General features: G+C 44.8%; 3 protein-coding genes across 6 annotated transcripts; 1 reads left to right on the top strand and 2 right to left on the bottom strand.

Annotated features, from left to right (window-relative positions):
- Nucleotides 1-125671: 125671 nt before the first annotated feature.
- Nucleotides 125672-207673, bottom strand: LOC143818277 (N-acyl-aromatic-L-amino acid amidohydrolase (carboxylate-forming)-like). 3 transcript variants are annotated; one of them, XM_077299635.1, is made up of 8 exons: nt 207600-207673; nt 187423-187529; nt 157542-157783; nt 150862-151051; nt 135201-135300; nt 132759-132866; nt 127586-127695; nt 125672-126329 (listed from the first exon to the last, which is right to left on the bottom strand). In XM_077299635.1, the coding sequence occupies exons 2-8, from the start codon at nt 187444-187446 to the stop codon at nt 126108-126110; spliced, it is 996 nt and encodes a 331-aa protein (XP_077155750.1). In that variant the 5' UTR covers nt 187447-187529; nt 207600-207673; the 3' UTR covers nt 125672-126107. The 3 variants fall into 3 exon arrangements, with proteins under 3 accessions (XP_077155750.1, XP_077155751.1, XP_077155752.1); XM_077299636.1 differs by having other exon boundaries at nt 187423-187524; nt 207600-207634; XM_077299637.1 differs by lacking the exon at nt 187423-187529 and having other exon boundaries at nt 207600-207668.
- A 9972-nt stretch (nt 207674-217645) lies between these two features.
- Nucleotides 217646-235400, bottom strand: MDH2 (malate dehydrogenase 2). The gene is made up of 9 exons (XM_077296279.1): nt 235168-235400; nt 232565-232733; nt 226334-226417; nt 222789-222898; nt 222375-222500; nt 221533-221610; nt 219883-219982; nt 218120-218271; nt 217646-218028 (listed from the first exon to the last, which is right to left on the bottom strand). The coding sequence occupies exons 1-9, from the start codon at nt 235231-235233 to the stop codon at nt 217897-217899; spliced, it is 1017 nt and encodes a 338-aa protein (XP_077152394.1). The 5' UTR covers nt 235234-235400; the 3' UTR covers nt 217646-217896.
- Nucleotides 235401-235530: 130 nt separating this feature from the next.
- STYXL1 (serine/threonine/tyrosine interacting like 1) lies at nt 235531-283810 on the top strand. 2 transcript variants are annotated; one of them, XM_077296281.1, is made up of 10 exons: nt 235531-235661; nt 240060-240174; nt 240261-240376; nt 241010-241071; nt 241530-241629; nt 250650-250783; nt 251177-251322; nt 252592-252683; nt 274038-274150; nt 283542-283798. In XM_077296281.1, exons 3-10 carry the CDS (start codon nt 240274-240276, stop codon nt 283671-283673), a joined length of 882 nt encoding a protein of 293 aa, XP_077152396.1. In that variant the 5' UTR covers nt 235531-235661; nt 240060-240174; nt 240261-240273; the 3' UTR covers nt 283674-283798. The 2 variants fall into 2 exon arrangements, with proteins under 2 accessions (XP_077152396.1, XP_077152395.1); XM_077296280.1 differs by lacking the exon at nt 240060-240174 and having other exon boundaries at nt 283542-283810.
- Nucleotides 283811-288358: the final 4548 nt, after the last annotated feature.

Raw genomic sequence — 288358 nt, 5'->3', positions numbered from 1 at the left:
TGTGTAGTACAGAAAAAAAGGAGTAGATAAGTCCAAATCATTATTTTAAAACCAAAATTTAACCTTTATTAAACCATTAACAAATACACATCAAGATTAACATATCAAATATATCAAATATATAATATAATACCGCAAAGGATTTAAGAGGGAGACCTGAAGGTAGCCGGGTCAGGTGCACACTGCAAAGTACATCCCATATAAGAGTACGGGTGCAATTGATATATACAAGGTAAAAGTGAGCTGGGACGCTATACTAATCCATGTGTAACATGCGATAACCGCAACTCCTATCAGACGTTAAGTCCACAGCCCCTCTTCATAACATATGCATATGCATAATGTAAATGTAATTGTAATGTAACAGGGTACCCTGTTGAGAAAGCCACTCCGCGAAACGCGCGTCCAGGGCCGCCGGGTGAAGGGCAGACTGCTCCCCTATACAGGTTATAATGGGTAAGTGTGCAATTTACATTATGCATATGCATATGTTATGAAGAGGGGCTGTGGACTTAACGTCTGATAGGAGTTGCGGTTATCGCATGTTACACATGGATTAGTATAGCGTCCCAGCTCACTTTTACCTTGTATATATCAATTGCACCCGTACTCTTATATGGGATGTACTTTGCAGTGTGCACCTGACCCGGCTACCTTCAGGTCTCCCTCTTAAATCCTTTGCGGTATTATATTATATATTTGATATATTTGATATGTTAATCTTGATGTGTATTTGTTAATGGTTTAATAAAGGTTAAATTTTGGTTTTAAAATAATGATTTGGACTTATCTACTCCTTTTTTTCTGTACTATATTTATCTGGAGTTGTCCTGCATATTGGACCGGTCTGAAGTGTCCAGGGAGGGTTCTTTTCCCTCAGCGACAAGTGTATTGTGTGGCTTATGGTTACATTTATATAGGTGATATGTGGTAGACAGCCCGCCTGAGACTGACTGTCCTGCCGCTGTTTGGAGTATGGCTTAAAGCTGTATATTATTCCACTCCCTCGGCGTTCCGGCCACCGGTAATGCGCCTCAGCAAGGTGCTGCCTCTTTCAACAAAACCCCTGCTGGTATTCTCCGTCTGCTTGATCTCGTTTCTCACTCAGCACAATCTATCTCGCTTCTAGTCCTTTCTTGGGCACCGCCGCTATGCTGAGCAGGCACGGTCCCGTTACGTTCTTTCCAATGCCAAGCCTCTGCCAGGATCCCACCCCTGGCAGAGACCCTACTGTCTCTTCCTCCACAACACCCTCTCTCACTAGGTGTTGCTTCGTTCAATCCAGTCAGCGTTCTCCTCTAACTTCCTGCCTGACCCCCAGTTTACCCACTATGGTGGGGAGTGGCCTAATGAATAGCACCCTTAGCTCCCCCCGGAGGCCCTGCTGTGAAACATATTGGTGTCTGTGATACCTGATCAGAGGAACTCCTTCAGTGCCATCGAACGCACCATGGCTCCCCTTAGTGGCGAAGCCACAGTACTGCAACGACCAGGACTCTGGGGCGCTGCACTCCCCCCTGGTTAAACACAGTACTCCGGGACTGGGAAGAAAAACAACAATACAGATTAGCAAAAAGACATACAATTTTGTTGAGTGCAAAACAATAAGCATACTTGAACAGGCTTCCCTTTATGGGAGGTGAGGACACTTTAACGTTACAAAACATAATCAAATATCATAGCAACAGGCTACAATTTACTCTCATTACCCAACCGGGTATTCTACTAAGTGCAAATGCTGGAACAATAAATTAACATTGCCTTTAAGAAACATACACTCTTAGTTTATCAAAGGCCTTCCTATAATCACATTACAGGGCAAAGTAACTCTTCATTCTCCTACTTTTGAACCTGCAGGACCGCCTGTCCCTATGGCACCAGACCTACTGCCTCTCCTTTCTTTTACAGGACCGCCCCGTTCAGCCAGGGCCTACTGCCTTTCTCTACTATACATAGTATAGACATAACATTCCTTTCAGTTTGAGAACATGGAGCCCACTCTGCCTGGCTCCTATAAGGACTCACTCACTAACCCCTACGGGTCTACTTTCTGTCCTTAGTAACGAACTAACTTTCTATGGGGACGCAGGGTTTACCTTCTATCCTCACCTTCATTATTACTTTCTTACGTTTCTATCCATGCAGAACTCTAGTCTACCTCAACAGGCTTTCTGCATCTTTCCTTTTGAAGAACATTATTCAAGCTTCACATTTCAAACATATTAAACACATATAACTTTTCATGTAAAACGGTTACATTTCTTGCAAAGCATCATCATGACATTACTGTTCCAAAACAGTATCACTTTCAGGTTCAATTCCCACCTCCCCTTTAAGAGGAGATCAAGTCTTTCTGAGGTAGCTCTTCTTCTCAGCCTACCAGTCCATACCAGAGCTCCGGAATGGCATCTTCGCAAAGTGTCTTTAACTAAAACCAGTAGGAAGCACCTTTAAGAAGGTGCAAACTATTTACAGGAAAGTTTGAATCATGCACAGTCCATGATTACTGCAGTTCGTGTAACTTTGTGCAAAACTTCAAGAAAACGACAATAGTGACCCCGGGTCAACAAAGGGGTCACCTTTTAAAGTTTACCCTGAACGGGTTTAGCAGCAACAGGAACAAAAGAACAAACAGTAACTATTTACATTTTCAGGTTTCCGAGGTTTACTCTTTCTCAGGTGGCTCGGGCTTCTGCCCCCCAGCCACTGTGGTGCCAGTGCCCGTGGTGGGTCTTCCCAGTGCAGTCAGACCACTTGACGCCTGAACCTGAAGACGGATCCTAGCCGCCAGCTCAGTTGCTGCAATAATATGGGCAGTGGCAATGTTGGTAAGCTCCGCTACATTTAGTTCAGTCGTAGCTGAGGTAGTAGATGACACTCTCTCAGATCCACATCGGCGAACGTTGCGGGCACACTCTTCCCGGGCACTCCGATGGCGGGTATCTCCTGACCGTGCAGGCTTCAGACCCTGGTTCACGGCTAATGCAGCGGGGGTTTGTCCCACCTCTTTCCAATCTTTCCATTGGGAAATCAGGCACTGTTTATATTGTTCCCAAGTGAGCACGGCAACGGCGTGACTTCTTCTCCAAACCCCATTCGACTGAATCCGGGGGGCCTCCCACCGGAGAATCACTCCCTCCGAACTCACATCTAGGAACTCTCCCATTGCGGTCGGTGGCAGGGGTACCAGACCTTTCTTCACTTCGGAGGATGATGCCACCATTGATGCTACTGTTGTGAGAAGGGTCGGTCGCGGGAGCGGGACCGAGCGGGGAGGCAGGGGTGTCTTCCGTACCTACGCCTGATGTGGTTCCACCGATGTCGATCCGGTCCGCTAACAAGGACGCTGGAGTCGGCCGCAGCCCGAACCGCGGCTCCTCCAATGGGATCCCCGGATGCGGCCCCGCTCGCTGTGGTTCCTCCTCCTCTAACTCCGAGGTCGGGATTGGTGGACGTAGCTCCGCTGTCAGGTCCGCAGGCTCCTGGTCCGTCTCTGGTGAAGGAGGGCAGGCCGGGATCGCTCCTTCCTTGCTCAGGCATTCGCTGCTCATCATCGCTGCCTGATAGTCGGTGGCAGTGCATGCACCTGGCTCCGCCATTTCTCCGAGGTCGGGCTTCTCCATCACCCGCTTCCCGCTGTTGCAAATCAGGAGGTTGTCTTCTGCTTTGGGGCAGGTCATCTCCTTGCAGCCCGAAGCGCAGAGGGCGGTATCCATTTCTCGCGCCATTCTGGTAGTCTCCTCCCATAGCACGCCCTCCTTCTTCTCCAAAGTAGCAATGGCGGCGGCTTTTGGCGGGAACTTCTATTGGTCAGTGGTAGCACACAGTCTCTCAATAAAGCTACAGTTCATGCACAACAAATCACAGTCTCTAGGCACACATGACCTGATTCTTCAGGCTTAAGTAGATCCTGTTCGTGACGCCAAGATTGCGGAGCGCCCCCACACCGCCGCAGGGCCGAGGGATACCCGGAGCCGGGCCTCTAGGTCTCAGTCCTGGGGTTGTCACGGTGGCTAGACCCGGTCCGTGGCCCTGTCCGTCAGTGGGGGACGTCCGTTGCAAATAGGTGGTGATAACGGTGGTGTAGCGGTGCAGTTGTGGGGTGCAGGTCGCGGTAAATAACGAGGACACCAGGTTGCAGTCTCTTTACCTCTTTACTGGAGATCTCTGAGTCCTCAGTCCAGAATACGGTTCACCAGGCTGCGCAAGTCCGGCCGGTCCAATGGCACCTCCAGAGTTCTCTTCACAGGTGGAAATCAGTGCCTTCCTTCTTAGCGCTGTGTGTTGTAGTCCTTCCCTGCTGTGCTCACGGAAAGTACCCCACAACTGTTGTGTCTGTTTCTTAAGTTCCCTCACAACTCGATTAGATGTTCCTCTCTTATTCCGTCCCTCCCTGTTATTCAGGTTGGAACGGCACCCATTTGTCAGGTAGGCCTGGAGTTCTTCCGGGACCCTAGTGACGCCCCTCTCCCGCAATTGCCCCCCAAGACTTCATAGGTGATATGTGGTAGACAGCCCGCCTGAGACTGACTGTCCTGCCGCTGTTTGGAGTATGGCTTAAAGCTGTATATTATTCCACTCCCTCGGCGTTCCGGCCACCGGTAATGCGCCTCAGCAACGTGCTGCCTCTTTCAACAAAACCCCTGCTGGTATTCTCCGTCTGCTTGATCTCGTTTCTCACTCAGCACAATCTATCTCGCTTCTAGTCCTTTCTTGGGCACCGCCGCTATGCTGAGCAGGCACGGTCCCGTTACGTTCTTTCCAATGCCAAGCCTCTGCCAGGATCCCACCCCTGGCAGAGACCCTACTGTCTCTTCCTCCACAACACCCTCTCTCACTAGGTGTTGCTTCGTTCAATCCAGTCAGCGTTCTCCTCTAACTTCCTGCCTGACCCCCAGTTTACCCACTATGGTGGGGAGTGGCCTAATGAATAGCACCCTTAGCTCCCCCCAGAGGCCCTGCTGTGAAACATATTGGTGTCTGTGATACCTGATCAGAGGAACTCCTTCAGTGCCATCGAACGCACCATGGCTCCCCTTAGTGGCGAAGCCACAGTACTGCAACGACCAGGACTCTGGGGCGCTGCAGAAACATTTGTCCTGTGGCCCCCTCCGCAGAGGGACTAGAAATTGTGGAAATCGATGGGAACAGTGCTCAAATGACATGGGAACAGCATGGGGAAGACACCTGGATGCCTTTCTGACTCCCAGGTCACTGCTGTGAGCAATGTTGTCAGAGTCTTAGGCCACTTTTACAGACTCACAATAAAACATACAAAAATGAAACCAAAATGGATTTTCCTGGGAAATATGTTAAGGAACATCCTTTCCAGGGTAATGACTTGTATATAAGGCAAAATAAATACACATCCTGTTTCATTTATGAAGGAGGGACTCTGAAAGTCAGAAAGCCTATTTTTATATGGCCATCAGGCGGCCTTTACTATTCTTAAAGGGCCATCAGCCGGCTTTGCTTTGTTGTTCCTATTATTAAACAGTGGGTTTTCTATACTGTTTGCATATGCATTGAGCGGCAAGGCTGACCAAAATGTGGACGCACCCCAATACCCCTTTGAAGAGACATACAGGAGAGCCTCCTGAAACAATGCTCCCATTATTAGGAAGTGGGTCTCCCATAGTGTTTGCCTATGCAGTGAATGTCAGGGCTGACAAAAATTTGGAGGCATTCCAATGCCACTTTGAAGAGACGTAGAGGAGGGCCTCATGAAAAAATGTTCCCATTATTAGGAAGTGGGTCTCCCATAGTGCTTGCCTATGCAGTGAATGCTAGGGCTGCACAAAATTTGGAGGCACTCCAATACCCCTTTGAAGAGACATACTGGAGGGCCTCCTGTAAACAATGTTCCCATTATTAGGAAGTGGGTCTCCCATAGTGTTTGCCTATGCTATGCAGTGAATGCAAGGGCTGCCAAAAATTAGGAGGCACTCCAATGCCCCTTGGAAGAGACGTGGAGGAGGGCCTCATAAAAAAATGTTCCCATTAGAAAGGAGCAGGTCTCCTATACTTGTAATGCCCATGCACTAAATGTATGAGCTGACAAACATTTACCCCTGGGTGGTATACATGGACATACTGTACAACCGATTTTTTTTTACGGGCATTATAAACAACCTTTAAAAAAATTATGTGGGTGTTGCATCACAGACCATGGTCACCCTTGTGATATGGTGGTGGAGGATGACAATGAGGAGAAGGAGGAGGACAACAGCAAATAGCCAAAATCAGGAAGCATATACCCATGTGTGGATGTGAAGAGGTGCATGGGAATAGACCTCTCAAAAAAAGACATTGGATTTGAGTTTTTGTTACGCTGCTATCATTCGGTGGTGCTGAGAAGTCTGGCCCAATCCAGCCCTTGTTCATTTTATAAGAGTCAGCCTGTCAGCATTTTCAGTTGACAGGCTGATGCACTTATCAGTTATAATTCCACCAGCGGCACTAAAAACCCGCTCTGACAAAACGCTAGCGGCAATGCAGGCCAGGACCTCCAAGTTGTAGAGAACCAGTTCATGCCATGTGTCCAGCTTGGATACCCAATAACTATAAGGCACAGAGGAATCACAGAGGACATTGGTGCAGTCAGCAAGGTACTCCCTCAGCATCTTCCCAAACTTTGCACTGCTTGTGAGAGTACCCTGCGCCTCAAGGCCTGTGCAATGGGAGGGTCTGAGAAAACTCTCGCAGAACTTTGCCAGTGTTCCCCTGCCTCTGCTGGATTGGAGTTGTGTCTCTCTCGCCTGTACTCCTTGGTTGTCCAATAAACTGTGACCTCTTTCAGATGGGAGTTTTTTAAATAATTCCACAACAAGGGCCTACCGGTACTGCCCCATTTTAGCAGACCTGTCTGCCCCGGGAATAAGAGATAGAAAGTTCTCCTTGTTGCATGGGTTCTAGAAGTGTCAATTTTGTGAACACGAGGGTCATGGGAAAGGCAGCGTAACATAAAATCAGCCATGCCTGCCAGACTGCTAACAGGCAAGACTTCCATGTCCTCACCAAGAGGACAATTGACCATGCTCTCCTCTTCCTCCTCCTCCCTGCCGTCAGGCCATACACTCTGAACAGATGGTATGACAGTTGTGCAGGTAGTACTGTCTATAGCTCTTGAAATTAGCTCCTGTTCTTCCTCCTCCTCTTCCTCATCGTCACCCAATCCACATTGGGATGAGATGAGTCTGGGCTGTGTGTAATCACCCTGTATGGTTCCTTGCTCCATCTCATCGTGCTCCGCCTGCAATGCATCCTCTTTCATTGTGAGCAGAGAGTGTTTCAGAACGTGCCAATACTAGGATCTCATCTGCTCACCCAACCAGACGTATTAGAGTCCAATTCTCAATAGACATGTGCAGAGCATGGATCACCACCAAGTTCTTGCCAGCCGACTCCTAGGTGAAAATGCAAATCACTCACTTGTCCAGCTCATGCAAATATTGAATGGAGGAAATGAAAATAGAATAAAATCTTTTCTTTTATTAGTGCATCATAAAAACAAGCTGACGCATTTTAAGGCAGTACTACCCTTAGTCATAGCATAATAAAAAACACATTACAACACAATATATAATGGCACATAACAAAAAGGCTACATCCAATCACAGTACATGTCAATTAACCATATATCAAACACCTATTCAGGGTGATGAAAATGTATACTATGGTGCAGTGTCGGACTGGGGTGTCTGGGGCCCACCAGAGGAATGGACTCTAGGGGCCCACCCTACAGCTATATGCAAATATCTGTCATTATAGTGGAGCATCGGCTGTAAAACACCGGCGGCTGCTGCACATCTACCGTGTGCCCCAATAACTGGGATGTATAATTACGGTAGTTTACATTAATGGGGTTCTTGGTTAAAACAAGTTATCACTGATCCATGGGCTCCACAGGATAGGTGATCGCTTAGATCCGACCATTAGAAACTGCACCGATCGGAAGAATGGGGAAGTTTTATCCCTGACAGGACACTTTTATCCCTATTTTAAAATGCAGCGGCAGGTGGGATTTCTGACCACAGCTCCATTCATTCTCTTTGGGGCTTCCAGAAAAAAACAAGTGCAGCCACTGAGGGAATGAATGGATCAGTGATCTAGTCGGACATGCCACTCCAGTCTAATGGAGATAAAAAGGTCCACATTTTGCTGAATGGGTCCAAGCAGTCAGACCTCCACCAATCAATACGTTATCATTCAATTATCCAGTGGAGAGGTGATTACTTTTTTCCACAGGAAACCCCCTGTAAGTGCATCTCCGCCGCTGTGTACAAAGCATTAAAACTCTAATGGAAATAAAGAATCTTCTCCTAAATAATATCAGAGAGAACAAATGACCGCCATACACAACACAATCCACTATACCAAGACCAATAATAACACATACAGGAAGAAATACCACCACACCATGACCAGACCACATAGTGACCGAATAATACTACAAGGGACAAATACCACCGCACCATGTCAAGACCACATATTACCACCACTTGGTGACCAAATAGCACATACAAGGGACAAATACCACAACACCATTTCCAGACCACATATTACCACCACATAGTGACTGAATACTACAATACTGATCAGAAATTTAAAAAAAACCAAAACACAATACTATCACCATAAGGCTGCCGTCACACTAGCAGTATTTGGTCAGTATTTTACATCAGTATTTGTAAGCCAAAACCAGGAGTGGAACAATCAGAGGCAAAGTATAACAGAAACATATGCACCACTTCTGTATTTATCACCCACTCCTGGTTTTGGCTTACAAATACTGATGTAAATTACAGACCAAATACTGAATGTGTGACGGCAGCCTAAGTGACATTATACATAGGAGATCTGTACTTAGTATGCAGTGTCTGTGTAGAGGTAATACAGATATCACTGGTGATATTATACACAGGAGCTCTGTATATAGTATACAGTGTATAGTGTCATTGTAAAGGTAACACTGACTCACCAGTGACGTCTCTAGGTGAAGTCCTTCATCTTTCATCCAGCACAGACTGCCATCATTTCTTCCAGCCAGGACTCATTTCTGCAGGAAATAACACAGTTATCTCGAGCTCCGCTTGCAGAACACATTACTTAATTTTTCACAACTTCTACATTACACCACATGAAGAAAAAGAGGCGATATAGTGTCACTCTGCACACTAACAGGACCGCCCCCCCAATTAAAACAGTGTCCTCAAAAAATAAAATAAATACATCACTGCAGTAATAATATCCCTTAATTAGCCCCTATGGTAATAATATTCCCCACCCTGGCCCCGTTTATCTCATTCCTGGCTCCAGCCATATGTTCTCGCATCCTGCCCTCATGAGTATCCATTCTACACCATATGATCTCCCCATCCTGCCCCATCTGTCTCCATCGTATCCATCCTGCCCCATGATCCAATCCTGCCCCATGTCTTTCATTCTGCCCCGTGTCTACATTCTGCCCATGCCTCCAGTCCTGCCCCCAGTGTGTCCAGCACTCTGCCCCAGTGTGTCCAGCATATTGCCCCCAGTGTGTCCAGCATTGCCCCCAGACAGTGTGTCCAGCAATCTTCCCCAGTATGTCAAGCATATTACCCCCAGGTTGTCCAGCAATCTGCCTCAGTATGTCCAGCAATCTGCCCCAGTATGTCCAGCACTGCCCCCAGTGTCCAGCAATCTGCCCCAGTGTCCAGCACTGCCCCAGTGTCCAGCAATCTGCCCCAGTGTGTCCAGCAATCTGCCCCAGTGTGTCCAGCATTGCCCCAGTGTGTCCAGCACTGCCCCAGTGTCCAGCATTGCCCCCAGTGTGTCCAGCAATCTGCCCCAGTGTCCAGCATTGCCCCAGTATGTTCAGCACTGCCCCCAGTATGTCCAGCAATCTGCCCCAGTGTGTCCAGCAATCTGCCCCAGTGTGCCCAGCAATCGGCCCCAGTGTGCCCAGCAATCTGCCCCAGTGTGCCCAGCACTGCCCCCAGTGTGTCCAGCAATCTGCCCCAGTATGTCCAGCAATCTGCCCCAGTATGTCCAGCAATCTGCCCCCAGTGTGTCCAGCAATCTGCCCCCAGTGTCCAGCACTGCCCCCAGTGTGTCCAGCAATCTGCCCCAGTGTCCAGCAATCTGCCCCAGTGTGTCCAGCAATCTGCCCCAGAGTGTCCAGCAATCTGCCCCAGTGTGCCCAGCAATCTGCCCCAGTGTGTCCAGCAATCTGCCCCAGTGTGTCCAGCAATCTGCCCCAGTGTGCCCAGCATTGCCCCAGTGTGTCCAGCATTGCCCCAGTATGTCCAGCACTGCCCCAGTGTCCAGCACTGCCCCCAGTGTGTCCAGCAATCTGCCCCAGTATGTCCAGCAATCTGCCCCAGTATGTCCAGCAATCTGCCCCAGTGTGTCCAGCAATCTGTCCCAGTGTGCCCAGCAATCTGCCCCAGTGTGCCCAGCAATCTGCCCCAGTGAGCCCAGCAATCTGCCCCAGTGTCCAGCACTGCCCCCAGTGTGTCCAGCAATCTGCCCCAGTGTCCAGCACTGCCCCCAGTGTGTCCAGCAATCTGCCCCAGTATGTCCAGCAATCTTCCCCAGTGTGTCCAGCAATCTGCCCCAGTGTGCCCAGCAATCTGCCCCAGTGTGCCCAGCAATCTGCCCCAGTGTGCCCAGCAATCTGCCCCAGTGTGCCCAGCAATCTGCCCCAGTTTGTCCAGCAATCTGCCCCAGTATGTCCAGCAATCTGCCCCAGTATGTCCAGCAATCTGCCCCCAGTGTGTCCAGCAATCTGCCCCAGTGTCCAGCACTGCCCCCAGTGTGTCCAGCAATCTGCCCCAGTATGTCCAGCAATCTGCCCCAGTATGTCCAGCAATCTGCCCCCAGTGTGTCCAGCAATCTGCCCCAGTGTCCAGCAATCTGCCCCAGTGTCCAGCAATCTGCCCCAGTGTGTCCAGCAATCTGCCCCAGTGTGTCCAGCAATCTGCCCCAGTGTGCCCAGCAATCTGCCCCAGTGTACAGCATTGCCCCCAGTGTGTCCAGCAATCTGCCCCAGTGTCCAGCACTGCCCCCAGCAATCTGCCTCAGACTATTACCCCCCCCCTGTATGCATGGCTCATATCCCCCCCGCACGCATGGCTTATCTCTCTCCACCCCCCACCCCCCGCACCCGCACCCGCTCCCGCTCCCATCTTGCACAGCGCGCCGGCTTATGTCCTCCTTCATTCCCCAGCTCCCCTTCTTTGACAAATATTTACATGATATCAGGGGCTGACTGGCCCAGGTGGCAAAGAGGCAAATGCCCCCCGGGCCACTCCCCCAGCAGCTGTTCAGGGCCGGCTGCCTGGTGGTGGCTACAGCCACACAGCAAATTGTGCACAGCCATGTCCACTGTACTGTGACGCGGCTGGCAGGAGACACAGCCGCATCACAGTTAGCGCACACGTCTGCGCTGGGGCCAGGAGCTATGCTTGGCTGTCACCTTGACGGCTGCGCAGCTACTGCTCCCTTCATGTTCTCTATACTTCCAGGTTAGCTGTTGGACATGCGCGATGGCATCCTCACGCACACGCCGACATGACCCGGATGCTAGTAGCAGAGAGGCACTGCAGGGGAGCGACTGGTGAGGTAAGTATGAAGAACTTTTTTGTTTTCTTTATAAAATAAATTTAATGGTGTGTAACTGCAAGTTATGAAGTGGGGGGTGTAAGGAGGCTGCACATGATGGAATTTGGGGGTTAAAGGAGACTGCACATGATGGAGTGAGGGGGTAAGTGGGGCTGCACATGATGAAGGTTGAGTGGGGCTGTACATGATGGAGTGGGACTGCACATGATGAAGGGGGAGTGGGGCTGCACATGATAGTTTAGTGGATAAAGGAGACTGCACATGATGAAGTGGGGAGAGTGGGGCTGTACATGATGGAATGGGGCAGCACATGATGATGTGGGGGTAAGGGGGATTGCGCATGATGAAGGGGGAGTGGGGCTGCACATGAAGTGGGGGTAAGGGGGACTGCACATGATGAAGTGGGGGGTAAGGGGGACTGCACATGATAAATTGGGGGTTAAAGGGGACTGCACATGATGAAGTGGGGGGTAAGGTGATCTGCACATGAAGTGGGGAGTAATGGGGACTGCACATGATAAAGTGGAGTGTAAGATGGACTGCACATGAAGTGGGGGGTAAGGGTGACTGAACATGATGAAGTGGGGGGTAAGGGGACTGCACATGATGAAGTGGGAGAAGGGGACTGCGGGAATGCTCATGATGAAATGTGAGGGGGATAGGGGGCTGCAAATGATGAAGGGGCACTGCATATGAAGTGAGGGGGTGATAGGGGACTGCAATGAATGAAGTAAGGGGACTTCAAATTAAAGTGGGGGAAGTGCAAAATGATAAATTCAGTGTGAGGGACAGGGGACAGCAATTTAATTGAAGATGGGGGTGGGGAGAGCAAATGATCAATTGAAGAGGGGGTGGGGAGAGCAAATGATGATCTAGGGGAAGAACAAATAATGAATTTTAAGGGTGGGGGAGTAAATGATGTATTGAATGTGGGGTAGAGCAGTTGATAATGAATAGAGGGTGAGAGAGAAAGACATGACAATGAATTGGGGCGGGAGGGGCATGTAACTATAATGAATCGGGGTTAGGGTTAGAGTGGTAGGTACATAGTGGGGGGCGTTGAGGATGAAGTGACTAGTAATGAATAGGGGGAAAGAGTACAGGTGCTAATTAATTTATACATTAAATGGTGAAAGTGGCTATTTATAGTTAGTGGGTGCACAGTGGTGGATTATAATTTATATTTGGAATGGTCGGTTAATAATAATAATTATGATAATTTTATTTCTATAGTGCCAACACTTTACATTTTAGAGGGGACTTGTACAGACAATGGACATTAAGCATAACAATAAACACATATATCAACAGATACCAAAAGGAATGAGGGCCCTGCTCGCAAGCTTACAATCTATGAGGTTGCATAATAACCAATTATATATTGTTTGTGGGTGCACCTCTGTATTCAGATGTCTAGTGTACACCATGTTCCAAATTATTATGCAAATTGGATTTAAGTGTCATAAAGATGTAATTGTTTTGTTTTTCAAATAAACTCGTGGATGGTATTGTGTCTCAGGGCTCAATGGATCACTGAAATCAATCTTAAACACATGTGATCATTAGTTTTCCAGGTGATTCTAATTAAAGAAAAACTACTTAAAAATTATGTTCCACATTATAAAGCAGACCACAGGTTCGAGCAATGTGGGAAATAAAAAGGATCTCTCTGCTGCTGAAAAGCATTAAATAGTGCAATGCCTTGGTCGAAAGCATGAAAACATTAGATATTTTACGAATACTTAAGAGTGATCATCATACTGTGAAGAGATTTGCGACTGAAACAGAGCACAGACAGAGTTCATGCAGATAAAGGCATAATGAGGAAGATTTCTGCCAGACAAATTCATTGGATAAAGAGAGCAGCTGCCAAAATACCATTACAAAGCAGCAAACAGTTATTTGAAGCTGCTGGTGCCTCTGGAGTCCCTCGAACCTCAAGGTGTAGGATCCTTCAAAGGCTTGCTGTGGTGCATAAGCCTACTATTCGGCCACCCCTAAAGAGTGTTCATGAGCAAAAACGGTTGCAGTGGGCCCAGACATGCATGAAGACTGATTTCCAAACAGTCTTGTTTACTGATGAGTGTCGAGCAACCCTGGGTGGTCCAGATGGATGGAGTAGTGGATGGTTGGTGGATGGCCACCATGTCCCAACAAGGCTGCAACGTCAGCAAGGAGATGAAGGAGTAATGTTTTGGGCTGGAATCATGGGGAAACAGCTGGAAGGGCCCTTTAAGGTACCTGAAGGTGTGAAAATGACCTCGGCAAAGTATATAGAGTTTCTGACTGACAACTTTCTTCCATGGTATAAAAATCAGAATTGTACCTTCAGGAGCAAAATCATCTTCATGCATGTCAATGCACCATCTCATGCTGCAAAGAATATCTCTGAGTCATTGGCTGCTATGGGCATAAAAGGAGATAAACTCATGGTATTGCCACCATCTTCCCCTGACCTCAACCCTATAGAGAACCTTTGGAGTATCATCAAGCAAAAGATCTATGAGGGTGGGAGGCAGTTCACATCAAAACAGCAGCTCTGGGAGGCTATTCTGACTTCATGCAAAGAAATACAAGCAGAAACTCTCCAAAAACTCACAAGTTCAATGGAGGCGAGAATTGTGAAGGTGATAACAAAGAAGGGTTCCTATGGTAACATGTGACTTGGCCTGTTAGGATGTTTTGGAGTTAAATAGCTTTTTTGTTCAGTGAATGTGACCTCCTAATGCTGCAAATTCCACAAATGAGCATTTTCAGTTCTTTAAAACAGATCAAATGTTTAGAAATTCTACTGTGCCTAATAATTTGGAACAGTGCATTTTGAGTTTTTATTCATTTTGGAGATTATACTGTTATCATTGGGAGGTTTCTCCAATAAAATTCGATGTATACTCTAACAAGTGATGACTTTTATTAGACTGACTGTCATTTGCACCGACCATTTAGGAAAATCAGAGAAAAATATAATTTGCATAATAATTTGGAACATGGTGTAGAAGAAAGGGAAAAAGTGGGGAATGTGGTCTGGAAGCCGTGCTCTAGGCAACTGTGTTATTTTATGCAGAGACGAGTGCTGACTGGAAGAAGTGATGGCAGTCTGTGCTGGATGAAAATGAAAAGCAAAGATGAAGGACTTCAGCTAGAGACATCACTAGTGAGTCAGTGTATTACCTGTACACTGACACTATACACTGTATACTATATACAAAGCTCCTGTGTATAATGTCACTGGCAGTGGTGATCACTGTATTACCTGTACACTGACACCTTATACAGATCTCCTGTGTATAATGTCACCAGTGATCACTGTAGTATCTTTACACTGACCGTAAATACAAAGTTCCTGTATACAATGGCACTTAGTGTTGTGCTTTTTTTAAAATTAATTATCAGTATTGTAGTATACTAGTAGTAAAAGTTGTACACTCCCTGACAGAAGTAATGTCGCTTATCCATGTTATGTAAATAAAAGCTTATAACCTGATGTTAAATTCATTGGTTGTATAAATTATTATTTTGAAAGCTGAAACCTTCCAAAATGTGGTTTAGGTTAAGAAAATAAATCGATATCAATGCAGAAATATTGATCAGTTAATGGACACAGAATGGTCAGATTTTATCAAGACAAAAGTTTTGTCGCCTGGTCATATAATACACCCAATCCTAGTTTACATCCTTACCTGTGCTCAGTAAATGATTGGTTATTTAGTGTGTGTGTATAAAAAGAAACCTAGCACCCAGACCTTCACTTGAACTGCAACTTGAGCTCTTGACAACATGCCAAAAATCCACCCTGCGACCAAAGCCTGGATTATCAAGAGGCTGAAGACCAGATCCACTGCAGAGGTGGCGGGCACCTTTAATGTGTCTCAGCGTCAAGTACAAAGAATTAAAAAAAAGATTTTAAGAGACTGGAGATGTGTTTGACAAGCCCAGGTCCGGCAGACCCCGCAACACAACTGCTCAGAAGGAATGTTTGTTGGTTAGAAAATCCAAAGCAAGCCCCTCTTCCACAGCAGCAGAGCTCCAACAGGTCTGGTCACCTCAAGTCCCTGTGTCAACTAGTAAAAGTTAAATTCACCGCACGTGACACGCCGATCGTTAGCAAGGCGCGGGAGCGCCGCTTGTCATAACAGACACTGCAGGTCCACACTACTGGACAGGATCTTCCATAGGCGGACATTTAGATTACAATAGAGCTTATATTGCACCGCTGGGACTTTCCGCCTTCTCTGTATATCACTATCTTAGCTGGAACAAGCGATTACGTGACAAAAGCTCTGGTTGAGCCGAAACGTATATAAAAAATCACAGATGCTGTAATATTCTGTTACGCTCCCAGTTTATGTATAATAAATTTATACCAGACTTTGCATAAGAAACCTAGAGAGAGTGCAGTGAATTTAACTTTTACTGTTATTCTGGGCCATTGGTCCGTTACACCAGCACCTCGCCATATTAAGGCTGAGTGCACACCTAAACCTTTACCTGTGTCAACTAGAACAGTTTGTAGGATTCTTTCTCAAAATGGCCTCCATGGTCGAATCAGTGCCCAGAAGCCAGCACTAAACAAAAGGCAAATGAAAAACCGTGTGGCATTTGCAAACTCCCACAGCCTGCTAAATAGATGGACACTGGAAAAGTAGCAGAAGATGGATTTCTCTTCAGTAGAATTACACCACAGCTGCCAGAAACACTGCAGGAGACTTACTGGAGCCAGTATGGATCCAAAATACACCCAGAAGACAGTTAAATTTGGTGGTTGAAAGATCATGGTCTGGGGTTACATTCAGTATGGGGGTGTGCGAAACATTTGCAAGGTGGAAGGCAATATCAATAGCCTAAAATATCAAGAAGTATTAGCTACCGCTTATATTCCAAATCATAAAAGAGGTCAAATTCTGCAGCAGGATGGTGCTCCATCTCATACATCCATCTCTACAACAAAGTTCCTCCAGGCAAAAAAGATCAAGGTGCTCAAGGACTGGCCAGCCCAGTCACCAGACATGAACATCATTGAGCATGTTTGGGGAAGGATGAAAGAGGAAGCTTGGAAGACAAAACCAGAGAATCTAGATGAGCACCACAACTTCATTCACCAATGTTATGCCACATATATTTGTATTTTAAGTTAATTATTTGTCTGTGGGCAACAAAAATTTTGTCTTGCCAAAATCTGACCATTCTGTGTCCATTAACTGATCAATATTTATGCTTTGATCATTTATTTTCTTAACCTAAATCACATTTTGGAGGGTTCCAGGTTTCAAAAGAATAACTTATACAACCAATGGATGAATTTAACATCAGGTTATAAGCTTTTATTTACATAACATGGATAAGCAACATAACTTCTGTCAGGGAGTGTATGGTGGCATCATTGGTCTTTGTATAGAATGTAGTTTCATGTAGAGGTAATGGTGATATTATAATATTATGTATTCTCTGTGTAGTGGAGATAGTACTAGGCACTGTATAGCTGTATTGTGTGTATGTTTGTAAGTAAGCTCCGTTATGGCACCATATCTAAGCAGTAAGCTTGGTTCTGGTACTCTATCAATGTAGTAATCTAGATTATGGTACTGTATGTATGTCGTAATCTCAGTTCTGCTCCAGTTTCTATGTAGCAGACTTGGTTCCATGTAGTAGACTTATTAAGCTCGGTTCTGCTCCCTTATCTCTGTAGTAAGCTCGGTTCTGCTCCCTTATCTCTGTAGTAAGCTCGGTTCTGCTCCCATATCTCTGCAGTAAGCTCGGTTCTGCTCCCATATCTCTGTAGTAAGCTCGGTTCTGCTCCCTTATCTCTCTAGTAAGCTCAGTTCTGCTCCCTTATCTCTGTAGTATGCTAGGTTCTGCTCCCATATCTCTGTAGTAAGTTTGGTTCTGCTCCCATATCTCTGTAGTAAGGTCGATTCTGTTCCCATATCTCTGCAGTAAGCTCGGTTCTGCTCCCATTTCTCAGCACTAAGCTTGGTTCTGCTCCCATATCTCTGTAGTAAGCTTGGTTCTGCTCCCATATCTTTGCAGTAAGCTCGGTTCTGCGTCCATATCTCTGTAGCAAGCTCGGTTCTGTTCCCATATCTCTGTAGTAAGCTCGTTTCTGCTTCCTTATCTCTGTAGTAAGCTCGTTTCTGCTCCCATATCTCTGTAGTAAGCTCGGTTCTGTTCCCCTATCTCTGTAGTATGCTTGGTTCTGCTCCCTTATCTCTGTAGTAAGCTCGTTTCTGCTGACATATCTCTGTAGTAAGCCCCGTTCTGCTCCCATATCTCTGCAGTAAGCTTGGTTCTGCTCCCATATCCTTGCTGTTAGCTCGGTTCTGCTCCCATATCTCTGTAGTAAGCTTGGTTGTGCTCCCATATCTTTGCAGTAAGCTCGGTTCGGCTCCCATATCTCTGAATCTAGTAAGTTCGGTTCTGCTCCCATATCTCTATAATAAGCTCTTTTCTGCTCCCATATTTCTGTAGTAAGCTCTGTTCTGCTTACATATCTCTGTAGTAAGCTCCGTTCTGTTCCCATATCTCTGGAGTAAGCTCGATTCTGCTCCCATATCTATGCAGCAAGCTCCGTTCAGTTCCCATATCTGTGTACCAGCCTGTTTTTAAAGTCTGTTATCTCTGCTACTTTAAGGCCATGTGCACACGTTCAGTATTTTTCGCGTTTTTTCGCTATAAAAATGTGATAAAAACGCGAAAAAAATGCTAACATATGCCTCCTATTATTTACAGTGTATTCCGCATTTTTTGGGCAAATGTTGCATTTTTTTCCGCGACATTGTTCATGTTCATCAAAAATGTGGAATTGCGGGGATTCCGCACACCTAGGAGTGCATTGATCTGCTTACTTCCCGCACGGGGCTGTGCACACCATGCGGGAAGTAAGCAGATTATATGCGGTTGGCACCCAGGGTGGAGGAGAGGAGACTCTCCTCCACGGACTGGGCACCATATAATTGGTCAAAAAAAAAGAATTAAAATAAAAAATAGTCATATACTCACCTTCGATGGCCCCCGGAGTGTTCCCGCCTCTCACCGCTGCATGCTGCCGCTTCGGTTCCTAAAGATGGTGTGGTTCAGGACCTGCGATGACGTCGCTGTCTTGTGATTGGTTGCGAGACCGGTCATGTGACCGCTCCCGTGACCGCGACGTCATCGAAGGTCCTGAACCACACCATCTATAGGAACGGATGCCGCTGAGGATATCGGCTGTCTGCAGAGGGTGAGTATAACCATTTTTTAATTTTTTTTATTATTTTTAAACATTCTATCTTTTACTATAGATGCTGCATAAGCAGCATCTATAGTAAAAAGTTGGTCACACTTGTCAAACACTATGTTTGACAAGTGTGACCAACCTATCAGTCAGTTTTCCAAGCGATGCTACAGATCGCTTGAAAAACTTTAGCATTCTGCAAGCTAATTACGCTTGCAAAATGCTAAAAAAAAACGCAAAAAAAACGCAAAAAAAAAAATGCGGATTTCTTGCAGAAAATTTCCGGTTTTCTTCAGGAAAATTCTGCAAGAAATCCTGACGTGTGCACATTCTCTAATGCAGTGGCCAGATATAAGCAGGGAAAAGGAGGGCCACCGCAACTCGAGGGCCACTGCCTTGTGATTGCCCCCCAGGCTGAAAATTGCCAGCCAGCCCCTGCATGATATGCTGGGAATATAATTATTTGTTTTCAAAATCTAATCCATATTATGACAGAATTGTGTGGACAGGACGCTACATTGATGATTTGATTTTTATTATCAAAAATGAAATGTCAGGAGATCACCAAGTGTTTTTTGAATTCTTGAATTGCAATGATCAGAATTTACGGTTTGTTTCAGAATACATGGATCAAATTTCCCCTTTTCTAGATGTATTTGTTGAAGAACAAGTGGACAGTGGCAAAATCTGTAGCAGATTATACCGTAAGCCAACTATGGGTAATGGAGTTTTGCATGCATCCAGTGAACACCCTGTTCACACTATAAAGAATTTGCCCATAGGAGATTTTTTAGGGCGAGGCGTGCTTGTTCTAATGATGTTGAATTCAATCAGGAGCGCAAAGTAATTGCAAGGAGATTCAAGCAGCGAGGTTATTCACAGGCATGTGTGAACAGGGCCAGAAATATACGAAAAACAGAGAAAAGGTATGCAAATAAACAAATGGGATCACCAACACAATATTATGTCAAATAACAATTACTTTATTGGGAACACACAAAACATGTTAAAACCATTTAAAAGGCCTCCACCACATGAGTAGAGGTGGCGGGTCCACACTATAAATTAGCAAAAACAGTATACAGGTCCTTCTCAAAAAATTAGCATATAGTGTTAAATTTCATTATTTACCATAATGTAATGATTACAATTAAACTTTCATATACTATAGATTCATTATCCACCAACTGAAATTTGTCAGGTCTTTTATTGTTTTAATACTGATGATTTTGGCATACAACTCCTGATAACCCAAAAAACCTGTCTCAATAAATTAGCATATCAAGAAAAGGTTCTCTAAATGACCTATTACCCTAATCTTCTGAATCAACTAATTAACTCTAAACACATGCAAAAGATACCTGAGGCTTTTAAAAACTCCCTGCCTGGTTCATTACTCAAAACCCCCATCATGGGTAAGACTAGCGACCTGACAGATGTCAAGAAGGCCATCATTGACACCCTCAAGCAAGAGGGTAAGACCCAGAAAGAAATTTCTCAACAAATAGGCTGTTCCCAGAGTGCTGTATCAAGGCACCTCTATGGTAAGTCTGTTGGAAGAAAACAATGTGGCAGAAAACACTGTACAACGAGAAGAGGTGACCGGACCCTGAGGAAGATTGTGGAGAAGGACCGATTCCAGACCTTGGGGAACCTGAGGAAGCAGTGGACTGAGTCTGGTGTGGAAACATCCAGAGCCACCGTGCACAGGCGTGTGCAGGAAATGGGCTACAGGTGCCGCATTCCCCAGGTAAAGCCACTTTTGAACCATAAACAGCGGCAGAAGCGCCTGACCTGGGCTACAGAGAAGCAGCACTGGACTGTTGCTAAGTGGTCCCAAGTACTTTTTTCTGATGAAAGCAAATTTTGCATGTCATTCGGAATTCAAGGTGCCAGAGTCTGGAGGAAGACTGGGGAGAAGGAAATGCCAAAATGCCTGAAGTCCAGTGTCAAGTACCCACAGTCAGTGATGGTGTGGGGTGCCATGTCAGCTGCTGGTGTTGGTCCACTGTGTTTCATCAAGGGCAGGGTCAATGCAGCTAGCTATCAGGAGATTTTGGAGCACTTCATGCTTCCATCGGCTGAAATGCTTTATGGAGATGAAGATTTCATTTTTCAGCACGACCTGGCACCTGCTCACAGTGCCAAAACCACTGGTAAATGGTTTACTGACCATGGTATTACTGTGCTCAATTGGCCTGCCAACTCTCCTGACCTGAACCCCATAGAGAATCTGTGGGATATTGTGAAGAGAAAGTTGAGAGACGCAAGACCCAACACTCTGGATGAGCTTAAGGCCGCTATTGAAGCATCCTGGGCCTCCATAACATCTCAGCAGTGTCACAGGCTGATTGCCTCCATGCCACGCCGCATTGAAGCAGTCATTTCTGCCAAAGGATTCCCGACCAAGTATTGAGTGCATAACTGAACATTATTATTTGATGGTTTTTTTGTTTGGTATTAAAAAACACTTTTATTTGATTGGTCGGGTGAAATATGCTAATTTATTGAGACAGGTTTCTTGGGTTATCAGGAGTTGTATGCCAAAATCATCAGTATTAAAACAATAAAAGACCTGACAAATTTCAGTTGGTGGATAATGAATCTATAGTATATGAAAGTTTAATTGTAATCATTACATTATGGTAAATAATGAAATTTAACACTATATGCTAATTTTTTGAGAAGGACCTGTAATACATGAAAAGTACACTGATGCACCAAAAAAGTTAACAATAAACCATAACCACAATTATCACAATTATTCGGTCAAATGATTATCTGTGGTAATACAGATGGATGCAAGAATATTAAGCACCACATGATATGTCAATACACAGGCAATTTGCAATAAGAGTTAGAATTGTATAATCCCAGGAGCCTCACAGGCCACAGCATACAAAAATTGTTCAAGAAAAATGCTGGGAAAGATGCCCAAAATAGGCCTAAAGGGTATTTTGCTACTGCCCACTACCTGCTAAATCAATAATACTCATCACCTCCAAACAAATATAAACCAGTGATGTGGGTAGCAGAGTGCCGCTTGTAGCAACCCAATGCCATAATCGGCAGCCAATCCCCTCCCTGCAAAGCAAGCTCAGGCACAAGGCAACACAGAATATCTCACCAAAATATGACCTGCAAAGATCCCTAGTGTGCTATGCATAATGCATCCAAATGGTCACATCAGTGTCCTGGACCAACGCGTGTCGACGCACTCAGCGTCTTCCTCAGGGTCAGAGTATACCCTCCTAGCGTGTCTCTCATATTTTATACAATAAACCTTAATTATAACACCTACCAGGTGTAGGCGCAGATGGCGATATTCAGGGCACATGTCAGTGTTCACAGAAGTCTTCGGCACTCAACAGGAAGTTACAGACCGGAAGTGAAGTATAATATCGGCGTCTGCCTGTTGATCCGGTTGCCATAGCACCTAGTCCTCAGCCTGTTCTGCGCACGCGCAGATACAGGCGTCACTACTATTGCGCAATAGTTCTAATCAATTGCACAGGCGTTAGTAGCCCCATATGCCGGCGCTACGTGTGAGACCGCACATTTATTTTGGGTAGCAATATACCAGAGATAGATACGGGCACTAGCCCAAGGTTCTCATGCGCATGCGCAAATAACAATGAAGTCTGAAGTCAATACACGCCGTCTACTGAGTCTCTTCGTTGCCAAGGCAACTGTGAAACTCCTCCTAGTCAGACAGACTGAAGGCAATACCCCTGTTCACATATAAAAACAACCATTGTATCATCTCTGTAACCATGGTGATCAAATAGCATGCATCGATTCTACAGTATATACCCAGTCAGAGGGAGATATCCCTGACAAAGGGAACTAGAATTCAGATGTCCCACAGAGCACTTGCGGCGCATATATAGTCCGTGCGACCTTACTCATATATTATACAGTATGGGTTCATGCGAAAAAATATATGATGGGATGGGATACCATTAGATTATACGTTGCCGTAGCAACTCAGTTTACACTGCGCACGCGAAAAAATAAACAATTGTATTATTATGCGATAGTTCTACCCCTATGAACAAGCGTAAGTATTACAATGCGCAAGCGCTAGGCATGAAGCCGCAAAATAGTTTTTGGCCAGAAGTAGATGTAGGCACTCTATCCAAAGTTCACATATGCACGCGTCAATAGATCTAAATTTTTTTCCAAAATTCTATTATTTTCTCTCTTTTTCCTTCTCCCCTCCCCCTCTTCTCTTCTTCCTTTCCTTTTCCCTTAAGCGGTACCCGCCTCCCATATATGTTATAGAAAGCATACATCGATTTTACAGCATGTGCCCAAAAAAAGGGAAATATCCCTAAAAAAGATAAATAGAAATCAAATGTCATACAAAGCGCTTGCGGCGCACATACAATCCGTGCGACCTTACTCATATATTATACAGTGTGGGTTCATGCGTTAAAATATGGTAGATTTTAAACACCATTAGATTGTTCGTTGCTGTATCCACTCAGCTTGCTCTGCGCACGCGCAGATACAAACAATGGTACTATTGCGCAATAGTTCAACCCCTATAAACAAACATCAATCCCCCAATAGGCAAGTGCTGGGCGTGAAGTTGCAAAATGATTTATGACCAAAGGTAGATACGGGCACTCTATCCATGGCAGTAAGAAAGTATGCACGAAGCATACGCTTTCCGGCTCATACCCAATCAAGAGAAAATGCCCTAATCGAGAAAAAAATAAAAATAAAAATATTATTATATATACATATATATATATATATATATACACATACACATATACATATATATACATACACATGGCATGGACAACGTCATTATATTCGTTTATAAAAACCAGTATACAATAATTCTTCGTTCAATCCAACTGGTGTTAAACATTTAAGATCAAAAATCTTTCGATCTGGATTTTTGATCTTAAATGTTTAACACCAGTTGGATTGAACGAAGAATTATTGTATACTGGTTTTTATAAACGAATATAATGACGTTGTCCATGCCATGTGTATGTATATATATGTATATGTGTATGTGTATATATATATATATGTATATATAATAATTTATTTTTTTTTTTTTTCTCGATTAGGGCATTTTCTCTTGATTGGGTATGAGCCGGAAAGCGTATGCTTCGTGCATACTTTCTTACTGCCATGGATAGAGTGCCCGTATCTACCTTTGGTCATAAATCATTTTGCAACTTCACGCCCAGCACTTGCCTATTGGGGGATTGATGTTTGTTTATAGGGGTTGAACTATTGCGCAATAGTACCATTGTTTGTATCTGCGCGTGCGCAGAGCAAGCTGAGTGGATACAGCAACGAACAATCTAATGGTGTTTAAAATCTACCATATTTTAACGCATGAACCCACACTGTATAATATATGAGTAAGGTCGCACGGATTGTATGTGCGCCGCAAGCGCTTTGTATGACATTTGATTTCTATTTATCTTTTTTAGGGATATTTCCCTTTTTTTGGGCACATGCTGTAAAATCGATGTATGCTTTCTATAACGTATATGGGAGGCGGGTACCGCTTAAGGGAAAAGGAAAGGAAGAAGAGAAGAGGGGGAGGGGAGAAGGAAAAAGAGAGAAAATAATAGAATTTTGGAAAAAAATTTAGATCTATTGACGCGTGCATATGTGAACTTTGGATAGAGTGCCTACATCTACTTCTGGCCAAAAACTATTTTGCGGCTTCATGCCTAGCGCTTGCGCATTGTAATACTTACGCTTGTTCATAGGGGTAGAACTATCGCATAATAATACAATTGTTTATTTTTTCGCGTGCGCAGTGTAAACTGAGTTGCTACGGCAACGAATAATCTAATGGTATCCCATCCCATCATATATTTTTTCGCATGAACCCATACTGTATAATATATGAGTAAGGTCGCACGGACTATATATGCGCCGCAAGTGCTCTGTGGGACATCTGAATTCTAGTTCCCTTTGTCAGGGATATCTCCCTCTGACTGGGTATATACTGTAGAATCGATGCATGCTATTTGATCACCATGGTTACAGAGATGATACAATGGTTGTTTTTATATGTGAACAGGGGTATTGCCTTCAGTCTGTCTGACTAGGAGGAGTTTCACAGTTGCCTTGGCAACGAAGAGACTCAGTAGACGGCGTGTATTGACTTCAGACTTCATTGTTATTTGCGCATGCGCATGAGAACCTTGGGCTAGTGCCCGTATCTATCTCTGGTATATTGCTACCCAAAATAAATGTGCGGTCTCACACGTAGCGCCGGCATATGGGGCTACTAACGCCTGTGCAATTGATTAGAACTATTGCGCAATAGTAGTGACGCCTGTATCTGCGCGTGCGCAGAACAGGCTGAGGACTAGGTGCTATGGCAACCGGATCAACAGGCAGACGCCGATATTATACTTCACTTCCGGTCTGTGACTTCCTGTTGAGTGCCGAAGACTTCTGTGAACGCTGACATGTGCCCTGAATATCGCCATCTGCGCCTACACCTGGTAGGTGTTATAATTAAGGTTTATTGTATAAAATATGAGAGACACACTAGGAGGGTATACTCTGACCCTGAGGAAGACGCTGAGTGCGTCGACACGCGTTGGTCCAGGACACTGATGTGACCATTTGGATGCATTATGCATAGCACACTAGGGATCTTTGCAGGCCATATTTTGGTGAGATATTCTGTGTTACCTTGTGCCTGAGCTTGCTTTGCAGGGAGGGGATTGGCTGCCGATTATGGCATTGGGTTGCTACAAGCGGCACTCTGCTACCCACATCACTGGTTTATATTTGTTTGGAGGTGATGAGTATTATTGATTTAGCAGGTAGTGGGCAGTAGCAAAATACCCTTTAGGCCTATTTTGGGCATCTTTCCCAGCATTTTTCTTGAACAATTTTTGTATGCTGTGGCCTGTGAGGCTCCTGGGATTATACAATTCTAACTCTTATTGCAAATTGCCTGTGTATTGACATATCATGTGGTGCTTAATATTCTTGCGTCCATCTGTATTACCACAGATAATCATTTGACCGAATAATTGTGATAATTGTGGTTATGGTTTATTGTTAACTTTTTTGGTGCATCAGTGTACTTTTCATGTATTATACTGTTTTTGCTAATTTATAGTGTGGACCCGCCACCTCTACTCATGTGGTGGAGGCCTTTTAAATGGTTTTAACATGTTTTGTGTGTTCCCAATAAAGTAATTGTTATTTGACATAATATTGTGTTTGTGATCCCATTTGTTTATTTGCATACCTTTTCTCTGTTTGTCGTATCTTATATTAGTATGCAATAGGTGATCCCATATCTTTATACTGGATGGTGCCCGCTCTATTATATTTTGTTTGGTTCAGGGCCAGAAATATAGCATGCAGTAGAAACAGAGAACAATGTTTAATGAATCGCAGTATACGTGATTCTCAATCAGAAGTAGTTTTTTCTACACCATTTTCCATTGAATATCACAAATAGTCAATATATTAAAACAGCATCTTCCAGTTTTGAGGCAGGAAAAAAAAACTAACACCATTTTAGATAATGGAGTGCGATTTGTAGCCAAAAAATCCATGACTTTACCCAACATGTTGTCACCCAGTTTATATGTGGGATCAAATAATTCAGGAAAAAGAGCTTATTCTTGGCTAGAAAGCATGGGTAACTACAAAGGCGGCATGAGAATATGTGGATTGTGTCAATACATGCAAAAAAACACCAAATTTAGAGCAAAAGATGCAAAGCATGAGTATACTATCAATTTTTTTGCTAATTATAATTCCAGATCTGTAATATATTTGGTTTCTTGTCAGGCATGTAATGTGCAATATGTGGGATCGACCACACGTAAATTAAAGCAGAGAATTAAAGAACATACTGTACATCAGGAGCCGCTACAGGTAATACCATTGATAAACGCTCTTTGTCAGGAGTGTCCAGACACTTCAAGGAGGTTCATGCTGGTGACACGACTTCTATGAGAGTAACTGCCATTGAACAAGTAAAGAGGGCAGTCAGAAGAGAGTATACAGTATCTACTCTACGAGCCAGAGAGGCAGCTTGGATCTTAAAATTAGATACTTGTTTCCCCAAAGGAATGAATTATAAAACAGATTTGATGTATTTTTATTAAGTGATGTTCTCATGTATAAATATAATAAAGACATGTGGTTTATGTATATATGTAAGGGTATTTTATGTATTTACCGTATATACTCGAGTATAAGCCAACCCGAGTATAAGCCGACTCCCCTAATTTTGCCACAAAAAAACTGGGAAAACTTAATGACTCGATTATAAGCCTAGGGTGGAAAATGCAGCAGCTACTGGTAAATTTCAAAAATAAAAATAGATACCAATAAAAGTAAAATTAATTGAGACATCAGTAGTTTAAGTGTTTTTGAATATCCATATTGAATCAGGAGCCCCATATAATGCTCCATACAGTTCATGATGGGCCCCATAAGATGCTCCATACAAAATGCGCCCCATATAATGCTCCATACAGTTTATGATGGGCCCTATAAGATGCTCCATATTAAAATATGCCCCATATAATGCTGCACAAATGTTGATTATGACCCCAAAAGATGCTCCATACATTCATTTGCCCAATACAATGCTTCACAAATGCTGATTATGGCCCCATAAGATGCTCCATAGACACATTTGCCCCGTATAATGCTCCACAAATGCGGATTATGGCCCCATTAGATGCTACATAAGATATTTGCCCCATATAATGCTGCACATGGCCCCATACAGATATTTGCCCCATATAATGCTGCACATGGCCCCATACAGATATTTGCCCCACATAATGCTGCACATAGCCCCATACAGATATTTGCCCCATATAATGCTGCACATTGCCCCATACAGATATTTGCCCCATATAATGCTGCACATGGCCCCATACAGATATTTGCCCCATATAATGCTGCACATGGCCCCATACAGATATTTGCCCCATATAATGCTGCACATGGCCCCATACAGATATTTGCCCCATATAATGCTGCACATGGCCCCATACAGATATTTGCCCCATATAATGCTGCACATGGCCCCATACAGATATTTGCCCCCATATAATGCTGCACATGGCCCCATAAGATGCTCCATACAGATATTTGCCTCATATAATGCTGCACATGGCCCCATAGGATGCTCCATACAGATATTTGCCCCATATAATGCTGCACATGGCCCCATAAGATGCTCTATACAGATATTTGCCCCCATATAATGCTGCACATTTCCCCATAAGATGCTCCATACAGATATTTGCCCCATATAATGCTGCAAATGGCCCCATAAGATGTTCCAAACAGATATTTGCCCCATATAATGCTGCACATGGCCCCATAAGATGCTCCATACAGATATTTGCCCCATGTAATGCTGCACATTCCCCATAAGATGCTCCATACAGATATTTGCCCCGTATAATGCTGCACATGGCCCCATAAGATGCTCCATACAGATATTTGCCCCCATATAATCCTGCACATTGCCCCATAAGAAGCTCCATTCAGATATTTGCCCCATATAATGCTGCACATGACCCCATAAGATGCTCCATACAGATATTTGCCCCATGTAATGCTGAACATTGCCCCATAAGATGCTCCATACAGATATTTGCCCTATGTAATGCTGCACATTGCCCTATAAGGTGCTCCACACAAATATTTGCCCCATATGCTGTTGCTGCGATTAAAAAAATAAAAAATAACATACTCACCTCTCAGGCCCCCGGCACTTGCTATATTCACCTGCTCCGCGTTCCAGCGCTGACCGCCGCTGTGTCTTCCCCGTCCTCTGCAATGACGCTCAGGGACAGGCAGAAAACGGCGCGCACACTAATCGCGTCACCGCACCCTCTGACCTGAGCGTCACTGCCGAGGAAAGGGAAGTCGCAGAGGCGCTGACGGTGGAATGGGGAGCAGGTGAATATCACGCGCTGCCCCGTCATACTCTCCTCCTCCTGGCACGGTCCCTTCACGTCTGTTCCCCAGCGCCGGCAGCTTCTTCCTGTAGTGAGCGGTCACATGGTACCGCTCATTACAGTAATGAATATGCGGCTCCACCCCTATGGGAGTGGAGTTGCGTCCATATTCATTGCTGTAATGAGCGGTAAGATGTGACCGCTCACTACAGGAAGAAGCTGCCAGCGCCAGGGATCCAGGTACGTGCAGGGACCACGCCAGGAGCAGGTGAGTATTATTACACAGCTGCCGCTCCCCCTCCCCTGCCGACCCCTGGGTATGACTCGAGTATAAGCCGAGAAGGGCAATTTCAGCCTAAAAAAATGGGCTGAAATTCTCGGCTTATACTGGAGTATATATGGTACATGTATTTATATATATAGGCGAAGTGTATTGTTGCATTCGTACAATTTGTATTTGCAATATTGTATATAGACTTAGTGGCTATAACATTTGTATAACACTTAGGTTGGGCAGTGTGTGTGCCTTTGTCCAAGGTGTTTGATATATGGTTAATTGACATGTATTGTGCTTGGATGTAGCCTTTTTGTTATGTGCCTTTATATATTGTGCTGCAGTGTGTTTTTTATTATGCTATGACTAAGGGAAGTACTGCCTGAAATGCATCAGCTTGTTTTTATAATGCACTAATAAAGGACAAGATTTTATTATATTTTCATCTCCTCCATTCAATATTTGCATGAGCTGGACAAGTGAGTGATTTGCAATGTTTCAGAACACAGAGAAGTGGGATGGTGACACTAATTATGGCGTCATCGCCGCTCACCATCTTGGTGGAGTCCTCAAAGTTTTTGAGGATGGTACATATGTCTGACATCCATGTCCACTCCTGAGGTCTTATGTGTGGAGTCTGAACTGAATATCAATGGCCTTGTTGATGCTGGAAGTCAACAACTGCACTCTTCTGCTCCCAAGTCCTTTCCAACATCTGCAGTGTAGAGTTCCAATGCGTGAGGACATCACACCCCAGTCGGTGAGCTGGAAGCTGCAAACACTGCTGAAGCACGGCAAGGGCGATGGAACATGTAGCTGACTTTCTAAAATGGGCACACAGGCAGTGTACTTTGACAATCAGATCCGGCAGCTTCGGGTAGGTTTTGAGAAACCTTTGAATCTCGAGGTCAAGCACATGGGCCAGGCATAGTACATGTGTGAGTTCGCCTCGCCTCAGGGCTGCCACCAGGTTCTGGCCATTGTCATACACGACCATGCCTGGCTGTAGGTTCAGCAATGTCAGCCACAGATTTCCCTGCTCTTTCAAGGCTGTCTGCAACTCTTCAGCATTGTGTGGTTTGTTATCTAAGCATATTAGCTTCAGTACAGCCTGTTGCCACTTGGCTGAGGCAGTGCTGCAGTACTTCAAGCTTGTGACTGATGTGGTCATTTCGGAGATGGAGGCTGAAGAGGAGGAGGATGAGATGCAGGAGATGTAGACTGTGGGGGGGCAACACTGATTGACTTAGGGCCCGCAATCCTTGGTGTCGGGAGGACGTGTTCCATCCCAAGGACTGTCTGGGTCCTGGTTTCCACTATATTAACCCAGTGTCCTGTCAGTGAGATGTATTGTCCCTGCCCACAAGCACTTGTCCATGTGTCCGTGGTTAGGTGGCCTTTCCCAGTAACTGCATTGTTGAGGACACGGCTAATGTTGTGGGACATTTGCTTGTGTAATGTGGGGACGGCACACTGGAAGAAATAGTACCTGATCAGGCTGGTGGTGGTCAGGCTGGTAGTTTTGCTACCCCTGCTGATGCTGGCCTGGCAGCTGGTACAAATGGCTTTTTGGGGTTTTCGCAGAGTCTTTCAAAAACAACAAGACTCGGGAAGACCTAACAGTTGTACTGGTAACTTCTGTCATGTTGGTGTTACGGGGAACTTCTGTCTGTGGCCTCCACACTGCTTCTTCCTGCCTGTTGGGGTGCTATGCCTCCCTCCCCCTGTGTGCTGCTGTTCTCGCTCTGCATGTCCTCCTGCCAGGTTGGGTCAGTTACTATATCATCCACCACCTCATCTTCCTCTTCCGCACCCTGCTCCTCCTTCTGACTTCCTGGCAATTGTGTCTCATGATCGTCCACCTCTTGTGACTGCTTTCAGACCGTTGCCTTCATGTGACCAAAGCTGTTCAAATATTTGGCATCGCTACATGCCATCTCCTCTTGCCTTGCTTCAAGTGGACTGGGCGAGAAGCCCAAATTTGTAAATGTAAAAGTGAACAGCTCTTTGGAGTGTCCAAGTGTGAGATCAGTTGTCTCCAGGCACTCGGCATTGTGGGAGGAAGGAGGATCAGGGTGAGGAATATGCAGTCCAGACTCATGGCTAATCAGACTTGACCGTGTGGAAGACAGGGTGGTGGTGACAAAGTGACTGGAAGCATTATCTGCTATCCAACAATAACCTTTTGACACTGCTCTGGGTTCAGTAGTGGTGTGCTGTGGTCCCCTAGTAATTGGGACAGGAAGGTTGAGTGAGAAGATGTGGGTGTTTGTTGTGATACAATTTCACCTTGCCCACGGCCTCGATGTCTGCATGCACCATCACCATCCCTGTCCCTTTCCACACGCCTTGCCCATTTTAAATCAAGGACCATATTTTTCAAGTTCACTACAAATGGCTGAATTTGGAGCGAACTTATATGTGATCCGTGTGATGGAAAACCAGTTTTAAATAGCTGACCTGTAGGTAACTACAGTTAGGTCCATATATATTTGGACAGAGACAAAATTTTTCAAATTTTGGTTATAGATAGTGTTGAGCGATACCTTCCGATATCGGAAAGTATCGGTATCGGAAAGTATCGGCCGATACCGTCAAAGTATCGGATCTAATCCAATACCGATACCCGATCCCAATGCAAGTCAGTGGGACGAAAATATCGGAATTAAAATAAACCCTTTCTTTCCTTGTAGGTTAATTCTACATGAAGGAAAAAAACTAAGAATAATGTAGGATGTATTGGGGGAGGTGGCGGAGACATTAAAGGCACAGAGGTTTAGCCCAATCAAATAGAATAGCAGGATTTTTATTTTTTTTTATGACGTTCGGCGTTAGAAAGATTTTGACTGTTTTTTTTTTATTTTTTTATTTTGTCAGATATTGATGTTTCACTACTTCCACGCCCTTCACCTTCTTTTTTACTTCTCCCACACTTTCTTCTTCATTATCCTCATCATCAGCTTCTTTGACATCAACTTCTTCACCTTATTCATCTTCTTCTTCATCTTCTACCTATTATTTTTTTTGTTACATTGTTCATATTCTTTTTATTTTACTATTATCTTCTTCATATTCTACTTCTTCATCATATTCTTATTTGTGACAGGCATTCCCGTAGTTGTTATCTATAAAAGTTTGAAGATTACACCTTCCGTTCTGCCTGTCACAAAACAGTTACATTTGTCTGCGTTCAGTTTGGCCTGCAGCATCAGGCTTTATCCAGGGGCACCACGAGGAGGAACGGACTCACCCCCATACACTGCTTAGTCTTCTTCTGCTTATAATTTAGATAATATCTTTTGCTCTGATATTTAGTGTTATGCTTAATGTTCTTCTGCTCTTTGTTCTGCAGCCTCTTGTTCTTCTGCTTCTCGGTCTTCCAGGTCGTCGTCGTCTCCAGGGTCGTCGTCTCCGGGGTCGTCGTCATCGGGGTGGACTTTAGGGTCATCGTCTCCAGGGTCGTCGTCATCACGGTGGTTGTCGTCTCTGGTGTCGTCGTCATCTTAGGGGTGGTCTTCCGGGTCATCGTGTTTAGTCTCTTGAACTTGGAAATGTAGCAGAAGGTACAAGAAGGCTGAGAAAATGCCGAGAAACAGCTGATGGAACTGGAACTCGGATGGCTACCCGAAGGTCCAAGAGCCAATGGAACTACCGAGGACCAGCTGACATTACTGGAACCCGGTTACTAAGCAGGAGGTACCCGTGCCTGAAAGCAACACCAAGGACCACCTGACGTTGGTGGAACTCGGATACCCAGAGGGAGGCACCTAAGCCAAAGGCTCTGCCCGGAACCAGCTGACGGTACTGGAACCAGGATGGGGAGCAGAAGGTACAAGAGCAAAAGACACTGCCGAGAACCAGCTGACGGTGCTGGAACCCGGATGGGTAGCCGAAGGTCCAAGAGCCAATGGAACTACCGAGGACCAGCTGACGTTACTGGAACCCGGTTACTAAGCAGGAGGTACCCGTGCCTGAAAGCACTACCAAGGACCACCTGATGTTGGTGGAACTCGGATACCCAGAGGGAGGCACCTAAGCCAAAGGCTCTGCCCGGAACCAGCTGACGGTGCTGGAACCAGGATGGGGACCTATTCAAGCTTGTCTTCCTAGAGCCCCAACTAGCAGTGTTGGAGCAAAGGGTCAGCAGGAGGAGGAGAGGGAGCAGAGTGTAGGCCGAAGCCTGCACTGGCGGCAGCTTTGGGTCTGTTGTGTCTGCGTGGCAGTTGCAGGACACGTTGCCGGCTGCACAGCAGGGGAACAGCTGGCGTTGCTGAACCCCACTGACACATTGGCTGGTGTTTTTCTCTGTGCAGCTAGCAGTACCGGGCCCCAACTGGCGGTGTTAGAGCCCAGGCTCTGCAGGGGGAGCAGAGTGTAGGCCGAAGCCTAATTGAACCAATTTTAAAGGTAACCTTTAACCCCCCCTCAGGTGTTACAAAGTAGAAGAGCCACAGCTTATGCAGCAGTAGTGCTGCACAAGTCAAAGGTTGCTCTTTCAATTTTTCTCCTTGCACACGCTGAATGAAACACGTATAACATTTAGCCCTTTATACAGTCAAACTGTGTTGGAGGCGAGAGTTCCCTTCATAATGAGACGCAGCACAGATGTCAAGAATCCCACCTTGGTGCTGGGCGCAGCCTCCTGAGCGTTGTTATTTGCTGTACAGGAGTCTGCGCTGTCGTGTTATCCCTTGGCCTAGCGCTGTTAGCGCTGCCCATCTTCTGACATCATTTAATGTCGGCCGGTGCGGTTCGCGATGACCATGAATCCCAGCCCCGCAGTGTCTTAACATTGTTAAAACACTGCGCGGCTGGGATTCATGGCCTGGCGCAGTACATATGTTCGCCTCTCACACTCGGGTCCTTACACCCGCTTCAGACTGTGCGGCGTCAGCTGATCCCTTATCGCATGCCACGGCCATGAAGCCGCACAGTCTGAAGAAGGCGGAAGGAGATGAGGGACAGGCGAACTTATGCACTGCTCATGCCCATCAATCACACCCTCGCAGTCCAAATAAATAAGACACCGAGGGGCGTTGTGTGGGTCAGGGCGGCCGCAGAGGCGCAGGCAGCCAAACAATGATGCCAGAAGACGGGCAGCGCTACCAAGGGGGTTGCAGCGTGTCATTACAAAGGAAAGTCACACCTCCGGGACGGTTAAATGGTCACACAGAGGACACATTTTAGACGTGTTTTCAGTTCCACATGTGCGAGGAGAATACGTTTATGAGCCACCTTGCACACATGCAGCATTACTGCTGTACAAGGTGGCTGGAAAACATACAAACGCCTGGGGGAGGGGGGACAGGTTCCCTTCAATTTCAGTTCTTGTGTCTGCGTGGCTGTTGCAGGACACGTTGCTGGCTACACAGCAGGGGAACAGCTGGCGGTGCTGAACCCCACTGACACATTGGCTGGTGTATTTCTCTGTGCAGCTAGCAGTACCGGGCCCCAACTGGCGGTGTTAGAGCCCAGGGTCAGCAGGAGGAGAGGGAGCAGAGTGTAGGCCGAAGCCTGCACTGGCGGCAGCTTTGTGTCTGCGTGGCAGTTGCAGGACACGTTGCCGGCTGCACAGCAGGGGAACAGCTGGCGTTGCTGAACCCCACTGACATATTGGCTGGTGTTTTTCTCTGTGCAGCTAGCAGTACCGGGCCCCAACTTGCGGTGTTATTGCCCAGGCTCTGCAGGGGGAGCAGAGTGTAGGCCGAAGCCTAATTGAACTAATTTTAAAGGTAACCTTTAACCCCCCCTCAGGTGTTACAAAGTAGAAGAGCCACAGCTTATGCAGCAGTAGTGCTGCACAAGTCAAAGGTTGCTCTTTCAATTTTTCTCCTTGCACACGCTGAATGAAACACGTATAACATTTAGCCCTTTATACAGTCAAACTGTGTTGGAGGCGAGAGTTCCCTTCATAATGAGACGCAGCACAGATGTCAAGAATCCCACCTTGGTGCTGGGCGCAGCCTCCTGAGCGTTGTTATTTGCTGTACAGGAGTCTGCGCTGTCGTGTTATCCCTTGGCCTAGCGCTGTTAGCGCTGCCCATCTTCTGACATCATTTAATGTCGGCCGGTGCGGTTCGCGATGACCATGAATCCCAGCCCCGCAGTGTCTTAACATTGTTAAAACACTGCGGGGCTGGGATTCATGGCCTGGCTGTTGTGAAATTGGATTTTGGGCTCCCCCGGTGGCCACTGGTGGAATTGAACTGGTGTGCATCATCCTCTCTGTTCACCTGTTTCCATCAGGATGTGGGAGTCGCTATTTAGCCTTGCTCCTCTGTCACTTCCATGCCGGTCAACATTGTAATCAGAAGCCTTTCTGTGCATGTTCCTGCTGCTAGACAACTCCCAGCTAAGTTGGACTTTAGTCCTTGTTTGTTTTTGCATTTTGTTCCAGTTCACAGCTGTAGTTTCGTTTCTGTGTCTGGAAAGCTCTTGTGATCTGAAATTGCCACTCTGATGTTATGAGTTAATACTAGAGTCTTAAAGTAATTTCAGGATGGTGTTTTGATAGGGTTTTCAGCTGACCATGAAAGTGCCCTTTCTGTCTTCCTGCTATCTAGTAAGCGGACCTCAATTTTGCTAAACCTATTTTCATACTACGTTTGTCATTTCATCTAAAATCACCGCCAATATTTGTGGGGGCCTCTGTCTGCCTTTCGGGGAAATTTCTCTAGAGGTGAGCCAGGACTATATTTTCCTCTGCCAGGATTAGTTAGTCCTCCGGCCGGCGCTGGGCGTCTAGGGATAAAACGCAGGCTACGCTACCCGGCTACTGTTAGTTGTGCGGCAGGTTTAGTTCATGGTCAGTTTAGTTTCCATCCTTCCAAGAGCTAGTTCTTATGTTTGCTGGGCTATGTTCTCTTGCCATTGAGAACCATAACCGTTTGACCGGCCACAAAGGGTTAAATTAATTGACAGAGAAAGGAGAGAAAAGAGAAGTCTGCTGAAGATTTTTTTTTTTTTTTTTTTTCTTCAGTTCTGAGTGTGCTTGTAATTGAATCTCTTGCAAGTCTGCCTATATTGCAGCCTTTCTCTCTCTCTCTCCTTCTAATCCTGGAATGGCTCTGTGTTCACCTGTTTAAAATGGATATTCAGAGTTTAGCTGCAGGTTTGAATAATCTCACCACGAAAGTTCAAAATTTACAAGATTTTGTTGTTCATGTTCCTATATCTGAACCTAGAATTCCTTTGCCTGAATTTTTCTCGGGGAATAGATCTTGCTTTCAAAATTTCAAAAATAATTGCAAGTTGTTTTTGTCCCTGAAATCTCGCTCTGCTGGAGATCCTGCTCAGCAGGTCAGGATTGTGATTTCCTTGCTCCGGGGCGACCCTCAGGATTGGGCTTTTGCATTGGCTCCAGGGGATCCTGCGTTGCTCAATGTGGATGCGTTTTTTCTGGCCTTGGGGTTGCTTTATGAGGAACCTCAGTTAGAACTTCAGGCGGAAAAGGCCTTGATGTCCCTATCTCAGGGGCAAGACGAAGCTGAAATATACTGCCAGAAATTCCGTAAATGGGCTGTGCTTACTCAGTGGAATGAGTGCGCCCTGGCGGCGAATTTCAGAGAGGGTCTCTCTGATGCCATTAAGGATGTTATGGTGGGGTTCCCTGTGCCTGCGGGTCTGAATGAGTCCATGACAATGGCTATCCAGATCGATAGGCGTCTGCGGGAGCGCAAACCTGTGCACCATTTGGCGGTGTCTACTGAGAAGACGCCAGAGAATATGCAATGTGATAGAATTCTGTCCAGAAGTGAACGGCAGAATTTTAGACGAAAAAATGGGTTGTGCTTCTATTGCGGTGATTCAACTCATGTTATATCAGCATGCTCTAAGCGTACTAAGAAGCTTGATAAGTCTGTTTCAATTGGCACTTTACAGTCTAAGTTTATTCTATCTGTGACCCTGATTTGTTCTTTATCATCTATTACCGCGGATGCCTATGTCGACTCTGGCGCCGCTTTGAGTCTTATGGATTGGTCCTTTGCCAAACGCTGTGGGTATGATTTGGAGCCTCTTGAAACTCCTATACCCCTGAAGGGGATTGACTCCACCCCATTGGCTAGCAATAAACCACAATACTGGACACAAGTAACTATGCGGATTAATCCGGATCACCAGGAGATTATTCGCTTTCTTGTGCTGTATAACCTACATGATGTGTTGGTGCTTGGATTGCCATGGCTGCAATCTCATAACCCAGTCCTTGACTGGAAAGCTATGTCTGTGTTAAGCTGGGGATGTAAGGGGACGCATGGGGACGTACCTGTGGTTTCCATTTCATCATCTATTCCCTCTGAGATTCCTGAATTCTTGACTGAATATCGTGACGTTTTTGAAGAACCTAAGCTTGGTTCATTACCTCCGCACCGGGAGTGCGATTGTGCCATAGATTTGATTCCGGGTAGTAAATACCCTAAGGGTCGTTTATTTAATCTGTCTGTGCCTGAACATGCTGCTATGCGAGAATATATAAAGGAGTCCTTGGAAAAGGGACATATTCGTCCTTCGTCATCTCCCTTAGGAGCCGGTTTTTTCTTTGTGGCTAAGAAAGATGGCTCTTTGAGGCCGTGCATTGATTATCGGCTTTTGAATAAAATCACGGTTAAATATCAATATCCGTTGCCACTGCTGACTGATTTGTTTGCTCGCATAAAGGGGGCCAAGTGGTTCTCTAAGATAGATCTTCGTGGGGCGTATAATTTGGTGCGAATTAAGCAGGGGGATGAGTGGAAAACCGCATTTAATACGCCCGAGGGCCACTTTGAGTATTTGGTGATGCCTTTTGGTCTTTCAAATGCCCCTTCAGTCTTTCAGTCCTTTATGCATGACATTTTCCGTGATTATTTGGATAAATTTATGATTGTGTATCTGGATGATATTTTGATTTTTTCGGATGACTGGGACTCTCATGTCCAGCAGGTCAGGAGGGTTTTTCAGGTTTTGCGGTCTAATTCCTTGTGTGTGAAGGGTTCTAAGTGCGTTTTTGGGGTTCAAAAGATTTCCTTTTTGGGATATATTTTTTCCCCCTCTTCCATCGAGATGGATCCTGTCAAGGTTCAGGCTATTTGTGATTGGACGCAACCCTCTTCTCTTAAGAGTCTTCAGAAATTTTTGGGCTTTGCTAACTTTTATCGTCGATTTATTGCTGGTTTTTCTGATGTTGTTAAACCATTGACTGATTTGACTAAGAAGGGTGCTGATGTTGTTGATTGGTCCCCTGCTGCTGTGGAGGCCTTTCGGGAGCTTAAGCGCCGCTTTTCTTCCTCCCCTGTGTTGCGTCAGCCTGATGTTGCTCTTCCTTTTCAGGTTGAGGTCGACGCTTCTGAAATCGGAGCTGGGGCGGTTTTGTCGCAGAGAAGTTCCGATTGCTCCGTGATGAGACCTTGTGCTTTTTTCTCGCGTAAATTTTCGCCCGCCGAGCGGAATTATGATGTTGGGAATCGGGAGCTTTTGGCCATGAAGTGGGCTTTTGAGGAGTGGCGTCATTGGCTTGAGGGGGCTAGACATCAGGTGGTGGTATTGACTGACCACAAAAATCTAATTTATCTTGAGTCCGCCAGACGCCTGAATCCTAGACAGGCGCGCTGGTCGTTGTTTTTCTCTCGGTTTAATTTTGTGGTGTCCTACCTGCCGGGTTCTAAGAATGTTAAGGCGGATGCCCTTTCTAGGAGTTTTGAGCCTGACTCCCCTGGTAATTCTGAACCTACAGGTATCCTTAAGGATGGAGTGATATTGTCTGCCGTTTCTCCAGACCTGCGGCGGGCCTTGCAGGAGTTTCAGGCGGATAGACCTGATCGTTGCCCACCTGGTAGACTGTTTGTTCCTGATGATTGGACCAGTAAAGTCATTTCTGAGGTTCATTCTTCTGCGTTGGCAGGTCATCCTGGAATCTTTGGTACCAGGGATTTGGTGGCAAGGTCCTTCTGGTGGCCTTCCCTGTCTCGAGATGTGCGAGGCTTCGTGCAGTCTTGTGACGTTTGTGCTCGGGCCAAGCCTTGTTGTTCTCGGGCTAGTGGATTGTTGTTGCCCTTGCCTATCCCGAAGAGGCCTTGGACGCACATCTCGATGGATTTTATTTCGGATCTTCCTGTTTCTCAGAAGATGTCTGTCATCTGGGTGGTGTGTGATCGTTTCTCTAAGATGGTCCATTTGGTTCCCCTGCCTAAGTTGCCTTCTTCTTCCGAGTTGGTTCCTCTGTTTTTTCAAAATGTGGTCCGTTTGCATGGTATTCCGGAGAATATCGTTTCTGACAGAGGTACCCAATTCGTGTCTAGATTTTGGCGAGCATTCTGTGCTAGGATGGGCATAGATTTGTCTTTCTCGTCTGCTTTCCATCCTCAGACTAATGGCCAGACCGAGCGGACGAATCAGACCTTGGAGACATAGTTGAGGTGTTTTGTGTCTGCAGATCAGGATGATTGGGTTGCTTTTTTGCCTTTAGCGGAGTTTGCCCTCAATAATCGGGCCAGCTCTGCCACCTTGGTGTCTCCCTTTTTCTGTAATTCGGGGTTTCATCCTCGATTTTCTTCTGGTCAGGTGGAATCTTCGGATTGTCCTGGAGTGGATGCTGTGGTGGAGAGGTTGCATCAGATTTGGGGGCAGGTAGTGGACAATTTGAAGTTGTCCCAGGAGAAGACTCAGCTTTTTGCCAACCGCCGGCGTCGGGTTGGTCCTCGGCTTTGTGTTGGGGACTTGGTGTGGTTGTCTTCTCGTTTTGTCCCTATGAGGGTTTCTTCTCCCAAGTTTAAGCCTCGGTTCATCGGCCCGTACAAGATATTGGAGATTCTTAACCCTGTGTCCTTCCGTTTGGACCTCCCTGCATCTTTTTCTATTCATAATGTTTTTCATCGGTCATTATTGCGCAGGTATGAGGTACCGGTTGTGCCTTCCGTTGAGCCTCCTGCTCCGGTGTTGGTTGAGGGCGAGTTGGAGTACGTTGTGGAAAAAATCTTGGACTCCCGTGTTTCCAGACGGAGACTCCAGTATCTGGTCAAATGGAAGGGATACGGTCAGGAGGATAATTCTTGGGTGACTGCCTCTGATGTTCATGCCTCCGATTTGGTCCGTGCCTTTCATAGGGCTCATCCTGATCGCCCTGGTGGTTCTGGTGAGGGTTCGGTGCCCCCTCCTTGAGGGGGGGGTACTGTTGTGAAATTGGATTTTGGGCTCCCCCGGTGGCCACTGGTGGAATTGAACTGGTGTGCATCATCCTCTCTGTTCACCTGTTTCCATCAGGATGTGGGAGTCGCTATTTAGCCTTGCTCCTCTGTCACTTCCATGCCGGTCAACATTGTAATCAGAAGCCTTTCTGTGCATGTTCCTGCTGCTAGACAACTCCCAGCTAAGTTGGACTTTAGTCCTTGTTTGTTTTTGCATTTTGTTCCAGTTCACAGCTGTAGTTTCGTTTCTGTGTCTGGAAAGCTCTTGTGATCTGAAATTGCCACTCTGATGTTATGAGTTAATACTAGAGTCTTAAAGTAATTTCAGGATGGTGTTTTGATAGGGTTTTCAGCTGACCATGAAAGTGCCCTTTCTGTCTTCCTGCTATCTAGTAAGCGGACCTCAATTTTGCTAAACCTATTTTCATACTACGTTTGTCATTTCATCTAAAATCACCGCCAATATTTGTGGGGGCCTCTGTCTGCCTTTCGGGGAAATTTCTCTAGAGGTGAGCCAGGACTATATTTTCCTCTGCCAGGATTAGTTAGTCCTCCGGCCGGCGCTGGGCGTCTAGGGATAAAACGCAGGCTACGCTACCCGGCTACTGTTAGTTGTGCGGCAGGTTTAGTTCATGGTCAGTTTAGTTTCCATCCTTCCAAGAGCTAGTTCTTATGTTTGCTGGGCTATGTTCTCTTGCCATTGAGAACCATAACACCTGGCGCAGTACATATGTTCGCCTCTCACACTCGGGTCCTTACACCCGCTTCAGACTGTGCGGCGTCAGCTGATCCCTTATCGCATGCCACGGCCATGAAGCCGCACAGTCTGAAGAAGGCGGAAGGAGATGAGGGACAGGCGAACTTATGCACTGCTCATGCCCATCAATCACACCCTTGCAGTCCAAATAAATAAGACACCGAGGGGCGTTGTGTGGGTCAGGGCGGCCGCAGAGGCGCAGGCAGCCAAACAATGATGCCAGAAGACGGGCAGCGCTACCAAGGGGGTTGCAGCGTGTCATTACAAAGGAAAGTCACACCTCCGGGACGGTTAAATGGTCACACAGAGGACACATTTTAGACGTGTTTTCAGTTCCACATGTGCGAGGAGAATACGTTTATGAGCCACCTTGCACACATGCAGCATTACTGCTGTACAAGGTGGCTGGAAAACATACAAACGCCTGGGGGAGGGGGGACAGGTTCCCTTCAATTTCAGTTCTTGTGTCTGCGTGGCTGTTGCAGGACACGTTGCCGGCTGCACAGCAGGGGAACAGCTGGCGGTGCTGAACCCCACTGACACATTGGCTGGTGTATTTCTCTGTGCAGCTAGCAGTATCGGGCCCCAACTGGCGGTGTTAGAGCCCAGGGTCAGCAGGAGGAGAGGGAGCAGAGTGTAGGCCGAAACCTGCACTGGCGGCAGCTTTGTGTCTGCGTGGCAGTTGCAGGACACGTTGCCGGCTGCACAGCAGGGGAACAGCTGGCGTTGCTGAACCCCACTGACACATTGGCTGGTGTTTTTCTCTGTGCAGCTAGCAGTACCGGGCACCAACTGGCGATGTTAGAGCCCAGGGTCAGCAGGAGGAGCAGGTGGAGCAGAGTGTAGGCCGAAGCCTGCACTGGCGGCAGCTTTGGGTCTGTTGTGTCTGCGTGGCTGTTGCAGGACACATTGCCGGCTACACAGCAGGGGAACAGCTGGCGGTGCTGAACCCCACTGACACATTGGCGAGGTGTTTTTCTCTGTGCAGCCAGCACTTCCGGACAGCAACTAGCGGTGTTGGAGCCCGGGCTCTGCAGGTGGAGCAGAGTGTAGGCCGCAGCCTGCACTGGAGCAAGTTGAAAGGGAACCTTTAACCCCCCCCAGGCGTTTGTAGCTGAAAGAGCCATCTTGTACAGCACTAATGCTGGAAAAGGTAAACTTAGCTCTTTTAATTATGGTCCTTGCACATGCTGAACCTAACACTTTTGAAATGTGTCCCCTCACACGGTTAAACCGTCCCGTCGGTGGAACTTTCCTTTGTCATGTGACGCAGCACAGCCGTCATTCTTACCCCCTTGGCGCCGTGCGCCTCCTCCTCAGCGTTGTTTGGATCTGTCCCGGAGTCTGCGCTGTTATGTTATCCCTTGGCCAGGCACACTTAGCGCTGCCCGTCTTCTGACATCATTTGGTGTCAGGATGGCTGCGCCCGTGCGGCCGCGCTGGACGAGATCCCGCCTCGCTGTGTCATCTAATGTAATCACTCTGCGGACCTGTGATCCATGGGCATGAGCAGTGCATATCCTCGCCTCTCACTCCACTCCCTACGGCTTCTTCAGACTGTGCGGCGTCACGGCCGTGGCATGCTATTAGGGATCAGCTGACAGCGCACAGTCTGAAGAAGGCGTAGGGAGATGAGTGAGAGGCGGAGGTTCAGATATGCACTGCTAATGTCCATGGATCACAGGTCCGCAGTGGGATTAAATCAGAAGACACTACGAGGCAGGATCTCGTCCAGCGCGGCCGCACAGGCGCAGCCATCCTGACACCAAATAATGTCAGAAGACGGGCAGCGCTAAGTGTGCCTGGCCAAGGGATAACATAACAGCGCAGACTCCGGCACAGATTCAAACAACGCTGAGGAGGAGGCGCACGGCGCCAAGGGGGTAAGAATGTCGGCTGTGCTGCGTCACATGACAAAGGAAAGTTCCACCACCGGACGGTTTAACCGTGTGAGGGGACACATTTCAAAAGTGTTAGGTTCAGCATGTGCAAGGAGCACGACGAAAAGAGGCACTTTTTCCCTTTGCATCATTACTGCTGCACAAGGTGTCTCCTTCAGTAACAAACGCCTGGGGGGGGGGGACAGGTTCCCTTAAATTTAACTTGTTGTGCCTGCGTGGCGGTCGCAGGACACGTTGCCGTATACACAGCAGGGGAGCAGCAGGCATTACTGAACCCCAGTAACACATTGGCGAGGTGTTTGGCTCTGTGCGGACAGCACTTCTGGACGGCAACTAGCGGTGTTGGAGCCCAGGGACAGGAGGAGGAGGAGGAGGTGGAGGAGATAGGAGGGATTGCCACACACACAGCTGGGGAACAGCTGACGTTACTGAACCCCAATAACAGAGGAGGGACTGTTGGGACTGTGCGGACAGCACTTCTGGACGGCAACTAGCGGTGTTGGAGCCCTGGGACAGGAGGAGGAGGAGGAGGTGGAGGAGATAGGAGGGATTGCCACACACACAGCTGGGGAACAGCTGACGTTACTGAACCCCAATAACAGAGGAGGGACTGTTGGGACTGTGCGGACAGCACTTCTGGACGGCAACTAGCGGTGTTGGAGCCCTGGGACAGGAGGAGGAGGAGGAGGTGGAGGAGATAGGAGGGATTGCCACACACACAGCTGGGGAACAGCTGACGTTACTGAACCCCAATAACAGAGGAGGGACTGTTGGGACTGTGCGGACAGCACTTCTGGACGGCAACTAGCGGTGTTGGAGCCCAGGGACAGGAGGAGGAGGAGGAGGTGGAGGAGATAGGAGGGATTGCCACACACACAGCTGGGGAACAGCTGACGTTACTGAACCCCAATAACAGAGGAGGGACTGTTGGGACTGTGCGGACAGCACTTCTGGATGGCAACTAGCGGTGTTGGAGCCCAGGGACAGGAGGAGGAGGAGGAGGTGGAGGAGATAGGAGGGATTGCCACACACACAGCTGGGGAACAGCTGACGTTACTGAACCCCAATAACAGAGGAGGGACTGTTGGGACTGTGCGGACAGCACTTCTGGACGGCAACTAGCGGTGTTGGAGCCCAGGGACAGGAGGAGGAGGAGGAGGAGGTGGAGGAGATAGGAGGGATTGCCACACACACAGCTGGGGAACAGCTGACATTACTGAACCCCAATAACAGAGGAGGGACTGTGCGGACAGCACTTCTGGACGGCAACTAGCGGTGTTGGAGCCCAGGGACAGGAGGAGGAGGAGGAGGTGGAGGAGATAGGAGAGATTGCCACACACACAGCTGGGGAACAGCTGACGTTACTGAACCCCAATAACAGAGGAGGGACTGTTGGGACTGTGCGGACAGCACTTCTGGACGGCAACTAGCGGTGTTGGAGCCCAGGGACAGGAGGAGGAGGAGGTGGAGGAGATAGGAGGGATTGCCACACACACAGCTGGGGAACAGCTGACGTTACTGAACCCCAATAACAGAGGAGGGACTGTTGGGACTGTGCGGACAGCACTTCTGGACGGCAACTAGCGGTGTTGGAGCCCAGGCACAGGAGGAAAAGCAGAGGAACACAATGTAGGCCGAAGCCTGATTGGAGAAAGTCGAAAGGTAACCTTTAACCCCCCCCCAAGGCGTTTGTAGCTGAAAGAGCCAGCTTGTGCAGCACAAAAGATGCAAAAGGAAAAGGTGGCTCTTCTCATTATGCTCCTTGCAAACACAGAACTAAACACTTATAAAATGTGTCCCCTGAAACCGTGAGACCGTCCCGGAGGTGGGACTTTCCTTCGTAATATGACGCAGCACAGCCGTCATTCTTACCCCCCCCCCCCCCCCCCCGGCTCCGTGCCCCGGCTCCTCAGCGTTGTTTGATTCCGTCCCGGAGCCTGCGCTGTTATGTTATCCCTTGGCCAGGCACACTTAGCGCTGCCCATCTTCTGACATCATTTGGTGTCAGGCTGGCTGCGCCTGTGCGGACGCACTGGCCGAGAGCCCGCCTCGCAGTGTCGTCTAATGTAATCCCACCGCGGGCCTGGGATCCATGGCCATGCGCAGTGCATATCCTCGCCTCTCACTCCCCTCCCTACGGCTTCTTAAGACTGTGCGGTCTCACGGCCGTGGCATGCTATTAGGGACCAGCTGACACCGCACAGTCTGAAGAAGCCGTAGGGAGATGAGTGAGAGGTGGAGGTTCAGATATGCACTGCGCATGTCCATGGATCTCAGGCCCCCAGTGGGATTAAATCAGAAGACACTGCGAGGCGGGCTCTCGGCCAGCGCGGCCGCACAGGCGCAGCCATCCTGACACCAAATGATGTCAGAAGACGGGCAGCGCTAAGTGTGCCTGGACAAGGGATAACATAACAGCGCAGGCTCCGGGACGGAATCAAACAACACTGAGGAGCCGGGGCACGGCGCCAAGGGGGTAGGAATGACGGCTGTGCTGCGTCATATTACGAAGGAAAGTCCCACCTCCGGGACAGTTTTACGGTATCAGTGGACACATTTTATAAGTGTTAAGTTCTGCGTGTGCAAGGAGCTAAACAAAAATAGCTACCTTTTCCTTGTGCAGCATTACTGCTGCACAAGGTGGCTCTTTCAGTAACAAACGCCTTGGGGGGGGGGGGACAGGTTCCCTTACATTTCAGTTGTTGTGTCAGCGTGGCGGTCGCAGGACACATTGCCGGCTACACAGCTGGGGATCAGCTGACGTTACTGAAACCCAATAACACTGGGTCGTATGTTTTGACTGTGCAGACGGCACTTCTGAGCCTCAACTGGCGGTGTTGGAGCCCAGGAATTTAAGTTCAGGTGGTAGAAAGATGAACACAACAGGAGACCTGGATAACGTAGACAGTGACCTAATTATTTAATCAGGAAGAGGAGTGGCAAATTCCTGCGAGATCCAGGCCTTGTTCATTTTCAGGAAAGTAAGCCGGTCAATGTTATCGGAGGATAGTCGCATGCGACGGTCAGTTAGTACACCACCTGCAGCACTAAAGACACGTTCCGATAATACACTAGCCGCAGGGCAAGCCAGCACCTCCAATGCATACTGGCTTAGCTCTGGCCATGTATCCAGCTTTGAGACCCAAAACTTGAAAGGGGAAGAGCTGTCTGGGAGTACAGCAAGAGGGCAAGACATGTAGTCTGTCACCATCTGACGGAACCGTTGCCTCCTGCTGACTGGAGCCATCTGTGATGGTGTAGACTTTTGTGGCGGGCACAGAAAACTGTGCCACAGTTCGGCCATACTGGTCTTGCCTTGGGCAGAGGCACTGCTTCTGCTCCCTCTTTGTGCAGAGCCTCCACCACTGCCTGGACGCACTGAGCTGCTTTGTAATGCACTAGCAGCACTTCTCTCAGTTGGAATGGAGAAGATGATGGAATTCACCAGTGTGTCTTGGTACTCCCGCATTTTTCGCTTCCGGTTCAACGGTGTGATGAGGCTTTCTACGTTGTCCCGGTAGCGAGGATCGAGGAGGGTGAACACCCAATAATCAGACATGTTGAGAATGTGGGCGATGCGGCGGTCATTTCTCAGGCACTGCAGCATGTAATCCACCATGTGCTGCAGACTGCCAACTGCCCAAGAAACGCTGTCCCCTGCTGGAGGCGTGATCTCTGCCCGCTCATCATCACCCCACCCTCGCTGTACACACTGAGTACTGGACAATTGTGTAACTCCCTCCTCTGGACGGATGTCTTCCTCCTCCATTGACTCCTCCTCATCCTCCTCACAAACTGTCCCCTGCCTACGCGTTTGTGAGGAACCACGTGGCGCTGACTGTCCAGAAGATGATGGAAATGGTGAATCCTCATCCTCCACCTCTTCCACAACATCATCCCTTAGCGCTTGCAGTGATTTTTCAAGCAGGCAGATAAGGGGGACAGTCATGCTGACTAGTGCATCATCTGCACTCGCCATCTGCGTGGAATAATCGAAGGGACGCAAAACCTGGCAGACGTCCTTCATAGTGGCCCACTCTGTGGTTGTGAAATCTGAACGGCGCGGAGTGCGACTTCTTTGCGCCTGATGCAGCTGGTACTCCATTACAGCTTGCTGCTGCTCACACAACCGCTCCAACATATGTAACGTGGAATTCCACCTGGTAGGTAGGTCACATATGATGCGATGTTCCGGCAGGTGTTGTCGGCGCTGCAGAGCCGCAATGCGCGCTTTTGCCGTGCTGGAACGCTGCAAGTGAGCACACTCTAGGCGGACCTTGTGCAGCAGTGCATCAAGATCCGGATAGTCCCTCAAAAAACTCTGCACGACCAAATTGAGCACATGTGCCAGACATGGGATGTGAGTGAGGTTGCCGAGGCCCAGAGCTGCCACCAGATTTCGGCCATTATCACACACTACCATGCCTGGCTGGAGATTCGCTGGCACAAACCACACATCGCTCTCCTGCTTGATGGCATTCCAGAGCTCCTGCGCTGTGTGGCTTCGATTCCCCAAAGAAATTAATTTCAAGACGGCCTGTTGACGTTTGGCCACGGCTGTGCTCATGTCGGTCGTAACAGGTAAACGTTCATCACGGGTCCATGTGGAGGTGGACTGTGACGGCTCCTGCAGCGATGATTCTGAGGAACTGGTGTAAGAGGAGGAGTCAATGCGTACAGAATGGATTCCTGCAATCCTTGGAGTGGGCAGGACACGTCCTGCGCCACTCGCACGGTCTGTACCCGGCTCAACGACATTAACCCAATGGGCAGTGAGGGAAAGGTATCGCCCCTGTCCATGTTGACAGGTCCACGCATCGGTGGTGAGGTGGACCTTGCTACTGACGGCATTCAGTAGCGCGTGTTTTATGTGTCCCTCCACATGCTTGTGCAGAGCAGGGACGGCTTGCCTGCTGAAGTAAAAGCGGCTGGGCACATTGTACTGTGGGACTGCCAATGACATCAAGTCACGGAAGCTGTCAGTCTCCACCAGCCTGAATGACAGCATTTCCAGTGACAGAAGTTTGGCAATGCCTGCAGTCAGAGCCTGTGCTCGTGGGTGGTTTGACGAGAAAGGCCGCCTTTTCTCCCATGCCTGTACTACCGATGGCTGTAGACTGGGCTGGGAGTGTGTGGATGACTGGGAAAGTGGTGCTGCGGGTGGAATTACAGCGGGTTTCTGGACAACAAGGCCAGAGGTTCTTCCACGGCGATCCTGGGAGGAAGCCGAACCAGCTGCGTGTGAGCTGGAGGAAGAGGCAACACGAGCTGAAGAGGTGGTAGCTGCCGCTGTTGGTTGGCCTAGCTCTTCAGTGTGTTTTTCTAACTCCGCCGCGTGCCTGGTGCGCACATGTTTCCACATGTTGGAGGTATTGAGGTTGCTGACATTTCGACCTCTTTTGACTTTGTGATGACACACCTTGCATTTGACATAGCAAATGTCATCTGCAACTGTGTCAAAAAAGGACCAGGCACTGCAAGTCTTGGGAGCGCCCTTTTTGGCTTTTGGAAGAGACATGCTCCTAACGGGTGCCAAAACGGAGGCTGCAGGATCCGCAGTCTTCCCCCTCCCTCTCCCTCTTTGGGCCGTACGGGGAATCTCTTCCTCAGAGCTGCTCCCACCACCTTCCTGTCCCTCACGCCAAGATGGGTCAAGGACCTCATCATCTACACTACCCTCTGCCCCCAACTGCTCCTCCTGGGTAGTCTCAGCAGCAGAGCACGCACCAGTAAGTGGCACCTGAGTGTCATCATCAGCTGATGCGGCCTGCGATGTGGTGACCGGAGCCACTGGCCCACCCGCCTCTTCAGAGGAAGAGAGAAAAAGCTGTTGGACATCACTGCACCCTGCCTCTTCTTCCATTTCTCCAATGCTGCTTGGCTGGCCCCCTGTTTCCAAGCCAAGAGATTCAGAGAACAGAAGTAGAGACGGCTCCTGTCCTGGGCTCTCTGTCTGCCTGGGCAATTTGGCAGGTGGTGAAGAGACAGATGGCTGCTCTCCAGTGCTCTGTGTCTGAGAGGATGTGGCACTAATTGAAGTCGATGCATTAGCTGCCATCCATCTGACAACGGCTTCAATTTGTTCTTCACGCAGCAGCGGTGTACGGCGCTCTGCGACAAAGCTGCGCATGAATGACTGTTCCCTGGTGAAAGTGGGTGCTGATGAGTCACCGGTGCCCGCAGCAGGCACAGAATCCCCACGTCCCCTCCCTGCTCCGCGCCCACGCCCACGTGCCTTACTCACTGCCTTCTTCATCTTGGTTGACTGATAAAGATAAGCAGAAAAGTACTAACGGCTTTGTGTGCTTATTCCTGAACAACTCCTAACAGGTATAAGAAACACTAATTTTCTAAAGTGTGGACTAGACTTTAATATGAGCTAATGTGGCCTACACAAATGTAAAGTGGTGTCACTGGTGTGTTTGGTGAACTTTATTATTTATTTATTTTTTGGGGGCTGAACTGACAACAGAGAGAGCTGCAGTCACACGGAGACCGTGCAGACAGCCGTAAACGGCGCTGCAAGGCCCAAAAACCCTCCTCTACGTTATCCTATGTAGTGTTTTTCCACAAGTTAGCTGGAGACGGGTGGAAAGACACTAATAGGAATTTTTTGAAAAAATGTGCAGCAGCCTGCACTACTTAAAAGAAAAGGAAAATTGATTTTGCGGTATGACGCAGTGAAGAACCCTGAGCTGGAGACAACCAGGCTATGGCTGCTCACAGACTACAGGGCGAGCTGCAGTCACACGGAGACCGTGCAGACAGCCGTAAACGGCGCTGCAAGGCCCAAAAACCCTCCTCTACGTTATCCTATGTAGTGTTTTTCCACAAATTAGCTGGAGACGGGTGGAAAGACACTAATAGGATTTTTTTGAAAAAATTAGCTGCAGACTACACTACTTGGAAAAAAAAAAAAAAAAGAACAGTATGAGGCAATGAACCACCCTCCCTGAACTGAATACAACCAGCTATGGATGGCCTATGTGGCTGCACTCAGACTAGAGAGTGGGCTGCACTCACACACACACACACACAGACCTTGCAGATCGCTGTGAAAACAGCGCTACAAGGCAAAAGCAAGGTGATTAGTAGGTGAACACAGCGGTTGCTAAATTAGCCTTGGAAAAGCACAAAGAAGCAAATCGCTATCTCTAAACTGGCCCTCAGTCAGCAAACAGCGTCCTGTCACTAACTGAATTCACAGCAGAGTGAGCGCAAAATGGCGCCAGCGACTTTTAAACTGCATCATGACATCATTTCAGCAGCCAATCACAGCCTTGCCAGTAGTTTCATGCCCTCCATGCTGAACAGGATGTGCCCACACTTGGAATCATTCTCATTGGCTGATTTCGTACAAATTTGTGCAGTTTGAATCCTGGGAACTTCCGATTCCGGTATCCGATACGCGGCAAGTATCGGATCTCGGTATCGGAATTCCGATACCGCTAAGTATCGGCCGATACCCGATACTTGCGGTATCGGAATGCTCAACACTAGTTATAGACATTACCACAATGAATTTAAAACAAAACAATTCAGATGCAGTTGAAGTTCAGACTTTCAGCTTTCATTTGAGGGTATCCACATTAAAATTGGATGAAGGGTTTAGGAGTTTCAGCTCCTTAACATGTGCCACCCCGTTTTTAAAGGGACCAAAAGTAATTGGACAATTGACTCCAAGGCTATTTCATGGACAGATGTGGGCAATCCCTTCATTATGTCATTCTCAATTAAGCAGATAACAGGCCTGGAGTTGATTTGAGGTGTGGTGCTTGCATTTGGAAGGTTTTGCTGTGAAGTAAACATGCGGTCAAAGGAGCTCTCCATGCAGGTGAAACAAGCCATCCTTAAGGTCACTTAAATTATCTTGTAATGCTTTTCTGGCTAAGTCATTTTGTTAATGACATATTCAGAGATGTAAGTGGTTGATATTTAGTAGTATATCTAGATGACATCTTGATCTAGGCACCTGATAAAGATTCACACACCGCAGGCCTTGAAACAATAGGATCCCGTCTGATGAAGGGTTTTTCACCCAAAAAGTTACATAATACTAAACCTACAGTGATGTAACCAGTGAATATGAAATATTGTCAATAAATCTGTCTGCTATTAGGCTGTATATGGTATATAGTATATGGGACTGCTGAGTCGAGTTCCAGGAGATTTCAGGTCAGGAGAGCTGTCAGTCAGTACAAGTTTTACGATGCGATTCTCGCAGGAGAAATACGGCAGTGTGACTCCAGCCTTAGTCTACAGGAGCTCAGAGGTTGGCTTCAGAGGAACTGTTACTTGTCTCAAGCTAACTCTAATTTGCTGGGTGTGCCACCTACCCGTTTGCTTACTTTCCTGTCTGTCTCAAGTTCAGGACTTTGAACAAGTTCCCATTCTAGCTGTGGGTATAGTTGAGTCTATTTTTTACTAGATCTTGTCATTCCTCAACCCCAAACATGTTTTGTTTCTCCTCCTTGTCTGCAAGCCCTTCAGGAATCTCATAACTTTGTACTTTCAGGTCACCATACGATTATTTATACTGTCTGACTGGTAGCCAAAAAATTTTGGTGGCCCACTCTAGTTCAGGATTGTAGGGATTAAAGGGACTAAGTGATTATGTGTGAAATCTCTGCACAAGCCAAAATGCCCAAACCCATACTTCTCCCGTTCTTACCTGTCCCTTAATAACTTATTGAAATTCTAAAACCAAATACTTTTTTTGTCATAGAAACTCAATATTGACCAACAGCACAGAAAGCCATTACAACATATTTGATAATTTGGTTATAACAGGATCATAACTTATTGGTATGAATGTCTATATATACAGAAAGCAAATTGTATATCGCAGTCTCTAAGTGTTCATAGCCTAAATACCTGATGTTACTTGTATGACATAATTCTTAATATTAAATTAAGCTTTTGATGTAAAATCTGTCAGTACTGGGTCAAAGTTGTTCATGAAGTTAGGCCTTCCTAGTTTCTAAAAAAAAGAAGTCATTAAATGAATACCCAGTGCTCATCACTTTATGTTAATGCTTCACTCGGGGGGGTGCTTTTTTCAGCTAATACAAGATAATGAAATACATCTGTTGGAGCTGAATGATGTCTAACAGTTTAAAAGGAAATGCATCTAAGACACCAATTTGCAGATGCTGCTCTCAGAGCTAATATATTTTTCCATAAAGCATGTCAATTTATTTCCTCCATTGATGTATATGTAAAAAATATCTAAACAAACAGCATGTTCTAATTTGGGAAGAGACTGATTATAACAGAAAAACGCTGCGCTATTTGTTCTGGCACAATAACTGACACCATAACGGACAGCAGGCAGCCCCTGGCTATAATAAATATATTCCTTCTGGTGGTTCTTTGTATCTGGTGTCATGGTTTCATCACACACTGTATCATAGGAACAATGTGAGTGACAACTGAGCCTACCCAAAAAGATCTGAAGTTTGCTGGACTGTCAGTACTGTGAGATACAGGCTCACAGCCCAGTCATCCAATCTGAGGCTTAGGCATGCTGGGTCATTAGCATTTTAATTGACACCTGCACTGCTAAATCTGGCCTAGCCTGTGGGCTTTCCACCAAGTGTTTCACATTCTTGTTAATTTGATAGTTATTTAGCTGGATAGCTATGAGCAGACCACTGTCAGCTGTGGCTTTGCTTAGTGATATATGTACTTTGCTCTGTGTCTGATCTTCTGATCTTGTTGCCGGACCTTGGATTTGTCTTGACTATTCATGTGTGTTATCCGTTCTGCTCTTGAAGCTCCCTGATCTCAGATACCTGACCTCGAACTTGGCCTCAGACTGTTTCTCTTACCCTTTTGACGTACCCTCCCTCCTCTTGCCCCTCTGTACTTCAAGCCCTCTTGGTATCTGACCTCAAACCTCCTGACTACCCTGTCTCATGGCTTGTCCATGAGTAGTGACTCAGCGTTACATCCGGTATGTAAAAAATTTCTTCACAGCATGAATTCTGTTTTTCTGTTCCAAGAGTAGAATGCAGGTGTGAACACATGAATAGAGCTTTACTAACAATTTAGAAAAAAATCATTGTTTTTTTTCAAATTTTTCAAAAAGCACCTTTTACCAACTGAAAAGTGGCTAGTTGTGCTTCTTCTTCTTTAGCAATGACCTTTTCTGGCTTACCCTCCTTGTGAAGTGTCAATGAGTGCCTTCTGGACATCTGCAAAGTCAGCAGTCTTCCCCATAATTGTAGTGCCTACTGAAACAGACCAAGGGATCTTTTTAAATGCTTAGGAAGTCTTTGCAGGTGTTTTATGTTAATTATTCTAGTTTACAGAGATATAGACTTTTGGATTTTCATTGGCTGTAAGCCATAATCATCAACATTTACAGAAATAAACACTTGAAATAGATCACACTGTTTGTAATCACTCTATATACCGTATATACTCGAGTATAAGCCGAAGATTTTCAGCCCACTTTCTTGGGCTGAAAGTCCCCCTCTCGGCTTATACTTGAGTCATACCGAGAGGTCGGCAGGGGAGGGGGAGCGGGGGCTGTCCAAAAATACTCACCTAGTCCAGGCGTGGTCCCTGCAGGTCCCTGGCTTCCCCGGCGCCGGCAGCAGCAGCTTCAGCTTCTTCCTGTACTGAGCGGTCACATGGTACCGCTCATTACAGTAAATGAATATACGGCTCCACCTCCCATAGGGGTGGAGCCGCATATTCATTACTGTATTGAGCAGTACCATGTGACCGCTCAGTACAGGAAGAAGCTGCGGCGTCGGGGAAGCAGGGACTGCACAGCGCCAGGACCAAGTGAGTATACGGGGAGGGGAGTGCTGCGCGATAGTCACCTTTCCTCGTTCCGGGCGCCGCTCTGTCTTCAGCAGTGACGCTCAGGTCAGAGGGCGCCGTGACGTAGTTAGTGTGCGCCCTCTGCTGAACGTCAGTGCTGAACATGGAGTGGCGCCGGAACGAGGTGCGGGTGACTATTGAAAGTGCCGGGGGCCTGACCGACGGAGAGGTGAGTATGTGATTTATTTTTTTTTATCGCAGCAAATGGGGCAAATATCTGTATGGGGCATCTATGGGGCCATAATGTTTGTGCAGCACTATATGGGGCCATAATGTTTGTGCAGCAATATATGGGGCCATAACGTTTGTGCAGCACTATATGGGGGCCATAACGTTTGTGCAGCGCTATATGGGGGCTATAATGTTTGTGCAGCACTATATGGGGCCATAACGTTTGTGCAGCACTCTATGGGGCAATAATGTTTGTGCAGCACTATATGGGGGCCATAACATTTGTGCAGCACTGTATGGGGCAATAATGTTTGTGCAGCACTATATGGGGCCATAACGTTTGTGCAGCACTATATGGGGCCATAACGTTTGTGCAGCATTATATGGGGCCATAAAGTTTGTGCAGCACTATATGGGGCCATAAAGTTTGTGCAGCACTATATGGGGGCCATAACGTTTGTGCAGCACTGTATGGGGCAATAATGTTTGTGCAGCACTATATGGGGCCATAACGTTTGTGCAGCACTATATGGGGCCATAACGTTTGTGCAGCATTATATGGGGCCATAAAGTTTGTGCAGCACTATATGGGGCCATAAAGTTTGTGCAGCACTATATGGGGGCCATAACGTTTGTGCAGCACTGTATGGGGCAATAATGTTTGTGCAGCACTATATGGGGCCATAACGTTTGTGCAGCACTATATGGGGCCATAAAGTTTGTGCAGCACTATATGGGGGCAATAATGTTTGTGCAGCACTATATGGGGGCAATAATGTTTGTGCAGCACTATATGGGGGCAATAACGTTTGTGCAGCACTATATGGGGCCATAACGTTTGTGCAGCACTATATGGGGCCATAATGTTTGTGCAGCACTATATGGGGGCCATAATGTTTGTGCAGCACTATATGGGGGCCATAACGTTTGTGCAGCACTATATGGGGCAAGTGTCTGTATGGGGCCATAATTAACATTTGTAGGGCACTACAGTATATGGGGCAAGTGTCTGTATGGAGCATCTTATAGGGCCATAATCAAGGTTTGTGCAGCACTATATGGGGCAAATATCTTTATAGAGCATCTTATGGGGCCATAATCAGCATTTGTGCAGCATTATATGGGGCAAATGTCTGTATGGAGCATCTTATAGGGCCATAATCAAGGTTTGTGCAGCACTATATGGGGCAAATATCTTTATAGAGCATCTTATGGGGCCATAATCAGCATTTGTGCAGCATTATATTGGGCAAATGTGTCTATGGAGCATCTTATGGGGCCTTTATTAACCTTTATGCAGGATTATATGGGGCATATTTTAATATGGAACATCTTATGGGGCCATCATAAACTGCATGGAGCATTATATGGGGCTCCTGATTCAATATGGATATTCAAAAACACTTAACCTACTGATGTCTCAATTAATTTTACTTTTATTGGTATCTATTTTTACTTTTGACATTTACCGGTAGCTGCTGCATTTCCCACCCTAGGCTTATACTCGAGTCATTAAGTTTTCCCAGTTTTTTGTGACAAAATTAGGGGGGTCGGCTTATACTCGGGTCGGCTTATACTCGAGTATATACGGTAATATAGGAGTTTAACTTTTTGTATTAAAGAACTGAAATAAATTAACTTTTGATGATATTTTAATTTTGTGAGAAGCAGCAGTATATGGGACTGCTGAGTCGGGTTCCAGGAGATTTCAGGTTGGTCTAGGTATCGTGGTTCGTATGTGTACTGTGGAATACAGCAGTCTCAACCTAGCACAGGGAACCACTTTCTTTCTGAACCCTTTAGGATTCAGACATTTTTGTGCTTTTGTTTGTTCCTACCCCTATTCTAAGAGCCACATCGTTATATTTTTAGCCATATGAGGGCTTGTTTTTGTGGGAAAAGTTGTAGTTTTAAATGAAACCATGCACTTCATCATATACTGTACTGGGAAAGGAAAGATCAGATGCCAGACTGATGGTCTGTATGCCATACGATTTTTTTCTCATGCCAAATACAACTGAAAAAAATATGCAGATCTGCACTGCCTCATTGAATAACATTAGTCCAAGTGCAACCTGATTTTTTTTATCAGATTACACTTGTCTGATTTAGTCTCTCGAGTTAGTGAACCCTTATGGGGTCATTCAGTAGTAAAAATGGCATGTTAAAATATTTATCCAAGTCAGAATGCTTCTGTCAATTTTTATATTTCTTTTTCTGAGATGTGTAACTTTTAAATTTTTGTGTCTATGGAGCTGGGTGAGGACTTGTTTTTTTTTGCACCCTGATCTGATGTTTTTATTGATCGTCTTTTGGGGTACATATGACTTTTTCATTGCTTTTTATTGTATTTTTTGGGGAAGTGCTGTGACAAAAGAATGGTTATTCTGGCATTTCGATTTTTTTTCTAATAATTAACCCCTTACCGACATAAGAAATATGGGTTACAGCATATGCCAGCTCTCTGACCTTGCTGGCAGATGATGGCTATGATAATCCTTAATCAGCCATTATCTGACTTTAACATGTGCAGCTGTTAACCTGTCAATTGCCACGGTCAATCTGTGACAGCCATATTTACAGAGCACCAGCAAGAGGGCTCGTCATTCTATCCGTTCATTGGCGCTCCTGTCACGTGATCGTGATCTTAGAGAAAAACCTTTTCTGGGGCGGCTGAGAGCTGATGTTTTTAGCCTGGGGTTGCCAGTGTTATCCATAGCTCCTTCCTAGGCTATTAATATCAGCCCACAGCTGTCTGCATAGCCTTTGCTGGTTATTAATTATAGGGGGACCCTATGTCATTTTTGGGGGGTCCCCCATTTTAAAAGTGAGTAAAGGTTAAGTATACAGTTGTGAGCTGATATTAGTAACCTGGGAAGCTCCATGGGTATTAACCTTTTCCCAGGCTATAAACATCAGCCCCCAGACATCACCTTTCCCTCTGCTGGTTAAGAAAATTATGCGGTAGTCCACAACATATTTTCTGAAAAATAATCTTTTCATAATTAAGTACATGTACAATATGCTGCATACACACTGTACTAATTTTATATGTCACTGACATCTGTATATCTATCTCTTCCATGTGTATATACTGTATGTAATCCATCTATTCTATCCTGTCAGGTCACAATGTGATTTTATAGTATGTGGCCACTAAATTGCCAGCTTTTCTTCTCTCTAATTAATATATATATATATACACATATACAGCTCCGGCAAATATTAAGAGACCACTGCAAAATTATCAGTTCGTCTCATTTTTCTCTTTATAGGTACAGTATATTTTTGAGTAAAATGTATTGCTCTTTTATTCTATGAACTACTAACAACATGTCATCGAATTTCCAAGCACTACATTTTGTATTTATTTTCAGAAAATGAGAAATGTTCAAAATAACAAAAAAATGCAGTGATTGCAGACCTCAGATAATGCTAAGAAAACAAGTTCATAATCATTTAGAAACCACAATACTAATGTTTTAATCACAGCTTTCATGCGTCTTGGCATGCTTTCCACCAGTCTTTCACGCTGCTTTTGGGTGACCTTATGCCACTCCTGGTACAAAAATTTAAGCAGTTCTTCTTTCTCTGATAACTTGTGACTATCCATCTTCCTCTTGATTACATTCTAGAGATTTTCAATGGGGTTCAGGTCTGGAGATTGGGTTGGTCATGACAAGGATTTGATGTGGTGGTCCTTCATCCACACATTGGATTGACCTTGCTGTGTGGCATGGCGCATTGTCCTGCTGGAAAAACCAGTCCTCAGAGTTGGGAACATGGCCTGAGCAGAAGGAATCAACTGTTTTTCCAGGATAACTTGATTCATACGTCCTTCGCAAAGATTAACCTGCCCAATACCAGCCTTGCTGAAGCATCCCCAGATCATCACCGATCCTCCACCAAATTTCACAGTGGGTGCAAGACAATGTGGCTTGTACGCCTCTCCAGGTCTCATCTTACCATTAGATGACCAGGTGTTGGCCAAGCTGAAAATTAGACTCATCAGAGAAGATTACCTTACTCCAGTCCTCTATGGTCCAATCCTTATGGTCTTTGGCAAATTTCAGCCTGGCTCTCCTTTGCTTCTCATTGATGAAAGGCTTTTTTCTAGCTTTAGATCTCCTGAGCCCTGCCTCTAGGAGCCTGTTATGAACTGTTCTTGCATTGCACTTCACCCCAGCTGCCATTCCTTTTGTAGGTCACTTGATGTCATCCTGCGGTTGCTGAGTGACATTCGAATAAGATGATGGTCATCCCGGTCAGTGGAGAGTCGTTTTCGCCCTCTGACAGTCTGCAGCTTTGTTGCCCCCAATGTCCGCTGCTTGACCTTGCTGTAATGGACTCCTGTCTTAGAAATTTTAAGGATGGAGGTAACATGATGCTCACTGTATCCCTCTGCTAGTAAAGCCAAAATTGAGCCCTGCTTTTCCTCGCTCAATACTTTTCTTTTCAACTCCTTTGGCATAGTTAAGTTATTTTTTCATTCCTATTATTTCTGGGGTATTACTAGCACTTGTTTTGCCATCCAGCTTGTCCTATTGCAAAAGGATTGTGTTGTGAATTTGGATTCTGGGCTCCCCCGGTGGCCGCTTGTGGAATTGGACTTGTCATCCTCTTTCCTGTTTCACCTGGTTCCATCAGTAGTGGGTGTCGCTATTTAAGCTCATTTCTCTGGTGGTTTCTTGCCGGTCAACAATGTTATCTGATGCCTCTCAGTGCTTGTTCCTGCTTCTAGACAACTACTAGATAAGTTGGACTTTTGTCCATGTTTGTTTTGCCTATTTGTTCCAGTTCACAGCTGAAGTTTTGTTACTGTGTCTGGAAAGCTCTCGTTGATCAGGGATTGCTACTCTGGCGTTATGAGTTAATGCCAGAGTTTAAGGTAATCTCTGGATGGTGTTTTGTTAGTGTTTTTCTGCTGACCATGAAAGTATACTATCTGTCTTCTGCTATCTAGTAAGCGGACCTCAAATTTGCTAAGACTATTTTCCTGCTGCGTTTGTTGTTTCATCTGAACTCACCGTCATTATATGTGGGGGGCTACTGTCTTCTTTGGAATATTTCTCTAGAGGTGAGCCAGGTCTTATATTTCCCTCTGCTAGCTATTTAGGTCTTAGGCCAGAGCTGGGCATCTAGCGATAAATAGGAAATGCTACCTGGCTATTTCTAGTTGCGCGGCAGGCTTAGTTCATGGTCAGTATAGTTCCATCTTCCGAGAGCTTGTCCCTCTATAGGCTTGCTATGATCTCTGCCTGCAGAGATCATGACAGTTTGACCGGCCTGTAAAGTGTTAAAGACCCAGGTTGAGAAAGGAGAGTTATAAGAAGTCTGCTGGAATTTTTTTTTTTTTTTTTTTTTCCTCCAGTCTGCCTTGCTGCAGTCTTTTTTCTCTCTCTCCTCCTAATCTCTGTATGCTCTGTGTGCACCTGACAATAATGGATCTCCAGAGTGTAACTGCGGGTTTGAATAATCTCATCACGAAAGTACAAAATTTACAAGATTTTGTGGTACATGCTCCGGTATCTGAGCCGAGAATTCCTTTGCCGGAGTTCTTCACAGGGAATAGAGCTAGCTTCCAGAATTTCCGAAATAATTGTAAGCTTTATTTGTCCCTGAAGTCTCGTTCAGCTGGAGACCCTGCTCAGCAGGTTAGGATTGTGATTTCCTTGCTCAGGGGTGACCCTCAAGATTGGGCCTTCTCATTGCCAGCAGGGGATCCTGCGTTACGCGATGTGGATGCGTTTTTTCTGGCCTTGGGCTTGCTTTATGAGGAACCTCATTTGGAAATTCAGGCAGAAAAAACTTTGATGGCACTATCTCAGGGGCAAGACGAAGCTGAAGTTTTCTGCCAAAAATTCCGTAAATGGTCTGTGCTTACTCAGTGGAATGAGTGCGCCTTGGCGGCAACTTTCAGAGAAGGTCTCTCTGATGCCGTTAAGGATGTTATGGTGGGGTTCCCTGTGCCTACAGGTCTGAATGAGTCCATGACAATGGCCATTCAGATTGATAGGCGTCTGCGGGAGCGCAAACCGGTGCACCATCTGGCGGTGTCTATGGAAAAGACGCCAGAAAGTATGCAGTGTGATAGAATTCTGTCCAGGAGCGAGCGACAGAATTTTAGACGGAAGAATGGATTGTGTTTCTATTGTGGGGATTCTACTCATGTTATATCAGCATGCTCTAGGCGTACAAAGAAGCTTGATAAGTCTGTTTCCATTGGCACCATTCAGTCTAAGTTTATTTTGTCTGTAACCCTGATTTGCTCTTTGTCATCCATTGCCACGGACGCCTATGTTGACTCTGGCGCCGCTCTGAGTCTTATGGATTGGTCCTTTGCCAATCGTTGTGGTTTTGATTTAGAGCCTTTGGAGACTCTTATTCCTCTGAAGGGGATTGACTCCACCCCATTGGCTAATAATAAACCACAATACTGGACACAAGTAACCATGCGTATCAATCCGGATCACCAGGAGATTATTCGTTTCCTGGTGCTGTATAATTTACATGACGATTTGGTACTGGGATTGCCATGGTTGCAGTCTCACAACCCAGTCTTGGACTGGAGAGCAATGTCTGTGTTGAGCTGGGGATGTAAGGGTATTCATGGGGACTTACCTTTGGTTTCTATTTCGTCGTCCATTCACTCTGAAGTTCCTGAGTTCCTCTCTGATTATCAAGACGTCTTTGACGAACCCAAGCTTGGGTCGTTACCTCCGCACCGTGAGTGCGATTGTGCCATAGATTTGATACCGGGTTGTAAATATCCAAAGGGTCGTTTGTTTAATCTGTCTGTGCCGGAACATGCTGCTATGCGGGAATATATAAAGGAGTCTTTGGAAAAGGGACATATTCGTCCATCTTCTTCTCCCTTGGGAGCTGGGTTTTTCTTTGTCTCAAAAAAAGACGGCTCTTTGAGACCATGTATTGATTATCGGCTTCTGAATAAGATCACTGTTAAGTATCAATACCCATTGCCATTGCTTACTGATTTGTTTGCTCGTATAGAGGGTGCTAAGTGGTTCTCTAAAATTGATCTTCGTGGGGCGTATAATTTGGTGCGGATCAGGCAGGGGGATGAGTGGAAGACCGCATTTAATACGCCCGAGGGCCACTTTGAGTATTTGGTCATGCCTTTTGGTCTTTCTAATGCCCCTTCAGTTTTCCAGTCTTTTATGCATGATATTTTCCGCGATTTTCTGGATAAATTTATGATAATATATCTGGATGATATTCTGATTTTTTCTGATGACTGGGACTCTCATGTCCAGCAGGTCAGGAGAGTTTTTCAGGTTCTGCGGTCTAATTCTTTATGTGTGAAGGGGTCTAAGTGCGTTTTTGGGGTCCAGAAAATTTCCTTTTTGGGGTATATTTTTTCTCCCTCTTCCATTGAGATGGATCCCGTCAAGGTGCAAGCTATTTGTGACTGGACTCAGCCCTCCTCTCTTAAGGGTCTTCAGAGATTTTTGGGCTTTGCCAACTTTTACCGCCGATTTATTGCTGGTTTTTCGGATGTCGTTAAACCACTGACTGATTTGACCAGACAAGGCGCTGATGTTGCTAATTGGTCCCCTCATGCTGTAGAGGCCTTTCAGGAGCTTAAGCGCCGTTTTGCCTCTGCCCCTGTGTTGCGTCAGCCTGATGTGAATCTGCCTTTTCAGGTTGAGGTTGACGCTTCGGAGATCGGAGCTGGGGCAGTGTTGTCGCAGAAAGGTTCCGACTGCTCCGTCATTAGGCCTTGTGCCTTCTTTTCTCGCAAATTTTCGCCCGCAGAGCGGAATTATGATGTTGGGAATCGGGAGCTTTTGGCCATGAAGTGGGCGTTTGAGGAGTGGCGCCATTGGCTCGAGGGGGCTAGGCATCAGGTGGTGGTATTGACTGACCACAAAAATTTGATTTATCTTGAGACTGCCAGACGCCTGAATCCTAGACAGGCGCGCTGGTCTTTATTTTTTTCTCGCTTTAATTTTGTGGTGTCATACCTACCGGGTTCTAAGAATGTTAAGGCAGATGCCCTTTCTAGGAGTTTTGACCCGGACTCTCCTGGTAATTCTGAACCCACAGGTATCCTTAGGGAGGGAGTAATTTTGTCGGCCGTTTCTCCTGATCTGCGGCGGTCCTTGCAAGAGTTTCAGGCGGATAGACCGGATCGTTGTCCGCCTGATAGACTGTTTGTTCCGGATGATTGGACCAGCAGAGTCATCTCTGAGGTACATTCTTCTGCATTGGCAGGTCATCCCGGAATTTTTGGTACCAGGGATTTGGTGGCAAGATCCTTCTGGTGGCCTTCCCTGTCACGAGATGTGCGAGTCTTTGTGCAGTCATGTGACGTTTGTGCTCGGGCCAAGTCTTGTAGTTCTCGGGCTAGCGGACTGCTGTTGCCCTTGCCTATTCCTAAGAGGCCTTGGACACACATCTCGATGGATTTTATTTCAGATCTGCCTGTTTCCCAGAAGATGTCTGTCATCTGGGTGGTCTGTGACCGTTTCTCTAAAATGGTCCATTTGGTTCCTCTGCCCAAGTTGCCTTCTTCTTCTGAGTTGGTTCCTCTGTTTTTTCAGAATGTTGTCCGATTGCACGGTATTCCTGAGAATATTGTTTCTGACAGAGGTACCCAATTTGTGTCTAGATTTTGGCGGGCATTCTGTGCTAGGATGGGCATAGATTTGTCTTTTTCATCTGCTTTTCACCCTCAGACTAATGGCCAGACCGAGCGGACTAATCAGACCCTGGAGACATATCTGAGGTGTTTTGTCTCTGCTGACCAGGATGATTGGGTTGCTTTTTTGCCATTGGCAGAGTTCGCCCTCAATAATCGGGCCAGCTCTTCCACCTTGGTGTCCCCGTTTTTCTGTAATTCGGGGTTTCACCCTCGATTTTCCTCCGGTCAGGTGGAATCCTCGGATTGTCCTGGAGTGGATGCGGTGGTGGAGAGATTGCATCACATCTGGGGGCAGGTTATGGACAATTTGAAGTTGTCCCAGGAGAAGACTCAGCGTTTTGCCAACCGTCATCGTCGTGTTGGTTCTCGGCTTTGTGTTGGAGATTTGGTGTGGTTGTCTTCTCGTTTTGTCCCTATGAGGGTCTCTTCTCCTAAGTTTAAACCTCGGTTCATCGGCCCTTATAGAATATTGGAGATTCTTAATCCTGTTTCTTTCCGTTTGGACCTCCCTGCGTCCTTTTCCATTCATAACGTTTTTCATCGGTCGTTATTGCGCAGGTATGAGGTACCTGTTGTACCTTCAGTTGAGCCTCCTGCTCCGGTGTTGGTTGAGGGTGAGTTGGAGTACGTTGTGGAGAAAATTTTGGACTCTCGTGTTTCCAGACGGAGACTCCAGTATCTGGTCAACTGGAAGGGTTACGGCCAGGAGGATAATTCTTGGGTCAATGCATCTGATGTTCATGCTTCTGATCTTGTTCGTGCCTTCCATAGGGCTCATCCTGGTCGCCCTGGTGGATCTGGTGAGGGTTCGGTGCCCCCTCCTTGAGGGGGGGGTACTGTTGTGAATTTGGATTCTGGGCTCCCCCGGTGGCCGCTTGTGGAATTGGACTTGTCATCCTCTTTCCTGTTTCACCTGGTTCCATCAGTAGTGGGTGTCGCTATTTAAGCTCATTTCTCTGGTGGTTTCTTGCCGGTCAACAATGTTATCTGATGCCTCTCAGTGCTTGTTCCTGCTTCTAGACAACTACTAGATAAGTTGGACTTTTGTCCATGTTTGTTTTGCCTATTTGTTCCAGTTCACAGCTGAAGTTTTGTTACTGTGTCTGGAAAGCTCTCGTTGATCAGGGATTGCTACTCTGGCGTTATGAGTTAATGCCAGAGTTTAAGGTAATCTCTGGATGGTGTTTTGTTAGTGTTTTTCTGCTGACCATGAAAGTATACTATCTGTCTTCTGCTATCTAGTAAGCGGACCTCAAATTTGCTAAGACTATTTTCCTGCTGCGTTTGTTGTTTCATCTGAACTCACCGTCATTATATGTGGGGGGCTACTGTCTTCTTTGGAATATTTCTCTAGAGGTGAGCCAGGTCTTATATTTCCCTCTGCTAGCTATTTAGGTCTTAGGCCAGAGCTGGGCATCTAGCGATAAATAGGAAATGCTACCTGGCTATTTCTAGTTGCGCGGCAGGCTTAGTTCATGGTCAGTATAGTTCCATCTTCCGAGAGCTTGTCCCTCTATAGGCTTGCTATGATCTCTGCCTGCAGAGATCATGACAGGATTGTGAACACCACAGCAGGGTTTTCTATACTTTCCTTCGTTAAATAAGATTTTGATTCAGGTGATCAGTAGTGATGAGCGAACGTGCTCGCCACTATTCGTTACTCGCCCGAGTATCGGGGTACTCGGGGTTCTCGCCGAGCAGCGAGCATTTCCGGGATTATTCGGCGGTAACTGCAGTCTCCACCCCGCATTTTTGGCGGACTTTAGAGACCCAATCACGGTGCAGGGATTGTCTGCCAGGCCATGGAATGCAACAGCCATCTTTGTTGTGGTCGTGCCGTGATTGGCTGGGCCGTACAGCATCATCCCGAGTATAAGAGACCTGTCGCCGCCCTGCTCACCGCATTCAGTTCGTGTTTCAGCGAGAGTAGGGAGAGCTGCTGCCGAGATAGGGTCAGAATCATGGTTTTAGAGTTAGTGTAGGTCTGCAACTCTTACAGCCACAACTCCTGAGAAACTAACAGTCCTTTTTAGGGCTAATTCGTGGGTCCCGATATTGCAGCGGTAGGCAGGCAGGGCATAGCATATCCACATCAGTGCAAGGGCTGCAGTCACTGTATGTGCGTACATAGCTCCCACTGCATCCTTCCCAAAGCTCCATAACTGCCTGCTGCTGCAGCTTATTTACTGTCTATAAACCTTTTTTTTTTCCACAAATTCCCCCCCTAAAAAATATATATATACAGTCTGTTCAGTCAGACTGAGTCCTGTTGAAAGTGATAGTTTGTCAGGCATATGAAGCATAGTTGTGTGTACTACCCTTGTGTCCCTTTTTTTTTGGGGTGTTTTAAATTCACCGAAAAAGGACTCATAAATCTCTGTGCTCCAAGTTTGGTCTTTGGAGGCCGGTGTACTTATTTTGTGGCTGTGTGATACTCAAATTCTATACAGCGCTATTTAGGGCCAAAAAAAAATTAGAAAGACCACAGATTTGCCAGTGTGGTATTTCCGTTACAGCCGTCATATATCTCTGCTCCAAGTTTTGCCATTGGAGGCCGGTGTGCTTACTTTGTGGCTATGTGATACTCAAATTCTATACAGCGCTATTCAGCCTAAAAAAAATTAGAAAGACCACAGATTTCCAGTGTGGTATTTCTGTTACAGCCGTCATTTATCTCTGCTCCAAGTTTTGCCATTGGAAGCCGATGTACTTACTTTGTGGCTGTGTGATACTCAAATTCTATACGGCGTTATTTAGGGCCAAAAAAATTTGAAAGGCCACAGATTTGCCAGTGTGGTATTTCTATTACAGCCGTCATATATCTCTGCTCCAAGTTTTGCCATTGGAGCCCGGTGTACTTACTTTGTGGCTGTGTGATACTCAAATTCTATACAGCTTTTTAGGCTGTGAGATACTCAAATCCTATACAGCGCTATTTCACATAAATTAACTTTAAAAAAAAAAAATTGAACACAGTCTGTTAGGTCAGGCTGAGGCCTGCCTGGTGTTTGGGTTTGAAAAATCATAGATTTGCAGGCATACTGATCACATATTATTTCGCTACTAATAAAGACATTTGTGTTGAGCATTTGAAATAGTGCAGTAGTCCATTTAAAATGGTTAAGGCAAGGGGCAAGGGACGGGGAAGTGGACGTGATGCTGATGGTGCATCCAGAGGACGAGGCCGTGGGCAAGGTGAAAGTGGGCAACAACAAAGACCCACATTTTCTCGCTCGACCTTCCTGTCCCAGTTTCTAGGGGACCGCAGCACACCACTATTGAAGCCAAAGCAGTGTGAAACGGTTGTTGGTTGGATAGCGGCTAATGCTTCCAGTCACTTAGCCACCACCACCACCTTGTCTTCCACACAGTCTGAGTCTGAGTAGTCGTGAGTGTGGCCAGGATATTCCTCACCCTGATCCTCCTTCCTCCCATCATGCCGAGTGCCCTGAGACAACTGATCCCACACTTGGACACTCTGAAGAGCTGTTCAGTTTTCCATTTCAAGATTCAGAAATCTCTGCAGGTCAACTTGAAATGGGGAAAGATGAGATCGCATTTAGAGCTGCCCAAAGCTTTGACCAGCCCCGGTCACACGAAGGTGATGGTGGGAAAGTGTCACAAGAGGTGGACGATGATGAGACACAATTGCCAGAAAGTCAGGAGGAGGAGCAGGGTGCGGATGTGGAAGACGAGGTGGTGGATGACATAGTGACTGACCCAACCTGGCAGGAGGACATGCATAGCGAGGACAGCAGCACAAATGGGGATGGAGGCATATCCCCCCAACAGGCAGGAAGAAGCAGTGTGGTGGACACAGACAGAAGGCGTGCATCTGTTCCCCGTAACACCAGCATGAGTGAAGTTGCCATTCCACCTGTGAGATCTTCCCGAGTCTGTCTATTTTTTAAAGACTTTGCCGATAACCCCAAACAGACCATTTGCAGCACCTGTCATGCCCGCATCAGCAGGGGTAGCAAAACAGCCAGCCTGACCACCACCAGCATGATCAGGCACATGCAAGCAAAGCACCCGACTTTGTGGGCCGAACCCCATGCTCCAGGACAACTGCCTGCTGGTCACACCACTACTTCTTCCACTGTTTTGCTTAGAAGCCAATCCCCAGTACACCATGCATGTGAAAATGCCTCTAGCCCTGCACCTGTTGTGGCCCACAGTCAAGCAGCACCATCAGCAAGCGCATCCACGTCCTTGTCCCAGCACAGCGTTCAGTTGTCTATAACCCAGTCTTTGGAACGCAAGCGGAAATACCCCGCCAACCCCCCACAGTCCTCAATTCTAATATTTCTCTTCTGCTTGCACTAGAAATGCTGCCTTTTAGGCTTGTTGAGACGGAAGCTTTCCTCAACCTGATGGACCTACAGCCTGGCATTGTCATGTGTGACAATGGCTGTAACCTGGTGGCAGCTCCGAGGCAAGGTGAGCTCACACACGTACCTTGCTTGGCCCATGTGCTTAACCTCGTGGTTCAACGTTTTCTGAAAAGCTACCCGGAGCTGCCGGATCTGCTAGTGAAAGTACGCCATCTGTCTGCCCATTTTAGAAAGTCAGCTACATCTTCAGCCACCCTTGCCATGCTTCAGCAGCGTTTTCAGCCTCCAGCTCAACGATTGTTGTATAATGTCCCCATGCGCTGGAACACTATGCTGCATATGTTGGAAAGGATTTGTGAGCCGAAGAGGGCCGCTGTTGACTACCAACATCAACAAGGACATCGAATTTCAGGTCAGACTGCACACATAAGACAAGTATAGGAAAAATCAGCCGCACTCAATTGGTTGAAAGTTCAGCAAACTGTGTAGTTTCTTTATTAACATATACAATAAACATCACCAGGTGCTTTTTTAGGAGGTAAATGGGTGACGGACTATTCAATTCGGGTAACGTTTCGACCCCAGCGGGTCTTTATCAAAACCTCACTTGTGCCAAAGAGGTAGAGGAGAGGAGAGAGAGCCGAGTTCCCATAGGGCAGCTCTGGTGGAGTTGTGTGGAAGCGCGTCCGCCAGGCGGACGCGCTTCCACACAACTCCACCAGAGCTGCCCTATGGGAACTCGGCTCTTTCTCCTCTCCTCTACCTCTTTGGCACAAGTGAGGTTTTGATAAAGACCCGCTGGGGTCGAAACGTTACCCGAATTGAATAGTCCGTCACCCATTTACCTCCTAAAAAAGCACCTGGTGATGTTTATTGTATATGTTAATAAAGAAACTACACAGTTTGCTGAACTTTCAACCAATTGAGTGCGGCTGATTTTTCCTATACTTGGACTATTTTTGTTCATGCCTGCACCAACCCAGTGACAGTGTGCACATCTTTTTCCTGGATCCACACATAAGACCTCAGGAGTGGACATGGATGTCAGACATATGTAATATCCTATAAAACTTTGAGGACTGCACTAAGATGGTGAGCAGTGATGACGCCATAATTAGCATCACCATCCCGCTTCTCAGCATTCTGAAAAACTATCTGCTCACAATCAAAGAGGATGCATTGCAGGAGGTGCACGAGGACATGGAGCAAGGAAACCTACAGGGGGATTACACTCAGCCCAGCCTCATATCTTCTCAACGTGGATTGGTAGGCAATGAGGAGGAGGAGGAAGAACAGGAGCTACTTTCATGCGCTACAGACGATACTACAAACACATCTGTATTAGCTTCTGTTCAGCGGAAATGGCCTGAGCACAGGGAGGAGGATGAGGAGGAGGACAGCATGGTCAGTCATCCTGTTGGTGAGGACATGGAAGTCTTGCCTGTTAGCAGTCTGGCACGCATGGCTGACTTTATGTTGTGCTGCATTTCACGTGACCCTCGGATTATCAAAATTTTGGGTGACACTCATTACTGGTTGGTGACACTTCTAGACCCACGCTACAAGGAGAACTTTCAATCTCTTCTGCCTGAGGCAGAGAGGTGTGCTAAAATTTTGCAGTACCAGAGGGCCCATGTAGTGGAATTACTTAGAAAATTCCCATGTGAGAACGCTGGCAGCAGACGTCAGAGTTTGTTGTACAACCAAGGACTCCAAGCGAGAGAGACAGAAGTACAATCCAGCTCAGGCAGGGGAACAATGGCCAAGTTCTGGGACAGTTTTCTCAGACCCTCCCATCGTTGCGGCACAGAGGCAAGGGGTGCTGTCACAAGAAGTGCAGTGTTTGGGAAGATGATGAGGGAGTACCTTGCAGATCGTACAAATGTCCTCCGTGATTCCTCTGTGCCTTTTAATTATTGGGTATCCTAGCTGGACACATGGCATGAACTGGCTCTCTATACCTTGGAGGTCTGTTATGGTTCTCAATGGCAAGAGAACATAGCCCAGCAAACATAAGTACTAGCTCTTGGAAGGATGGAAACTAAACTGACCATGAACTAAACCTGCCGCACAACTAACAGTAGCCGGGTAGCGTTGCCTACGTTTTTTATCCCTAGACGCCCAGCGCCGGCCGGAGGACTAACTAATCCTGGCAGAGGAAAATATAGTCCTGGCTCACCTCTAGAGAAGTTTCCCCGATAGGCAGACAGAGGCCCCCACATATATTGGCGGTGATTTTAGATGAAATGACAAACGTAGTATGAAAATAGGTTTAGCAAAATTGAGGTCCGCTTACTAGATAGCAGGAAGACAGAAAGGGCACTTTCATGGTCAGCTGAAAACCCTATCAAAATACCATCCTGAAATTACTTTAAGACTCTAGTATTAACTCATAACATCAGAGTGGCAATTTCAGATCACAAGAGCTTTCCAGACACAGAAACGAAACTACAGCAGTGAACTGGAACAAAATGCAAAAACAAACGAGGACTAAATTCCAACTTAGCTGGGAGTTGTCTAGCAGCAGGAACATGCACAGAAAGGCTTCTGATTACAATGTTGACCGGCATGGAAGTGACAGAGGAGCAAGGTTAAATAGCGACTCCCACATCCTGATGGAAACAGGTGAACAGAGGGGATGATGCACACCAGTTCAATTCCACCAGTGGCCACCGGGGGAGCCCAAAATCCAATTTCACAACAGTACCCCCCCCTCGAGGAGGGGGCACCGAACCCTCACCAGAACCACCAGGGCGATCAGGATGAGCCCTATGAAAGGCACGGACCAGATCGGAGGCATGAACATCAGAGGCAGTCACCCAAGAATTATCCTCCTGACCGTATCCCTTCCATTTGACCAGATACTGGAGTTTCCGTCTGGAAACACGGGAGTCCAAGATTTTTTCCACAACGTACTCCAACTCGCCCTCAACCAACACCGGAGCAGGAGGCTCAACGGAAGGCACAACCGGTACCTCATACCTGCGCAACAATGACCGATGAAAAACATTATGAATAGAAAAAGATGCAGGGAGGTCCAAACGGAAGGACACAGGGTTAAGAATCTCCAATATCTTGTACGGGCCGATGAACCGAGGCTTAAACTTAGGAGAAGAAACCCTCATAGGGACAAAACGAGAAGACAACCACACCAAGTCCCCAACACAAAGCCGAGGACCAACCCGACGCCGGCGGTTGGCAAAAAGCTGAGTCTTCTCCTGGGACAACTTCAAATTGTCCACTACCTGCCCCCAAATCTGATGCAACCTCTCCACCACAGTATCCACTCCAGGACAATCCGAAGATTCCACCTGACCAGAAGAAAATCGAGGATGAAACCCCGAATTACAGAAAAAAGGAGACACCAAGGTGGCAGAGCTGGCCTGATTATTGAGGGCAAACTCCGCTAAAGGCAAAAAAGCAACCCAATCATCCTGATCTGCAGACACAAAACACCTCAAATATGTCTCCAAGGTCTGATTCGTCCGCTCGGTCTGGCCATTAGTCTGAGGATGGAAAGCAGACGAGAAAGACAAATCTATGCCCATCCTAGCACAGAATGCTCGCCAAAATCTAGACACGAATTGGGTTCCTCTGTCAGAAACGATATTCTCCGGAATACCATGCAAACGGACCACATTTTGAAAAAACAGAGGAACCAACTCGGAAGAAGAAGGCAACTTAGGCAGGGGAACCAAATGGACCATCTTAGAGAAACGGTCACACACCACCCAGATGACAGACATCTTCTGAGAAACAGGAAGATCCGAAATAAAATCCATCGAGATGTGCGTCCAGGGCCTCTTCGGGATAGGCAAGGGCAACAACAATCCACTAGCCCGAGAACAACAAGGCTTGGCCCGAGCACAAACGTCACAAGACTGCACAAAGCCTCGCACATCTCGAGACAGGGAAGGCCACCAGAAGGACCTTGCCACCAAATCCCTGGTACCAAAGATTCCAGGATGACCTGTCAACGCAGAAGAATGAACCTCAGAAATGACTTTACTGGTCCAATCATCAGGAACAAACAGTCTACCAGGTGGGCAACGATCAGGTCTATCCGCCTGAAACTCCTGCAAGGCCCGCCGCAGGTCTGGAGAAACGGCAGACAATATCACTCCATCCTTAAGGATACCTGTAGGTTCAGAGTTACCAGGGGAGTCAGGCTCAAAACTCCTAGAAAGGGCATCCGCCTTAACATTCTTAGAACCCGGCAGGTAGGACACCACAAAATTAAACCGAGAGAAAAACAACGACCAGCGCGCCTGTCTAGGATTCAGGCGTCTGGCGGACTCAAGATAAATTAGATTTTTGTGGTCAGTCAATACCACCACCTGATGTCTAGCCCCCTCAAGCCAATGACGCCACTCCTCAAAAGCCCACTTCATGGCCAAAAGCTCCCGATTCCCAACATCATAATTCCGCTCGGCGGGCGAAAATTTACGCGAGAAAAAGGCACAAGGTCTCATCACGGAACAATCGGAACTTCTCTGCGACAAAACTGCCCCAGCTCCGATTTCAGAAGCGTCGACCTCAACCTGAAAAGGAAGAGCAACATCAGGCTGACGCAACACAGGGGCGGAAGAAAAGCGGCGCTTAAGCTCCCGAAAGGCCTCCACAGCAGCAGGGGACCAATCAGCAACATCAGCACCCTTCTTAGTCAAATCAGTCAATGGTTTAACAACATCAGAAAAACCAGCAATAAATCGACGATAAAAGTTAGCAAAGCCCAAAAATTTCTGAAGACTCTTAAGAGAAGAGGGTTGCGTCCAATCACAAATAGCCTGAACCTTGACAGGATCCATCTCGATGGAAGAGGGGGAAAAAATATATCCCAAAAAGGAAATCTTTTGAACCCCAAAAACGCACTTAGAACCCTTCACACACAAGGAATTAGACCGCAAAACCTGAAAAACCCTCCTGACCTGCTGGACATGAGAGTCCCAGTCATCCGAAAAAATCAAAATATCATCCAGATACACAATCATAAATTTATCCAAATAATCACGGAAAATGTCATGCATAAAGGACTGAAAGACTGAAGGGGCATTTGAAAGACCAAAAGGCATCACCAAATACTCAAAGTGGCCCTCGGGCGTATTAAATGCGGTCTTCCACTCATCCCCCTGCTTAATTCGCACCAAATTATACGCCCCACGGAGATCTATCTTAGAGAACCACTTGGCCCCCTTTATGCGAGCAAACAAATCAGTCAGCAGTGGCAACGGATATTGATATTTAACCGTGATTTTATTCAAAAGCCGATAATCAATACACGGTCTCAAAGAGCCATCTTTCTTAGCCACAAAGAAAAAACCGGCTCCTAAGGGAGATGATGAAGGACGAATATGTCCCTTTTCCAAGGACTCCTTTATATATTCTCGCATAGCAGCATGTTCAGGCACAGACAGATTAAATAAACGACCCTTAGGGTATTTACTACCCGGAATCAAATCTATGGCACAATCGCACTCCCGGTGCGGAGGTAATGAACCAAGCTTCGGTTCTTCAAAAACGTCACGATATTCAGTCAAGAATTCAGGAATCTCAGAGGGAATAGATGATGAAATGGAAACCACAGGTACGTCCCCATGCGTCCCCTTACATCCCCAGCTTAACACAGACATAGCTTTCCAGTCAAGGACTGGGTTATGAGATTGCAGCCATGGCAATCCAAGCACCAACACATCATGTAGGTTATACAGCACAAGAAAGCGAATAATCTCCTGATGATCCGGATTAATCCGCATAGTTACTTGTGTCCAGTATTGTGGTTTATTACTAGCCAATGGGGTGGAGTCAATCCCCTTCAGGGGTATAGGAGTTTCAAGAGGCTCCAAATCATACCCACAGCGTTTGGCAAAGGACCAATCCATAAGACTCAAAGCGGCGCCAGAGTCGACATAGGCATCCGCGGTAATAGATGATAAAGAACAAATCAGGGTCACAGATAGAATAAACTTAGACTGTAAAGTGCCAATTGAAACAGACTTATCAAGCTTCTTAGTACGCTTAGAGCATGCTGATATAACATGAGTTGAATCACCGCAATAGAAGCACAACCCATTTTTTCGTCTTAAATTCTGCCGTTCACTTCTGGACAGAATTCTATCACATTGCATATTCTCTGGCGTCTTCTCAGTAGACACCGCCAAATGGTGCACAGGTTTGCGCTCCCGCAGACGCCTATCGATCTGGATAGCCATTGTCATGGACTCATTCAGACCCGCAGGCACAGGGAACCCCACCATAACATCCTTAATGGCATCAGAGAGACCCTCTCTGAAATTCGCCGCCAGGGCGCACTCATTCCACTGAGTAAGCACAGCCCATTTACGGAATTTCTGGCAGTATATTTCAGCTTCGTCTTGCCCCTGAGATAGGGACATCAAGGCCTTTTCCGCCTGAAGCTCTAACTGAGGTTCCTCATAAAGCAACCCCAAGGCCAGAAAAAACGCATCCACATTGAGCAACGCAGGATCCCCTGGAGCCAATGCAAAAGCCCAATCCTGAGGGTCGCCCCGGAGCAAGGAAATCACAATCCTGACCTGCTGAGCAGGATCTCCAGCAGAGCGAGATTTCAGGGACAAAAACAACTTGCAATTATTTTTGAAATTTTGAAAGCAAGATCTATTCCCCGAGAAAAATTCAGGCAAAGGAATTCTAGGTTCAGATATAGGAACATGAACAACAAAATCTTGTAAATTTTGAACTTTCGTGGTGAGATTATTCAAACCTGCAGCTAAACTCTGAATATCCATTTTAAACAGGTGAACACAGAGCCATTCCAGGATTAGAAGGAGAGAGAGAGAGAGAAAGGCTGCAATATAGGCAGACTTGCAAGAGATTCAATTACAAGCACACTCAGAACTGAAGGGAAGGGGAAAAAAAAAAAAAAATCTTCAGCAGACTTCTCTTTTCTCTCCTTTCTCTGTCAATTAATTTAACCCTTTTTTGGGCCGGTCAAACTGTTATGGTTCTCAATGGCAAGAGAACATAGCCCAGCAAACATAAGTACTATCTCTTGGAAGGATGGAAACTAAACTGACCATGAACTAAACCTGCCGCACAACTAACAGTAGCCGGGTAGCGTTGCCTACGTTTTTTATCCCTAGACGCCCAGCGCCGGCCGGAGGACTAACTAATCCTGGCAGAGGAAAATATAGTCCTGGCTCACCTCTAGAGAAGTTTCCCCGATAGGCAGACAGAGGCCCCCACATATATTGGCGGTGATTTTAGATGAAATGACAAACGTAGTATGAAAATAGGTTTAGCAAAATTGAGGTCCGCTTACTAGATAGCAGGAAGACAGAAAGGGCACTTTCATGGTCAGCTGAAAACCCTATCAAAATACCATCCTGAAATTACTTTAAGACTCTAGTATTAACTCATAACATCAGAGTGGCAATTTCAGATCACAAGAGCTTTCCAGACACAGAAACGAAACTACAGCAGTGAACTGGAACAAAATGCAAAAACAAACGAGGACTAAAGTCCAACTTAGCTGGGAGTTGTCTAGCAGCAGGAACATGCACAGAAAGGCTTCTGATTACAATGTTGACCGGCATGGAAGTGACAGAGGAGCAAGGTTAAATAGCGACTCCCACATCCTGATGGAAACAGGTGAACAGAGGGGATGATGCACACCAGTTCAATTCCACCAGTGGCCACCGGGGGAGCCCAAAATCCAATTTCACAACAGAGGTCCTGGCCTGCCACGCTGCTAGCGTTCTGTCAGAGAGGGTTTTTAGTGCCGCTGGTGGAATTATAACAGATAAATGCATCCACCTGTCAACTGAAAATGCTGACAGGCTGACTCTTATCAAAATGAACAAGACCTAGATTGGAAAGACTTCTGTACACCACCAAGTGAAAACAGCGAAACATAACCCCAAATACATTCTCTCTTTTGGGGAGGTGTATTCTCATGCACCTCTTCACAACCACACATGGGTATACGCTTTCAGATTTGATCTGTTTGTTTTTATCCTCCTCCTTATCCTCATCCTCCTCATCCAGAACCACTATATCACCCGGGTGAACGTGGTCTGTACGGTGCATTTTGACCAAGGGTGCTGTGATGGCACTCTTTTATTTTTTTAAAAAAAGGATTTTAGATTGGGGAATTGGGCATGATATTACATTGGGCCTACTTCTTAAGTCTGTCTCCTGCAATGTGTCCTTTAGCTGCCACTAGATGACCAGGGTGCACGTGCTCAGTACTGTTATAGGCCGGTGATTTTTGGGCATGGGGGCTGTGATGGCACTATATTTTTAAGTCCAAAAAGGACAACACATTGGGGAATTGGGCATGACATTTCTTTGGGCCTACTTCTTAACTCGGTCTCCTGCAATCTGTCCTGTACCTACCACTAGATCACCAGGGTGAACGTGCTCTGTACGGTGCATTTTGGCCAAGGGGGCTGTAATGGCACTATTTTAATCAGACCAAGAAGGACACCACATTGGGGAATTGGGCCTGGCATTCCATTGGGCCTATTTCTTAACTCGGTCTCCTGCAATCTGTCCTGTACCTGCCCCTAGATCACCAGGGTGAACGTGCTCTGTAAGGTGCATTTTGACCAAGGGGGCTGTAATGGCACTATTTAAATCAGTCCAAAAAGGACATCACATTGGGGAATTGGGCATGGCATTCCATTGGGCCTATTTCTTAACTCGGCCTCCTTCAATCTGTCCTGTACCAGCCACTAGATCACCAGGGTCAATGTGCTCTGTACGGTGCATGTTGGCCAAGGGGTCTGTGATGGCACTCTTTTATTTAAAAAAAAAAAGGATTTTACATTTGGGAATTGGGCATGACATTACATTTGGCCTACTTCTTAACTCGGTTGCCTGCAATCTGTCCTGTACCTGCCAGTAGATCACCAGGGTGAACGTGGTCTGTACAAGCTAGGGGGCTGTGATGGCACTATTTTAATCAGTCCAAAAAGGACCCCACATTGGGAAATTGGGCATGGCATGCCATTGGGCCTACTTCTTAACTCTGTCTCCTGCAATGTCTCTTGTTTAACTGCCACTAGATCGCCAGGGTGAACATGCTTTGTACTGTTATTGGCCGGTGAAGATTGGTCAAGGGGGACTGTGATGGCACCAGTCTATTTTTACAAAAGGTTCCCCCCATTGGTGAAACCACATCCTAGTTGGCAAACACTTCATAATCATAACATTTGTGTACCTTAAAGAGCTCACTTTAAAAGCTCCTTTTTGTGTTGCCTGGTTGCTAACATTGGACACAATACACTTCATATAAATTTGATAAAGCAATGCTGTTACTTTGCCTCAGTAGTTCATTAAAAATATAGCTTTGTCCACTATATTTGTTTCTCTCCTTGTGAGCCTTAACTTTGTCTGCCTCAAATGTACAAATGGAGAATATACAAATGGCGGTTTGTAAATAAGATTGAAATACTGTATGCTGAATGCATTCAGACAATCACATAGCTGCATTTCTTGTAAAACATTTATAGATGTGACAGACAATGCTCATAGTGACACAATCTTGATAAATGTTTGTTTATTCACTTCACAAACAGTTCTAAGCATCTATATGTTTGCTGTTTGTCATTGTAAAACATTAAGGTTTACTGAAACTATGTCGGTGGTGGTTTGATCTAAATCCTTGTGGCTTTTACTTTCTAGGGGTTTATGGCCCCTCATCTGATGACTCCATGATATCTCAGTTTCATCCAACCTTGAAAAGTGGCCACTTGAAGGTATGGGTGAAACTAGAGTTACTACATAGTGTTATTCACTATATAAGACCAGAGAAACATGACTAAGACAGATGCCAAAACTGGGGTACCCGTACATGTACAGTGTGCTGATACCTGCATAATTGGGGACGCCCATGCAGTGTAGGTAATCTCCCAGGGGTTCTGTGTCTTGGTGTTGCTTCTCTGATATTCCAGACGGATGATGTTTAAAAGCCTCTTGGTGATGATCTAACTATACTTTATGTAGTTAATCTTCATATATACGTAATCACTATATTTATTTAATCCTTATATGTACTTATTAACCTGTGTATGTTAGGCTGGTTTCACACTTGCGTTTTGATCTGCAGCGTTTTAGCGCTAAAAAACGCATGCGTTTTTTTTCTATACTTAACATTAAAAATGCATGCATATTTTAGCATGCGTTTTGACGCGTTTTCGGCAACGCATGCGTTTTTTGACGCGTGCGTTTAGTTGCAGAAATGCAACCTGTAGTAATTTCTAGCGGCGTTTTTTTGCAAAAAAATGTATTGCTGTCTATGTAAACGCATGCGTTTTTAAGCACATGCTTTTGCTTGCGTTAAAAACGCATGCGTTTTTATAGAAAACACAAGAAAACACAAGAAAAAACAAGAAAACCCTAACCCTAACCCTAACCCTAAACACAAGAAAAAACAAGAAAACCCTAACCCTAGGGTTACTAGGGATCCTAACCCTAACCCTAACCCTAACCTTAAGGTTAGGATCCCTAGTAACCCTAGGGATCCTAACCCTAACCCTAGGGATCCTAAACCTAACCCTTAGGGTTAGGGTTAGGATCCTAACCCTTGAGGTTAGGGTTAGGGTTAGGATCCCTAGGGTTAGGGTTAGGGTTAGGATCCCTAGGGTTAGGGTTAGGGTTAGGATCCCTAGGGTTACTAGGGATCCTAACCCTAACCCTAGCGATTTCTGTTTATAGTGGGTTTTCTAGTTGATTTTGATGATTGGCAGCTGTCACACACTTCTCAGCATGCGTTTAAAAAACGCAAACGCAGGAAAAAACGCATGTAAACGCGGCAAAACGCCGCAGTTTTTTTTCTGCATGCAAAAACGCATGCATCTAAAAAACGCAGCGTTTGCACGCGTTTACATGCGTTTTTTCATCACATGTGGTTTTTTTTTAAACGCTGCAGATCAAAACGCAAGTGTGAAACCAGCCTTAACACATACAAAAGTGTACACACTCACACTATTGAATCAAACTATTCCTTGAATTTTATAGTTTGCAATAAAATTGCCTTGTATTGCAAGTATTTGCATTTTTTAAAGCCGTATCTGAAACTTAGTGTTAAAAACATGTCAAATAAAATTACCAAATTCTCCTGTAAATAATTGTGCGAAGAGGGAACCATCATACCATTAAAAATACGAGTTAATTTTCATGGGCACATACAGTATGTGGGTTCCAAGGCCTAATGGGGTGCATATGACTGACTATGCAGCAGAGCTGGCCTTGCCGCCAATGTATAAAACAAAGGAGTATGGAGCACAAAATGCATATTGTGAAGTGGATTTTCATGGGCACATCAACTATGTGGGTTCCAAGAAATCATATAGAATGGAACTGGCCTATTTAAATGACTCTTCCAACAATCATGACAATACCAAAAAAAGAGGAATGGAAGCTAATGTCATAATATTAAAAACAAATTTTATTAAGTTCAATAAAAGAGAAAACTAAATTTACACTTAATAAACAATTCATGTGAAATACCGTCCTATGGGAGACACACATGCAAAAATAGGACCACAGGTGTCAGGCTACGTACAATAACCATAGATATGAACACAGCTCAATAAACAGCAGAGTCAAACTAACTCTTGCTCAATACATGCACGGGCTCTATAATGCAGATTGACACTCACAGAGTGATAGACATTGGCTAATCAAGGTTACCGTATCCACTCATGTAAACCAATAGCATATAACATATCAATCCAAAATAAAGTGCTCAGTGCTCCATATAGCCATATCTAGCTCCAGTATCGGGGAGTAAGTAGTGCAATACGTATATATGATATGTCAATCCAAGATAAAGTGCTTAGTGCTTCATATGACCATATTTAGCCCCAATGTCAGGCAGTAAATAGTGGTCAGTAGTTGTACATATCAACATTAGTGCCCCAAACATATATGCATATTAAACAATCAAAAATGAAGGTAATAGAGGTAATACGTAACCTGCACGTGCAGTCCTACAGATCCCAACGCGCGTTTCGCGTCTTGCTTCTTCCGGGGGTGTGTGAGTTCCAAGGCCTAATGGGGTGCATATGACTATGCAGCATGGCTCGCCTTCCTGCCAATGTATAAAACAAAGGAGTATGGAGCACAAAATGCATATTGTGAAGTAGATTTTCATGGGCACATCCACTATGTGGGTTCCAAGGCCTAATGGGGTGCATATGACTGACTATGCAGCAGAGCTGGCCTTGCCGCCAATGTATAAAACAAAGGAGTATGGAGCACAAAATGCATATTGAGATGTGGATTTTCATGGACACATCCACTATGTGGGTTCCAAGGCCTAATGGGGTGCATATGACTATGCAGCAGGGCTCGCCTTCCTGCCAATATATAAAACAAAGGAGTACGCAGTACAAAATGCATATTGTGAAGTGGATTTTCCTGGGCCCATCCAGTATGTGGGTTCAAAGGCTTATTGGGGTGCATATAAATTGGTAGCAGGGCACAACTTGTATTCAATGGAACACTTTTCCTGGAGTCCCCCCTGGACATCTTATGACAGGGGTATTGTGGTGCATGGTAATTGTTGGCAGCCCATCTACTCACAGCATAGGTTACAACAGCTTAGGAGACACACTGTTTCATAATGGCCCTTTAAGAAGATTAATGCCGCCTGATGCACCAGTAAAAATAGGCTCTATGACTTTAGAGTCCCTCCTTCGTAAATGAAACAAGATGGGTCTGCTTATGTGTCACACACCACATGGCTTGCTAGGGGTGTTAAATGTTACAATGACATTTTCCAGTGAATGCTTTTGTAGTAGTTGAAAGCAATGTTAAAGTTGAAAAATGCTTAAAAAACGCAGCGTCTAACTAAGCCTAAGTGGGAGAGGAAATTTTCGGTCTGGGGTTAAATATTTGGCCTTACAGGCAAGTCATTAACCTGCAAAGGATGTACCTTGACATATTTCCAAGCAAAACCGGTTTTGGTTTCGTTTTCATGTGTTTTTTGTGGCACCGTGAAAAATGGCATGAATCTCGGAAAAAATGATTAAGGCTGTGAACTAGGAGTCAGGAATGCCTTCAGCGGCGATCCCCATGGTGTCCCTGTGTCATTTGTGCAGTGTTTCCTTCATTTTCAGATGTTTTTAGACCTTAAAAGGATCCCCGGGGGGATCGCGGTAAAAATACTCGTGTCTCCCTTAGACTTACATTGGGCTCGTTGTTCTGGCCGAGTACCCGAGTATTCCAATTTGCTCGACCCGAGCAACGAGCACCCAAGCATTTTAGTGCTCGCCCATCATTAGTGATCACCTAATCAGAAGCACATTAAGTAGAATGAGGTGTACTCTGGTTGGAATTCAACTCACACTGGAATGGAGTGGCGGTCAGACATGTAGAGAACAAATATAGACCAACAATGGAACCATCAGTAACAAATAGCTAAATAGACCAATAACCTTGTGGTAAGGTCTATAGCACAACATTTCAATAGGACACTCCTGATTAGAGAAGTAACCAGAAAAAAATGGAGTGCAATGTCCAAAACACGTGAATCAATAAAAAAGTATAAATTTATTAGACCTTAAAACTTTACAAAATTGCATCAATCAATAGTATTTATAACACAAGCATTAGGATCAGGTAGACAAGTGGCTGCAGTGTCCTCAACGGTCAAATCACATTTATAAATATAGTATCATAGTGTCAATATATGTTGGAGAAAGTGGGGGAGATATAATAGAAACTAATATAACTGCCCAAGTGTGCATAAGGATTCTTCAATCCTCAGTCACCTATAGCCCATAGATGTCTATAAGTGCTTACCCATGATGAACAGAACAGGAGCCATGCCACCGCCGACGCGTGTTTCGCCTACGCTTCTTCAGAATGCGCAAGCGAAAAATTCTCAAGAAGCGTAAGCAAAATGCTCTGGGGGACTGAGGTTTGAGGAATCCTTATGTGCACTTGGGCTGTTATATGAGTTTCTATTGTATCTCCCCCACTTATTCCAACATATATTGACACTATGATACTGATAAATGTATACTTTTTTATTGATTAACGTGTTTTTGACATTGTACTCCATTTTTTTCTCGTTACCAGACATGTAGAGAAGTTGATTTTATAAAACTGTGCAGTGGGCTCTTAATTTTTTGCCAGAGCTGTAGATAGATAGATAGATAGATAGATAGATAGATAGATAGATAGATAGATAGATGGATAGATATGAAAACCTCTTCCAGAGTGCTCTGGACCTCAGACTTGGCCAAAGGTACACCTTCCAACAAGGCAGTGACCCTAAGCACACAGCTAAAATAACAAAGGAGTGGCATCAGAACAACTCTGTGACCATTCTTGACTGGCCCAGCCAGAGCCCTGACCTAAACCCAATTAAGCATCTCTGGAGATGCTGAAAATGGCTGTCCACCAATGTTCACCATCCAACCTGATGGAACTGGAGAGGAACTGCAAGGAAGAATGGCAGAGGATTCCCAAATTCAGGTGTGAAAAACTTGTTGCATCATTCCCAAGAAGACTCATAGCTGTGCTAGCTCAAAAGGGTGCTTCTGCTCAATACTGACCAAAGGGTCTGAATACTTATTATCATGTGATATTTCAGTTTTTCTTTTTTAATAAATTTGCAAAAATTTCTACATTTCTGCTTTTTTTTCTTCAGTCAAGATTGTACATTAATGAGACAAAAGATGAACTTTTTTGAATTTACCAAATGGCTGCAATGAAACAAAGAGGGAACACTTTAAAGGGGTCTGAATACTTTCTGTACCTACAGTGTCTATCTATATAATCGTCTAAGGGGTACTTCTGTCTATTTGTCTGTCTTTCTGTCTGTCTGTAACGGAAATCCCGCGTCGCTGATTGGTCGCGGCCGGCAGTCCGCGACCAATCAGTGACAGGCTTAGTCCGGCCGCGGATTGGCCCCTCCCTACTCTCCTCAAGTCAGTGCCCCTCCCTACTCCCCCAGTCAGTGCCAGTGTGTCGCCCAATCCCGGACCAACTTTTTACTATTGATGCTGCCTATGCCGGAGGGTGAGTATATAACTATTTTTTATTTTAATTTTTTTTTTAACAGGGATATGGTGCCCACACTGCTATATACTGCATGGCCTGTGTTATATACTGCATGGGCTGTGTTATATACTGCCTAGCTGCTATATACAACGTGGCTGTGCTATATACTACGTGGCTGTCTGTGTTACGTAAGCTGTGCTATACACTATGTTCCAAATTATTATGCAAATGACATTTTTCTCAGATTTTCCTAAATGGTCAGTGCAAATGACAGTCAGTCTAAAAAAAGTCATCACCCGTTAGAGTATACATCGAATTTTATTGAAGAAACCTCCCAATGATAACAGTATAATCTCCAAAATGAATAAAAACTCAAAATGCACTGTTCCAAATTATTAGGCACAGTAGTATTTCTAAACATTTGATTTGTTTTAACCCCTTCCCGACATTTGACGTACTATCCCGTCGAGGTGGGGTGGGCCCGTATGACCGCCGACGGGATAGTACGTCATCACCGATCAGCGGCGCTCACGGGGGGAGCGCGGCCGATCGCGGCCGGGTGTCAGCTGCATATCGCAGCTGACATCCGGCACTATGTGCCAGGAGCGGTCACGGACCGCCCCCGGCACATTAACCCCCGGCACACCGCGATCAAACATGATCGCAGTGTACCGGCGGTATAGGGAAGCATCGCGCAGGGAGGGGGCTCCCTGCGGGCTTCCCTGAGACCCCCGGAGCAACGCGATGTGATCGCGTTGCTGCGAGGGTCTCCTACCTCCTTCCTGGCTGCAGGTCCCGGATCCAAGATGGCCGCGGCATCCGGGTCCTGCAGGGAAGGAGGTGGCTTACCGAGTGTCTGCTCAGAGCAGACACTTGGTAAGCCTGCAGCCCTGCACAGCAGATCGTCGATCTGGCAGAGTGCTGTGCACACTGCCAGATCAATGATCTGTGATGTCCCCCCCTGGGACAAAGTAAAAAAGTTAAAAAAAAAATTTTCCACATGTGTAAAAAAAAAAAAAAAAAAAATCCTAAATAAATAATAAAAAAAAAATATATATTATTCCCATAAATACATTTCTTTATCTAAATAAAAAAAACAAAACAATAAAAGTACACATATTTAGTATCGCCGCGTCCATAACGACCCAACCTATAAAACTGCCCCACTAGTTAACCCCTTCAGTAAACACCGTAAGAAAAAAAAAAAAAAAACGAGGCAAAAAACAACGCTTTATTACCATACCGCCGAACAAAAAGTGGAATAACACGCGATCAAAAAGACTGATATAAATATCCATGGTACCGCTGAAAACGTCATCTTGTCCCGCAAAAAACAAGCCGCCATACAACATTATCAGCAAAAAAATAAAAAAGTTATAGTCCTGAGAATAAAGCGATACGAAAATAATTATTTTTTCTATATTTTAGTTTTTATCGTATAAAAGCGCCAAAACATAAAAAAATGATATAAATGAGATATCGCTGTAATCGTACTGACCCGAAGAATAAAACTGCTTTATCAATTTTACCAAACGCGGAACGGTATAAACGCCTCCCCCAAAAGAAATTCATGAATAGCTGGTTTTTGGTCATTCTGCCTCACAAAAATCGGAATAAAAAGCGATCAAAAACGGTCACGTGTCCGAAAATGTTACCAATAAAAACGTCAACTCGTCCCGCAAAAAACAAGACCTCACATGACTCTGTGGAGCAAAATGTGGAAAAATTATAGGTCTCAAAATGTGGAGACGCAAAAACTTTTTTGCTATAAAAAGCGTCGCTGGTTTCACACTTGCGTTTTTGTCTGCAGCGTTTTTTGCACAAAAAAACGCATGCGTTTTTTCCCTATATTTAACATTGAAAACGCATGCGGTTTTTTTGTACGCGTTTGGTCGCGTTTTCAAACGCATGCGTTTTTTTTCTGCATGCGTTCATTTTCAGAAATACAACCTGCAGTATTTTCTTGCGTTTTTAAGCACATGCGTTTGTTTGCGTTAAAAACGCATGCATTTAAACACACTGAAAAGCCACCCACCACCATCAAGGTGATAAAGGGATCCAAACCCTAACCCTAACTCTACCCCTAACCTCACCCCTAACCGTTTAATGAACATTTTCTGACAGTCATAGTGCCACGTATTTCAGTGCCACGTATTTCAGTGCCACGTATTTCAGTGCCACGTGTTTCAGTGCCACGTATTTCAGTGCCACGTATCACATATTTCAGTGCCACGTATCACGTATTTCAGTGCCACGTATCACGTATTTCAGTGCCACATATTTTAGTACCACGTATTTCAGTGCCACGTATTTCAGTGCCACGTATTTCAGTGCCACGTATCACGTATTTCAGTGCCACGTATTTCAGTGCCACGTATTTCAGTGCCACGTATTTCAGTGCCACGTATTTCAGTGCCACGTATTTCAGTGCCACATATCACGTATTTCAGTGCCACGTGTTTCAGTGCCACATATTTAAGTGCCACGTATCACGTATTTCAGTGCCACGTGTTTCAGTGCCACGTATTTAAGTGCCACGTATCACGTATTTCAGTGCCACGTATTTCAGTGCCACGTATTTCAGTGCCACGTATTTCAGTGCCACGTATTTCAGTCACGTTTAGGGTTAGGGGTAGGGTTAGGGTTAGGGTTAGGGCTAGGGTTGGAGGTAAAGTTAGGGTTGGGGCTAAAGTTAGGGTTGGGGCTAAAGTTAGGGTTAGGGTTTGGATTACATTTACGTTTGGATTAGGGTTGGGATTAGAATTATGGGTGTGTCAGGGCTAGGGGTGTGGTTAGGGTTACCGTTGGGATTAGGGTTAGGGGTGTGTTTGGGTTAGGGTTTCAGGTAGAATTGGGGAGTTTCCACTGTCCAGGCACATCAGGGGCTCTACAAGCGCGACATGGCGTCCAATCTCAATTCCAGCCAATTCTGCGTTGAAAAAGTAAAACAGTGCTCCTTCCCTTCCGAGCTCTCCCGTGCGCCCAAAAAGGGGTTTACCCCAACATATGTGTTATCAGCGTACTCGGGACAAATTGAACAACAACTTCTGGGGTCCAAGTTCTCTTGTTATCCTTAGGAAAATAAAAATTTGGGGGGCTAAAAATCATTTTTGTGGGAAAAAAAAGATGTTTTATTTTCACGGCTCTGCGTTATAAACTGTAGTGAAACACTTGGGGGTTCAAAGTTCTCACAACACATCTAGATAAGTTCCTTGGGAGGTCTAGTTTCCAATATGGGGTCACTTGTGGGGGGTTTGTACTGTTTGGGTACATCAGGGGCTCTGCAAATGCAACGTGACGCCTGCAGACCAATCCATTTAAGGCTGCATTCCAAATGGCGCTCCTTCCCTTCCGAGCTCTGTCATGCACCCAAACAGTGGTTCCCCCCCACATATGGGGTATCAGCGTACTCAGGACAAATTGGACAACAACTTTTGGGGTCTAATTTATCCTGTTACCCTTGTGAAAATACAAAACTGGGGGCTAAAAAATCATTTTTGTGAAAAAAAAAAAGAATTTTTATTTTCATGGCTTTGCGCTATAAACTTTAGTGAAACACTTGGGGGTTCAAAGTTCTCAAAACACATCTAGATAAGTTCTTTGGGAGGTCTAGTTTCCAATATGGGGTCACTTGTGGGGGGTTTGTACTGTTTGGGTACATCAGGGGCTCTGCAAATGCAACGTGACGGCTGCTGACCAATCCATTTAAGTCTGCATTCCAAATGGCGCTCCTTCCCTTCCGAGCTCTGTCATGCGCCCAAACAGTGGTTCCCCCCCACATATGGGGTATCAGCGTACTCAGGACAAATTGGAAAACAAATTTTGGGGTCCAATTTATTCTGTTACCCTTGTAAAAATACAAAGCTGGGTGCTAAAAAATCATTTTTGAGAAAAAAAATAAAAATTATTTTCACGGCTCTGCGTTATAATCTGTAGTGAAACACTTGGGGGTTCAAAGCTCTCAAAACACATCTAGATAAGTTCCTTAGGGGGTCTACTTTCCAAAATGGTGTCACTTGTAGGGAGTTTCAATGTTTAGGCACATCAGGGGCTCTCCAAACGCAACATGGCGTCCCATCTCAATTCCAGTCAATTTTGCATTGAAAAGTCAAATGGCGCTCCTTCCCTTCCAAGCTCTGCCATGCGCCCAAACAATGGTTTACACCCACATATGGGGTATCAGCGTACTCAGGACAAATTGCACAACATTTTTTGGGGTCCAATTTCTTCTCTTACCCTTGGGAAAATAAAAAATTGGGGGCGAAAAGATCATTTTTGTGAAAAAATATGATTTTTTATTTTTACGGCTCTGCATTATAAACTTCTGTGAAGCACTTGGTGGGTCAAAGTGCTCACCACACATCAAGATAAGTTCCTTAGGGGGTCTACTTTCCAAAATGGTGTCACTTGTAGGGGGTTTCAGTGTTTAGGCACATCAGGGGCTCTCCAAACGCAACATGGCGTCCCATCTCAATTCCAGTCAATTTTGCATTGAAAAGTCAAATGGCGCTCCTTCCCTTCCAAGCTCTGCCATGCGCCCAAACAATGGTTTACACCCACATATGGGGTATCAGCGTACTCAGGACAAATTGCACAACATTTTTTGGGGTCCAATTTCTTCTCTTACCCTTGGGAAAATAAAAAATTGGGGGCAAAAAGATCATTTTTGTGAAAAAATATGATTTTTTATTTTTACGGCTCTGCATTATAAACTTCTGTGAAGCACTTGGTGGGTCAAAGTGCTCACCACACATCTAGATAAGTTCCTTAGGGGGTCTACTTTCCAAAATGGTGTCACTTGTAGGGAGTTTCAATGTTTAGGCACATCAGGGGCTCTCCAAACGCAACATGGCGTCCCATCTCAATTCCAGTCAATTTTGCATTGAAAAGTCAAATGGCGCTCCTTCCCTTCCAAGCTCTGCCATGCGCCCAAACAATGGTTTACACCCACATATGGGGTATCAGCTTACTCAGGACAAATTGCACAACATTTTTTGGGGTCCAATTTCTTCTCTTACCCTTGGGAAAATAAAAAATTGGGGGCGAAAAGATCATTTTTGTGAAAAAATATGATTTTTTATTTTTACGGCTCTGCATTATAAACTTCTGTGAAGCACTTGGTGGGTCAAAGTGCTCACCACACATCAAGATAAGTTCCTTAGGGGGTCTACTTTCCAAAATGGTGTCACTTGTAGGGGGTTTCAGTGTTTAGGCACATCAGGGGCTCTCCAAACGCAACATGGCGTCCCATCTCAATTCCAGTCAATTTTGCATTGAAAAGTCAAATGGCGCTCCTTCCCTTCCAAGCTCTGCCATGCGCCCAAACAATGGTTTACACCCACATATGGGGTATCAGCGTACTCAGGACAAATTGCACAACATTTTTTGGGGTCCAATTTCTTCTCTTACCCTTGGGAAAATAAAAAATTGGGGGCAAAAAGATCATTTTTGTGAAAAAATATGATTTTTTATTTTTACGGCTCTGCATTATAAACTTCTGTGAAGCACTTGGTGGGTCAAAGTGCTCACCACACATCTAGATAAGTTCCTTAGGGGGTCTACTTTCCAAAATGGTGTCACTTGTAGGGAGTTTCAATGTTTAGGCACATCAGGGGCTCTCCAAACGCAACATGGCGTCCCATCTCAATTCCAGTCAATTTTGCATTGAAAAGTCAAATGGCGCTCCTTTCCTTCCGAGCTCTGCCATACGCCCAAACAGTGGTTTACCCTCACATATGGGGTATCAGCGTACTCAGGACAAATTGTACAACAACTTTGGGGGTCCATTTTCTCCTGTTACCCTTGGTAAAATAAAACAAATTGGAGCTGAAATAAATTGTGTGTGAAAAAAAGTTAAATGCTCATTTTTATTTAAACATTCAAAAAATTCCTGTGAAACACCTGAAGGGTTAATAAACTTCTTGAATGTGGTTTTGAGCACCTTGAGGGGTGCAGTTTTTAGAATGGTGTCACACTTGAGTATTTTCTATCATATAGACCCCTCAAAATGACTTCAAATGAGATGTGGTCCCTAAAAAAAAATGGTGTTGTAAAAATGAGAAATTGCTGGTCAACTTTTAACCCTTATAACTCCGTCACAAAAAAAAATTTTGGTTCCAAAATTGTACTGATGTAAAGTAGACATGTGGGAAATGTTACTTATTAAGTATTTTGCGTGACATATGTCTGTGATTTAAGGGCATAAAAATTCAAAGTTGGAAAATTGCGAAATTTTCAAAATTTTCGCCAAATATTCGTTTTTTTCACAAATAAATGCAAGTTATATCGAATAAATTTTACCACTAACATGAAGTACAATATGTCACGAGAAAACAATGTCAGAATCGCCAAGATCCGTCAAAGCGTTCCAGAGTTATAGCCTCATAAAGGGACAGTGGTCAGAATTGTAAAAATTGGCCCGGTCATTAACGTGCAAACCACCCTTGGGGGTGAAGGGGTTAAAGAACTGAAAATGCTCATTTGTGGAATTTGCAGCATTAGGAGGTCACATTCACTGAACAAAAAAGCTATTTAACTCCAAAACATCCTAACAGGCCAAGTTACATGTTAACATAGGAGCCCTTCATTGATATCACCTTCACAATTCTTGCATCCATTGAACTTGTGAGTTTATGGAGAGTTTCTGCTTGTATTTCTTTGCATGAAGTCAGAATAGCCTCCCAGAGCTGCTGTTTTGATGTGAACTGCCTCCCACCCTCATAGATATTTTGTTTGATGATACGCCAAAGGGTCTCTATAGGGTTGAGGTCAGGGGAAGATGGTGGCCACACCATGAGTTTATCTCCTTTTATGCCCATAGCAGCCAATTACTCAGAGGTATTCATTGTCATGCATGAAGATGATTTTGTTCCTGAAGGCACGTTTCTGCTTTTTAGACCATGGAAGAAAGTTGTCAGTCAGAAACTCTATTTACTTTGCTGAGGTCATTTTCACACCTTCATGAACCTTAAAGGGCCCTACCAGCTGGTTCCCCATGATTCCAGCCCAAAACATGACTCCTCCACCTCCTTGCTGACGTCGCAGCCTTGTTGGGACATGGTGGCCATCCACCAACCATCCACTACTCCATCCATCTGGACCGTCCAGGGTTGCTCGACACTCATCAGTATACAAGACTGTTTGAAAATTAGTCTTCATGTATGTCTGAGCCCACTGCAACCGTTTCTGCTTGTGAACACTGTTTAGGAATGGCCGAATAGTAGGTTTATGCACCACAGCAAGCCTTTGAAGGATCCTACACCTTGAGGTTCAAGGGACTCCAGATGCACCAGCAGCTTCAAATAACTGTTTGCTGCTTTGTAATGATATTTTGGCAGCTGCTCTCTTAATCCAATGAATTTGTCTGGCAGAAAACTTCCTCATTATGCCTTTATTTGCATGAATTCTGTCTGTGCTCTGTTTCAGTCACAAATCTCATCAGAGTATGATGATCACTCTTAAGTTTTCGTGAAATATCTAATTTTTTCATACCTTGTCCAAGGCATTGCACTATTTAACGCTTTTCAGCAGCAGAGAGATCCTTTTTATTTCCCATATTGCTTGAAACCTGTGACCTGCATAATAATGTGGAACATCATTTTTGAGTAGTTTTCCTTTAATTAGAATCACCTGGAAAACTAATTATCACATGTGTTTAAGATTGATTTCAGTGATTCATTGAGCCCTGAGACACAATATCATCCACGAGTTTATTTGAAAAACAAAGCAATTAAATCTTTATTACACTTAAATCCAATTTGCATAATAATTTAGAACACAGTGTATACTACGTGGCTGCTATATACAATGTGGCTGTGCTATATACTACGTGGCTGTCTGTGTTACGTAAGCTGTGCTATATATTATGTGGCTCCTATATGCAACGTGGCTGTGCTATATACTACGTGGCTGTCTGTGTTACGTGAGCTGTGCTATATACTATGTGGCTGCTATATACTATGTGGCTTCTATATACTATGTGGCTGTCCTATATACTACGTGGCTGTGCTATATACTACGTGGCTGTGCCATATACTATGTAGCTGGCTGTGCTATATACTACATGGCCTGTGTTATATACTGCGTGGGCAGTGTTATACACTGCGTGGGCAGTGTTATATACTGCATGGGCTGTGTTATATACAGATTGGGACTGTTATATACTGCGTGGGCTGTGCTATATACTACGTGGCTGTCTGTGTTACATGGGCTGTGTTATATACTACGTGGCCTGTGTTATATACTGCGTGGGCTGTGCTATATATTACGTGGGCTGTCCTATATATTACGAGGGCTGTGTTATATACTATGTGGCTGCTATATACTACGTGGCTGTGTTACGTGGGCTGTGTTATATACTGCGTGGGCAGTGTTATACACTGCGTAGGCTGTGTTATATACTACATGGGCAGTGTTATATACTGCGTGGGCTGTGCTATATACTACGTGGCTGTCTGAGTTACATGGCCTGTGTTATATACTACGTGGCCTGTGTTATATACTGCGTGGGCTGTGCTATATATTACGTGGGCTGTCCTATATATTACGTGGGCTGTGTTATATACTACATGGCTGCTATATACTACATGGCTGTCTGTTATGTGGGCTGTGCTATATCCTATGTGGCTGCTATATACTACGTGGCTGTGCTATATACTACGTGGCTGTGCTATATACTACGTGGCTGTGTTATATACTGTGTGGCTGTGCTATATACTACGTGGCTGTGCTATATACTACGTGGCTGTGCTAAGTGCAACGTACATACATACATACATATTCTAGAATACCGATGTGTTAGAATCGGGCCACCATCTAGTATATATATATATATATACAGTACAGACCAAAAGTTTGGACACACCTTCTCATTTAAAGATTTTTCTGTATTTTCATGACTATGAAAATTGTAAATTCACACTGAAGGCATTAAAACTATGAATTGACACATGTGGAATGATATGCTTAACAAAAAAGTGTGAAACAACTGAAAATATGTCTTATATTCTAGGTTCTTCAAAGTAGCCACCTTTTGCTTTCATGACTGCTTTGCACACTCTTGGCATTCTCTTGATGAGCTTCAAGAGGTAGTCACCGGAAATGGTTTTCACTTCACAGGTGTACCCTGTCAGGTTTAATAAGTGGGATTTCTTGCCTTATAAATGGGGTTGGGACCATTAGTTGTGTTTAGCAGAAGTCTGGTGGATACACAGCTGATAGTCCTACTGAATAGACTGTTAGAATTTGTATTATTGCAAGAAAAAGCAGCTAAGTAAAGAAAAACGAGTGGCCATCAATACTTTAAGAAATGAAGGTCAGTCACTGAGAAAAATTGGGAAAACTTCAAAAGTGTCCCCAAGTGCAGTTGCAAAAACCATCAAGCGCTACAAAGAAACTAGCTCATATGAGGACCGCCCTTGGAAAGGAAGACCAAGAGTCACCTCTGCTTCTGAGGATAAGTTTATCCGAGTCACCAGCCTCAGAAATTGCAGGTTAACAGCAGCTCAGATTAGAGACCAGGTCAATGCTACACAGAGTTCTAGCAGCAGACACATCTCTACAAACAATATATAAGAATAAACGCATGCACAGCCGTTAGAGAGGTGCCAGAGTAGGTTCCAATACCATGAATAATAGCAAAAAACTCGGCACTCAGACTTTACTTAATCAGATAAAGTGATTAATAAAGTGATAAATACCGTGGACATCATTAAATCACTTTATCTGATTAAGTTAAGTCTGAGTGCCGAGTTTTTTGCTACATCTCTACAACAACTGTTAAGAGGAGACTTTGTGCAGCAGGCCTTCATGGTAAATTAGCTAGTGGAAATCTGTGCTTTGGTCTGATGAGTCCAAATTTGAGATCTTTGGTTCCAACCACCGTGTCTTTGTGCGACGCAGAAAAGGTTAACGGATGGACTCTATATGCCTGGTTCCCACCATGAAGCAAGGAGGTGTGATGGTGTGGGGGTGCTTTGCTGGTGACATTGTAGGGGATTTATTCAAAATTGAAAGCATACTGAACCAGCATGGCTACCACAGCATCGTGCAGCGGCATGCTATTCCATCCGGTTTGCGTTTAGTTGGACCATCATTTATTTTTCAACAGGACAATGACCCCAAACACACCTCCAGGCTGTGTAAGGGCTATTTGATCAAGAAGGAGAGTGATGGGGTGCTACGCCAGATGACCTGGTCTCCACAGTCACCAGACCTGAACCCAATCGAGATGGTTTGGGGTGAGCTGGACCGCAGAGTGAAGGCAAAAGGGCCAACAAGTGCTAAGCATCTCTGGGAACGCCTTCAAGATTGTTGGAAGACCATTTCCGGTGACTACCTCTTGAAGCTCATCAAGAGAATGCCAAGAGTGTGCAAAGCAGTCATGAAAGCAAAAGGTGGCTACTTTGAAGAACCTAGAATATAAGACATATTTTCAGTTGTTTCACACTTTTTTGTTAAGTATATAATTCCACATGTGTTAATTCATAGTTTTGATGCCTTCAGTGTGAATTTACAATTTTCATAGCCATGAAAATACAGAAAAATCTTTAAATGAGAAGGTGTGTCCAAACTTTTGGTCTGTATTGTGTGTGTATATATATATATATATATATATATATATATATATATATATATATATATATATATATATTTGTGTCACTGACATCTATCTATCTCTCTATTTACGCTGCGATTTTACTGTATGCGGCTGCTGAATTGCCGGCTTTTCAAAGGACAACGTTGCATAAAAATTGGACAGCACTTGCATGGTCCAAGTCCTGTGTGATTTTTTTTCTCACACTCATAGTCTTGCTTTGGCGAGTCTCTGTGCCAATCGCAGCATGCTGCGATTTTACACGTACGTCGAATACAGCTGAGAAAAAAAACGCTGATGTGATCTGCCCCATAGATTAACACTGGTCCGAGTGCTATGTGATGTTTTCTCTCATAGCACTTGGCCGTATTCTACGATAGTGTGACTTAAGCCTAATAGCTACAATTCTTTTTCTGACCATATGTATCCTTTTATTTAGCCATATTAAACTCCATTTGTCACTTCTCTCGAGTCTCCAATTTCTGTAATAAAATATTAACAGATATCTTCTGTATTACTCTACAGAGTTTAGAATAGATATTAAAGATTTACTTTGTAAGCCTTCTAGAAGGCCGATAATAAATATATTGTAACAATGAGGATCCTTTCCTGACTTCAGCACTGTTAGAGTTATAAGGTCTGATTTACAAGACAAGATTTATAGAGTCTGCACTGCTGATCTGTGGTGGTGCTGGAGTTACACAGAGCTCATCAAAATAGGACTGCATGGAAATTACCTCCTTTTGAAAAAAAAGTAGTTTAATCAAAACCACAGTAAGGGTATGTCTCCACGTTCAGGATTGCATCAGGATTTGGTCAGGATTTTCCATCAGTATTTGTAAGCCAAAACCAGGAGTGGAACAATCAGAGGAAAAGTATAATAGAAGCATATGCACCACTTCTGCATTTATCACCCACTCCTGGTTTTGGCTTACAAATACTGATGGAAAATCCTGACCAAATCCTGATGCAATCCTGAACGTGGAGACATACCCTAAGTGAAACAATTGCCTCTACATTATGCTGCTCTCAAATTAGGTGACAAAAACTTAGTGCTTAGTGATAGATTTTCTTTAAATTAATTAATTCTCTTTTTGTCTTGTCATCTTCTTTACAGTTTTTTGCATCAAATTCTTCAAAATAGCACATATGGCTGATGTATGTGGAAGAAAAAAATGAACATTTAACTTTTTTCACCAAAATTATACTTTAAACCATTTTTTGATTTTCATAAGGGTAACAGGAAAAAAAAGGACTATAAAATTTATTGTGCAATTTCTTCTGAGTACGCCGATACCCCATTTGTGGAGGAAAACTACTTTTTTGGCTCATGGCAAAGCTCGGAAGGGAAGGAGCGCCGTTTGACTTTTTAAATGCAAAATTTGCTGGAATAATTAGCGGATGCAATGTTACGTAGAAACCCCCCACAAGTGACCCAATTTTGGAAACTAGACCCCTCAGGGAACTTATCTAGATGTGTGGTGAGCACCTTCAACCCTAAGGTGTTTCACAGAAGTTTTTAACGTTGAGCCGTAAAAATAAAGAAAATCACATTTTTCACACAAAAATGTTTTTTAGCCCCAAATTCTGTATTTTCACAAGGATAACAGGAAAAACTGGTGTTAGCTGCTGCCAGAGGGTACGGGTCGCCATACCTGCTGGGGCAGCCAGACGGTGGGAGATTCACTCCAAGTCTTCTCTTCCCTCCTTCAGTGTCTCTGTGGTCTTGGGATGGAGATTGAGCGTTGCCTCAGCGTGGCTCAAAACCTGTCTTTGTTTTTTTCTGTTCAGCAGCCAGTGTGAACATGCACTTAGATGCTACATGCACACGAGTTTGTATCCCAGTTCATTTCTTTAATCTTTTTCAGTCTGTTTGCAGCATGTGCATACCAAGGTGTGGCTTGCCTTTTCTTTGAGCTGTACATTATATTTATGTGGTTCCCCATGGCTAATTATCTACTAGCTGGGCTCAGTCCTTCTCAGTCTTCTTATCCACGTGGATGTCACTTGACAAATGGTAAGGATTTAATATTAGAGGTAGGACCGTCCCAATTAGGGTCATTATGAAGTGGTCGGATGGTTTTTACATTTTCTTAATCAAAATTATGTTATCTAAGTATCCCATATCCTATATTATGTTTATGCATTATTGCTGTTTATTTATTGCAGGGTATTTACTTTTTATGCTTCTGTCTATGTTTTTTTTTCTGTTCAGCGGCCAGTGTGAATGTGCGCCTACATGCTGCATGCAAACCAGTTTGTATCCCAGTTCATAGTTTTAGGTTTTTATAGTCAACCATGTAGTATGATGCACAGCCAATAGTCATCAATGCAGTATAATACACAGCCCATAGTCCTTCATATAGTATAATGCACAACCCATAGTCACCCATGTACCATACTGCACAGCCTATAGTCATCTATGTAACATAATGCACAGCCCACAGTCATCCATGCCGCTGTGTTCACCCATGTTCAAAGAGAAGCACCTTTCAATGTACCCGCAGAAGAAGAAAAATGGAACCATGTGACCCAAAGAGTAGAGTGATGGTTGTGGAGGATTCCCTACTGAGAGGAACAGAAGCCGCAATCTGCCAACCGATCATTACCTCAAGGAAAGTGTGCATTTCTACTAATACATGTAGGAACGAATGACACAGCAAAAAAAGACCTGGAAACTATATTCAGAGACTTTGAAGACCTAGGCCGGAAAGTGAGCGAACCGGGAGCGCAGGCCGTCTTCTCATCCATCCTCCCAGTGGATGGACATGGACCAAAGAGATTGAACAGTATTCTACAGGTGAACAACTGGCTATGTCAATGGTGCTGTGAGCAATGTTTTGGGGTTCTTGATCATACAGTAAATTACCTGTATTATGAACTCCTTGCTAGAGATGAGTTGCGTGTTGCGAAAACAAGAAAACACATATTTGGTAAATGCTTTGCTACACTCATCAGGAGAGTTTTGCAGTAGAGCAATATTGGATGGGAAATATATGGCCAGGAAAAAATATGCAGCTAATTAAATTCTTTTGCAAACCCTGCAATAAGAAGTTGAAATAAAGAACAAAAACAACAAATTCTGAATGAAAATAGAGAAACCGACTGCAAACTAAAATGTGTCTATACAAATGCACAGAGCATGGGAAACAAACAAGGAGAATTGGAGCTGCTAACACAGGAAGAGATATGATGTCATAGGCATCACTAAAACTTGTGGGGATGATACACATGATTGGAATACAAGCCTTGAAGGCTACAACTTATTTATTAGAAACAGGATTAACAAGAGGGGAGGAGATGTTTCACTGTATGTTAGGAAAACATATATCTCCAAAGAGATCCAAGCTTCTGAGAATGGTAGCTCTGCAGAAACTGTTTGGGTAAGAATACAAGGAGAGAAGAAAAAAGTGCTACATAGTGATCATGGGAGATTTTAGCTATCCAGATATTTGTTAGGAATCTCTCTCAGGCAAAAGTAATCGGTCCAGAAAATTCTTATGTTCTCTTGCTGACAACTTTATCTTTCAAAAGGTAGAAGATAGAACATGAGGGTCTGCAATCTTGGACCTAATCCTTAGCAAGAGGGAGGAATGGTTGAGGAAGTAAAGCTGGCTGGGAATATAGGAGGCAGCAATCATGCTATCCTCGAATTTTAGATTACAAGGTCCAGATGAATTACATCTTAGAGTACTGAAAGAGTTAGCAGAGAAAATGGCAGCTCCCTAGCCAGAATCTTTGAAAAATCATGGAGAACAGGAGAAGTCCCAGAAGATTGAAGAAGGGCAAAAGTTGTCCCTATCTTCAAAAGGAAAGACGATGGAGTCAGGAAATTACAGGCCAATGAGTCTTACTTCTATACAAGGAAAGATCTTTGAACAAATTATTAAACAGCGTGTTTGTAAGTACTTGGATAACAATACAATAATTAACCAGGGCTAGCATGGGTTTGTAGCAAACAGGTCATGCCTGACTAATCTAATTTCCTTCTATGATGGAATCACTGACTGGGTGAATCAGGGAAATGTGATAGATAAAGTATATCGCGACTTCAGCAAAGCATTTGATAAGGTATCTCATACTATCCTTATTGAAAAAAATTACCAATTATAAGACCACTATGGGTCTTAGAGGAGGAGGACATTTTTGTTTGTGTGTTTTATGAAGGCCATGAAATAGTGGAGTTCATGGGTATTCAGGATTTAAAAAAATTCTGCCTGCTTATTGTTAATCACTGCTTAATCAATTCCCTCTCTCTTTTCTATAGTCCTCTATCCAGAACTATAGAACCATCTTTGTTAGGGTTCTTTATGACATTATTGGTATTTGAGTGCTATTTTTTCTCGTTGGAAGAGATTAGAATTGTGATGTTTCTGTCTGCTATATAGACTCTTTAAGTCATCCTTCATGATATGTTGAAAATCATCCATTGCTGTGCTCTGCGTTTGGATAGGATTAAAAAACGGGTTAGGAACTCTAGAAGTTATTGTCCTGTAAACATAATATATTTTGTCTTTCTTCAAACAATGACTGAAGATTTTTTAATGACAACTGTTCCATGAACATCATATTGGAGTATTCATCATTAAATGTGTGTTCATTGTTGCTGATGTTATCCGATTCATCACAATGTAAAAATATTTTTTTACAGTAAGACATCTTGTGAATTTATTAACATTCTAATGTGGGAAGCAGTTCAAATTTTTTTGTTGGTACTAAATTCAGGCCTTTTTTTTTTATAGAAAAAAGCGGGGGCCAAGGGCCCAGCCCCAGTCAGCTCACCAACAGACCACAGGAGCACGTGAACCCGTCCTGACCCAGACGTAGTAACAGCTGAAGACATAAGAAATGTGAAGATTGTTCCAGCTCCTTTCCGATTAAAAATCCTTTATTGATCCATATCCTTAAAAATCATTCCTGCACAGAAGGAACAGCGACAAAAACCTGCTATTAGCCATGATGAAGATCTTTTAGATTGAAACGCATAGCTATCTTCACATTTCTTACGTCTTCACCTTTTTTTAATGCATCGATTTGTGCTTGATTCAAGCTGACGCTGCAGTGCAGACAAGACGTATCACGCTGGAGGAAAGAGGCGGAGGAGAAGGGGACAGCCGCAGATACTTACTGCGCATGCGCCAGATTCCTAGCCCCGCAGTGTGAATACATCAGAACACTGCGGGCGGGATAACTAGATCAGCTGATGTGACTTGCAGGGCAGCGTGCACGGCGCATGACAGAAAAATGAGAGCACAGCGCAGGCGCCGGGTAAGTGCATACTAACAGAGGAGGTGGCGCCTGGTGCACTGAGGGGATGATTACGGCTGGGAGGCGGTTGAGTCTGGGGAATAAGACGTGCCCCCGTACAGAATACAGGTATGGCGCGAAAATTATAAAACGTAATATTGCAGCATTAGTAGGGAGCACAAACAGAAGAGCCACCTTCACAGAATGCAGCCTTAGTGCTGCAGAAGGAGGCTCTTTTACTTAAAAAAACCCAGGGGGGGTGACAGGTTCCCTTTAAATCCTCCTGTGTTATTTCCTTTGACGAGTCGAGTAAATGTGTGTTTGTTTTCCGGTGTTTTCTTCCTGCTCTTTTTTTTATGCTGTTGCATTCTCAAAGGAATAAAAACTGCACCATTTTTTGGTTTTGTACCAGTAATATTAAATGACTCAGCTGGTTCAGCTTTGTAATCGGAAGAATAAATATTGCCATATGCAGACTCTATTTCAGCTGACCCGTTGGTTGTTTTGTCTTATTTTAAACACATTCCTTTTGTGATTATTCTTCAATATGGATTTAGGATTCTCTTTATATTGATGCTAGGTGTAAATGTGATTATTTTTGTAGTCTTGTATATCTCTCTAAAATTTGGCTTGTTTAGTAGAGTTTATAGTATCTTCCAGTTTAAGCAAATTTTCATTGATTCTATTTTTAAAGGAAATATAGAAGTTGGTTTTTGTATGATTCGCTAGGTGACCCTCAATTTCTTTTATATTGGTTTCAATGGCTTCCATTTTGTATTTCTCATTTGTGATAACAAGGTGCATAAGTTTAGTTGAACAATCTGTGAGAATGCCATCCCATTCATTAATGAATTTGTCATCACATATCACAGTTGGACGTTGTTATATTCTAAGTCCATTGATTTATCTACTTATGTTTATAATGTAATTGAGTCTCACGAGGTTCTGAGTCTAATAGTCATTTATTCTCAAAAAATTTTAAGGACTCCTTAATGCTATTTTGATCTGCGTTGTTACTGCTGCCATACAAAGAAAAAATTTTAACAGCTTTCTTTAATCTAGCTTGATTGTCAACGTTGAAAAAATTCTCCTCCCCAGAGTTAAGGGGATACATGTTATTTGTTACTTTTCAGTATTTAAAATATATATACAGTGGTTACAGAAAGTATTCAGACCCCTTTAAATTTTTCATTTTGTTTCATTGCAGTAATTTGGTAAATTCAAAAAAAGTTAATTTTTTTCACATTAATTAAACACAGCTGGACTCCAATGAAGGAGTAGAACCATCTCAAGGAGGATCCCAAGGAAATAGACAGTATGTGATTTAAATATGAGTGTCTGAATACTTATGACCATGTGGTATTTCAGTTTTTCTTTTTTATTAGATTTGCAAAAATTTCTAAATTTCTGTTTTTTTTTTCCGTCAAGATGGGGTGCAGAGTGTATATTAATGTGAAAAAATGAATTTTATTGAATTTACCAAATGGCTGCAATGAAACAAAGAGTGAAAAATTTAGGGGTCTGAATACTTTCTGTACCCACTGTATATAGGTGTGAGCACCAATATTAGCCAAAAAATGCAACTGCAAAAAGGAAAAAAAGGAGATTTATATCCAGCTCACCCACTTGAAGAATGTGTGTCCTTCGGCAGTGCATGGGCCAGAGAACTTGTGTTGGTGGCAAAGCAGAAAGTGCATATCCAGCACAGATACCGAGGAGATCAGATTAAAAACAATGTTTATTTCAAAAAGATAAAAAAATCAGAGGCATGCTCAACTGACGCGTTTCGAACTGTTATTATCAGATAGATAAAATTATCAAGAAAAATCTGCCTATTCTGTACACTGACAAAACCTTGAAAGATAATTTAAAAACAGGTTGTAATTTTGTATCCAAACGAGGCATTACTATTGGTAACCAACGTGTTTCGCCTAGTAACCACACAAATATGGGAACTATAAATAAGGTAAAAACTGGTTATCTACCTATGAGTCACATAAATGTGCACAAAAATTGTGTGGTTTGTGTCCATATATGTATAACACAAAAAATGTGTTCCAGCTACTGATAATAGGGAATACAGGATTAATAATTGTATTAACTGCAATAGCACTTAAGTTGTATATGTTATTGCATGTGAAAATGTTCAATGCAATATGTGGGATTTACTACTTGAGCACTGTGAAGACGCATCTCTAAATATGTGTATGATGCACAAGACTACAGTTTATCAGGTGCTTCCAAACACTTTCTATTTCAACACAATGGTGATGTCAGTCATCTCAGGGTTAATGCAGTTGAAAAAGTTCCTCCACCTAAGGCCTCTTTCACACGTCAGTGTCTCCGGTACGTGTAGTGACCGTTTTCTCACGTACCGGAGACACTGACACACGTAGACCCATTCAAATGAATGGGTCTATGCACATGTCTCCGTGTTTTCACGGACCATGTGTGCGTGTGCGAAACACGGAGACATGTTCGTTTTTCTCCCGCAGCACGTACTGCAATACGTCCTGCACACGTGCACACGGAGAACAGTGTGCACTCTCCTCCGTGTGCACGTACCGCCCGCAGGAGAGACAGCACTATAGTAAGCGCTGTCCCCCCCCCTTGCAGAGAAATACTCACCCAGCTCCCACGATGTCTCACGTTAATGACTAGGCCAATTTTTACAATTTTGACCACTGTCACTTTATGATGTAATAACTCTCGTATACTTCAATGGAACCCAGTGATTATGAAACTATTTTTTCATGACATATTGTACTTCATGATAGTGATAAAATTTATTCGGTATGAGTTGCGTTTATTTGTGAAAAAAACAGAAATTTTCAGAAAGTTTTTTCATTTTGCAATTTTCCAACTTTGAATTTTCATGCCCTCAAATCACAGAGATACGTCACACAGTATAGTTAATAAGTAACATTTCAAACATTACAACAAAACCAGAAAACATGTCTTGAAGAGAGAAAGGGGCCTAATAGCACTAAATAGTGGAAAAGGACCCACAACCAAAAAGGAAAGCAACCCACTCCATAATTAATGACGCTTACCGCTAAAATGAAGGGCAACAGAACACACCGGACTGGAACCAGGTTGGGATGAAAGACCCCCGATGCGCGTTTTGCTTTTGTAATTGCCGCTTTTTCAAGGGGAAGTCAGTCACGCGGTAAGCGTCGCATCATATGTATATGCATTATAGTGAGGACGTTGTGTCACCCTATGGTATTTGTGACTACTGCGGCGACTTGCGGCTACTTTTATTACCAGCACACTGATTTTTTCATGCTGGTTTATGTTTTGGGCACTGCACACCGGTGGATATCTGTTCCTCCAAACCACCCTTATGCATTCTTACTTACGTTTCTGTAATATAATTTTTTTGTATTCTTTGACACTTTTTGATACCTGTTTATGACTATTTTGTGTACCTAATAAACTTATATATTTTTATACCCGTGATACTCCTGGTTCTCTTTATCTTCAACATTTCAAACATGTCTACTTTCCAGCACAATTTTGGAACCAATTTTTTTTTCTTTTATGAATTTGTAAGGGTTAAAAGTTGACCAGCAATTTTTCATTTTTCCAACAAAATCTACAAAACCATTTTTGGACCACATCACATTTGAAGTCACTTTGAGGGGTCTATATGGCAAAAAATACCAAAAGTGACACAATTCTAAAAACTGTACCCCTCAAGGTGCTCAAAACCACATTCAAGAAGTTTATTAACCCTCCAGGTGCTTCACAGGAATTTTTGGAATGTGGAAAAAATGAACATTTAACTTTTTTACACAAACAATTTACTTCAGATCCATTTTTTTTATTTTGACAAGGGTAACAGGAACAATTGTACCCCAGAATTGTTCTGTTATTTCTCCTGAGCATGCCGATACCCCATATGAGGGAGAAAACCATGGCACACGGCAAAGCTCAGAAGGGAAGGAGCGTCATATGACTTTTTGAATGCAAAATTTGTTGGAACAATTGTGGGACGCCATATCACGTTTGGAGAGCCCCTGATGTGCCTAAACAGTGAAAATCCCCCACAAATGACACCATGTTGGAAACTAAACCCTTCAGGGAACTAATCTAGATGTGTGGTGAACACATTGAACCCTCAGGTGCTTCGCAGTATAACGTTGAGCCGTAAAAATAAAAAAGATCTAATTTTCCCCACATATGTTTTTAGCCCAAAATATTGCATTTTCATAAGGGTAACAGGAGAAATTGCACCATACAATTTGGTGTGCAATTTCTCCTGAGTGCTCCCATATCCAATATGAGGGAGAAAACTACTGTTTGGGTGCACGGAAGGGAAGGAGCTTAATTTGGCTTTTTGAATGTGAAATTTCCTGGAATCATTAGAGGACGTCATGTCACAATTGGAGAGCCCCTAATGTGCCTTAACAGTGGAAACCCCCCACAAATGACCCCATTTTGGAAACTAGACCCATCAAGGAATGTATTTAGATGTGTGGTGAGCATCTTGAACCCCAAGGTGCTTCCCAGAAGTTTAGAACGTTGAGCCGTGAAAATTAAAAAAATCACATTTTTCTCTCAAAATTTTTATTTTTGCCCCAAATTTTGCATTTTCATAAGGGTATCAGGAGAAATTGAACCCTTCAATTTGTAGTGCAATTTCCCCTGAGTATGGTGATACCCAAAATAAAGGATAAAACTACTGTTTGAGCACACGGCAGGGCTCAGATGGGAAAGAGCGTCATTTGGCTTTTTGAATGTAAAATTTCCTGAAATCATTAGCAGACTTCATGTCCCAATTGGAGAGTCCTTGATGTGCCTAAACATTGGAAAACCCTCACAAGTGACCTCATTTTGGAAACTAGACCCCTCAAGGAATGTATTTAGATGTGTGGTGAGCACCCTGAACCCCCCAGGTGCTTCACAGAAGTTTAGAACGTTGAGTCATGAAAATAAAAAAATCTAATTTTCCCCACAAAAATGTTATTTTGGACCCATATTGGAGTTCAGATTTTGCTGGAATAGTTTGAGAGTGCCATGTCACATTTGCAGAGCCCCTGAGGTGCCAGAACAACAGAAACGCCTATATGTGAACTCATTTTACAAACTAAACTCCCCGATGAATTAATCTAGGGGTGCAGTAATTATATTGACACCACATGTGCCTCACAGAATCTTATACCATTGAACGGTGAAGAAAGAATAAATTACAATTTTACCCACAAAAATGTTGTTTCAGCTCCACGTTTTTAATTTTTCTAAGGGCTAATAGGAATTTTTTTTATATCAAACAGAGGTCCATTTTTTCCTGAGTGCGCCAATACTCCACATGTAATCGGGAAATATTTTTAATGCACTTTGCGAAGCTCAGAAATCAAGGAGTGTCAGATTTTACTGTTACGGTTTGCAGATGCCATGACCCACTGGGAGAGCCCATTAGGTGCCAGAATAGCAGAACTCCCCATGAGTGACCTAACTTTACAAACTACACCTCTCAATTAATTCATCTAGGGGTGCAGTGATTATATTGCCTACATTTTTACCATCAAAATTTTGTTTTAGCCCCAGATTTTACATTTTCACACAAGAAGTGGGTAAAAATGGCACCAAAATTTGTCCCACAATTTCTACTGAATGTGGCAATACCCCATATGTGGCTATACAGTACTACTTAGCCATACAGAAAGACTTGGGAGGAATTGAGCTCTATTTGCCTCCTGGAGCGCAGATGTTGGTAGAACAGTTTTCAGACTCCATCTACAGAGTCCCTAAGTGCTAGACGAGCATAATCCCCCTCAAATGACCCCATTTTGGAAACTATACCCCTTGGGGAATTGATCTACAGGTGTAGTGACGATTTTGACTCCATGGTTATTTTCCAGAAACAAGCTGCAATGAATGTTGCCAAGTGAAAATTGGAAACTGCTGTTGTAGTGACCAGTACACTGTAGTGACCAGTACGTTGCAGTCACCAGTACGTTATGCCCAGCACGTGCTTATGGAGGCATGTACCCATAAGTTAGGCGGGCTCTCATCGCTTCAGAAATGCCAAACGTGGACGCAATATGTAGTTTAGGTACACTGTGGGGCTCAGAAGGTAGGGGGCATTTGGATTTGGGAGCGGAGAATTTGCTGAATTTCTTTTGGTGGGTGAGGAGCTATTTCGCTTTTCTAGAGCCTTTGTGCTACCAGTAACATGGAAGCTCCCTACATTTCCGTTAATAGATGATGGACCTGAATGGGGAACATTTTACATAAAGTTTGGGATCACATTTATCCAGCGCTCTACTCTGACCACTTACTTTGGAGTTTCCATCTAAATCTCTGAGTGACGTGATTCAGATGGAACCCCGAGGGATCCATTCACTATAATGAGGCAGCAGAGTTACTCTGGACTCCGTCTGGCTTCTGTTTAGTGGTGTCCTCCTTTTCAGAAGTGCACAAAACTGTGGCCAACGGTACTTTTATACAATCCTAAAAAGACGGATACCGCCGGATCACAGGTCAAACAGCATCTATAGTGCCTCCATCTGCCTTATTATAGGGAATCTTCTGCCAGAGGTTCCGTCTCAATCACGGATTTCAGAGATTTACATCGAAGTTACCGTGTAAGCGCTCAGCACAGTGCGCAGGATAAATGTGCACCGAGCCTTAATGCGATCTTTGGGAGGCAGAATGAAAAAATCAACAGCAGAATTGGTTTTATTTATTTTTCACGCCGTTCCTCGTGCGGTATCAGTGATAAGACGACTTTATCATTTAAATAATTATTATAAAAATATAATACTATTACAACAGCGATACCAGACTTATATCGAGTTTTTCTGTTTAGCTGCTGTCACACACTAAAAGGCGCTTCTTATTGCAAAAAATAGTTTTTATGCAGCGCCCCAGAGTCCTGGTCATTGCAGTAATGTCGCTCTCCCACCAGGGGGAGTGATGTTACGTCTGATGGTACTAAAGGAGTTCACCTGACCAGGTATCACAGTCACACACTACACTTCACACTCCAGTCCACCAGGGGGAGCAAAGGTTCTATGTACTAGGCCACTCCTCACACACGGGTAAAACTGGTGGGTTGGATAGGAAGTTAGTGAGAAAGCTACCTGGGTTTGACCCAGAGAGGACCTGTCAGGCAGACAGTGGGAGAAGGAGGAACATCTGAGCTGGAGAGAGGGTCTCTGTTAGGGGTGGGATCCTGACAGAAGCGACACGAAGCAAAGTATATTGTGGAGAGTGAGAAACGAGATCATAGCACAAGGAGATAACACCGGGAGGAGTCCTGCCCTGAGGTCGGCAGCCTCCTTCCAAGGCGCGTAGCTGGTGGCCGGAACACCGAGGGAGTATTAACTCTGTGCATTACTCCAAACAATGGCAGGACAGTCAATTCCAAGTTGGCTGCCCAACCTAAATACCTAAGAAGGCACGGAGGCAATTGTGGGAGAGGGGCATCTCTAGGGTCCCTATAAATTAACTCCAGGCCTACCCTATCATATGGGTTGTCCTATCCATATCATCTGGGGGACAGAGAGAGAACATCAGAAATATTCACGAAGGTTGTGAGGACTTTCCCGTGGTGCTCAGCAGGGAGGTACTACAACACACAAGCGCTAGTAGTAGGCTACTGATTTCCATCTGCAAAGGGAACTCTGGATGTGCCTTCGGACTGGCCGGATTCAGCCAGCCCTGTGAACAGTACTCTGGACTGTGGACGCTGAAGTCTTCAGTAAAAAGGTAAAGAGACTGCAACTTTGTGTCCTCGTTATTCATTGCGCCTTACGACGTCCACCATCACCACCTACACATTTGGGAAGCCCTGGGGATATACTTCACCTGTGGGAAGGTACACCATCTAGCTGCCATTCCATCACCCCAGCGGACCTCTAGCAGCGTCGGTCACCCTGATGAATACCACAGGTGGCGTCACGAACACCGTACAAACAAACTTTCACCTTTAATTGGGCGCCCCTCAGCAGGGCCACGGACCGGGTCGGGCCACCGTGACATCCCCAGAACCGAGAGAGATGGACCTGGTATGGAGTACCCCACTGCCCTGCGCCTGGAGGCGATCCATTTACATCACTACATTTTGAGAGCTATAATTTTTCCATATTTTGGCTAGTAGAATCATGTGAGGGCTTATTTTTTGCGGGACAAGTTGACGTTTTTATTGCTGGTGATCACTGTATTACCTGTACACTGACACTCAAATACAGAGCTCCTGTGTATAATGTCACCGGTGATCACTGTATTACCTTTACACGGACACTGTATACTAAGTGCAGATCGCCTGTGTATAATGGCATTAGTATTGTGTTTTTTTATTAATGCTCAGTATTGTAGTATTCGGTCACTATGTGGTGGTAATATGTGAACTGGTCATGGTGTGGTGGTATTTGTTCTTTGTATGTGCTATCATTAGGTCACTGTGGTGGTAATATGTAGTTGGATCACGGTGTGGTGGTATTTGTTCTTTTTATGTGGTCTTATTTGGTCACTATGTGGTCGTAATATGTACTCTAGTCATAGCGTGGTGGCATTTGTTCCTTGTATGTGGTATTATTGGTCACAATGTGGTGGTATTATGTGATTCAGTCATGGTGCGGTGGTATTTGTCCCTTGTATGTGATATTATTGTCATTTTAAAAATTGAAAAATAAATAAAAATATACCTAAAATTGGATTGAATATTTTAATAAATGCTTAATAAGTTACAGCAGAGTAGAGCCCGGCCAAAAGAGTCTACCTTGCTGTGGTGGCGGATTAAAAAATCTTTTGGCCAAAACAAAAACTGCTGGATATGTATGTGATCTGGTGATGGGATCTGTTAATGTATGATTAATGAGGACACGGTGCAGAAGTGACGTTTTTCAAAGAGAGGGTGGTGGGACTGTGGAAGGTTCGAGGGGTGGAGGCAGGGCTAGGGTGGAGCCTGGGTGGAGTTTCAAGGGGGCCCCGAAAATGTTGCCAGTATGGCAGCTGTGAGTGTCAGTGTGTATATGCTCTTTCATTCCTCTCTCCTATCAGCATCAATAACATGCTACTGTGTGATCAGAGAGCAGACTATGCAGACAAAAGGGGAGGTGAGACAATACAGTAGCATGTAAAAGTTTGGACACTCCTTGTCAAAATTACTGTTATTGTGAACAGTTAAGCAAGTTAAAGATCAAATAATCAATAAAAGGACTAAAGTAAGAGATGACACATTTCCTTTGTATTCCTTTGTATTTTAGGCAAAAAATATAGATATTGTCATTTTTTACATTTTAAAAATTACAAAAAGGAAAATGGGCTGATGCAAAAGTTTGTGCATCCTTGGAGATTTGTTTGCTCAGATAATTTTAACCAAGGTTTCAGACCTCAATCAGCCTGTTAGGGTTATGGCTTCTTCACTATCATCATTAGTAAAAGCCATGTGATGCAAATTTCTCAGCTTTATAAAAACCCAGCCTCCTCTAACCTTGCACCAAAAACCAGCAGCCCTGGGTTCTTCTAAGCAGCTGCCTAGTGCTATGAAAATGAAAACGGTGGAGGCCCACAAAGCGGGAGGAGACTAAAAGAAGATAGCAAAGCGTTTTTCATTTGCCCTTTCCTCAGTTTGAAATGTAATTAATTAAGAGATGGCAGTTAACAGGAACAGTGGAGGTCAAGAGAAAGTCTGAAAGACCTAGCAAAATTTCAGTGACAGCTGTTCGTAGGATTGCTAGAGAATTAAATCGGAAGCCTTGACCGCAAAAGACCTTCAGAAAGATTTAGCAGACTCTACTGTTCAGAGACCCCTGCACAAATATGGCCTTCATCAAAAAGCCATCAGAAGAAAATCTCTCCTGCATTCTCACCATTAAATTCAGGGTCAGACGTATGCAAAAGAACATCTAAACAAGCCTGATGCATTTTGGAAACAAGTCCTGTGGACCAATGAGGTTAAAATAGAACTCTTTGGCCACAATGATCAAAGGTATGTGTGGAGAAAAAAGAGCTCACAATGTCAGGAAAAGAACATCTCGCCAAACTTTAAGCATGGGGGTGGATCAATTATGCTTTGGGGTTGTGTTGCAGCCAATGGCACAGGGAATATTTCATGGGTAGAGAAAGAATGGATTCAATGAAATTTAAACAAATTCTTAATGCAAACAGGGGTCTCCTTATGGAGGGTGACATACCAGCTGGCTTGTCAAGGTAAGGAGGCTTATTCGCCGTGCAATGCTCTTCTGGGAAATTAAATATGCAAATTGCCTCTTCTGAGAAAAAGAGGACTTAACTCTATAGCGCCACCTGTTGGAAGTAGCGATCCTACAAGTCACAATCAACCCTCTAACAAGTCGTGCAATATGACTTAGGATAAAAACCAAATCAGTATCTCAATTCGCAGACACGGTGTTTCGGGCTGTTGGCCCTCGTCAGTGCGAAGCATGAGAACTGATTTGGCTAGGTGAGAGGCTCTGGACTGGGGTCTAAGGGGTAACGTTTCTCCTTATGGAGAGTGACATACCAGCTGGCTTGCCAAGGTAAGGAGGCTTATTCGCCGTGCAATGCTCCTCTGGGAAATGAAATATGCAAATTGCCTCTTCTGAGAAAAAGAGGACTTAACTCTATAGCGCCACCTGTTGGAAGTAGCGATCCTACAAGTCACAATCAAGCCTTTAACGAGTCGTGCAATATGACTTAAGATAAAAGCCAAATCAGTATCTCAATTCGCAGAAAACATAACACCGTCTGTAAAAAAAAAAGCTAAAGCTGAAAAGAGTATGACTTCTACAAATGGATAATGATCCTAAACACACGTCAAAATCCACAATAGACTACTTCAAAAGGCACAAGCTGAAGGTTTTACAATGGTCCTCACAGTCCCCTGATCTGAATGTCATTGAAAATCTGTAGCCTCAAAATAGTAGTGCATGCAAGACGACCCCAGAATCTCACAGAACTGGAAGAATTTTCCAAGGAAGAGATGAAAATCCGTCAAACAAGAATTGAAAGACTCTTGCCTGGCCACAAAAAGTGCTTACAAGCTGTGAAACTTTCAAAAGGGCGTGCTACTAGGTACTAACCATGCAGGGTGCTCAAACTTTTAGGCTATGTGCACACATCAGGATTCTTTGCAGAAATTTCCTGAACAAAACCGGACTTTTTCTGCAGGAAATCCGCATGCGTTTTTTTCACGTTTTTTGTGTGTTTTTTTGGGGAGCTTCCCAATGCATTAAATAGCAGTAAATCCACGATAAATCCTCAAAATTAATGAACATGCTGCGTTTTTTACCGCGATGCGTTTTTTTCCGCGAAAAAAAAACACAACATGTGCACAAAAATTGCAGATTGCATTCTATTAATAGGATGCTTAATGGATGCGTTTTTTTCACGGTTTTATCATGTTTTTAATAGCGAAAAACGCAAAAAATCCGGAACGTGTGCACACAGTCTTACTTTGGCCCATTTTCCTTTTTGTAATTTTTAAAATGTAAAAGATGACAATTAATGATGAGCGAACATGCTCGGATAAGGTATTAGGCAATCCCTGCATGTGTTGCGGTTGTCGAACAGCCACGAGAGATGCAGGTGCTGGGACTTGAACATATTATTCGAGCACGCCGAAGTCACTGGGTTGGCACACGAGCATGCTCAGTTAACACTTTTAACACAATAACAGTAATTTTGATCAGGGGTGTCCAAACTTTTACATGCCACTGTACCTGTACACACTGGCAATGTGTGTTCTCTTGGCTCCTATTCAAAAGCAAGTAGCAGTAATATATAGAATTTTTTTTTTCACTGAAGCATCACATTTCTTTAAACACATAAGGAAAATGAAATTACTTTATCATGACAAGTTCAGATCATGCAAAAAAAGGCCAATAATCTCTGTTCCATATTATAATAATATATAGACTAGTGTGCAAATACAAATATCATTGCTGCATTCATAGTAGAGTGAGTTTATTTATAAAGAAAACAACAGTGCCACCTAGTGATTAAAATATAGAACTGCAAAACTGCTTGTTACCCAAAATTAAGATTTAGACACAAAATTCAGTGAAAAAGAGAGAATATGGTAGTTATCCGACCTCTTGTACCCGACATATCATAAACAGTTTGTCCAGTCTTTTGTTAGACATTTGCAGCCATTATGTTGACTGCAGACTTCTGAATCCTTACAGAAAGCGCATACTGTCAGGATTCTCTTGTCAGTGAGGGCTCGTTCACACAAGCATATACATTGGACGAGTGGTATCCTATGATTTATAGTGTTTGGACCAAAGTTATACAATTGGGCAGCGCTGATCAGCTTTTTTTTTTGTCATACCATGAGAAAAAAACACAACATACTGTGATTTGTAGTGTAAATTGGATGGATCATTCAAATATATGGGAAAACATCGAACTGCAATTGGATGACTTCCGAGTGCAGTGCGATCTCGTGGACTCACACATTGGAGAAGATGGAGAAATTTTGTTCTCTATCGTCTCCTCACCTCTGCTACGATTCTCACATCAGAGGCAATCAGATCACACTAAGCTGACACTCTGGTCAAATTTGGATAAGAGTTTGATTGGAGTGTAATTACCATAATAGATCCGATTCTATCGAATGAGAGAATATATGCTCCTGTGACCCATAACCCGAGAGCGATATGCATATTTCCAGCTACATTCCGACTAGATGTGCTCAGACTCTCTCAACACTAGAGAATTGAGAGAGGCCAAGCAAGTCTAGTCAGCATGTGACTGCATACTGTATATGCAATACTGATGAAAACTGACAGCGTGCACACTGCATGCTGTAAGGATTCAGAAGTAGGTGGTCAGATAGAGTGACTGCAGGCTTTCATTAGAATACCAGACAACTTCTTTAAGAGCCCACCTGTACTTATGTAGCATTGCATCCCTTTCACAGGTAATGCTTAGTCCTGCTGACAATTAAAAACTGTAAGGATTCAATGGGTTCCCTGCAGTGAGGACCTCACCTATTAGAAAGTGATAAAATATACTTTCCATTGTTTTTTAAACTAGGAAAACATATTTAGATTTTGTCACTGTAGTTTATAATACAAACAGCATACAGTATTAAATAGATATAGTGGCAGACATACAGCAGATATAAAAAGTCTACACAGTTTTCTTAAAATGGCAGATTCTTGTCACGTAAAAAAAATTATACCAAGAAGAATCATTTCAGAACATTTTCTACCTTTAATGTCACTTAATTAATGTACAATTCAATTAAAAAACAAACTGAAGCATTTTCAAGTCAAAAAAGAAAAATAAAGAACTAAAATAATGTGGTTCCATAAACATGTACACCTTTGAACTAATACTTTGAATTTATGACAATATTCAGTTTTATTGGGTAGCAGTCTATAAGAACGGCGCATCTAGAATTGGCAATCTTTGCCCACTCTTACTTGCAGTAGCTCTCCAAATCTGTCATATTTCGAGGGCATCTACTGTGTACAGCAATCTGCGGGTCAAGCCATAGATTTTTAATTTTATTCAGGTTCAGGCTATAGCCGGGCCATTCCAAAACGTTGATATTATTCTGGTCAAGCCATGCACTTGTTGATTTGGAAGTATACTTAGAGTCGTTGTGATGAAAGATGAAATTAATCTTCATCTTAATCTTTTCAGCACTGAAGGTTTTGAAGCAAAGCTCCAGTTCCAGCTGCTGAAAACAGCCCCATAACATAATGCTACCTCCACCATGCTTCACTGTGGGTATGGTGTTATATTAATAATGTAGTGTTTATGTTGAGCCAAACGTCTTGAAATTTAGGACAAAATGTTCAATCCTGGTCTCATAAGATAGTATGTTTTTCCCACATGCATTTGGCAGACTTGATGTAGGTTCTCACAAAACACAACCGGGTCTGGATGTTTTTCTTTGTAAGAAAAGGCTTCTGTCTTGTCACATGACAACACATGCAATAAATATGAGGAATACAGGAGATTGTTGTCATATACAGTAAAGAAACAATACCTGCCAGAAATTCCTGCAGTTATTTTAATGTTAACTATCACAATAATCATATACTACATAATATATTTCCAGGTTGGGAGCATAACAATAGTTTTTTAACCCCTATCAGTAAGAATAACTTAATAGAGGGTGGAGTATTCCTATAACATTTTATACTCAAAGAAACCACTGCTGGAGTAACCACAAACCACCAAGATATATTTAAAAGAATTTGTTTTATTGAAACATGATTACATTTTTTGAAAATATATACGGTATTCATAATATAATAGTCTTATAAGAAGGAAAAATGTAATGGAGGAAAATCAGTGGTTGAAAAATAGTTACATCTTATTCATAAGTAAAGTAAGTTGAGTAAATATCTCAAAGTCCTGTACAACTATAAGTCATCTAAATGGAATATAGCCAAGGTGCACAATAATGAGAATAACATTTGGTTTTGTCATCAGTAATGTAACTAACATAATGCACTTAGGCAGATGTATAGATGGTTCTATAGCCTAGGTAAATAATGAGTCCTACTTGTCTGAAGATTAAGGCCACTTTTAACTGAAGTTCAAACAACCATTATACTAGACAGATAAACTGTATTGCAAATATAAATACAACAATGATCCCATAACCATGTAGCATCAGCACCAATAATAGTTCCCTCTTTTTCCCAAAAATAGAAGAACAGTGATATGGATACAATGATAGTTATAGATACAAATATCCATATAAAGTTATCCCACAAAGTTGTGGTACTTATCAGCCATTAGTTCCCTCTTGTTCCTGACACGTCTCCCTCTTAAAAGATGGAAGGGTTCATCAGGGGATCCAGGGTTGAGGGCTTCAGTGTCCCCCCTTGGCTGAGATCAATGTAATGTGTGACATGTTAGAGGTGCAGGCGCCACCAATTTATATCTGGCGCCATCATTAATTGGCATTATCACGTCCGCCCCAAGCATTGTAGACCAATATGTGAAATGCAAACTACGCTCCACCCACTTCACCATAGTAGGCAGAGGTGTCGTCCTTTATTGGAAATGTCATTTCTGCCCTGCGTGTGGCAAAATGATATGTGGAACGCAGACTGTGTGCTCCCGTCCGCACACCAGAAGTGTGGTCACTTCCGGATTTAGATGTAGTGTGTGGAACGCAGACTGCGCGCCATCAAATGACCGCAGGACATAGTTCCAGATAGATAGAAGGGGAGCACGAATATGCTCCTCCTACCTCTCAGCCGGGCAGTGTATGCCAGATGGCTATAGGGCGCAAATGTGCCCCTAACCTCTGTTTCCTCACCCTATTAAAGAGTGAAGAATGAAATAATAATAATGGGGTTAAGAAAGGGGGGAGGGATTCTTCTGTCAAACTGTAAACCCAATGCACCAAAATTCTGTATTAACCATCAATTTTTGCACCAAGACATATAGATAATGTACTAGATGTTTCCAGCCAGCTAACGCTCGGCACGCTCATTGCTATCTAATTAACGCTGCTGGTGATTAAACTAAAGTAAATAATGACAACATTCAATAGCGCTTACGCAGGTCGTAAATTAACTTAAAGTTTTCCATATATTGCATAGCACAAGTCCGCAGGACTTTAGTCTGCAGTGTGATTTCTAGAAGTGTGTTCTAAAAGTGTGGATTACATTAGAATTAAAACCTGAAAGATGTATACAGACTGTGCCCTGCTACCTGCCACCATCGCACTCTAACAAGCATCTCTATTCTTCCAACAGGTATGTTCATCCAACTCTCCTACATGAAGCGCACATAATACATCACCCAGCTTTGCGCATAGACTTTCCCCTGCTCCTAGCATTGTGATGGTATGTTCATCCAACTCTCCTACATGAAGCGCACATAATACATCACCCAGCTTTGCGCATAGACTTTCCCCTGCTCCTAGCATTGTGATGGTATGTTCATCCAACTCTCCTACATGAAGCGCACATAATACATCACCCAGCTTTGCGCATAGACTTTCCCCTGCTCCTAGCATTGTGATGGTATGCCTTTCAGCTAACCCCCAACTTACTGTGTGATATTTATGACCTTGTTTACTTAGTCTTGATTGTATGCATCTGGTCGACCCTTAATTCTCTGACCAAGATGAGCAGAGACCACTCCTCTCTGCTCCACACCTGACCGCACTTAGTTTTCCATATATTGCATAGCACAAGTCCGCAGGACTTTAGTCTGCAGTGTGATTTCTAGAAGTGTGTTCTAAAAGTGTGGATTACATTAGAATTAAAACCTGAATTGGAACTGAAGGTAACTGAAGGTAACTGGCCTGACACTGCAAACAATGTTTCTGTTTGTTGTCACTTTTACCCCTATAATCTTTCACTTTCTGCAACCTCCCCCAATCCCCACACCAAGTAAGGAACTGTTCATCTCCTCTTCAATCCTCCCCATCCATCTCACCTCCTCCTCAGAACTGTTCCTTAACATACAATCCTCTGTGTCAAAGCACAGGCAGCCCCCTCACGCTCTCTCCTGCTCCCACCTGCTAACACTATCTCTGCTCCTTCTCACTGCTGGTGATATCTCTCCAAATCCTGGTCCTCCTCACCATATTCCCACAGTCATTTCTACCTCCCATCCACGCTCCATCACAAACTTCCGTAACCTCTCTAACCTTATACCCATTCGCCCAGCCCCCGCTTCCCCAGTCCCACTAACAGGAGCTCTGTGGAACGCTCGCTCTGTCTGTAACAAGCTTTCCTACATCCATGATCTTTTTGTTACTACCAAACTTTCCTTCCTCGCCATCACCGAAACCTGGCTCACCCCTTCTGACACGGCCTCACCTGCTGCACTCTCTTACGGTGGCTTCCACCTTTCTCACACACCCCGCCCCAGCAGCAAGCATGGTGGAGGAGTTGGTTTTCTCCTGTCAGATAACTGCTCCTTCACCCCAATCCCACTGCCACCCTCTGTTACCCTCCCTTCCTTCGAGGTGCACTCTGTGCGCATCTACTCCCCCTCCAACCTCCAACTGGCTGTCATTTACCGCCCCCCAGGGCCAGCCACCACCTTCTTTGACCACTTCACCACCTGGCTACTTCATTTCCTTTCTGCGGACATCCCCACTATCATCATGGGCGATTTCAACATACCCATTGACACTTCCCTCTCAGCTGCCACTAAACTTCTATCTCTCTCTTCCTCCTTCGGCCTCACTCAATGGTCTTCTGCAGCCACTCACAAAGATGGTCACACACTGGACCTCATCTTCACCCGCCTCTGCTCCCTATCTAACCTCTCTAACTCGCCTCTTCCTCTCTCTGACCACAACCTTCTCACATTCTCATCTCTCTCCACTCCATGTCTAGAGTCCCCACCCCACAAACTTTCACACCCTCGCAGAAATCTTAAACATCTTGACCTACATTCATTCTCTGAATCCCTCCTCCCTCTCACAGACATAAGTTCCATACACAATGCGGATGACGCTGCCGCTCTATATAACACCACAATAGCTGTAGCTTTGGAATCTGCTGCCCCACTTACACATACCAAAGCTCGCAAAATCAACAGACAGCCCTGGCACACAAGCCTGACCAAAGAACTGAGGCGAGCTTCCAGGGCTGCTGAGCGCAGATGGAAAAGATCCCACTCCAACGACCACTTAATCGCATTCAAACAGTCCCTCACTACTTTCAAGACCACACTCGCCACAGCTAAACAAACCTACTTCTCATCTCTCATATCCTCCCTCTCTCACAACCCTAAACAGTTATTCAACACCTTCAATTCTCTCCTCCGTCCCCCAGCACCTCCTCCCTCCCCACTTATCTCTGCTGAAGACTTTGCCTCATTCTTCAAGCAGAAGATTGATAACATCAGAGACAGTTTTGGTCAACAAGCCCCAGAGCCCTTCCTCCCAACTTCCCTACCCTCCACCTCCAAAACCAACTACTCCACCATTACAGAAGATCAACTCGCCACTCTACTCTCAAGATCGCATCTCACCACCTGTGCACTTGACCCGCTCCCAACCCACCTCATCCCAAACCTCACCACAATCTTCATCCCAACCCTAACCCATCTCTTCAACCTATCACTAACAAATGGTGTTTTCCCCTCAAGCTTTAAACATGCCTCCATCACACCTATCCTCAAAAAGCCCTCTCTTGACCCATCCTCTGTATCTAGCTATCGCCCTATATCACTTCTCCCCTATGCCTCAAAACTACTGGAACAACACGTCTACCTTGAACTGTCCTCCCATCTCTCTTCTTGCTCCCTCTTTGACCGCTTACAATCTGGCTTCCGGCCACACCATTCCACTGAAACTGCCCTAACTAAGGTCACCACTGACCTTTTAACCGCCAAGAGCAAGCGACACTACTCTGTTCTCCTCCTCCTCGACCTGTCGGCTGCCTTTGACACAGTGGACCATTCCCTATTATTACAGACCCTCTCATCCCTTGGCATCACAGACTTGGCCCTATCCTGGATCTCATCATACCTAACAGACCGGACATTCAGCGTCTCCCACTCACACACCACCTCCTCACCTCGCCCCCTCTCTGTCGGAGTCCCACAAGGTTCAGTCCTTGGGCCCCTGCTCTTCTCCATTTACACCTTTGGCCTGGGACAGCTCATAGAATCTCATGGCTTTCAGTATCACCTCTATGCTGATGACACACAGATCTACATCTCTGGACCAGATATCACCTCCCTACTAACCAGAATCCCTCAATGTCTGTCCACTATTTCATCCTTCTTCTCCGCTAAATTTCTGAAACTTAACATGGACAAAACAGAATTCATCATCTTTCCCCCATCCCACGTGACCCCCCCAACGAACCTATCCATTACAGTAAATGGCTGCCCACTCTCCCCAGTCCCACAAGCTCGCTGCCTCGGGGTTATCCTTGACGCTGATCTCTCCTTCAAACCACATATCCAAGCCCTTTCCACTTCCTGCCGACTTCAACTCAAAAATATTGCACGAATCCGTTCATTCCTCAACCAAGAATCTGCAAAAACCCTAGTCCATGCCCTCATCATCTCTCGTCTTGACTACTGCAACCTCCTGCTCTGTGGCCTCCCCTCAAACACTCTCGCACCCCTCCAATCTATTCTAAACTCTGCTGCCCGACTAATCCACCTGTCCCCCCGCTATTCTCCGGCCTCTCCCCTCTGTCAATCCCTTCACTGGCTCCCCATTGCCCAGAGACTCCAGTACAAAACCCTAACCATGACGTACAAAGCCATCCACAACCTGTCTCCTCCTTACATCTGTGACCTCATCTCCCGGTACTTTCCTACACGCAACCTCCGATCCTCACAAGATCTCCTTCTCTACTCCCCTCTTATCTCCTCTTCCCACAATCGTATACAAGATTTCTCTCGCGTATCACCCCTACTCTGGAACCCTCTACCACAACACATCAGACTCTCGCCCACCATCGAAACCTTCAAAAAGAATCTGAAGACCCACCTCTTCCGACAAGCCTACAACCTGCAGTAACCACCGATCAACCAACCGCTGCACGATCAGCTCTATCCTCACCTACTGTATTCTCACCCATCCCTTGTAGATTGTGAGCCCTCGCGGGCAGGGTCCTCACTCCTCCTGTACCAGTTATGACTTGTATTGTTCAATATTATTGTACTTGTTTTTATTATGTATACCCCTCCTCACTTGTAAAGCGCCATGGAATAAATGGCGCTATAACAATAAATAATAATAATAATAATAATAAAATGAAGTTAATAACAATAGTGTGGTGACGTGTTGGGGGCGGGATTATGTGTGGTGATGTGGTGGGGGGGCGGGATTATGTGTGGTAATGGGGTGGGGGGGCGGGATTATGTGTGGTAATGGGGTGGGGGGTGGTATTATGTGTGGTGATGTGTTGGGGGGCGGGATTATGTGTGGTGATGTGGTGGGGGGCGGGATTATGTGTGGTAATGGGGTGGGGGTGGGATTATGTGTGGTGATGTTTTGGGGGGGTGGGATTATGTGTGGCATTGTGGTGGGGGCGGGATTATGTGTGGTGGTGTGGTGGGGGCCGGGATTATGTGTGGTGATGTAGTGGGGGGGGCGGGATTATGTGTGGTGGTGTGGTGGGGGCCGGGATTATGTGTGGTGATGTAGTGGGGGGGGCAGGATTATGTGTGGTAATGTGGTGGGGGGCGGGATTATGTGTGATGTGGTGGGGGGCTGGATTATGTGTGGTGATGTGGTGAGGGGGTGGGATTATGTGTGGTGATGTGGTGAGGGGGTGGGATTGTGCGTGGTAATGTGGGGGGTGGGATTATGTGTGGTAATGTTTTCGGGGGCAGGATTATTTGTAGTAATGTGGTGGGGGGGCCGGATTATGTGTGGTGATGTGGTGGGGGGGCGGGATTATGTGTGGTGATTTTATGTGTGGTGGGGGCGGGATTATGTGTGGTGATGGGGTGGGGGGGCGAGATTATGTGTGGTGATATGTTGGGGGGCAGGATTATGTGTGGTGATGTGGTGGGGGGGCGGGATTATGTGTAGTGATGTGGTGGGGGGCGGGATTATGTGTGGTGATGTGGTGGGGGGGCGGGATTATGTGTGGTGATGTGGTGGGGGCGGATTATGTGTGGTAATGTGGTGAGGGGGCTGGATTATGTGTGGTGATGTGGTAGGGGGGTGGGATTATGCGTGGTAATGTGGTGGGGGGTGGGATTATGTGTGGTAATGTTTTTGGGGGTGGGATTATGTGTAGTAATGTGGTGGGGTGGCCAGATTATGTGTGGTGATGTGGTGGGGGCGGGATTATGTGTGGTGATTTTATGTGTGGTGATTTGGTGCGGGGGTGGGATTATGTGTGGTGATGGGGTGGGGGGGCGGGATTATGTGTGGTGATTTGGGGGGGCGGGATTATGTGTGGTGATGTGGTGAGGGGGGCTGGATTATGTGTGGTGATGTGGGGGTGGGATTATGTGTGGTATTGTCGTGGAGGGGCTGGATTATGTGTGGTAATGTGGGGGGCGGGATTATCTGTAGTAATGTATTAGGGGGTGGGATTATGTGTGGTAATGTGGTGGGGGCGGGATTATGTGTGGTAATGTGGTGGGGGTGGGATTATGTGTGGTAATGTGGTGAGGGGGCTGGATTATGTGTGGTGATGTGGTGGGGGTGGGATTATGTGTGGTAATGTGGTGGGGGCTGGATTATGTGTGGTGATGTGGTGGGGGGCGGGATTATGTGTGGTGATTTTATGTGTGGTGATGTGGTGGGGGGCGGGATTATGTGTGGTGATGGGGTGGGGGGGCGGAATTATGTGTGATGATATGTTGGGGGGTGGGATTATGTGTGGTGATGTGTTGGTGGCGCGGGATTATGTGTGGTGATATGTTGGAGGGCGGGATTATGTGTGGTGAAGTGGTGGGGGGGCGGGATTATATGTGGTAATGTGGTGAGGGGGCTGGATTATGTGTGGTGATGTGGTGGGGGCGGGATTATGTGTGGTATTGTGGTAGGGGGCGGGATTATCTGTAGTAATGTATTAGGGGGTGGGATTATGTGTGGTAATGTGGTGGGGGCGGAATTATGTGTGGTAATGTGGTGGGGGCGGTATTATGTGTGGTAATGTAGTGCGGGGGCGGGATTATCTGTGGTCATATGGTGAGGGGCAGGATTATGTGTGGTAATGTGGTGGGGGGATTATCTGTAGTAATGTGGTGGGGAGCGGGATTATGTGTGGTAATGTGGTCGGGGGCGGGATTATGTGTGGTAATGTGGTGGGGGCAGGATTAACTGTGGTAATGTGGGGGGCGGGATTATGTGTGGTGATGTGTTGGGGGGACGGGATTGTCTGGTGATGTGTTGGGGGCAGGATTATGTGTGGTGATGTGTTGAAGGGGCGGGATTATGTGTGGTGATGTGGTGGGGGGCGGGATTATGTTTGGTGATGTGGTGGGGGCGGGATTTGTGGGGGGCGGGATTGTGTGTAGTGATGTGGTGCGGTTTGTGTGGTAATGTGGTGGGGTGGGATTGTGCGTGGTAATGGGGTGGGGGGCAGGATTATGTGTGGTGATGTGATGGGGCGGAGCTACTGTGCAGGGGGCGGGATTAGCGAGTAATTACGATGCCTCTTATATATATAGATTAGACATGTTAAAGTATGTATAAAGTATAATAATTAAAAAAGAAATGAGAAAAAAGTAACCATAATGGGTGCAGTAATTCTACAGTTATTGCTCAAAACAAGCCTATATGCATAAAGCATGCTGGACCTATCTGTAGCCATATTGTTAAATAAAACTAGACAAGCTCAATTGTTCATTTAGACCTGTAGGGCTAAGAGATTCCAGCCAGAAGATCCAACACGTTTCACGTTGAATAATCTTACTGTTCCAATCCCCTTGTCTTACTGCAGGTTGGATTTTTTCAATCACTTGGAAAGAGATGTTGCTGTTGTCCCCTCCATGTTTTTGATTCACATGCCGTGCGAGTGGGGTGTTCCTACCGTGTCTGCTGTCACCCAAATGTTCACTGATTTGGACGCGTAATTCCCGCTTTGTCTTGCCTACATAGTCCATGGGGCAAGTGCAGATACACAGGTATACTACCCCCGCAGTTTTGCAATTGGTAAAGCATTTCATATTATACACCCTTTTACTTTTAATGTAGGAACTAGAAAACATCTTAGATGGACAGACAAATTGACAAAAGCTGCAGTGCCCACATTTAAAAGTTCCTAGTGCTCTATCTTGAAACCATGTGCCTTCTTTTTGGGGGGAGTAAAAATGGCTCTGTACTACACAGTTCTTAATGGACCTGCCTCTTTTAAACGTGATCGATGGTCTAGGGGAAGTAAAATCAAGGATGTCCATGTCAGTTCACAAAATTGCCCAATGTTTGCTAAGGACCTATATGACCTTACTAGATTGGTCAACAAAAATACCGATAAGCCTTGTCATAGGGTCAGAATTGTGTTTGTCCCTAGGAGTGAGTAGGGATTACCTACTCACTTCCCTCACCTGTTTGTGTGCTGACTCGACAATTCCTTCCGAATGGTCCCTATTACGGAATTTCCCCCTAAGATCTCTGAATTGAGACTCAAAAGTCCCCCAAATTGGAACAGTTCCTTGTGACCCTAAGGAACTGTCCCCTGGGGATACCCCATTTGAGGGGGGATGGTGATTCTCTCACCTGAGAAGGCTGTTGGTCGATGTAGGCTTACAGAAGAGGGATGTTCTAAGTGAGCCATTTTTCTCGATCAAAATGTTGATATCAAGAAATGCAATCTGGTTCTTACTCACCTCTGAGGTAAAGAACAGACTTATTTAATTGGAATTGAGTTGCTCCACAAAAGATCCAAATGACTCCTTGTCTCCTGCCTACAGGACGAGGATGTCGTCGATGTATCTTCCCCAAAACAATGTTTGGGGCACCAGATGACATCCTCATCCTTAAAGACCATAGTGTACTCCCACCAACCCAGTAGAAAGTTGGCATATGTAGGGGTGCAGGGCTTCCCCATTGCCATGCCCCTGAGTTGGTGGTAGCACCTGCCATTAAATGAAAAGAAATTATGGCAAAGTACATATTCCAGGAGACTCACTAGAAAGTTGTTGTATGGTCCCAGATGTACCCCCCTATCCTTGAGAAAATAGTTGACCGCTTTTAAGCCCTCCTTGTGTCTGATACTACTATAAAGGGCCTCCATCTATTGAGGCTAGTATGGTCCCAGGGTCAACTGTGATGCCCTTCAGATTAATTGAGGTGGTCCATTGTGTCTCTTAGGCAGGAGGGGAGGGCCACAACAAAAGGTCTCAACAATTTATCCAGATAGGCACTGAAACTCTGACATAGGGCATCAATCCCCGAGACAACTGGTTGTTCCCTTAGGGGACTGATGCACTTATGAATTTTGGGCAATGTATAAAAGGTAGCCGTAACCATCCATTTTGGCAGCAGGAAATGGTATTCGTTTTTTGAAATAAGGCCTAAATGAAGGGCCTCCATCAGGATTTTTGAGAGTCCTGAAATAGTATGGGTCTCCATATAAGGGGTACTTTGAAAAATGTTCTATGTATGTGTGTGTTTTTGTGTATTTTTCAGCGTTTAGTATGTCAAGGGTGTATTTGGGCCTTCAGGGCTACCAGCGTTGAGCGGAGACGCCATCATGTCTACAACCAGGGTGCCAACCTCCGCTGACAGGTAGAGTGATTCCTTAGTGCTCTTCAAGGGAGAGATTAGCCTTTTTCTCATATTGACTTATTATACTTCTTCCCTGCTGGCCCATATCTTTGTATTGCACCATTTTTAAAGCAAATAATCATTTTTAATATACGGTATATTAAGAAAAGTTAATTCTTAGAGGTCTTTTCAAAAAGTTTAAATAATATCACTAAATGCTACCAATTAGTCCATACTATCATTGTGCCTCCGCATCCAGACATCATCACATCATGCACATGTAGGGTAAATCCTGACCCAGTGATGTCATTAACATGAATGGAGCGACATGGCGTCAGAACGCAGCACGCATGCGCACATCTATGGAGTTTGTCCCAATTTCCTCCCCTCTTAGGGATGTTTACTTTGTCAGTTTCCACAAAGTTCAGATGTTAATAAGTTCACTGCAAATGGTGATGTAACACATCCTAACTTCATTTGAATTGACAAAGTAAACATCCCTAAGAGAAAAGGAAATTAGGACAAACTTGTCCTACAATGTGAGACTAAAGGTACCGTCACATTTAGCGACGCTGCAGCGATCTAGACAACGATGTCGATCGCTGCAGCGTCGCTGTGTGGTCGCTGGAGAGCTGTCACACAGACAGCTCTCCAGCGACCAACGATGCTGAAGTCCCCGGGTAACCAGCGTAAACATCGGGTTACTAAGCGCAGGGCCGCGCTTAGTAACCCGATATTTACCCTGGTTACCAGTGTAAATGTAAAAAAAAAAAACACTACATACTTACATTCCGATGTCTGTCGCGTCCCCCGGCGTTCTGCTTCCCTGCACTGTAAGCGCCGGCCGTAAAGCAGAGCGGTGACGTCACCGCTGTGCCCTGCTTTAAGGCCGGCGCTGACACAGTGCAGGGAAGCAGAACGCCGGGGGACGCGACAGACATTGGAATGTAAGTATGTAGTGTTTGTTTTTTTTTACATTTACACTGGTAACCAGGGTAAATATCGGGTTACTAAGCACGGCCCTGCGCTTAGTAACCCGATGTTTACCCTGGTTACCAGTGAAGACATCACTGAATCCGTGTCACACACGCCGATTCAGCGATGTCTGCGGGAGATCCAGCGACGAAATAAGGTGCTGGCCTTCTAGCTCTGACCAATGATGTCACAGCAGGATCCTGATCGCTGCTGCGTGTCAGACACAACGATATCGCCGATATCGCTATCCAGGACGCTGCAACGTCACGGATCGCTAGCGATATCGTTGTTAAGTTGTTCAGTGTGAAGGTACCTTAAGTGTATTGGATGAAATTCTAACATATCATTGTTTACTTTAGACTAGGGACCCGTAGGGATTTTGAAGGATAGCTGCCCATTTCGCAACTTTTAGGGAGCCAACCACTGCTGTTAGGCAGGTAACAGAAGTAGGGCTAATTTAGGGTATAATTGCCGATTATTATCCTCTTCTACTTCCTCCTCTCTTTGACCGACTTCCAATGTTTCCATCCATAACTTCATATAGAATCATTATGCTTTCTGTTTTTTGAGCCACCAATACCATATGTGTTTTCTTTCCGCCCTGACTTGATTTCAGAGCAGGCTGGAATTACTCATTGATTTCCTCTGAGATGGTTGGAGGTTTAATTCCCCTCACCATTTCCTTTTCTAGTCCTTGTGCATAGGATTCCTGGTGTTTTCTAACTGTTTATATTGATACACTTTCCCTCCCTTTATTGTACATGTAGACATTTTTATCTCCATGCAATGGAGTCTTATGGAGATTGTTAATACCTAGTGGCACCTAATTCAAGTCTCATATGACCTATGTGTCTCACTGATGCGCTCCAACATGGGGCAAACAGGAAGTGACACTTGCAGTCCATCTTGTGCGTTCCAGTGTTCAGGGCGCCGGAAATAATATATGTGGCTACATGCAGCGCACAGGAAGTGATGTGTGCGGGTCACTTGTCGGCCCGCACATGCTGAAAGTGACATATACGGCAGTGATGGGATATTTAATGCACACTGACATTGTGATCATTGCCAGGTAAGCCCTCTTTACATGTCTTGTGTTAGAATGTTTTTTCTGCCATTATGGCTGTGATATTCCCCCAATTTGGTACTGTGCCTCAACTGATAAGTCAGAGATGAAACGCGTCGGAGGCACCATGGGGCATTCTTTATATTGATCCTTGGAATTTCATGTGGGAAAATATGTGGCCTTGTTGGAATAATGCCCCCCATCTCTTTCGTTCATCCGGTATATAGGATTTATCTTGATCTATCCGGTACAAGGGATCTTACCGAGATTTTTTTCATCTGTGACACCACCTGAATTACGGGGAGACCGTTCCTATTAATACATCACACTACCTCATTTATTTGCGAATACATGGGTTTAATTATCCTTACTAGAGCTGGTTATTTGTATGTATGTGTATATATATGTGTATATATATATATATATATATATATATATATATATATATATATATATATATATATATATATATATATATATATATATATATATATATATATATATATATATATATATTCTATGCTCACTAGCCTGTCGGCTATTTAATTTTATAATTAAAAGTTATATTTTAATCACATACTACCTTGCTGCGAATATGTTGTTATTTGATTGGTAGTACACAACCATATTATCAAACCATAAATAGGCAAATTAGCTTGTTAGTTAAGTAAGGCAGAACAATACAGCAGGTGAAATAAGTGTTGAACATGTCACCAATTTTCAAAGTAAAAATATTTCTAAAGGTGCTATTAACATTAAATTCTCACCAAATGTTTGTAACAACCCATTCAATCCACAGAGGTAAAGAAATCAAACCATAGATGTCCATAAATTAAGTTCTGTGTAATAATGACACAGGGAAAAAGTATTGAACACATGGAGAAAGAGAGGTGCAAAAAGCCATGGAAGGTCATGACGCCAGCTGAAATCTATCAGTAATTACAAAGCAATCTTGCCACTTAGTGAGAAATAATATCAGCTGGTTCAACTGGTGGCCTATAAAAAGGTTTCTCATTTCTAAGGTGCTATACAAGAACCATCTCATGATGGGTAAAACTAGCAAGCTGTCTCAAGACCTACGCAACCTTATTTTTGTAAAACATTCTGATGGCCTTGGTTACTGAAGAATTTCTAAACTACTGAAGAACATCATTTCACCTGCCATGACTAGGTTCCCTCCAAAATATTTTAGACACAGGTGTGAAAATAATGATCAGAAGAGTTGTCCAAGAGCCAAGGACCACCGGTGAAGAGCGACAGAGAGACCTGGAACCAGCAGGTATAATTGTTTCAAAGAAAAGAAAAAAGTTATGCACTTAACCTCCATGGCCTGTATGCACACTCACCACACAAGACTCCCTTGCTGAATAAAAAGCATGATCAAGTGCATTTAAAGTTCGCTCAATAACATTTAGATAAGCCTGTGAAATACTGGGAGCATATAGTCTGGTCAGATGAGACCATAGTTGAACTCTTTGGATGCCACAATACACACCATGTTTGGAGGCCAAAAGACACTGCATATCACCTCAAAAACACCATACCAACAGTGAAGTGTGGAGATGGGAATATCATGATGTGGGTCTTTTTCCAGCATTTGGAACTGGAAAACTTTATATGGGAGCTTACAGAACCTTCAGGATTTGTAGAATGTTTGTGTGGAAGAAAAAAATCACACCTGAGCAATGCATGCGACTAGTTTCTCCACACAGGAGGCGTAATCACCAACAAAAGCTTTTGTATGAAATATTAATTAAATTTCAATACTTTTTTCTGTGCCATTATTACACAAAACTTAATCTATGGATATCTATGGTTTTATTTCTTTGCTTATGTGGATTGGATGGGTCGTTACCAACATCTGGTGAGAATTTCATGTCAATAGCACCTTTAGAAATATATTTACTTCATGTATAAAAGGGTTCCTTGAGAGCCATATGATATTATACAATTAAAATACCTTTAATTGACAACCAGCACTCTTTAGTGTAGGTATTTACTTTGCTGAATAAAATATGGCTATATATGTTGCTAGGATATGGTATTACCTCCTGATCAGTGGGAGGGGAAGGGGTTCTCATAGCCAGGAACCCATTGTTTCTGAGATTAAGTTTCCCTCTACATCTCAGCATTACTGGCCATGTTTTCATTGTTTAAAAGAAAACTTACATAAATAGTTCTGTGTTGCACACTTTTTTCATGAGCATATGGCTTAAAAATGAATAGCTAATATTTCCATGTAGCGTCAATTACACTGGTGGGCACCAGGCACCACAGTTGGACAATGATGCCACCTATTTTGCAGTTCCAGGATGGTCTGTCGGAGTTTCTAATTTTAAAGCAGGGACTTTCCAGCTGACTTTATCCGTCAGTATGAATGCTACCTTTTTCTCATAATATGCTGCTTCATTAATAAATGTCGGATAAACAACTTTTTCTCCATCATAGAACAAATCTTCTCCATTTATAGTCGTGAAGATGGGATCTCCTGGCTTCAAAGGAACATAATCCTTGTCCTAATTTGGAAGCATAATGTGAATAATTCATTTACAAGACGTTAAAATACATTAAAAGAAGTTACTATAGATTTTATGAATTTTTTACATCATGGACAGTATGAAGATACGCATATAGAGAGAGACATGTCAGTCCAATTAAGAGGGTGGGGATAAGTCATTAGAGATATGCCCCTTGAAGTAGTCACCTTGTCCTCACCCACACTTGTGTTTTTCTTTAAAACGTCACAGTGTGAATCAGCTGACAGGTTCACATAAAGGGAATTTGTGGACAGATTTTTTTCTATCCTATCTGAGAACAGCATGATATAGGGGTAGAGAACCTAATTCCAGCAAAGTATCACTTACTGGGCTATTTGTGGCGGTTTTGATCAAATCAGTGTTTGTCTACTGTAGATCTATCAGTTCTCTTAATATGGATCTCTGTATAACTCCATCCTCATCCCAGATTGACAGCTTTCTGTGCCAACTGTGCATAGGCAGAAAGCTGCCAGTCAGTAGTGAGGGTGAGATTATAGAGAGCACATGCATATGGAGAACTTCAAGGCAGCAGGTTTACTAGTCCTCTAGTGATAATCTCCTGCTGATAAAACTGCAATTTTATCAAAAGTATAGCAAGCAGCTCAGTAAGTGACACATTACTGGAATCAGGATCTCTATTTCTACATTATGGTTTTCTCAGATTAGGTGGCAAAAACCTGGTGGCAGATTCCTTTTAATTTTTTAGTAAGCAGAACAATAAGAACTTGCCAACACATTAGGTACCTAAATGGCATGACTTTCACTGGGTCTTCAAAATGATAATCTCTACTGCCGATAAGGCATAGTCACACTGGAACTTGTCTTTTCCAATTTTAGGAATAGAAATGGAATTAATGGAAAAAAATGGATCCATTGCATAAATGGAATCTGATGGATCCCATTTAATATTATGAGGACTAGTTGGGGTCTGTTAGGTGTCCTTCTTTTAGATCAGTAACAAAAAGCTCCTTCATGATGCACTTTTTCTTCTAGTCTAAAAATGACACATATTAAAACCCAAAAGGAGACCATAATGATAAATGGGTTCCCTCTGCTTCTGTTTTCATCAGTTATATAACAGATCTGTTCTAAGTGTTAATTCTGTTTGTCTATTCCTAAAACCGAAACAGATAAATGGAATGTCAGAGCGCGGGTGTGAACATAGTCTAAATATACAAAAGATATTACCCACTGTTTGGTATTACTATAGAAATAAAGAACCATAAAAACTTTACCTGCAGCCCATTGTGGATAAAAGCTGAAATTTCTCCAAAAGAATCTCGTGGGTAATCTACTCTGGACAAAACTCTGTATATATCAGTTTGAAAACTTGGAAACTCCTTACCTTTAGGAATTAATATGACAGAAACAACATGCTATGATCATATAATAATCAAAAAAAATTCCAAGAAATTAGCAGTTAATATTAAGAAGCTAAAGAATATTTCAAATGAAAGGGAACCTGTCACCATGAAACTGCCATCCAATCTGCTGACACCATGTTATAGAGCAGGAGGAGCTGAGCAGATCATTATATAATTTGTGAGAAAGGATTCAGTATAACCTGTGATTTAATCTTAATCCTTTCATGGGATTCTCGGTCCAGTGGGCGGTCCTATCAGTGACTGACAGCTTTCTTTATGTAAGTGTAACAAAACACCTTCACAAGACTCATGCCCACAAAAAATATTTATATAAAAATAAAAGAATATAATCATGTACAGTGGGCAACATACTAGGATGTTGTAGGGTAATCGCACATTATATAAACCAAAAAACCGCAGCAACTACTCGATCAAAGATACCCAGAAGAATCTATTAATGTTTAATACAAAATTTACTTTATTAGAAAAAATTAATCAGGACAGGAGACATAGGGAAGCAAGGCTTACATCGTTTCACACATGTTTGGAAACGCTAGGGTGCACACCGTAGGATTGGTATTAAATATATAAAAAAAGTGCAGAAAATTGCATACTTAAGAAGTATATACACTGTCGTCACAGGTGAGTATACTGACATTTACCAAAAATGGTTTGCAAGGTAGATAAAACATATAATTTACCTGGACCGGACAGGATCAATCCAACCACAGCGGGCACCCGCCCCAACGCGCGTTTCGGCGAGATGGCCTTTTTCAAGGGGTGATGGGAAAGGGGAACAAGGTGAGTTTAAAAGGAGACCGACCACCAATCGTGACTTGCCATGGAATCACATGGTTATTATGCACCAGTCACAGTGTGTAAACAGATGACGCCCACACTGGCGGCGCTCACATCAAACACTCAAATCATGTGATGTAACTACATCATATATAGGCGACCTGCCGTCTGTTAAGAGTAGCGCATAGCCAGCTTCGAAAATAAGGCTGTAAGCGCAACATACACTAGATAGAAATAGTGTGATGTAGATACATCACAATCAAGCGACATGCCTCTCGCCTGGATTGGCGCATGCGCAGCCGCGAAACCCAGGACACAAGCCGGCGCCGGCGTCATGCACACGGTGCGGGAGCACCATGGCAACGGAGACGCCGGAAGCCGACGAGCGTACAACGGTACGCGGCGCGCATGCGCACAAGCGAGACGCCCTGTCGCTGTGGAGATGGAAAAGAACAACACGGCAATCATACATAGGTGTGTGCCACAATCTTGTCAGGATGAGAATATAATTATGATGGTAAAAAAAGGGGGGGGGGGGGCATAGGAATCATAAGGACAGCATGATATATGCTGGACTGCAGGAAAAGGACAAATCATAAGACATAATTCAGACATTAACCCCTTCACCCCCGGAGCTTTTTCCGTTTTTCCGTTTTCGTTTTTCGCTCCCCTCCTTCCCAGAGCCATAACTTTTTTATTTTTCCGTCAATATGGCCATGTGAGGGCTTATTTTTTGCGGGACGAGTTGTACTTTTCAACGACATCATTGGTTTTAGCATGTCGTGTACTAGAAAACGGGAAAAAAATTCCAAGTGCAGTGAAATTGCAAAAAAAGTGCAATCGCACACTTGTTTTTTGCTTGCCTATTTTGCTAGGTTCACTAAATGCTAAAACTGACCTGCCATTATGATTCTCCAGGTCAGTACGAGTTCATAGACACCTAACATGACTAGGTTATTTTTCACCTAAGTGGTGAAAAAAAATTCCAAACTTTGCAAAAAACAAAACAAAACAAAATTGCGCCATTTTCCGATACTCGTAGCGTCTCCATTTTTCGTGATCTGGGGTCAGGTGAGGGCTTATTTTTTGCATGCCGAGCTGGCGTTTTTAATGATAGCATTTTGGTGCAGACACGTTCTTTTGATCGCCCGTTATTGCATTTTAATGCAATGCCGTGGCGACCAAAAAAACGTAATTCTGGCGTTCCGATTTTTTTTCTCGTTACGCCGTTTTGCGATCAGGTTAATGCTTTTTTTTTATTGATAGATCGGGCGATTCTGAACGCGGCGATACCAAATATGTGTAGGTTGGGCGCTTTTTTTATTGATTTATTTTGATTGGGGCGAAAGGGGGGTGATTTAAACTTTTATGTTTTTTTTTTTTTTTTCACATTTTTAAAAACTTTTTTTTTTTACTTTTGCCATGCTTCAATAGCCTCCATGGGAGGCTAGAAGCAGGCACAGCCCGATCGGCTCTGCTATGCAGCACCGATCATAAGATCGCTGCTACACAGCAGAATTGCAGGTGTGCTGTGAGCGCCGACCACAGGGGGGCGCTCACAGCCACCGGCAATCAGTAACCATAGAGGTCTCAAGGACCTCTATGGTTACTGTCCTGATGCATCGCCGACCCCCGATCATGTGACGGGGGTCGGCGATGCGCTCATATCCGGCCGCACGGCCGGATGCGGTAGTTAAATGCCGCTGTCTGTGTTTGACAGCGGCATTTAACTAGTTAATAGCGGCGGGTGATCGCGATTTCACCCGCCGCTATTGCGCGCACATGTCAGCTGTAAGAAACAGCTGACATGTCGCGACTTTGATGTGCGCTCACCGCCGGAGCGCACATCAAAGCGGGGGTCCCGACATGTGACGTACTATACCGTCACATGTCGGGAAGGGGTTAATGAGAAGGAAAGGAAACATTGCAATGTGAAATAAAGTAAAGACAATTCAATACTGGAAAAGACCATACAAAATATTAATAGTCCACAATGTTTCCAACATAAATATATGAGGATTCTTTCGTGTCCAACTTCATTATAGTCCTGAGATGCCGGATGGAAAGAAGGAGGTTTATGAGTCCAAAATTTCCAATATCCATGAACCTGCCATTGAGCAAACAACTACGGGTGGTGGGTACTAAATAAGAAAAATAAAATGATTAAAACCATGAATTTTAACAAACATGTGTAAAAGGAGAATCATTAATAAAACGATAGAGACCACTATAGGAATGGAACAAAGCTGTTTGTTTCATTTAGCCCTTTTGGAGTGACGGTATCTAATGCCCAGATCCATCTTGTCTCACAGCGAGACAATTTCTGTTTTAGGCCACCCCCCCGAATGTTAGGGGTAATCATATCAATTCCCCTGATCATCAACAAGGAGCTGTCACATCCATGAAATTGTTTGAAATGTCGTGGTAGTGTCCTAAGCGTGGTTGCATCATCATGATCGGCAGCCTCCTGAATTCCCAAAACGTGCTCGCGAACACGCACCTTCAACTGGCGAGAAGTCATACCAATGTAGATCAATTTACACGGACATGTAGCAAAATAAACAGAAATTGTCTCGCTGTGAGACAAGATGGATCTGGGCATTAGATACCGTCACTCCAAAAGGGCTAAATGAAACAAACAGCTTTGTTCCATTCCTATAGTGGTCTCTATCGTTTTATTAATGATTCTCCTTTTACACATGTTTGTTAAAATTCATGGTTTTAATCATTTTATTTTTCTTATTTAGTACCCACCACCCGTAGTTGTTTGCTCATTGGCAGGTTCATGGATATTGGAAATTTTGGACTCATAAACCTCCTTCTTTCCATCCGGCATCTCAGGACTATAATGAAGTTGGACACGAAAGAATCCTCATATATTTATGTTGGAAACATTGTGGACTATTAATATTTTGTATGGTCTTTTCCAGTATTGAATTGTCTTTACTTTATTTCACATTGCAATGTTTCCTTTCCTTCTCATTAATGTCTGAATTATGTCTTATGATTTGTCCTTTTCCTGCAGTCCAGCATATATCATGCTGTCCTTATGATTCCTATGCCCCCCCCCCTTTTTTTACCATCATAATTATATTCATTTCCTGACAAGATTGTGGCACACACCTATGTATGATTGCCGTGTTGTTCTTTTCCATCTCCACAGCGACAGGGCGTCTCGCTTGTGCGCATGCACGCCGCGTACCGTTGTACGCTCGTCGGCTTCCGGCGTCTCCGTTGCCATGGTGCTCCCGCACCGTGTGCATGACGCTGGCGCCGGCTTGTGTCCTGGGTTTCGCGGCTGCGCATGCGCCAATCCAGGCGAGAGGCATGTCGCTTGATTGTGATGTATCTACATCACACTATTTCTATCTAGTGTATGTTGCGCTTACAGCCTTATTTTCGAAGCTGGCTATGCGCTACTCTTAACAGACGGCAGGTCGCCTATATATGATGTAGTTACATCACATGATTTGAGTGTTTGATGTGAGCGCCGCCAGTGTGGGCGTCATCTGTTTACACACTGTGACTGGTGCATAATAACCATGTGATTCCATGGCAAGTCACGATTGGTGGTCGGTCTCCTTTTAAACTCACCTTGTTCCCCTTTCCCATCACCCCTTGAAAAAGGCCATCTCGCCGAAACGCGCGTTGGGGCGGGTGCCCGCTGTGGTTGGATTGATCCTGTCCGGTCCAGGTAAATTATATGTTTTATCTACCTTGCAAACCATTTTTGGTAAATGTCAGTATACTCACCTGTGACGACAGTGTATATACTTCTTAAGTATGCAATTTTCTGCACTTTTTTATATATTTAATACCAATCCTACGGTGTGCACCCTAGCGTTTCCAAACATGTGTGAAACGATGTAAGCCTTGCTTCCCTATGTCTCCTGTCCTGATTAATTTTTTCTAATAAAGTCAATTTTGTATTCAACATTAATAGATTCTTCTGGGTATCTTTGATCGCGTAGTTGCTGCGTTTTTTTGGTTTATGTAAGTGTGCATAGAGAGGTCACTGTCAAACATTGATAGGACCGCCCACTGGACCAAGAATCCCATGAAAGGATTAAATGATTAAATCACAGGTTATACTGAATCCTTTCTTACAAATTATATAATGATCTGCTCAGCTCCTCCTGCTCTATAACATGGTGTAAGCAGATAGGACTGCATTTTCATGGTGACAAGTTCCCTTTAAGCCTTTCCAATGTTCACCAAATATGTGAATAATTTGGAGATATCTTACCTTGATTAAAAAGCTCAATGAAGTCTAGGCCACAGTTTACAAGTTGTCTCATCCTCGACAACACATCCGCTCTGGTCACTCCTTGAGGCTGAGGTCCAAGTTCTATACCTTCAAAGACACATCAGAAAGCATTAGACCTTCTAGTGTAGTTCAGGCCCCTGTCATAAAAATCTATAAGAGAAACAGTTTTGATTTGGTTTTCCAGATCTCATGAGTTTGGGTTAGGATGTCTCTATGTTTGTATGTATAGCTTTTATCCTTCAATGCTCTATCTGTACTAACTCCATACATTTACATACATCTTCCAAGTGTTAATATTTTTGTGATACAGATTTGTAGCTTAAATGGAACTTGTCATCAGTTTTTACCCTCCTAAAATGATCACACCAAGCTCCTGGTCCTATAAAGGACTTTTTATCATTGGAGCACAGCAGAAGTTTAAAAAATGTTCTCTACTGTATGTAAGCAGGGCCTGAAATGTCTACTAGGTTTATACCCTGCTTAAAAGTGTCAGATGTTTTCATCCATAACCCAAGTCCTCTTTTCTTAGTTGAACGTAGATTGAGGTCAACTCAACACATGTACAGAAGGGAATTAAAAAATCTGTCCCGAACAATGAGTTGCCAATGGGCATGTGCAGGTTTTATGCAGTATGGAACTAGTGATAGATTTACGAAAGACTATGGAGGATGAATAAGACCTTCATTGACAACAAAGAAAAAAGCTGGGTTACTGATGAACATGCCAGACATTTCCAAGTAGAACATACTCCCAATGAACACCCTGGCATCATTTACATAATATGTGGAATATTCTAAAACACTTTTAATGAAAGTAAGGAGGTTGATCGAGCTTTAGGTTTCCTCTCTGACCTTTACTATCTGTCTATAGGAAAAAAGGCGGTGAGACCTGTAATCGGCTTTACATTTTCAGTGGCCACTTAGTAAGGCCTTCATTTAGACATTAATCACGTGTTCTATCCATAATTTTCATGGACTGAACTTGTACCTATTAAAGTCTGTACTGTTATTAAAATGTCACTGTTTTTTCCACAAAAAATCATGCCCATTTTTTTATCTAAGTCATGGATCAAAATTACCAATACAATTCTATGGGTCCATGAAAATCATGGACAACACACAGATGGAATGCATTTACAGTCCATGTGATGTCCATGATTAACCATGTAATGGATAGAAGGAACTTGGCAATATTTTTATAGAAGAAACTGTAATATTTTTTTTCATAAGTGAAAAATCACTGCTGCTGACACTACATCGTAAAAACTAACACACTGAACAAATTCTGATGAAATGTTGATCCAAAACAGCGATGAACAACTGTACAAGTGATGCAGACACAACTTCCACGTCACGAATACTTCTGGCTGCTTCTCCATATTGGTTGTTTCTAAGAAACGCACTATGAATTTGATCTAGAACAACCGGATTGAATACGTTTTTTGTGTATGTCTGATGAAGGTCATTGACACCAAAACTTCATTTTTTCATACACGACTTATCTATCGAACACAATAAATTGTATCATAAAAGAGTACTGGATTCGTCTTATATTAAATTCTGGATTGGGAGTGTCATGCTTCCCACATTGTCTTATAAATATCCAGTCACTAAGAGATGAGATTTCAGGAATTCATTTGTCTCTATAAGTATGTCCATATTGCATCCAACAATGACATACATCGTGCATGCAAAACAAATCCATATATATGCTTGTTTGGGGACAAGGTGAACAAAACCCTAACATAATAAGAACTTGACACCATTATACAAGAGGAAAAATCTTAAAATGTATCAACTATTTAGACTTGGTCACATTATTGCAGATTAAATCCTAAAAAAGGTAGATGATATAATAGCAGGGGTTCCCAACCTGTAGTTCTCAGGCCATGATGTGTGGTTTGCGGCTGCCTGCCAGCTTGGTGCATTAGCTCCAAGTCTAGCAAACAACCATGAAGCGCACGTCTCAAAATGGTGACTTTTGTGAGTAGCCCTGCACAGAAGAGCAGATCTGAATGTTCATATTCTGGTCTTGAAAGTTTGGAGATAATTTAAGTATGGTAAGCTGGAGACCAAGTGATGCTACCTGTCATAGGAGGTGCTTAAAGCTGGATGCAACAGTGTGGTGGGAGTGCTTGATGGGAGAATACTGAATGGGGGTATTGTGGGAACCTCTTGATCTTGGTATACTGCCTTGGTGTGATTTCTGTGGAAAAGCTTTGACGGTCATTATGCCAGTAATAGGGGGCTCTGGGCGTCACTACTGTGAGGGGGCAGGAGCTGGATGTGGCTCGCAACTCTCTCTTAGACCTAAATATGGCTCGCGACCGTCTCTCAAAGCTGAATGTGACTTCCAAGGTCAGAAAGGTTGAAGACCACTGATATAATACTTTAATATATACTGTAATACAGTAATGCTTACAGAATGAATGTTTTCCTATATTCTGGAGATAAATGTTATCCTTCTTTGGTATATCGATGAGGAAGTTATAGCATGGCATGGATTGATTCCCACTGTTGCTCTGAAATCGAGAAGAGATTTTTTCATCAAAACTAGAAGTAACAGAAATAGTTTTATAAGAATTAGCTTCACATCGCCATTATGTTTTACATGTAAATTGAAGGTTTTGTGCAATATTAATATTAACTTTAAATTAATATTCAGTAGCTCCAAAAAACAAAACCTTAACTTATTCATGGCAATGCTGCAGACCAGCATCATTTAATCTTCACATTCTATGCAAGTTCAGCTGCACATCTTTCATCCAAGAGAATCAGACCGATTATGCAAACAACACTCTGATCAAACTCTGATCAGATAATCAGCGTAGTGTGCTTCAAGGAGCGAATCGGAGCACACTATGAGAAGATGGAGAACAAAATTTCTCCATCTTCTCAATTGTGTCTGTCCGTGTAAAATAAAACTGCACTCAGATGTGATCCAAGCACAGTCCGATGATTTCCACACATTCATTGATTTGCATGGCCAAGTGCAATCCAAATATTCAATTAACCTCAGACATGGTGTAATTTTTTTTCCTCGGACAGGCTCGGTCCTATAGAATAATATTGGTCCGAGTATGATCCAATGTTTTGTTGTATCGCACCCTGACAGAAAATATGGTGGTGTGCACCTGGCCTAATGCTCCTAAAATAGATTTAGAAGGATCAACAGCGACCAAAGATGGTAGAAACATTTCTTTTTCTTACATTACCTCATTCATGGCATACACGGACACCCATATTTTGCATCAAAATATGGCACTCAGCTCGGGCTACAAAAGTCTTCATAAGTTTTGAGGTAGAAAATATCTATACACGTAATTGATTTGGTGTAGGCCATGTCCTCTTGTTCAGACAGCATGGGTTCATTCACACTCATGTATTAAGTGAAACAAAGGTGTGAACACATTTCGTTGTTTTCACACTTCCATATTTTATTTCTACATACAATAGGCTTTTTAATTGTGGAATGAATTCCTGGAATGTTGCCATCCAGGGTTTCATCATGATCCAGCATCCCAATAACAATCTCTTGGCTAATAAAATTTTCACATGAACTAAGGGGGAACCGATGATGGCTGTTTTCCCTCTCTTGCTTTTTCACTTGCCCAATAGTGGAATAATAGTGAGAGGTATGTGTGACCCGAGCTTCCAAATGTTTTCAATGCATTCTAAGTCTGCAATTTTAGGCATACCCAGATCCCATGTAGCAAATCTATAGGAGTTCCGCATTTTGGCCACTGTGTGATTCTGTCAGGTTTAAGGGGTGTTTTTGAGAGATCAAAGGCATATATTGCTTTCTGTATGATCTTGTATTTCCCTCGACATCTCATTGAGTATTACCTTACGAGTATTCTCCCAATCCTCTATTATTTTAGATCCAATGCCTTGGTCATTAAGCTGTTTCGTCCAGTGTTTAAATCGAGTTTCAGGTTGGCCCCCAGCATTATATCTATTATTTCATTATAACGAAAGGAAATAGAGGAGGATGACCTTGCAGAGGTCCTTACCAGGCAGTAAAAATCATTACCGTATATATATTCTTTTGGGAGATATCATCCAAAAGATTCACGTCTAATCTGCGCAAACTGAATTGTTTGACTGGGATTTAAGGCAGAATTTCTCAATTAATTCACCTTTTTTCATCCAACTTGGTTCTGAGGGATGCAATAGTCATACAGTGGGTACGGAAAGTATACATACTGTTAAAGCTAACGGAACGCACCAAATAATTAGAGAAAAGGAATAAGGTGTGTTCGCAGCCCGGGGTCCACCGTGCAGAGATGGAACCTGCTGCTAAGCAATTACGGACTATATGGCGGTACAATGAGAATACACACACGGGTTAGCTTCACCCTGTGTGAAAGAAGCGAACCCTGTTGCGTCACAGGGCCGCAGTACCGCACGTAATGGAAATAATAATAAAGTAGCACGAGAGTGCATGCGGTGCCGCACTAACGGACGCCACTAACCACCCAGACTTGGGTTTGGAAAGTGCGGTGATAGCGCGCGGCGCCGCACTGGTGGTCACAGCAATAGACGCTGTTTGTGTACTAATGTGGGTAAAGTCGGGCGCTAGATTACAATCATCCTCCTTATGCGAGCATTCAAACACAAGGGAGGGGATGATTAAAAAGCGACTTTCACTCACAACACACACATAAACAAGTGTATACTAGCGCATGGCCATGTGGCCATGCAAACCTTTTATAGCTGCAGCAAGTTCAGGACCTTCCTAGAGGACCAATGAGAACTGCTACAGTAACTGAGCAACTTCAGGACCTTCCTGGAGGACCAATAGGAGCTACTGCAGTACCTGAGCATGTGACCCCAGACCTCCACTGAGAGGTCTTCCTTTGGGCATGCTCAGAAGGGGAAAAGCAGGACTTAGTCCCAAAGACGTCTGCTCGCTGCTGATCTGTACAGGCTACAATGGCAGAGCCTGGAAAGGCAGCAGTAACCCTTTGCACAGAACCAGACTGAGCGAGACACTGGGACCGACGTCTCCGCTGAGCAGGCTCCACTGTGGCTGATGCAGAATGAGAGACCGCAGCAGACAAGGTTCGAGATTCCCCCTGTTCAGCGGCAGGAACTTGACTCCTAACATTACCCCCCGCCCCCAGGGCCCCCCTCCTTGGACCTCGCTACGCTCAAAGGCTGCAATGAGCAGCGAAGCCTGAATGTGCGCTGCAGGTTCCCAGGTTCTGTCCTCAGGACCGTGGCCCTTCCAGTCCACCAGATAGTATTTTTTGCCACGTACTACCTTGCACCCCATGATAGCATTCACCTCGTACTCATCCGTGGACGAACCCGATGTCCCGGCAGATGACTCAGAAAACCGGGACATATAGATGGGCTTTAAGAGGGAGACGTGGAAGGTGTCAGTGATAACAAGGCGCGGAGGAATAGCCAAATGGTAGACCACAGGGTTAACCTGTTCCAGAACCTTGAAAGGACCAATGTAGCGAGGCGCAAACTTAGTGGACTCAACTTGCAGCCTGATGTTACGGGCGGAGAGCCACACTAAGTCGCCAGGAGCGAAGGTTGGAGCTGGGCGCCGGTGAGCATCGGCAGAAACCCTCATTCTCTCCTTGGAAGCCCGAATGGCATCCTGTGTGCGGTCCCAAATGTCACGTGCCTCCAATGCCCAGTCTGCCACCCTGGAATCAGTGGATGACACGGGCATGGGCACAGGGACACGCGGATGCTGGCCGTAATTAAGGAGAAAAGGAGTCTGCCCAGTGGAATCAGCTATGGCGTTGTTCAGAGCAAATTCTGCCCAAGGTAGCAAAGATGCCCAGTCATCCTGCCTAGCAGAGACAAAATGTTGCAAATATGTCACCAGAGTCTGGTTGGCCCTCTCTACCAACCCACTCGTCTCAGGATGATATGCAGAGGAGAGATTTAGTTCTATGCTGAGTAAACGACAGAGCTCTCTCCAAAACCGAGATGCAAACTGGGGACCCTGGTCACTGACAATTTTATCAGGTATGCCATGTAAACGGAAAATATGTTTAATGAACAACGCCGCCAAGGCCCATGCAGAAGGTAACCGTGGAAGCGGCACCAAGTGCACCATCTTATAGAAATGATCGGTGACAACCCAGATAACGGTGCAGTTACGAGACTTGGGTAAGCCCACCACAAAGTCCATCCCGACCATCTCCCAGGGCCTGTCAGCCACCGGCAGTGGATAAAGTTGCCCAGCAGACCGTTGCTGAGGAGACCGATTCTTGGCGCAGGAGACACACGCCCGAATATAGTCCCCAACGTCACGGGCCATATGCTGCCACCAGTACGTCCTCGACAAAAGCTTAGATGTCCTCTTGGTCCCAAAATGTCCACCCACCCTGGATGTGTGAGCCCAAGAGAGAACCTCCGGTCGCAAATTAGATGGAACGAAAGTCTTGCCTGGGGGCACAGACTAGCGAAACCGGAGCCACAGTTCTCAGGCTCTCAAAAGGGGACAATAAGCTGAGGCTCCTCCTCCTCAGATGACACTACAGAGCGAGAGAGAGCGTCAGCACCAATGTTCTTCTCCCCGGAGAGAAAATGGAGAGTAAAATGGAACCGGGAGAAGAACAGGGACCATCTAGCCTTGCGAGAATTCAGCCGCTGGGCCGTCTGTAAGTACACCAAGTTCTTGTGGTCTGTGAACACTTGGAAGGGAAAGCGAGCTCCCTCCAAGAGGTGTCTCCACTCTGAGAAAACCAACTTCATGGCTAGCAACTCCCTGTCCCCGATGGAATAATTCCTCTCCGCTGGTGAAAAGGTCTTGGAGAAGAAGAAGCAAGGATACTTCCGACCTTGAGCATCTTTTTGGAAGAGGACTGCTCCAGCACCAACGGCTGAGGTATCCACCTCCATAATAAATGGCTTATCTACATCGGCGCGATGCAGGATGGGAGCGCTAGCGAAGTGTGACTTAATCAAGAGAAAGGCCTTGGAGACCTCCTCCACAACTTGGGATTTGCTCCATTCTTGGTGAGGGCAACCAAGGGAGCTACAGAAGTTGAGAAGTGTGGAATGAACAGGCGATAGTAAATAATGAACCCCATAAAGCGCTGCACCGCTTTAAGAGAATGGGTTCTTGCCAGTCCATCACAGCCTGTAGCTTGGCAGAATCCATAGCCAATCCCTGGGCAGAGATGATATAGCCAAGGAAAGGCAAGGACTCCTGCTCAAACACACACTTCTCCAACTTGGCGTAGAGGGAGTTTGCCCGTAAGAGGTCGAAGACTTTGCGAACATCTCTCCAATGGGAGTCAATATCTGGAGAGTAGATGAGAATATCATCCAGATAGACTACGACCGAGGTGGTGAGCATCTCCTGGAAGATGTCGTTCACAAAATCTTGGAAAACGGCTGGGGCACTACAGAGCCCGAAGGGCATCACCAGATATTCATAGTGCCCATCCCTGGTGTTAAAAGCATGCTTGATAAAGGTCTCAGGACCGAAACGTTGCAGATGGCAGAATAAACACGTAAGCTGTTCTGTCACAATTGCTGTGGTGCTGTCCGTTTCTTCTTTTGCATTTGGTGTTAAAAGCAGTCTTCCATTCGTCCCCCTCAGGGATGCGAATCAGGTTGTAAGCACCCCGCAGATCTAACTTAGTAAATACCCTTGCTCCCCATAGCCTATCAAAAAGCTCAGATATAAGGGGTAGTGGGTATTTATTCTTAACGGTGATGGCGTTAAGACCCCTGTAGTCTATGCATAGACGTAGTTCTCCATTCTTCTTCTGCACAAAGAAGAACCCAGCCCCTGCAGGTGACACTGACTTCCTAATGAATCCTCTTGCCAGATTCTCTTGAATGTACTGGGACATTGCCTCCATCTCCGGGAGAGATAACGGATATACTCGACCCCGGGGAGGCTCAGCACCAGGCAAGAGGTCAATAGGACAGTCATAGGGGCGGTGAGGTGGAAGGGTCTCCACAGCCCTTTTGGAGAACACATCCACATAGGACCAATAGTGCTTGGGGAGAGAGGAAAGATCTGCGGGTACCTCAGTAGTAGCAACCTGAACGCACTCCCTCTGACATCTACCCTCACATGATTTACTCCATCCCAAAATTTTCCCTGTGGACCACTCTATATGAGGAGAATGATAGCGAAGCCATGGTATCCCCAACAGGACCTCATCAATTCTCTCAGGAATGACTAATAGGGAGATAATCTCCTGATGTAATGGAGACATAGAAAGAGTGAATGGAATGGTCTGATGTGCAATCTGTGAGGGTAGTGTCGACCCATTTACCACTCGAACGGTCACAGGTTTGGCGAGCATCACCAGGGGTATTGCGTGACGCTGGGCGAAAGCAGATGACATTGAATTGCCTTCCGCCCCGGAGTCCAGGCAAAGCTCTACCATAAGAGTGGATGGGCCTATGTTAATTGTCCCCTTGAAGGACAATTTAGAGGAAAACGTCTCCGTGTCTAGTGTACCCCCTCCAACTACCACTAGACGCCAACATTCCCCCGACCGCTGAGAACACTTGGAGGCAAGATGTCCTGACTGCCGACAAACATGACAGACCATAAGTGCATGAGCGGACCGGGACTTAGATCCCGCACGCAAAGCCTCTACAGCCTCATGTGACTCGGACGCCTGGGTTTGGCAAGGGTGGTCCTGAGGATTGGCGAAGGTGGGAGCCAGCCGAAACCTTTGCCTACACTTGGCTCGCTCCAACCTTCGCTCATGAAAACGAAGGTCGATGCGGGTTGCCATAGCTATGAGCTCCTCCAGTGTGGCGGGAATCTCCCTAGTGGCCAATGCGTCCTTCACATGGCCAGCCAGCCCTCTCCAAAATACCGGGATAAGGGCTTTATTCGACCATTCCAGCTCAGATGCTAATGTCTGGAAGTGGACGGCAAAATGGCTGACCATGGACGAACCCTGAGTCAATGCCAGCAGTTGGAGCGCCGTATCATGGGTTACTTGGGGTCCTAAAAAGACCTGTTTCAGAGTGCTCAAAAACTGAGGAGCACTCTGCACCACATGATCGTCGCACTCCCACAGTGGCGTAGCCCACTCCAATGCCCTGTCCTACAGCAGAGAAATTATGAATCCCACCTTTGCCCGCTCCGTGGGAAAACGTGCAGCCAGGAGCTCGAGGTGTATACCGCACTGGCTCACGAAACCCATACAAGATTTACTGTCACCAGACTATTTCTCTGGCAGCGGGAGGTGAGATAAGGTCGGAACAGAGATGGCAGTGGGTAAAGCTGCCGCAGCCACGCTAGCAGCCTGAACAGCTATTGCGGTAACATCCACCGCTGAGGTTGCACACTCGAGAGCCGCCAACCTGCCCTCCAGCAGCTGGATGTACCCCTGCAATCACTGTTCGTCCGTCATTACTTAGCCAGACCCTGGCGCTAGTATAATGTTAGGGCTAGCGGAAAGCACCAAATAATTAGAGAAAAGGAATAAGGTGTGTTCGCAGCGCGGGGTCCACCGTGCAGAGATGGAACCTGCTGCTAAGCAATGCCGGACTATATGGCAGTACAATGAGAATACACACAAGGGTTAGATTCACCCTGTGTGAAGTGTGAAAGAAGCGAACCCTGTTGCGTCACAGGGCCGCAGTACCGCGCGTAACGGAAATAATAAAGTAGCATGAGAGTGCATGCGGTGCCGCACCGACGGACGCCACTAACCACCCAGACTTGGGTTTGGAAAGTGCAGTGATAGCGCACGGCGCCGCACTGGCGGTCACAGCAATAGACGCTGTTTGTGTACTAATGTTGGTAAAGTCGAGCGCTAGATTACAATCATCCTCCTTACGTGAGCATTCAAACAAGGGAGGGGATGATTAAAGAGAAATTTTCACTCACAACATAAACAAGTTGTAACGGGGTCTACCGTGCTGGAGTACCTCTTTCAGTACCACCCCGTGTTTCAGGAGGTCCACTCTGCTTTGGCTGGAGTCTGAATGAAGGACACTGGCTGGAATTGCTTGGTTACATGGGCGCATATAAAAGATTACTGCTTCTCCACGTATTTCCAGTGTGTCAATACTTTACTCACAGGACACAGAATATATCACACAGATACAGAGGGCGGGCCAATAGAAAAGCGGCAGACCAGACATACATTACAATAGCCGCAGGTGGCCGGAGCCTGCCGATATTTACTGTGGGAATTACAAAGGTGGGGGAGGTCAGAGGGGGGATATCTTGTCCCCTCTGCCCAGGGGCGTAGTCTGTGGGCTGATGCATTAGGGACATTCATCTCACATGGAACCTATTATACATACATAGAACTGCACAACATATTCTGGGTGCTGGGGGGTTCCGTAACACGGCTCCCCTTTTCAGCGACACGATCGGCATACACAGTCTGATCCTTAACGGATCGGTTTGGGGATGACCGAAGTTTATGGGGTTGGTACAAGTTCCGTTTGTCGACTTAGTCCATCAGCGTTACCGTTTTCTTTGCCGGGTCTGTAGTGGATGGTGAAGTCCAGAGGTTGTAGGGCTAAACTCCACCGCAGTAATCTGGCGTTGTCTCCGGAGACCCGATTAAGCCTGACTAGGGGATTATGGTCCGTTAAGAGGGAAAACTGTCGTCCATACAAATATGGTTGTAACTTTTTGAGAGCCCATACTACCGCCAGGCACTCCTTCTCGATGGCCGCATAACTTACTTCACGGGGCAGTAGTTTCCGACTCAGGTAAGCTACCGGGTGTTCTTGGCCGTCTGGCCCGACTTGGCTCAGTACTGCCCCCAATTAAAACATAGAAGCGTCTGTGTGAACAAGGAAATGTTTAGTTGGATCGGGTGCGGGCGTCCTTTAGCTGGCGGAAGGCTTCCTCACACTCTGGGGTCCAGGTTACCTGGCGGGGTTGGTTCTTAAGGGTCAGATCAGTGAGGGGCTTGGCTACGCTGCTGTAATTGGGAACGAATTTCCTGTCATACCCCGTTGTTCCTAGAAACGCCATGACCTGGGTTTTAATGCGTGGGGTGGTCCATTTGGCTATGGCCTCAATCTTGGCTGGTTCTGGTCGCTGTTTCCCACTTCCCACCCAATGCCCTAAATACTGAACCTCTGCTTTGCCCATGTGACACTTCTTTGGGTTCAGGGTGATTCCGGCCTTGTGGATCCTGTCCAATACTGTCTCTAGGTGATTTAGATGCTCTTCCCATGTCACGCTGTAGATGGCAATGTCATCCAGGTAGGCACAAGCATAGTCCTGAAGACCATCCAGAAGCCGGTCAGCCAGCCTCTGGAAGGTTGCCGGGGCATTCTTCATCCCGAATGGCATAACTCGAAACTGGAATAAGCCGAACGGGGTGACAAATGCCGACTTGGGAATAGCGTCAGGACTGAGGGGAATCTGCCAGTAGCCTTTGCATAGATCGATGGTGGTCAAATACTTTGCCCCCGCCAGCTGGTCTAACAACTCATCCACACGCGGCATGGGATACGCATCCGTCACCATTTTCTCATTGAGCTTACGATAGTCTACACAAAACCGTGTAGTCCCATCCTTCTTGGGCACTAACACTACGGGGGATGCCCAGGGACTATCTGACTCTTCAATGACCCCTAAACGCAACATCTCTTGTATCTCTTGTCGTATCGTATCCCTTCTCGTACAGACTCAGGGGCGCGGTAGGGGGGTTATCGCAGGGGGGTCTGATCCTGGGTCTCAACCTTGTGTTGTGCCAGGCGAGTGTACCCTGGTCTCCCCGAAAACATCCTCTGTCGCTGCCTCAACAACGCCTCCGCCTGCTGTCTCTCCCGGGGACATAGGTCTTCACCCAAGTGTACCTGGTCCCATGTTTTAGACTTAGTCCTTTCCCCTAAGACATCAGGCAAGGGAAGTCCGGCTAAATCCTCTGCTTCAGGTGCACAGATGGCCACTACCTCTTCAGGGCGCTCCCGGTAGGGCTTGAGCATATTTCGTTGGAACATGAGGATAACCCTGGGGTCGTCACAATCGGCGACATTATAGGTGGTGTCGGTTATTTTCCCCACTACCTGGTAGGGCCCCTGCCATGCAGCTTGGAACTTGTTCTGCCTAGTGGGCTCTAACACCAAGACCTTCTGTCCTATTTCCAAGGTGCGTTCTCTGGCCCTCCGATCGTACCATACGCGCTGGCACCGCTGGGCCACCTGCATGTTCCCACGTACAGCCTTGGTCAGCTCCTGTAGGCGGTCCCAGAATTCCAGCACATAGGGTACAATAGGTACCCCTTCTATGATACCCTCCCCTTCCCAGTGTTCTAGCACTAAGTCTAGGGGTCCCCTTACCCGCCTCCCGTATACCAGTTCGAACGGGGAGAACCCCGTGGATTCTTGGGGCACCTCCAGATAGGCAAACAGGAGGTGTGGCAAGAATTTTTCCCAGTCCCTGTAGGTCCTGGTAAAAGTCCCAATGAGCTGTTTTAACGTCCCGTTAAAGCGTTCACACAACCCATTGGTTTGCAGGTGGTATGGGGCGCTTCTAATGGACTTTACGCCGCACAGCTTCCACAGTTGGTTGGTCACCTCTGCTGTAAACTGGGTACCCTGGTCCAAGATAATCTCCCGGAGAAATCCAACCCGTGAGAAAACCTGGAGCAGGGCAGCCGCCACCGTCTCTGCCAGTATATTAGGAAACGCAACCTCCTTTGGATACCGTGTGGCATAATCTACCACTGTCAATATATACCTTTTCCCTGACGGACTGGGTTTGGCTAACGGCCCTATCAGATCGACCGCTACTCGGCTAAATGGTTCCTCCACAATGGAGAGGGGGCGTAATTTGGCCTTGCATCGATTTTCCCTCTTGCCAATGCGCTGGCAACTGTCACAGGTCTGGCAGTACTGACGAACATCATAGGTTACCCCCGGCCAAAAGAAGTTTTGTGTCAGACGATGCCTGGTGCGACTGACGCCGAAGTGCCCGGCCAAGGGTATGTCATGAGAGATTCGCAGTAACTCCTGCCTATACTTCTTGGGAACTACCAGCTGTCGTTTTATAGTGGGGCTCATCCCTGTGTGGTGCTGCTCTGTGATCTGGTAGAGGAGTCCCTGCTTCCATACAAACTGTTCCCCTTCCAGTACCCCTCTCCCCTCCTGTGCCTTCCCACGATATCCCTCCAATAAAGGATCCTCAAGTAACTCCCTCTTAAATTCAGCTGGGGTGGCTCAAGAAATGTGTCTGGCTATGGGAATACGTATAGGGCTGGGATGTCTTACCTGGGCCTCCTCTGAGTGTGATTCCGCCTCCGCAGCTCGAGCTTGTCTCCGGGTGATCACAGGATATGTCTCAGCCAGAGGGGCAACCGAGAAGGCAGACAACATGGGCCCCAAGTCATTTCCCAGCAAGACATCTGCAGGCAAATCCTCCACCAAGCCGACCTCAAGAAGGCCATCCCCGACTCCCCAGTTCAGGTGAATCCTGGCAGTGGGCAGTCGATGTATGGCTCCCCCTGCTATACGGACTGCCACTGTCCAGTCTGTCTTCTCTTGGTCCCGGACGAGATGAGGCTTCACAAGGGTCAAAGTTGCCCCGGAATCTCTTAGTCCCTGCATACGTTTCCCATTAAGCCACATGACCTGTCGATGCTGTTGTCGATTATCTGCCCGGGCTGCCTGCACGAGGTCTACTTCATGCAGCACTTCCTCCATCTCTTCCACCCCCTGGTTAGTCGTAGCCCCCAATGCCGGGTCAGCTTAGCCTTGGTAGCAGTGTACAGCGGCCCGGCTGAAGGTAGCTGTTCCTGCCTTTGGCCACTGGGTATGCTGAGTCCGGTTGGGACATTGTCTTTGCAGGTGGCCCAGCTGATGGCAGGTGTGGCATCATGCCCCAGGGGGACAGTGGTAGGCCGGGTTTTTAGCTGGTCCCCCTACAATCTTCTGTGGTTTGGGGGCCTCCAGGTCCATGGGCGGACCCATAGTGACCATCTTTGATCCGGACAGTTGAGGCCTCCTGGCATCATGATGTTCATCGGCCAGACGAGCGGCCTCCTCAAGAGTCGTTGGCCGCCTGTCCCGAAGCCATTCCTGTGTCTCGGGGGATAGTCCATTAAAGAATCGTTCTAACAAGAAGAGCTGGAGGACGTCCTCTTTAGTGGTTGCTTGGCTCCCTTGTACCCACTGTAGCAGTGACCGCCGTAATTTACAGGCCCATTCAGCATGGGTATCGGTTACTTGTTTTATAAGTCCGTGGAACTTTTGGTGGTATGCCTCTGGTGTTAGCGCATACTGGGCCAAGATCACTTCTTTCATCCGCTCATAGTCCATACAGTCCTCATCAGGTACCGTGCGATAGGCGTCCGCTGCCCAGCCTGTCAGCTTGCTGGCCAGAATCTGAACCCGTTCCTCCGGCTTCACTTGATCAAGGGCATACTGCTGCTCAAAGTCCTGCAGAAAGCCATCAATGTCTTCCTCTGCCTCCCCCAACTGTCGGAAGGCATTATACTGGATCTTTTTGTGGCTTACTGTTGAAGGTACCTGGGCGGAGGCCAGAGCTCCCCCTGCTCGCTGACTCTCCATCTTCGCCAGCTCCACTTTGGTCCGCTCTGCCAACTCCATCTTGGCTAGCTCTATCCTGGTCCGCTCGGCCATCTTTTCCTTCAGATCAGTACGCACAGCCATCACCTCTCGTATGATCTCTACTGCAGGGTTTGGGCCATAGAACGCCAGTCTGTTCTTTACCTCCCTCTGGAATTCAGTCTCCTCCACGTTCACATTGGGGGCGCTGCACTGTCGTGTTCCATGATGGCTGCTATCAAATCCGCTTTTGTTTTGTTGCTGGTGATTAACCCTCGGGCTTCCACCAGATCTTTTAATGTAGTCCTCTTTAACTTCTGGTAGTTGTTTTCCATTGATTCCTTTCCTCCTGTAGACGGGTTATCACATCCTGCTGTCTGCCACCTGTGTAACAGGGTCTATCGTGCTGGAGTACCTCTTTCAGTACCACCCAATGCTTCAGGAGGTCCACTCTGCTTTGGCTGGAGTCTGAATGAAGGAAGCTGGCTGGAATTGCTTTGTTACATGGTCGCATATAAAAGATCACTGCTTCTCCACGTATTTCCAGTGTGTCAACACTTTACTCACAGGACACAGAATATATCACACAGATACAGAGGGTGGGCCAATTGAAAAGCGGCAAGCCAGACATACATTACAATAGCCGCAGGTGGCCGGAGCCTGCCGATATTTACTGTGGGAATTACAAAGGTGGGGGAGGTCAGAAGGGGGATATCTTGTCCCCTCTGCACAGGGGCGCAGCCTGTGAGCTGATGCATTAGGGGCATGCATCTCACATGGAACCTATTATACATACCTAGAACTGCACAACATATTCTGGGTGCTGGGGGGTTCCGTAATACAAGTGTATACTAGCGCATGGCCGTGCGGCCATGCAAACCTTTTATAGCTTCAGCAAGTTCAGGACCTTCCTAGAGGACCAATGAGAACTGCTACAGTAACTGAGCAAATTCAGGACCTTCCTGGAGGACCAATAGGAGCTACTGCTGTACCTGAGCATGTGACCCCAGACCTCCACTGAGAGGTCTTCCTTTGGGCATGCTCAGAAGGGGAAAAGCAGGACTTAGTCCCAGAGACGTCTGATCGCCGCTGATCAGTACAGGCTACAATGGCAGAGCCTGGAAAGGCAGCAGTAACCCTTTGCACAGAACCAGACTGAGCGAGACGCTGGGACCGATGTCTCCGCTGAGCAGGCTCCACTGTGGCTGATGCAGAATGAGAGACCGCAGCAGACAAGGTTCAAGATTCCCCCTGTGCAGCGGCGGGAACTTGACTCCTAACATATCCCTTTAAATTTCTCACTCTTTGTTTCATTGCAGCCATTTGGTAAATTCAAAAAAGTTAATTTTTTTCTCTTTAATGTACACTCTGTGCCCCATCTTGACTGAAAAACAACAGAAATGTAGTAATTTTTGCAAATTTATTAAAAAAGAAAAACTGAAATATCACATGGTCATAAGTATTCAGACCCTTTACTCGGTAATGAGTAGAAGCACACTTTTGAGCTAGAACAGCCATGAGTCTTCTTGGGAATGATGCAACAAGTTTTTTTACACCTGGATTTAGGGATCCTCTGCCATTCTTCCTTGCAGATCCTCTCCAGTTCCATCAGGTTGGATGGTGAACTCTGGTGGACAGCCATTTTCAGGTCTCTCCAGAGATGCTCAATTGGGTTTAGGTAAGGGCTCTGGCTGGGCCAGACAAGAATGGTCACAGAGTTGTTCTGAAGCCACTCCTTTGTTATTTTATCTGTGTGCTGAGAGTCATTGTCTTGTTGGAAAGTGAACCTTGGGCCAAGTCTGAGGTCTAGAGCACTGTGGAAGAGGTTTTCATCCAGGATATCTCTGTACTTGGCTGCATTCATGTTTACTTCAATGACATTCAGTCGTCCTGTCCCCGGAGCTGAAAAACACCCCAATAGAATGATGCTGTTGGGATTGTATTGGGCAGGTGATGAGCAGTGCCTGGTTTTCTCCACACATACCACTTAGAATTATCACCAAAAAAAATCTATCTTCATCTCATCAGACCAGAGAATCTTATTTCTCATAGTCTGAGAGTCCTTCATGTGTTTTTTAGCAAACTCTATGCAGGCTTTCATATGTCTTGCTTCCGTTGGGCCACTCTGCCATAAAGACCCGACTGGTGGAGGGCTGCAGTGATAGTTGACTTTGTGGAACTTTCTCCCATCTCCCTACTGCATCTCTGGAGCTCAGCCAGAGTGATCTTGGGGTTTTTCTTTACCTCACTCACCAAGGCTCTTCTCCCATGATTGCTCAGTTTGACTGGACGGCCAGGTCTAGGAAGACTTCTGGTGGTACCAAACTTCTTCTTTTTAAGGATTATAGAGGCCACTGTGCTCTTAGGGACCTTGAGTACTGCAGAAATTCTGTTGTAACCTTGGCCAGATCTGTGCCTTGCCACAATTCTGTCTCTGAGCTCCTTGGCCAGTTCCTTTGACCTCATGATTCTCATTTGGTCTGACATGCACTGTGAGCTGTGAAGTCTTACATAGACAGGTGTGTGCCTTTCCAAATCAAGTCTTATCAGTTTAATTAAACACAGCTGGACTCCAAAGAAGGAGTAGAACCATCTTAAGGAGGATCACAAGGAAATGGACAGCATGTGACTTAAATATGAGTGTCTGAGCACAGGGTCTGAATACTTATGACCATGTGATATTTCAGTTTTTCTTTTTTATTAAATTTGCACAAGTTTCTACATTTCTGTTTTTTTCTGTCAAAATGGGGTGCAGAGTGTACATTAATGTAAAAAATGAACTTTTTTTGATTGTATCAAATGGCTGCAATTATACAAAGAGTGAAACATTTAAAGGGGTCTGAATACTTTCCGTACCCACTGTATGCTCACCTACTGATCTCCTGCCGCATTGGTCAACACTGTAGATAATGATAGGCTGCAGATATTGAGGAGCGAGTGTGCTCGTTACTCGAGTTTTCTGAGCAAGTTCGGGTGTTCTCCGAGTATTTTGGGCATGCTCATAAATTACGTTTGAGTCCCCGCAGCTGCATGATTTGCGGCTGTTAGACAACCTGAACACATGCATAAATTGCCTGTTTGTTAGGGAATCTCCACATGTATTCAGGCTGTCTAGCAGCCACAAATCATGCAGCTGCGGGGACTCAAACATAATTTACGAGAACGCTCAAAATACTCGGAGAACACCCGAGCATGCTCGGAAAACTCGAATAACGAGCACACTCGCTCCTCACTATCTGCAGATCCCCACCACGGAAAGAAGGAAGGAAATCGGCAAGGGATCCAGGCAGCAGTAAAAAAGAGTGATGGAAGATCAGTAGATGAGTATATAGATTTGTTTTTTAAGAATATATTGGACTTTTTTTTTTAAGGGAAATGAGGAGCAGCCCCTCCTGATGTCTAAACCTTGTTGATTGGTATGTGGCATGAAACGTCTGTCATTTTATTCAAAATCTAAAACAGACCCACTAGAAATTGTGCATACCATTTATAACTTTCCATGTATTCAGAGGAGAAGTTGGGCCCTCCTTAGGCACCAGGGCACCACTCAGTGTTTGCTTACACATCACATTTTGTTCTTTTATAATACTCACCTGCAAGTAGTTTGCTAAATGCATTGACACGACGTCATCCTTCGAGCAGAGCAAAAGTGTTGATCCCATGTTGGAAGTTGTATTGTGTAAATCAAAAACGAAATCATACAGACATGATCCAGAGCCATATTTCTGATTCAGTTCTCTTGCTCGCTTAAACTCGTATGGGTCATTCTCAGTATCTGGTGAGCTGATAGAATAGAACAAGTGTAGTTCAGCAAGGTACAGAATTTTTGAATTTTTTCCTTCTGTCATAAACCCCGAAAAATTTAATGTAAAGACATTTAGTAAAATATATAAAAAATATACACAGTGCAAAATAAAATAAACATTAAAAATTAGCTCACATATTAAATCCCACGCAAAAAAGCAGCAGACATCCAACCTGACACAAACACATTTTGCCTCGATATCAGTACTTTAGGCTTTAATATGTTCATATCACACATTAAATAAAATATTTAAAATACTTGGTGACTGCGTATATTTTCCAAAATAATGAAGCTACCAATTATTTTCAAAGATTTAAAATGTGAGTAAAGGCTATTTATATAAGCTGAGGCTTCCTCCAACAATGTAAAGCCACTGGTCACTAAGGCTATGTGCCCACGTTGCAGAAATGCTGCAGAAATGTCCGCAGCATTTCCGTAACTCCCTGCCGCCGGTAAAACGCATGCGGAATTCGCATGCGTTTTCTTGCTAAACACAAGCGATTTGCAAGCGTTTTTAGCTTGCAGAATGCATGCGCTTTTACAAGCGATCTGTAGCATCGCTTGGAAAAGTGATTGACAGGTTGGTCACACTTGTGAAGCATAGTGCTTGACAAGTGTGACCAACTTTTTACTATTGATGCTGCCTATGCAGCATCAATAGTAAAAGATAGAATGTTAAAAATAATGAAAAAATAACAAATATGGATATTCTAACCTTCCGACGGCCCCCGACCTCCTCAGCGGCGCTCCCGGTACGTTCCGTTCCCAGGGATGCTTTGCACGAAGGACCTTTGTGATGTCACGGTCGCGTGACCGCGATGTCATCTCAGGTGATTCACGCATTGCATCCCTGGGAACGGAAGCCACCGCGTGAACCGCTTAGAGGTGGGAGGACTCCGGGGGCCATCAGAAGGTAAGTATACCCATATTTTTTATTTTAATTCTTTATTTTTTACAGGAATATGATAGCCAGGGCCTAGAGGAGAGTCTCCTCTCCTTCAGACCCTGGGTACGATCCGCACATGAAGCACTCACTTTGCGCATGGTGAGCATAGCCAAGTGAGCATTTCAATGCAATCCTATGGCGGCAGAATCGCTGAGATTCCGCAGAAATAATGAACATGCTGCAGACTTCAGCGCTATGCGATTCCACAGCGGAAAAATCAGCAGCATGGGCAAAGCAACTGCAGAATCCCATGGGATTGGATGGGAATGCATTTTTTAAGCATTTCCGCTGTGGCAAAAATGTGGCGGAAAAGCATACAAAACGCAATGTGGGCACATAGCCTAAGGGGGCTCATGGGAATATTGGACTTAATGTGTAATGAATGTAGTTGGGTACTGCTTGCCCCTAAACTATTATCTCTCTGAGTTAATGGTTAGAAGAAGAATAAAGATCTAGCTTACCAGGTTCCTGGGCAGAATTTGGAAGACCTGGAAATATTTTTCCCACAAAATCTGGCTTAGATGATTGAAGGACGCCACAGGAAGGTGGGTTTTTCCCTAGACCTATTTAACCCTGGGGTTACTCCTGAAGGTGAGGATGCCTGGTTTATATGCCTCTCTATGCTCCTAGGAAATCCTACGCAACTCCCACCCTCGCCCCAATGAGGAAAGTGGTAGGAGTAAAAGAGTAACACCGGCTGGACAGACAGGGGGACACCAAGGCACAATCAAACAACAGGCACACAGGATAAAATACAAAGCGGAAATGGGTACGCAATAAAGATGCAGAAAAGCAACAAGAAAGAACACCAGATGGGTAAGAGAGAGGTATTCACAAGACGACAAGAACAACTCTTCAGAACACCTTTTCCACAGAAGCCAGGAACGGAATGAAGATTCTATTGGTCTCATGGAAGGAAGCCAGACTCCATTTCTATAATGGAAGGGTTTGGTTCCAATAAGCAGTACAGCCAATAGAACATGAGTAACTTTAAACCCTTTACATACCACAAGAAACCTGTTAACTCATTAATGGTCATGTAGATTTAAAAAGGACATGTGCTCAACCAAACACCGCGATCCTTTAATCTCAGATGTACCACAGATCATATGGCACATTCATTACATTAACCCACGACCCAGGATGCTCCATGGCATTGCTGACAAGAACTTGAAGATTTCGAGATGGATGATTTACTACGTCGCCTTGTTGAGAAGTCTCAGAGGGCTGGTGGTGAGGATTGGCTTTTTTGGTGCATGGAAAAGGAGTCAACAGGCAGTGTCGCAGTAGCAGCTGCAGAGGATCTGGGTCTGGCGGCAGAAGACGTCCTTTTAAAAGGCGGGCGGTAGCAAGGATGTCAGGCTGTCTGTCAGGGAGAGAAGACCCAGAGCTGCCTATTCCCCAACTTTCCACAAGAACTGCCAGAGTAAGAGACGAACAATGCCTGCTGGGTTGAGAGCAGGAGGTGAGTGGGGTGCGGGATGATTATTCTAGTTCATGGCTTAAATGATCGTCAATCTGTGAATGTGTCGGTGGTAATGCGTACTCATCTAATTCAGTTTTGGCTGTTGATTTTGTCTCCTGTTTGGTCAGTAGTAATTATTCATACTCATCTTTGGCCCGTATTTTACACTGAGCTTCTTTTTTCCAAACCGTATTTGAAAGTATGCCAGTGAATATTGTTTTTCAAGTAAAACAAATGTTAAAAGGAAAAAAAGGGACAGTGAATAAGCGCCGCCCGATCACCATCAAGTTGTTTAGATTGTTAGGTGTGTTGGATGGAGCATGTTCATCTAATTTTGAGAGCAAGTGACTTAAAGCAATTTTTTTTCTATTGCCTTTTTTGCAGCATTAAGGATTGCAGAGTTGGTGTCAGAAAGCAGGTATCATCCTTCAGGAATTTTTTGAAAGATATTATAAAAGAAAATTATGTCTTGGTGATTTGCTTATGAAAATCTAAAACTGATCAAGTTGGTAGAGAGATTTGGTTGCGCTTTTCAGCTATCAAAAATGAAGTATGTCCTTAATAACGCCTATCAGAGTATTTTTCTGTTAGACCCCGGTGTAACAGTCCATTTTTTATCCATGCAGACTGTTCCTTTGCAACTAGGTTTCAGTTCAACTACATCCTTAAAAAATTATTGAAGTCATTGATCTTAAGATTTATTTAATTTCTCTTCTTATTCTCTATGGATTGGCAATGCCACAGAAGCTGTGAGGTTGGGTTTAAGTGAAGACTCTGTGATGCAGAAGGGTAGATGGGAATCAAGTAGATTTATTAATTATGTTAGGCAAGATCTGGTTTTAATTTAATTCTCTCTTAGATTCCGAGAAAATGTGTGTATGGATTATTGGTCATTCCTTTGTGCATTGGGCCGGAAACAAAGCATCATTACGGAAATATAGTGATAATTTAGGTTTTGATCTGGATTATTTTTACATGTTGGCTGCTAATTAGGGGTTTAAGATGGGGGGATGTGATGAATGAGCTTCTTCATGCGAAATCGTTTTTTTCCGTCACCAAGTCTGATTATTTTGCACGCTGAAGGCAATGGTTTATGAAGAATGAAAACTAAGGACTTAATTGAAGAGACGAAAACTGTAATTTTGTGTTGCAGCACTAATTTTCTGGATACAGAGGTAGTTTTTTCCAAAATTATACAAAGATTACTGTGGGATTGCCATGAATTCACGTTTTTAGATCAAATTAGAAAACGGGTAAATAGGATAATAAAAAAATGAATACAGTCAATAGGTAGTTTTTCATATCATCACATTCACTTGGAGGGTTTCGTTACAGGACTATTCAGCGATGATCTGGTTCATTTGTCAGATATTAATTGAAAAAGGAGATTCGATGTTTCAGAGTAGACCACACTGCTGTATGAAGGAAGCAGTTCCAGATTGGAATAGCAATTTTGTAGTTTTTCTTTTTAGGCGTTTCACGCTCGCACCAAGCTCCTTTTCAAAAACAAACGTCACAATCACAACCTTTTCAGGCGATCAACTCCATAACTCTCTTCTCATCTGTACCTTTCAATATCACATTATGTGCGCTTGTCTCCCCCCCACTTTTATTTGTCAGATATTGGCTTAGATATATTTCATCTGGATATGTAAAATATTATTGAGGCTGCAGTGCTTGGGGAAAAAACACTTCGGTTCGTTGACAATCATGGCTTGTGGGAGGAAACACCTAGCTCTCGGGCTATGTGTTTTTGTATTTATGAATGGACTAGACAATCAGCTTGAGTCAATTAAGGGCTGAGCTGTTATTGGGATTGAGTTATGTTTCAATTGATTAATTTATTCAAATAATTAATTGGTTAATGTATTCAATATACCTAATAAAGCATTGCGGCCTGTTTTTATGCCAACCAGTTTGTGCATCTTTATTATTTAAGCATAGTACATATATCCCCATGTAAAGCCCCCGGTCGCTAAGAATAAGGGGGCTCATGGGAATATTGGACTTAATATGCAATGATAGTATTTGGGCACTACTTGCCTCTAAACTATTATCTCTCTGAGATTTCACTAAGGGTTAAAAGAAGAATAAAGATCAACCTTTGTCACCTTTCTTTTTTGAAAGGAGGTAACACCCAGCTCTCGGGCTGTTTTTATGAGCATTTATGAATGGACTGGATGATCGACTTGAGCCAATTAAGGGCTGAGCCATTATTGGGATTGAGTTATGTTATGTCTTAATTGATAAATTTTTTCAAATATTTAATTGATTAACTTATTCAATATCCTTAATAAAGCATTGTGGCCTGTTTATATGCCAACCAGTTTGTGTGTCTTTATTACTTTTAGATTTAATAATAGTACATGTATTGTCAGTTAGCTCACTCGCTCTGGCATGTAGCCTTTGTGACAATATGAGCCTGATTCATTTAAGCGTTTAAGGCAGAAATCTGGGGAAAAAAGCTTTGAAAAGTCTCAAAATGTTGGTGTAATGCTGCGATAAGATTTTGCGACTTCGGGTGTTTTCACGCCATTTTCGTCCAGCTCCAACAAAATGGACAGGGCTGGAGCAACTCCCGCTTATCATATTCATGACAAGCAGTGGCATTCTTTACGCCACAAATCTTACTCCAGTTCCAAACTGGAGTATGATTAGTGGCTCGTCGCATACATAGGCACACAACACTTTCCAGATGCGCCAGTTTTATTAAGAGATGTACCTTTATTTATGAATCAGGAGCGTCTGTCTCCAACATACCTCATCAATACCAGAGTTAAAAATGCCGGTCTTGATGAATCGGGACCAATAGCTTTTTTACTCCATTTGTGGATATTTCCACCACAGAACTTATGCACTATGCCCTATGGTGGCTATGTCCTATAATATGGTCGTGTACATGAGCCTTTACATTACAATAGCTTCACTGTGAAGACACAGCATTGCATCTTAATTAACCAGACTACTGTTTTCAGCAAACCAAGAATAATAGAATGTTATCTGTATGTTGGCTTTTGAATTTAAGCATTGATTCTTGGTTGGTCAAGAAAACAGACTTTTGTTTGCGTAAGCTGGTAATATTGACTTGTATTGTGCGCTTATCCTACATCACTACTGATGTTTGGTGATATTCTAATTATGCATTGTCTTATAGAGCCAGTTTGTTGTCTTCGAAAGCAGAGAGGGAAAAACTATGCAAAAATTTTAAATAATCAAGTATTGGTACTGGATTTCATCTATATTCTTATCCTTTTATGTAAATAGTGAATGAGAGACACTTGTTAAGTCTAAAAATAGGTTACATGCCTCTGTATAAAGAAACTGAGAGAGAGAAACAGCAAGAGAGATTCTGCCAATACATCCATACATCCAAAGGACCAGAGACAGGACAGCAGCCATTTTACATCATGTCTCCATCACGAGGGAAACGGATCTATCATTCTGCAGGAAACAATCTAGGGGTTTTTGGCCTTGGTTAGAAGAATGCAGATCTGGTCCATTGACCATCACTGAACCATGGATACGTTTGGAGAAGCCAGGTTGTGATCCTTGGACCAACTGGCCTTGTACCTTGTGTGGACTCAATGGACTGTCATCATCCTACGCTTGTCATTACTTCCTCCCCATGTGCGTGCCACAGGTGGATTAACTGACCCTGGAAGATGAAGCCAGGTTGCAATCCTCGGATCAACTGGCCTTGTATAGACTGAATGGACGGCTTGTCGTTACCATCTCTCTGTGTGAGTACCCCAGGTGGAGTAGCGACCCTGGAAGATCTGAAGTCACAGCTGCTATTATCCCAGTGAGTCAGCGGAAGGGTAAGACTCTATAAAGTGCACCATCTTGGGTACTGTGCTGGGACTGTTCTATGTGTTATCTGCCTGTTTTGGGCTCAATAAAGCATCACCACACTGTTTTACCCTCATCCTGTGTTGTCTGAGTAGCGTTACTCCCGCGTTAAAGGGAGAGCAAACATTAGGCTGGACGATCCCTGATCCATGCATTTCCAGCTAGCCGACCCGGGACACCCGCCGACCCCCCGTGTCCCCACACTCACCTTAGTACTTCCTCTGAAAAGCTGCGATTAAGGTCCCTGTCAATGTACCGCACACATTTCTCCACAGCAAGTGGATTTGCAAGACATGGTTCGGCCATAAACGTTGTCCTATGCAGCTCAGAAGGATCTTTCAGCCAATGTTTCACCAACGTGACACCTGACATCTCATTTCCATGTGTACCTCCAAAGATAACCACACGGGAAACTGGTGAACACTCCATAGAGGAGCTCAGACTTTCTTTCTGAAATAGAGCAAAACATGATATTTATACTAAATTGTGATAAAATGCATGTAAGGCTAAGAACACATTGCGATTGCGCCTAGTGTCGGGCACATGCACTGAGGAGGTATGTTCCCAACAGTGGCCACAGCCAGGATGAATGCCGAGGCATCTGTCCCTTATAAGAACCCACTGTAAAAAAAACAAAAACGCATACCTCATGATATGTTTCTTTTCAGTAGGCATCTGTGCAATGAAAGCCCTGTCTGCTATGTTTTTTTATAGAGGTAAAATCTTATACCGTTAAAAGGGAACCTGTCACCAGGTTTGCCCCATATTAGATACAGCCACCACCTTCCAGCCATTACAGTTGTGCTCAAAAGTTTACATACCCCAGCAGAATTTTTGCTTTATTGGCCTTTTTTCAGAGAATATGAATGATAACACCAAAACTTTTTCTCCACTCATGATTAGTGGTTGGGTGAAGCCATTTATTGTCAAACTACTGTGTTTTCTCTCTTTAAGCCATAATGACAACCCAAAACATCCAAATGACCCTGATCAAAAGTTCACATACCCTGGTAATTTTGGCCTGATAACATGCACAGACGTTGACACAAATGGGTTTGAATGGCTACTAAAGTTAACATCCTCACATTTGACCTATTTCTTTGTAATCAGTGTGTGTGTATAAAAGCTGAGTGAGTTTCTGGGATCCAGACAGACTCTTGCATCTTTCATCCAGCCACTGACATTTCAGGATTGTTGTGAGTCATAGGGAAAGCGAAAGAATTGTCAACGGATCTATGGGAAAAGGTAGCTGAAATGTATAAAAACAGGAAAGGGATGCAAAAAGATATCCAAGGAATTGATAATGCCAGTCAGCAGCATTCAAACTGTGATTAACGAATGGAAAATCAATGGCTCTGTAAAAAAAAAATGATAGTGAGGTAGACCAACAAAAATGTCGTCTACAACTGCCAGGAAAATTGTTCGGGATGCAAAGAAAAACCCACAAATAACATCAGCTGAAATACAGGACTCTCTTAAAACTAGCGGTGTGGTTGTTTCAAGATGCACAATAAGGAGGCACTTGAAGAAAAATGGGCTGCATGGTTGAGTCACCAGAGGAAAGCCATTACTGTGCAAATGCCACAAAGTATCTCACCTACAATACGCATAGCAGCACAGAGATAAACCTCAAAACGTCTGGAACAAGGTAATTTGGAGTGAAGAGACCAAAATGTAACTTTTTGGCCATAATCATAAACATTACATTTGGAGAGAGGTCAACAAGTCCTATGATGAAACGAACACCATTCCTACTATAAAGCATGTAGGTGGATCACTGATGTTTTGGGGATGTGTGAGCTACAAAGGCACAGGAAACTTGGTCAAAGTTGAAGGAAAGCTGAATGCAGCATGTTATCAACAAATACTGGTGGCAAATTTTCACTCATCAGACCGGAAGCTGCTCATGGGACGTACTTGAACGTTCCAACATGACAATGATCCAAAACACAAGGCCAAGTCGACCTGTCATTGGCTACAGCAGAAAAAAGTGAAGGTTCTGGAGTGATCATCTCAGTCTCCTGATCATTGAGCCACTCTGGGGAGATCTCATGCGTGCAGTTCATGCTAGACAGCCCAGGAATTTGCCGCAACAGGAGGCTTGTTGCCAAGAAGAACAGGCAGCTTTACAATCTGAGAAAATAAAAAACCTCATCCACAACTACCACAAAAGACTTCAAGCTGTCATTGATGTTAGAGGGGGAATTACACGGCATTAAGAAATGGGGTATGTAAACTTTTGATCAGGGTCATTTGGATGTTTTAGGTTGTTATTATGATTTAAAAAGAGAAACCACAGAAGTTTGACAATAAATGGCTTCACCCAACCACTAACCATGAGTGGAGGAAAAATTTTGGTGTTATCATTCATATTCTCTGAAAAAAAAACAATAAAGCAAAAATTCTCCCGGGGTATGTAAACTTTTGAGCACATCTGTATATACAGCATACTAATATGCTGTGTGTATGCCCCTGATCCAGCCTGCAACAAATGAAAAATACCTTTTATTATACTCACTCATTTACTATGCTCAAGTACTGCAGTGCTCTTTGACCTTTCCCAGCGAATGCGCACTGCAGTACTTTGCTCTGTCCTCTACAGTGCAGAGAAGTACGCTTGCGCAGGAGCGCGATGCTCGCCATCCACATGAAGGAAGGAGGACGGCATCGAAAGAGGAAGATCCGGACCAGCACCAGCTACACCTCTTGGACCGACCACCCCACAGGTAAGTATAATAAAAAGTGTTTCTCGTTTATGGCAGGCTGGTTCAGGAGCATATACATCATATTAGTATGCTGTATGTGAGAGCTGAAGGAAGGTGGCCGTATCTCATATGGGGCAATTCTGGTGACAGGTTTCCTTTAAAACCTGTAAGGGTATGTACAGAATCTGCAGGTAAGATGACCTGCATTTTACCTGCGGACTTATAGCAGATTTTGCCTGCGTTTTTACACCTGCGGATTCCTATAAAGGAATAGGTGTAAAGCGCTGCAGATCCCGCACAAAGAATTGACATGCTGCGGAAAATAATCCGCAACGTTTCCGCGTGGAATTTTCCGCAGCATGTGCACTGCGGATTTGGTTTTGCATAGGTTAACATGGTACTGTACAATGCAAGGAAACTGCTGCAGATCAGCATGGCCAAATCCGCTGCAGATCTGCAGCCAAATCTGCAACGTGTGCACATACCCTTAGACTGTGACTGATAGAACATATTTGAAGCCTCTGTCTCGTGAATAGGAGTCTATGAGTATGTTACAATATATGTAAAAAAAATCTCTGGATGTATATTGTAGCCTAGGTGCATGGACACAGTGTACACTTAGCCATACATGGTGCCTTAAGGACTTGTCACTAGTGATGAGCGAGTGTACTCGTTGCTTGGGTTTTCCCGAGCACGCTCGTGTGATCTCCGAGTAATTATGACTGCCGGAGATTTAGTTTTCATGAAGGCAGCTGAATGATTTACAGCTATTAGCTAGGCTGAGTACATGTGGGGGTTGCCTGGTTGCTAGGGAATCCCAACATGTAATCAAACAGGCTAACAGCTGTAAATCATCCAGCTGCCTTCATGAAAACTAAATCTCCGAGCACTAACAAATACTCGGAGATCACCCAAGCGTGCTCGGGAAAACCAGACCAACGAGTATACTCACTCATCACTAGGGTTGAGCGACTTTCATTTTTTTAAGATCGAGTAGGGTTTTGGGAAACCCGATTTTGTCCAGAGTCGAGTCGAGTGCAGTCGGCCGATTATCGCTAAAAGTCGGGGATCGACCGAAACACGAAACCCAATGCAAGTCAATGGGGAAGCATAGTCGGCAGTGAGTGGAGGCCAGGAAAACACCTACAGTGCCCATTTTAATGCCAAAAACATCCATTCTTGTTTCTGAAGCTTGCCAATCTTAATTAACTGTATAATAATAGTTGGGCATAGGGAATTGGGGGAAAGTTATGGGGGGAGTAGGGCTGGCTCAAGTTTTTCGTGGGCCCAGGAAATGCGGACTACGTCACGGCGGTGTTGCAGGGAAAGGTAAGTATTTAAACGTTGCAAGTGCTGTGATCCTGAGCAAGCAAGGGGGGGCCCACTCGTTCGCATTGCCACTGGCACAGGGCCCCTCAAAGTACGGCGGTGTGTTTGCATGGCGGGGGCGCCTCCCACCAGCAGCGACACTTTTGCGTACTCTGAGGGGCCCTGTGCCAGTGACGTCGCCAACGAGTATGCCCCCCCATCTTATGAAGGAACCTGCACTTTCATCTGCACCTTCCTCTTTGTCCCTGTGTAAGGTGGTATAACATGCGGGAAGGGGAACCTTACTTTCAGCAGGGTCAGATTCTGGCTGTGTAGAGTACAAGGGGAATGTAGTGGTCTAGGTCAATGTACCAGCAGACTCATTTAGCAGTGGCTGGGCAATGGGCAGGATGAGGAGGAAACAGATATAGGGCCAAAGAATAAAGTAGGCTACATGCAGTTCAAAATTGGTAACAGGACTAAACAGGCGGCATTGCTTTGTTCAGTGGAGTAGCAAACCCAAGAGCAGCAGACACTGTTTCAAGGGCCTAACCACACTAGTAGGCCAAATGCAGTTTAATATCTGATAGTATAGGGCGAAAGCCAGAATGTGGAAGCTCAGCTTTGTTCAGTTGAGGACAACACCAGAGAGGGGCAGACACCTTTAGTAGGCCGGAAAAGCCTATTGCATTTTTTAAAATGGTAATTTGGAGCAGAAGGTTGAAGCTCAGCTTTATTTAGTTGAGGGCAACACCAGGCAGGGGCACACAGACAGACACCTTTAGTAGGCCGGAAAAGCCTATTGCATTTTTTAAAATGGTAATTTGGAGCAGAAGGTTGAAGCTCAGCTTTATTTAGTTGAGGGCAACACCAGGGAGGGGCAGAAGCCGTTAGTAGGCCCTAACCACCATTTTTTTTTTTTAAAACCACTTAATGAGAGCCGGAAGGTTGAAGCTCAGCTTTATTTAGTTGAGGACAACACCAGGCAGGGGCACACAGACAGACACCTTTAGTAGGCCGGAAAAGCCTATTGCATTTTTTAAAATGGTAATTTGGAGCAGAAGGTTGAAGCTCAGCTTTATTTAGTTGAGGGCAACACCAGGCAGGGGCAGAAGCCGTTAGTAGGCCCTAACCACCTTTTTTTTTTTTTAAAACCACTTAATGAGAGCCGGAAGGTTGAAGCTCAGCTTTATTTAGTTGAGGACAACACCAGGCAGGGGCACACAGACAGACACCTTTAGTAGGCCGGAAAAGCCTATTGCATTTTTTAAAATGGTAATTTGGAGCAGAAGGTTGAAGCTCAGCTTTATTTAGTTGAGGGCAACACCAGGCAGGGGCACACAGACAGACACCTTTAGTAGGCCGGAAAAGCCTATTGCATTTTTTAAAATGGTAATTTGGAGCAGAAGGTTGAAGCTCAGCTTTATTTAGTTGAGGGCAACACCAGGGAGGGGCAGAAGCCGTTAGTAGGCCCTAACCACCATTTTTTTTTTTTAAAACCACTTAATGAGAGCCGGAAGGTTGAAGCTCAGCTTTATTTAGTTGAGGACAACACCAGGCAGGGGCACACAGACAGACACCTTTAGTAGGCCGGAAAAGCCTATTGCATTTTTTAAAATGGTAATTTGGAGCAGAAGGTTGAAGCTCAGCTTTATTTAGTTGAGGGCAACACCAGGCAGGGGCAGAAGCCGTTAGTAGGCCCTAACCAAAGTTGAAGGCCAAATGCAGTTTAATTTCTGATACTATAGGCCGAAAGCCAGAAGGTGGAAGCTCCGATTTAGACAGTGGAGGACAATTTGAATTAGGGACTGCAGACAGACTTAGTAGGCTGTCCCCTGTGGACCATGCATCCACCACCTCAACCCATTGCGCCGTAATGGACACGTAATCTTCCGTGGCCATGCCTACAGGTCCATGCGTCTGTTGTCAGGTGCACCTTTGTACTCACAGATTGCCAGAGTGCATGGACAATGCGGTCTTCTACATGCTGGTGGAGGGTTGGGATGGCTTTTCTCGCAAAAGAAGTGTCGACTGGTTAGCTTGTAGCGTGGTACAGCGTAGTCCATCATGGCCTTATTAATAGTAAATAAAATATATAACTAGGCTCTATGAACTTTTAAATAGGTTCCAGGGGTACACGGGCAGCATTGGTGTGGTCAGTGGAGGAGTATTGCAAGTAGGGGCTGCAGACAGGCTATCAAAGGCCTAAAATAACAAACAGTAGGCAGTCATGGCAGTTTTACATCGGTTACATGGATACACAGGCAGGCACTCCAGGCAGCATTGTGGTCAGTGGAGGAGTATTGCAAGTAGGGGCCGCAGACAGGCTATCAAAGGCCTAAAATAACAAACAGTAGGCAGTCATGGCAGTTTTACATCGGTTACATGGATACACAGGCAGGCACTCCAGGCAGCATTGTGGTCAGTGGAGGAGTATTGCAAGTAGGGGCCGCAGACAGGCTATCAAAGGCCTAAAATAACAAACAGTAGGCAGTCATGGCAGTTTTACATCGGTTACATGGATACACAGGCAGGCACTCCAGGCAGCATTGTGGTCAGTGGAGGAGTATTGCAAGTAGGGGCCGCAGACAGGCTATCAAAGGCCTAACATAACAAACAATAGGCTCATGGCAGTTTTACAGCGGTTACATGGATACACGGGCAGGCAGCTTGGTGGTCAGTGGAGGAGTATTTAAAGTAGGGACCGCAGACAGGCTTCAAAGGCCTAACATAAGAAAATGGGCTGGCTGTAGGCACTTTATAATTGGTTCCAGGGGTACACGGGCAGCAGTGGTCTGGTCAGTGGAGGACTAGTGGAAGGAGGGACCGCAGACAGGCTTCAAAGGCCTAACATAAAAAAATGGGCTGGCTGTAGGCACTTTATAATTGGTTCCAGGGGTACACGGGCAGCAGTGGTCTGGTCAGTGGAGGACTAGTGGAAGGAGGGACCGCAGACAGGCTTCAAAGGCCTAACATAAAAAAATGGGCTGGCTGTAGGCACTTTATAATTGGTTCCAGGGGTACACGGGCAGCAGTGGTCTGGTCAGTGGAGGACTAGTGGAAGGAGGGACCGCAGACAGGCTTCAAAGGCCTAACATAAAAAAATGGGCTGGCTGTAGGCACTTTATAATTGGTTCCAGGGGTACACGGGCAGCAGTGGTCTGGTCAGTGGAGGACTAGTGGAAGGAGGGACCGCAGACAGGCTTCAAAGGCCTAACATAAAAAAATGGGCTGGCTGTAGGCACTTTATAATTGGTTCCAGGGGTACACGGGCAGCAGTGGTCTGGTCAGTGGAGGACTAGTGGAAGGAGGGACCGCAGACAGGCTTCAAAGGCCTAACATAAAAAAATGGGCTGGCTGTAGGCACTTTATAATTGGTTCCAGGGGTACACGGGCAGCAGTGGTCTGGTCAGTGGAGGACTAGTGGAAGGAGGGACCGCAGACAGGCTTCAAAGGCCTAACATAAAAAAATGGGCTGGCGGTAGGCACTTTATTATTGGTTCCAGGGGTACACGGGCAGCAGTGGTCTGGTCAGTGGAGGCCTAGTGGAAGGAGGGACCGCAGACAGGCTTCAAAGGCCTAAAATAACAAACAATAGGCTTATGGCAGTTTTACAGCGGTTACATGGATACACGGGCAGGCAGCTGGTGATGAGTGGAGGAGTATTTAAAGTAGGGACCGCAGACAGGCTATCAAAGGCCTAAAATAACAAACAATAGGCTTATGGCAGTTTTACAGCGGTTACATGGATACACGGGCAGGCAGCTTGGTGGTCAGTGGAGGAGTATTTAAAGTAGGGACCGCAGACAGGCTATCAAAGGCCTAAAATAACAAACAATAGGCTCATGGCAGCTTTACAGCGGTTACATGGATACACAGGCAGCTTGGTGGTGAGTGGAGGAGTAGTGCAAGGAGTGTCTGTCCCAGTACTCCCAAAATATAAATAGATGTTAATGTCTCGCAAAACAACCAAAACAAAAAAAAAGGTGGCATACTTAGGTACAGGGGTGGGCTCATCTACTGAGTTTCTGACATAGTAATTTGGCAGTAACTATTTAATGGTGCCAATATAGGACACAGACACAGACTACTTTAAGTTGCATCATAGATGTCTACAAATTTGTATTGTCAGTGCCAGACATTGAATGATGTCAGCGAATAGACTAAAGATTGGTGGAGCTGTGCAACATAATTTTGCACGTGGTAGAGCACATTTTGAGCTGGGGTAGGGGGGAACTCTCTTGAGGCCGGCGGGACCGCCCCAGGGCCCCTCATGTTACAACGGTGTGTCTGACGTTGGGTGCGCACCACCACCGCCAGAGACACTACATTGTACTATGAGGGACCCAGTAGCAATGCCGTCAACCAAAAGCGAGCACACCCACCTCTTCAGACAAACAGCAGTCTCACGGGTGCTTGCGCCAAGTCGCGATACCACGGCCCCGTGTGGGGAGTTTTGCCATTTAGGGAGGTGTAAACATGTCGTATGCTGTACAATCAGCTGCAGCAAATTAGACATTAGAAAAGTAATTCACAGGCAAGAGCTTTTCATAGGAAAGCTAGGTGTCGGCCGGGCAAGGTGGGGCAAAAGATTTCGAAATCCAGTTGTGGTTCATTTTAATGAATGTTAGATCGTCAACATTTTGGGTAGCCAGACGAGTCCTTTTTTCGGTTAATATTGAACCTGCAGCACTGAATACTCTTTCTGATAGGACACTTGCTGCCGGGCAAGCAAGCTCCTGCAATGCATATTCTGCCAATTCTGGCCAGGTGTCTAATTTGGAGGCCCAGTAATCAAATGGGAATGACGGTTGAGGGAGAACATCGATAAGGGATGAAAAATAGTTAGTAACCATACTGGACAAATGTTGTCTCCTGTCACTTTCAATTGATGCAGCAGTACCTGTCCTGTCTGCGGTCATAGCAAAATCACTCCACAACCTGGTCAGAAAACCCCTCTGTCCAACGCCACTTCTGATGTGTGCACCCCTAACACTCCTAGTCTGCTGCCCCCTGGAGCTCGTGTGAGAACGATCACGTGCGCTGTGTGCTGGGAATGCCTGAAGCAAACGGTCAACAAGAGTTGATTGTTTGGTTGCTAATATTAGTTCCAAGTTCTCATGTGGCATAATATTTTGCAATTTGCCTTTATAGCGTGGATCAAGGAGGCAGGCCAACCAGTAATCGTCATCGTTCATCATTTTCGTAATGCGTGTGTCCCTTTTTAGGATACGTAAGGCATAATCCGCCATGTGGGCCAAAGTTCCAGTTGTCAAATCTCCGGTTGTGATTGGTTGAGGGGCAGTTGCAGGCAAATCTACGTCACTTGTGTCCCTCAAAAAACCAGAACCCGGCCGTGACACGCAACCAATTTCCTGTGCCCCCGGGAAAGGTTCGGCATTAAAAATATACTCATCCCCATCATCCTCCTCGTCCTCCACCTCCTCTTCGCCCGCTACCTCGTCCTGTACACTGCCCTGACCAGACAATGGCTGACTGTCATCAAGGCTTTCCTCTTCCTCTGGTGCAGACGCCTGCTCCTTTATGTGCGTCAAACTTTGCATCAGCAGACGCATTAGGGGGATGCTCATGCTTATTACGGCGTTGTCTGCACTAACCAGCCGTGTGCATTCCTCAAAACACTGAAGGACTTGACACATGTCTTGTATCTTAGACCACTGCACACCTGACAACTCCATGTCTGCCATCCTACTGCCTGCCCGTGTATCCTCCCACAAATAAATAACAGCACGCCTCTGTTCGCACAGTCTCTGAAGCATGTGCAGTGTTGAGTTCCACCTTGTTGCAACGTCTATGATTAGGCGATGCTGGGGAAGGTTCAAAGACCGCTGATAGGTCTGCATACGGCTGGCGTGTACATATGTGAGCAAAGTGCACGCACTTTGAGGAGCAGGTCGGAGAACCCAGGATAAGTTTTCAATAAGCACTGCACCACCAGGTTTAAGGTGTGAGCCAGGCAAGGAATGTGTTTCAGTTGGGAAAGGGAGATGGCAGCCATGAAATTCCTTCCGTTATCACTCACTACCTTGCCTGCCTCAAGATCTACTGTGCCCAGCCACGACTGCGTTTCTTGTTGCAAGAACTCGGACAGAACTTCCGCGGTGTGTCTGTTGTCGCCCAAGCACTTCATAGCCAATACAGCCTGCTGACGCTTGGCAGTAGCTGGCCCATAATGGGACAACTGGTGTGCAACAGTGTCATCTGCCGATGGAGTGGTTGGCAGACTGCGTTCTGTGGAAGAGCTGTAGCTTCTGCAGGAGGACGAGGAGGAGGAGGAGGAGGGGGTGCGAACGCCTACAGCCAACTGTTTCCTAGACCGTGGGCTAGGCACAACTGTCCCTAAATTGATGTCGCCTGTGGACCCTGCATCCACCACATTCACCCAGTGTGCCGTGATGGACACATAACGTCCCTGGCCATGCCTACTGGTCCATGCATCTGTAGTCAGGTGCACCTTTGTACTCACAGATTGCCTGAGTGCATGGACGATGCGCTGTTTAACATGCTGGTGCAGGGCTGGGATGGCTTTTCTGGAAAAAAAGTGTCGACTGGGTAGCTCGTATCGTGGTTCAGCGTACTCCATCAGGGCTTTGAAAGCTTCGCTTTCAACTAACCGGTAGGGCATCATCTCTAACGAGATTAGTCTAGCTATGTGGGCGTTAAAACACTGTGTACGCGGATGCGAGGATAAGTACTTCCTTTTTCTAACCAGAGTCTCATGTAGGGTGAGCTGGACTGGAGAGCTGGAGATCGTGGAACTTTCAGGTGTGCCGGTGTACATGGCAGACTGAGAGACGGTTGGAGACGGTATTGTTTCCGCCAGTGCCCTAGATGCAATATTTCCTCCTACAAAACTGGTGATTCCCTGACCCTGACTGCTTTTGGCTGGCAAAGAAACCTGCACAGATACTGCCGGTGGTGCGGAAAATGGTGGCCTTACAGTGACGGAAGGGATGTTGCGTTGCTGACTAGCTTCATTGGCCGAGGGTGCTACAACCTTGAGGGACGTTTGGTAGTTAGTCCAGGCTTGAAAATGCATGGTGGTTAAGTGTCTATGCATGCAACTAGTATTTAGACTTTTCAGATTCTGACCTCTGCTTAAGCTAGTTGAACATTTTTGACAGATGACTTTGCGCTGATCAGTTGGATGTTGTTTAAAAAAATGCCAGACTGCACTCTTCCTAGACTCGGATCCCTTTTCAGGGATTGCAGACTGAGCTTTAACCGGATGGCAACGCTGTGCTCCAACAGGTTTTGGCTTTGACACGCGTTTTGGGCCAGATACGGGCCCGGCAGATGGAACCTGTTGCGATGTTGATGCCTGCTGCGGCCCCTCCTCCACCTCCGCTTCTGAACTACTGCCGCCTGCACCCTGTTCCCCCAATGGCTGCCAATCGGGGTCAATAACTGGGTCATCTATTACCTCCTCTTCGAGCTCGTGTGCAACTTCGTCTGTGTCACTGTGTCGGTCGGTGGTATAGCGTTCGTGGCGGGGCAACATAGTCTCATCAGGGTCTGATTGTGGATCTGTACCCTGAGAGGGCAATGTGGTGGTCTGAGTCAAAGGAGCAGCATAGTACTCTGGCTGTGGCTGTGCATCAGTGCACTCCATGTCAGAATATACTTGTAATGGGCATGGCCTGTTAAATGTTTCACTTTCTAAGCCAGGGACGGTATGTGTAAAGAGCTCCATGGAGTGACCCGTTGTGTCGCCTGCTGCATCCTTCTCTCTTGTTGTAGTTTTTGCTGAGGAGGACAAGGAAGCGACTTGTCCCTGACCGTGAACATCCACAAGCGACGCGCTGCTTTTACATTTACCAGTTTCGGAAGAGGAGGCAAAAGAGCTAGAGGCTGAGTCTGCAATGTAAGCCAAAACTTGCTGTTGCTGCTCCGCCTTTAAAAGCGGTTTTCCTACTCCCAGAAAAGAGAGCATTCGAGGCCTTGTGTAGCCTGACGACGAAACTGGCTCCACAGCTCCAGACTTAGGTGGAATATTTTTATCCCCACGACCACCTGATGCTCCACTACCACTACCATCATTACCAGCTGACAATGAATGCCCACGACGACCTCTTGCACCAGACTTCCTCATTGTTTTAAAATCTTAACCAAAGTAACTTTATTTGTTGCTGTCAAACAACTTACACGGTGAGCTATAACTTCAGTATGATTTCAATATCCCTTAACAGGTTGGTGAGACCACAAGGAAAATCAGGCACAATGTTACACACTCTGTTTCCTGTGGCACAAAATCACAGAGATGACACACACGCAGGACTGTCACTCAAGCACTAATGTCAATATTAATCTCCCACCTAATTTTTTTTTTTTTTTTTCTCAGGGAGACTTTAGAAACCAAATAATATTAAAAAAAAAAAAAAAAAAAAAGGCTTTCTATGGCCCACAATTAGAGAGAGAGAGGTGGCACACCCAGGAGTCAAGACTGGCGCACAAGCTGAAAGGGCAATATTACTCTCCCACTGTTTTTTTAAGTTTTTTTTTTATTTCAGGGAGACTTTAGAAACCAAATAATATTAAAAAAACCAAAAAAAAAAAATAGCCTTTCTATGGCCCACTGAATGAGAGAGAGAGGTGGCACACCCAGGAGTCAAGACTGGCACACAAGCTGAAAGGGCAATATTACTCTCCCACTGTTTTTTTATGTATTTTTTGTTTTTTAAGGGAGACTTTAGAAACCCAATAATATTTAAAAAAAAAAAATAAATAGGCTTTCTATGGCCCACTGAATGAAAGGGAGAGAGGTGGCACACCCAGGAGTCAAGACTGGCACACAAGCTGAAAGGGCAATATTACTCTCCCACTGTTTTTTTTTGTATTTTTTGTTTTTTTAAGGGAGACTTTAGAAACCCAATAATATTTAAAAAAAAAAATAAATAGGCTTTCTATGGCCCACTGAATGAGAGGGAGAGAGGTGGCACACCCAGGAGTCAAGACTGGCACACAAGCTGAAAGGGCAATATTACTCTCCCACTGTTTTTTTAGGTATTTTTTTTTTTTCAGGGAGACTTTAGAAACCAAATAATATTAAAAAAACAAAAAAAAAAATAGCCTTTCTATGGCCCACTGAATGAGAGAGAGAGGTGGCACACCCAGGAGTCAAGACTGGCACACAAGCTGAAAGGGCAATATTACTCTCCCACTGTTTTTTTATGTATTTTTTGTTTTTTAAGGGAGACTTTAGAAACCCAATAATATTTTAAAAAAAAAATAAATAGGCTTTCTATGGCCCACTGAATGAGAGGGAGAGAGGTGGCACACCCAGGAGTCAAGACTGGCACACAAGCTGAAAGGGCAATATTACTCTCCCACTGTTTTTTTATGTTTTTTTTTTTTTTTCAGGGAGACTTTAGAAACCAAATAATAAGAAAAAAAATAAATAAATAAATAGGCTTTCTATAGCCCACTGAATGAGAGATAGCACACACAGCAGTGGCACACAAGCCCTGACTGAGGCCAATATTTTTCTCCCACTGATTGATGTAGTGTTTTTGTGTTGAGGTAGATTTTAGAACACAAATCAAGGAAAAAAAAAAAAATGCTTTCTATGGCCCACTGAATGAGAGAGAGGTGGCACACCCAGGAGTCAAGACTGGCACACAAGCTGAAAGGGCAATATTACTCTCCCACTGTTTTTTTATGTATTTTTTGTTTTTTAAGGGAGACTTTAGAAACCCAATAATATTTTTAAAAAAAAATAAATAGGCTTTCTATGGCCCACTGAATGAGAGGGAGAGAGGTGGCACACCCAGGAGTCAAGCCTGGCACACAAGCTGAAAGGGCAATATTACTCTCCCACTGTTTTTTGTATGTTTTTTTTTTTTTTTTCAGGGAGACTTTAGAAACCAAATAATAAGAAAATAAATAAATAAATAAATAGGCTTTCTATGGCCCACTGAATGAGAGATAGCACACACAGCAGTGGCACACAAGCCCTGACTGAGGCCAATATTTTTCTCCCACTGATTGATGTAGTGTTTTTGTGTTGAGGTAGATTTTAGAACACAAATCAAGGAAAAAAAAAAAAAATGCTTTCTATGGCCCACTGAATGAGAGGGAGAGAGGTGGCACACCCAGGAGTCAAGACTGGCACACAAGCTGAAAGGGCAATATTACTCTCCCACTGTTTTTTTATGTATTTTTTTTTTTTTTCAGGGAGACTTTAGAAACCAAATAATATTAAAAAAAACAAAAAAAAAAATAGCCTTTCTATGGCCCACTGAATGAGAGAGAGAGGTGGCACACCCAGGAGTCAAGACTGGCACACAAGCTGAAAGGGCAATATTACTCTCCCACTGTTTTTTTAGGTTTTTTTTTTTTTTTCAGGGAGACTTTAGAAACCAAATAATATTAAAAAAAAAAAAAAAAAAAATAGGCTTTCTATAGCCCACTGAATGAGAGATAGCACACACAGCAGTGGCACACAAGTCCTGACTGAGGCCAATATTTTTCTCCCACTGATTGATGTAGTGTTTTTGTGTTGAGGTAGAATTTAGAACACAAATCACGGAAAAAATAAATAGGCTTTCTATGGCCCACTCAGTGAGAGATGGCACACACAGGGATGGCACTGTAGCAGAAATGCCAATCTTAATCTCCCACAAAAAAAACAAAAAAAAAACAGGGACTGTCCTACAATTACTATCTCCCTGCAGTAATCTAAGCCAGGTATGACAGGCAGCAATAGGAGTGGACTGATGCACAAATTAAATAAAAAGTGTGGACAAACAAAAAAGATAGCTGTGCAGAAAGGAAGGAACAAGAGGATATGTGCTTTGAAAAAAGCAGTTGGTTTGCACAGTGGCGTACACACAGCAATACAGCTATCACGGAGCCTTCTAGGGCAGCCCAATGAGCTACAGCGCTGAGGGGAAAAAAAAAAAAAAATAGCTTCCACAGTCCCTGCACACCGAAGGTGGTGTTGGACAGTGGAAATCGCTGCAGCACAAGCGGTTTGGTGGTTAGTGGACCCTGCCTAACGCTCTCCCTGCTTCTGACGAAGCGGCAGCAACCTGTCCCTAAGCTCAGATCAGCAGCAGTAAGATGGCGGTCGGCGGGAACGCCCCTTTATAGCCCCTGTGACGCCGCAGACAGCAAGCCAATCACTGCAATGCCCTTCTCTAAGATGGTGGGGACCAGGATCTATGTCATCACGCTGCCCACACTCTGCGTTCACCTTCATTGGCTGAGAAATGGCGCTTTTCGCGTCATTGAAACGCGACTTTGGCGCGAAAGTCGCGTACCGCATGGCCGACAAGCACAGGGGTCGGATCGGGTTTCATGAGACGCCGACTTAGCCAAAAGTCGGCGACTTTTGAAAATGATCGACCCGTTTCGCTCAACCCTACTCATCACTACTTGTCACCAGGTGAAAAACAAAAACGTCAGCTATTCTATTATGCCTTTTATTCATGTTTTTCATAGATAGAACAAGTAACCCATTATAGTCTTGTCCATTACATTCATTACTTGTGTATAATTTTTTTATATTCTTTGATTTTCTCCTTATAATTATTTACCACCTTGACATTACCCTCTTGCTTTACCTCTCAAAACACTTTCTATTTGTCATTTATTGCGCCCCTTACAGCTCTATTTAGCCATAGACATTTCCTCCTATTATTTAACAACTTTTCAAACCATGTGGTTTATCTCCTCATGAATTTATTCACATCCGGCCATATATAATATTTTAAATTACTCCTCAAGATTACTTGGCTAATCATGAATACACGTGGAGTCATTTAACCCTTGATGAATTTAGTGTACATTCCATGAGTAATTTTTTGTATTTGTATCTGCCCCCAAAAATTATTTTATTAGGTATGTGTATGTATATGTCTCAATAAAAAAAATAGATATACTTTTATATATTTGGCATAAGGCTTCCTTTTGTTTATAGGTTTAATTTACTTGAAGTTCAAATCACCCCCTTTTGCTCCATTAAAAATAAAAGTATATATATATATCTAATATATAATTGCCTAGAATACTACTTCCTGCAATTTGTGCCAACTTCCGTGGCTTTGTCCGGAGCTAATGTCCGGAGATAATGTCCGGAGCTAATGTCCGGAGATAATGTCCGGAGCTAATGTCCGGAGCTAATGTCCGGAGATAAGTGACGTCACCAGTGTCCTACACCCAGGCAGAGCACAGGGGCCCCAGGCAGCATATGGGGCCCCAGGCAGAGCACAGTGGCCCCAGGCAGAGCACAGGGGCCCCAGGCAGCATATGGGGCCCCAGGCAGAGCACAGTGGTCCCAGGCAGAGCACAGGGGCCCCAGGCAGCCTATGGGGCCCCAGGCAGAGCACAGTGGCCCCAGGCAGAGCACAGGGGCCCCAGGCAGCATATGGGGCCCCAGGCAGAGCACAGGGGCCCCAGGCAGCATATGGGGCCCCAGGCAGAGCACAGTGGCCCCAGGCAGAGCACAGGGGCCCCAGGCAGAACATGGGGCCCCAGGCAGAGCACAGGGGCCCCAGGCAGAGCACAGGGGCCCCAGGCAGCATATGGGGCCCCAGGCAGAGCACAGGGGCCCCAGGCAGAGCACAGGGGCCCCAGGCAGCATATGGGCCCCCAGGCAGAGCACAGGGGCCCCAGGCAGCATATGGGGCCCCAGGCAGAGCACAGTGGCCCCAGGCAGAGCACAGGGGCCCCAGGCAGAACATGGGGCCCCAGGCAGAGCACAGGGGCCCCAGGCAGAGCACAGGGGCCCCAGGCAGCATATGGGGCCCCAGGCAGAGCACAGGGGCCCCAGGCAGCATATGGGGCCCCAGGCAGAGCACAGTGGCCCCAGGCAGCATATGGGGCCCCAGGCAGAGCACAGTGGCCCCAGGCAGAGCACAGGGGCCCCAGGCAGCATATGGGGCCCCAGGCAGAGCACAGTGGTCCCAGGCAGAGCACAGGGGCCCCAGGCAGCTTATGAGGCCCCAGGCAGAGCACAGTGGCCCCAGGCAGAACATGGGGCCCCAGGCAGAGCACAGTGGCCCCAGGCAGAGCACAGGGGCCCCAGGCAGAACATGGGGCCCCAGGCAGAGCACAGTGGCCCCAGGCAGAGCACAGGGGCCCCAGGCAGCATATGGGGCCCCAGGCAGAGCACAGGGGCCCCAGGCAGCATATGGGGCCCCAGGCAGAGCACAGTGGCCCCAGGCAGAGCACAGGGGCCCCAGGCAGCATATGGGGCCCCAGGCAGAGCACAGTGGTCCCAGGCAGAGCACAGGGGCCCCAGGCAGCCTATGGGGCCCCAGGCAGAGCACAGTGGCCCCAGGCAGAACATGGGGCCCCAGGCAGAGCACAGGGGCCCCAGGCAGAGCACAGGGGCCCCAGGCAGCATATGGGGCCCCAGGCAGAGCACAGTGGTCCCAGGTAGAGCACAGGGGCCCCAGGCAGCCTATGGGGCCCCAGGCAGAGCACAGGGGCCCCAGGCAGCATATGGGGCCCCAGGCAGAGCACAGGGGCCCCAGGCAGCATATGGGGCCCCAGGCAGAGCACAGTGGCCCCAGGCAGAGCACAGGGGCCCCAGGCAGAACATGGGGCCCCAGGCAGAGCACAGGGGCCCCAGGCAGCATATGGGGCCCCAGGCAGAGCACAGGGGCCCCAGGCAGCATATGGGGCCCCAGGCAGAGCACAGCGATATTTTGGACCACTGTGCGGTGTTTCAGACCCCCTGTGATGTCTGGGGCCCTGTTCTTAAGTATATTAAAGATTAAAGTAACTTATATTAAAGTATATTATAGATCAAATTTGACACGTTTATGAGCACCATTGAGTGATATACTCAAGAATGACATAATTTTTCAACATTTTATGGTTTCAAACTGTAAACGCTCAGAGTTTTTTTTACTTCAACCAGAAAACCTTAACGGTTCATAAAAAACTTGACTGTTCAGGATATGATAAAAGTCATAGTATTCTGAATCTTTAACTTATAAAGATACCTTTACATGGGGTGATTATTGGTTCCAGAGAGGCTTTCGGCCGATAATCGTACACATGGCTGGTGACAGGACAATACAATATAAACGTTCAAAGGTAAACACTGATAACATTAAAATCTAATATATAATTGCCTAGAATACTACTTCCGGCAATTTGTGCCAACTTCCGTGGCTTTGTCCGGAGATAATGTCCGGAGATAAGTGACATCACCAGCGTCCTACACCCGCTCAGGGTGGACAAAGATATATGCCTTCGTGGTGCGCGGCACTTTTCTGATTGGTTGCCGCCTGCCGCGAGCGACCAATCAGAAATGTGCCGTACTGTCAAGAATTGTCAAGAGCTGGTGAGTGCAGCCATTTTTTGTTCTTTCTTACTATTATTTATTAATTGTATTATTCTTACATTTGAATAAATAAAGTATATATGGATTCTAGACTCCCGATTCTTTAGAATCGGGCTGCCATCTAGTATATATATATATACACATATATATATATGAGGCATCGTGATTACTCGCTAATCCCGCCCCCTGCACAGTAGCTCTGCCTCCCACCACATCACCGCACACAATCCTGCCCCCTACCTCATTACTGCACACAATCCCACCCCCCACCACATCACCGCACACAATCCCGCTCTCCAACACATCACCGCACACAATCTCGCCGCCCCCCAACCCATCACCGCACACAATCACGCCCCCAACCCATCACCGCACACAATCACGCCCCCAACCCATCACCGCACACAATCACGCCCCCAACCCATCACCGCACACAATCCCGCCCCCCACCCCATCACCGTACACAATCCCGCCCCCCACCCCATCACTGCACACAATCCCGCCCCCCACCCCATCACCGCACACAATCCCACCCCCCAACCCCATCACCACCCATAATCCCACCCCCCAACCCCATCACCACCCATAATCCCACCCCCACCCCGTCACCACCAATAATACCGCCCCCCACCCCATCACCACCCATAATACCGCCCCCCACCCCATCACCACCCATAATACATCACCACCCATAATCCCGCCCCCCACCCCATCACCACCCATAATCCCGCCCCCCAATGCATCACCACCAATAATCCCGCCCCCCCACCCCATCACCACCCATAATGTCGCCCCCACCCCATTACCACACATAATCCACCACATTACCACACGTAATCCCGCCCCCCACCACATTACCACACATAATCCCACCCCCCACATCACACTTGCTAATCTCGCCCCCTGCACAGTAGCTCCGCCCCCACCACATCACAACATAATCCTGCCCCCAACACATCACCACGCATAATCCCGCCCCCCACATCACCACGCATAATCCCGCCCCTCCACCACATTACCACACATAATCCCGCCCCCCACATCACACTCGCTAATCCCGCCCCCTGCACAGTAGCTCCGCCCCACCACATCACCACACATAATCCCACCCCCACCACATCACATAATCCTGCCCCCCAACACATCACCACACATAATTCCGCCCCCCTACCCCATCACCACGCATAATCCCGCCCCCACCCATCACCACGCATAATCCCGCCCCCCCACCACATTACCACACAATTTCGCTCCCCCACCACATTACCACACATAATCCCGCCCCCCACCACATCACCACGCATAATCCTGCCCCCCACCACATCATCACAGATAATCCTGCCCCCCCACAACATTACCACACAATCCCGCCCCCCACCACATTACCACACATAATCCCGCCCCACCACATTACCACACATAATCCCGCCCCACCATATTACCACACATAATCCCGACCCCACCACATTACCACACATAATCCCGCCCCACCACATTACCACACATAATCCCGCCCCACCATATTACCACACATAATCCCGCCCCCCACCACATTATCACACATAATCCCGCCTCCATCCACATTACCACACATAATCCCGCCTCCATCCACATTACCACACATAATTCCGCCTCCCACCACATTACCACACATAATCCCGCCCCACCACATTACCACACACAATCCCGCCCCCCACTACATTACCACACATAATCCCGCCCCCACCACATTATGACACACAATCCCATCCCCACACATTAAATTGTACCTGGTAGAAGTCAAGGAAAGATCTTTGAAAATGACGAAAATGACTACATTTAATTGTGTTTACAGAGAAATTTTTACTTTAATTTATGTTTCGTTATGAAATTTGTTTAGATGATGGAATGAATAAAAAACACACATCTTACTGAATCCAGTTTGTTTTTGATTTTACACTGTGAATAAAATGTATTTTTAGTATTATTCAGATTTTTAATGATTATTATTGTTATTAACTTCATTTTAAGTTAATTTACCACCTGCGTAAGCGCTATTGAATGTTGTCATTATTTACTTTAGTTTAATCACCAGCAGCGTTAATTAGACAGCAATGAGCGTGCCGAGCGTTAGCTGGCTGGAAACATCTAGTATATATATATATATATATATATATATATATATATATATATATATATATATATATATATATATATATATATAATGTTCCAAATTATTATGCAAATTATATTTTTCTCGGATTTTCCTAAATGGTCGGTGCAAATGACAGTAGTGTTCTGTCTCCGCCATCTAAATTGTTACCTCCATTATCTGTTTGTATAATTTGCAGTTTCTCAGCCAGTATACAGGACTTGATATATTCATGCCTTTATTCATCTGTAGTGCTTTGGCTCCCTCTAGCGGTCAGAGATATGTTGACTGTTCTATTTTTCTGCTATGTATTTTTTATGTCTGATCCTCCTTTGCAATGCATTATGGTAGCTCAGCCCACATTTCCCTCCAGTTTTCATTCACTTCCTCTAGTTTGCCTTCCAGGGAAGACGCTTACACTTCATTCCCCTTGCGATTGCATTGCCGGTATGTCTTTATGTTTTTTCTCTAGATATTTCTGCTCTATATTAGCCTAGCTTAACCAGTTGCACTCCTAGTTCAGTTACTAGCCTTCTAAATGTAATGCATAATGTTTATCATGTGTAGTATGTATCGTTCTATACCATGTACTGATTCCATGTATGTCATTGTTCACAGTTTCACCGCATCAATATACCAATACGTTTAATAAAGCACAGACTCAACCACAGTCTCCTTATTGGACCCGGTATAGCGGTTTAGCTGACTGGATAGCTACATGAGCCTGCCTCATTTAGTGAGGACAGAACAGTGAAACGGCAGCCATCCAACTAGTGGGATTCAAGTCACCGGCTACTCAGAGACTAAATACAGCTACAGCAATCTCTGCGCAGCCAAGCACTTTCCCAAGACACCATGTCTCACAAATCGCATAGAACAAGATCTGTTACTTCCGTTTCCTCAAAGACAACATCCATCACCAGCGCGGTTGCCATTGCCCGCGCAAATGCTGAAGCCGCCAAAATACGAGCGAGCTTTGCTGACCAAGAGATGCAACTTAAATTAGAAAAAGCACGCCTAGATGATGAAGAGAGAAGGTCACGCTTAGAGAGAGCACGCATAGATCATGAGAGAGCCGATCAAGAGAGAAGGATGCAGTTAGAAAAGGCACGTGTGGATGCCGCCTTAGAAAGCCTAGCAGCAAAAAGGGAAGCTGCCGCAGCCCTCGCTGAAGCGGAATCGCTAGAAGCCGCGCAAAGCCCCAAGCTGCATAGCCAAAGCAGTACGTCAAGTCTGGAGTTTCCACTACAAGACACACCACAACGCACATCTCAGTATGTTAATGAACTTCCTGATCCAAACTATAACCCTGAACCAGCACCAGAACGAGAATACGACGTCTCCAGCGAAGTGAGCGAGAGTCACCACGAGGCTCAGCTCCAGGACAGAAACAAACTCGAAAACGTGAGACAAAACGACTCTGCTAATGACTACCTTGCCCCTCACCAGGTAACCAACGTGGATCACCCTGCTGACACACCGTACGTCAGACCGAAGCAATACGACACCGGCTGGCGCCACCCTGAGGACACTAACAGGTATGAACGCACCTCACATCACTATCAGGGCGATCCATCACCAGTGTACTCCACCGACAACCGGTTCACAACAGAATTTGCCAAGTTCTTCACACGACGTGAACTGGTTGCCAAGGGACTCATGAAATTCACTGACCAAGCTGAAGGTTACAGAGCTTGGAAAGCTTCCTTCCAAAATGTCATTAGAGACTTGGGGCTACAACACAGGGAAGAGATAGACCTGTTAGTCAAATACCTGGGAGGAGAGTCAGTCAAACACGCAGTAAGGATCAGAGACATTAATATAAACCGCCCTGAGACCGGCCTCAAAGAGATCTGGAAGAGGCTGGATGAGTGTTACGGCTCAGCAGAAGTAATAGAAAGAGCCTTGTTCAAAAGAATCGATGACTTTCCTAAAATTTCTAACAAAGGTCTCCAGAAACTTAGAGAGCTAAGCGACCTACTAAAGGAAGTCCAAGTTGCCAAATACGAGGACGACCTACAGGGACTTGCATTTCTCGACACAGCCAGAGGTGTTAACCCTATAGTCCAGAAGTTGCCCTACAATCTACAGGAGAGGTGGCTCACACATGGTTCCACGTACAAATACAAACACAGTGTTCCATTTCCCCCCTTCTCCGTTTTTGTAGACTTTATACACCAACAAGCGAGAATTAGAAACGATCCCAGCTTTGACTTTGCAATGCCATATGCCACACCGTCACCACCTGCAAATCCACGCAGAACATCTGTGGCAGTACACAAGACTTATGTTTCTTCTCCAGGTTCTAATTACAGGTCTGCTGGCTGCTCCCAATCAGAGACAAAGGTGCAGGACCCTGACAAGCAGTGCCCACTTCATCAGAAGCCTCATCCTCTCCTGAAATGCAGAGCCTTCAGAGGAAAATCTATGCCAGACCGCAGAAGCTTCCTGAAAGAGAACGGTATCTGCTACAAGTGCTGCTCGTCCACAACTCATCTCGCCAAGGACTGCAAGGTCAGTGTAAAATGCACAGAATGTGGCACCACAGACCATAACACTGCTCTACACCCAGGCCCAGCTCCATGGAGTGCACAAAACACGCCAGCTGACAGTGAGCATGGCGGGGAGGAAAGGAACACTGATACAGCTACGCCAGAGATCACTTCACAATGTACCGAGGTCTGCAAAGGGACAATAGACAGTAGGTCCTGTTCAAAAATATGCCTTGTCAGAGTATACCCAAAAGTCCATAGAGACCAGGCTGTAAGACTGTATGCTATCTTGGATGATCAAAGTAATCGATCCTTGGCTAGATCAACTTTCTTTGACCTATTCAACATCAAAGGGCCAAGCACTCCCTACTCATTAAAGACATGTGCAGGTACTGTGACAACAGCGGGCAGGAAAGCTACAGACTACCAAATCGAGTCATTAGACGGACAATTCTGCCTACCACTACCTACGATCATCGAATGTAACCAGATCCCAGACAACAGATCTGAAATCCCTACGCCAGATGTAGCAATCCATCACGCTCACTTAAAGCAAATAGCACACCTTATACCAGAACTCGACCATCAGGCCCAGATAATTCTGCTGTTGGGGAGAGATATCCTGCAGGTTCATAAAGTGAGACGTCATATCAATGGACTCCACAATGCTCCCTATGCCCAAAAGCTAGACCTAGGATGGGTCATAATTGGCAACGTATGCTTGGGACACATGCACGCCCCATCTTCTGTGACAAGCATGCTGACAAATACATTGGAGAAAGGACGACCATCTCTGTTTCAACCTTGTAACAATGAGTTCCATGTCAGGGAACTGCCACACAGCATCCAACTGCCCAATCATTTAATAGACTTTACTCACGACAGCAGTATAGTGTCGGGAAGCTATGAGGATCAGTTGGGGTGCACAGTCTTCCAGAGAACTAAGCAGGACAACCAAGTGGCAATGTCGGTAGAGGACAAGTTGTTCTTAGAGGTAATGGACAAGGGACTCGTTAAAGATGAGACCAACAGCTGGGTCGCACCTCTTCCCTTCAAAACCCACAGACCACGTCTACAGAACAACAGAAATCAGGTATTACAACGTTTCTCCTCTCTCAAACGTAATCTGCAAAAGAAACCAGAGATGAAAGATCACTTTTTCTCCTTCATGTCAAAGATTTTTGAAAACTGTCACGCAGAACTAGCTCCCACTCTCAAAGACTCTGAAGAATGCTGGTTCCTACCCATGTTCGGAGTATACCACCCTAAGAAACCAGGCCAGATTAGAGTCGTGTTCGATTCCAGTGCCAAATTTAATGATGTCTCCCTAAATGACGTTCTACTAACAGGACCAGACCTCAATAACAAACTGCTGGGAGTACTTATGCGCTTCCGTAAGGATTCCATTGCCTTCATCGCTGACATCCAGCAAATGTTCCATTGTTTCCTTGTGAGAGAGAGAGACAGGAACTTCCTAAGATTCTTCTGGTACAGAGACAATGATCCTACTAAAGAAGTCACAGAGTACCGTATGAGAGTGCACATCTTCGGCAACAGTCCTTCCCCTGCCGTCGCCATTTACGGACTCAAAAGGTCAGCTCAGGAAGGAGAAGCAGAATACGGAGAAGATGTCAGAAGATTCATAGAAAAGGACTTTTATGTCGACGACTGTCTCAAAGCAATGCCTTCAATTGAGACTGCCATCAGTCTTCTCAGGAGAGCCCAGGACATGCTTGCCTGCTCGAACCTTAGGCTTCATAAAATAGCCTCAAACAGCCAAGAACTCATGGAAGCATTCCCTTCTCAGGACCTATGTAATGGTCTCAGAGACCTGGACCTGGGGTCAGACCCCGCACCAATGCAACGCAGCCTCGGGCTTCTCTGGAATCTACAGTCAGACACTTTCACCTTTCAGGTCAACCAGGAAGAAAGGCCTTTTACACGTAGAGGCGTCCTGTCTACCATCAACAGTCTGTACGATCCCTTGGGTTTCGCAGCTCCTGTTACTATACAAGGCAAGGCCCTACTAAGAGACTTAACTAGGGAAACATCTGACTGGGATGCACCTCTGCCACCTGATAAGAGGATCCAGTGGGAAGAGTGGAAGAACTCGTTAGCGGCACTCTCCAACCTGAATGTGCCAAGACCATACGCCCCTGTGCCATCTACTGAAATACAAAGCCAAAGACTGTACGTATTTGCAGATGCTTCTGTCAAAGCAATTGCCGCTGTTGCCTACCTGAGAACTGTAGATTCCAAAGGTCAGTGCCACATTGGTTTCATTATGGGAAAGGCCAAACTCGCACCACAACCAGAGCACACTATACCCAGGTTAGAGCTTTGTGCCGCAGTCCTAGCCATTGAGTTAGCAGAGTTCATCACATCCGAAATGGATATCGACCTGACACAGGCCAAGTTCTACTCGGACAGCAAAGTAGTCCTGGGATATATCCACAACGAAACCAGGCGATTCTACGTTTATGTCAATAACAGAGTGCTACGAATCAGGAGATCAGTTCATCCAAAGCAGTGGCATTACATACCCACAGACCAGAATCCTGCAGATCATGCAACTAGAGCAGTTGACGCAAGTCGACTAGGAAGCACAACGTGGCTGTCAGGACCAAAATTATTGCACATTGAGGAATGTTTTCCAGACACCTTTGAACTAGTAGGAGAGGACTCAGATGTTGAAATCCGCCCTCAGGTGTCTACACTTCATACAATGACCTCTGTCATCCAGCTTGGATCTTGCAGGTTCGACAGATTCTCAAGTTGGAAGTCACTTACTCGAGCTATTACCTGCCTGACTCATATAGCTCGCTCATTCAAGACCACCAGAACTTGTGGCACAGAAAAATGTAAAGGTTGGCATCTTTGTAAAAATACCTATGTTACCTCCGACTTAGAGTTCTCTAGAAATCACATCATCCTCACTGTTCAAAGAGAATCCTACTTTGCAGAAATCCAATGTCTTATCAACAAAGCTCCAATACCAGTGAGCAGCGTATTGAGAAAACTCGACCCATTCATCGACAACAGTGGCCTACTGAGAGTAGGAGGCCGACTCAAAGAAGCTGAGATGGGGTTTGTGGAGAAATTCCCTCTTATACTTCCCGGAAAATGTCATGTTGCCTACCTAATCGTACAACATTACCACAATCTGGTCAAGCACCAAGGAAGACTATTTACTGAAGGAGCCATCAGGTCTGCCGGTGTGTGGATCGTTGGTGCAAAGAGACTCATCAGTAGTGTCATCTACAAATGTATTACCTGCCGTAAGCTTCGTGGTTCGACTCAAACTCAAAAGATGGCTGACCTACCAGCAGATAGACTCAGCCCAGACCCTCCCTTTACCAGCGTTGGTCTCGATGTGTTCGGGCCTTGGTCAGTTGTTACACGTCGTACTAGAGGCGGCCAAGCCAATAGTAAACGTTGGGCAGTCATGTTCACTTGCATGTCAATCAGAGCCGTCCACATAGAGGTCATTGAGTCCCTCGACACGTCAAGCTTCATCAATGCCTTAAGACGCTTTATTGCCATCCGTGGTCCTATCAAGCACATACGCTCAGACAGAGGTACCAACTTCGTCGGTGCAGCAAAGGAATTGGGAATACCTTCAAATCTAGACTATAAGACTCTTGAGAGGTTCCTCAGTGACCAAAGTTGCACATGGTCATTCAACCCACCTCATTCTTCACATATGGGAGGATCTTGGGAGCGAATGATTGGTCTAGTACGGAGGATTCTTGACTCCACTCTTCTTCAAGAAGGAACAGCGAGGCTCACCCATGAAAGCCTCATCACCTTCATGGCAGAAGCTGCAGCTATAATTAACGCAAGACCCCTGGTTCCAGTTCCTAACGACCCTGAGGAGCCCTTGCTATTGACTCCAGCTACTCTACTTACCCAGAAAACGGGACTGTCCAGTGCCCCTCCAGGAGGATTCGACGCTAAGGACCTCTACAAGTGCCAATGGAGACAGGTACAAAGTCTTGCAAATACTTTCTGGGACAGGTGGCGCAAACAATATTTGTCTACCCTGCAGCCACGTACGAAGTGGCAATCTACTAAACCTAATCTGAACGTAGGTGACCTTGTTCTTGTGAAAGACTGTCAAATTCACCGGAACCAGTGGCCACTTGGTCTAGTTACCGCAACGTTCCCGAGCAAGGATGGCAATGTCCGCAAAGTTGAACTAAGGATGACCAAAGGGAATGAACCTAAGACATTTTCCAGACCGGTATCTGAACTGGTCCTATTGTTGCCTTCGGAAGAAAGGAGTAGTGACATCCGTTGATGTCAGACGGGGAGTGTTCTGTCTCCGCCATCTAAATTGTTACCTCCATTATCTGTTTGTATAATTTGCAGTTTCTCAGCCAGTATACAGGACTTGATATATTCATGCCTTTATTCATCTGTAGTGCTTTGGCTCCCTCTAGCGGTCAGAGATATGTTGACTGTTCTATTTTTCTGCTATGTATTTTTTATGTCTGATCCTCCTTTGCAATGCATTATGGTAGCTCAGCCCACATTTCCCTCCAGTTTTCATTCACTTCCTCTAGTTTGCCTTCCAGGGAAGACGCTTACACTTCATTCCCCTTGCGATTGCATTGCCGGTATGTCTTTATGTTTTTTCTCTAGATATTTCTGCTCTATATTAGCCTAGCTTAACCAGTTGCACTCCTAGTTCAGTTACTAGCCTTCTAAATGTAATGCATAATGTTTATCATGTGTAGTATGTATCGTTCTATACCATGTACTGATTCCATGTATATCATTGTTCACAGTTTCACCGCATCAATATACCAATACGTTTAATAAAGCACAGACTCAACCACAGTCTCCTTATTGGACCCGGTATAGCGGTTTAGCTGACTGGATAGCTACATGAGCCTGCCTCATTTAGTGAGGACAGAACAAGTAGGTCTAATAAAAGTCATCACCCGTTAGAGTATACATCAAATTTTATTGAAGAAACCTCCCAATGATAACAGTATAATCTCCAAAATGAATAAAACCTCAAAATGTGCTGTTCCAAATTATTAGGCACAGTAGAATTTCTAAACATTTGATATGTTTTAAAGAACTGAAAACGCTCACTTGTGGAATTTGCAGCATTAGGAGGTCACATTCACTGAACAAAAAAGCTATTTAACTCCAAAACATCCTAACAGGTCACGTTACATGTTAAGATAGGAACCCTTCTTTGATACCACCTTCACACTTCTTGCATCCATTGATCTTGTGAGTTTTTGTTTTTGGAGAGTTTCTGCTTGTATTTCTTTGCATGAAGTCAGAATAGCCTCCCAGAGCTGCTGTTTTAATGTGAACGGCCTCCCACACTCATAGATCTTTTCTTGATGATACTCCAAAGGTTCTCTATAGGGTTGAGGTCAGGGGAAGATGGTGGCCACACCATGAGTTTATCTCCTTTTATGCCCATAGCAGCCAATGAGTCAGAGGTATTCTTTGCAGCATGAGATGGTGCATTGTCATGCATGAAGATGATTTTGCTCCAGAAGGCACGTTTCTGCTTTTTATACCATGGAAGAAAGTTGTCAGTCAGACAATATACTTTTCAGAGGTCATTTTCACACCTTCAGGAACCTTAAAGGGCCCTACCAGCTGTTTCCCCATGATTCCGGCCCAAAACATGACTCCTCCACCTCCTTGCTGATGTCACAGCCTTGTTGGGACATGGTGGCCATCCACCAACCATCCACTACTCCATCCATCTGGACCATCCAGGGTTGCTCGACACTCATCAGAAAACAAGACTGTTTGGAAATTAGTCTTCATGTATGTCTGGGCCCACTGCAACCGTTTCTGCTTGTGAACACTGTTTAGGGGTGGCCAAATAGTAAGTGTCTGCACCACAGCAAGCCTTTGAAGGATCCTACACCTTGAGGTTCGAGGGACTCCAGAGGCACCAGCAGCTTCAAATAACTGTTTGCTGCTTTGTAATGGTATTTTAGCAGCTGTTCTCTTAATTCAATTAATTTGTCTGGCAGAAACCGTCCTCATTATGCCTTTATCTGCATGAACTCTGTCTGTGCTCTGTTTCAGTCACAAATCTCTTCACAGTATGATGAACACTCTTACATTTTCGTGAAATTTCTAATGTTTTCATACCTTGCCCAAGGCATTATACTATTTAACGCTTTTCAGCAGCAGAAAGATCCTTTTTAGTTCCCATATTGCTTGAAACCTGTGGCCTGCTTAATAATGTGGAACATGATTTTTAAAGGGAACCTGTCACCTGAATTTGGCGGGACCGGTTTTCGGTCATATGGGTGGAGTTTTCGGGTGTTTGATTCACCCTTTCCTTACCCGCTGGCTGCATGCTGGCCGCAAAATTGGATTGAAGTTCATTCTCTGTCCTCCGTAGTACACGCCTGTGCAAGGCAATCTTGCCTTGCGCACGCGCAGTATGCTTTGCCCAACTGCGGGCAAAGCCGAAAAGCATTAGCGCGCATGCGCCAGCGCACTATGTCCCGGAAGTATTTCGCTGTGTTCCAAGACATAGTGCGCCGGCGCATGCGCACTAATGCTTTTCGGCTTTGCCCGCAGTTGGGCAAAGCATACTGCGCGTGCGCAAGGCAAGATTGCCTTGCGCAGGCGTGTACTACGGAGGACAGAGAATGAACTTTAATCCAATATTGCGGCCAGCATGCAGCCAGCGGGTAAGGAAAGGGTGAATCAAACACCCGAAAACTCCACCCATATGACCGAAAACCGGTCCCGCCAAATTCAGGTGACAGGTTCCCCTTAAGTAGCTTTCCTTTAATTAGAATCACCTGGAAAACTAATTATCACATGTGTTTAAGATTGATTTCAGTGATCCATTGAGCCCTGAGACACAATACCATCCACGAGTTTATTTGAAAAACAAAACAATTAAATTTTTATGACACTTAAATCCAATTTGCATAATAATTTGGAACACGGTGTATAACAAAACATGTGTAATTGTAATAATTGTCTGAGAGAAATACTTGATTTTCTGGAACAATTTAAAGGGTTTCAACAATTTCAGCCATGACTGTATGTGATGGATGAACATTTGGTGACAGTTATGGTCCGGCAATTAAAGCTTTTTTTCTGATGGAAGCAAGACTAAAATGAAATATTACCTGGGATATATTCATTTTTTTCATCAGTTGACTTTCTTTATTAGTTCACTTTGTTCGGTCTTCTGCTTTAGACCTTGTGAAATTCTACATTATATGGCAGTTCTGTGCTGGAAATAAGTGTCAAATTAACAGATGTTCTGGATTATTGGAAGTATCATAATACATTAAGTAATTTTACGCTTCATAGAACAGCAATGCAAGAATATCTTACCTTTTTCTGCTCTATTCAGAGAGTACAAGAAATAAGAATAACTAGAATTGATGCTTAATAGAAGTAGGGGCTGAAGTGTTTAGATTATGTTCACACTTGCTTTTGGGAATTAGGTTTGCCGCTTCCTATTTAGGAACAAAAAAAAAAATTCAGGTCCAAAACAGTAGCAAAGGACCTCTATAACTTATTATGTGGTCTGTCTGCATCAGAAAAAAAAGCATCATATAGACCTTTTTCTTCTATAGTAAAAACGGACACAAGATAGAGACCAGACCGACCCCATAATACCCAGTGGGGCCTGCATGAGGTGTACAACAGATATGCAAATATCCTCTTCAGAGAAAAAGAAGACTTGAAATCTAGCACCACATATTGGATGTAGCAATCCTACAAGTCTATATCAAGCCTTCAAGAAGCCTTCTTATATGACTTAGGATAAGAAGACAAACTAGGAACTTCATTTGCAGACGTGTTTTATGGTGTTTTTCCCTAATCAGTGGAAAGTAGGAAATCTGATTTGGCCAGGTGAGAGGCCCATGGGGAAGCTCTCTCCTTCTGGAGCATGCCAAGATGGTGTGGAGACTTATAGGCCATGAAATGCTCCTCCGGGAATTTGGAGAGGAGCATTGTAGAGAGTGCCACACTTATGCTGGCTTGGCACTCTCCACAAGGACAAACTTCCTCCCTTATCCAATAGACAAACAAAATTCCCAAAGGCAGGTGTGAACACAGCTTTGTTTTAAAATATTGAGATTCCTAGTATTACAAAATGTCATAATGTAATTACATGCAGGGTACAAGGTTCAGCACTACAGTTGTTTTCCTTAGTTAATCAGTAAAAGGAAATCTATTGTGTAAATGTAAAACTGTAGACTGAGATTTCCTGTAATATCTGTACAGGGAAAATGTATAAAAAAACAAAGCGTCTTCTAGAAGAGAGGTTAAAGGGAACCTGTCACCATATTTGTGTCATAGCAGCTAAAAGTATCATCTTAGCATCTGCTATGCATTACCTACTGTGTCTCCCAGAAAGGTAAATGGCGAGAGCTGTGGATATGAGCCACCACCACTCTTATTCATTGTCTGCCTGGAAGCCACAGCTAGCAGCCACGTCACGAGGCCAGACATGTATAAAGGAAGCCTTTTCTTTCAATATATGCTGGTCCCAGTTGTGGAACCCACATCTTTCAGATTTTCCTGACATACTGTGCCTTGTGGATATGCCATTAATGCCTATGATTTGAGTACATCGCCGTCTGGAGTACTGCCTTTTTATCAGGCAGCTGAAAGGCATTCTTGAAACCTAATTTAATGGTTTCAAACACATCCCACCTCCATTTTCTTTTTCAAAGGGTTGGTCCAGGCTGAAATGAAAAGTCTGTAGTCACTGTATCTGACTGCAGACTGCCAAATCCAGAAAGTGTGTGATGTGTACACTGTCACGATTGATGCGTACACTGTCACGATTCCCCTGTATTGCTTGTGGCGGTCATGTGACCACACCTATGCAGTTTGCATGGTTGCAATACATAGGAATTGTGGCAGCGAGTGCATCGCGCAATACGTGACTGCAGACGATTCATTTCAGCCTGGACCATTTCTTAAAATTCAATGTTCCCTTCACCTACCATTCCCTAGCTTTTATTATTATTATTTAAACTTCCTATTTCTCTCCAACCCCTCCACATATGTAATTCTCAGTGCAGAGTTGCATCATTAACAGGATCTGCCAGTGCAGCGCCCCAGAGTCCTGGTTGCTGCAGTAATGTTATTCTTCCACCAGGAGGAGTGATATTACGTCTGATGGCACTAAAGGAGTTCATCTTTCCAGGTATCACGGCATCACAACACACTTCACACTCCAGACCACCAGGGGGAGCCATGCTCCTATCTAGTAGGGCACTCCTCACAGAAGGGTAAAACTGGTGGTTTGGATAGAAAGTTAGAGAGAAGCTGGCTGGGCTTTGCCCAGGCAACACCTGTCAGGTAGACAGGGGGAAAGGAGGAACATCTGAGCTGCAGACAGAGGGTCCCTGTCAGGGATGGGATCCTGGCAGAGGCCTAGCACGAGATAGAAAGCTACGGAGCTGCGCCTGCCCCACGTGCGGCAGTATCCTAAGAAAGGACATGAAGAGAAGTGTATTGTAGAGGGGGAGAAACGAAGTCACAGCACAAGGAGAAAACACCGGGAGGAGTTCTGCCCCGAGACAGGCAGCCTCCTTCTGAGGCGTGTAGCCGGTGGCCGGAACACCAAGGGAGTAATTGACTCTACGTATTACTTCAGAGATCGGCAGGACAGTCAATTCCAAGTTGGCTGCCCGACCTTAATACCTAAGAAGACACGGTGGCAAATTGTGGGGGTCAGGGCGTCTCTAGGGTCCCTATAAACAAGCCTCAGGCCATCCCAGTCATACAGGTTTGTCCTATCCATACCATCTGGGGGACAGAGAGGAAGACATAACATCTAGAATATCTACAAAAGTTGTGAGGACTATCCCATGGTGCTCAGCAGGGAAGTACTACAACACACAGGCGCTAGTAGGAAAGCTACTGATTTCCACCTGGTTAAGAGAGCTCTGGATTTGCCTTCGGACCAGCCGGACTCTCCTGCCCTGTGAACAGTACTCTGGAATGTGGACGCTGAAGTCTTCAGTAAAAGGTAAAGAGACTGCAACCTTGTGTCCTCGTTATTCCCTGCGCCTTACATCATCCACCATCACCACCTACACATCTGGGAAGCCCTGGGGACATACTTCACCTGTGGGAAGGTATACCATCTAGCTGCCATTCCATCACCCCAGCGGACCCCTAAGCAGCGTCGGTCACCCTGACCGAACACCACAGGTGGCGTCACGAACACCAGACAAACTACACCTTTAATCGGATGCCCCTCAAAGGGCCACGGACCGGGTCAGGCCACCTTGACATCCCCAGAACCGAGAGGGACCCGGTACCGAGTACCCCATTGCCCTGACGTGGGGGCGCTCCACCAACTCCTACTAAAACATGATCCAATAGTTTCACAACATGTCACTAAGTGTATTTGTATGTATTATTTATTGAAAATCAATAAAAAAATGAATTTTATCAAAGCACAGTAAGGGGTACTACAGATGACATGTTATGGTTTGGTCTTATATGCTGGGGTAAACATACATTTCTCTTTAAAAAGATTTTTGTGAGACCACCGTGATGTAGAAACAGACCCTGATGCCAGCGATGTGTCACTTACTGGGCTGCTTGATGTAGTTTTGATAAGATCATTGTTTTGTCAGCAGGAGATTATCACTAGAGGACAAGTAAACCTGCTGCCATATTGTCCTCTATATTCATGAATGCTGAATAACCACTTGTTCACAGCTTTCTGCCTATGCACAGTGTTCACAAAAAGCTGTGAATCAGTGGTGTAGATAGGGTTGCAGAGAGTTCAGCATTCAGAAAACTTCTAGATCTGCATCAGAGAAAACAATGATTTTATCAAAACTACAGCAAGCAACCCTGTAAGTGATACAGAGCTGGAAACAGGGTCTCTGCCCTGCATCACGCTGCTCTCAGATATCGAAGAAAAAAACAGGAGACAAATTCTCTTTAAAGGGCATCTGTCACCACATTTGACCTAAGCTATTAATATGGACATACGGGCTATAGAATGATGAGGACAGCGATACCCAGGATCCTCAGGCATGGAGAGTAGTGAATATTCATTACAGTTTAAAAGTGGACAGTGTTAACCGCAGGCTGTGACTAACACTGCCCGCTATTAGGGCCGGCAGAACAGGGCTCCCATTCCCCCAGCCCACGCAGCTGCTATGGGGCTCGTAAGTTAGGGCGGCCGGCACCAGCGCCGCCCCCCAGTGCGCACCGCAATCAACTGTATCGGCATCATAGATGCTGATACAGATGAACGCAACAATGGGGGAGATTTTCATCTGATTTTCCCTCTCCCATCATTTCCCTCTTCCTGTGACACAGCAGGTGTGCGATGACGTCACTTCATCGCGTACCTCCTGTGTGGCAGGCAGACAACAGTGCAGCTGCTGATACCTGAGCAGAGCGTGGGAATGAGGAGGAGAGGTGAGTATTGAGCTTGTTTAAACAGCAGTAGCTAAGGGTACTTAAACCACAGAGCTGTGGAAAAAGTGTATAGCACCCCCCCAGAGTTGGATTTTCTCCAGAGTCTCGGCTGCCAGGGGTAACCAAGACCCTAGAGAACATGATTAGGGTCGGTTTTTACCGAACCCCGGGTTGCGATCGCCAGTAATTAACTGTTTACCGGCGACTGCAAAAAAAGAAAACCCGCGATTTGCCATTTAATTTCTTTGTCCTCCGATGTGATCGCATATCAGAGGACAGAGAAATAGGGTCCCGATCCCCCTACAGTACCTCCCGGTGTTCCTCGGCTCTCGTGCATCCCCCCATGGATGCCGCCATCTTCTTCCGGGAAGAAAATGGCGGGCACATGGGCAGTTCGCCGGATCTGCTGGCCGGCACCCGGCATACCTTGGGGTCTCGGCTGTCGGGGGTAGCCGAGACCGCAAAGAACATGATTGGGGTCGGTTTTTACCGACCTGTTTTGCGATCACCGTTACTAAACGTGTAACGACGGCAGCAAAAAAAAAAGTCTGATGTGCCATTTAAAGGGATACATCGGGGGCTTATCTACAGCATTACAGAATGCTGTAGATAAGCCCCTGATGCAGGTGGGCTTAGCTCACCTTCGATTTTGGGGGTGACAGGTTCCCTTTAATTTCTCTCACCTCTGATGTGATCGCACATCAGAGGAGAGAGAAATAGAGTCCCTGATCCCCCCGGTACCTCCATTGTCCCTCCATGGCCCCCTGAGTCCCCCGTGTCCCCCCGGGAGCATGCACAGTGCACCGAGACCTGCCGGTCAGCACCCGGCAACAATAGGAAGATTTTACCTATTGGTTCATTTTGGTCACCGTGATAGACTCTATCACAGTCAAAATAAAAAAAATAGTAAATAGACCCCCCTTTTATAACCCTCTTAGTTATGAAAAAATAATAAAATAAAGAAAATGTATTTACTTCCATTTTCCAATTAGGGTTAGGGCTAAAGTTAGGGTTAGCAGCTAGGGTTAGGCTTGGGGTTAAAAGTTAGGGTTAGGGTTGGGATTAGGGTTAGTGTTAGGTTTGAGATTAGGGTTATCGTTAGGGTTGGCATCAGGGTTAGGGGTGTATTGGGATTAGGGTTAGGATTGTGGTTAGGGTTATAGTTAGGGTTGGGGTGTGTTGGGGTTAGGGTTTTGATTAGGGCTATGGTTAGCGTTGGGATTAGGGTTAGGGGTGTGTTGGGGTTAGGGTTTTGATTAGGGTTATTGACCCTGTAAAAAGGCTCGAGCTACCTGTCGCATGGGTAGTGTCCTACCTGCAAGGAGGACAGAGAGAATACGTGAAGATCTTGTGAGAGGCCTAAGGCAGTAAGGGACTATACTACAGCACTAGGAGGAAGGCTTCTAACCCCACCTGGTAAGGGGGACTCCAAACTCGCTTCCAAGCCAGCCAGACCACACCTGCATCCATGATCTGGTACCCTGGACTGTGGCTGCCTGAATTCATCAATAAACCAGGTAAAGAGACTGCAATCCTGTGTCCTCCGTTTCTTTCTACCCCACCTAACACCTGTCTCTACTACACCGGGAGCCCTGGGGACCCATCTTCACCTGTGGGAAGTTATACCATCTTAGCTGCAATAACATCACCCCAGCGGAGCCCTTTAAGCAGCGTCGGTCATCCCTGACTGAATACCACAGGTGGTGTCACGAGCACAAACTTTATTCTCAATACCCCCTTTAAAAAACTTTTCCCTTTTACATGGGTGCCCAGGGCCATGGACCAGGTCGCCGCCGCCGTGACACATCCCTTTAAGTACCGGACCCGGTACCGAGTTTCCCCTAGGCCCTGGCGAGCGCTACATTAACACCAGCATGAAGCCCCTGTGAGGATACCAGTGGTCTGTGGGAGAGGAAAATACGGTATAAATTAAAGACTTCCAAGCACTGACACCACCCTGTTTGAGCTGAAACACCAAGTTCTTATTCCTCATACAGGAACTGCAACTAATTTTGTTGTGCCAACATAAGAGTACGTGTCCACGGGCCGGATTACATCCGGATTAGCTGCGGATTGAACGCTGTGTACAACCGCAGCGTTCAATCCGCAGCGTCCAGATGTTACAGCATAGTGGAGGGGATTTTATGAAATCCCGTCTCCACTATGCGTGCGAACATGCACCCGGTGGCCCTGCGTTTCCGGACACGCGGTGCATCTTTTTAGAACGCAGCATGTCCGTTTACCTTGCGGCGATACTGCATCGCCTCAAGGTAAATCACAGGACCCTATGTACGGGGTGCGGAGATTCCAGATGTGTGCAATGAACATATCCGGAATCACCGCACCTTCAGAAGGGGGTGGCGCTTTTGGCGGAGCGAGTTTTCCGCTCCGTCCAAAGTGCCGGCAATCCGCAACGTGGAACCTTACCCTTAGTCTGCAAAAAAAAAGTAACCGTGAATAGCCACATACAATATAACGTGACAGTACGGTTATTGGAAAAGACAATACAGCCTTAGGGCTTATGCAAACATCCATAGACCTTAGTCTGATATTGGACCACAATAAACAGACTGTGTGTGGCTCTCCTGACCCAAGCATGACAGCTTCAAGCATTTCTGTGAAGCTGTCATGCTAGGGTCCGGACAGCTGCGGCCAACTGTGCACTAACGGTCTATGGACCAATGTGCACGGACATCTGCAAAAGCCCTTACAGGGAAAGCAGGGTCTGAACTATAATAGGTGCAGAAGTTACAATCGCACTTGGGCCCTGGAGACTAAGGAATGCCAAAAGGTCCCTTTGCCCCATATGAAAAGACTATTACTTATAAAGACCTCTGTTAGTTGGAGGCCCTGTTGGAGGCTTTGCATTGGGGCCTGCAAGCTTACCCCCACAAGCCTGTTTTCACCTTCATGACCAGGCCAAATTTTACAATCCTGACCAGTGTCATTTTATGAGTTGAGAACTCTAGAATGCTTCAATGGATACCTCTGATTATGAGACTATTTTTTGTGACATACAGTGGGGAAAAAAGTATTTAGTCAGCCACCAATTGTGCAAGTTCTCCCACTTAAAAAGATGAGAGAGGCCTGTAATTGACATCATAGGTAGACCAGAACTAGAAGGACACCAGAAACAAAATTGTAGCCCTGCACCAGGCTGGGAAGACTGAATCTGCAATAGGCAAGCAGCTTGGTGTGATGAGATCAACTGTGGGAAAAATAATAAGAAAATGGAAGACATACAAGACCACTACTAATCTCCTTCGATCTGGGGCACCACGCAAGATCTCACCTCGTGGGGTCAAAATTATCACAAGAACGGTGAGCAAAAATCCTAGAACCACATGAGGGGACCTAGTGAATGACCTGCATAGAGCTGGGACCACCGTAACAAAGGCTACCATCAGTAACACACTACGCCGCCAGGGACTCAGATCCTGCAGTGCCAGACGTGTCCCCCTGCTTAATCCCTTAAACCCCGAAGATTTTTTTGGTTTTGCATTTTCATTTTTCGCTCCCCTTCTTCCCAGAGCCATAACGTTTTTATTTTTCTGTCAATATGGCCATGTGAAGGCTTCTTTTTGCGGGATGAGTTGTACTTTGCACCATTGGTTTTACCATGTCGTGTACTAGAAAATGGGGACAAAATTCCAAGTGCGGTGAAATTGTAAAAAAAAGTATAATCCCACACTTGCTTTGTTTGGTTTTTTACTAGGTTCACTAAATGCTAAAACTGAACCAACAATTATGATTCTCGAGGTCATTACGAGTTCATACACACCATACATGTCTAGGTTCCTTTTTATCTAAGTGGTTTAAAGTATATTCCAAACTTTCCTAAAAAAAATTGTGCCATTTTCCAATACCCATAGCATTTCCATATTTCGTGATCTCGGGTTGGGTGAGGGCTTATTTTGTGTGTGCCGAGATGACATTTTTAATGATTTCATTTTGGTTCAGATAAGATCTTTTGATCGCCCGTTATTGCATTTTAATGCAATGTCGCGGCGACCAAAAACATTTAATTCTGGCATTTTGACTTTTTTTCTCACTATGCCATTTAGCGATTAGGTTAATTCCTTTTTTTATTGATAGATTGGGTGATTCTAAACACGGCGATACCAAATATGTGCATGTTTGATTTTATTTCTATTTTTTTATTTTGAATGAGGCGAAAGGGGTATGATTTGAACTTTTATATTTTTTATATTTTTAAAAACTTTTTTCTATTTTTGGCATGCTTTAATAGTCTCCATGGGAGACTAGAAGCTGCAACAGCCTTTTCAGCTCTGCTACATAGAGGCGATGATCAGATCGCCTCTATATAGCAGATTTACTCACTTGCTGTGAGTGCTCTGGGCGGCGCTCACAGCAACCTGGCACTGACAACCATAGAGTTCTCCAGAAGATCTTCGGTTGTCATGCTAACACACTAGTGACCTGCGATCATGTGACGGGGTCAACGGTGAGCGTATTTCCGGAGCAATTGCTGGAAGCACAATTTAAAAGCCGCTGTCAGCGTTTGACAGTGGTATTTGAGGGGTTAATAGACGCGGGTGGATTGGCTATTCCGGGCACATGTCAGCTGTTAAAATCAGCTGATATGTGCTGGAAAAGATGTGGGCTCACCGTCAGAGCCCACATCAAAGAGAGAGAGTCCGACATCGGCGTACTATTACGCCCGATGTCGGAAAGAGGTTAAGTCAGTACACGTCCGGGCTCATCTAAAGTTTGCTAGAGAGCAGTTGGATTATCCAGAAGAGTATAGGAAGAATGTCATATGGTATGATGAAACCAAAGTAGAACTGATTTTCTGGATTTGTTTTCTCATTTTGACTCTCATAGTTGTGTTCTACCTATGATGTAAATTACAGGCTTCTCTCATCTTTTTAAGTGGGAAAACTTGCACAATTAGTGGTCAACTAAATACTTTTTTTCCCCACTGTATTGTACCTCATGATAGTAGCAAAATTTCTTCGATAAGCCATGCATTTATTTGTGAAAAAAAATAAATTTAGCGAAAAGTGTGAAAATTTAGCAATTTTCAAACTTTTAATTTTTATGTCTTTAAATCAGTTATGTCACACAAAATAGTTAATAAATAACTTGTCCCACATGTCTACTTTCCATCAACACAATTTTTGAAACATAATTTTTTTTAGGCAGGTATAAGGGTTAAAAGTTAACTACCGATTTTTCATTTTTCCAAAACAAAATTACCATTTTTTAGCGACCGCATCACATTGAAGTGACTTTGAGAGAAAATACCCCAAAGTGACACCTTTCTAAAAACTGCACCCCTCAAAGGTGCTGAAAACCACATTCAATAAGTTTATTAACTCTTCAAGTGCTTCACAAAAATTAATGGAATGTGGAAGGAAAAAATGAACATTTAACTTTTTTTCACAAAAATTTTACTTTAAATCCCAATTTTTTTTATTTTCACAAGGGTAACAGGAGAAAATGGACTCCAAAATTTGTTGTGCAATTTCTCCTGAGTACACCTATACCTCATATGTGAGGGAAAACTATTGTTTATTGTTTGGGTGCACGGCACGGCACGAAAAGGAAGAAGTGCCATTTGACTTTTTGAATGCAAAATTTACTGCAATAATTAGCGGACGCCATGTCACAATTGGAGAGGTCCTGATGTGCCTAAACAGTAGAAACCCCCACAAGTTACATCATTTTGCAAACAAGACCATTCAGGGAACTTATCTAGATATGTAGTAAGCACCTTGAACCCCCAGAGCTTCACAAAAGTTTATAATGTTGAGTCGTGAAAATTAAAAAATAACCATATTTTTGCCACAAAAATGTTGTTTTAGCCCCAAATTTTGCATTTTCACAAGAACAACAGGAGAAATTGCACTATAAAGTTTGTTGTGCAATTTCTTCTGAGTATGCCTATACCCCATATGTGGGAGAAAACTACTGTGTGGACGCGCAGCAAGACTCAGAAGGGAAGGATCGTCATTTGACTTTTTGAATGCAAAATTTGCTGGGATAATTAGCGGACGCGATGTTGCATTTGGAAAGCCCTTAACGTGCCTAAACAGTGGAAATCCCTCACAAGTGACACCATTTTAGATACTAGACCCCTCAATGAACTTATGTAGATGCGTGAAGAGCACCTTGAACCAAGTTCTTCACAGAAGTTTATAATGTTTTTCCACAAAAATGTTCTCTTAGCCCCAAATTTAGCATTTTTCCAAGGGTAACAGGTGAAAATGGACCCCAAAATTTGTTGTGCAATTTTTCCTGAGTTCGCTGATACCCCATATATTTGGGAAAACTGCAAAAAACACAGCAGGACTCAGAAAGGAAGGAGTGTTTTGGAAATCAGACTTTGATGGAATGGTCTGCGGGTGTCATGTCACGTTTGAAGAGCACCTGATGTGCCTAAACAGTGGAAACCGCCACAAATGACCCCATTTTGGAAACTAGACCCCTCAAGGAATGTACCCAGATGTGTAGTGAGCACCTTGACCTCCCAAATGCTTCACAGAAGTGTATAACATAGAGACGTGAACATTAAAAAAATCACATTTTTCCAACAAAAATGTTATTTTAGCCCAATTTTTTTAATTTTCACGAGCGTAACAGGACAAAATGGACACCAAAAATTGTTGTGCAATTTCTCCTGAGTACACCAACATATCATATGTTGTTGAAAACTACTTTTGAAGTACAGGGCAAAGGTCAGAATGGAAGAAGCGCGACATTGGAGTTCAGATTTTGCTGGACTGGTTTCAGGGTGCTATGCCATATTGGCAGAGCTCCTGATGTGCCAGAAAAGCAGAATTCCCCATAAGTGACCCCATTTTACAAACTACACTTTTCAATGAATTCATCTAAGGGTACAGTGATCATATTGACACCACAGGTATGTCACAGAATCATATACCATTGGGCAGTGAAGAAAAAATAATTATATTTTTACCACGAAAATTTAGTTTTAGCCCCAGATTTTACATTTTCACAAAGGGAAATGGGCAAAAATGGCAACAAAATTTGTCCCACAATTTCTGCTGAATGTAGACATACCCATACCTCCCAACTTTTGAAGATGGGAAAGAGGGACAAAGTTTGCGGTGCGCGAAGCGCGCCGCGGCAAATTTTAGGCCACGCCTCTGACCACACCCATTCATAATTAGTCACACCCATATCCATGTCCCAAGCACACCCATTTAGCACTGCTGATCACACTGTTTCATATACAATAGTTATAAACAAAAAAATATGGCCACACAGTGCTCCATACTGTATAATGACCACACATGATGCCCCATACTGTATAATGGCCACACATGAGGCTCCATACTGTATAATGAACACACATGACGCTCCATACTGTATAATGACCGCATGCATACTGTATAATGGCCGCACATGATGCTCCATACTGTATAATGACCGCACATGATGCTCCATACTGTATAATGACCGCACATGATGCTCCATACTGTATAATGGCCGCACATGATGCTCCATACTGTATAATGACCGCACATGATGCTCCATACTGTATAATGACTGCACATGATGCTCCATACTGTATAATGACTGAACATGATGCTCCATATTGTATAATGACCACACATGATGCTCCATACTGTATACTGGCTGCACATGATGCTCCATATTGTATAATGACCGCACATGATGCTCCATACTGTATAATGACTGCACATGATGCTCCATACTGTATAATGACCCCACATGATGCTCCATACTGTAGTATGGCCACAGTTCTCCATACTGTATAATGACATACAGGCACGCAGCTCACACACATGCAGCATCACACACACAGTATCACACATACACACGCAGCATCACAAACGCAGCTCACAAACACATGCAGCTTTGACACAAATGCATCACACATGCAGCCATCACACACACACACAGCCATCACACACACATGCAGTCATCACACACACACACGCAGCCATCACACACACACACACAGCCATCACACACACACGCAGTCATCACACACACGCAGCCATCACACACACACACGCAGCCATCACACACACACACGCAGCCATCACACACACACGCAGTCATCACACACACACACACCCATCACACACACACACCCATCACACACACACACCCATCACACACACACACCCATCACACACACACACCCAGCCATCACACACACCCAGCCATCACACACACCCAGCCATCACACACACCAGATACCTCATACACACATGACACACACACAAATGCAGCATCACACATCTCACACACACACACACATCACACACACACAATCTCCTCTGTGGTGCAGGGGCGGCTGATCTGTCCATGTGCACTGCAGCTCTTCAGTTTCTCTGGCTGCTCACAGCTCTGCACTGTCCCGGCACCTCCCCCGTCTCTCCTTCTCTGCCGGGATAGCAGCTAAGAGCAGGAGACGCCGGAGCTCCGTGCACACACCTCAGGTAGTGAGTCGCTGACCTCTCATCTTGATCGCTGCTGGCTCTCTGCCTCAGCGTGGCAGCGCCGCACACACAGGGGGCGGGGGGGGGGTTTGGGGGAGGGATCGGTCGGGAGGAGACCCAGCATGTATAAGAAAAAAAAAACAGCCACAAACCTAAGCTACTCAGGTGCCGCCCCCTGCATTGTCCCTGCCCTAGGCACGGGACATTAGTGTCCCGCCCGGGATCCCGGGGCTGGCTGTCAAAATCAGGACAGTCCCGCGGGATCCGGGATGGTTGGGAGGTATGCTGACATACCCCATATGTAGCTGTACAGTACTGCTTAGTTGTCACAATCCATTTTTGGATTTATGGCAGCTCTGGTTCCACTCAGTTTAAAACTTTTTTCCTTTTGGACAATCTGATGTTACTGCAGTGCTGCTGGGTCAGATGATGCAGGTGGTGACTACTCCCACCATCCTTTAAAAGGTCACCTGATGCACCAGCTGACTGTTGGTGATACAGTTCCTTTCTGGAGATCAGCCTAGCAGGAGCAGCCTCTCTGGTGTCAGCCACGTCTGGTTATTGGAGTCCAGTTGCTGTTATCTGCGGTGTGGAACTTTGCAGTGGTGTTCATAAGCTAAAGGCCCCGTCTCACATAGCGATTTACCAACGTTCACGACCAGCGATACGACCTGGCCGTGATCGTTGGTAAGTCGTTGTGTGGTCGCTGGGGAGCTGTCACACAGACTGCTCTCTCCAGCGACCAACGATCAGGGGAACGACTTCGGCATCGTTGAAACTGTCTTCAACGATGCCGAAGTCGCCCTGCAGCACCCGGGTAACCAGGGTAAACATCGGGTTACTAAGCGCAGGGCCGCGCTTAGTAACCCGATGTTTACCCTGGTTACCAAAAAAAAACAACAGTACATACTCACCATCTGATGTCCGTCAGGTCCCTTGCCGTCTGCTTCCTGCTCTGACTGAGCCCCTGTACAGTGAGAGCAGAGCGCAGCGGTGACGTCACTGCTGTGCTCTGCTCTCACTGTACGGCGGCACTCAGAGCAGGAAGCGGACGGCAAGGGACCTGACGGACATCAGATGGTGAGTATGTACTGTTTTTTTTTTTTTACATTTACGCTGGTAACCAGGGTGTAAACATCGGGTTACTAAGCGCGGCCCTGCGCTTAGTGACCCGATGTTTACCCTGGTTACCAGTGAAGACATCGCTGGATCGGTGTCACACACACCGATTCAGCGATGTCAGCGGGACCTCAACGACCAAAAAACTGTCCAGGCCATTCAAACACGACCAGCGATCTCACAGCAGGGGCCTGATCGCTGGTACGTGTCACACATAGCGAGATCGCTACTGAGGTCGCTGTTGCGTCACAAAACTAGTGACTCAGCAGCGATCTCGCTAGCGATCTCGCTATGTGAGACGGAGCCTTAAGTGTGGTGTTTTTGTTATATTGTCCCTTTGGTGTTTGTCACTTCCCCCTGTGTGTATTATCTTCAGAGATGAGGCTAATGCTCCTTGCCAGCTAGTGCACTAACCAGGGAAGTAATAGGTCACTACTAGGGACGGGGTACTCTGACAGAGGCGGGGGAAGGACTCGCATAGGGCGTTAGGGGAGTGCAGGAACAGGCTCAGGTTTAAGCTCAGATAGTGACCATTCCCTATGAGTAGCTCCTTCCTCTCACCTATACCATCCCTGTTGCATGTGTATTGTGCCATTAGCTGACCGACCGTCCATTGGGTCGGGTTATTCCGTGACATTATCATCAACCGTCACATTTTTTTCCAGTGAGCTACGGCTCAAATGCAGGCCTTTGCCCAACTTTTCCAGACCCTCACTGATGAGCTTAAGGAGCTGCGGGGCCAGGTGACGCAGCCGCTTCAGCAGTTGACGGGGATCTGGGCCTCGGCTCAGTTGCAGGCTCAACTGGAACCCAATATATCTCTCCCTGACCGTTCCTCTGGAGGGAGAGATAAGTTTATGGTTTTTCAGGAGGCCTATAAATGATATTTCAGGCTCCACCCTCGTTCATCAGGGAGTGAGGAACAGCGGGTGGGGATTATAGTCTCCCTTCTCAAGGGTGATCCCCAATCTTGGGCCTTCTCCCTGCTGACCGGTTCACCATCTTTACGGTTGGTGGATGTTTTTTGTAGCATTGGCGCTGTTGTATGGGGATCCTGCTGGAGTCTCCCTGGCTGAGCCTCATCTCCGCAAAATCAAGCAGGGGGGCCAGCTGGCTGAGGTGTACTTCTCAGAGTTTAGGAGGTAGACCACTGACACATAGTGGAATGGCCCTACCCTTAGGAGCCATTTTTGTCAGGGTCTGTCACCTAGGCTTCAGGATACTCTGTTGCAGTACGCTGCTCCCAGGTCGTTGGAAGCCACCATGTCCCTTGCTATCTGGGTGGAACCTCATCGAGAGGCATACACCAAATCTGCCCTCTGTTGTCATTGCTAGGGACAACTGGCCAGGCAGCTTTATTCTTTGGGGCAGTACAATTACAGCGATACAACATTTTTATAGTTTTTTTTGTTTTGGCACTTTTACATAATAACTGTTTTATAGAAAAAATAAAAGCTATAACCTTTTTATTTTTCGGCTAATGGAGCTACATGATGGTTTGTTTTTTTTGCTGGGCAAGAGGACATGTTCAGTGATACCATTTTTATTTACATTCATCTTTTTGATCGCTTTTTATTCCACTTTTTGCTCAGTGGTATTATAAAAAAGCATTGTGTTTTGCCTTTTTTTTTTTACAGTGTTAATTGATTTTACCAAGTGGGACAATTTTATTGGTCAGGTTGCTCTGGACGTGGCGATACCAAAAGTGTACTTTTGTTTTTTTTACATAAAAATATTTATTTATGGGACTTTCACTTTTAGCAGTCTGATCGTTGTTATACAGCATGGCAATGCTGGAGCACTGCACATGATCTATCTTACTGGTACCAGATGACATCGGGTCACCATGGCAACGATTGGGGCCCTCGCGATTACGTAGCTGGGGCACCAATCGGAAGGCAGAGGAGGCTCCCTCCCTTCATTTTTTTTACAGCAGCAGCTATTAACCCCTTTCTGACATCAGACGGGATAGTACGTCCTATGTCAAAAGCCCAGCTTCGAGGTAGGCTCTGGCGGTGAGCCCACCTTAAAGCCGCGACATGTCAGCTGTTTTCACATGTATGGACCAGAATGCCCAAACTGACCATGGGTCTTTATCAAGCTCATATATGGCTAGGAGACCCATGGTCAGTCCAGGCATTGCGGTCCGTACATGGTCAAATGTTTTTGGTCTTAGTCAACTGAGTACGTTACAATCTAACAAAGCATGAGTTACACAGAATATCCTCCAGACCAAGTACAGGTCAGAAGACGCTTGTAATCCATTAGAGTGTTCACGTTGCTTTAGAAGCTTTGTCTGAAAAGAGATGGAATGTTGCCATAGGCTTTCATGGCACCCACACCTATTAACTAGTTAAATGCCGCTGTCAAACTCTGACAGCAGCATGTAACAAGTGCTTCCGGCCATCGGACTGGAAATGCGCACACTGCTGACCCCCGTCATGTGATCGGGGGTCAGCAGTGTGTCGGCATGACAACCAGAGGTCTCCTTCAGACCTCTATGGTTGTTGATGCCAGATTGCTATGAGCGCTACCCTGTGGTTGGCGCTCATAGCAATGCTGTAATTCTATTACATAGGGGCGATCTGAGCATCGCCTCTATGTAGCAGAGGCGATCGAATTGTGGCAGCTTCTAGCCTCCCATGGAGGCTATTGAATCATGCCAAAAGTAAAAAAGTGTTTTAAAAAAAAAAATAAAAGGTTCAAATCACCCCCCCCCCCTTCGCCCCATTCAAAATCACACAATAAAAATAAAATCAAACATACACATATTTGGTATCGCCGTGTTCAGAATCGCCCGATCTATCAATAAAAAAGGATTAACCTGATCGCAAAATGGCGATGCGAGAAAAAAAAAACGCCAGAATTACGTTTTTTTGGTTGCCGCGACATTGCATTAAAATGCAACAGCGGGCAATCAAAAGAACGTATCTGCACAAAAGTGATATCATTAAAAACGTCAGCTCAGCACGCAAAAAATAAGCCCTCACCCAACCCGAGATCACGAAAAAGGAGACGCTACGAGTATCGGAAAATTGCGCTATTTTAAAAAAAGTCAGCAAACTTTGGAATTTTTTTTCACCACTTAGATAAAAAAAAGAACCTAGACATGTTAGGTGTCTATGAACTCGAACTGATGTGGATAATCATAATGGCAGGTCAGTTTTAGCTTTCAGTGAACCTAGCAAAAAAGCCAAACAAAAAACAAGTGTACGATTGCACTTTTTTGCAATTTCACTGCACTTGGAATTTTTTTCCCATTTTCGATTACACCACATGCTAAAACCAATGATGTCGTTCAAAGTACAACTCGTCCTGCAAAAATTAAAGCCCTCACATGGTCATACTGATTGAAAAATAAAAAAGCTATGGCTCTGGGAAGGAGGGGAGCAAAGAATGAAAACGCAAAACCAAAAAGCTCCGGTCATGAAGGGGTAATCATTTACAGGGCCACTTACAGTTTCCTATGCTACAGAATTGAAATGTATGGGTAAAATGAGATTCCGTACTGATGGTACTAATGGCATGCAATTTTTTTTCTCCACTGTACCGATTTCAGAGTGCTGCAATTTTTTTTCCCACTCCATCTGAGAAAAAAAAAATACACAGATCTGTACTGCCTCATTGAAAAACATTGGACAAAATGTAATCAGATTTTTTTTTTATTGAATTGCGCTGGTATTAATATGCTACTGTGAGCGACCCCTCAAAGTGAGATTCTATCTGTAGTGACTATGTCTGATGGCAAAATGTTGTGATGACGTTTTACCTGACACAGCGGTCCATCTAGATTGCAGAGAATTATTGCCTGTTCTGCCCAGCCATATAGTTGCTGTCTAGAAAGTTTAGTCATTTTTTTTATGTCTCCGTTATTATAGACATTGTATTTTTGTGTGTATTAAAGGGAACCTGTCCCCCCCAAAATCGAAGATGAGCTAAGCCCACCAGCATCAGGGGCTTATCTACAGCATTCTGGAATGCTGTAGATAAGCCCCCGATGTATCCTGAAAGATGAGAAAAAGAAGTTAGATTATACTCACCTGGGCGGGCGGTCCGGTCCAGGGCCTCCCATCTTCATAGGATGACGTCCTCTTCTTGTCTTTACGCTGCGGCTCCAGCACAGGCGTACTTTGTCTGCCCTGGTGAGGGCAGAGCAAAGTACTGCAGTGCGCAGGCGCTGGGCCTCTCTGACCTTTCCTGGCGCCTGCGCACTGCAGTACTTTGCTCTGCCCTCAACAGGGCAGACAACGTACGCCTGCGCTGGAGCGTGAAGACAAGGACGTCATCGTAAGAAGATGGGAGGCCCCGGACCGGACCATGACACCCATCGCAGCAGGACCACCCCTGGGTGAGTATAATCTAACCTCTTTCAGGATACATTGGGGGCTTATCTACAGCATGACAGAATGCTGTAGATAAGCCCCTGGTGCTGGTGGGCTTAGCTCATCTTCGATTTTGGGGGTGACAGGTTCCCTTTAATCCCTCCTATATTTCATATTGTAAGGTAACAGCACCATCTGCTGGCAGTTTAATGCATAGATTCTAGTTTAATTTGCAATGTATGATGGGATGTTCCTGTTGCATTGTGGTCTTATTATTGCACCGTGAAGGGGACAGCAGCCATTGTTCCTCCATGCGTCTGAGGAGAATCCACCCCATTTGGTTTCTGCATGCTCCTTAAACAGCCTGCTCTAAGCATAGCTGGTAAGCACTATCTATTTGTTACAATCCTGTGTTTACCTACTTAGTACAGCAAACGTATTGATAATCATCAGTTTGTATAACCTCATGTTACTGTGTATTACAGACTATTTATGCTTTATGCTCGGTATAGTTATATATTCTGAAATGCTCCTGTTATTGCATCCTATAGTTTCACCCTTTCCCGTTACATCTACAAGCAATAAAAGGTTACTAATTTACAGCCTCTTTTTCTTAAAGAAGACAGGGGGTTTAGCTACATGTCTCATTGCACACCCTGCTAACATGGATGAGGACAGTATATAGCCTATTACTGGCATATAATTAAAATAATTTAATTTTTTTTTTACCACAACCACAATTGTTTAGCCAGTTTACCTGGGGTCACGCAATCGTTTTCTCTCTCCATCTGAGAAAACCGGTTGGATTATGCTAATCAAACTTTGATCAGAGTGGGATCCATTTTTCTAGGAGGTGGTAAGGAGAAAAAAAAAAAGTTTCTCCACCTTCTCCATTCGATCTCTGAAAATCAGAAATGTAATCTGAGTGAGGTCCAGTGTTTCCCACGGACCCATAGACTTGCATTGCCGATTTTGAGCGCTCAGAGGCTCAGATCAAATTCGGACATGTCAAAGATTCTGACATGTGCACAGTTCCATAGAACAACATTGGGTCAAGTGCTCCCTGTGAATCATCCGATTTAAATGGCCAAGTACACGTGTCCTTAGGCCGGGGTCACACTTGTGAGTGCAATGCGAGACTCATTCGAGATTCTCACATCAATACCCGGCACTCGAGACCGGAGTGTGCAGGTACATAGAAATACATGCATGTTCCGGGTATTGATGTGAGAGACTCGAGCGAGTTTCTCACCTTGCACTCGCAAGTGTAACCCCGGCCTCACAACGAGTTTCGTAGTGGAAGATCCTTACTGCTTACCTCTTCGCGGTGGAATTGAATACAGCCATGCTAACTTTCCCATAAAATCCATGGGGCAGGAATAAGTAGACGTTACTTATGAACAAAAAAAAAAAAAAGAAATGTAACTTACATTATCCCTGATTAGCTCTGTAATCTGACATAAGGCTCATACTTGCATGAAATACGGCCGAGTCTCGCAGGTTAAAACCCAGCTCTGCCGACGGCACTCCAGAGCAGAGCGTGCGGCTGCACAGCAATACATGGAGCTGCACGCTCCGCTCCAAAGTGCCGGCGGCAGAGCCGGGTTTTAACCTGCGAGACTCGGCCGTATTTCATGCAAGTATGAGCCCTTAGTCATCCACACGACTTTCAGATTCATTGCTCAATGATGTATGTTAATTAAATTAACAAATTCCAGAATTCCATTTGGTGGATGAAAACAGAATGAAAAAAAAGTGTGTGTTTGATTATTTTCTCATCTTTGAACGGGACCTTTCACATACATAGTGACCTGAAATATTACACTCCATGATAAGGAAAAATCAATGGTCGCTTCCCTACAATGCGGCTTCACGAGATAAATCATTGCAAGCACTTAAGGGAAAGCTTCATCCATGATTGCAAATCTTACATTACACTGTGTGTAATGGGAACCACAAGTAAGGACAGATCACATGCCATGCACGGCTTACCACTAACTTGGAGCTTGCCAGAGCCTGGGATTTTCTTTGGTCTGTAAGGCAAATGAGGTTTCCCTGTGCTTCACTGGGTGGAGCGGATCAGTCTCAGCTTCCTGCTCCTCTTCTTCATTCCCTCCCCTTTAAACCTTGTCCATGTTTCTTATTAGCTGGAAAAGTGCTGAATCAGTGCTGCAGCTTGTGGGCCAGATAGAAGGTCATGTGTGCACCACGCATGCAGCTCCCATTACAGTACACATCACCCATACATGCCCAGGGTAGGAGATTGGCATATAGTAACGTTACATATCCAGAGCCACAAACAGCCCAGCTTGTAGCAGCAGTGATCATCTGCAGCCATTCCTCGCCCAGAGGTTGGTGCCAAGATAAATGCAGACCGGCCCAGCTCTTATTCACCCATACATTATTAAAGAATTCATTTTAGAATTGGAGTTTTGGATATTAACTGCTTCCCCTTACTGTACTGCACTCTAGAATGTTGGCACTAAAGAAAAGAAAAAAAAAATAAAGATCTGCTAAATGCAAAAGGAAATCTCAAGGGACATACAGCCAACGTCACATAGCCGTGACCCTTTGCGGACCAAGTCGTCAGTGAAGAATTGTGGAAGCTTGTCACATATAGATCAAAGCAACAGATCAAACCAGAAATGAAAGCATATGGCTCCGTAAAAAAAAAAGCGCACTCCAATGCTATTTGTTTTGCCGCCGATTGATTGTGTGCCCCTACCCTCACTATCAGTAATCACTGCATCCAGATGTTACAGCAGAGGATGGGATTTCAAAATATCCAATGTCCACTATGCATCCAGAGAACTTTTCCTCTTATCCCAACTCCTTTTATCACTGAAAAATAAAACTGCTGGAACTTTATAATGAAAAACCCTAATGGACTTTGGACATTTTTCCTTCTACATAATAAAAACCCCTGCTCTTTTTGTTGAAGCCAGAGACCTCATTCAGACATTAGTACCGTCATGTGATGGTGGACTAAGTCATGCAAGAAAGCGCTCCGACTGCACACCAGAGATACAGGCAGCCAAAAAGATGCATCAAGTTTCTAAGGATGTGTGCGCATTCTAAGAAATTTGGCACATCATACTTTTTTGGTTCACTTTATATATAAAAAAAATAAAAACACACAAAATGGCACGAGACAAGATTCCTGAAGTGTTCTGCTTGGAAGAAGAAAAAAAAAAAAAAAATAGAATAACTGTAGTATAACCATACCCTTAGGGATTGGCCAAATGGTGCGGTTGACCCATGCACCTTTAACTCCATTAACCCAAAGCAAGTCAATGGCAGCACTCCTACTCCGTCACACACTTAACGGGATTGTCCAGAACTGAAACATGAAGTTAACCATCCCTGCAATAAGCACAGTGGAGGCACCATTGGAATTGGAAGTTCACGGTGTATAGTTGAAATCCAACAGCTCTATACACGATGTTGTGGTCATTTTAGGGTACTGCAGCTCAGCTCCCACTAAAGTATATGGCAGCACTTACTGGGGGGATTGCAGCCTCCACCAAGCTGGTATCCTAAGGACCGGTCAGAAATATGTCAGACCAATCAACTCCTAAGTACAACTGCTCTAGCTCAGGACAAGTATCTGTTGGGGGGTAAGGGCAGGTGTGAACAATCCTTTTGGTGGACAGCAGTCAGGAGCAGGTATGAGCAATGTAACAACCACTTTAATTACACAAGTGACTTTAAATACCCAAATTTACAAGTGCCAACTGATCTGCACACAAGTCACTGATCCCTAGGTTCTTATCGGGGTGCCATATGTATCTGCTCCTGTAGCACAAGTGCCAAGTTCTGCTTCAATGTATGTCATCGTCTTATCCAGCATCACTGTGTATTGGGTCAGATAATTGGAGATAGCGTGTAGTGTGGTCAGAACAAGCAGGGTTACAGAAAGTACAGAGCTTTGGCATTTGCTTTTGACGGTTAAAAGTGTGTAAAATAGTGAAGTAACCGCACCAATCCTCCTCCGCTCCTATGGGCTAGCGAGGCGTCGCACCACAAATGCCATATTTTAACAAATAAGATAGACATTGCGTTACACCGCGTTCTGCTAAGCTGCATCCACTTTCTTCAATGGTGCATGAAGGGCACATTTTGGCAGGTACACATCAAAATCTGCAGCTTTTTTTTATTGGCCATTCTAGTAAGGTATAGAGTAGTGATGAGCGACCATGCTCATGTCGTAATCAAGCATTTTTGGCGAGCTCGGAAAAAAACCCTCGAGTCCCCGCGGCTGCATTCCCATAGTTGTTCAACGGCCACGAGACATGCATGTTTGTTAGGCGATCCCTGCATGTGTTGTGGCTGTCGAACCACCACGAAGCATGCAGCCGCGGGGACTCAAAACATGCCGAATTTAGTCATTAGGGTAAGAGCACGCTCGCTTGTGTGGAGCCCATAGCAAATCCCACACGAAGAGAATTTCATTATTAGAGCTAGATTTTGCAGCTCGATAGACTCCCATCTGTTAGGCAAGTGTAAAAAAAAACAGGTTCTCAAAAAAAAAATATAGTTCTTACCGATAACGGTATTTCTCTGAGCCCATGACGGCACCACGGAGAGAGGGGATCCGCCCACCAAGGACAGGAAACCTACAGATAAAAAGGCGGTACCACTCTCCCGCATCAGTTGTTTACTAGAGAACGATGGGAGACTATGGAACAGCTTATTAGTTTCAACATTACTTTATATTAACTTAATTGAGATACCACGTGGCCTATCAAAACTATCAAAAAATAAACTATGGCACTATATTAACGTGCACACCCATAAGTGAAGGGAGGGAATGTACGGGTGCCGTCATGGGCTCAGAGAAATACCGTTATCGGTAAGAACTATATTTTTCTCTGTCGCCCATGACGGCACCACGGAGAGATTTCATAGATAGTACATTCAGGGAGGGACCACCGCTTCCAGAACCCTTTTACCGAAAGTAAGGTCCGAAGAGGAAATAAGGTCCAATCTATAGTGTCTATAGAATGTGGAAGGTGATGACCAAGTAGCGGCTCTACATATCTGATCGATACAGGTTCCGGCCTTCTCCGCCCAAGAAGCCGCCACTGCCCTCGTTGAGTGAGCCTTGACTTCCCCTGGAACAGACACTCCACTTGACGAATATGACAAGCTGATAGCGTCCGTGACCCATCTTGCCAAAGTGGATTTGGAGGCTTTTTTCCCCTTTCGGGGACCCTGAAAGCATACAAAAAGAGAGGCATCCTCCCTACTCTCTCTAGTGGCTTCTAAATATTGTATGAGACATCTCCTTACATCTAGCGTATGTAATGCTTCCTCCTCTTTATTTTTAGGGTTAGGACAGAAGGAGGGAAGAGAGATCTCTTGAGTTCTATGGAACCGGGAAGCCACTTTCGGGAGGTATGCAGGATCTATCTTGAGAATAACTCTATCCTCTAAAACCTGAGTGTATGGAGGGTTAGCAGATAAAGCTTGTATGTCGCTAATCCTACGAGCGGATGTGAGGGCAACCAGCAGGGAAGTTTTGAGGGATAGGATTTTTAACGGGACCTCCTCCAAGGGTTCGAAGGGAGGTTTAGTCAGGGCTCTAAGGACCAAATTTAAATCCCATTGAGGGGAGGTTTTAATTGGAATTGGCCTTGATCTGCTTGCTGCCCTGATAAACCTTGAAACCCACCGATTCCCTGCCAGATTGTAATTAAACAGAGCTCCCAACGCTGCCACATGGACTTTCAGGGTACTCGTGGCTAAACCGATCTCCAACCCCTTTTGTAAAAATTCTAATACAGTTTTAAGGGGAACCTTTTCTCCTACTTTGGAACCTGATGATGATAGGAATTTCTTCCATATCTTCCCGTATTGTTTTGTCGTGACCGGTTTCCTACTTTGTAAGAGTGGATACTAATGCTGGTGAAAATCCTCTATCCTCTAGTAGCTTCCTCTCAAATGCCAGGCCGTCAAGTGCAAGTTCATAACTTGTGGATGGTTGACCGGCCCTTGGGAGAGCAAGCCTGGGAGGTCTGGGAGTACCCACGGGTCGGATATCGACATTCTCCTCATCCAAGAGAACCAAGGTCTCTTCGGCCAGAACGGGGCTATCAAGATTACATGAGCCCCGTCCTCCCGAATCTTCCTCAGCACTGCCGGAATCAGGGCAAATGGGGGAAATGCGTAAGCTAGATGATGCCGCCATGGAATCAGAAACGCATCCAGGGCTACCGGGTTCCCTTGAGGATTTATGGAGCAAAAGGAGGTTACTTTTTTGTTTGTGTTGTTGGCAAAGAGATCTATGTTGGGAACCCCCCATTTTTTTGTAATCTGGGTAAATACCGTCTGATTTAGCTCCCATTCCCCTTGCTTTAAACTGGAGCGGCTTAGAAAGTCCGCTTTGAAGTTGTCCACCCCCCTTATGTGTAGACTTGTCAGGGATAAAAGGTTGCTCTCGGCTATCTGAAAAATTTCGTTGGTTACCTCCATCAGTTTTTTGGAGCGAGTCCCCCCCTGGTGATTCAGGTATGCTACTACCACCCTGTTGTCCGACATGACTCTGACATGGTGGGAGTGAAGGGCCCCCAAGAATTCCTGGAGGGAGAACTTGACCGCAAGGAGCTCTTTCATATTGGAGGATTCCTCCCGCAGGGATGTTGGCCAGGTGTTTTGAGCTACTAGGTCGCCTAAATGAGCCCCCCAGCCACTGGGGCTTGCATCTGTCGTCAGTATCTTTGAGATTGGGATTACCCATGGGACTCCCTGGGAAAGATTCCTTAGTGATGCCCACCAGGTTAGTGACAGTTGTTTTTGGAGATAATCTCAACCGACTTTCTAAATGCCCTCCCAGAGAGATCTCTTCTGATAAAATCTGCCATTGAAGGTGTCTCGAATGGAGCTGCGCCCATTGGACCGCCGGTATGCACGAAGTCATGGATCCTAAGAGGGACATAGCCTGGCGTAGTGTTATAGAAGGGAGAGCTTGTATTTTGGCCACTCGTCTTATCATCCTCTGAATTTTTTCCTCTGGAAGACGGCATTCTTCCTTTATAGAGTCCAGTATTAGACCCAGATATTCTTGGACCTGGGAAGGTACCAGTCTGGACTTTAAGTTTATCAGCCAACCCAGATCCTGTAGGGACCTTGTCACTGTATCCAGCTGATTGCTGCAGTGTTGGGGGGAGGAGCCTATTATCAAAAAATCGTCCAGGTATGGTACAATCAAGGTGTCTTGCTCTCTGAGATGAGCCATTACCTCCGAAATTATTTTTGTGAATATTCTCGGGGCTATTGCCAGTCCGAACGGTAGGGCTGAGAATTGAAAGTGGCGTAATGTCCCCCTGATATGAACTGCTATCCTGAGAAACCTCTGGTGATCTATGTGGATGGGGACGTGATAATAGGCATCCTTCAGGTCCAGGACTACCATAAAACACCGAGGAAAAAGCATTTTTATAGAGGATTTTATCGTCTCCATCTTGAATGGTTGAATCTCTAGGTATTTGTTTAGGCTCTTCAGGTTTATGATAGTCCTGTAAGACCCATCTGGTTTTTTTCTCAGGAATAGAGGGGAATAATAACCTTGTTCTCTTTCTTGTGGAGGGACTTCTAGAAGAACCCCCTTGTCCACTAGTCCTAGGACCTCGTTCTCTAATGCCCATTGTTCTTCCGCTGAAGACCTTGGAGAGGTTATTGAAAAGAAGGGACGAGGAGTTCTCAGAAATGTTAGCTTTAGACCTGATTTTATTATGCCCAGGATCCATTGGCTGCATGTAATTTTTTCCCAGGCCGGGAGAAAGAGTGACAATCTCCCCCCCACCCGGGGCCAACCTTCATTGAGAGGGTTTCTTGTTGTCGCCGGGGTTTTTATTAAACAGGTACCCTTTATTTCTGTTTTTCTTATCCTCCCATTTTCCCTGGTTTCTCCCTTGCTTTTTACAGAAAAACCTCTTGCTCCGAAAGGGCCGTTTGTAAGCGGGAAAACCCAGGGCAGGAAAAGATTTCTTTTTATCTCCTGCCTTCTCCAGGATGTCGTCCAGGGTGGGACCAAACAGAAATTCCCCTTCACAAGGAATAGTACATAATTTAGACTTCGTCTGTAAGTCCCCTGGCCAGCACTTAAGCCAGAGGGCGCGCCTTGCCGCGTTAGAGAAGACCGCTGATCTGGCAGCCAATCTAATAGAATCAGCAGAAGCATCTGCTAAAAACGCGGCCGCCCCTCTTGGTACCGGCAAGGTATTCAGTATGGAGTCACGGGACGCCTTCCCCTTTAGTTGGCCCTCCAGTTGGTCTAACCAAATCATTAATGAACGGGACGTGCATGCGGCTGCGACTGCTGGCTTTAGACCTCCTCCAGATGCTTCCCAGGCACTTTTGAGAAAAGCATCCGCTTTTTTGTCCATAGGGTCTTTCAAGACCCCCATGTCCTCAAAAGGGAGGGCAAATTTTTTAGACGCTTTAGCAATGGCTACGTCTAGCTTGGGGGCTTTTTCCCAGAAGGAGCAAGATTCGTCTTCAAAGGGGTACTTCCTTTTTGGCGTTAATAACGCCTTTCTCAAGGGTTTCTTCCACTCCTTTTTGATTAGTGCGGAAATAGTTTCATTGAGTGGAAAAGCCCTCTTTTTCTTTTGCTCAAGACCTCCGAACATGATGTCCTGAACCGACCTTTTGGGGTGAGAGTCTACTAACCCCATAGTGCTCCTCACTGCTTTAATGAGGCCATCGGTGTCTTCTAAGGGGAAACAGCTGTGACCCCCAGAGGAAGAAGACGATGACGAAGAAGAGGAGGAGGAGGTGGAGGAGTCAGATGAATCTGAGTCCGCACTATCCTTGTCTGTATTAGACACCGGGGACGGAGACCTGTGTTTAGTCTTCCTCCGTTTTTTTCCCCTTTTCAGAGACTTAAAGGTGTCTTCTACCTGATTCTTAATCAGGGTTTTGAGGTCAGCTGCAAACCCGGGAAGCCCCTCGGATACGGTTTGCTGTATACATATACTACAGAGTCTTTTCTCCCAGGTATTTGGAAGATCTTCTTTACACAGGGCACAAATCCTATGCTTGGTTTTCCCTAAGCTCTTCTTTCCCTAGAGGAAAAGAGACAAATAATACCCTTACTGTCTCTAACTTTCACGAAGATCACTTACCACCTCCAGGACCCATAAATACCGGTTGAGGATGCTCCATGTCCGTCTTTTTCCCCGACGCCGTACTGGACTCCTTGCTATGTTGGGACCTTTGGCGTTCTTTACCGGTGGTGTCCTGGTGTCCTTTTTGCTGTCGCCGTTTTTGCTGCTGCGGCGATGCTGATGGTGGTGGTGGTGACTCAGGTAAGGGTGATGCCATGTCACTCATTCTGATTGCAGGTATGGCCTCACGTAGGCTGCTGTCAATCGGCTGATGATGCGGCTGACCGCCGCTCTGCTATGCTCTGGCCGCTGATGCTGCGCTCTGCGCCGGTGCCGTGCTCTGCACTAGTGCTGCGCTCTGCGCTGGTGTTGGGGCTTGTGCTGCTGCTTGTGCTGCGGTCTTCCGCCTCCTGATGACTGGAGCCAGGTCCATTTTATACCGCCGCGCTTCCTTGGCGCACTTGCGCAATAGCTGCGGCCTCGTTCCCGGCGCCTGCACAGAAGCGCCCATCCGGCGCCTGCGCAGAAGCGCTCTGTCGGCGCCTGCGAGAAGCGCTCCCCCGCCTGCGCAGAAGCGAACCCCGCCAGCGGCTGCGCAGAAGCGCCCATCTGGCGCCTGCGCAGAAGCGCCTATCCCGACTGCGCAGAAGCACCTATCCCGACTGCGCAGAAGCGCTCGCAGAATGCCAGCGCCCACGCCATTCGGCGCCGCAGGAGCTCCCGCGCACGTGCGGGTGGCCCAAGATGGCGCTGCCCATGGCGCACATGAAACGCCGGAGCTCCCGGTTTGCTCGCAGCCTGAATGCGCGGACCCTGCACGCCTCCTGGCCATGCAGTGTGCAGACTGGCGCTTGAAGGGGGGAGAGCCGCGCTACCTCTCCCGCAACCACAGAGGGACCCCCCTGGATGTTGCCGCATCTTACCTAGGGAGGTGACCGCGAACTCCATGTCACCTCCCCCGCACACCCTAGAGGCCCACTAGCCCCAGCGGTGGTGCTTCGGGTCACCACACCAGCCGAGGCAGAGGGACCCCAGCTGCCTGAGTCGGACTGATTGGCCCCGGAATCCCACGATGATCTTCTTCTGGTAAGTCTGTAGGTCTCCCATCAAGGACAGGAAACCAACTGATGCGGGAGAGTGGTACCGCCTTTTTATCTGTAGGTTTCCTGTCCTTGGTGGGCGGATCCCCTCTCTCCGTGGTGCCGTCATGGGCGACAGAGAAAATGAAAGCTATTCCCAATGATATTTCTACAACATTCACTACATCAACTACCGCAGCAGAAACCACACAGATGTTCTGCACAGTCTCCTTAGGCAAACTCGTGATGCAAGCCGCACACAGCTTGGGGAACATTTTCAGCGTCTAAGTAAGTCTCATGGAGAATACCGTGTGGTGTTCCATAATGACTATTAGGGCTCATACTCACATGTGAGAAACTCGGATGAGTCTCGCATGTCAATACCCGGCACTCGGGAGCGGAGCGTGCGGCTGCATGTATTGCTATGCGGCCGCACGCTCCGGATCTGAGTGCCAGGTATTGATGTGCGAGACTCATCCGAGTTTCTCGCATGCAAGTATGAGCCCTTAAACAGGTTGTCGCACCACAATATCATTGCTCACATATGGATTACAAAGGGGAGCAGAGGCTTCAGTCATTGCTCAGCCCTAGTAAATAAGTGCAGGCTGACCAGCGGTAGATCTAGACTTCGCTATATAGAGAAGCATATAACAATTAGCCATTTCAAGAATATTGTCAGGCTTGTGGGCAATAAAGCTTAAAATTTTAGTTACCATGAACCCAATTCATATATTTTTAGTGGTTTCACATGTATTGAGGATATCCAAGATTTAGACAACCCCCCCCCCCCCAAAAAAAAAAAAAAAATCTCTGCATTGTACCTACGTTAGGCTAGGTTCACACTGCGTTAGCAGCAGCCCGTTCAGCACATACGCTAACGGGCTGCTGTAACGCAAGTGCCGACTTTTGCAGCGCGCTAGCGCAGATCGAGCATCTGCTAGCTCTATCTGCGCTAGCAGTGACGGAGCCGGAAACGCTGAAGCCCGCGTCCCAGGGTCCGTCACTGAATGACGGCACGCCGCTAGCGCACGCCCATTGTGGGCGTGCGCTAGCGATGCGTCCCGACATTGCAGTCAATGGCGGCCGTAACGGACTGCGTTACACCACGTTTATGCCACGGTGTAACGTAGTCCATCTAATGGACACCATTAACGCAATGTGAACCCAGCCTTATGAAAATCAAACTTCTAAAAGTACCTATAAGCTGGAGAAGCATTCCTCTTAGGGTAGAAAGACTGCCGTATAACTCATGCGAGAATTGCATCGCACTGCACAGACTGGCCGGCACCTCTCCTGATCTGAGCAAGCAGCCATGATGGATTACTATGCAGCTGCCAAGCACAGGTCAGGAGAGCCGACAGCCAGTATGAGTTTTATAATGCGATTCTCGCACGAGAAATACGGCAGTCTGTCTCTGGCCTTAGATGCAGGACCACCATTCTCCCGCAGGCAGAGGTAAACTAAGATCTACTTTAGGCTGCATTCAGACGTCACGTGTTCCATTTCTCTTTTTCATGGATATAACACGTCCCCATTACAGGATATGAAGCGGTTAACATGTGTTTTCACAGACCATGAAAAACCTACGGAGACACGTCTTTTTTCCCACAATATCATGGATAACAAGGGCCAATATAAGTCTATGGCTCTGTGAAAACCACGTACAGCACACGGATGGCATCAGTGTTCATCCATATTTACAAATCTTAGAGGCCTTGGAGCTGGGGATTTGCTTTAAGAGAATGCTAGACATGTCTGTGGTATCTCAGGAGGTCTCAATAGTATGGACCCAGCATTGTCAAAGAAATTAAGTCCATTGTAATGCACGCAAATAAAGTAGGAGACGTCACAAAGAAAAATATGATGTTTAATTCATTATTTGAATCTCAACAGCATCTGTGTTATGTCGGCATCTGATGTAAGTGCAGTCATAAGAGCCCATTATGTATGCTGCGAGGAAGTCTGTCCGGTAGCAATCATTCATACCAGGCAGCCATCTTGAACAAGACAGACCTCTTTACAGCATATACAGTAGGGTTCTCTTCTAAAGTGTCACATTTCAATAAGTTAATGGAAGCCGTCTTCCTGTACAGGGACCATTTACTTGAAGTTCTTTGCAAAGTCTTCTCCCTTTTTAATAGAACCTTTCAGCTCTCCCATAGCATCTCCTACCAGCTTCTCTTCAAAGGCTGAGAGTTTCCCCAAGCCCAAGTTCTTCTCAATGCCATTTTTCTATTAAAAGATGGTAAAAACAAAACCATTAATTCCGAATTTATTAAACTATTTAATATTAAGTTTGGTATTCTAGCCATGTGTTACATACCCCCAGCAGCAGAGGAGTTGAGAAATATGTGCACTCTGTTTCTTCAGATCTAACAAATGAGCATTCAATGACCCCTTCCTTCCCGTTCATGGCATCTAGCAGAGAAAAGACAAAACGTGCACCAGCATAGGCCATGGAAAGTGTCGCAGACCCTAAAAAAAAAAAAATGGAAAACAGTAACTTAATTCAGCACTTTAGCAACTTGTGAGCAATTAAACAATTTTAACCCTTTCATAGCAGCACACTTTTTTCCCTCCCCTTCTGCCAATGGCCAGAATTTTTTCCATCCACATAGCTGTTTAAGGGCTTGTTTTGTTGTACTTTTAAATGATAAAATGAATTGTACATGTCAAGCTCCAGAAAGTGGACCAAAAAAAAAAAAAATTGCAATTGCAAAAAGTGCAATTCCACAATTGCTGTTTGTTTTCTAATTTACCATATTCACTTTATGGTAAAAATGACCTTGCGATATAATTCTCCAGGTCATAACAAGCGCACAGATTCCAAACTACTGTATTTTCTGGCGTATAAGACTACTTTTTAACCCCTGAAAATCTTCTTAAAAGTCGGGAGTCGTCTTATACGCCGGGTGCCATCTTGTACGCCGAGTGCAGACACCAATGTGTATATGGTGGGTGGGGGGGGGGAGTGGTACCGATGACGAAGAGGGGGCGTCTCACAGGAAAGTGTGAGTGGAGTATCCCCCATTACCTCATTGTAGCTGCAGCATGGGGTCTCTGTGCTGGGGAGAGGCGGCAGCTGCTGCTCCTCTTTGTGCCGCATGGGTGCTGTGCTGTGGGGCGGTGGCCGCCGCCGCTCCCCAGCACCCCACACTGCAGCTACAATGAGGTAATGGGGGATACTCCACTCACACTTTCCTGTGAGATGCCCCCTCTTCGTCATCAGGACCACTCCCCCCCAAAAGGCACATTAGTCACCGGCCCTATAAGACGACATACGGCGTATAAGAAGACCCCCGACTTTTAAGAAGATTTTATATTTTAACTGGAAAAGTTGGGGGGTCGTCTTATATGCCGGAAAATACGGTAGTTTTTTTTTGTTTTGTTTTTTTAGCGGATTTTGTTTTGTAAAAAACTAAAAACTGATTGTCGCCATTTTCCCATCGAGACCCGAAACGTACTCATTTTTTGGGATACGGGACTATGTGAGGGCTTATTTATTTTTCTTCGCACCCTGAGCTGATTTTATTTAACAATTCCATTTTGGGTCAGTTAGAATGTTTTGATCGCCTGTTATTGCAATGTTGTGGCAGCCAAAAAAAAACGTAATTCTACCTTTCAGATTAATTTACTCTATATTTTGATAGATCTGACTGTTAAGAACGCAGCAATACCAAATGTGTATTTTTGTGTAGGTTTCATTTTTAATGGGGCAATTTAAACTGAATTTTTCTCATTATATGTCACTTTCACAGGAGGATCCTAATGACAGGCATGGGGGTTGTCAGCAGACCCCTGGCTGTCAAACCATCTGCACCCAGTGATCACGTTGATGGCAGCGTAGAACGATATGCCCCTCTGCTATCGTAGTTAAATGCCTGTCACATTTAAAGCAGCATTTGACAGGTTAACAGCCACTGGCAGAGCCTGTGGCTGTTAGGAGCACATGATGACTGATTAAATCAGCTATCATGTGTGGGGAAAGTTGCGGACTCGAAATAGAAGCAGATGACAATGGTTTCTACAACTGTGTGCAACAAAAGATACCCGAGTATAAAACCAACTTGTCAGTTGCCAACAGACCTGCTCCTGCTTTAGCCTTGACCACCTCTGTGCCCGCTTCCTGAATTCTGACAGTAAGAGTTTCCAACTGGTCTTGCGGAAATTCTACTTTAGGCGTGCACTGTAGGAAGAAGGTATCACATAAGCTGGTTCACAATACCCAATTTGATCCAGTTACAGATATTCAGATTTACCATTGACATGAACAAACCCCATCGTGACAGAGCCAATTTTGACCTTAAGCCACATTTTACAATTCTGACCACTGTCACTTTAGGAGGTAACTCTGGAACGCTTCAACGGATCCCGGTGATTGTGAGATTCTTTTTTCGTGACAGTGTTCTTCATGTTAGTGGTAAAATTTCTTTGATATAACTTGCTAAATTTCCGTTTTCATAAATAAACGCAAAAATTTGGAAAATTCTGCAATTTTCAAACTTTTAATTTTTGTACCCTTAAATCAGAGAGTGGTGTCACAATAGTTAATAAATAACATTTCCCACTTTACATCAGCACAATTTTGGAAACTTTTGTTAGAAAATTATAAGGGTTAAAAGTTAAACCAGCGATTTCTGATTTTTCAAAAAAAATAAAAAATTTTACAAAACCAATTTTTTTTGGAGACCACCTTACATTTGAAGTGACCTTGAGGGGCCTATATAACAAAGTACCCAAAAGTGACACCATTCTGAAAACTGCACCCCTCAAGGTGCTCAAAACCGCATTCAAGAAGTTTATTAACCCTTCAGGTGCTTCACGAGAACTAAAGGAATGTGGAAGGAAAAAAAAAAAATTCACAATTTTTTTTTTACTTTGGAACCAATTTTTTTTTTTTTTTTTTTTTTTTTTTAAATTTTCACAAGGGCCACTGTATGGGCATATGGCAGAGCTCAGAAAGGACGGAGCACTGTGACTTTTTGAATGCAAAATTGACTGGAATCAATGGTGGCGCCATGTTGTGTAATTCCAAACCTAACTGCAAGCCCAACCCCAATGAAGAAAATGGAAATAAGAAAAATGTATTTTATTTTTACCTAATGGGGTTTTTATTTACTATTTTTTTTTATTTTGATCACTGTGATTGGGTCTATCAGTGTGATCAAAATGAACCAATAGGAAAAATTTCCTATTGTTGCCGGGTTCCAGCTGGCAGATCTCAGCAGGCGCACTGAGCATGCGCCTGCCATTTTCTTCCCTGAAGAAGATGCTGCCAGTTGGGGGGACATCACGGGGGATGCAGGATTCTGGGACATAGGAGGTACTCGGGGAAGGGTTCGGGGGGCCCCTCTCTCTCTCCTCTGATGTGCGATCACATCAGGAGAGAGAAAGTGGGAATTTTTTTTTTACGGTCGCCATTATTCTGTTAACTGCGATCGCAACACTGGGGTATAAAAAGCAACTCGAACTGAACACCAGTAGCCAAGACCCCGGAGAAATTCCGACGCTGGGGTCGCTATACACTTATTTCTCAGCGCCGTTAAAAAGCGGCACTGAGGCATAAGTACCCTTAACTGCCGTGTTAAAAAGGTTTATCAGCAGTCGTTAAAGGGTTGAAAAGGACACCTGTGTATACATATTGAACTTTGCACTGGGTTAGCCAAGATCTGTCCGGAGTAGTAGGCCCACTTGGTTTTTCCAGATGTATAAAATTGGGAGCTTGTCTAAACCTACCTGAGAGATCAGTGGAATAATTGTTTTGCCAGCATGTCCACCAACCACAGGAACATTGACACGAGCTGGATCCAGCCCCTGAAGAAAGAAATATTAATAGGATATGAAACCGCAATGTTTGCATGAGGGTAATGGGTAGTAGAGATACAACTAGAGCAGGATGGAAAAGGATTCTGATAAAATATTTTGAGTACGAATTAGATGTGCAAAATAGTAAAATATCATCCCCATTTTTTATTTTTTTTTTTACGCTGCATAAGCTGACTTGCAGTGCATGTTTCTAATCTAATATTTTGATTATTCTTGCGGGTACACAATTTTCTGTATAGATTTTCACCATAGAATTGCATTAAATGTAGAAAATCCACAGGTAACGGAAAAAAAAAAAAAAGCGTATGCATTTTTAGTGCGTTTCCACTGTGGAAACATGCACGTAATCTGAACATGACCTTATCTGTACAGTTTTGTTAAAGCCAAATACCAAGAGGTATCATGAACAGAGCAGCTTTATTTAAAAGGCAAAGTCAGAAACTGCAGCGTCAAAGACCCATATAAAAAAAAACAAACAAACAAAAAAAAAAAAAAAAAAACACAACTAGCAAGTAACCTAATAGGTGCAGAAATACAACACAAAATCTGCAACATTAAAAGCATGCTTGAAAAATATGTGAGGGCACGTCACAGTGTCTCGTGGCTGTTCGACAAAAGGCAGGCCGTCCCTTGCGTGTGTTGTAGCTGTCGAACAGCCGCGGGGACTCGGACATAACGGAGCACGCCGAAGACACTTAGCACCTGAGCATGCTCGGATAACACCCCCTACTAGGATTAAGACGTTTCATTACCTTCAGCTCTGCGACAAAGGTGTTGGCTCTTACAATGTCAAGTGTAGTGACACCAAAAATATGGTTAGGATTGTAAACACCATGTTTCTTAAACATTTCAGAAGTGATAGGAATTGTTGAGTTCACCTGTACAAAAAAAATTGCATTATTTACAGAAACAAAAGCATAATGTCCACTTTTGCTTAAAGGCCATTTCCACCAGACATGTATTATAAATGTGCGTGGCTCTCTACATTCACTTCTATGGGAGTTCCAGAAACTGCCGAGTAGATGAAACTTTTATATAAGTGTCTGAGATGGGGGGAGTTCCTTTTAAATTTGGAAGCTGGGGGGATTGGACATCCAATTCGCTGCCAAAGAACTTTTCTCCTACACCCATCTCCCAGGGTAAAACATATACAAGAAAGAACTTACGGGATTTGCAATGACGCAGATCATGGCTTCCGGACAAGTTTTTGCACAAGCTTCAGTCAGAGTGGCAACAATAGATGCATTGGTGTTGAAAAGATCATCACGGGTCATCCCTGGATGAGAAAATATTAAAGAGTTGCTAAACTGCACACAACTGTACTGTACAGGCTAATGTAGTTATGAAGAAAAAAAAAAACCACAACACTAAACGTTATTATGAATTAATACTGATGTGACCCAGCATGCTGAAGAAAATTAAAGGGAAGGTGCCATGTTTTAATATTGTAAAAAAAAAAAAAATATGTTAAATTCTTTATTTTTATAACTTCTTTTCAAGTGCATAGTATATTTTTTATTAATTTTTTTTTTTCAGCAACTGGGCGCCGCCATTTTGCTTTGCAGGAGTGTAAGTGTAGCTGCACGACACTTACACTCTGCAAATACGGCAGCCCTGGGCATAGACATCTGCAGTCGGCATCCGACCCTATACCTATCATTGAGCTGCTCCCTGCTGTGATCTGGCCACGCCCCCTGAGCCGTCCACATCCCAGCAGAGGCAGGAGATCGGCGCCATCTTTCTGAAGCCCACAGTGAATCTGTGACCTCCACTTGAGAGCCTTACTGTTATAGGAGGGGCAGCTCGATCTGTCACCCCCTTCACTGTGTCAGCAGCCGTTCCCTGTCCTCTTCTACAGCCAGCACACCAGGCAGCATAATCTCTAGAATCGCTACAGAGGATGAAGTTGGCAGCTACTGTCTGATGTTCTTAGCAGGAGCTGCAGAGAGGTGACACAGACAGGGAAGGGGGGAGGCTCTGTGCTGCTCCGGCAGCCCTGCCTCTCACTGCAGCTACTGATCTGGACAGCAGACCGTGTATCTATTCCTATACTGTGCTGACCTATGTATCTAATTCTATCCTGTGTGATACTGTGTGCTGACCCGTGTATCTAATCCTCTCCTGTGTGATACTGTGCTGACCCGTGTATCTAATCCTCTGTGTGATAGTGCTGAGCTGCGTATCTAATCCTGTGCTGTGATACTGTGCTGAGCCGCATATCTAATCCTATGCTGTGTGATACTGACTGCCGAGCCGTGTATCTAACCCTATACTGTGTGATACAGACTGCTGACCAGTGTATCTGATCCTACCCTGTGTGATACTGTGCTGAGCCGTGTATCTAATCCTATCCTATGTGATACTGACTGCTGACCCGTGTATCTAATCCTATCCTGTGTGATACTGTCTGTTGAGCTGTACATCTAATCCTCTCCTATGCACTCCTCTCCCCCTGCATGTCAATCCCCATTGCACACACAGCTCAGTGCGTGCGATAACAGGAGCTGCAGGGGTCATGCTGTAGTATGGCATTATGTGTGATCTATATGACGGTATTATATGTAATCTGTATGGTAGTATTATGTTTGATCAGTATTGTGGAATGATGTAAAAGCTATACGATGGTATTATATGAGAACTATATTGTGGATTATGTGTGATCTATGTGGCAGTATTATGTGAGAATTATATGGTGGTATTGTGTGTGATCTACAGTATATGACGGTATTATGTGTGATCTATATGGCGGTATTATGAGACGTATGTGGCAGTATCATGTGTGATCTATATGGCGGTATGTGAGAAGTATATAGGGGTATGTGAGAACACTATGGCAGCATTATGTGTGATCTATATGGCAGTATTATCTTCAGAAAGGGGACCCATTCTAGGGTGGTTCTGGCTGAGCACCTGTACGCGGGTCTGGGGTAATAGAGGGGGCAGCATGACCTATAGTTAGGTGTAGTCAGTGGAAGGCTGATTAGGCAGCTGAAGAGAGGGGTCTGATTTTTATCGTTACAATATGGCTACATTTCCTTCCCAGTGTCACCCCGGACTGCGCCTGTTGCCTTGCTTTCACACATCGCTACGACAGGATGGAGAAGACAGGATCTGATGAGGGGAATGGGGTCTTTGCAAAGCATGCAAAGTCTGGATCAGAACAGGCCATCAATCCACAGAAATGTTTCCTGGATTTCTGTGGAGCAGACAAGCAGTCGGCCCATCCATGTGTATAAAAGACAGCGCTCTATGTACAATCCCTGGCTGCTCCGCGCACTGAACATGGTGCCCCTCCATAGACCAGCACACTGCTCTCCTGAAATACTCTGTGCTGCTGTCACCCTGCTCCCTCCACCACATATCTCCCAGAATCCTTGCTGCCTGCCATCCTCTGACTGTCTACCATCCTCTGACTGTCTACTTGTCAGTATAACTTTGTGATCACCAACAAAATGGCTGCTCACTGTGTTCCTGAATATCATCCTCTTATCCCTTAGCAAACACCAGAAGGGGAGGAGAGGAGACATCACACACACGTCAGCAGACTCCGCCCATAATTACTGCAGTGCAGTAACGTGAGCTAGTTGTACACTAGGTTTATGTCAAATTACAGTAGCTGCTCCCCCTAGTATTTAAAAGTGGAAATGCCAAACCTTTTCAAATTATCTATATATCTATCTAATCGTCTAAGGGGTACTTCTGTCTGTCTGTAAGGGAAATCCCACGTCGCTGATTGGTCGCGGCCGGCAGGCGACAGGCTTAGTCCGGCTGCGAATTGGCCCTGCCCTACTCTCCTCCAGTCAGTGCCAGTGTGTCGCCCCATCCCGGACCAACTTTTTACTATTGATGCTGCCTATGCAGCATCAATAGTAAAAAGATATAATGTTAAAAATAATTTAAAAAAAATAAAAAAAATTGTGCTATTCTCACCTTCCACCGATGCGCGCGATGCTGACGCCAGCTTCCGTTCCCAGTGATACTTTGCGAAATTACCCAGATGACTTAGCGATTTAGCGAGACCGCTAAGTCATGTGGGTAATTTCGCAATACATAACTGGGAACGGAAGCTGGCGGTAGCATCGGGACAGCTTCGGTGGACGCCGGAGGGTGAGAATATGAATATAACTATATATATATATATATTTTTAACAGGGATATGGTGCCCACACTGCTATATACTACGTGGCCTGTGCTATATACTGTGTGGGCTGCGCTATATACTACGTGGCTGCGCTAAGCGCGACGTACATACATATTCTAGTATACCCAATGCGTTAGAATCGGGCCACCATCTAGTTTTTCATATTTTACCAAGTTATAAACAAACGATTAAAAAAAAAAAAAAAAAAAAAATTAAGAAAATGTAAACATTAATTCATTACATTTTTTCAATTGCTGGAAAAAAAATTGTTTTTTTATTTAAAAAACAAACAAACATGTGAATAAGGACTTCCATGTGCAGTGAATACAAAGAACTGGCATTCCTCCTATGGACCTTCCGAAGGACTAGGAACATTTATTATGTGTGGAGGAAGCGCTATCCTAAGTAGCACAGGGTCCTAGCCAGATGGTGGCATGCCCTACTAGATCAGCATTTATAAAGGGGCCGGATACTCTTCTGATAACCAATGAAAGTGTTATGTATAATCTAGAGATGGATAACGAACAATTGATAATTACATTTCATGGACCCCTGAAGTATAAAACTTACCAGGTTTTCTAGGTACACCGGCAGGGATTACTACTACATCAGCACCTTTCAAGCTTTCTGGTAGCTGCTCTGCGCCAATGTATCCTGTAACAAAGACAACGTTTTTTTTAGGTTGAGTACATTTATATTAGTACTAGTAGAAGACACAGCTCATACACAGTCTGGAATTTTCTGTAGTAACATATGGATGCGAAACATGGACGATAAAGAAACAAGACAAGTAGAATCGACACCTTTGAGATGTGGCGCTTGAGAAGGTTATCGATATCATGGTTGGCAAGAAGAACAAGCAAGTCATTTTTGGAACAAAGCAAGCCAGACATGTCACTTGAAGCAAGGATCACCAAGGTACGACTTGCCTACTTTGGGCACAGACAGCCATCACTGTAGAAGGACATCGTGATCAGAAGATTAGAAGGAGAAGGCAAAGAGGAAGACCAGCAACTGAATGGCTTGATACTAGCAATATAACTGTGGAGAAGAAGCTAGTGGAGCTATCTAGGCTTGAACAAATATCTATCAAGTCGTCATGGCTCGAGTTCGAGCAGAAGGCCTTTAATTAAGAAACAGCACTTAAATATTTAAGCTAACAATAAATCATCTTGGATCACAAAGACAACGGCCAGTTAGCCCAAAACCAGCAATTATACAGGTAACCATTCAACAAGGCCTCACCAGTAACAGGAGCATATTGGTTACCTTGTTCCGGAGCTCTGGGTCTACACACAACAGTAAGACAAATGAAAGCTGTAACATTAACCTCGAATAATCTCTTGAATGGTCAAATCACTAAGGATCCAAGTTGCCACAAGGGTGTCAGGTTATACCATCCCATCTCCCATAGACATTAATGGAAAGATTGAGAACCCATTACCTCTTCTCTGTAGACCAGTGTTCCCCAACTCCAGTCCTCAAGGCCCACCAACAGATCAAGTTTTCACTAGTGTTGTACAGCTGAAAATGTCTTCACCTGTACAGTACTAAGGAAATCCAGAAACCATGATCTGTTGGTGGGCCTTGAGGAACACTGCTATAGAATATAAGACTATGCTCCCACATTCAAGAGCCTAGGAGTCTATTGGTAGCACCCACATATCAAACACGCCATATCCAGACAATATGCCATTGAAATGAGCATACATTGGTTTATTAAAGGGAACCTGTCACCCCCAAAATCGAAGGCGAGCTAAGCCCACCAGTACCAGGGGCTTATCTACAGCATTCTGGAATGCCGTAGATAAGCCCCCGATGTATCCTAAAAGATGAGAAAAAGAGGTTAGATTATACTCACCTGCGCAGGCAGTCCGGTGCCTCCTATCTTCATCAGATGACGTCCTCTTGTATTCACGCTGCGGCTCCGGCGCAGAGCAAAGTACTGCAGTGCGCAGGGCCTCTCTGACCTTTCCCGGCGCCTGCGCACTGCAGTACTTTGCTCTGCCCTCAACAGGACAAAGTACGCCTGCTGTATTGCTGTATTACACTCTTGCTGTATTGTTAAATAATGGTTGCAACGTTGTAGCAAGAAGGGCACCTACGCTAGGTAACATATTATCCCCTAATTGCTTTATGTCCAAACAACCTAATAGCACCTGGCTTAGTTGTACGGGTTGCTATAAATGCAATATTACTAATTGTACTACCTGTAAGCATTTAACCCCTTAAGCCCCGAGGGTGGTTTGCACGTTAATGACCGGGCCAATTTTTACAATTCTGACCACTGTCCCTTTATGAGGCTATAACTCTGGAACGCTTTGACGGATCTTGGCGATTCTGACATTGTTTTCTCGTGACATATTGTACTTCATGTTAGTGGTAAAATTTATTCGATATAACTTGCGTTTATTTGTGAAAAAAACGGAAATTTGGCGAAAATTTCGCAATTTTCCAACTTTGAATTTTTATGCCCTTAAATCACAGACATATGTCACGCAAAATACTTAAGTAACATTTCCCACATGTCTACTTTACATCAGCACAATTTTGGAACCAAAATTTTTTTTTGTGACGGAGTTATAAGGGTTAAAAGTTGACCAGCAATTTCTCATTTTTACAACACCATTTTTTTTTTAGGGACCACATCTCATTTGAAGTCATTTTGAGGGGTCTATATGATAGAAAATAACCAAGTGTGACACCATTCTAAAAACTGCACCCCTCAAGGTGCTCAAAACCACATTCAAGAAGTTTATTAACCCTTCAGGTGTTTCACAGGAATTTTTGGAATGTTTAAATAAAAATGAACATTTGACTTTTTCACACAAAATTTATTTCAGCTCCAATTTGTTTTATTTTACCAAGGGTAACAGGAGAAAATGGACCCCCAAAGTTGTTGTACAATTTGTCCTGAGTACGCTGATACCCCATATGTGGGGGGAAACCACTGTTTGGGCGCATGGCAGAGCTCGGAAGGAAAGGAGCGCCATTTGACTTTTCAATGCAAAATTGACTGGAATGGAGATGGGACGCCATGTTGCGTTTGGAGAGCCCCTGATGTGCCTAAACATTGAAACCCCCCACAAGTGACACCATTTTGGAAAGTAGACCCCCTAAGGAACTTATCTAGATGTGTTTTGAGAGCTTTGAACCCCCAAGTGTTTCACTACAGATTATAACGCAGAGCCGTGAAAATATATATATATTTTTTTTCTTCACAAAAATGATTTTTTAGCCCCCAGCTTTGTATTTTTACAAGGGTAACAGAATAAATTGGACCCCAAAATTTGTTGTCCAATTTGTCCTGAGTACGCTGATACCCCATGTGTGGGGGGAAGCCCTGTTTGGGCGCATGACAGAGCTCGGAAGGGAAGGAGCGCCATTTGGAATGCAGACTTAAATGGATTGGTCTGCAGGCGTCACGTTGCATTTGCAGAGCCCCTGATGTACCCAAACAGTACAAACCCCCCACAAGTGACCCCATATTGGAAACTAGACCTCCCAAGGAACTTATCTAGATGTGTTGTGAGAACTTTGAACCCCCAAGTGTTTCACTACAGTTTAACGCAGAGCCGTGAAAATAAAACATCTTTTTTTCTCACAAAAATGATTTTTAGCCCCCAAAATTTTTAATTTTCCTAAGGATAACAAGAGAACTTGGACCCCAGAAGAAGTTGTTCAATTTGTCCCGAGTACGCTGATAACCCATATGTTGGGGTAAACCCCTTTTTGGGCGCACGGGAGAGCTCGGAAGGGAAGGAGCACTGTTTTCCTTTTTCAACGCAGAATTGGCTGGAATTGAGATTGGACGCCATGTCGCGTTTGGAGAGCCCCTGATGTGCCTGGACAGTGGAAACTCCCCAATTCTACCTGAAACCCTAACCCAAACACACCCCTAACCCTAATCCCAACGGTAACCCTAACCACACCCCTAGCCCTGACACACCCATAGTTCTAATCCCAACCCTAATGTAAATGTAATTCAAACCCTAACTTTAGCCCCAACCCTAACCCTAACTTTACCTCCAACCCTAGCCCTAACCCTAGCCCTAACCCTAACTTTAGCCCCAACCCGAACCCTAACCCTAACCCTAGCCCTAACCCTAGCCCTAATGTGAAAATGGAAATAAATACATTTTTTTTAATTTTATTATTTTTCCCTAACTAAGGGGGTGATGGAGGGTTTGATTTACTTTTATAGCGTTTTTTTATATTGGATTTTTATGATTGGCAGCTGTCACACACTAAAAGACGCTTTTTATAGCAAAAAAGTTTTTGCGTCTCCACATTTTGAGACCTATAATTTTTCCACATTTTGCTCCACAGAGTCATGTGAGGTCTTGTTTTTTGCGGGACGAGATGACGTTTTTATTGGTAACATTTTCGGACACGTGACCGTTTATCACTTTTTATTCCGATTTTTGAGAGGCAGAATGACCAAAAACCTGCTATTCATGAATTTCTTTTGGGAGAGGCGTTTATACCGTTCCGCGTTTGGTAAAAATTGATAAAGCAGTTTTATTCGACGGGTCAGTACGATTACAGCGATATCTCATTTATATCATTTTTTTATGTTTTGGCGCTTTTATACGATAAAAACTATTTTATAGAAAAAATAATTATTTTGGTATCGCTTTATTCTCAAGACTAACTTTTTTATTTTTTTGCTGATGATGCTGTATGGCGGCTTGTTTTTTGCGGGACAAGATGACGTTTTCAGCGGTACCATGATTATTTATATCAGTCTTTGATCGCGTGTTATTCCACTTTTTGTTCGGCGGTATGGTAATAAAGCATTGTTTTTTGCCTCTTTTTCTTACGGTGTTTACTGAAGGGGTTAACTAGTGGGGCAGTTTTATAGGTTGGGCCGTTACGGACGCGGCGATACTAAATGTGTACTTTTATTGTTTTGTTTTTTTTATTTAGATAAAGAAATGTATTTATGGGAATAATATATAATTTTTTTTTATTTATTTAGGAATTTATTTTTTTATTTTTTTTTTTTTACACATGTGGAAAAATTTTTTTTTAACTTTTTTACTTTGTCCCAGGGGGGGACATCACAGATCGATGATCTGATAGTGTGCACAGCACTCTGTCAGATCACCGATCTCACTTACATCGGTGCAGGCTTACCAGCGTCTGCTCTGAGCAGGCGCTCGGTAAGCCACCTTTCTCCCTGCAGGACCCGGATGCCGCGGCCATCTTGGATCCAGGACCTGCAGGGAGGAAGGAGGTAGGAGACCCTCGGAGCAACGTGATCACATCGCGTTGCTCCGGGGGTCTCAGGGAAGCCCGCAGGGAGCCCCCTCCCTGCGCGATGCTTCCCTATACCGCCGGTACACTGCGATCATGTTTGATCGCGGTGTGCCGGGGGTTAATGTGTCGGGGGCGGTCCGTGACCGCTCCTGGCACATAGTGCCGGATGTCAGCTGCGATAGGCAGCTGACACCCAGCCGCGATTTGCCGCGCTCCCCCGTGAGCGCGGCCGATCGCGTATGACGTACTATCCCGTCACCGGGAATTAAGTCCCAGGTCACCTTGACGGGATAGTACGTCATACGGGATTAAGGGGTTAATAGTTACAAAATTGTTTGGTACTAGGGGTATGGAAAATAAATATAAAATTAAAACTTTTATTAATTGTAACACACGATTTGTAGTATACAAAATAGATTGCATTTCCTGCGATAAATCATACATTGGTTGCACAATCAGAAAACTAAAAAACCGCATCTCTGAACATTTGTACGATATCAAATGTACAACTAACAGCAATCGTACCGTTTCCTCAGCAGCGAGACATTTCATTGAAATGCATTCACGCAGTACTGATTCCTTAAGAGTAACGGGCATTGAAAAAATAAAAAAACCTCCGCGGTGAGAAGACATGCATAGGTCTTTACTCACACGGGAAGCCTTTTGGATGTTTAATTTGTGTACTAAATTTCCGCATGGTTTAAATAAAAAAAGTGAACTTATGTTTCACTATTAGAGACGGTAAATTGCAGTGCAGGCATAGATTCATGTATTTATATATTGCATGTTTTTTAGCCCTTTTTTTGTGTTTTTTCTGTCTTTTTTTGTATATATGGGATTTATTGTATCTTACCATTGTATATGTACAGTATATATATATATTGTTTATATTTTTTAGAATATCTGGCAATGATCTATATGTGTTTGTGATTCAAAGTACTGTTGGTCAGGTGAGCTCTTTTTTTTTTTTTGCTTTACCTTTCCATTGGTAGGTCAGTCCTTCTTATACCGGATGGACTGCTGAGCAGATCAGCTGTGACAAAGACCGTATGGTCGAAACGCGTAGCTTTCTTTACTTGTGATATGGCATTGTCCCAGGAGTGTGTCCTCTACTATTTTATATGATGGAATAAAGTTTTACATTTTATCAAAGAAGCTGGAGCATTTTTCTCTTTTACTTGAAAGTACGCCTGCGCCGGAGCTGCAGCGTGAAGACAAGAAGAGGACGTCATCCAATGAAGATAGGAGGCACCGGACCGGACCGCAGCGGGACCACCCCTGGGTGAGTATAATCTAACCTCTTTTTCTCATCTTTCAGGATACATCAGGGGCTTATCTACAGCATTCCAGAATGCTGTAGATAAGCCCCTGATGCTGGTGGGCTTAGCTCACCTTCGATTTTGGGGGTGACAGGTTCCCTTTAAAGTGGACGTCTTGGTTCTTTGCTCAGTACACTTCTAGCCATTTAACCAGAGAACCCCTTTAACGTAAAAGGAAAACTTTCAGTTACACGTACAATACAAGCGATAGTCACTTTACCTGTCACCTTTGCTCTTGTTTCAATGTGGCTCAAGTCTGCAGCAACACCGGGTGTGTGGGCAATATCATATAGGGACAGGTTGCTAATCAAGGGACTGTTCTTCAGCAAAAGGGAAAGTGGCTGCCCGATTCCTCCAGATGCACCAAGTACGGCCACTCGGGCATTGTTCTGAAAAAGCAACAGTTATATATATATATATATATTACACTTAAACTTACAGCGATCAGGCAATTGCGTTTTTATCAGACCTTTTACTTGCTTGGACACTATGTACACTGCCACTTGACAAAGCTCTAATAGAGGCTTCATTGTAGGAGAATTCTGGGCCTCAGATTTCCATAAATCCAATACACTTTGCTGGAACTATAAGACGCTGCATTTTTTGTTTGTGCAGTGTAAATAGACAGTAAAAAAAATGCACCAAATACTCATCATGGGAACTATGCTTTAGAGGTTCTTTCCCCTCCATTAACAATATAGGAGATAACTTATCACTGGGACCCCAAGTGATCCCTGGAACCAAGCTCTGCAGAGCCCCATCTTGGAGTGGAAGTCTGCACGCTCCACCTCTGATCTGTCCATTGTCTATTGGACTGCCAGAAAAGGCAGAGTCCGGTTATGGAGGGGACTTATTATCTTAAGAATAGTTCTTTAAGAGGCAGCCCCATCTTCACAAGACTACTTCTCCTCCCCACATCTACTATCCGGCTGCTGAAACTCAGAGAATAAGGCCCGATGGAGTGGCACTGGCCATAACGCCAGTGCTGGATCAATGAGGGATTGAAAAGAAGAGTGCCATTTCTTTTCTTTTTGTTAATTTAGAATATATCTGTGGCACAACTTTAACCCCTTCAAGATGCAGCCCTTTTCCATTTTTGGAATTCGCTCCCCTCCTTCCCAGAGCCGTAACTTTTTTATTTTTCCGTCAATATGGCCATGTGAGGGTTTATTTTTTGCGGGACAATGTGTACATTTGAACGACATCATTGGTTTTAGCATGTCATGTACTAGAAAATGGGAAAAAAAATTCCAAGTGCGGTGAAATTGCAAAAAAAGTGCAATCCCACACTTGTTTTTTGTTTGGCTTTTTTGCTAGGTTCACTAAATGCTAAAACTGACCTGTCATTATGATTCTCCCACACAATGTTCCAGTTACTGCTCCGAGTATACCGCCCCTGACTGACAACCGGCCCTAATGCAGATCCAGTGTCAGTTCCCTCTCAACGCAGATCTGTTTGCTAAACCAGCTCCACATGACCTTTACTGCAGCACTAGAAGACATTGCCGTAACACCCCCATCAATCAGGTGGACTGACAAGGCTGACACAATGTGACGCCCACTAAAAGTTATACAGTCATGTATATGTAGCCTCAAACAATGCCAAAAATGTATCTTGCATAAAATAAAACTACACATAGAAAGTGAGTGGCAATATAGAGGCGTCATAGCCGCTTACAGGACCCCTGACCGCTACCATACTTCATAACATGGTGGTATTATTGTTTCATTGATTTCTGCATATGCCTAAACTCAATGTGTGGACATGAATGGCATGATCAGCAGGAGCATCATCACCGCTGGCTCTCCACAAATCTCTGCCTCCCTGACAATATGCGATATGCAGAGCGTACGCTCCCCAATATCCATAGGCGCCATGTATGTTACCGCCAGCTCTGCGATCCCCGTGTCCTGTCCCCGCTGCCTCCCTGGGCATACACAGTGTGCCACTGACGCCAGGGAGTGTACATCGTCTGGCTGCACATGGTCAGGGCGGCAGAGACTCAAAGAGCCAGTGGTGACGCCACTCGCGCTAATCATGTTACTTACACCCACAGATCCGAGATAACATGATTAATGGGGCAATCACTGCAGGAAAAGCAACACCCCCACTAATTAGCAGATCACAGGTCAAGTTATGAGACTGACTTTAGGCATAGGAAGAAGTCAATAACCCGGGCTTGTTAGGAAGCGTATCATGGTAGCGATAAGTACATGGTTGCAGTTTGGGGGTCCTAGGGGGAAGCTGTCACTTGGCTTCACTACACTATCTATATATTAATCCTAGACCTAATGATACTCGTGTACTTACTTTGAAAACCCATGTCAGAATGGCTATACAATCCAGATATTAAAATGTGTCCATCTAGAATGTGAAATGGCGTGAATCTAAGTATCTACTCAACACCAATCCCCCACCCCAACATCTGCAGCCTGTACTGAGCAGTGTGAGGTGTGCGCAGCAGCAGGGGGACACTGAGGAGCTGCCTAACATTGACTCTGAGGCATAGCGAGGTCTGGAGAGGCCTGTGCCAATCAGGAAGTAGTGAGGAAAAGTGACCTGTGGCCCTATATGCCCAGTCCACAGCAGGAGATGGCCCATCAGAGGGCAGGTCAGGACACTAAGCCTACATTACTATGGGATAGAAGTGCTGCATTCTATTACTCTCTGTTACCAGCCACTCTTCCCACATCCGACACGCAGCAATCCCCATGTACATGCATGAATGGCCGGCGCTGGCCGCTTCCTGCACAGAGCAGCAGACAAGGGAAGAGCTGGCAATGTCAGCTCGGGACAATACAAGCACATGCGCGGCCGGCTACCTGTGCGCTGGTGGAGAGTCCCCGGACGAGGCCGGACGCGGCGGGTCTTACAATGCGGGAGAACATGGCGGATACAGGCGAGCCGATAACGAGCTACAGACGGAGCAACCGGTGACTCCAACGACCTCCAGCAGCAGAGACAGCGCCAGAACGAGGGGGCGGTTCTTGTGGGTGCGTCTGACGTCACTTACGACCTTACGTCCGGCGGGCGTAAAATAACGCGCATGCGTACTAGCGGTTCGGTGACTTTCTATTGCTTTTGTGCTGCATAACATTCACACAGCCGCTGCTATGTACTGAGCGCAATATCCGAATTCATAAGGGGAACTGTTCCAGCGGTTTATAAGCCTCAGTACAACATTGGTCTGTGTCACGTGGGTCAGGGTGGCAGCTGCTACTCCTCCCATAGCAACGTGTCGGGCGTCCATAGCAACAAGTTTGGCCATTGCTGTGATGAGAGCTGAACGATGGCAGTTGTAGTGTAGCCTGCGATCGTAAGTACTGTGCGACTTACCAGGTGTGCAGGACATTAGTGTCTGCCCTCTGCGGGTCCCACCAGTGATTGCTGGCGCCATCTGCCGGATTAGTGAATGGGACTCGCCACCGGATTGTTAGGCGAGCCGGATTAGCGGTGTTCGCCACTGAGGTTTAACCCCTTCCATCTCGGCTCATTCCTGTTATTTGCCTCCCCTCCTTCCAAGAGTCCGTCTACATAGCCGGAGGAGTGGGATGAGTTGCGGTTTCATGATACCGTTCACTATACCGTATAATGTACTGGAGAATGGGGAAAAAAACTCCAGGCTGGATGAGCTCCACCAGAGCATTTTGGGGTTTGGTCACTACGCAGCCACAATGGCCTGGGCACACTGTTCCCCAGCTCAGTACGGTTGCAGCAATACCTAACTTGCATAGTTAACACTTTCTTATTTTAGTAGTAAAAAAAGAAAAAATTCTTTTTTCTGGTGGCATTTTTTTATTTTTTAGGGGGGATGGTGGTGAACAAAAGAAACCTCCATTGTGGCAGTCATTTTTTTCCCGTCATTTACTGTACATTGTAAATAAATCTAGATTTTGATAGATCGGACTGAGACAACGTGACGCCAAATGGTTTATCTGCTACGGAGCCTGCTCCTGACATGTGCTTTATCTGTATGGTGGATGTCAGAGAAGGGTTAAAGACGTTAGCCAGGATGTCCTTATAATAAGTGATCTCAGAGCAGTGGGGATCCAGCACCTGACCCCCCCACCAGTGAGCTGTTGGCAGGTGCCACAGTGGTACGATGTGCGTCTCAGTATTGGACGTGTGCAGTGGCCATTGCCGGGTTGCAGCTCCACTCCAGTTACAGTGAGTTGAGTCCCGACTCCACGCTCCTTATTATTATTTCTGGTCTCTGAGAGACCTGCAACCAGCTGATTATTGATGGTATCAAGTGTCGGACCCCCACTGATCTGATAACGATGACCTTTCCCTAGGGTAGATTGATAGAAGGGTAGGGAGGATATCACAACTATATATAAGGTGTTGTGCTTTGAAGGAAAAAAGTAACCTTCGGCACGGAATAAAGAACTCTAAAGCGTGTCTCTTTCCAGAAGTAGATCATCAATCTATCAGTCGTGGACAAACCTTTTAAAGTGAATCCGACAGCAGTTTTTGGCTCAGGAATCTGAGAGCTGCATGGTAGCAGAGACCCTGATTCCAGTGTGTCACTTACTGGGCTACTTGCTGTAGTTGTGATAGAATTCCTGTTCTCTCTGGAGATATAGCAGTGTTCAGAATTCTCAGCTGTGTATAACCCCGCCCATGCCCCTGATTGCCAGCTTGCAATGTACAATCAGAGGTGGGGGCGGGTTTACACCGATTAGCTGGACTGCTTTGCATGTGACACCTAGTCCAGAATTGATAATCTCCTGCTGATAAAACACTAACTTCATTGAAACTACAGCAAGCTGCAGAACAATTGGCACATCACTGGCATCAGGGTCTCCTCTCCTACATCATGCTGCTCTCAGATTACATGATAAAATCATGCTGACAGATTCCCTTTAACCTCTTCTGTGATTGCGTCGCAAGGAACACTGATTGCCAGGAAGAAGTGTAGTAATCTGCTTATTGTCAAGGTGCCCTACTAACAAGTAGGGATTGTCCATAGTATAGAGCCTCTTTACCATCAGAAAGAACTTGGTTGAGGCCTTATTGCACAGTTTTGTATCTTGCATCATAGCGTTCATGTGTTGTAAAAGAAGATGCATGTGCAGCAGAATGCTTGTCCGAGCTCATCCACTTATGCAGTGCCCACTGATGGGGTCCGGGACTGGGCCGCACTGTACACTAGTCAGACAGGTGGACCCCCAGGGGCCTCTCCCCTGCCCTGGGGTGACAGGTCTCTGCCTACGTGAGGGTGTATAGAGAGACCTGTCACTCCAAGGCAGCCGGCGGGGAGAAGCCCCTGGGGATCTGACTGGGGCACAGCGTTACATTGCAGCTAGTGAAGTAGGTTTTTCTTTGAAATGCCACAGCATTTCCGAGTCAATCATACCTGGCTTAGTTCATACAGCCCGTGCCTGATAAATGCTGTCCACGGATTGGGCAGCATGTGTCAGCTGACAGGTTCCTTTCAAGGCCTTTGGGATCCCCGTTCTCATAATCTTTGGGGGTCCCACCAGTCATATATTTCTCGCCTATCTTTGGAGAAGTGATCCATGTATTTAGTAGGACAACCCCTTTAATGACACATCCTTGTATTTAAAATCCGTCCTGTGTCATTTTATGATACAATTTTATGTATCCAAGTGATTCTGAGATTATTTTGTGACGCTTTGTTCTTTGTTATTAGTACATTTTGGTAGATTCCTTTTATGTCTATTTGTAATACTGAAAAAAAAAATAATAATTTGGAAAAATTGACAATTTCTAAAATTCTGTTTCCTGCACTTGTGAGATATTCCAAACACTAGTAACAGTTACCAAATGGCTGCATTAGCTTATCAGTTTAGCAGCAATTTGTTTTCCAATTTTCAAGAAATGTAATTTTTAAAACATATTCTTTAGGACTCGGTCAAAGAAAAGGCATTTTCAGAGAATAGTGAAAACCCATGTACCCCATTTTCTAAACTACACCCCATCAAGAAATTCATCTAGGGGTGCAATCAGCATTTTGATCACACAAGTGTTTCATACAACTTTCTTTGCAGTTTGTTTAAAAATTAAAATTTTGTATTTAAGTAATTTGTGGGTTTAGCTTAAAATTGTCTTTTAGACACCTCCGTTGCTGATGCTGAAAGAAAGACGTAGCAAAAAAAACACCTCGAGAACAGCCCTCCTTAACCATTTTATTAAAGAAATCCAACAAAGGTCCAATGTCTTCCAAGTGAAACCTGTTAAAAGTGATGAGCTGACGTCTTCAGTAGGGCTATATATGACTTCTTTTCTGTTTTGTTTATCTGAAAGTGGGATGAAAAAAATAACAGAAATTTTGGCATTATGGGTTTTTTTTTTTTTACACACATCATGGTATCATCATAAGCATTAAAGGGAATCTATCAGCAGGTTTTTGCTACCTCATCTGAGAGCAGCCTGATGTAGACAAAGAGAAGCTGAATCTAATGATGTATCACTTGGATTACTGGGTGCAGCCATTTTGTCACAATCAGAGTTTTTAGTTTTAGCAATGCAGCAGAGCTGAGAAAGCTAACCCCACCCACACCACAGCTAACCCCACCCACACCAGCCTCTGCATGTACATTGTCTATAGACATTGAGCTGCTTATCTCAGAAGGTGTGGAGTCAGACTAGGACACATACACTGCTGTAGTCCAGGCAATGATAATCACCAGGTTATAAAGCCTTCAATGTAAGCAGATAGCTTGACATGTGACATATCCTTGAATTCAGTGTTTTAACTCCAACCTCATGCTGTCCTCAGATTAAATAGCAAAAGCCTGCTGATTCCCTTTAAAATGGTTGCAGAATTTGAGTCATTTTATAAGACATTGCAATACTTGTGTATGGCATTATAGAATGTCTTGCCAGTGACAGTTTCCTGTGTATGGCAGATTTGGAGACTTAACAAAGGCTTGTGTAGCAACAATCATTAACCCCATGCTTGTTCTGCATATACACCACCACCACCAATCACAAGAACAGGGTCCTGTGTCTCCCGTTGGAATGGAGTGGCAGTCAGGCATGCGCGCTACTGCTCTACATAAAGTCTATGGGATCGATGAGGATGGCAAAGTTCACTTCTTGCTTATCTTTGTCAGTCCCATATACTTTAAACGGAAACAAAAACTATGAGTTAAACTGGAAATCTAAGTTGGTTGTGAATGCAGTGTGTAGGCGCCTGTTCACACTGGCAACTAAACAGACAGTACCCAAGATAAAAACATAATAAGCAAATACCCTGCAGTAAATAAATAGCAATACTGCATGAAAATAATATAGGGTGCGCAGTTATCATGATATTGATAAAAATAACTTAAAAGCCATCCCACCACGTCACGGTGACCCTATTCGGGACGGTCCTAACCTCTAGTATTAAACCTTACCATTTGTCAAGTGACGCACATGTAGCTAAGGGCTTAGAAGGACTCTCTTTATGTTTTTGTTTGTTTTCTTTTTATAAAAGAGTGGCGCCTCCTTTCTTTGAGCTGGACATTACATTCATGTAGTTCCTCGTGGCTGGGTGTCCATTAGCTGGGTTTGAGTCCTTCTCAGCCCTTATCCACATGTGCGTCACTTGACATATGGTAAGGTTTTAATATTAGAGGTTAGGACTGTTCCGAATAGGGTCACCGTGATGTGGTGGGACAGCTTTTACATTATTCTTATCAAAATGACATTAACTGAGCACCCTCTATTATTTTCATGCAATATTGCCATTTATTTTCTGCAGGGTATTTGCTTTAATCGGAGCGGCAGCGTGCGTCATCGCTCCATGATTGTGAATGGTGGTCCCTAAGCTATGGGATCTTCAGTCATCAGACTCTTGCCACCTCTTTTGTGGACAGGTAATAGGTTTTGGATGTGGGCCAATTCCTTTTTTAATGTTTTAAGAGTTTGGTGGAAATAAAAATAAAGTCTGTTTTCTTTTTAGTTCTCCTAGAAACATGGCTGAGTTGGCGTTGTGTACAGAGACAGAACTCTACAACATACTGAACCAGTCTACTAAATTCTCCAGGCTTGCCGAACCAAATTATTTATGCCTTCTGGGTAAGTAGTGGAAACGTTCATAGCGAGGCGTACGGGTGGCATATATAAGGCCGATTGCCCAATAGCAGCTTCTAATTACAGCATATGTCAGCAGCACAAATAGGTCCTTTCCATTCCCCCTGGTACGCAACACACATCAGATTTGGCTAGACTGCAAAAAGCAACAAATGCCACCAGGGTATCCGCTGTATAAGATTGTTCATTTACAGTCCGACTCAACGCGCAAAAAAATGGTTCAAGTTTTTGGCTTTAAAATATCCCTTTTATCAAGCAAAATTGGATACAACACCAGCTCCTGTCCTCCAGTATTGTAGGATTATTCACTGTTATTTGGCCCATAGTCGCAATATCCAATGCGCCTTGCATTTCCATAAACCCTTTCCAAGGGTGCCATTCCTTGGACCACATTTGGTATGTACCGAACACTGTATATGGGAATACACCACTGCACCTGCCTTTTTTAGAGATGCTCTGATTCACTCATCCAGTTGTCACAATTTGGTCATTGTCTTTCTACTTGAGTATGTTGCTGCTTCTGTTTTATATTGTTCGGTCCCCATACTGCGTGCATTTTGTGGCAGCACATCCCGTTTCAGTAATCTTTCTCAATAGTAGTTTCTTTTCATCTTCTAGATGCACGTTCAAAGAGAGAGTACAATGAGAGCCACATTATTACTGCAAGGAGAGCTAAGCAGGTACTGTCATACGATGCGATGAGGCAGAATGCCCATGTACAGCCGTCCTCCTTGTACTGTAGGGTACGAGATATATGGATTTATATATGAATACTGGATATATGAATTCTGTTGTAGATATTAATCTCTATTCATTTTCTTTATAATTGCATAAAAATTACGGTACATTCCCCCCCCTTTGCCCCACATAAGTCACATTTTGGCTCTTGGGCTGTAATCAATAGTAAATTGTATAGTAGAAGTGTGCTGACAGCTTATACAGAAGATATCTAGAGGACATATATAAAGCTGCACTTAATTTGAACTTTTCGGTTTGGCTTCTCCTACCCAGCTATAAGAAATAAGAAGTTCGTCCTTATGCTCACAGACATATCATGTATTTGTTTTGTACAGTGCCAGATTGGCCACCATGTAAAGTCATTGAGGCTCCATGCCTTCTTTTATTTTCCTTTCTTTAGAATGAAGACAAGGTTTTCTTGTTACCAGAGTCTATAGAGTTGGACTGTATGAAGTACTGTGTAGTATATGATAGTCGAACTGATTCTTTGGATGGTGAAGGTAAGAGATTCATATTCAGATTAGAATTTCTATAAAATAGCAGGAATGGAGTTAAAGAGAGTCTGTCATCAGATTTCACAATTGAAAATGACATACATTATTAAATAGAGCTTTTGGACCTGATAGGTCTGGTGTACTTACTTTGACAATGCCTCCTTCATATTAAAATGACGATTGAGCTGGGCTCATTTTATTATCAGCACTAAACAGCCATTCTGGCATGGATTTCTAAAGTAAATCCACTATATTCATCAGGTCTAAAAGATCTATTACAGTGGCATATAAAAGTTTGGGCACCCCTGGTCAAAATTACTGTTATTGTGAACAGTTAACCAGGTTGAACATGAAATGATCTCTAAAAGGCCAAAGGTTAAAGATGACATAGGAAAATGGGTCAATGTAAAACTTTTGGCACTCTTGGAAATTTGTGTTCTCAGGTAACCAAGGTTTCAGGCCTTAATTAGCCTGTTAGGGTTATGTCTTGTTCTCCATCATTGTTCGGAAAGGCCAGGTGATGCCAATTTCACAGTGTTATAAAAAACAAGCCTCTTCTAACCTTGTGACAAAAAACAGCAGCCACGGGTTCTTCTAAGCAGCCTCCTAGCACTCTGAAAATGTTGGAGGCCCACAATGCAGGAGAAGGCTATAAAAAGATAGCAAAGTGTTTTCAGGTTGCCTTTTCGTCAGTTTGAAATGTAAGTAAGAAATGGCAATTAACAGGAACAGTGGAGGTCAAGATAAGGTCTGGAAGCCCAAGCAAAATTTTAGTGCGAGCCAAATCAGAACCCCCGTTTGACTGTAAAAGACTTTCAGAAAGATTTAGCAGACTCTGGAGTCATGGTACATTGGTCTACTGCTAAGAGACACCCGCACAAATATGGCCTTCATGGAAGAGTCATCAGAAGAAAACCTCTCCTGTGTCCTCACCATAAAATTCTGTGTCAGAAGTATGCAAAAGTACATCTATACAAGCCTGATGCATTTTGAAAACAAGTCCTGTGGACCAATGAGGTTAAAATAGAACTCTTTGGCCACAATGATCAAAGGTATGTGTGGACAAAAAAGGATACGCAATTTCAGGAAAAGATCATCTTGCCCACCATTAATTATGGGGGTGGATCAATTATACTTCGGGGTTGTGTTGCAGCCAATGGCATGGAGAACATTTCACAGGTAGAGGAAAGAATGGACTCATTGAAATTTCAACAAATTCTTGATGCAAACATAACACCATATGTAAAAAAGCTGAAGTTTTGGGACCTACTCTGGGCTGGTGATTAACTGGTCTAAATCAGTGCTGATGCCATTAGATGAGAAGGGGGGGGGTCAGGTTGTCAATCCACGTTGTCAATCCACGTTGCTCTGGACTGCAACAGGTATTTAAATATTTGGGAGTGATAGTCTCACCTAGCCCGCTAGATTGTGAAAAATTAAATTTAGCCCCAATCCTCACTAAGGCTGGTTTCACATTTACGTTTTTTGCCGCTGCGCTTTACCGCAAAAAAATGCATGCCTTTTTTTTCCTATACTTAACATTAAAAACGCATGCGTTTTTTTTGCATGCGTTTTGGCGCGTTTGAGAACGCATGCGTTTTTTCCATGCTTGCGTTTTGTTGCGGAAATGCAACATATAGTAATTTCTAGAGGCATTTTTTTGCCGAAAATGACGTCGAGCGTGGGAAAAAGTTCCCAGGCTCGAGGTCATATGAGGACATCCAGCAGAGGGCGCATCACGGCGACTGAAGGTAACTATAGGTCATTGACCTACATTACCTTCATTCCCTGGGGTTTACAGGCACGAGCACAGCTGCATTATAGCAGAGCTCCTGCCTGTAAAATATTTTAACCCCTTCAGATGGATTTACATCGTGGGACGTTACAGATCTACGGAAGGTATGTATATTGTTGGTTTATTATTTTTAATTTGTTACAGAACGATGGTCTTCAGGTGGATTGAGAGAGCAATAAAATATTACAACAACCTGTGTGTTTATTTCATTAAAATACTTTGCAATATTGTGTGTGTTTTTTTTAACCATTTCATACAATTGGATTAATAATGGATAGGTGTCATAATTGACGCCTCTCCATTATTAATCTGGCTTAATGTCACCTTACAATAGCAAGGTGACATTAACCCTTCATTACCCCATATCCCACCGCTACACGGGAGTGGGAAGAGAGTGGCCAAGTGCCAGAATAGGCGCATCTTCCAGATGTGCCTTTTCTGGGGTGGCTGGGGGCAGATGTTTTTAGCCAGGGGGGGCGAATAACCGTGGACCCTCTCCAGGCTATTAATATCTGCCCTCAGTCACTGGCTTTACCACTCTGGCGGAGAAAATTGCGTGGGAGCCCACGCCAATTTTTTCCGCGATTTAACCCTTAAATTTAATAGCTACAGCGCCGAAATTTTGCACATACACACTACTAACATTAGTAGTGTGGAATATGCAAAAAAAAGGGGGATATGAGATGGTTTACTATATGTAAACCATGTCTCATATCATGTCGGGTTTAGGCAGGAGAAATGAAAAGCCGGCAATCGGCTTTTCTGCTGTATCGCGCTGAAGTAAATATTAATAAATATATGTATATATATATATATATATATGTGTGTGTGTCTCAATGATATATATATATATATATATATATATATATATATATATATATATATATATATATATATATATATATATATATATATATATATATATAAAACGAAACCCGACTTTGCCAAAAGTCGGCGACTTTTGAAATTGGCCAATCTGTTTCGCTCAACCCTAATTTTGATGATAGGCAGCTGTCACACACTTCTCAGCATGCGTTTCAAAAACGCAAACGCAGGAAAAAACGCATGTAAACGCGGCAAAACGCCGCCTTTTTTTTATTTTTTACCGCATGCAAAAACGCATGCGTCTAAAAAACGCAGCGTTTGCACGCGTGTACATGCGTTTTTTCACCACCTGCGTTTGCGTTAAAAACGCTGCGTTTTTAAACGCAAATGTGAAACTAGCCTAAGTTTACATGGAAAAGGGATGCATGGTTTAAACTTCCTTTATCAGTTGTGGGGAGAGCCAATTTAATTAAAATGATATGGATGCCCCAGCTGCTGTATCTTCTTCACAATTCACCGATATGGATCCCTTTTAGGTTCTTTCGGGCTATTGAAGGGGTGTTTATAGCTCTGCTTTGGAGAGGTGGAACAGTCCAAATCAGACGGGCGGGGGGGTTAGGGGTTAGTGGCTCCTAACCTGTGGGTCTATTTCTTGGCAGCCCAGGCTCAATGTTTTGGGATGGGAGGATACAGGTAAAATTTATTAAAGGATCTCTTGCGGTGGGGGGTAAATAGCTGATCTTTATATGAAGCACTAGAGGGTAACAAATACAAATCTTCTCAAAAAATCTTACCACATTATCGTTAATTCACAAAATATGGTGGAAAATAAGAGACCTGCAACAAATAGAGAGTTGCTCACAATTTGCATCAATATGGGACACTGCATGGTTAGTTAGGCTATGTGCACACCTTGTGGATTTGTTGCTGATCCGCAGCTTTTTTCTGCGTGGAATTGCACAAAATTCGCAAAGGATTGCTCAAGCAAGGTTAGTCAATGGGAATCCAGAATTGGTATGCACATGCTGCGGAAAATTCAATCCTGATTCGCAGTGTTTTACTTTCCGCAGCATGTCAATTCTTTTGCGAATTTGCAGCATTTCTGCACCCATTGACTTCCACTGAGTCAGTCAAATCAGCAGCAAAAACCCAGGTGTAAAAAGATTTGCGTATTTGTTGCAGATTTGCTGCCTAAAACGCTGCGATTTGTCAAAGGGAAATTGTGTCAGAAGGAGGAGGAGTGTATGGGCAGAGAATATGTGTCAGAAGGAGGAGGAGTGTATGGGCGGAGAATATGTGTGAGAAGAGAATGTGGGGGCGGAGAATATGTGCGTGTCTGTCTGCGGGTGTCTGTGTGTGCATTTGTCTGCGAGTGTCTGTGTGTTCATCTCTCTGTGCGTCTGTCTGAGGGTGTCTGTGGGTATCTGTCTGTGTGTGTACCCAGGCATCGTTTGATGGTACTACTACTCCCATTCGGCTATGTGTTTTGTCACATACAACAGTGACAGCATAAGCCGATGATGGGAGCATAGTGTCATCATCCGGCGCCTGTGTTGTAAAAAAAAAATCAAAACATTTACATATTCACATACACAATACATACTCACCGAACACCTAATCCCGACTCCTGCGTCTCCTGCAAGCAATCAAAAATAATAAAACAACATATACTCACCTTTCCGCAGTAGTCCATTTAATACCGAGTGTCCCACGTCTAGCTCACCCGGCCGCCGGTGATACACTGACAGGAGGTGATCGCTCTCCTCAGTGTATCCCTGAACTGCAGTGAGAGTTCACCGGAGTTCATCAGCTGATCAGCTCCGGTGCTCTCACTTACAGCACCGCTGCGTGGGAAAGTTCTCATGCAGTGGTGCCGTAAGTGAGAGCACTGGAGCTGATGAACTCCTTTAAACTCTCATGGCGATTCAGTGATACACTGCGGGAGCGATTACCTCCTGTCCCCTGACTCCTGGAGTTAGCAGCTGCAGTCCCAGGTTCTGCTCAGGAGTGGTACCTGGCGTCTACCTGCAGCTCATTCTGTCGCCATCATCAGGGGCTCCAGTGAACACCATGGTAGTCGCTTAGTTATGCTCCTTTCTGGGTAGGCCCGGACCTGTGGCACATTGGATCCTCAAATCCAGATGCTCCATGACTGGGAGTGTTGAGTCCTTCTCCGTCCCTGGCTTCCTGGATGTAGGGATCCAAGTAAATGACACGCAGCACAAAGGTTGTGTGTTCATAAACAGGGGCAGCCCTGAAACACGCCTGCCTCACTGGGCGCTGCCCCTTCTTTATATAGTAAAAAGTTAGGCATTTACAGACATGCGCACAAGCGCTCATATTTCACAATCACTTACAAAGCAAATCTATACTAGTGAAAAGTTACAACATCTGGTATGTGGGTGAAAGGCTACAATATCAAGGAGAAATGCGCGCGTGATTACTTCCATAAAAGGAAATGTCAAGTTTGCTCAAGTTTCCTGTTGTAAACCAGATTTCTCAGGAGGAAGACAAGATGGATTCTTTGGTTTAGTCTGATCTCCACAGGAGTAACAGTCTGCTCGGCCCAGCCTTGGCCACCGCAACATAAACACATGTCAAAATCCACAATAGACTACCTCAAAAAGGCGCAAGCTGAAGGTTTTACAATGGAAGGCCCTCACAGTCCCCTGATCTGAACATCATTGAAAATCTGTAGCTAGACCTCAAAATAGCAGTGCATGCAAGACAACCCAGGAATCTCATTGAGCTGGAAGAATCTTCCAAGAAAGAATGGATGAAAATCCCTGAAACAAGAATTGAAAGACTCTTGGCTGGCTACAAAAAAAGCATTTACAAGCTGAGATACTTGCAAAAGAGGATGCTACTAGGTGCTAACCATGCAGGTTTCCCAAAATTTTGCATCTGCCCATTTTCCTCTTTGTAATATTTAAAATGTAAAAGGTGAAAATATTTTTTTTCATTTTTGCCTGAAATACAAAGGAAATGTGTCATCTTTAACTTCAGGCCTTTTAGACATAATTTCATCTTCAACTTGGCTAACAGTTCACACTAAGGCTATGTGCACACGTCAGGATTTTCTGCAGAATTTTCCTGAACAAAACCGAACTTTTTCTGCAGGAAATCCGCATGCGTTTTTTGGGCGTTTTTTTCCCGAGCTTCCCAATGCATTAAATAGCGGCAAAAACACGAAAATACGCAAAATTAATGAACATGCTGCATTTTTTTCACGGAAAAAAAACGCATCATGTGCACAAAAATGGTGGGATGCTTATGTATGCGTTTTTTCCACGGAAAACGGCCGAAAAATCCTGAACGTGTGCACATAGCCTAACAGTAATTTTGACCAGGGGCGCCCAAACTTTTACATGCCACTGGAAATAATGAAATAAGAAGAAACAAAGTCCAGCTCACCATATCGACATTCCCGAAGGCTCGGAGCACGGAACCGCTGTGTCAGAATCCAATTACTGCAGTCTTTCAGTACAGTAACCAATTTAATTCTATTAAGAAAATAATAAACAATAATCTGATTATTCTTAAAGAGGACCCTGATATAGCTGAAATTCTGAGAAATGGATGTAGAATTGTGTCCAGAAAGGCACCTTCTTTGGGCTCCAGTCTCTCACCGAGCTCCCTAAGTATTCCTCATGCTCAGCCTTCTCATTGGCTCAGCACGAAAGGCTTTCATAAATGTGGTGCTGTGGCATGTAAAACGTGCAAATTTGCGTGGAAATGTTGTAATTTCACTGATGCCATCAACCAGAACACTTACCCCATCAAAACATTTCTTAATTGTAACACCAAAAATGTAGTATATATCATGGAATGCACAGCTTGTCATCTTAAATATGTTGGGAGCACTATACGTTCTCTTAAAACACGAATCCGCGAACATATCTATGATGTTGAGAAGATTAATGCTAACAGAAACACATCACAAGTTTCACAACATTTTATTAGTTGCCATTAGTCTAACCTTGAGTCACTCAAAATTTATGCAACTGAAAAAATAAATAGACCATTCAGAGGAGGAGACACTGAAGCGACTCTGAGAAACAGAGAAATATGGTGGATTTTTAAACTCGGAACTAGAATTCCACATGGTTTAAACAAAAGGAAGGACTTAATGCTTTTTTATTAACATGTTGACAGTTTAGTGCTAATGCAGTTCTCCTCCCTATATTAAAGGGAACCTATCACCCCGTTTTTTTCGGTATGAGATAAAAATACTGTTAAATATGGCCTGAGCTGTGCATTACAATAGTGTAGTTTGTGGACCCCGATTCCCCACCTATGCTGCCGAAATACGTTACCAAAGTAGTCATTTTCGCCTGTCAATCAGGCTGGTCAGGTCGGATGGGCGTGGCTTCTTCCCCCAGATATTGCGTAGTTTTCCGTTGGTGGCGTAGTGGTGTGCGCATGTCCAACGTCCCCAATCCTGCACGGGGGGGTGAAAATAGCAGCGATGTCCGTTATTCCATTGGTGGTCGGTGGGCGCGGCCATCTTCCTTTGGCCGCGCGTGCGCAGAAGCGGCGCTCTGCTGGCCGCGGCTTCAGGAAAATGGCCGCCGCGATCTCCATCTGCGCACGCGCGGCATCCCGCGGCCATTTTCCTGAAGCCGCGGCCAGCAGAGCGCCGCTTCTGCGCACGCGCGGCCAAAGGAAGATGGCCGCGCCCACCGACCACCAATGGAATAACGGACATCGCTGCTATTTTCACCCCCCCGTGCAGGATTGGGGACCTTGGACATGCGCACACCACTACGCCACCAACGGAAAACTACGCAATATCTGGGGGAAGAAGCCACGCCCATCCGACCTGACCAGCCTGATTGACAGGCGAAAATGACTACTTTGGTAACGTATTTCGGCAGCATAGGTGGGGAATCGGGGTCCACAAACTACACTATTGTAATGCACAGCTCAGGCCCTATTTAACAGTATTTTTATCTCATACCGAAAAAAACGAGGTGATAGGTTCCCTTTAAGTTATCGACTATGTGAATTATATTCTTTATATTCTTTGTATAGTTCCTGTTCATTATTCACATAATAATATAATTTAATAATATTTTTTCTACAAATAAATAGCCACTGACATGCCCTCTTGTTCCTCCGTGTTTAGTGACTGCGTTGATAAAATTATTATGGCGTCTGTAGCCGTGCTTTAATCCATGTTGACAAAGAGAGTCTCTAATTTATGACAACCCCGTGTGTGACTGTTTTACAACTACTTACCAGCCTGTAACATTCCTGAGGTGATTCTGGCACTAAAAAGCTTGTAGCTCCGTTGATTACGAGTCTCATATGTACTCTATATCTCCGAATAGAAATAACACTCGCTGACTCTCACAAAAGTTCGTGTCCCTCTTTAAACAGTATTCCCTGCATTTAATTAAATCTTTCTTAACGAATTTAATTCCTATTAGTGATCAATATTGATGTATTCCCAGTGATATATGCCCCTTTGCTCCTTTTTGTTTAATGACTGCGTTAACACCATTATGGTGTTTGCAGCGGTGCTTTAAATCTATCCCGACAACGAGAGTCTCTAATTTATGATGACCTCGTGTGTGACTGTTTTGCATTTACAATTAATTACGAACCTACAACATTCCTGAGGTGATTCTGGTACCAAAAAAAGCTTGTAGCTCCGTTGATGATGGTTCCCATATGTACTCCACACCTCCGAATGGAGAAAATATTTGCCGACACTCACTAAAGTTCGTGTCCCTCTTCAAATAGCATTCTTTGCATTTAATTAAATTTTTACTAAACTTTCTATAATAAATTTAATTCCCATCAGGGATCAATATTAATGCACTTCTGCTGACGCATTATATATTATATATATTCTGTTTAATATTTGTGACTTCACAGGGTACATTTAATTATGATTACTACATTGGCATTTTTTGTAGTTTTAATCACATAAATTGTAACTTTATATATAGTCCTACATTGATCTATTTATTATATGTGGTTCTTTCTATTCTGTTTCTTTTTGTCACTTTGTATTTCTCTATTTAGCTAGAACATTTGTCTTGATCTTAAAATAATGCTTGTCTTGTTTTCGTGCTCATGTGTTTTTTGTGAAACTGATTTACTTAATTGATTACAACACCGGTGTGTCGACCGGATATCAGTATATAAGCACTAAGCATGACATGTACCAAGTATCATGATTAAGGGTGCTTTGTCACCAGATACGCGTTGATCTTGGTTTTTAATGTGCTGATGTTTTATCCTTACACGCTATTTTGAAGTGAAATAAAGTTATGGATTTTTCACTGCATCGTTGAGCTGGATTTTCTCCTTCACTGGAATTAATGCATGCTGTTTGAATTTTGAAATCTGTTAACTGATCCACTATAAATATTTTGCCATTGAAATCTCTTCTCAGGTCCAGCTATACAATGTGCCAAGGTCGTGTCACAAATCACTCATCTCCCAGTGCTGGTGCTGAAAGGGGGATATGAGAAATTTTCTGGCTATTACCATTTCTTTCGGTCTCAAAAAGTGTTTTGGATGCCACAGGTAACTGCTTTTTAGTACTAGGCACAGCCTGCAATGTACTTATTAGAAAGCAGAATACAGAATGTTTTTAAAAGACTTTGCCCAATTTGGTTGAATCTCAAGGTGGGAATACATTGGACTATCTACATTGGTTATTCCTGTTTTCAAGTACCGTAAATGTAATTAAACAATATTGTTTTTATTTTCTGGTGGTTGGAAAGTTTCACTGATGAACAGCTCTTCTCTGCTCCAGATTTAGGGGCAGACAGTGCCCTATAGTTTATTAATATGCAAGTAGTTGGGATGTAATAGATGGGATAGACACCTCGGAATGCCGCTGCCTGCCTCTATACTGTGCATAGCATCTAGCATTCTCTTAAGCAATTGACATTATATTGTTTGCTTTTCCTAAAGGAAATTGATGAATTTCAGCCGTACCCCATTGAAATCATCCCAGGTTTGTTATACATGGGTAATCTGCTACAAGCAAATGACGGACACATACAAAAGGATCTCAAGATCAAATCTCACGTTAACGTCTCGCTAGAGTCTACAAATCTGTAAGTAATAGTTGAAAAAGAGAGCGTTGGCACCCTAATATTGTAATAACAAAACTCCCCCTAATCATTCTCCATCCAACTCCCCAAGCCATAACATGATTATCATAATGGAAGAGCCCCCTTTACAGTAAAGACAAGTTCATAGACCAATAAAGCATGTATATCCACAGTCAACTCGACGCGTTTCCCCGCTAGAATGAGGTTCATCAGGAGTATGCATACATGTTGAAAGGACTACGTAGCTCCTCATGTGATGATGTATGGAAAAAGATAAAGTTCTCAGCACATAGGGTGAGTCCCCTCTGGATGTGGTGCTTGATCAGGGTGCCAACTTTCGCTGTCAGGCAGAGTCAGTACAGGGACAAGTATACCATAGCCCTGGCCTGTATTTTACATTGGACCATTTTTCCTTCCCCCTGTTTTTTGTATTTATTGGTACATCCCCATAGTGGATCCTTTTTCCGGATAATAATCTTCCACCTTCCCTTACAAGGCTTTCTCAGGATTAGAAGGGACAGTGGACGGTGAGCCGGGGCGCCATTTGCGCAGGAATAGGGTGCCAACCTCCACTGATAGGTAGGGTGCATTTACTGTAGATGTAGAGTAGGATGGGGCACCTCCTGTGGCCTTTCCTATCTAGCTTTTTTCTTATTATATTTGGTGATGGTAATCGTTTTTTTTGCACCAGCTGGATATTTTACATTAGTAATAAAAGTTATCTTTTAATATAGTGTAGTATATTTCAGTGGGGTTTCTTTCTGTGACTAAGTTGAAAATGTAAATGTTACAGGTCTCAGAATTTCTTGAACCATACTATGTTTTATTCTTTTTTATTTTAAGGGCTTTTTTTTTTTTTAAAGCAATAAAATATATATATATATATATATATATATATATATATATATATATATATATATATATATATATATATATATATATAAAAAACCTCTATAAATGTGTTATTACCATAATTATACAGAATTATTAGTGCATTTTATAAATTGCATAGTAACAGCAAAAGTACAACTTGCTTACAGAGTACAAGCTTGTATACAGCAAGAGGTTAATCCACGTGAAACAAGGTTTTAAAAAAATTAAAAATGGCTGAGGAGAAAAGAGACCCCACACGTGAGGCCTGCTAGGGCTCAGTGGGCAGCCCACTCCCCAGACTTTCCTGGATGGATTCTTCTCTGCTTTCTCCACTTCAACCCATTTCACATTCACATTTTGTCTTTATTTCGACATTTGCTTTGACCTTGTATTTTTCAGTTTGTTGCCAAGTGAAGTATTACTGATTCCAGTGCAAGATTCATGCAACTCCGACCTTCTGCAATTCTTTCCAAGTGCTTGTCAATTTATAGGTAACTATGACTGGTAATCTAGAAAAAGCAGTGAAGTATGTCGATGCAGTCTCCTTTTTTCTAAAGCAGCCTATATACACTGCTCAAAAAAATAAAGGGAACACTAAAATCACACATCCTAGATATCACTGAATGAAATATTCCAGTTGTAAATCTTTATTCATTACACAGTGGAATGTGTTGAGAACAATAAAACCTAAAAATGATCAACATAAATCACAACTAATATCCCACAGAGGTCTGGAGTTGGAATGATGCTCAAAATCAAAGTGGGAAATGAAGTTACAGGCTGATCCAACTTCAGTGGAAATGCCTCAAGACAAGGAAATGATGCTCAGTAGTGTGTGTGGCCTTCACGTGCCTGTATGACCTCCCTACAACGCCTGGGCATGCTCCTGATCAGGCAGCGGATGGTCTCCTGAGGGATCTTCTCCCAGACCTGGACTAAAGAATCCGCCAACTCCTGGACAGTCTGTGGTGCAACGTGACGTTGGTGGATGGTGCGAGACATGATGTCCCAGATGTGTTCAATCGGATTCAGGTCTGGGGAATGGACAGGCCAGTCCATAGCTTCAATGTCTTCATCTTGAAGGAACTGCTGACACACTCCAGCCACATGACGTCTGGCATTGTCCTGCATTAGGAGGCACCCAGGGCCAACCGCACCAGCATATGGTCTCACAAGGGGTCTGAGAATCTCATCTCAGTACCTAATGGCAGTCAGGCTACCTCTGGCGAGCACATGGAGGGCTGTGTGGCCCTCCAGAGAAATGCCACCCCACACTATTACTGACCTACTGCCAAACCGGTCATGCTGAATGATGTTGCAGGCAGCAGATCGCTCTCCACAGCGTCTCCAGACTCTGTCATGTCTGTAACATGTGCTCAGTGTGAACCTGCTTTCATCTATAAAGAGCACAGGGCGCCAGTGGCGAATTTGCCAATCCTGGTGTTCTGTGGCAAATGCCAAGCGTCCTCCACAGTGTTGGGCTGTGAGCATAACCCCCATCTGTGGACGTCGGGGACTCAGACCATCCTCATGGAGTCGGTTTCTAACCGTTTGTGCAGACACATGCTCATTTGTGGCCTGCTGGAGGTCATTTTGCAGGGCTCTGGCAGCGCTTCTCCTGTTCCTTCTCCTGTTCTTCCCTGCACAAAGGCTGAGGTAGCGGTCCTGCTGCTGGGTTGTTGCCCTACTATGGCCCCCTCCACGTCTCCTGGCCTGTCTTCTGGTAGCGCCTCCAGCCTCTGGACACTACGCTGACAGACACAGCAAACCTTCTTGCCACAGCTCGCATTGATGTGCCATCCTGGATGAGCTGCATTACCTGAGCCACTTGTGTGGGTTGTAGAGTCAGTCTCATGCTACCACGAGTGTGAAAGTACAACCAACATTCAAAAGTGACCAAAGCATCAACCAGAAAGCATTGGTACTCAGATGTGGTCTGTGGTCCCCACCTGCAGAACCACTCCTTTATTGAGTGTGTCTTGATAATTTCAATAATTTCCATCTGTTGGCTATTCAATTTGCACAACAGCATGTGAAATTGATTGTCAAACAGTGTTGCTTCCTAAGCGGACAGTTTGATTTCACAGAAGTTTGATTATCTTGGAGTTATATTCTGTTGTTTAACCCCTTAATCCCATATGACGTACTATCCCGTCAAGGTGACCTGGGACTTAATTCCCAGTGACGGGATAGTACGTCATAGCGATCGGCCGCGCTCACAGGGGGAGCGCGGCCGAGTGTCAGCTGCCTATCGCAGCTGACATCCGGCACTATGTGCCAGGAGTGGGTCACAGACCGCCCCCGGCACATTAACCCCCGGCACACCGCGATCAAACATGATCGTGGTGTACCGGCGGTACAGGGAAGCATCGCGCAGGGAGGGGGCTCCCTGCGGGCTTCCCTGAGACGATCGGTACAAGGGAATGTACTCACCTTGTACCGAGTGTCTCCTCCCTGCAGGCACCGGATCCAAAATGGCCGCGGGGCTGCATCCGGGTCCTGCAGGGAGTACTTCCGGGTGCCGTGCAGGCGCTGGTAAGCCTGCAGCGATGTGAGTGAGATCGCCGATCTGATAGTTTGCATAGCACTCTATCAGATCGGCGATCCGTGATGTCCCCCCCTGGGACAAAGTAAAAAAGTAAAAAAAAAATAAAAAAAAAATTCCTAAATAAAGAAAAAAATATATATATATTATTCCCATAAATACATTTCTTTATCTAAAAAAAACAAAAAAAAACAGTAAAAGTACACATATTCAGTATCGCCGCGTCCGTAACGACCCAACCTATAAAACTGTCCCACTAGTTAACCTCTTCAGTGAACACCGTAAGAAAAAAAAAAAAAAACGAGCCAAAAAACAACGCTTTATTATCATACCGCCGAACAAAAAGTGAAATAACACGCGATCAAAAAGACGGATATAAATAACCATGGTACCACTGAAAACGTCATCTTGTCCCGCAAAAAACGAGCCACCATATAGCATCATAACCAAAAAAATAAAAAGTTATAGTCCTCAGAATAAAGCGATGCCAAAATAATTATTTTTTCTATAAAATAGCTTTTATCGTATAAAAGCGTCAAAACATAAAAAAATGATATAAATGAGATATCGCTGTAATCGTACTGACCCGACGACTAAAACTGCTTTATCAATTTTACCAAACGTGGAATGGTATAAACGCCTCCCCCAAAAGAAATTCATGAATAGCTGGTTTTTGGTTATTCTGCCTCACAAAAATCGGAATAAAAAGTGATCAAAAACTGTCACATGTCCGAAAATGTTACCAATAAAAACGTCAACTCGTCCCACAAAAAACAAGACCTCACATGACTCTGTGGACCAAAATACGGAAAAATTATAGGTCTCAAAATGTGGAGACGCAAAAACTTTTTTGCTATAAAAAGCGTCTTTTAGTGTGTGAACAGCTGCCAATCATAAAAATCCGATATAAAAAACGCTATAAAAGTAAATCAAACCCCCCTTCATCACCCCCTTAGTTAGGGAAAAATAATAAAATTAAAAAAATGTATTTATTTCCATTTTCCCATTAGGGCTAGGGTTAGGGTTAGGGCTATGGTTAGGGCTAGGGTTAGGGTTAGAGTTAGGGTTGGGGCTAGGGTTGGAGCTAAAGTTAGGGTTGGGGCTAAAGTTAGGATTTGGATTACATTTACGGTTGGGATTAGGGTTGGGATTAGAATTAGGGGTGTGTCAGGGTTAGGGGTGTGGTTAGGGTTACCATTGGGATTAGGGTTAGGGGTGTGTTTGGATTAGTTTCAGGTAGAATTGGGGAGTTTCCACTGTTCAGGCACATCAGGGGCTCTCCAAACGCGACATGGCGTCCGATCTCAATTCCAGACAATTCTGCGTTGAAAAAGTAAAACAGTGCTCCTTCCCTTCTGAGCTCTCCCGTGCGCCCAAACAGGGGTTTACCCCAATATATGGGGCATCAGCGTCAAATTGGACAACAACTTTTGGGGTCCAAGTTCTCTTGTTATCTCTGGGAAAATAAAAATTTGGGGGGCTAAAAATCATTTTTGTGGGAAAAAAAGGATTTTTTATTTTCACAGCACTGCGTTGTAAACTTATATATAAACAGGGGGCGTCAGTAAATTGCCATATGCCACGACTCAATAGCACATAATATATACAGGAGAAACACAAGTCAAAAAAATGGCTAAGAAGATGAAAAGTACCATGAAATTGTATTTTATTTAGAATCCATTAAAAACACATCATATGCAATAATATGCAAAAGTGTCAAAATAGTGATTAGTGACTACATACAAGGTGCATCAGATGTTCCAGGAACCATGAACGGGGCATTAAATAACATATTATTGCGGTGCTTTATAGTCTATATGCATGTGCAAACTAGCACTTGGGGTAGTTTCCAGGACCTGGACGGACGGTTACAGACATTCATGGGTAAATAACCTTTTGTACACTATATATACATTTAATTTTGCGTATAGTTGGGATGCGATGTGCGGCTGATATAGCGAGGGTGCACCATTGATATAGTTATACCTTTTTGCACATCGCAACCAAGTTTTTTGACTTGTGTTTCTACTGCGTTGTAAACTGTAGTGAAACACTTGGGGGTTCAAAGTTCTCACAACACATCTAGATAAGTTCCTTGGGATGTCTAGTTTCCAATATGGGGTCACTTATGGGGGGTTTATACTGTTTGGGTACATCAGGGGCTCTGCAAATGCAACATGATGCCTGCAGACCAATCCATCTAAGTCTGCTGTTGTGAAATTGGATTTTGGGCTCCCCCGGTGGCCACTGGTGGAATTGAACTTGTGTGCATCATCCCCTCTGTTCACCTGTTCCCATCAGGATGTGGGAGTCGCTATTTAACCTTGCTCCTCTGTCACTTCCATGCCGGTCAACATTGTAATCAGAAGCCTTTCTGTGCATGTTCCTGCTACCAGACAACTTCCAGCTAAGTCGGACTTTTGTCCTTGTTTGTTTCTTGCATTTTGTTCCAGTTCACAGCTGCAGTTTCGTTTCTGTGTCTGGAAAGCTCTTGTGATCTGAAATTGCCATTCTGATGTTATGAGTTAATACTAGAGTCTTAAAGTAATTTCAGGATGGTGTATTGATAGGGTTTTCAGCTGACCATGAAAGTACCCTTTCTGTCTTCCTGCTATCTAGTAAGCGGACCTCGATTTTGCTAAACCTATTTTCATACTACGTTTGTCATTTTCATCTTAAATCACCGCCAATATATGTGGGGGCCTCTGTCTGCCTTTCGGGGAAATTTCTCTAGAGGTGAGCCAGGACTATATTTTCCTCTGCCAGGATTAGTTAGTCCTCCGGCCGGCGCTGGGCGTCTAGGGATAAAACGCAGGCTACGCTACCCGGCTACTGTTAGTTGTGCGGCAGGTTTAGTTCATGGTCAGTTTAAGTTTCCATCCTTCCAAGAGCTAGTTCCTATGTATGCTGGGCTATGTTCTCTTGCCATTGAGAACCATAACAGTCTGCATTCCAAATGGCGCTCCTTCTCTTCTGAGCTCTGCCATGCGCCCAAACAGTGGTTCCCCCCCACATATGGGGTATCAGCGTACTCAGGACAAATTGGACAACAACTTTTGGAGTCCAATTTATCCTGTTACCCTTGTGAAAATACAAAACTGGGGGCTAAAAAATCATTTTTCTGAAAAAAAAAAATAATTTTTATTTTCACGGCTCTGCGTTATAAACTGTAGTGAAACACTTGGGGGTTCAAAGCTCTCAAAACACATCAAGATAAGTTCCTTAGGGGGTCTACTTTCCAAAATGGTGTCACTTGTGGGGGGTTTTAATGTTTAGGCACATCAGGGGCTCTCCAAACGCAACATGGCGTCCCATCTCAATTCCAGTCAATTTTGCATTGAAAAGTCAAATGGCGCTCCTTCCCTTCCGAGCTCTGCTATGCGCCCAAACAGTGGTTTACCCCCACATATGGGGTATCGTTGTACTCAGGACAAATTGCACAACAACTATTGTGATCTAATTTCTTCTCTTACCCTTGGGAAAATAAAAAACTGGGGGCGAAAAGATCATTTTTGTGAAAAAATATGATTTTTTATTTTTACGGCTCTGCATTATAAACTTCTGTGAAGCACTTGGTGGGTCAAAGTGCTCACCACACATCTAGATAAGTTCCTTAAGGGGTCTACTTTCCAAAATGGTGTCACTTGTGGGGGGTTTCAATGTTTAGGCACATCAGGGGCTCTCCAAACGCAACATGGCGTCCCATCTCAATTCTAGTCAATTTTGTATTGAAAAGTCAAATGGCGCTCCTTCGCTTCCGAGCTCTGTCATGTGCCCAAACAGTGGTTTACCCCCACATATGGGGTATCGGCGTACTCAGGACAAATTGTACAACATCTTTTGGGGTCCATTTTCTCCTGTTACCCTTGGTAAAATAAAACAAATTGGAGCTGAAGTAAATTTTGTGTGAAAAAAAGTAAAATGTTCATTTTTATTTAAACATTCCAAAAATTCCTGTGAAACACCTGAAGGGTTAATAAACTTCTTGAATGTGGTTTTGAGCACCTTGAGGGGTGCAGTTTTTAGAATGGTGTCACACTTGGTTATTTTCTATCATATAGACCCCTCAAAATGACTTCAAATGAGATGTGGTCCCTAAAAAAAAATGGTGCTGTAAGGCCTGCCTCACACTGGGCGTAAGACAATACGCCACGTATTATACGTCCATAGTACGGCCGTAATACGGAGAAATGTTCCCAAAATATTGATCCGTAGTCAGGGTGTGGCAGCGTATTTTGCGCATGGCATCCTCCGTATGTAATCCGTATGGCATCCGTACTGCGAGATTTTCGCGCAGGCTTGCAAAACCGACATCTAATGGATTTATGTGCTCAAATGTTCGGGAAAACATATATACAATATATATATATATATATATATATATATATATATATATATATATATATATATATGTCATTGAGACACATACAGTTAGGTCCATATATATTTGGACAGAGACAACATTTTTCTAATTTTGGTTATAGACTTTACCACAATGAATTTTGAACAAAACAATTCAGATGCAGTTGAAGTTCAGACTTTCAGCTTTCGTGTGATGGTATCCACATTAAAATTGGATGAAGGGTTTAGGAGTTTCAGCTCCTTAACATGTGCCACCCTGTTTTTAAAGGGACCAAAAGTAATTGGACAATTGACTCCAAGGCTCTTTCATGGACAGGTGTGGGCAATCCCTTTGTTATGTCATTCTCAATTAAGCAGATAAAAGGCCAGGAGTTGATTTGAAGTGTGGTGCTTGCATTTGGAAGATTTTGCTGTGAAGTAAACATGCGGTCAAAGGAGCTCTCCATGCAGGTGAAACAAGCCATCCTTAAGCTGCGAAAACAGAAAAAAAACATCCGAGAAATTGCTACAATATTAGGAGTGGCAAAATCTACAGTTTGGTACATCCTGAGAAAGAAAGAAAGCACTGGTGAACTCATCAATGCAAAAAGACCTGGGCGCCCACGGAAGACAACATTAGTGGATGATCGCAGAATAATATCCATAGTGAAGAGAAACCCCTTCACAACAGCCAACCAAGTCAACAACACTCTCCAGGAGGTAGGCGTATCAATATCCAAATCTACCATAAAGAGAAGACTACATCAAAATAAATGCAGAGGGTTCACTCCATGGTGCAAGCCACTCATAAGCATCAAGAATAAAAAGGCTAGACTGGACTTTGCTAAAAAAACATCTAAAAAAGCCAGCACAGTTCTGGAAGAACATTCTTTGGACAGATGTAACCAAGATCAACCTCTACCAGAATGATGGAAAGAGAAAAGTATGGCGAAGGCATGGTACAGCTCATGATCCAAAGCATACCACATCATCTGTAAAACACGGCGGAAGCACTGTGATGGCTTGGGCATGCATGGCTGCCAGTAGCACTGGGTCACTAGTGTTTATTGATGATGTGACACAGGACAGAAGCAGCCGAATGAATTCTGAGGTATTCAGAGACATACTGTGTGCTCAGATCCAGCCAAATGCAGCCAAACTGATTGGTCGTTGTTTCATACTACAGATGGACAATGACCCAAAACAAAAAGCCAAAGCAACTCAGGAGTTTATTAAAGCAAAGAAGTGGAATATTCTTGAATGGCCAAGTCAGTCACCTGATCTCAACCCAATTGAGCATGCATTTCACTTGTTAAAGTCTAAACTTCAGACAGAAAGGCTCACAAACAAACAGCAACTGAAAACCACCGCAGTGAAGGCCTGGCAGAGAATCAAAAAGGAGGAAACACAGCATCTGGTGATGTCCATGAGTTCAAGACTTCAGGCAGTCATTGCCAACAAAGGGTTTTCAACCAAGTACTGAAAATGAACATTATATTTAAAATTATTGAATCTGTCCAATTACTTTTGGTCCCTTTAAAAATAGGGTGGCTCATGTTAAGGAGCTGAAACTCCTAAACCCTTCATCCAATTTTAATGTGGATTCCCTCAAATGAAAGCTGAAGGTCTGAACTTCAACTGCATCTGAATTGTTTTGTTTAAAATTCATCGTGGTAATGTCTATAACCAAAATTAGAAAAATGTTGTCTCTGTCCAAATATATATGGACCTAACTGTATATATATATTCTGTATTTAGATTTCATTCAGCGCGATATATGTGAAAAGCCGGTAATTCAATTGCCGGCTTTTCATTTCTCCTGCACAAACCCGACAGGATATGAGACATGGTTTACATACAGTAAACCATGTCATATCCCCTTTTTTTTTGCATATTCCACACTACTAATGTTAGTAGTGTGTATGTGCAAAATTTCAGCGCTGTAGCTGCTAAAATAAAGGGTTAAATGGCGGAAAAAATTGGCGTGGGCTCCCGCGCAATTTTTTCCGCAAGAATGGTAAAGCCAGTGACTGACGGCAGATATTAATAGCCAGGAGAGGGTCCATGGTTATTGGCCCCCCCTGGCTACAAACATCTGCCCTGTTGTGATTTTGCTTTTTGCTCCCTCTAGTGGTCATTAGTGATTTGACTCTGGAGCTTCTGTCTTTTCCTATATCCTCACCTGGGCCGTTAGTTCAGGGGCGTTGCTATATAAGCTCCCTGGACCTTCAGTTCAATGCCTGGCATCGTTGAAATCAGAGCTAATCTGTTGTGCTCTTGTCCTATGATTCTGGTTCCTGTATTTCAAGCTAAGTCTGCTTCTTTGCTTTTTGCTTTTGTTTTGTTTGGTATTTTTGTCCAGCTTGTTCCAATCTGTATCCTGACCTTTGCTGGAAGCTCTAGGGGGCTGGTGTTCTCCCCCCGGACCGTTAGACGGTTCGGGGGTTCTTGAATCTCCAGCGTGGATTTTTATAGGGTTTTTGTTGACCAGATAAGTTATCTTGCTATATTCTGCTATTAGTAAGCTGGCCTCTCTTTGCTGAACCTGGTTCATTTCTGTGTTTGTCATTTCCTCTTACCTCACCGTTATTATTTGTGGGGGGCTTGTATCTTGCTTTGGGGTCCCTTTCTCTGGAGGCAAGAGAGGTCTTTGTTTTCTTCTCCTACGGGTAATTAGATTTTCCGGCTGGCGCGAGTCATCTAGCGATCACCGTAGGCATGATCCCCGGCTACTTCTAGTGTTGGCGTTAGGAGTAGCTATTTGGTCAACCCAGTTACCACAGCCCTATGAGCTGGATTTTTGAATCTCGCAGACTTACACGTTCCTCTGAGACCCTGTCCACTGGGGTCATAACAGTATGCCAGGCCAGTATTAAATGTTTAATGCATTGCAGAAGTGGGATTATAAGAAAGAAAATTTTGAGGTTTTTTTTTTCCCTCTCTCATTTTTTTTTTTTTTTTTTTTTTCTTTTCCCCTTTACCTCAGAGTGGCTTAAGCTTGCTGCAGACATGAATGTCCAGACCTTGATTACAAGTGTGGACCAGCTTGCCGCTCGTGTGCAGAGTATACAAGATTATGTTATCAGAAATCCTAGGTCTGAACCCAAGATTCCGATTCCTGAACTGTTTTCAGGAGACCGATTTAAGTTTAGGAATTTCAGGAATAATTGTAAATTGTTTTTGTCCCTGAAACCTTGTTCGTCTGGAGACTTACGGGGTGACCCTCAAGATTGGGCTTTTTCGTTGGCGCCAGGAGATCCGGCATTGGCTGATATTGATGCGTTTTTTCTGGCGCTCGGTTTACTTTATGAGGAACCCAATCTTGAGATTCAGGCAGAGAAAGCCTTGCTGGCTATGTCTCAGGGCCAGGACGAGGCTGAGGTGTATTGCCAAAAATTTCGGAAATGGTCCGTGCTGACACATTGGAACGAGTGTGCACTGGCCGCTAATTTTAGAAATGGCCTTTCTGAGGCCATTAAGAATGTTATGGTGGGTTTTCCCATTCCCACAGGTCTGAATGATACCATGTCCCTGGCTATTCAAATTGACCGGCGGTTGCGGGAGCGCAAAACCGCAAATTCCCTCATGTTGTTGTCTGAACAGACACCTGATGTGATGCAATGTGATAGAAAAACCGCAAATTCCCTCATGGTGTTGTCTGAACGGACACCTGATTTGATGCAATGTGATAGAATCTTGACTAGAAATGAGAGGAAAATTCATAGACGCCGGAATGGCTTGTGCTACTACTGTGGTGATTCTACACATGTTATCTCAGCATGCTCTAAACGTATATCTAAGGTTGTTAGTCCTGTCACCGTTGGTAATTTGCATCCTAAGTTTATTCTGTCTGTAACTTTGATTTGCTCACTGTCATCTTATCCTGTCATGGCGTTTGTAGATTCAGGTGCTGCCCTGAGTCTTATGGATCTCTCATTTGCTAAGCGCTGTGGTTTTATTCTTGAACCATTAGAAAATCCTATCCCTCTTAGGGGTATTGATGCTACGCCATTGGCAGAAAATAAACCGCAGTATTGGACACAGGTTACCATGTGCATGACTCCTGAACACCGCGAGGTGATACGTTTTCTCGTTCTACATAAAATGCATGATTTGGTTGTTTTGGGGCTGCCATGGTTACAGACCCATAATCCAGTCCTTGACTGGAAGGCTATGTCAGTGTCTAGTTGGGGCTGTCGTGGTATTCATGAGGATTCCCTGCCTGTGTCTATTGCTTCTTCTACGCCTTCGGAAGTTCCGGAGTATTTGTCTGATTATCAGGATGTCTTTAGCGAGTCCAGGTCCAGTGCATTGCCTCCTCATAGGGAATGTGACTGTGCAATAGATTTGATTCCAGGCAGTAAATTTCCTAAGGGAAGACTTTTTAATCTGTCGATACCTGAACATACCGCTATGCGTTCATATATCAAGGAGTCTCTGGAGAAAGGACACATCCGTCCGTCTTCTTCCCCTCTTGGTGCGGGATTCTTTTTTGTGGCTAAAAAGGACGGATCTTTGAGGCCTTGTATTGACTATCGGCTTTTAAATAAGATCACTGTCAAATTTCAGTATCCTTTGCCGCTGTTGTCTGACTTGTTTGCCCGGATTAAAGGTGCCAAGTGGTTTACCAAGATAGACCTTCGTGGTGCGTACAACCTTGTGCGCATTAAGCAAGGAGATGAATGGAAAACCGCATTCAATACGCCCGAAGGTCATTTTGAGTACTTGGTGATGCCTTTTGGGCTCTCTAATGCCCCTTCAGTTTTTCAGTCCTTTATGCATGACATTTTCCGGAACTATCTGGATAAATTTTTGATCGTTTATCTGGATGATATTCTGTTTTTTTCTGATAATTGGGACTCGCATGTGGAGCAGGTCAGGATGGTCTTTAAAATTTTGCGTGAAAATTCTTTGTTTGTCAAGGGCTCAAAGTGTCTTTTTGGTGTACAGAAGGTTCCCTTTTTGGGGTTCATTTTTTCCCCTTCTGCTGCGGAGATGGACCCAGTCAAGGTCCGAGTTATTCTTGATTGGACTCAGCCCTCGTCAGTTAAGAGTCTTCAGAAGTTCTTGGGTTTCGCTAACTTCTACCGTCGTTTTATCGCTAACTTTTCTAGCATTGTGAAACCTTTGACGGATATGACCAAGAAGGGCTCCGATGTGGTTAATTGGGCTCCTGCTGCCGTGGAGGCTTTCCAGGAGTTGAAACGTCGGTTTACTTCGGCGCCTGTTTTGTGCCAGCCTGATGTCTCGCTTCCCTTTCAGGTTGAGGTGGATGCTTCAGAGATTAGAGCAGGGGCCGTTTTGTCGCAGAGAGGCCCTGGTTGCTCTGTTATGAGACCTTGCGCCTTTTTCTCTAGGAAGTTTTCGCCTGCGGAGCGAAATTATGATGTGGGCAATCGGGAGTTGTTGGCCATGAAATGGGCATTTGAGGAGTGGCGTCATTGGCTCGAGGGTGCTAAGCATCGTGTGGTGGTCTTGACTGATCACAAAAATCTGATGTATCTCGAGTCTGCTAAACGCCTGAATCCTAGACAGGCCCGCTGGTCATTGTTTTTCTCCCGTTTTGACTTTGTTGTCTCGTATTTACCAGGTTCAAAAAATGTGAAGGCCGATGCTCTTTCCAGGAGCTTTGTGCCTGATGCTCCTGGAGTCACTGAACCTGTTGGTATTCTTAAGGATGGTATTATCTTGTCAGCTATTTCTCCTGATCTGCGACGTGTGTTGCAGAGATTTCAGGCTGATAGGCCTGATTCTTGTCCACCTGACAGACTGTTTGTGCCTGATAAGTGGACCAGCAGAGTCATTTCCGAGGTTCATTCCTCGGTGTTGGCAGGTCACCCAGGAATTTTTGGCACCAGAGATCTGGTGGCCAGATCCTTTTGGTGGCCTTCCTTGTCTAGGGATGTGCGGTCATTTGTACAGTCCTGTGGGACTTGTGCTCGAGCTAAGCCTTGCTGTTCTCGTGCCAGCGGGTTGCTCTTGCCCTTGCCTGTCCCTAAGAGACCTTGGACACATATCTCCATGGATTTCATTTCTGATCTTCCGGTGTCTCAAGGCATGTCTGTTATCTGGGTGATATGTGATCGCTTCTCCAAGATGGTCCATTTGGTTCCTTTGCCTAAGCTGCCTTCCTCTTCCGATCTGGTTCCTGTGTTTTTCCAGAACGTGGTTCGTTTGCACGGCATCCCTGAGAATATTGTGTCAGACAGAGGATCCCAGTTCGTTTCCAGATTCTGGCGATCCTTTTGTAGTAGGATGGGCATTGACTTGTCGTTTTCGTCTGCTTTCCATCCTCAGACTAATGGACAGACGGAGCGAACTAATCAGACTTTGGAGGCTTATTTGAGGTGTTTTGTCTCTGCTGATCAGGACGATTGGGTGACCTTCTTGCCGTTGGCTGAGTTTGCCCTTAATAATCGGGCTAGTTCCGCCACCTTGGTTTCGCCGTTTTTCTGCAACTCTGGTTTCCACCCTCGTTTTTCTTCGGGTCATGTGGAACCTTCTGACTGCCCTGGGGTGGATTCTGTGGTGGATAGGTTGCAGCGGATCTGGAATCTTGTGGTGGACAACTTGAAGTTGTCACAGGAGAGGGCTCAGCGCTTTGCCAACCGCCGCCGCGGTGTGGGTTCCCGACTACGTGTTGGGGATTTGGTGTGGCTTTCTTCCCGCTTTGTTCCTATGAAGGTTTCCTCTCCCAAGTTTAAACCTCGTTTTATTGGTCCTTACAAGATATTGGAAATCCTTAATCCTGTATCCTTTCGCCTGGATCTTCCTGTGTCATTTGCTATCCACAACGTATTTCATAGGTCCTTGTTGCGGCGGTACGTTGTGCCTGTGGTTCCTTCTGCTGAGCCTCCTGCTCCGGTGTTGGTTGAGGGCGAGTTGGAGTACGTGGTGGAGAAGATCTTGGATTCTCGTCTCTCCAGGCGGAGGCTTCAGTACCTGGTCAAGTGGAAGGGCTATGGTCAGGAAGATAATTCCTGGGTGGTCGCCTCTGATGTTCATGCGGCCGATTTAGTTCGTGCCTTTCACGCCGCTCGTCCTGATCGCCCTGGTGGTCGTGGTGAGGGTTCGGTGACCCCTCACTAAGGGGGGGGTACTGTTGTGATTTTGCTTTTTGCTCCCTCTAGTGGTCATTAGTGATTTGACTCTGGAGCTTCTGTCTTTTCCTATATCCTCACCTGGGCCGTTAGTTCAGGGGCGTTGCTATATAAGCTCCCTGGACCTTCAGTTCAATGCCTGGCATCGTTGAAATCAGAGCTAATCTGTTGTGCTCTTGTCCTATGATTCTGGTTCCTGTATTTCAAGCTAAGTCTGCTTCTTTGCTTTTTGCTTTTGTTTTGTTTGGTATTTTTGTCCAGCTTGTTCCAATCTGTATCCTGACCTTTGCTGGAAGCTCTAGGGGGCTGGTGTTCTCCCCCCGGACCGTTAGACGGTTCGGGGGTTCTTGAATCTCCAGCGTGGATTTTTATAGGGTTTTTGTTGACCAGATAAGTTATCTTGCTATATTCTGCTATTAGTAAGCTGGCCTCTCTTTGCTGAACCTGGTTCATTTCTGTGTTTGTCATTTCCTCTTACCTCACCGTTATTATTTGTGGGGGGCTTGTATCTTGCTTTGGGGTCCCTTTCTCTGGAGGCAAGAGAGGTCTTTGTTTTCTTCTCCTAGGGGTAGTTAGATTCTCCGGCTGGCGCGAGTCATCTAGCGATCACCGTAGGCATGATCCCCGGCTACTTCTAGTGTTGGCGTTAGGAGTAGCTATTTGGTCAACCCAGTTACCACAGCCCTATGAGCTGGATTTTTGAATCTCGCAGACTTACACGTTCCTCTGAGACCCTGTCCACTGGGGTCATAACACTGCCCCCAGCCACCCCAGAAAAGGCACATCTGGAAGATGCGCCTATTCTGGCACTTGGCCACTCTCTTCCCACTCCCTGTAGCGGTGGGATATGGGGTAATGAAGGGTTAATGCCACCTTGCTATTGTAAGGTGACATTAAGCCAGATTAATAATGGAGAGGCGTCAATTATGTCACCTATCCATTATTAATCCAATTGTATGAAAGGGTTAAAAAACACACACACACATGATTTAAAAGTATTTTAATGAAATAAACACAGCGGTTGTTTTAATAATTTATTGCTCTCTCAATCCATTTCCAGGCCCTCGCTTGGCAAAATAATAAACGCACAAGATACATACTCTCAGATGTCCTATCACGTCCAACGAGGTAATCCATCTGAAGGGGTTAACTAATATTACAGGCACGAGCTGCGATAAACCACTCGCTCGTGTCTGTAATCTCCCGGGTGCTGAAAGGAAAGCTGGATCTGTACTTACATTGAGTCGCGGTGATGCGCCCCTGCTGGATGTTCTCATGAACTGCAGCCTGGGAACTTTTTCCCACGCTCCAGGTCATATGAGGACATCCACCAGGGGGCGCATCACTGCGACTGAAGGAAATGTAGGTCAATGACCTACATTTCATTCATTCGCCGGGGAATTACAAGCACGAGCACACCGCTGCATTAGCAGGGCTCCTGCTTGTAAATTATTTTAACCCCTTCAGATGGATTACATCGTGGGACGTGACGGTTCAGCTGAGGGTATGTATCTTGTGCGTTTATTATTTTGCCAAGCGAGGGCCTGGAAATGGATTGAGAGAGCAATAAATTATTAAAACAACCGCTGTGTTTATTTCATTAAAATACTTTTAAATCATGTGTGTGTGTTTTTTAACCCTTTCAAACAATTGGATTAATAATGGATAGGTGTCATAATTGACGCCTCTCCATTATTAATCTGGCTTAATGTCACCTTACAATAGCAAGGTGGCATTAACCCTTCATTACCCCATATCCCACCGCTACAGGGAGTGGGAAGAGAGTGGCCAAGTGCCAGAATAGGCGCATCTTCCAGATGTGCCTTTTCTGGGGTGGCTGGGGGCAGATGTTTGTAGCCACAGGGGGGGCCAATAACCATGGACCCTCTCCTGGCTATTAATATCTGCCCTCAGTCACTGGCTTTACCATTCTGGCGGAGAAAATTGCGCGGGAGCCCACGCCAATTTTTTCCGCCATTTAACCCTTTATTTTAGCAGCTACAGCGCTGAAATTTTGCACATACACACTACTAACATTAGTAGTGTGGAATATGCAAAAAAAAAAGGAGATATGAGATGGTTTACTGTATGTAAACCATGTCTCATATCCTGTCGGGTTTGTGCAGGAGAAATGAAAAGCCGGCAATTGAATTACCGACTTTTCACTAACACCGCTGCGTATTTCTCGCAAGTCACACTGCTGGTCCGTGTGGAATCCGTATTTTTCTCGCCCCCATAGACTTTCATTGGCAAATTTTTTGCGCAATACGCTGACAAACGCAGCATGCTGCGATTTTGTACGGCCGTAGAAAGCCATATAATACTGAACCGTAATATACGGCTAATAGGAGCAGCCCCATTGAGAATAATTGTGCCGTTTATTTTGCGAGTTTTACGGACGTAATTTCTGCGCTCTTACGTCCGTAAAACTCACCAGTGTGAGGCCGGCCTAAAAATGAGAAATTGCTGGTCAACTTTTAACCCTTATAACTCCCTAACAAAAAAAAATTTTGGTTCCAAAATTGTGCTGATGTAAAGTAGACATGTGGGAAATGTTACTTATTAAGTATTTTGCGTGACGTATCTCTGTGATTTAAGGGCATAAAAATTCAAAGTTGGAAAATTGTGAAATTTTCAAAATTTTTGCCAAATTTCCGTTTTTTTCACAAATAAACACAAGTTATATCGAATAAATTTTACCACTAACATGAAGTACAATATCTCATGAGAAAACAATGTCAGAATCGCCAAGATCTGTTGAAGCGTTCCAGAGTTATAACCTCATAAAGGGACAGTGGTCAGAATTGTAAAAATTGGCCCGGTCATTAACGTGAAAACCACCCTCGGGGCTTAAGGGGTTAAGAGTTCCCTTTATTTTTTTGAGCAGTGTACATTAGCTGTTTGCTTGACTGCTATTCTCTTGGACTCATTATACACATGCATGTCTTTTCAATGGGGAGAGGGGAATAAGCCGTTACCAGACATCTTATGGAATAAAAGATCAGTAAAGGGTGTGGCACCCCAAATACAGATTATTTGGCTGATCTTGCCAAAATTTGCCATTTCAGCCAACTAACAACTAATGTTTAGGGACACCTTTAAAGTACCCCTCTGGGTTTTATTTTTTTATTTCACCACTGGTTAAGTATCAGACATGTATGTTCTCTGTGTGCAGAAAAATACTTACCTATCACCATCTTTTGCCATTCCTCACCAAGCATCTTCTTCACCATGTGACCGGAGTTGTGACTGGTCAGATCGATCCAGTGTTTGCTCGACGGACTGGAAGTCACTTCTCAATATAAATCTGAGCCTCAGATGAAGGCCCTCATAGACTTACACTAAGGCTAGAGTCCCACAACAGTATAAAATTAATTCAGAGCAGTGTCGGACTGGGGTGTCTGGGGCCACATCGGGAATGGACCCTAGGGACCCACCCTACAGCTATATGCAAATACTTGCTAGCTGTTATCCCCATTATAGTGTAGTATCGACTGTAAAACACAGGCGGCTCCTGCACATCTACTGTGTGCCCCCATAACTGGGATGTACAATTATGGTAGTTTACATTAATGGGGTTCTTTGGTTAAAACAAGTTGTCACCAATCCATGGGCTCCACAGAAGAGGTGATCGCTTAGGTCCGACCAATGGAAACTGCACCGATCGGAAGAATGAGAAAGTTTTATCCCTGACAGGGAACTTTTATCCTCATTTTAAAATGGAGCAGCAGGTGGGATGTCTGACCGCAGCTCCATTCATCTTCTTTGGGGCCTTCCAGAAAAAATACATGAGCAGCACTTGCAGACACTGAGGGAATGGATGGATCAGTGGTCAAGTCACACATGATGCTCCAGTCTAAGGGGATAAAAGTTCCTCATTGTGCCGACCAGCAGTGGGACCCCCACCAATCGATATGTCATCAGTTATCCTGGGGAGAGTCGATTACTTTCCCTGCTCCGTTGTAGTTATTTTTTTTTTTTTCATTTTGAAAACCTTCAGAGAATAAGCCATAGTAAGGTATGTGCACACGACGTGTTTTAGACGTATGCAAATCTGACAAGTTTTTCAGGAGAAAGACGATTTAGGACGTGCCGTTGTCTTTTTGGACATTTCTGAAGTAATTTTTACATCTTCGCCGCAGTTTTTTTTTTGTATCTTGTGTTGTATAAACCAGTGTTCAGCTTCCCTGTGGCGGATACCTGAGGAATCCGGAAACGTCTTTGGAAACCTGAAGCAGTTAAAATAAGTTAAAAAAATCTCATGCCAACCGGGTTTTTTTTTTCTGTTTTATGCAGTGTAAACTGACCTGCGGTGCTTTTTTGTAATCCACAACAATTTTTTTCATGTGGGTATGCCAAGTTATATGTGCACATTATCCCCATAAAATTGCTTTAGATGTAAAAAAACCCCACATATTTGTTTTTATTGTGTGTCCACTGTGGAAACGGACTAAAAAAATGCATGTAATCTACACACTTAAAGTTTTGCCAAAACCAAATTTTGCAACTTTTGTAAGCAATTTACGTTATAATTCTGATGTAATCACTATTATGAAGTAAAAAAAAAAAAAAGTTTTTTTTTTGTTATGTTATTGTGTGCAGTTAAGCTATTAAGAAAGCATTGGCCAGTAGTGAAAAACCACAGAAAACAAAGGAGTGGTGAATATACCTCCCAACTTTTGAAGATGGGAAAGAGGGACAAAGTTTGCGGCGTGCAACATGCGCCACGGCAAATTTTAGACCACGCCTCTGACCACACCCATTCCTAACTAGTCACACCCATATCCACGTCCCAACCACACCCATTTAGCACTGCTGATCAGACTGTTTCAGAAAGAATAATTATAAACAAAAAAATATGGCCACACAGTGCTCCATACTGTATAATGGCCACACATGATGCTCAATACTGTATAATGGCCACACAGTGCTCCATACTGTATAATGGCCACACATGATGCTCCATACTGTATAATGACCACACATGATGCTCCATACTGTATAATGGCCCCACATGATGCTCCATACTGTATAATGGCCACACAATGCTCCATACTGTATAATGGCCACACATGATGCTCCATACTGTATAATGACCACACATGATGCTCCATACTGTATAATGACCACACATGATGCTCCATACTGTATAATGGCCCCACATGATGCTCCATACTGTATAATGACCACACATGATGCTCCATACTGTATAATGACCACACATGATGCTCCATACTGTACAATGGCCCCACATGATACTCTAAACAGCAAAAGTACAAAGAGAGGATTCGGAGATCCTCCAAAAATTAGAAAAAACAGCAACAAAAGGCAGAGATTCTTACCTGCCTAGGCCTCCAAACAAATGCACTAACAGGATGCAGTGGACCCATGTGGTTAAAATGGAAACAACACAGGTGCATCAAACTAATGGAGGGGGTGGCTGCTTGGCACATTGCTGCACATAAAAACTTGTATGTGGCGCTGTTCACACAATCGAGATGCACAGCATCCAGGCAGGCCTAGTAGTGACACCCTTCTATTAGATCAGGCGGGCCTGCCCAGCGCTATCCAAATGCACCCCATGTGCACAGACACGACAGTTTACAAGTAGAAAATGGGCCCAACTGCACTCCGAAAAAAGTGCAAAAAACACACATAAAAAAATTATTATGTGAGGTATTAGTTTATATTCTGGCCAAAATACGCAAGGTCATAACCCACGTTAAGGGTCCTCACGCTTATGAGTCCTATCTCTAAACAGCAAAAGCACAAAAAGAGGATTCGGAGATCCTCCAAAAATTTGAAAAAACAGCAACAAAAGGCAGAGATTCTTACCTGCCTAGGCCTCCAAAAAAATGCACTAACATGATGCAGGATGGCTGGTGAGTGGCTGCCTCATCGGTTATGCTGCACCTGTGTTGTTTCCATTTTAACCACATGGGTCCACTGCATCCTGTTAGTGCATTTGTTTGGAGGCCTAGGCAGGTAAGAATCTCTGCCTTTTGTTGCTGTTTTTCCCCACATGATACTCCATACTGTATAATGACCGCACATGATGCTCCATACTGTATAATGGCCGCACATGATGCTCCATACTGTATAATGACCGCACATGATGCTCCATACTGTATAATGGCTGCACATGATGCTCCATACTGTATAATAGCTGCACATGATGCTCCATACTGTATAATGACTGTACATGATGCTCCATACTGTATATTGGCTGCACATGATACTTTGTACCGTATTATGGCCACACATCTACTCCTACACACACGGCTCCGCTCCGTACACACGCGCTCCGCTCCATACACCTCGTACACACGCGGCTCTGCTCCGTACACCTCATACACACACAGCTCCGCTCCATGCACCGTGTACACATTCAGCTCCGCTCCATACACCTCATACACACGCGGCTCCGCTCCATACACCTCGTACACACACGGCTCCGCTCCGTACACCTTGTACACATTCAGCTCCACCTCGTACACATTCAGCTCCGCTCCATACACCTCGTACACATTCAGCTCCACTCCATACACCTCGTACACATTCAGCTCCGCTCCATACACCTCGTACACATTCAGCTCCGCTCCATACACCTCGTACACATTCAACTCCGCTCCATACACCTCGTACACATTCAGCTCCGCTCCATACACCTCGTACACATTCAGCTCCACTCCATACACCTCAGGCACACACGGCTCCGCTCCGTACACCTCAGGCACACACGGCTCCGCTCCATACACCTCGTACACACACGGCTCTGCTCCGTACACCTTGTACACATTCAGCTCCACCTCGTACACATTCAGCTCCACTCCATACACCTCGTACACATTCAGCTCCGCTCCATACACCTCGTACACATTCAGCTCCGCTCCATACACCTCGTACACATTCAACTCCGCTCCATACACCTCGTACACATTCAGCTCCGCTCCATACACCTCGTACACATTCAGCTCCGCTCCATACACCTCGTACACATTCAGCTCCGCTCCATACACCTCGTACACATTCAGCTCCGCTCCATACACCTCAGGCACACACGGTTCCGCTCCGTACACCTCAGGCACACACGGCTCCGCTCCGTACACCTCATACACACACGGCTCCACTCCATACACCTCATACACACACGGCTCCGCTCCATACACCTCGTACACATTCAGCTCCGCTCCATACACCTCGTACACATTCCCCTCCACTCCATACACCCCATGCACACACGGCTCCGCTCCATACACCTCATACACACACGGCTCCGCTCCATACACACACGGCTCCACTCCATACACCTCATACACACACCTCATACACACACGGCTCCGCTCCATACACCTGACCTCGTACACACCGTCTGCTATATCCACACTGTAAACCTCCTGTCCCCACACAAGGCAGCTAAACTTACCTCATCCAGCAGCACCATGGCAAGTTGGCAACCAGCACAGCCGAGTCCTGCAGTCCACGGAGGTCCCGATCATGTGACCCCTGACTCCTCCCCTCCTGTGACCTCATCACAGGTCCTGTGCGCACAGAGCAGCCAATATGTGGTGTAAGGCTCCGCGGATGCAGGGATGACCGGCTGACAGGGATGACCGGCTGATATGTACTGCACTGCATACGGAAGGTTAAGGGGCATGGCACACACAAGGGGGCGTGTCGGCTGCTTCTCCTGCTGTCTGCAGGAAGCAGAGCGTCCTGTGCGGGAGTGCAGGGCAAAGGCTCAAAACCGGGACAGTCCCGCAGAATGAGGGACAGTTGGGAGCTATGGTTGTGAATACTGTTGGTGCTGCACTTGTCGTCTTTTTTTTCTGAAAAATACCTTTTCTTTCTTTTCCTAGATTCTCACATGGCAACAAACTGTGCAGTTCTTGTCTTTTCCAAGTTGGGGATCAGCCGCAGCAGTGCAGTGGTCATAGCGTACCTCACTCATTACAGAAAATGCACACTCCAGGTAATGGGCGGACACTTGTACATTGGGATTACTTAAAAAGATTTACCCTTCGGTTTTGGACACTCCTTACTACAACCCCTGGCAAAAATTATGGAATCACCGGCCTTGGAGGATGGTCATTCAGTTGTTTAATTTTGTAGAAAAAAAGCAGATCACAGACATGGCACAAAACTAAAGTAATTTCAAATTGCAACTTTCTGGCTTTAAGAAACACTAAAAGAAATCAAGAAGAAAAAATGTGGTAGTCAGTAATGGTTACCGTATATACTCGAGTATAAGCCGAGATTTTCAGCCCAAATTTTTGGGCTGAAAGTGCCCCTCTCGGCTTATACTCGAGTCATGATCGGTGGTGGGGTCGGCGGGTGAGGACTGTCATATACTCACCTAGTCCCGGCGATCCTGGCGCTCCCCCTGCCCGTCCCACGGTCTCCGGGTGCCGCAGCCTCTTCCCCTGAGCGGTCACCTGGGACCGCTCATTAGAGAAATGAATAGGCTGCTCCACCTCCCATAGGGGCGGAGCCGCCTATTCATTTCTCTAATGAAGTGGTGCCGGTGACCGCTGATAGAGGAAGAGGCTGCGGCACCGAAGACCAGCTGTCCGGGGGAAGGAGCGGGACGCCGGGAGCAGGTAAGTATTACATATTCACCTGTCCGCGTTCCACACCCCGGGCGCTGCTCCATCTTCCCGGCGTCTCTCCGCACTGACTGTGCAGGTCAGAGGGCGCGATGACGCATATAGTGTGCGCGCCGCCCTCTGCCTGATCAGTCAGTGCAGAGAGACGCCGGGACCGGACGCTGAGGAGCTGCAAGCAAGAGAGGTGAGTATGTGTTTTTTTTTTTTTATTGCAGCAGCAGCAATGGCACAGATTTATGTGGAGTATCTATGGGGCAATGGTGCAGAGCACTATATGGCACAGCTATGGGGAAGGGTGCAGAGCACTATATGGCACAGCTATGGGGCAACGGTGCAGAGCACTATATGGCACAGCTATGGGGCAACGGTGCAGAGCACTATATGGCACAGCTATGGGGCAACGGTGCAGAGCATTATATATATGGCACAGCTATGGGGCAACGGTGCAGAGCACTATATGGCACAGCTATGGGGCAACGGTGCAGAGCACTATATGGCACAGCTATGGGGCAACGGTGCAGAGCACTATATGGCACAGCTATGGGGCAACGGTGCAGAGCATTATATATATGGCACAGCTATGGGGCAACGGTGCAGAGCATTATATATATGGCACAGCTATGGGGCAACGGTGCAGAGCACTATATGGCACAGCTATGGGGCAACGGTGCAGAGCACTATATGGCACAGCTATAGGGCAACGGTGCAGAGCACTATATGGCACAGCTATGGGGCAATGGTGCAGAGCACTATATGGCACAGCTATGGGGCAACGGTGCAGAGCATTATATATATGGCACAGCTATCTATGGGGCAACGGTGCAGAGCATTGTATATATGGCACAGCTTTATGTGGAGTATCTATGGGGCAACGGTGCAGAGCATTGTATATATGGCACAGCTTTATGTGGAGCATCTATGGGGCCATAATGAACGGTGCAGAGCATTATATATGGCACAGCTTTATGTGGAGCATCTATGGGGCCATAATGAATGGTGCAGAGCATTATATGTGGCACAGCTTTATGTGGAGCATCTATGGGGCCATAATGAACGGTGCAGAGCATTATATGTGGCACAGCTTTATGTGGAGCATCTATGGGGCCATAATGAACGGTATGGAGCATCTATTTTTAATTTTGAAATTCACCGGTACCTGCTGCATTTTCCACCCTAGGCTTATACTCGAGTCGATAAGTTTTCCCAGTTTTTTGTGGCAAAATTAGGGGGGTCGGCTTATACTCGGGTCGGCTTATACTCGAGTATATACGGTACTTTTTTTTTTCAGAATAAGCAGAGGGAAAAATTATGGAATCACTCAATTCTGAGGAAAAAATTATGGAATCATGAAAAACAAACAAAAAACAACAACACTCCAACACATCACTAGTATTTTGTTGTACCACCTCTGGCTTTTATAACAGCTTGTCTCTGAGGCATGGACTTAATGAGTGTCATACAGTACTCTTCATCAATCTGGCTCCAACTTTCTCTGATTGCTGTTGCCAGATCAGCTTTGCAGGTTGGAGCCTTGTCATGGACCATTTTCTTCAACTTCCACCAAAGATTTTCAATTGGATTGAGATCAGGACTATTTGCAGGCCATGAAAATAACCTTATGTGTCTTTTTTCAAGGAATGTTTTCACAGTTTTTGCTCTACGGCAGGATGCATTATCATCTTGAAAAATGATTTCATCATCCCCAAACATCCTTTCAATTGATAGGATAAGAAAAGTGTCCAAAATATCAACATAAACTTGTGCATTTATTGAAGATGTAATGACAGCCATGTCCCCAGTGCCTTTACCTGACATGCAGCCCCATATTATCAATGACTGTGGCAACTTGCATGTTCTCTTCAGGCAGTCATCTTTATAAATCTCATTGGAACGGCACAAAACAAAAGTTCCAGCATCATCACCTTGCCCAATGCAGATTTGCGATTCATCACTGAATATGACTTTCATCCAGTCATCCACAGTCCACGATTGCTTTTCCTTAGCCCATTGTAACCTTGTTTTTTCTGTTTAGGTGTTAATGATGGCTTTCGTTCATCTTTTCTGTATGTAAATCCCATTTCTTTTAGGCGGTTTCTTAGGCTGCCGTCACACTAGCAGTATTTGGTCAGTATTTTGCATCAGTATTTGTAAGCCAAAACCAGGAGTGGAACAATCAGAGGAAAAGTATAATAGAAACATATGCACCACTTCCGCATTTATCACCCACTCCTGGTTTTGGCTTACAAATATTGATGTAAAATACTGACCAAATACTGATAGTGTGACGGCAGCCTTAAGGTACGTCACACTCAGCAACTTTCCAATGAGAACGACAGCGATCCGTGACGTTGCAGCATCCTGGATAGCGATCTCGTTGTGTTTGACACGCAGCAGCGATCAGGATCCCGCTGTGATATCGCTGGTCGGAGCTAGAAGTCCAGAACTTTATTTCGTCGCAGATCACCCGCTGTCATCGCTGGATCGGCGTGTGTGATGCCGATCCAGCGATGTGTTCACTTGTAACCAGGGTAAACATCGGGTTACTAAGTGCAGGGCCGCGCTTAGTAACCCGATATTTACCCTGGTTACCATTGTAAAAGTTAAAAAAAAACCCACTACATACTCACATTCTGATGTCCTGTCACGTCCCCCGGCGTCCACAGGGTTAAAACTGCTTTCGGCAGGAGCGCTTGCTAATGCTGCGCTGCTGCCGAGAGCTTCCTGCACTGACTGTGTCAGCGCCGGCCGTAATGCGCCGGCCGTAAAGCAGAGCACAGCGGTGACGTCACCGCTGTTACTGCCGGCACGCCGCTGACACATTCAGTGCAGGGAAGCTCTCGGCAGCAGTGCAGCATTAGCAAGCGCTCCTGCCGAAAGCAGTTTTAACCCTGTGGGCGCCGGCGGGGGACGTGACAGACATCAGACTGTGAGTATGTAGTGTTTTTTTTTTTTTTTTTTTTACTTTTACAATGGTAACCAGGGTAAATATCGGGTTACTAAGCACGGCCCTGCACTTAGTAACCCAATGTTTACCCTGGTTACCCGGGTGCTGCAGGGGGACTTCGGCATCGTTGAAGACAGTTTCAACGATGCCGAAGTCCTTCTCCTGATCGTTGGTCGCTGGAGAGAGCTGTCTGTGTGACAGCTCCCCAGCGACCACACAATGACTTACCAACGATCACGGCCAGGTCGTATCGCTGGTCGTGATCGTTGGTAAGTCGTTTAGTGTAACGGTACCTTTACAGTTCGGTCACAGACGTTGACTCCAGTTTCCACCCATTCATTCCTCATTTGTTTTGTTGTACATTTCCTGTTTTGGAGACATTTTGCTTTAAGTTTCTTGTCTTGACGCTTTGATGTCTTCCTCGGTCTACCAGTATGTTTGCCTTTAACAGCCTTCCCATGTTGTTTGTATTTGGTCCAGATTTTAGACACAGCTGACTGTGAACATCCAACATCTTTTGTAACATTGCGTGATGATTTACCCTCTTTTAAGAGTTTGATAATCCTCTCCTTTGTTTCAATTGACATCTCTCGTGTTGGAGCCATGATTCATGTCAGTCCACTTGGTGCAACAGCTCTCCAAGGGAAGATCACTCCTTTTTAGGTGCAGACTAACAAGTAGATCTAATTTGATGCAGGTGTTATTTTTGGGTATGAAAATTGACAGGGTGATTCCATAATTTTTTCCTCAGAATTGAGTGATTCCATAATTTTTCCCCTATGCTTGGTTAAAAAAATTACCCATTACTGACTACCACATTTTTTGTTCTTGATTTCTTTTAGTGTTTCTTAAAGCCAGAAAGTTGACATTTGAAATTACTTTAATTTTGTATAAAAAAAAGCAGATCAGACATGGCACAAAACTAAACAACTGAATGAACATCCTCCAAGGCCAGTGATTCCATAATTTTTGCCAGGGGTTGTATAAGATGCACCATACTGCAGGTTTAGATATCAGGAAATAGAAAAATATAATTCCTACTTCCCTGATGCTATACATAAGCAGAGGGGTCCACATCACCAGGTGGTATTAAAGGGCTCCAGGGAGGTCTGTAGGAAGGTAATAGTCCAGTTAAGGGCTCGGTCACACAATTTTTCTCGTACAAGTTCTATCATTGTGTCTCACAGATAGCCCTAGTACCTATTAGGGCTGTCCCACACGTCCAGATAATTCCGGTACCGGACAAATCGGTACCGGAGTTATCCGTGTCCGTGTGCCTGGGAACTCACGGAGGCCATACCTGCGGCACACGTGTGCCGCCCGTATGGCGAGTGGGTACCACACGGAGCGTGTGGTACCCACTCTGCATGGTGCTGAAGCTGCGATTCATATCATCCCTGCAGCAACGTTTGCTGCAGGGAAAATATGAAGAATAGTGTTTAAAATAAAGATCCATGTGTCCGCCGCCCCCCCACCCCCTGTGCGCCCCCCCCGCTGGTCAGAAAATACTCACCCGGATCCCCCGTCGGCAGTCGCTCCTTCCTGGTCTGGCCGCGGCACTGTATGCGGTCACGTGGGGCCGCTCATTTACACTCATGAATAGGCGGCTCCGCCCCTATTGGAGGTGGAGCCACATATTCATGAGTGTAATCGGCCGCATACAGTAGAGAAGCCGCGGCCAGACCAGGAAGGAGCGACTGCCGACGGGGGATCCGGGTGAGTATTTTCTGACCAGCGGGGGGGCGCACAGGGGGTGGGGGGGCGGCGGACACATGGATCTTTATTTTAAACACTATCATTCATATTTTCTCTGTAGCAAACGGTGCTACAGGGAAGATATGAATGGCGGCTTCAGCACCATGTGGGGGGGACAGCGCTTACTGTAGCGCTGTCTCCTGCACGCACACGGACCCCAGACGGAGAATGTCCGTGTGAGGTGCGTGTTTTACACGGACCCATTGACTCTATTGGGTCCGTGTAATCCGTGCGCTCCCACGAACACTGACATGTCTCCGTGTTTGGCACACGGAGACACGGTCCGCACACGGTCCGCACAAAATCAATGACATCTGAACAGATGCATTGATTTTTATGGGTCTACGTGTGTCAGTGTCTCCGGTACGTGAGGAAACTGTCACCTCACGTACCGGAGCCACTGACGTGTGAAACCGGCCTTATAGTGTATAGTGCTGTTCACAAGTCCATATATCCTTGCGGACTGAGTGATATGCAACAAATCACAGATGTGTCTGATACTGACCCAAGGGCTGGATCACAATTGACACCGTAAGTCTATGGGTCCCTGAAAAAAATCGGACAGCACTCAGATGGCATCTGTGTGCCGTCCATTTTTCACAGACCATTTGATAGGAAAAACGTGTTTGTTTTTTTTAAATGCATACGAAAGAAACTGATGAAACTCTGCTGGTAGAAACTGACAATCTGACCAAACTCTGCTGGTGAAAGCTGACACTCCGACCAAACTCTGATGGTAGAAACTGACACTCTGACCAAACACTGATGTCAAAAACTGACACTCTGACCAAACTGTGATGGCAAAAACTGACACTCTGACCAAACTGTGATGGCAAAAACTGACACTCTGACCAAACTGTGATGGCAAAAACTGACACACTGACCAAACTGTGATGGCAAAAACTGACACTCTGACCAAGCTCTGATGGCAAAAACTGACACTCTGACCTAACTCTGATGGCAAAAACTGACACTCTGACCAAACTCTGCTGGCAAAAACTGACAGTCTGACAAAGCTCTGATGGCAAAAACTGACACTCTGACCAAACTGTGATGGCAAAAACTGACACTCTGACCAAACTGTGATGGCAAAAACTGACACACTGACCAAGCTCTGATGGCAAAAACTGACACTCTGACCAAACTGTGATGGCAAAAACTGACACTCTGACCAAAATCTGATGGCAAAAACTGACACTCTGGCCAAACTGTGATGGCAAAAACTGACACTCTGACCAAACTGTGATGGCAAAAACTTACACTCTGACCAAGCTCTGATGGCAAAAACTGACATTCTGACCAAACTCTAATGGCAAAAAATGACATTCTGACCAAACTGTGATGGCAAAAAATGACACCCTGACCAAACTCTGATGGCAAAAACTGACACTCTGACCAAACTGTGATGGCAAAAACTGACACTCTGACCAAACTGTGATGGCAAAAACTTACACTCTGACCAAGCTCTGATGGCAAAAACTGACACTCTGACCAAACACTGATTGCAAAAACTGACATTCTGACCAAACACTGATTGCAAAAACTGACACTCTGACCATACTCTGATGTCAAAAACTGACACTCTGACCAAACTGTGATGGCAAAAACTGACACTCTGACCAAACTGTGATGGCAAAAACTGACACACTGACCAAGCTCTGATGGCAAAAACTGACACTCTGACCAAACTGTGATGGCAAAAACTGACACTCTGACCAAACTGTGATGGCAAAAACTGACACTCTGACCAAACTGTGATGGCAAAAACTGACACTCTGACCAAACTGTGATGGCAAAAACTTACACTCTGACCAAGCTCTGATGGCAAAAACTGACACTCTGACCAAACACTGATTGCAAAAACTGACATTCTGACCAAACACTGATTGCAAAAACTGACACTCTGACCATACTCTGATGTCAAAAACTGACACTCTGACCAAACTGTGATGGCAAAAACTGACACTCTGACCAAACTGTGATGGCAAAAACTGACACACTGACCAAGCTCTGATGGCAAAAACTGACACTCTGACCAAACTGTGATGGCAAAAACTGACACTCTGACCAAAATCTGATGGCAAAAACTGACACTGTGGCCAAACTGTGATGGCAAAAACTGACATTCTGACCAAGCTCTGATGGCAAAAACTGACATTCTGACCAAACTCTGCTGGCAAAAACTGCCACTCTGATCAAACTGTGATGGCAAAAACTGACATTCTGACCAAACTCTGATGGCAAAAAATGACACCCTGACCAAACTCTGCTGGCAAAAACTGCCACTCTGATCAAACTATGATGGCAAAAACTGACATTCTGACCAAACACTGATTGCAAAAACTGACACTCTGACCATACTCTGATGTCAAAAACTGACACTCTGACCAAACTGTGATGGCAAAAACTGACACTCTGACAAAACTGTGATGGCAAAAACTGACACACTGACCAAGCTCTGATGGCAAAAACTGACACTCTGACCAAACTGTGATGGCAGAAACTGACACTCTTACCAAAATCTGATGGCAAAAACTGACACTCTGGCCAAACTGTGATGGCAAAAACTGACATTCTGACCAAGCTCTGATGGCAAAAACTGACATTCTGACCAAACTCTAATGGCAAAAAATGACATTCTGACCAAACTCTGATGGCAAAAAATGACACCCTGACCAAACTCTGCTGGCAAAAACTGATATTCTGACCAAGCTCTGATGGCAAAAACTGACACTCTGACCAAACTGTGATGGCAAAAACTGACACTCTGACCAAACTGTGATGGTAAAAACTTACACTCTGACCAAACTGTGATGGCAAAAACTTACACTCTGACCAAGCTCTGATGGCAAAAACTGACACTCTGACCAAACACTGATTGCAAAAACTGACATTCTGACCAAACACTGATTGCAAAAACTGACACTCTGACCATACTCTGATGTCAAAAACTGACACTCTGACCAAACACTGATTGCAAAAACTGACACTCTGACCAAACTCTGCTGGCAAAAACTGACATTCTGACAAAGCTCTGATGGCAAAAACTGACACTCTGACCAAACTCTGATGGCAAAAACTGACACTCTGACCAAACTGTGATGGCAAAAACTGACACTCTGACCAGGCTCTGATGGCAAAAACTGACACTCTGACTAAACTCTGATGGCAAAAGCTGACACTCTGACCAAACTGTGATGGCAAAAACTGACACTCTGACCAAACTCTGATGTCAAAAACTGACACTCTGACCAAACTCTGATGGCAAAAACTGCCACTCTGATCAAACTGTGATGGCAAAAACTGACACTCTGACCAAAGTCGGATGGCAAAAACTGACACTCTGCCCAAACTCGGATGGCAGAAACCGACACTCTGACCAAGCTCTGATGGCAAAAACTGACACTCTGACCAAACTTTGTTTGGAAAAACTGACACTCTGACCAAACTCTGCTGGCAAAAACTGACACTCTGACCAAACTCTGCTGGCAAAAACTGACACTCTGACCAAACTCTAATGGTAGAAACTGATACTCTGATGGCAAAAACTGACACTCTGACCAAACTCTGCTGAAATTCAGACTGTTTTGCATGCGAGAGAAATCATTGACGCCTGAATGAGTGCTACCAGTCAGCTCCTGTTCTTTGCAGCACACTATGCACATATATACACGTACATACGTATACACACAACTTTGAGGCAGGCATCCTACACCGATTTTAATCTTGAGTAGTTTAGCTACAGGTATAAAGTTTTCTTCCTCCCCATACATCCCAGTTTCCTTAAGGCCTTGCCGTTTCAGGACCTGCAGCATGGTACGGTTTTCCAGTATAATGATGGTCACACTAATGGAACATATAACGTATCCCCAAATTCCTATACCAGAAGAAATAAAACCACTCCAAACCCCAATGTGAACCTCGCCTAACCTGTTTCCAGTAGTGAATAATGTGTTTTTTCATGCATTTGTATAGATCCAGATGGTGCCTTGAATGATATAGAGGATAGAAAACGACCTGCACTTTCATCTAATATGACGTCCTGATGTTTTTTCCAGGAAGCTTGGAATCACGTTCTAAAGTGCAAAACAAATATGAGGCCAAACAGAGGATTTGTCCAGCAGCTGTCCGAATGGGAGAAGATCACTCTAGGACGGCAGCTTACTGACGTATCCGATCCCAAGTTCTAACTGATCAGTTGCATGTAGAAAAGCCGCGGAGACACCATCACGTGTTTCTCAACGCAAGCAATGAATAGCCAGGTCTTTCACCGGGAAGGAACAACCACGGGAAGGGCAGCATCCAATAAAGGAAAACCACCTATGCCAAAACATGGTATCCATCCACAGACAGCTTTTTTTTTTTCCCTCAGATGGGAAGTTCCACAGTCAGGAACTCATCTCCCACAACAGCGTGCCACATACTTAGTGCAACCGCCATTCCCATCATCATTGGAAAACACAAATTTTTTTTTATTAACAACCAAAAAAACACTTCAAGATACATTAACAAAATGTTTCCACTTTTTAGTCTTCCAAATTCCCTCTGCCTCCACCTCCCCTCTCCTCCTCTGATCACATACAAAGCAAAAATACAATTTTCCCAAAATAATTTTTATACAGTTTGTAACCTCAATATCCTTCCTTTTAAACACATACACATTCCTCACATCCCACAAAACCTCTTTTATACATGCCATCATCAACCACAATACTCTCTCCTTTTCCCCACACATACCCAATCCAAACATAAAAAGCTCAAAAGACAACAGATTCACCTCACACAGCTCCTTACACAAACGACCCAGACCTGCAATCACACTTCTAGCATACTGACAATTCCAAAACAAATGCACCACACTCTCACTCCCACCACATCCACTCCTCGGACACCTCTCACTCCTCACTAAACCCCGATTTTTCAGAAATGCCCTCACCGGCAACACCCCATGCAATGACTGCCATACAATCTCACTCTGCCTATTTGTCATACCATTCACACGTACCTTCTTCCATACTTTCTGCACATCATCCCCTCTTACCATTTTAAAATCTGGCAAGGACAGCCTATGGGCTCGTCCAACAATAATGTCACATTCCATCTCTCTACACTCAATCATCTTATATACAGCTTTCTTCTTTTCTAATAATCTCACATCCACATCACACAGTTCATACTTCACTAAAAATTTGTAAACCCACACATACCACACAGGAACCTCAAAAGCCACTGGGCTCCTAAGATCTCTTTCACGCCATTTCAAACGAAACAAGAAATTTCCAAACAAAAACCTGCACATACATGCATACTTCCCATCCATCCTAATCACACCTAGTACAAACACCATAATATTCACGCCGAAAAAAACATTCAAATTTGGGAAACCCAGTCCCCCCTTATCCAAACTCTTCATAACAATCTCTCTCCTCGCACGCTCCATACATGAACCCCAAAGAAAGACAAGCAAAACCCTATTTAATCTTCTAATACACATGTAGCTTGGTGGAAAAACCATCGCAACATACAAAAAAATAGGTAACACAACACTCTTAGTAACTAAAATTTTACCAAAAAATGTAAGATCCCTCAAACTCCAAAAATTTAACTTGCGCTCCACTCTCTCTTTCACATCCACCCAACTTTCCTCTCCATCCAATTTCTCTGAAAATTTCACACCCAAAACCTTTATTGATCCACTCACCACACTCACTCCAACAACAACGCTCAGACTCCTTCCCCCAAAATTCTTACATTCACTCTTCTCCCAATTCACTTTAAAAGCAGATGCTCCACAAAAAATAGAAACCAACAACTTCACATGCCGTACCGAACACTCTGAATCACACAGCACACACACATCATCCATATAACCACTTATCTTCCACTCTCTCCCCCCACCCCCGGGCACTTGCACACCCCGAATCACCTTATCTTTTCTTAACAGACATAACAAAGGCTCAATTGCGCAAATAAAAACGATAGGGGACAAAGGACACCCCTGCCGAACACCCGAAAATACATTTACTCTCCTCCCCACATTTCTATTCAACAACACACAACTATAAATATTCTTATACAAACTTCTCACTCTCTCAACAAACTCAGAAGGAAACCCCATCTTCACCAACACACTAAACAAAAAAACATGCGCCAATCTATCATACGCCTTCTCAAAATCCAAACTCAACACATACACCCCTTTCTTACGATTCATGCAGTCCCACAAACAATCTCTCAACATACACAAGCTTCCATGTATTCGTCTTCCAGGCACCGCACAACATTGCTCCTCACCCACCACCATACTCTGTCTCTTCCCAAAAACTTTTTTAAAGAAAAAACGCGAACACTTCTCATTCTTCTCCAAATTCTCTAATTTGGCCCTGTACACAATACTCCTCCCTCTTTCTAACAAAAAATCATTCACTTCTTTTTTCACTTCCACTAAATCTTCACTCACATCCATCCCTCCCGCCCTCAACTTATACAACACACTCAGTCTTGCATTTAAAAAAACAAACCTTTCTCTCTTTGCAGCCGCACACTTGTACCCGAGTTTTAAAAAAAACCTCTTGGTTTTCCATTTAACCCAATCCCACCATTCACACACATTTCTGAACTCACTCCTACACCCACACCACTCTGCATAATGTCTTTCATACTCCTCCTTCACCCCCCCTCCTTCCAGCAAACTCACATTCAACTTCCACACACCTTTCCCAGCCACCTCATTAACATGCAGATCCAATTCACACTTCATACACACATGATCAGAAAAAAACACCCTCTCCTGTGCATAACTAAGGCCGGTTTCACACGTCAATGGCTCCGGTACGTGAGGTGACAGTTTCCTCACGTACCGGAGCCACTGACACACGTAGACCCATTAAAATCAATGCATCTGTGCAGATGTCATTGATTTTTTGCGGACCGTGTCTCCGTGTGCCAAACACGGAGACATGTCAGTGTTCGTGGGAGCGCACGTATTACACGGACCCATTAAAGTCAATGGGTCCGTGTAAAACACGTACCTCACACGGACAGTCTCCGTGTGGCGTGCAGGAGACAGCGCTACAGTAAGCGCTGTCCCCCCCACATGGTGCTGAAGCCGCGATTCATATCTTCTGTTCAGCAGCGTTTGCTGCATAGAAGATATGAATAATAGTGTTTAAAAGAAAGATCTATCTGTCCCCCGCCCTCCCACCCCCTGTGCGCCCCCCCGCTGTTCTGAAAATACTCACCCGGTTCCCTCGTTGGCTGTCGCGGCTTCCTGTCCTGCCTTCCTGCCTTCTACTGTATGCGGTCACGTGGGGCCGCCGATTAGAGTCATGAATATGTGGCTCCGCCTCCCATAGGGGTGGAGCCGCCTATTCATGACTGTAAATGAGCGGCCCCACGTGACCGCATACAGTAGAAGGCAGGACAGGAAGCCGCGACAGCCAACGAGGGAAGCGGGTGAGTATTTTCAGAACAGCGGGGGGGCGCACAGGGGGTGGGAGGGCGGCGGACAGATAGATCTTTCTTTTAAACACTATTATTCATATCTTCTATGCAGCAAACGCTGCTGCACAGAAGATATGAATCGCGGCTTCAGCACGATGCAGGGGACAGCGCTAAACTTTAGCGCTGTCTCCTGCACGCTCCGTGTGGTACCCACTCGGCACACGGGCGGCCCACGTGTGCCGCACGTATGGCCTACGTGAGCTCACGGGCACACGGACACGGATAACTCCGGTACCGATTTTTTCCGGTACCGGAATTATCTGGACGTGTGGGACAGCCCTAACAGGAATCAGATTTTTTGAAACAAAACAATAGTCCAATCTAGACTCCACCCTCCCACTGTCAGAAAAAAACGTATTTAACAACGGAGTTATCTTGCATGCCCGCTGCATATCTTTTAAACCAAAATCACTCACCATATCCATTAACACTTTGCCTGACGCATCTACATTCACACTTCCCACATCACAGTTCATATCACCCACTATCACAACAGGCACTCTTCCTGGAATAAAAAAATTATTTTTTTCAAATAAAACTCTACGCTCCTGTTTATCCACAGGCGCATATACATTAATAACGCAAAAACGAACATTTCTAAACTCAAAATTAGCCAACACACACCTTCCAACCTCAATCACCATATAGTCACACAAACTCACATCATTTCCCTTCACCAAAAAACCCACACCATCATTTTTATTACAGGCACTCCCTGACCACACAGATGCACCATGAAGCCATTCACTCCCCTTCACACCATTCACAATCCCACACTTCTGCAGACAAAAAATTCCTGCATTTTGGGTTGCAAAAAAATCCAAATGGCCTCCCACCGCAACCTACTTTTAAAGACCCAGACATTTTGTGATATGATTACAAAACCCATCACATACACAAAAAATACTAAAAAAACAACCTACGAACATGACATTACTCAACTTACATGAAAAACACACACAAAAAAAACATTTTTAAAGGCAAATGCCATATACAAAACCACCTAGCTACTGAAATAATAGCACATAACTACACAGCACCGCCACTGTCCTCCTCCACCATCTGCGCTGAGCAGCTTTCAGAGCCGCTGACCTCCATACACTCCTCCACACGCGTCTTCTTCTGCCCAGCCTTCCTCTGGGGCCCTCCACCTTCACGAACCTCAGAGTCACAGATTTCCCTGTCACCCTCCCTGGGACACTTTCGACCTCCAGGCTCCTCTTCTTAGGAAAAAACGCCAATGCTTCCTGGATCAGAATCAAGAATCAGCGACGCAGCCATCTCCTCCGCCCCAGAAGTGTCAAAATCCATCAAAACATCCAACTCCTCAGCTTTGGTAACTGGGGCCTTCTTTTTTTTCTTTTTCTTTTTA

This window comes from Ranitomeya variabilis, chromosome 3 (assembly GCF_051348905.1).
Source record: "Ranitomeya variabilis isolate aRanVar5 chromosome 3, aRanVar5.hap1, whole genome shotgun sequence".
NCBI classification, from domain to species: domain Eukaryota; kingdom Metazoa; phylum Chordata; class Amphibia; order Anura; family Dendrobatidae; genus Ranitomeya; species Ranitomeya variabilis.
The sequence above is the reverse complement of the archived record's forward strand: the minus strand, read 5'-3'. Positions and strand labels throughout refer to the sequence as shown.

What these genes read in the sequence shown, in the direction of transcription:
- LOC143818277 (XM_077299635.1), bottom strand. Translation starts at nt 187,446, where the DNA reads ATGAAAAAAATGAATATATCCCAG. An exon ending in ATTTAGCAAACTACTTGCAG is followed by an intron (nt 135,301 to 150,861) that starts GTGAGTATTATA and finishes TCTCGATTTCAG; the next exon opens with AGCAACAGTGGGAATCAATC. An exon ending in TTATCCACAATGGGCTGCAG is followed by an intron (nt 126,330 to 127,585) that starts GTAAAGTTTTTA and finishes CTTCCAAATTAG; the next exon opens with GACAAGGATTATGTTCCTTT.
- MDH2 (XM_077296279.1), bottom strand. Translation starts at nt 235,233, where the DNA reads ATGTTCTCCCGCATTGTAAGACCCGCCGCGTCCGGCCTCGTCCGGGGA. An exon ending in TCTGCGTCATTGCAAATCCC is followed by an intron (nt 222,501 to 222,788) that starts GTAAGTTCTTTC and finishes TTTTTTGTACAG; the next exon opens with GTGAACTCAACAATTCCTAT. An exon ending in CAACTCCTCTGCTGCTGGGG is followed by an intron (nt 218,029 to 218,119) that starts GTATGTAACACA and finishes ATCTTTTAATAG; the next exon opens with AAAAATGGCATTGAGAAGAA.
- STYXL1 (XM_077296280.1), top strand. Translation starts at nt 240,274, where the DNA reads ATGGCTGAGTTGGCGTTGTGTACAGAGACAGAACTCTACAACATACTG. An exon ending in AAATTATTTATGCCTTCTGG is followed by an intron (nt 240,377 to 241,009) that starts GTAAGTAGTGGA and finishes TTCATCTTCTAG; the next exon opens with ATGCACGTTCAAAGAGAGAG. An exon ending in TCGCTAGAGTCTACAAATCT is followed by an intron (nt 251,323 to 252,591) that starts GTAAGTAATAGT and finishes TGTATTTTTCAG; the next exon opens with TTTGTTGCCAAGTGAAGTAT.